This window comes from Elgaria multicarinata, chromosome 10 (genome assembly GCF_023053635.1).
Source record: "Elgaria multicarinata webbii isolate HBS135686 ecotype San Diego chromosome 10, rElgMul1.1.pri, whole genome shotgun sequence".
NCBI classification, from domain to species: Eukaryota; Metazoa; Chordata; class Lepidosauria; order Squamata; family Anguidae; genus Elgaria; species Elgaria multicarinata.
In genome coordinates, this window is record NC_086180.1 from 48,730,360 (window position 1) to 49,018,717 (window position 288,358).

Below are 288,358 nucleotides of genomic sequence, written 5' to 3' on the forward strand. Positions count from 1 at the left end.
AACACATACTCTATGGTGGGACAAGGGAGAGGGCTTTATCTGTTGTGGCACCCTGACTATGGAATGCCCTCCCCTTGGAGGCCCGACTAGCACCAACACTGATTTCATTTCGATGTCAAGTAAAAACATGGCTTTTAAACAAAGCCTTTGATGGTTAAATTCACTAAGATGGCACATTGTTTTAACTGCTTTTAAATTATATATAGTTTTAACTTGGTTGATGGTTTAATTTGTTTTAGCTGTTTATATTTATTGTTTTATACTGTATGCTTTTATCTGTATGCCACCCTGAGATCTTAATGATATAGGGCAGGATAAAAATGTTTTAAATAAATAAATAAATGCAAAATATGTGCATTTATCACTAAATATCACTAGCGGGCATTTTAATTGCTTTTATTTCCAAGATTTTTAAAAAAAAGAAATAGAAAGAATAGGGAGGAAGGACATTGCAACTGTAGTAAATCCGTTCTCTAGAGATTACATATGAACAAAATACCTAGTTGTCGTTATTTATATTTTAGCAACGCAGCATACTGTGTTATAAGACACCTTTTGTTGTACTATGATACATGTGAGGAGATGGGTCCTCTATAAAAATGCAAATAAAGATCTAGCAAGGGGATCCACACATGTATGTCCCAGTCCAGAACGAGATCATTGAAGCCTTCTGGTCATGGGTTTCTCTTAATGGATCAAGGTGCTCCTGCAACATATGGCTAAATTGGATGCTTTGTTAAATATGAAGCATGCAACTAATCTTTCCCCTTTTTTCATCTTGATTTAAAAGGGTGGGACGGTGATCCAGACTGGGACCCCTGTGCAGGGGTAGAGGAGTTTAAAGCCTTCCCACCCAACCTCTCCATTGGTGTTTGAATTCAGGAGGTGGGGGAGTTTAACCACCCCTTACTCAATCCAATGGTCCCAATCTGGAGCCAGGACCTGCATGCTAACTTCAAGGTTAAAAACATACTGCAGATCAGCTGTATGCTACATATTTATCAAAATGTATAGTTCGGCCCACATAGGAAGGAGGGAAGACTACCATCTTCCATGGGTATAATAATTAATTCTTGTCAGCTCTCATTGCATTTTCCTTCAAGAATATTTGTATTTTATTTAATTTATTCATATTCCCCCTTCTTGAAAGGAGCGAGGAAGGAATGGTTCATTCTTTGCAGTTCCTTTGTTTTGAACTTATATTTTACAAGTCAGTGACCTTCAAAACTTTCAGAATCAACAGAACTTTAAATGAGTTGCTTGGCTAGCAAACATATCTATGCTTTGTTGTTATTGGATACATATCTTTAAATTAATCAGTTTTATGTGAAGAAGCACCATTTTTAGATTTCAAAAATTTGGCATAGGGTAACCAACTGTGCAGGGGGTGGGGGGACAAGCCAGGCTTGCTTCTCTTGTACTGGAGCTTGATATGTTTGACGTGTTGCGACTAGCAGTCACAAACATATTTTGGAACCTTGTGGGCAGAAAAAAAACTTAGGAGTGGCGATCTGAAAGAGAGTTGTGGGAGGTGGGGAAGGCCATAGCTAGGCGAGGCTTTTTTCTGGGGTGATCGCTGGGATCGTCCCTGTGTGTTCACATGACGCACAGGGGATTCCAGGATCAAGGAGGGATGATGTCTCCCTTGCCCCGGGATATAGCCTTACACTTTAGGCCTGCTTTTTCCGCAGTCTCAGTATGATCCTGAGACCATGGAAAGTGTGGCCCACCATCATGGTTTTTCACGGCTCCTCAGAAGCTCTGCGCCCATTAGGGGTAGGGTGGCAGAGAGTGGGAAAATGTTTTAAAAATATAAAAAACACTTACCTTTTGTGCATGAGCGCTGGTGTGTTCCTTCCTCTTTAACAAAAAAAAAACACAAGATGGCGGGCATGATGTCCTCTCCCTCTGAGGTTGTCGTGCACTGTATGTAAACAGAAGGGGAGATAACACGATAAAAATATCGTGAGAGCTTCACCCCTCCATCATGCTAGACCGGTAGGTCTAGCTGAGGCCTTATCCTCCATCACTCAACCTCACTTACCCTCCATCACTTCTTCTCTGCTCTGAATTCCCCTTTTTCTAAAACTGCTTTTCAGTAAAGATAGCATCAGCAAGCTCAGTTACATGTGCCTACATATAAACTTCTAGGCTAAATAACTGTAACTATATTTGCTGACATCCCATTGTTATGCTTGCCTCTCTCCCCACTCTCTTTGCTATCACCCCCACTATCCAAAGTTAGACTGTAAACACTTTTGTTTATGTTGCTCAGAAAAGCTCAACGTATTCTGTTATATTGATGGTGCAATATGAATAATAATTATTCACCATGTTAGCTGTTGTCCTCATTTTCCCTTACAGTAAAATAGCCCTCAGAATGCAGAGCATTTTAACCTGGTCATTAGCACATGTATATATCTCATCACTTAAATCTAAGCACAATTCTGTGCAAGCACCTTTATTATGCAGGGTTGCATTTTTATGGGAACAGAAGAGAGTGAGGCCCTCTGGTGTTTCTAATCTGTGAATATTTATACAACATAAATTCTTTTACCACTGTCAACATGTAGACTGTGTTCTACTTTAAAACAATATTTCACTGAGGAATGCAATGTAATACTGGATAGAAGCCTACTGGATAAACCTTTAGCCTTTAAACTTTGTACACATCCTGGAAAATTCAAATACAGAATACAGATTTCCTATCCACCCATCTCCAGCATCTGGCAATGTGTCTTTCTTAATCTATGTGACTAAATCCTTAAAGGCCTGATTCTAAGGTTTGCTGCACCAATATGCAAGCTATCCTGTTCACCCAAACAGCATTATAAATAGAAATCATTTTCAGAATAAAAGTCCTCAAAGTAATGGCTATCAAACATTATAGGCTGTGTTGCTCTTCTTTTGCAAATATCTAACATGTATTCTCGGTGCATTGTAGCACAGTTCTGCAAAACAGTGCGGCTGTATTTTCAAGTGAGCTAATTCCTGGTAGTTGAGCCAAGAAGATGTAAGGTGTGGGTGGGTGGATGGGTGGGTGCACGTGCAGCTAACAGGAAGTAGGATTGCTTTGCTATGTCCATTGTGTGTTTGTTTTCATACTTTTATCTTTTGGTGTCCAAATAAAGTTTGTTGAGACCTTATGCTGTTTTAGTGTGAAACCTATTCTTAATAGGAATGGGAAAGTATGAGATTCTGGAATCAGGAATGAGATCCCGGGGTGGGGGGTGCACTTGTAGGTTATTTTGATTATGTTATTAAGATAAGATTTTGTATTCAAATTGAACATTATGTAGTATGTTGTTGTTGTTTTTATGTGAATGTAAATGTGTATGTTTAAGTATTGTAGAAAATTAAAAAAATTATAAAAAAAAAAGGAATGGGGAAGAGAAATTTGTTCAATTTTATGTGAACTAGCCAAATTTGTGCCACCTGGATCCTTACCCAAATGGGAACACAATTAAATGTCAGTATCTGCACTTTCAAAGTTGCACATCAAAAAGACATCCAAACATATTTCTTGTACAGAAGACTGCATACAAAAATGCATACATTACCGAAAAGTGTGAGCAAGAATACTTTACCTTGGAGAAATGAACTGCAAAAAAAGTGAATAATTTGAAAAATGCGTACAAAACGTATCCATGAAAAGACATCAGAATGAATATCCATGAAAATACATATGTATTTTTGTGGGAGCTTTTTAAACATTTGAAAGCTTATGTTGAAATGGAACAGAACACTTAATTTTGGAAAAAATAGCAAATGAGCAAAGTCAAGCTTGACAGATTCCTTGATCCCTAATACTTATCCACGACCACCCAACAAGCCCACCCTTACATCAGCACAAGCAGCAGGTCCTACCCTTCAAAATCCCAGCTTCCCCCACTATTGTCAAAACACTAGGTTACTGCAACTTCAGTTCTTCTCTGCTCAGCCCCATCAGCACCAATTGCTCTGAACTGAAATTGCATGCCCCTAGAAGTCTCCTATAAACCTCTAAATATTTGTTTCTGGCTTCTGAGCAGCAGGGCTGGGCCAAGTTATTTTGCTTCCTGAGACAAAGAACAAGATGGTGCCCCTCCCATTCTATGTATAAAAGCTAACTGGACTGGCGGTTGAATCTTTCTTCAACATTGGTGATGGGATAATAGCGAGCCCCTGCCAAAGGAAGTGAGGCAGGTGGCTACCAGGAGGAGGGCCTTCTCTGCTGTGGCACCCAGGCTATGGAATGAGCTCCCTAAGGAGGTTCACTTGGCACCTACATTATGTGCTTTTAGACGCCAGGTGAAGACCTTTTTATTCTCCCAGTATTTTAACAGTCTATAAATAAATTTTAACTTGGTGTTTTAAATTTGTAATTTTGCATTGCTGCTGTTTTTATCTGGTTGAGCTTTTATATTGTATTTTGTACTATGGTTTTATACTGTTATTTTATACTTTGAATGTTTTTAATTTTTGTGAACCGCCCAGAGAGCTCCGGCTATTGGGCGTTATAGAAATGTAATAAATAAATAAATAAATAAATAAAGTCCTACACCACACGTGAAGGCATCAGACTAGCTTAGGAAGTGCAGACCAGGCTGCATGGCACACAGCTCTCCCCACAATGCCTTGCCACTATCTCCCAGCATCTGCCACCTGATGCAACCGCCTCATTCTGCCTAATGGTAGGGCCTGTCATGCTGGGCAGCCTTGACACTCATCTTCCTCACGTCTCAACATTTTGTCAAGAAGACTAATTTCAGCATCACCACCCCTTTGCTTTTATGTAGAAGCAGCTAAATAGCATCTTATTTTCTGAAGGAGGAACCCCATAAATAAAGAAGTGGAGTGATTTAGCCATTCCTCCACATACATAAACACACTGAGCCCCAATTCAAGGAGCAGTCAGGATATGATTCTCCAAGCTGGAAATCACTAGAAATGTTTTGTTATAAAATATGAATATCCTCAGAATACCATTTTTCCAATGTAAGTTTGGGGGAGGGGCTAGAGAGGTAGAGAAGAGAGGAGCATCACCCAAGGCACAGGAACCTGGGCATCGAATGTGCCCTACGTTTTTCCCAGATAAAGTGTGTGTGTGTGTGTGTGTGTGTGTGTGTGTGTGTGTGTGTGTAAAACTACATACAGAAGTGCACACCAAACTGATATGTCTGGAAGGGCACCACCTTCTTGAGTGAAAAATCTCAAAAATAATACTTGATTCCCCACCCCAACAGAAAATTCAACAAAGAGGTGTAAATGTGGGCCAGCTTTTCTGGAGGCAGAAACAAGTGAGATTGCAGTGAAGCCAAAAGCAATTTTATGTCCAGAGAAAAGGGACTCTGTTCTTCGAATCATTACTCAAGCACAATCAATACCACAGATGTAGCCCACAACAATAGTTTAATGGATGGGATGGCTTTTCAGTTTCATAAGTCACACAGGAGTCTTAAACAGTATTAAGCTATTAACTGTAGTAGAGTACTGCACTTTATCTCTATGAAACACTACATGCACAGAAATATTTAGTATTTACTTAACAGAAAGGTACTTTTGGTAGTGTATTATTATATCACTGACTCTGTTGCTAATAATTTTAACTCTTTAAAACAGAGAACAATCAACAACTTAGTCAGAGGAGTGAACTTGTGGATAATATTGTTACTTTTTCTATGTTAGAGGTTTTAGGTTTTTTTGGGAGGCCATTGTGAGAAAGTGATGAGGAGAAGACATAGATCCAGACATCAGACCTCATAAATGCACTTTAAACAATGTGCTTTCACAGTTGCTTAAAAGTCACGGAGCAGCTGCACTGAAATTGTAAAATCTGCAATTTTGGTATGCCAATGATTTTCAGTTGGCCTTAGTCACAAAACAACACACTTTTCATGGAGATTCTCCACAAGCTAGAAAAACACATCCAGAGTGATGAAAATCAAAACCAGGGGAGCAAGAGTTCTGCTAAAATTATTAGAGAACTATCTAAACAATAATTTATTTTCACAAATGTCCTTGGTATGATTTACTTAATGAATACATTTTCCCCACAGATGCAAAACTAGATGGAAAAGTATTAGTCAAGTAAAATATTACATCTTCTTATACCGTATCTGTTGGTGAAAACTCTTCTTGACTATTATGTATGTTGACCATTAAAAACAATATTCGTGATCTAAAGGCCTGGTTCACACAAAAATGGTTGCCCATGGTGGCTACTTGAAATTGCATTCATGTGATGGCTGCTCTATACAACAAGTTGTATGTGTGCAGCAGGTTGGCAAGCTTATTCAATCTCATGGCCTCCAATATCATCTGTACGCCGATGATACACAACTATATCTGTCATCTCCGGAACTTTCTCCTGATGTTCACGATCGTATCTCGGCATGTCTTTCAGATATCTCAGCTTGGCTGCTTCATCGTCGCTTGAAGCTTAACATGGCAAAGACTGAATTGCTTGTTTTTCCTCCTAAACCTTCTCCTCATCTCTCATTCTCTCTTACTGTCAATGATGTTACGCTTACTCCGGTCAAGGAAGCTCGTAGCCTTGGCTTTATCTTCGACTCCTCGCTCTCCTTTATTCCTCATATTGAGGCAGTAGCTAAATCTTGTCGATTTTTCCTGTATAATATTGCCAGGATTCGATCATTTTTGTCTGTCTCTTCTGCCAAGACGCTTGTTCATGCACTGGTTATTTCACGGTTGGACTACTGCAACCTTCTTCTCTCTGGCCTTCCTTCTTCTCACATCAGTCCATTGGTTTCTGTTCACCACTCTGCCGCAAAGATCATCTTCTTGGCTCGCCGCTCCGACCATGTTACTCCGCTTCTGAAATCTCTTAATTGGCTTCCAATTCACTTCAGAATCCAATATAAACTTCTCCTGTTAACCTTCAAAGCTTTTCACGGTCTAGCTCCTTCCTATCTCTCCTCTCTCATCTCACACTATTGCCCCGCTCGTGCTCTTCGCTCCTCTGATGCCATGTTTCTCGCCTGCCCAAGGGCCTCTACTTCCCTTGCTCAGCTTCGTCCATTTTCGTCTGCTGCCCCTTATGCCTGGAACGCTCTTCCAGAACATTTGAGAACTACAAGTTCAACCACAGCTTTTAAAGCTCAACTAAAAACTTTTCTTTTTCCTAAAGCTTTTAAAACTTGATGTTGTGCAGACTTCTACTGTTACTTTCTACTGTTAGTTTTTCCCTACCCAGTGCCTGCTTACCCTACCCTGTACCTGTTTGCATTCTCTTCCCCTCCTTATTGTTTTACTATGATTTTATTAGATTGTAAGCCTATGCGGCAGGGTCTTGCTATTTACTGTTTTACTCTGTACAGCACCATGTACATTGATGGTGCTATATAAATAAATAAATAATAATAATAATAATAACTATTAAATGCAGTAACATTCCCTTTTTTTCTATGTCATCCTATATGTAATAGTCCATGGCCTAATCTACACCAAGCAGGATTAGCACTATGAAAGCGGTATGAAAACAGTATATAAAAGGCAGGAGCCACACCAAGCAGGACATAGCAGTATGAAAGTGGTATGTAGTATGTGCCAATGGGCCCCAACAGTTGTCAGTGGACTTCAATACTGCTATAAAGCAGTAGTGTGGCTCCTACCTTTTATATACCACTTTCATAGTACAATATCCTGCTTAGTGTAGATTAGGCCCATGTTGGTTGGTTTGTGGCAACATGAAGAAAACCACATGGTGAATAATAGTCTTCTTTCGGAACATATTAAGTTTTAACATTTGGCATAGTTTTTAACAGAAGATTGCTTGCAAAGAAGCAATGCCCTGAGCGAATCCTGAAATAGTATTGTCACATGGGAAGACTGTACCAAATTGGTTTCTGAATTTGGGGTTTCCAGATAAACATTTCCCTTCCCATTCAAAATATAATAGCTCAGTGGAAAAAGCAAAGAGTTGTGGTTATAAAGTTCCTTGGTTATTGAATTCCATTAAGGGTGCCATCCTATGCACGTTTAGGCAGAAAGACGTTCTACAACTCCCAACATTCCCCAGCTAGCAATCCTATGCACATTTACTTGAGAGAGTAAGTTCTATTGAACTTTAAGGACTTTACTTCTGAGTAAACATGCACAGGACTGAGCTCCACAGTCCAGTTGATTCCCACTTGCTTAGTGACTGCAAATGAAATATTCTTTGTACCCACCTCTTCAGATGTTCATTTGCATTCAAATGAACACATGGATGGGCTTGAACAGTTGCACGTACTAGCCCTCCATTTGACCTACAATTTTTCAAGGGATATGTTTACATGGAGCCTGCACACATGCATATAGACTCTTGTTCACACAACAATAGAGAGCTCAAGATCACCCATATAGAACACTTACAAGAACCTAGGCATATTCAGGTTTATCTGCGTGCAAACATGACTCTTGAATGTATAGAATTGATTGATGTGGTGCAGATGAATACTGACCCTAAGACTTGCAGTATCAAGAAATGTGTGCTTAGAATGGACTGTAGTACTAACTACTGTACTAATTTTACAAATGATTATAATCATCATTATAAGCATGTTTGCATGAAAAGGACCTAACTCTTATTTTAGTGTGATGTTAGTTTGCATTATTTACAGCATACAAGTTTCTCCTTCTTCCACTCCAGTATTAGAAGCATTTTCTATGGCTGGACTGTGCTGAGGCAACCAGAGATGAATGATAGTGTTTTGCTTTCTGCCACCCATCAAACAGTTCTCTTTCCTCAAAAAATTAGTTTCCCACTTGATGGTAGTGACTATGCAACCTTGTATATAAGGGTCATTAAGAAATCCACCAAGCAAGCCTAAACCTTTTGAACAATGGAGGGGAACCAAAAACAAAAGCAAGACTATGGCAAGCACAAGTCGTTGTAATAGTTGCAAATTCCTATAAGCAGGATTTATGTCTATATGTATGTTCATAGTGCAGTCTATCAGAGTGAAGAAATACAAAATAGACAAGTTGACTTTCATGCAACACCAGTTTCCAGGCAGTTTGTCAGTGCAGACAATGGAGCTTCCCGTGCAGATTAAAGAAGAGGTCTGGCTACGTCAGCTGAGTTCAATCAGCACAGAAAACTAATACATACACAGCAAATTGCCAAGTACAAGCAGAGTGCAAAAGTATGTTTATTTCAATACACACGTGTTAATTAGTGTATATCCTGACAAACAGAGCTCCTGGACAAGTTATCCACTCCGTAATGTTTTAAAAATTCAGTGTCTTAAGTAATTTCAGGTGATTTTCTTTTATTTTGTTTTGTTTCTGTAGCATGTACATAAAGGACACATTAAGGTCTAGTGTACTCTGCACTTTGAGCAGAGTGAAAATAGGTTCTAAATATAGTACCTACTTGAACACAAGATAGATGTTGCAGAACAGTGTAGAGCTTGGAGGCACAGTGTCAAGGAATCGGTGGGGAAATCTCTTGATGCAATTTTTCTGACAACAACTTATAATGTTAAAGGTACCAAGATAGGATTCGGAATTGAAACATGCCTCGTTATTCATGCAGGTTCACCTTCTTATGTCATACAGTATAGAAATGATACAAATCTGCTTGCCCGACACTTACTTTAAATTTTTAAAATGTAGAGTGCTCTCTGCATGTTTTCTGGGAAGAGAAGGCATAAAGGGTGTCATCCTGATCCACTGAGATTACAAGAGCATTTGCCATTGATGAAACAGCATATGGGCATGAAGAGTGTAAAGAACATCCATAACACAATAAATAATAAATAACAATCTGCATCAAAAAAGCAGTTTTCACTAGATTATGACCCTGATCACAGAATAGTAGGGCATAGCACTAAGGGTGCAATCCTAAGCAAATTTGGACTGAAAAAAGTCCTAAAGCACCCAGCATTCCCCAGCTTGCTGGGAAATGCTGGGAGTTGTAGCACTTTTCTCCTGTCTAAAAAAGCATATTATTGTGCCCCTAAGTGTAGGGATGTCAATTGCTAGAAAATCTGGTACTTTGGGGGCTCTCTTCATTTCCACTGCAACCCAACCCAACCCAACCCAACCCAGCTCCTCCTCCTCCTCCTCCTCAAATAGCAAATTGTGCAAATTGCAGCCACAACTTGTGTAATTTGTGCAAATTTAGGCTGTAAATTGTATCATTTGTGCAAATTTGTGGCCAAAAATTGTGCAAATTAAGCAATTTATAGTTGAAATTTGCACAAATTATGCAAATTGTGACTGCAATTTCCACAAAGTGCTATTTGTGCTTTTTTAAAACAAACAAACAAACGGAAAGTGAGCCCAAGGCTTGGGGGTCAGGCTGATGAAAGCTCAGTGAGCTCCACCCCCACCCCCACCCCCCAGATAATTTCTCCAACATCCCCATCTAAGTGTTGCAGCCTATCAGTATCAGTTGTGTGGAAACAACCACAGAAGAAACTGTTGTATCCAAAAAGAGGCAAGGTAAATGTACAAATATAAATCCTTTATTTAAAGTATGCCTTGCAAGGCTGGCAGCATAGCCGTATGCCTGACTAAGCCTTCTCAAATGCTATCCCCAATTTGCCCTTAGATTGCCCAGCCTTCAGCTGGATTTAATCCTTGCTCTCTTAAAGATACATTACTATACCATCTCCACATTTCTCCCCCTCTTAAGAAACCTGCATAATCCCACATCCCAACACTACATAACATAGTCCTTAGTCCAAGCAGGTGGGTGTCTGACACGGACTGGCCGTCTTCCTGGTTCACTTCCCAGTTGGTCAGATCCAGCTGCTGGCATAGTCTCTATTGTGGGTGAAAAAGGCAAATCCTCTAACCCAAAATGGGTATCTTCGTCATCTTGACAGTCTACTGGAGCAAGATAAGAAGCATTCCGCACACGTCCATCCGAAAGTTTATATGCATAAGGTCCTTTCCCCCCAATAATTTTACGAGGAGATGTGAATCTTTGTTCTCCCTTTCGTAAAATCCCAGGTTTCCTAGCACCACGACATCCATCTGTATATACTTTAGATTTCCTTTGTTTCTCTTTAACTTTCTCTCTCATCTCGGATTCCAAAGGACTATCTGGTCTAGATTTTAACACTCCAGCCATATTCAATTTTGTATGCATCTCTCTGCCATGCAATAACTCTGCAGGTGATCTCTGTGTTGTTGCATCCTGTGTAGCTCTATACACTTGCAAAAAGTCAGTAGTGAGTGTTTTCCATGCTTTCCCTTCTAACTTAGCTGTTTGTAAACTCTCTTTCAGGCTTCTGTTGAACCTTTCAATCTCCCCATTAGCTTGGGGGTAATACACAGATGATCTCCAATGAATAATATTACGTTCTTCTAAGAAAGTTTCAAATTCCACTGAAGTGAACTGGGCTCCATTATCTGAAACCAGTTCTTTTGGATTTCCTTCTCTACTAAAAACACTGGAGAGGAAACTAATAACTGTAGCTGAGGTAGCTTGAGATGTAAATGCTACTTCTGGCCATTTACTATAATAATCGATTAAAGTGATAGCATAACGACAATCAATTGGAGCAGCATCAAAAGGTCCTACAATATCAATTGCAACCTTTTCCCATGCAGCATCTGGAAGTGGAACTGGCTGTAATGGTGATGCACCTGTTATTGCTGTCTTATCATGTAATTGACAAGTAACACATGATTTTATAGCTGCTTCCATTTGAGAGTCCATTCCTGGCCACCAATACAAATCTCTCAATCTTTGCTTAGTTCTAACAATCCCTTGATGGGTATCATGTGCCAAACTTAGAAATATAGACTGCAATTCCTCTGGCACAAGTAAACGGTGTGCTCCCCGTAACACATACCCATCATGGAAAGAGAGTTCGTCACATATTCTAAAATAAGGCAACAAAACAGGTTCAAGCTTTTTCTTATTACTAGGCCATCTACCTGTCAAAAATTCCCGTAACTTTTGTTGGATTGGACATGCCAAACATGCAGCTAAGAATTGCTCTTTTGTAACTGCATTAAGTGCACTAGTAATGATAGCAACTACTTCTTCATCACTTTCCAATGAATTCTCAGATGATGACAAAGGCAAACGGGACAAGCAATCAGCAGTCACATTTTTAGTCCCTGGTCTATATTCCATTTATTTATTTATTTATTTTATTTATTGATTACATTTTTATACCGCCCAATAGCCGAAGCTCTCTGGGCGGTTTCATATGTAAAAGACAGTAGTTTTGTTGACCATCTTGCGATGCAATTTCCTACTCGACTTACTCCCTTTGTGGTTAACAATGTTGTCAAGGGCTTATGGTCAGTACGCAGTTTAAATACATGGCCCCATAGATATGTTCTCCACTTTTCTGTAGCCCAAACACAAGCAAGCGCTTCTTTTTCAATAGTTGAATATTTCCTCTCAGCTTCAGTAAGTGTTCTTGATGCAAATGCAACAGTCTTTTCCGTCTTATCCTCATGGAGCTGTGTAAGTACTGCACCCAGTCCATAATCAGAAGCATCTGTTGTCAAAATTATTGGTAATGCAGGATTAAACAATGTAAGTGCAGGACTGTTCACAATCAACACTTTTACATTCTCAAAACTAGACTGTGCAGCCTTTGTCCAAATAAAATTTGATGTTCCTCTTAGCAGTTCACGAAGGGGCTCAACAATAGATGCATAATTAGGAATAAATTTTGCGTACCAAGAAGTAAGACCCAAAAAGGAACGTAAGGTTTGTACATCACTTGGGGGAGGTGCCTCTAGCATTGCCAACACATGATCAGGTTTCAATCCCTGTGGTGAAATTGTATGTCCAAGAAAAGAAAGCTCAGTTTGTCTAAACTTACATTTATCTGAATTAAGCTTCAAGCCCGCTGCACTAATACAGCTCAATACAGATTGCAAATTACTTTCATGTTCCTCAGGAGTATTTCCAAACACAATAATATCATCCAGATAACATTGGACCCCCTTTTGCTTCTTAAGGATTATTGACATCATCTTTTGGAAAGCACTAGGTGCTGATGCAAGTCCATAGGGGATACGTTTAAAACGGAATAATCCATCATGTGTAATAAATGCTGTAAGATCTCTGCTAACTTCATGCAACACAACTTGATGGTATGCACTCTGCAAATCAAGAGTCGAAAACATCCTTGCTCCCCGAAGTTCTGCAAAAACTTCTTCTATATGTGGAAGAGGATGGCTATCAATCACGATAGCTTTATTTGGCTCCCTCAGATCTACACAAACATGAATATCACCATTCTTCTTCTTTGCCACTACTATAGATGAAACCCATTCAGATGAATCCACCTCCTCAATAACATCTTGTTGCACCAATTTCTTAATCTCTTCAGAAACAGCATCTCTAACTGCAAATGGTAAATGCCGTAACTTCTGGCGTACAGGTATCATATTTGGTTTCATTGTAACTTTATGAACAAACCCATGTGCACAACTAAGTTTTCCTTCACTTTGGTCTTCCAACACAGCTGAAACTGATGTTTGCTCTACAAAAGTACTTAACTGGGGAGGAGGAACATGCCCATCAAATATTCCAAGATTCAATGCAGCAAATACATCCCTCCCAAGGATAGAAGTACCATCAGCAACAATGTAAATCTCTGCAGATGCACATTGCCCAAAAGTTGCTTTTACAGGTAGACATCCACATACAGGAATTTGGTTCTTCAGATAACACAATAACTGCATTTTTGGTTTCATAAGTGGTATATCCCTGAAGTAATGGCGATACAATGATTCAGGTAATATAGAGACTGCTGAGCCAGTATCCAACATTAATTCAACATCCTTTGATACTCCTGTAACAGAAATATTAACAGTACACATGATTTTTTCTACTGTATGTGTGGAACTAGTCCTGTCCACACTCAAAATAGTAACATCTGGTATTGTAACTACATGTACTTGCTGGTTATTACAATGACATACTTTAGCAAAATGTCCTGGTTTTTTTGCAATAATTACACTGAACATTCTTAGCCGGACATCCTGGGTGACTTGCAAGATGTTGTGAAGACCCGCAACGAAAACAGTACTTAGTTTGACTTGGCTGATTTAATTGCTTTTGACCAGCTTTCTCTTCATCATCCTCTATCTGCCTTCTATTTGAACGCTTATGCCATGGATCTACTGCTTGCACCACGCCCCCTTTGTCCACACTCATTAGTTTAACTTCTGCCAGGGCTACCTCAATTTGCGTTGCAATTGTTATTGCTTTCTCTAATGTAAGTTCTGTCTGTAGGAGTAAGCGTTCTCGTATACAAGGCAAAGATGTTTTCTCAATTAGCTGGTCTCTAATCATCTCTTCCGCCATATCTCCAAAGTTACACAAGCTCATTAAGTCTCTCAAAGCAGCAGTATACTGTAACACCGACTCCCCCAGTTTCTGCTCACGCTGACGAAATTTGTAGCAGTTAGCTACCACATTCACTTTTGGCACAAAAAAGTTCTTTAAAGCCATACATGCAGTCTCATATTTATCGTCAGCAAGTGGAAGATTGTAAAATATCCGTTGTCCTTCAACTCCCAAGCAATGAGTAAGCAACGCACATTTTCTTGCTTGAGGAAGTTCCTTATCGCTGACTGCCAACAAGTAGTTTTTAAACATCCAAATCCAGTCAGGGAATGCAATTGGAGGCTCACCTGGACTCTGAAGAAAAGGTACTGGTGGGTTCAATGATAAAAGAGCCATTCTTCATCGCCAAAATGTTGTATCCAAAAAGAGGCAAAGTAAAAGTACAAATATAAATCCTTTATTTAAAGTATGCCTTGCAAGGCCGGCAGCATAGCCGTATGCCTGACTAAGCCCTCTCAAATGCTATCCCCAATTTCCCCTTATAGATTGCCCAGCCTTCAGCTGAATCTAATCCTTGCTCTCTTAAAGATACAGTACTATACCATCTCCACAGAAACCTAGGCTTCAATATCCTGCTTGTGTGCTTCATGGAGGCATTTAATTCTAGTAAACAGGATGGTCATAGAATAGTAGAGTTGGAAGGGGACTATAAGGCCATCAAATCCAACTCTTTGCTTAAATATAAATAAATAAATAAATACAGGAATGATGGATTAGATGAACCTTTAATTTGATCCAGCAGAGCTGTACATCAGGTCTTACATTATGTAGGCCATGAGCCCAGTTCACATTCCCATTTGCATCACAAAATGGTTGGGAATACATACCCCCATGCTGCTGATGGGGAGCATATTTATTCTATATATATCACATTAAAGATGGCCATCTAATCAGTCTAATTATTTGATGAGCACTGCGCATGCAGCTTCAACTCCAGTGTTGGGAATAACATGTGGAGCCATGGGTAGTACCCAACTGTGACCCAGAGTTAGCACAATAAAGTAATGCTTGTATAAAGTATTGCTTGTGCAATGTAACTAGTGCTTTCTAGGGCAATGGGGGGAAAGCTGCAATTTGCCCTAGCAAATGCTAATTACATTGTGCAAGTGTGGGTTTATGCTAATACAATGTCATAAGTGCAAGCACTGGGACAGTTGGATGCTATCCATGATTTCTAGTTCTGTGCTTCAGAAATTCCATAGATTCAGCACCCTGTTATATGAGCATTCAGATCACAAACTAGGAAAGGGATTCATCCATAGAAAGCTGCTTCTACCCTCAGCAATACCATGCTGAATTGAGGGGTGGAGGTGGGATGTGTTTATGTTGTACTTTCATTGGTAATGGCCATATATATATGATGAACGGAACTAAAAATAGACATCAAAATTACTATGATATGATTGCAAGTCTTCATAAAAGAAAACTCACATTGAATTTCCCATTAATCAGCCAAATATTATAATACTACGTACTTGAAGAACATTTTTGAAACTTGACAATATAATTTTTGAAAATAACATGTATTTTTAAACTTTCAGCACATATTCCCAACTAAAGACTGTTTTCTATAAACTACACAATGATGAATTTTATGTTATATAATGATATACTTCTTAGCAGAACAATCTAAGAAATTCATTCACATTACTAATAATGTGGGCTTTCCCCCATTTTATTGGCACATGGAAAATAAAGGGGGAGCAATACTGGTCATAAATGAAGATGATTACCTGCAGGAAGCCTATCGTCAGCTTCATTGTTCTACCCACTATATGCAATGCCAGCACAACCTAACCATACAAGTACAAAAAGAAATAGCCAGGTTAGTGGATGAGGCATTCATTAAGGGCTATATAGACAAACATATTCATGACTATTTGCTTGAAAGTGAGGGGCGGGTCCCTAGATTCTATCTCCTATATCAGGGAGACCCAGGGACTTGCTAGACCTACCTGATAATCTGGTGGGGAGTAGGGGCAAGGCCGTGCTGCAGCTAGCGTGGGCCGTCACCCCTAGCTAGATGTAACACGTGACAGGGTAAGGGAAAGCCCCGTCACGTCGGCCATTTTTTTAAAATTTAAGGGGCCATGTGCACCAACGAAAAGGTCAGTCTTTTTTTTAAAAAAATAAAGGGTTTCCTGCTCCCCCCTGCCCCCAATTTCCCCCAATGTCTGATGCCCCCCACCCACTCACTCACCCACCCCCCGCTCACCATGTCTGCCCCCGGTCACTCACCTGCCCATCCCCCGCTCGCTCGCCCGCTCCCCGCTTGCCATGTCCACCCCCACTTGCCCGTCCGCCTGTCCCCCGCTCACTTGCCCATCTGCCCCCTGCTCACCATGTCTGATGCCCCCTCTGCCCCCCGGGCATGATCTCCCCACCCTGGCCCCGTTCTTCTTTCCCCCCTCATCCCTGATATGCTTGCCCTGGCCCCATTCTTCTTCCCCCCCATCCTCCATGTCTGATGCCCCCTGCCCGCTCGCCCGCCTGCTCGCCATGCCCACCTGATCACCCACCCGCCATGTCCGATGCCCCCTCTACACACCCCGTCCATGATCTCCCCACCCTGGCTCCGCTCTTCCTCCCATCTCTCCCGCTGGGTCAGCTCTTTCCCCCTGGCCCCCATCTCCCCCCCCCCATGATTTTACCACCACCCCCGGCCCGATGGGCACAGCGCTCCTATGGAGCGCTATGCCCAGTGCGCGGCTTATCCCGGCTACTTGCAAGTAAGTGAGCAGCCGGAAAAAGCCACGGAACCAGCTAGACCTTCCACAGCCCTGGGCTCAAGGAAGGTTTAGCCCAGCCTGACCCCGGGATCCCCTGTGCATCATCTGCACGCACAGCAGGGAGTCCGGGCCTCGCACCGGGCTAAACCCTTGTCTAGCAATGGCCCCATTATATCTGGAAGTGGATCTATACTACAACCTCTCTCTCTCTCTCTCTCTCTATATATATATATATATATAAACCCTTTGAATACCAAATAGAATAATATATAAAGGGCACTATTCATGAGGATTTGCAGGGTAACTGGCTGGTATCTATGGATGCGGTCTCGTTATGTATTGTATTATTGCATTTATATCCGGCCTGTTTTCCTCCAAGGAACCTAAGGCTGTTTACATAATAATCCTCCACTCTATTTTGTCCTCACAACAACAACCCTGTGAGGTGGGCTGAGCTGAGAGTCTGTGACTGGCCCAAAGTCACCCAGTGGGTTTCCATGGCCGAGTGGGGACTAGAACCCGGATCTCCTGACTCACAGTCTGACACTTTAGTCACTATGCCACACTATATACTAATATTCTGTAATGGGAGGTGATAGAGATAATTGAATCCACCTTAAATAGAAGAGAAGATGTTTCAACCCCTCCCACAGCTTTTTTATGCTCGCTAGTGGAATTGGCCCTTAAGAAAAAATTCTTCCAATTTCAAGATAATTTTTATTGGCAGATTTCAGACACTGACACGGGCTGCAGATTAGCTCCAGAACTGGCTAACATCTATATGGATTGGTTTGAACAGACTCATATTCTGCAGGAAGGGAATGGTTATAAACAATATATTGTCCTCTCTAAGAGATTTCTTGATGATATTTTCATGTTATATAAAGCGACTGAGGAGAATCTTCATGAGTTTTTCCAATATATAAACACTAAACATGAATCCATCAAATTTGAAATGAACTGTAACAAATAGAGGCTTAATTTTCTGGATGTTGTTGTTTCCCAGAATGGGTCACTTACCACTGACCTGAATCACAAAAATACAGATGCAAATTCCTTTTTGAAATATGATAGTTACCATCCTGGCCATATGAAATGTAATCTGCCTTACTTGCAAATGCTGAGGCTGTGAAGGAATTGCAGTAGTATACAAGACTTTTACAAGCAGTCAAACATACTCATTATTCTGTTAAGCAAGAGAGGGTACCCAATGAAATTATTAAAAGGGGCTATGTATAGAGCCCTGAAAAGATATAGAAAGGAACTTTTGCAATCTAGGAACCAGCAAACAACAGATAGAATGGTTGTCCCTTTAACTTATGATAGATATACTAGCAAGATTCGTGATATCATCAGTTGATATTAGTACCTCCTGGGTAATATATCTGCCTGTCAAGGAGGCCCCATCTTTGCATATAAACGAAAACAGAACCTCAGGGATATTTTGGTACATAGTACCCACAAGCCTAAACCCAAATTGATAGATATAACACTTTTAGGGCAAGAAGTTAAAGGGAACTTTCCCTGTGGCCACTGCAGTGTATGTGTCAATTACCATAGAGGCAAAAGATTTATTAACCCTATAGACAATGTACAGTGTACCTAATGAGGTTTCTTTAATTGTAATACCAAAGGTGTAATATATGCCATTATATGCACTTGTATAAAAAAAACTATGTGGAAATGACTGAAAGAGCTGTTAAGACCAGGATCAGTAAACATAAAAGCTGTATAAGAAACCAGAAGGTACAAGCCCCCACCCCCTTGTTCAACACTTCTTGGAATGTAAACACAACCTTGACAACTTGGAATTCTGCTGTTCAGAGAAGGTTGAACCCCAAGGACAACAGATGAACCACAGACTTCTGTATTTTCACTCTAAAGACAAAATCTCCAGTTGGCTTGAATGAGGAGATAGCCATGCATTAGGGAGGACTACTAACTACAGCACTAGATAGGCAGGTAAATAGATAGATCTAGATATAAATAATATTTGGCCCTTATGTGTTTGATTTGTAGCTTTGTACATTGATGGTGCTATATAAATAAATAATAATAATAATAATAATAATAATAATAATAATTTACTGGTGATGTTTTGAAATACTTCAATTTTATCAGCTAGCTTAGGATGAGTGCCTTTTAAGTTGTAATCAGCTTTTTAATTAGGCTCCATCCTTTATATCTGCATTCCACTTGTTTTATGAATTTAACAAGAGCCTTAAGCATTTATAAGCTGTGCCGATAGCTGGTAAGTTATTGCTTGGGCAGCATCCTGAGCTATCTCATTATTACTTCACATTCGTATGTGGTTTTATATATGTTCATTTTTAGTAGGTGTGTGCAAAGTGGGTCTTCTCTGCCTCGAAATTCGAGCCAGAGTTCCGTAGAGATGATTTTTTGCCTGGATTTCCAGAGTGGATCCCTCTCTCCACTCTGCCAGATAGTTCGATGAAAAACTGCTTCGTTTTTGGATAACCAATATATTCTCGTTAATGTGAATTAACAAAAATGTTCACAGCTCCCTTAGTTTTAAATATAAACTCATGAAAATTGGCACCATGACAGGTTTTTAAGAGGGCTTTAAGCATGCCAACTGTGGAACAGATCTCTGTATGCAGTGATTTATAGGGATTTTTTAAAGTCCAAACTCAAATGTCCTCTGGTGCCTTGATCTGTATAGTGAGGAAGAGGAAACAAAGCAGCGGGAAGCACTTAGCACAATAATAAGTAAATATATATTAATAAAATGCTACAACAGCACACAGCTTGCCCATACTCAGAGAGGACAGGAGGCTTGCAGGATGAGGAGGAAGAGGCACCCTTCCTTCGCTGTCAGTCAGGCATTGGAGCGAGTTGAGTCAAGGCAACAACAGCTTCCCCATAGGAGGCTAAGTGTGACTTGAAGGAGGAGAACAACAAGGGCACACACGCACTGCACTGGAAGCCCAACCAGCCAATAGGAGTAATACTTTAACTGAAAAACAGCCAGCCTGACTCAGGTGTAGAAGCTTACTCACTCAGCCCACCAGCACTTTCATACTGTTGCTGACTTCTATGAGTCCGAGCAGAAATGTGTAACCATTTCTCTAAATCTCACTTTGCAAACAAACGCCCCCTAATTTCACTATTTGGCACTCCCTCCCCCAAACACTATTATTATTATTATTTATTTATATAGCACCATCAATGTACATGTGAACACTGTGAACAGGGAGGGAGAGTGCCATGGCAATTCCTAATTGGTTACCCATAGATGTCAATATCAATTATCAAAACTACTCCACCCCATCACCCTATATTCCTTATTCAATTAGACACACCACACACACACACAATGGTAGGATAATTTCAGAGACATTAGGAGCTCCGATTGGGCACGTCTCCACTCTGATATTATTTGATGAGTTTAGAAGTGGCCAAATCTTCGCTCTGGAAAATCGATTGCTGCATGGATGTTTGTGGTTACCAGATAATTCTGGGCAGAGAGCACACCCTTTAATTTTTAGCTTATTTTGCTTTTTACAATTGGTATATATTCCCATATACATCCTTTTATACATCTACTTTTAGGAGTACCGTAGCCCCTCACCAAACCAAAAACCAATTCTTCTTGGTGGAGCCTTTACCTATTTTATAACATGTATACTTGTTTACAGATACATATATTAGAGGAAGGATTGACAAGAGTCCTAAATTATTGAGTTTTTAATTTTTAAAAAATATATCTTTGGATATATTTTATTTTGGTTTTAAGTAGGGTTTTTTAATAAATAATTAAAACACTTTTAAACATAACACTGCCTTTGTATTTACAGGTTTTAACACTGCAGTGGTCCCTGTTGTTATTTACCCTGTATGTAATGTATTATATACAAAATGTCTGTACAGATGTGAGTGTTTATTTTACCACTGAAGAAGACCACAGGTCAAAACGTGTTTGGTATTAGTAAAAGTGTTTTTATATAATGATAGGTTTTAATACTACTACAATGTTGTGTTTTTATTGGTCTGATATATATCATGTACTTGTTCCCTTATATATGTTTTAACTAGACTGTAAAGTTATTATTTTAAAAAAATATTTTATTACTATTGTTTTATATCATTGTCACCAGTGAACCCAACCCAGTTGCTCTGCTTTATTGCTGTATTTCTCAGGGGTTGGGAGAAATTTCCTATTCTGTTTAAGTAAAGTAATGCTTGTGCAATGCAACTAGTGCTTTCTAGAGCAATGGGGGGAAAGCTGCAATTTGCCCAAGCAAATACTAATTACGTTGTGCAAGTGTGGGTTTATGCTAATACAATGTCATAAGTGCAAGCTATCCATCATTTGATACTATCCATCATTTCTAGTTCTGCGCTTCAGAAATTCCATAGATTCAGTACTCTGTTATGAGCATTCAGATCCCAAACTAGGAAGGGAATTCATCCATAGAAAGCTGCTTCTGCCCTCAGCAATACCATGCTGAATTGAGGGGTGGGGGTGGAATGTGTTTATTTTGTATTTTCACTTGTAATGGCCATATATATGTGATGAACAGAACTTTAAATAGACATCAAAATTACTATGATGTGATTGTAAGTCTTCATAAAAGAAAACTCACATTGAATTACCCATTAATTGGCCAAATATAACATGTATTTGAAAAGCATTTTCGAAACTTGACAATGCACTTATAGCATGCATTTCCACTAAAGACTATTTCCTATAAAAGTACGCAAGGATGAGCTTTATGTTATATAATGATAGTTCTTAGCAGAACAATTTGCTAAGAACTTCATTCGCATTACTAATATTATGGGCTACTTCCCTTTATACTTGGCACACAGAACGTGTGTATATCACAAGCCATTTCTAATTGATGTGATTAACTCACAGGGCTATCCGAAGAAGTTTACGAAGAAGTAAGTCCCATTAATCCCAATAGGGCTTACTCCCTAATAAATGTGGAGGAGGTCCACACGACATTTGGGACCACCTGCTGCATTCTCCTTTTGTGATAGAGGATTTCAGCTCTAGCAATGAAAGATGTGCATTTGGGGTGAGAATCACTTTTGTTTTGTTTTTGGCAGCCCTGTTCAGATTGTTTTTCATTCGTTTTAGAATAAAAGAACATACACCCCTAATGGCAACTTCCTTGCTCATCAAAACTTCAAACTTACTTATGTAAAGTTACTATATTCATGGACACTAGATTCACAGGTGAATAAACCACTCATGTGAGAGGGGAAAATAGCAAAATGTTACTTGGGAGCAAATTGCCTTCTTCCACAAAACTATCAGGTCAAACAAACATATCATTCCCCTCATAGGTTGCCATCCCTGAGCGAATGGCCAAAAAGGACACTGCAAAGGGTTTACATTACATAAATGAAGTGGGAGGAAATAATCAGGGGCCCAGGAGGCCTTCTGTAAGTGAGGAGAGAAGATTTAACATATTGCCAGCGGTACCAAATTAATTAAATATGAATAGTGAAATTTGCATAAACCTGTTTCAAATCATGCAGTAAACTCATTTTGTGAGGACTTTTGCCTCACTCATAGTATAAATATTTATACCCTTAGCAACATCTAATATAATGGTATAGGCATGTTTCCCTCAGCTAGAGGGGTAAGTGTTGAACAGTTCCACTATTTATTATTTATTTATTTATTTATTTAAGGATTTTTATGCCGCCATTCAGCCAAAAAAGGCTCTCATGGCGGCTTACAAAAGTATTAAAAAAAACAAACTTAGGAGTTCCTCTGTTGGTACAAGTTCATGGAATCTTAAGCTAAAAATACCTTAAAGGAATCATTGTTATTTTTTTGTTTTGTTTTTAAGACTGTTTGAGTCCTTCACAGTAGAAAAATAACAGCTTTGCTGAGAAACTAAACAATGGGGAACTGAGGAGAATATTGGGAGATGATATCTTGTGAAAAAAATAGAATTACATCTGCACAAAAAAGCAAACATCTCAAGGAATATCTCAGAATAAGGATACCATCTGCACAGGAGAGTATAAATAGCTCAAGGGGTATCTCAAAACAAGGACAGAATTCTGCAACAGGCAGTTTGGAAGAAAATGTCTTTTATAGGTATTTTACAAAAGGATAATGTACTGCCACAGAACATGAGCATGAACAACTCTTTGCAGTAAAGGCGAGGAAGGGCTTGAAAGCACTGAAAGATTAAACTGGGTTTCTGCCCCACAGGCTGAAATAAACTAAGAGCACTTGGTAAATTTATGTAAGGCAGACCTTATGACTGTTTCTCATTTCCTGAGCTGGAATATCTGTAGAAACACAAACAAGAGGCATATTTTGAGGGAGAGAACTGCAAGATACAACATGAAGTGTTGTTTTCCACTTCTGTAATACATGCTAGCGTAGCAAAATGAACTAAAACTTCTATGAACAGGCTTCTGCTGATTTCCAGTGGATAGACAAAGATAATGTTTAATGTGAAGGCATCACAGGTGGGGCTATTTTTTTTATGGTGCTCAGCAGTATGATGTAGGCAGATGTCCATGCTGGTAGAGCTGAGCAGAACCACCAGCTCTAGCTTTTAATCATTCATGGGCTGCCAACCTGCACCCCCTTTCATCAATGCTGCATGAGATCTTTGAAGATGGACAAAAGTTCATCCGTTGTGCTGGGGGCAGAGAAAAGGGAACACATCCCTGTTGCCTAGGCAACAGTGGGATGCTTCCCTCCTTCCATCACAGTGCAGGAAGAGAGGAATATTCACCCACTTGCCTATGCAAAGTGAAGGGATAGCTCCCTCTCTTCCTGCACTGTACAGCAGCAGTCTTGTGAGCCACCACAGCACAGTGCAGGAAGATAGGGATGGTTGCCTGGTTGCCTAGGAACTGGGTGACGCTTCCGGCTCTGTCTTCCGTGCTTCTTCGGTGGCCGTGACTTTTGTAAACACCACTGAAACAAATGTTAGAAACATACAAAAGTCACAGCTGCAGGAGACACTGGGGGCAGGGTGTTCAGGAGGAATTTTGTGCCTCCCCATTTTGCTTTGAAATATCATCATTTACCTCAATACTACAGAGTACAGACCACTGTAATGGTGGAGGATGGGAAGCAAAATACATATCTGAACCCATCCTTTCATTTACCTTCATTTAAGACAAGTTACTTTTAATTGTGTGGTTTTTTTAATTGCATGTATGCTTCAAGTTCAAATTACAGCAGCCAACATGGCCTCGAGAAAAGGGAGATGAGCAAACATTTCTCTCAGAGGACTGAATAAATTTCTGTCATGTTGAATCAAAAGGACATTTATCAAACAGTAAACATGAACTCTTGTCAAATTTCCTGTACCAAAAACTCAAAGAAATTTTCCAGTCTTTCTAAAAGTTCAGTTAAAGTGCCTCCTCTCTAAATCTAACATAGTGTCTTTAACATATCATCTAACTCCCAGTGGACAGAAATTCAGTATTCTTTCCCAAAATGGAGCATTCTAGATTTTTGCTGGAGTTAATTTAAATCCACAGCTGAGGGGGCACAGGATTTGATGGAAGCCGTGCCATGCAGCCAAACACAAAATATGCCAGTGATACTGCCCAGATATATCAGTGGAACCATTCCACCAGTGAAGACATGTCAGCAGAACAGTAAAATGAGGGTTGTGGGCAGGAACAGGGCACAGGGAAAGAGCAGAATTATGCCATATACTATTTTCCTCCAGACCATGGTCATGTAAGCAGAACTACCTAGACCTGACACAAAGAATTCCCTCCCACTGATTTCAGAGGAGGGATTTAAAAATAATAGCCATATGGTCACCCTCACATCAATGATCATCCTATCCACATCCCATCCAACAGAGCTTAAAATATGGTGTAGTTCAGAACCCAATCATAGCAGACTGATGTACAAAGCTGACACAGGAAGAATCAGATTTAGTATTAAGACGATGATGATGATGATGATGATGATGATGATGATGATTTAAAAAACATACCCTGCAAGTATTCAAATTGAAATTGTGGAATCTGAAAAAAAAGATAGAAAAACAGGAAACATATGCCATTCCTAAAAAAAAAAAAAAAAAAAAAAAAGACAACTGTAGATATGAACTCTATAGCTTGGAGGATTACTATTCCCAGTCAATGAGCTCCTTCAGACTGGGGGAAATCGCATTCCCTTACTGTTGGCTCTGAAGCTGCATCTCTTTCGCTTCTGTAGAAGATCCTATGGTCAATTCTCAACATCTTCACATGTAAGAATTTCAGATAGCAGGGCTGGATAGACTTCTGTCTGGATCTGTGGTGAGACAGTCCATTTACTACTGACTCCATATCTCTGACTCCATATGTGGCAGCTTCATGTGTTCTAGATCCATGTGTACCTACTTGGTAGAGAGTGGAGGCAGTGGTGAGTATCAGAGAGGGTCCAATCTGCACTGATAGTAACCCCTAGAGGCCTCTAGATGCTGGCACAGGCCAATGACATCTTAGACCCATGTCAGTGCTTGAGCCCTTTTACCAGGTCTAGTAAGACTCAACACAGTGGTTGGAACATAAGAGCCATGCTGGATTAAACCAAGGATCCATCTAGTCCAGCATTCTGTTCACACAGTGGCCAACCAACTGTTGAAAAGGAATGCATAAGCGGGACACAAATTCCTGCCATAGATTCCCAATGTCTCAGTGAGTCCTGATGAAAATTTGCTTCCAGTTCCACCAAGGTATCTCAAATGTATTGGCAAATTTTGCTTTGGGCAGAATTAAGTAGTGTCTTTTGCCAAGGAGACTTACAAGTCTTGGCAAAGATAAATAATGGCAATACCTGAAATAAGAATATTTTTGCCAAGAGTAGTATCACCAGAAGAGTAAATCTGCCAAATCACAACACACTGATTCCTTATCTGTTTCAGATTTGTATGATTTTTGTAAAAATAATTATAAAAAAGAATGGTCAAATCCTTTTTGTGTCTGTAATGAATGGGCTCATCTTAATAAGATTACATAAATTGACTAATAATTTAACTGTAGATAACTTAATGAGTTCTATTTTCCACTTCTGTTAAAGAGCTTAGCTAAGGCAGATACATTTCTGTGTTAATGGAATTTGTTTCAGCATGTTTTGTTTTTTTCTTTTGTCAGATGTAACGATTTGTAGAAAAGCAAAGAGATTGGTGAACTGGATTTCAGTATTTTGAAGGGAGAAGCTCTTATCTTCTTAAGATTTTTTTTTTTTTTTTTTTAGAAACCAGGCATCTATGATTATGTGGAATTATTTTTATGTTACGATAACTTCTCTTTCAATAATGAACAGAAATAATATTGTTGAGATGGTGCAAAATTTGGGTAACTCCAGAAAATGTAATAAATCTAAATGGTGACTTTGAAACCTTGAACAGAATTCTTTTTATAATTTTGCATTTGGAGGGGTTTATTTATGAATTTCATATAGGTTTAAGTATTGAAAAAAGATCAGTCAGAAACAGTGTTTTTGAACTCAGTCGGGTCACAGGAACTTTCTGCGCACTCCATTCTAATTTGCAGTTTTGCTATAATAAAAGCCCCAGATATATTGCTACTGTCTAGACATTTTATCTGAAACAAGTGTCCTTCGTAATCCCAGAGGACTTTTCTATTTTATTTCCAGTAAATCAAAGCCTGTGAAGAGCTTTGGTTCTTATTAAGACATACCCTTCACAGTCCAGTGAGTGCCAACAGTGGCAAACCATTGACAGTTCATTTACATATAAGTGATGACTTCCATCAGGTAGTTGGCTCAAAAACCTACAATGGACATTCAGAGAGCATATCCAATATTTCTTGCTCTTTGATGAGGATCAAGTGCCAATTTATTTATAGAAAACTGACTACTGAAAGGTAAAGACTTCTCTTTACTGACCTTACACTGTCTTTTTACAGTGCAATCCTGTACACACTAGAGCGCAATGGGGCTTACCTCTGAGTAGATATGCATAGGACTATGCTGTAAGGGTACATGTTGTTAGAGAACATAAATGGAACACTGGTGGTTTTCGTTAATTTTTGTTGCTGTTGAAATCAAAAGGCAGTAACATTTCATGGGCAAAGCATGGGCACATTTATTTGGCAGTACACAATGCCATAGGGCAAGCCAAAAACTAAACTGCTGGTCCAAGTGATACTAGATGTTTTACAAAGTAGGTTTCTAACCCCTACCTATGTTGTTTGTAACCATATAGGAATTCTCTGGATGGGATGAACACAAAAGTGGTGTTTCTTTATCTTCTCTCTACATCAGGCTGTCTAACAACGAAACACTTTCCATTGTATATTGGGAATTTTCATCAGATAAACTGAAGTTAGAACTAAGGTCGCAATCCAGTATCATTATAATCAATCAGATGTTGCCTTTTACTTCAATTGGGTATGAACTGCATCCTGTATTAGTCACTGTCTCCTGAAAACACTGATTTATCAGCCTCACATTCCTTCTTCTTTCTCTCACGGATTGATGCAGCTACTAAAGCTCCAGCGATTCGAATATCAGCTGCTTTTAATACAGGATGTCCACCCGCTGTAATACAAAATCAACAGATTTATTGGTAAGTTAAGAGTGTACAAATAATGGTCCATCTAAACTGAATTCATTGTGGACAAAGACAACAGTGGTGATAGGTTATTTATATGAAGTATTGTGGAAGCTACTATAGATTTCATCTTTTCACAGTTAATGTTATGCATTGCCACAAAATCTGCCATATGCTTAAGAAGCATAAAATATATGTATTTTTTAAATAAATGACAGTTTATGCATCTTTTATTCATTCACAAAAATATTCACTATGCTGATGTTGAAATATGATGCTTGATTCTTACAAAAATATATGATACTATGGCCTTGAAAACCCTTTGCCACGATGTTTTCAAAGACCCCAGAATGTGACAGGAGTCTTAGCATAGCTTATGTATACGCTCATTTCTAAACTGAAGTGATATTAGTGTGTGCATGTGTGCACATGCATATGTGTGTGTGTGTGTGTGTGTGTGTGTGTGTGTGTGTGCAAGAGAGAGAGAGTCATGTAAAACCTTCATTTCCCCCAGCCATGGTAAGAAATGTATTTTAAAATAGGTTGCTATCCTTGATTTTTCCATGAACCTTTTAGGACACCTGAGAACGTAAAAAACCCAAAAACAAAGTACAAATATTATTGCAGCAATAGCAGTAACATCACTATTAGAAGCTTAATAATGCTTAGCAAATGGTACAAACTATTAAATGCAGGACAAGAAAAAAAAAGATGCAGCAGAAAGGCAGGCAACTAAGTGGTTGACCCTAACTTCCTCTAGAGGGCAGGAGAGATTCTCCAGATATAGATTTGTGAGCCAATGTTGTGACAGCAAGCACTCTATAATTAAAATTGACCTGAGCGTAAGAGCAAAAACCGTGCACAAGTGTAGATGGGATAGAATTGTAGGTTTGGCTGTCCATTCTTCAAACCCACCAGAAAATACATTACCCCACATGGAGGTTGGGCAGGAGTGCTAGTGCTAGAACAATCCTACAACAATTTAAATCTAGTTCTCCATCATAAAAGGAAAGATTTCATCTAAGTGCTATGAGACCAATCATCATTTTCCATGGCATGGAAGTAATAATCTCTGCAAAAATGAAGTCAAGGCAACACAAAACTACAGCGGCTCATACTCTGTATAGCTATGACTGTTCCCCACCCTCCTCTCCATGCAGTCTTGTTAATGGCAAAAGTATCTTTAATAAAAGTAGAGATGAACTGTGGCTATGTAAGCATGCATGTTGCAGCATAGCCAATTCTTTTCTTCAACCAAGTAAAAGAGTTCCAGATGAATGACGTTTTCCAGTACAGTTGAGCAGCCTTTTCATGGCTGTTCCAAGAACCTGCCCTGTGTTAGGGCTCTGAGCTGAAGTTAAGGTGGGAGATACAGGCATTGGGCCATAGTAATCACAGTGGTTATACCCCAGTATAACCTTACTGAGGAAGAATCAGCACGGCATCTGTAAATGGGAATCTTGCTTCACCAACTTTTAAGAATTCATTCTGAGAAGTGAGCAGGAGGTTCCCCAAAGATTTATTTAACATAAATAAATTATATGGAGTCAGGGATGAACAATAGCCAAATTTGCTGATTGCGCCAGTTTATTTAGGATAATCCCCAGACAGATTACAAAACATTCCAAAAGGATTTCTCCAACCTTGGTGAATATATCACAAAATGGCAGATAAAATTCAACATAAGGAAATGCAGTTCCAAAGTGACTCAGTCAAATCAATTCTAATTTCACAAATATGCCAGAGGGGTTTGCACAGCCTACAACAGTTTAAAGAAATCTTCGGGAACATAGTAGAAAACTCACTAAAAACATCTGGTCATTATGCTCTAGCTGAGAAAGAGTCATACTTATTGTCTGTGACTACTGGGAAAGGGAATGTAAATAAAACAGCAAGCACCATAATATGGTTATACAAATCTGTGTATGACTACATTTGGAAAACTGTGCGTAGTTTGGTTACCGGATCTCAGAAAGGGTATTGCAGAACAATATTTTCTGTGTCCAAAGAAAAGATACAAAAAAGAGCTATGAGATCAGAAAGATGGAGTGTCTTTAGCTCAAAAGGCTTAAGAGGCTGAGGATTTTTGCTTTAAGGGGTAAAGACAACTCAATGAAGACATGATAGACATTAGAGTGACCATATGAAAAGGAGGACAGGGCTCCTGTATCTTTAATAGTTGTATAGAAAAGGGAATTTCAGCAGGTGTCATTTGTATATATGGAGAACCTGGTGAAATTCCCTCTTCATCACAGCAGTTAAAGCTGCAGGAGCTACACTAGAGTGACCAGATTTAAAAGAGGGCAAGGCACCTGCAGCTTTAACTGTTGTGATGAAGAGGAAATTTCCCCAGGTTCTTCATATATACAAATGACATCTGCTGAAATTCCCTTTTCAATACAACTGTTAAAGATACAGGAGCCCTGTCCTCCTTTTCATATGGTCACCCTAATAGACATGTTAAAAATATGAGTGATGTGGAGCGAGTGAATAAAGAGAAATCAGTGTTCAGGCCTCTAAACACTACTGGTCAGGGGCATCCAATGAAATTGATTAGTAGTATGTTAAGGATAAAGAAAAAGAAGCATTTTTCATGCAATGTCTGAATAACATACGGTTAGTTTTTAACAGCTGTGATGCCTACTTGCTGAGATGAAAAGGGACTGAACACATTCACAATGAAGAGGTCAATCAGGGACCCTCCAAAAATGGAACCTTCACATTCTGGGACAATCTATCTCTGTTTAGCAGATGTTGGTGCAAAGAAACAGGAGGAATCTATCTCCATTTTTCCTGTTTTTGAAATCCCAGACACATATGTTTGACTACTGTTAGAGCCAATGTGCTGGATTACAATTTAACTTAGATTATTTTTTAAACTGTAAATCTCTGTAAAAATCAGCCCAAACCAAATGGGGGAACTGGAAATCAGAATGATGAAAGAATCAAGGAAAGAAAACAGATGGAAGACATAACTGCAAGAAGCCATGTACTCTTTTGGCAGTATGTGTGAGAAACCAAACACAATTCTATAAAGGATTCTGGTAGCAAGAATATAATCTATTACCAACTTCTATTCTCTTAAAAATGCTACTTGATATGTTTTGGGGGAAATATATTATGAAATATTACTTGGTATTTAAGGTTCTTTTGAATAAATTGCTTTGTTAGTGATGGGTGAATGAACACACACATAGTTCAATTTCTAATCAGGCTCAGAAAATCTATCTATTTTGCCAATGAATTGGAAAATTGCTCAACCCCTATGCAGGCTTTGAGTAGGGATGAATGAGAAATTCATTTCAATTCATTTTTGATCAGGATTCACCCAGTTCACACCTTCCAGACCGGACATCGACTTAGACACAATCTGCAGTCAAAGTCCATACATTTCCAAGCATGCAATTTGATCTGCAGACCAAAAAATGCATTCAACAGCATGCATACATTTGAAAAATGTGCATGAGAAAATGCACATAAGAAAATGTGTACTTTTTAAAAATGAACATGAATACCCTTTTATCAATGGGGAAAGAATGTGTACATTCCAAAGAGGTGTACAACTTATGCATACATTTAGAAAAATATGCTCCACTTTTTTTTGGGGGGGGGGGGAACACACACACTCACAATCTGATATGGACCCGAGTCGGAACAAGCTTCAAGATGAAATCTGGAGAATTTTAGTGAGCTCAAGTTTTGCTGATTTGCACAACCTTATCTTTGAGCTGCTCACACTGAGGGCTAAAAGTGGGATGGGCGTGTGAGACACACAGACGCCATATGCCTCAATATCCCTGTCCCTCTTGCACAGTCTCTGACTTTCCAGTGTTGAGAAGGAAAGTCTAAAGGGAGCTTGGGTACAAACTTGTGTCCCGTCCCCTACACAAGGCTTCAGTCCAGGCCCAATTGCAAACTTTGGTCCTTCCCCAAGACCCCTGCCCTTCTCCACCCCCTTGACCTAGAGTCAACCACAGGTCAAGAGGCATACCTCCCCCTCCCTGGAATGACTGCCTTTACCAACCACCCTTCTTTAGATGTCAAGGTCATGCAAGAAGACACAATCAAACAGTTAGATTTTCTCCAAGCCGCCATTCATGAGGTAGGCATGGCCAGCTATCAGGACTGCTGTTTGCCTTCCTTCTCACGGTCTGCCCACAACAAAGGTCAGGGGGGAAGGAATTCAGAAGCTTCCAGATTTACATATGATGCTACAAACCCCCCACATTTATTTATTTATTTATTTATTTATTTATTTATTTATTTATATTTAAAGTCTGTATCTTGCTACATGGCTCCAAGGAAGCTTATGCTACTTTTTCATAATCTTAACTTCATCATTTTATACAAACATGTACAGGTTTCAGGTTGTGAGATTGTTTTTTTTTTTAAAAAAAAAAAAATCCCCTCTCTCTCTCTCTCTCTCACACACACACACACACCATCAAGTTACATTTTAGGTACTGTGAATTGATCCTTTAGCTACAAAACTAGCTGTTTTATATGGATGAAGAGATAATCCCCTTGAATATGTATTAAGGAATAACGCTAAAATTATATTAACCTTAATAGGAACTTTACAAGGGAATTCACACTTAATGTGGATTCAACACAGCATTTAAAATGCATTAGAAAGAGGAGAAATAAGCAACGATTATTCTTAGGCAACTGATACGATAACTACTTATCAAGAAATGACATTTCTACAGAACTAATAAGTAAATATTTGGGAATAGAATAGTTTTGGTGCAACTACAGTTGTTATGGCTAAGTATGTTATAAATATAACTAATTGTGTTGGTACAACATGAGCAAAATTAAGATTAATTAAGACAAATATGGGTGCATATATATATATATATATATATATATATATATATATATATATACACACACACACATATATATTCTGAGAATTCTATATTTCCCATTTGTATCTCCTATATTTCTGTATTTTTTCAAGTGATAAATACTGAGGGTGGATGGATAGTAAATTGTATGTCAGTTTTTTGTTTTTATTTTAAGTACTGAATTGATATGTCTCAATATTTGAATAAGTAGCAATTGAGAAGAAAAATCTGGAACAATAATGTTAGTGATCAGTTTTAAGTATCTGCCTATTTTGAGTCTTTCTAATTTATTATTTTGGGTACCAAGATTCTGATGCAATCCAATAGGAAGAACAGTAAATTAAAGATCATGGCTAATTTCAAGAGACCAGTTTTAGCATCTAAACATGATTTGTCCCTACATAATATTCATGTATCAGTACTGCCCCATGTTGTCGTGGTGCCAGCATTCGGGATGGGGGTAAATTTTGTTTGGTTTGTATTTTAATATACACTAACCTAGGGTGAAACCCTATTCATGTTTAGATTTAAAAGAAAAAGCCCTACACCTCCTGCATTCCCCAGTCAACCATAGTAGAGGAATTCTGGGAGTTATCGGACATTTGTCTGTCTAAACATACATAGGATTGCAGCTCTAATTCGCACTTCCTGACCTAATACACAAACCAGAAAGCAATTATCCTTTCATTTTCACACTTCTCCAACTGTTCCAATGCAATTCAAAAACACATACAAAAATGTGTACATCAGGGAAAATGGCACACAAAAAATGCATGTATTAGGGGAAATTGCACACAAATAGGCATTTATTAGGGGAAAGTGCTTGAAAAATACATATATTAGGGAAAATTGCATCATAAATGAATGCATATATATGTATACGTATACGTATATACATAGAAGGTGAAACAGGCAGATTCTGCCTCCAGAATCCGCGAAAGAGCTAACCACTGGTCTCTTTCCAGCCCTAGTCTTTTGGCTCTCTGCTGCTCAGGCTGGTCACAGGATGGTATCAGCATTCCTCCCAGGATCAGTGAAGACTCAGAGGGGTGGTGAGCATCATAACCTAGTGTACTAGTAGAACATGGAATGATCATTTGCCCTCCCAAACCATTTATTAACAGGCTTTATCCAAACCTATATAAAGCCTGTTGCAAATACATCTTTCAGTTGCCAAAAAAGAGAGTATGCAATTAGTATTTGAAATAATTGTGATTACATTTTGTGCTAATATTAGCACTTTTAAAAAGAACAATAATCACAAACTGCATTATTGTCGGGGCCACTCAGCTGGTGATACAAAGCAGTGGATGACTGATCTTGATTGTTCCCTTACATTATGATGCTCTGCACAAACACTCGGTCACCCTTATATAAATGTAAAGTGCATCAGAATTAGTATTTATATGGTAGCATTGATAAGAATTTCATGCTTCTTTGGGGCTGCCTTGTTGCAACAGAAACAAGCTACTGCAATATTGTCAGTACGTATCCATTAACACAAACTTTTAGCTAATGACTCTCTCTGGTTATACACTGACAACGTGAAGATTACCTTCTCCTTTCAATATTAGTTTTAAACCCTTCCCATAAAGTTTCTCAAAAAGACTCTTAATGAAGAAAGCGCCAAGATTGATTCAAGAAAATAAAAAAAATGGCTATCACCCATTTGCACTGTCGTTATTAGGACTTTGTCAGCACCAGAAGCAGTGGAGGCTGGTGGCTCCGATTTTGGTGAGGCTGTGAATCCATTCTGGGTTTCAGTCAGAACCAGCCTGAATTCTAAAGGAGCTTTCCAAGGTGATGAACTCTGCCTCCTCAATAGGTTTAGCATCTCAGGTAGCTCCTTTAGGGTTCTGGCTGGTTCTGACTGAAACCCAGACTGGATTCTACCCATGCCTCCTGTAAGCAAATCATATAATTCCAAGGATGATTTGTACCTGAAATTGAGGAGCACATCTCAGAAAATTGGTACACTGGTACAGAATACTAGAAACATAGGAAGTTTCCTTATACAGGTCAGACTATGTTTCCATGTAGTGCAGCCTCTCCCAACCTGAACATATCCAGACACTTTGAACAACATCTAGGGCCTCCCCCTGAGTGCCATCCCCAAAGAAGGCTCAGAAGGTGGCAACAAGGGAGAAGGCCTTCTCAGTGGTGGCCCCTTGACTGTGGAATGAGCTCCCCAATGAGGCCCGTCTGGCGCAGAAACGGTCATCTTTTTGGTGCCAGGTCACACTGCATTACCAGGCATTTAATAGTATATGATGAGGCATCTTTGTCTGCTGTTTTAGGGAAAAAATATTTTGAATTCAATTGTTTTTAGCTGTTTACATTATTTTAATCTTTCTGTGTTAAAGAATTTAGACTATATTTATTGTGTTGTATTTTGTATTATTATGAATTGTTGTAAACTGCTCAGCTTTGGCTATGGGGCAGTACAGAAATGAAATAAATAAATAAAAATAAACAGTAGTTATTCTGACTGGCATCTGACAACAGACCTCTAGGGTCTCAGGCAGAAGTCTTTTCCTGGGACCCCAGGAATTGAACCTGGGACCTTCTGCATCCAAACTATGGAGCTGTTCACACAACATGCAAACCCACACTCAGTGGTTGAGTGTAGGTTGTTGTTGACTCTGGGGTGTTTGTTGAATCACGGGGTGGGGTGTTGTCTGAACCCAGGACATTTTCTGCAGGGTGGCTTGTTAACTATGGAGTGTGACTTATTAACCATCCTGAACATCCCAACTAACCATGGGTTCTCAAGGTGACTTATTTGGGGGGGGGGGAACAGCCATGTGTTTTACCCCTGAGTTATGACTGCTTCTAAATACTAGAAAGCTTGCAGGCAGAGTAACATTCAGAAAAAGGGGGTAATTAAAAGAAGGGCAGGGGGAACTCAGCCGTCATGATGTCAGGTCTCCGGGTCCTTGGGAGACCTGACATCACACATTCTGGCAAACACACAAACTGACATGGGACACCCAAATCAGTGAAACTTCTTTATTGCAGAAAAACCCGTGGTAAAAGCTTAATGGTTACACACTTCAGAAATCATATAGCTGATGGTCAGTAGCTATAGGCTCCAACGAATTCCAGAACAGTCAAAAGCTAATTACTACTAACACGACGAGATCCCCATCAATGTGGTTTCCCCATTGCCATCTCCACAGTTCTGAACACAAGGTAAGGTCAATCCATACACGGGTTCCAAACTCGGACAAGGGAGGGGGATGATTCCTGACCTGATCTCTCAAGCAATCACATTCTTAAAAGGCCAAACAAGCCACCAAAAGTAAGCTAGTCCAACCTTGGATCATACATTGGTAACTCAAAGGGAACATGGTCAAGATCTAAACAAGATGACGGGGAACATAAACCCTCAAATGCAAGGAGTTCCCTGCCACAGCTTTCACAAGGGCCACTCCTCACTGCATGTGTCCAAGCAGAGAAGAGAAAAGGTCCAACAACCAATGATTAAACCCAGTCTGCTGGTCCAGTGAGCTAATGACAGATAATCCACAGCAAATAAGAATTCAAGTCTATAAAAAACCTCACAGTACTTTTCATGGAAGTTTCTTAGTAATCCAAAGTTCCAGTTAGGAGGGAGCATGTTCAGAGTGCCCCCAGACTCTCAGACAATGATGGATCCAATCAGGGAGGTTTTCTGGGAAATGCAGAGCAGTTGTTCCTAGCCAAGGCTCCTTGCCTTTGCACCAGCTTAATAAGTGAGGCTTGGGCCTCGTCCAAACCACTTGACAGAGGCTTTTGCCTTTCAGCAGTTTCCCTCTCCAAACAGGGCGGCACTGCTCAGCCCACCAAGATGACACTTTAATCTGGGTATCTCTTTTGCAAATCCCACACATTTTCTCACAGACAGTTTCTTGCCCAAGGCCAAGACAAGCAGGTGGCTTGTGGGGAATAGAAACACACTGTGATGTTTCACTGTTTTATGCCATTTATCTGTTATGTAAATGCTATTTAGACTTTGTATGATAAGGCTGGTAAGTAGTTAATTCTGTTGGGAGGGGGAGTGAATGAATGGAATGTTGGAGTGAATGCTGATTGGCTGTTGGATTTGAGTGTGTGAAGGGGAGTGACAGTTAAAGTCAGTTGGTAGTTACTAGTTGGAGAGGGTCGGGTTACTCTGCTGTAGAGGATAGATTAGTGTAGGGTCTGTGGTTTATTGTTTTAGCGATAAGAGGGAGCAGGAGGAGCTAGATTAGGAATTTAGAGGATAGAATAGGCAAGAGTACCAGACATCTTTATTGTAACAACTAAGTACTGAAACAAATGAAACAATAAGCTTTATAAAATGCATGAACTTCTTGTTAAATAAGAGTTATTTTCTTTCACACTGGATTGGATTCTTTAAGTACCTGAGGTAAGGTACTGATTTATATGGTGGCAACAGTAAAGTAGAAGGTGAATAAAAGGTGCAGAATGTGCCAAGCTGGTTGCTGTGGGACCAAAAAGGGGTTAGAGAATTGCAGAACCAGTGGGAGAGTAAAAGGTGATGCCCAGAGGTGGTCACAGAAAGGGAAATAGTCCACAGAGTGGGCAACCGTATAACAACTGCATTCATGGTTGAGATCTTTTAAAGAAAAAGGTAAAAAAGAGTCTCACACTCGTACAACTCTGCTCTGAGAACACTGAGAGAAATCTATTTACATAGATTGTAACATTCCAAAGGCTGACCAAGCCCAAAGCCTTCCAGACTACTTATTATTATTTATTTATTTATATAGCACCATCAATGTACATGGTGCTGTACTTCTAATTAAATCTTAGCTAAAACTACAAGACTTTAACTATTCCTCAGACATGACCTCTGATATATATTCTTTTCAAAGTCTAGATATATTCTTTCCTAAGCCTCCTCATGATTTGGTAGTGTTACCAAGTGATCTGGCGGGGTTTGGTAGCTGTGCTTGTGAAGCTTTCTGTCCTGAGTAGCACAACCTGCAGGCGGCCCTTCAAGGCCTTTACTATGACCACCCCCACCAGGGTGTCCTGACCTACTCACCACTGCCAAATCCCCCTCTCCATCCAATGTACCTACTTCCTGTACTCTCCACTCCCTCTTCCAGAGATCCCGATACATCATACTTTTGCCACCAATGTTAGCAGTGAGGGAAGAACAATCTGTAAGTGTGTGTGTGTGTGTGTACGCATGTGTCCCCTGACACCCCCCCCAGCCAACATCACATGTGGTCCTTTGGGCTGAATTATTTTTTGCACCCATGTTCAAGAGGGAGGCCCCTCCTCCATAACAGAATCAAGGAGGAGAGAGCACAGCCTCCCTGACAGTTCAGACATCAGTTTGGGAATGGCAGTTTGCACAAATAGGGTTATACAATTCACCAGATTCTTTCTTTCAAACTTTTTCTCCTCATATGTAAGCTCCACCTCCCTCCCTCACCATTCTTGTCACCTACACATGTGGGGTGTCTGACTGCAAAGGAGAGCTTCTTTCCTGATTTTCCAGGGTTCTAAAATCTCGGGGAGAGCCTGCACAGATAGAGCGAACTACCCTCTGTGAACAGTTGACAAGATCAGTGATTGAAGAAGCTGATGGAAGCATGTTCCCCACCCACCTTTGCCTGCTTCTTGCATGTAGAATTAAATTAAAATTCTGGATACAAACATAATTGCTAAAGAATGGTGGCAATAGCCAAATTACGGGGCTATTTTTACAAGATATGATTAAACAGACTGTGTCCCAGACCAAAAAACTGGGAGCTCAGCAGGAGAATGTTTTTGGTTTTTTTATCCAGAGAGCTCATAGCATTCTTTTAGCTTTAAAATAGAGCTCCTTTTTCCCAGCTCCTATTCTTCAGGACTAAATCCCACTATTTTGGAGAGAACAAATAAAGCCTTGGCCAAACTGGGCACTAAAGTAACAGATTCAGAGAGACTCGGCTATGGGGTGCTATAGAAATGCAACAAATAAATTTGCGGGTTTACAGTAAAGAAGTTCTCATTTTTGTGTTCTCGGTTTTGTTTGGTTTTTTCCACCCAGGAAAACACCCTTGTAAATGCAATTCATTATATTTGCTTTGGAATGGTTGCAGGTTTTATTTTTTCGACAGAAATATCACATATAACCATAAAATCAGAGTTACTTGCGTATCTATTTCTGCCACACATACATCTTAATGTAAAAGGTCTGCCATTTCTATTTTTAACAATTCACCTTTTAAAATACTGTTTAATTCAGTTTGTATAACAAGATCACATTTTCCATACAACCCATGCAGGAACAAATACCATACCATATTGCAGATTTTATCATTAAGTTTCCAACATTAAAAAAAATGTTAGTGTAAAATTCTTTATATAGGCATCAGTTACTGACTCAAGGCCATATTAGTTATGCAATATATTTGAATTTCTAAAGCCATACAAAGCAGTATTCTGCCATATGTTCATGAATTCAGCCATTGCAAGTACATACGGTGTATTTGATCAGTCAGGACCAGCCCTACCATTAGACAAATTGAGGCAGTGTCATAAAAAGGCAGCAAATTGTTATTTACATAACCCTCCTCTGTATGTCCCCTCCTCTGGGTGCCCCATCAATCAGAAGCTCAAAGCAGATTTTTCAGCCGAGGCCCCACAGCGGTGGAATGCTCTCCCTAGGAAAATTTACCTGGTGCCCACGTTACCTTCCTTCCAAGATAGGCTAAGAAGTTTTTGTTATCCTGGGCCTATTAAAGTCCTGCTATTTCATTCCCTTTGACATTAATGGTGGTTTTAGCTCATTTATTATTGACTGTTTTACCTCCTACAATTTGTATTATTATTATTATTATTATTATTATTATTATTATTATTATTATTATTATTTTGGTATCTATGTAGTTGAGTGTGTATGCTGGGTTGGATTTTTTTTAATTTATTCTTGGATTTTTTAAAAATGCATTATAATTCTGATTTTAATATACAAACTGAAAATTTTCATATGCAAATAGCCCTATGCAAACTAATGTAATTTCCATAAGAATTCATATATTTTTCTGCCAGGTGGTTTAGGACTAAACAATGGTCAAGAGTTGATCTGCCCTTCCTAAAACCGGCTTGTTCTTCTCCCAGGATATTTTCCTCTTCTATCCAAGTGGTGAGCCTTGTATTTAAGTAACTGGCATACAGCTTCCCCACAACTGACAGTAAATTAATAGGCCTATAATTGGATGGATCTTCCCTGTCACCTTTTTTAAATATTGGTATCACAACAGCCTCCAGCCATTCTGAATAACTCTTTTAGCCTGTTGAACAAAAGACTGTGATTTTATGGTTTTAAATTAATGATTGTTGGTATTGCTTTTATTGGGTCTGTGACCGCATGATAAAAATCTGAATCTGAAAAAAAAACTAATGTAATTTACACTAGAAGGTTTTCCAATTCAACATTTTCTGGAAAACTCACATCAATGACTACATCTCCCAGAATTCCTGATTATTAGCCGTGCTGAGCAGGGCTGGTGGGAGTTGGAGAAAAATAAAACAATCTGGAGGGCACCAGGTTAGCGAAGGCAGATCAAGACTATTTTTCTCCACATATGTGGTGGCTGGAAAAGAGGACAGGAAACATGCAAAGAACAAGGCCCACTTTTTACCATAGGTTAAACCAGGGGTTGGCATCTTCAGGAGATCTGGGGGCCATTCCCCAACCTCAAGACCCTTCCCATGTGAGCTATAGTCTATGGGGTGCCCCCCCCACAACAAGTGAAATGGTTAAGCATGGCTGTATCTTACTCAAATGGATTAAATTTACTTAAGTAAATTTATGCACACATTTATGCAATAAAAAGCACACATAACTTTCAGTGGCTCATATGCCTAATGTGCAAACCGGAGGAAATTAAGCAGACCTAGATTACATTTAAATCAATGGGGCTTAAGCAGTTAATGGGGACTTATGTCTCATTGATTTCAATAGTTCTCAAAGATGCTTACATTTTTCCCAGCTTGTGCATAATGTGACAGTTTCTAAGGACAAGGACATCTATAGATCTCAAAATGAAAAAAAAATGCATTCAACAGCTTTATAACTAGAACGAAACATCCTGTTAGATGCAAATACCGTGGTGTATATTATCAGTAAAATATGTAAACACATCCAAATAATAAATTACTGCTCTGCAAAAATCATCCTTTCACACAGTTTACAAAAGATACCATTAACATTCAATTATGGGAAAATTCCACATATCTCCATATCAGTTATTTCAAAACAGTTCTAAGCTATATATGCTGTAGAATACTGATTTTGTAAACTAGTCTAAAGCATGTTATTTGAAGATAAATTTCACTGAAACAAACACGAATGACAACTAGGCTCATCCAATGGCTTGCATGTGCCCAACAAAAACTTAACCTCTTTTCTTTTAGCAGCCAACTACCAGGGTGAAGTTCTCTCTAAGATGGTAAATGTGTATATGAGCTATCCCAATTAGAACTGCAGGTGAAGTCCTGCTTGATGAATATTCCCCCATAAGAAAAACTCCTTCCACATAGAATACTAGTATGTTTTAAAGGTGTTGGGCTACTTTGAAGAATAAAACTATCTGTTTTGCTTTTCACTGGGTAATTTTGGACGTTCTCCAGTTTTGTGTAACCACCTATTTATTTATTTATTTATTACATTTTTATACCGCCCAATAGCCGAAGCTCTCTGGGCGGTTCACAAAAATTAAAACCTTTCAATGCCCCAATTTTCAAATAATACTTTAAAACCTAGCAACCTGGTATAAGATGGGCACTCCAACCTGGTATAAGATGGGCCCCCTACTAGACACTAAGGCCGCTTCTAGACCTGCCTTTCCCCCCCCGGGATCATCCCTGTGAATCCAAATGACACACAGGGGATCCCGGGAGCAAGCAGGGATGATCCCTCCACTTGCCTGGGATAATCCTTAGGTGTAGAAAGGGCCAAAGTGAACTTTTAAACAAGTTGGTTATTAAAGGGATGTTTTGAACAAAAGGGAATTACTATTTACTTTGGAGTTTTCAAAAGAATGCTTGCTGACACTTCTTGAGGGCTCAAGAGTAGCTGTTGATAACACAAGCGTCTTAATGACTTTTTTTACCTCAGGCCCAGGACAGACTGGTATGGTATTGATTTCAGTAGAGTTTATTTCCAAACAATATGTTTAGCACTTGAGGTGTCAAAGTTAAGAAATGATGTTAAAAACAGGAATGCATCAATATACTGAAAAGGATATATTTTACAGATGATGATACTATTGGTATTAATCTGTTTCGAAGGTTAGGAAGGACCAACAACTGTGTAGGGGATCTAAGAACAGATCCATGCTCTGAGAAAGGGGCTAACAACAGAGAATGAGAGGCATGGGAAATTATCAACGGTGCTGCCACAAATCTCTTTCTGGATTACATAGGGTTATTTGCATGTTTCCACCTGAGAAAGAATGAAGAGGCAAGATTGCAGCAGTATAATATTTATGTGTTTATCAAGTGCAAGGAACCTAGTAACTTATTCTATTCAGATATATAGTCTATCATTATACAGTCTTGCAATAAATACTAAATACATTTCCAAGCTCAAATTAAAAGAAAGCAATGAATAGCGTACTGGTGAATTTTCGGGATATCAATCTTGTCACTTGTTTTTATATTCCAGAGACTACAAGCATGAATCACAGATTTGACATTCCTAAATTTCTTGAATTGACTGCAAATTTGAAGCTGTTCTTCTGTCTGATTAGTCAGGAAACAGTTGTCTCAGGAGGGGAAAAAACATACTACTACTTCTTTCACTAAAATAATTGCTTACTATTGCAATTGGATATGTTATTCTCACTGCTTTTTTTTTTTAAAAAAAAGCATATGATTTTGCTTAAAATATCAGTATATTTTGTTTGAGATTGCCACTTTCAATAGCCATCCCCATTGTTCTAATACTCTTTTGTAATGCATTGGTTCAGAACTTTCTAGATAAAAACTAACCATTTCAATATTGTTCATAGGGTATGATTTCTTTGTGCCCAATGCACACACAAAATCAATAATACTGTACAGAATGCAGCAAACATACCATCAGCTGAGGATAGTGTGTGTGTGTGTGTTTATTTTAATCATATCTCTCTGCTATTATGCCATCTTTATTGGCTTCCAGTTTGTTTCCAAGCCCACTTGCTTGGCATGGTTTGCCCTTTAAATCATTAAATGGTTTGGAATAGGGCTGAGCCAAAATGCCTGAGCCTTTCTGCCACTCGAGATAGAGGGATATTTTCAGTGGAGACACACACAACAGTGGCAGCAGTGATTTTCTTGGTGGCTGAGCCACATAGCATCATTACAAGGAGGGTTCTGGGAGGATATGGTTATTATTATTATTATTATTATTATTATTATTATTATTATTATATTTATTTGTATCCCGCCTTTTGCCCAATGCTGGGCCTCAAGGCAGCCTTACAAAGTTTAAAATATATATGGGGGGGGGGACAAAACCATAAACATTTAAAATACACAACAAAATTATAAGACATTAACATAGATGGAGGGCCAGATTATTCTCCAAAGGCCTGCTGGAACAAAAAAGTTTTAGCCTGCTTCCGAAAGCCCATCAAGGAAGCAGCCAGCCTAGCTTCCCCAGGAAGAGAGTTCCAGAGCACCGGAGCAGCCACCGAGAAGGCCCTCTCCCATGTTCCCACCAAGCGTGCCTGTGAAGGAGGTGGGACTGAAAGAAAGGCTTCTCCAGAAGATCTCAAAGCACGGGCAGGCTCATAAGGGAGAATATGTTCTTTCAAACATATTCTAGTTGCTGTGCTAGATCATCATATAGCATCTCTTGGAGTGGGGTAGGTTGGCCATGTGTCCTACTTGGCTGAGCATAGTCCTTTATTTGAAGGCATCCTGTGTTTGAAAGGCTGCTCAGTCCGATTACAGTTTAACAAACCATAAGAAATGTTGGCCATCAAGAGTTACCAACAGTTAGCAGACTTAGCAGGCACACAGGTCACACTCCCTTGTCACAGTCTTCCCCATTATCCTGCGATATATTATGTATATTTTAAAATTATAGTAATTGTTTCTAAATTTGCAGGCAGATGTATAAATTAGCATATGCAAATTTTATACACATTACTGTCCTTTTCTATCCTCTTTTTTTTGGTGGTGGCTGCAGCAGCCAAAAGCCATCTGGAGAGGGCCACCACTGCGAAACACACAACAGCAAAAGTGTAAGGCAGTTTTGTTCCCTACTTTAACCTCCATCCCCCAAGATTTAGATCTGAACTTTCTCAATTGCAAATTTTTGGCTCAGCCCTTATTTGAGACCAGGATATCTAAAGGATCAACTCATTTCATCTTAACTTATTCCTTCTACTTTTTGTTTACTCAGATCAAGCTCACCACATGTGAAGAGGGAAGGTTTAACACACCCAAGCTGCTTCCCAGGGCTTTCCCAGGCAGGAGGGGGAAACCAAAATCAGCCCAAGGTGCTCTGAGGCTTCAGTGCTGATCTGCTTCAGCCTCGGGGCACCTTGGGGCATCCCAGTACCACCTTGGATCTGGGCTGATGTGGGCCAAATCAGCCCACCTTGGCTCGGAATCAAGGATTTGAATAGGCAGCCAGTGCAGTTCCCTCAGCAAAGGAGTTACATGCTGAAAAGGAGCAGCTCCTGACAAAAGCCAAGCTGCTACATTCCTGATGCCAAGCTCCAACTTCCTGATGCCCTTAAGAGCAGTCCCACATAAAGCGCATTGCTGTAATCCAGTCTTGAGGTTACTAGAGTTGTACCGTTCCGGGCAAGCTAGCCCTGTCATAGCGTGACCATAGCTGGTGAACCAGCCAAAGCTAGTAAAACACACTTCAAGCCAGCATGACCACTTGGGCCTCCAGAGGCAGTGATGGATCTAGAACTACCCCCAAACTACAAACCTGATCTATCAGAGAGAGTGCAACCCCATACAGAATAAGCAATGAGCCTATCCCCCAGACTTGGGAACTACTCATCCACAAGGGCCTCTGTCTTGCCAGAATTCAGCTTTAGTTTATTGGCCCTCATCCAGACTATCACTGAGTCTAGGCACTGATCCAGGACTTGCACAGCCTCACCTGATTCAAAAGTCATAGGGAGATAGAGCTGTGTGTCATCAGCATACTGATGGCACTTGGCTCCAAATTCCCTAATAACCACTACCAGCGGCTTCATATAAATGTTAAACAACATTGGGGACAAGATAGCACCCTGTGGAAGCCCATAGCATAATTGCCAAGGAACGGAGAAGTGGTCACCCAATGTTTTATGAATTACATGCAGCAAAATAAACATTAACATGCCAAATCTGATGTATTTACAATTAAATACATATTATTCTCCTAACATGCAGAAATGCAGCAGCACCTATAATTGTGAATACTGTGTCTACATGGGAGATAAAGTAGAATTATATTAGGAGGGTATCAATTCATATATTTGCAAGCAAATTTGAATGAGGAGGAATTGCTTGAATTTCTCTTGTCTACAAACTAATTTCAGCTCTACTGCTCACAAGATATGCATGAGTTGGGGTGGGTGGAAATTTGTAGAAGGAATTTTGCGCCATGCAAAAGATCTCAAGTGGGTGGAAAGGTAATTTTGCAATATAATGAGAAATCAGCCTAGTGAGTCAGCTGGCTAACATGTTAGAAAATATAAAGCTAATACTTAAAATACATTCTAAAACTTTATACATGCATTATACAAGCATTTAAGAAGTTAAATGCACCATATTGCACATTTTAAAAATGCAAATTGCAGTTGCTGGGCATGGGAATGGTCAAATAACTATCTAGAGTGCAGCAGGTGGGGAGGAGAGATTAACTTCTTCCTCCCCTGCTGTGATCTTGACAAAAATCTCTCATCCCAAGCTGCTATTTGCATTGGGAGCAAAGTTCCCTTTGGCATCACAGAGCCACATGTAAAAGGTTGGTCCTGCGCATGTTCATGAATTAACCGTCACAACTGAAGTTTCACAATGTGAGGAATCTTTTCAGCATGAGGCTCACAAACCAGTTAGCCATCACGAGAGGAGTATATTTTCTCCTCATCCGAATGTCACAAAAAATGTAACCTGGCATAATGCAATTAAGGGCCTGGAGCTGAAAAAAATGCTAAGCTGGGCCACTGCTGTGGCTGACACCTTCTTTCCCCACCCCAAGACCTGTGGGCCTTGCCCCTGACAGTCTGTGATGCTCTGTCAGGGCCTAGGGGCATTGTGGGGGAATGAGGATGGTCATCGCTTCTCTCAGCACCCAGCCCCTGAAAATAAAAAAGTAAAGTTAAGGAGGTGCCGACATCAGCACCGCCACCCATCAGCACTGCTGCTTGTCCTTCCACTTCTCACCCTTACCACTCAGGAAGTTTGTTAATCTGTACACGGGGGGGGGGGCAGTGGTGGCTGGAGAGGATGTTGCTAGAGCCTCCAAAAACATAGTGCTAGCCATGGACCATGATTTACAGTGCAATTTATCCATGTCTACCCTACTGTGTTCAATGGGGCCTACTCTCAGCCTATAAGGTTGCAGCCTTACTTCCTTTGAGGTGAGAAAGGGCACTGGAGAGTTATGATGTCTTTCTAATAGTTACATATACTAACAAGCAGATTCCTAATATGAAGCTAGACATCGCATCAGATATTGCATTAGCAACTGCACTCCTAGAAAGCCTTTGTTTTAGCCACCTCCAACTAAAAACAGTAAGCTCCCTGTCTCTGCCCAAATTCAAACTGCAAAACTGCTTTTATTCTTTAAAGTTGTATTTATTATTTGATTATATTATTTAATTTAGGGTGAAAGCTCTTCAGCATTTAGTTATGATGCATAACTCATTTTGAGAATAATAGCCCAATTATTTTTCTAATCTTATTGTGACAGTAATTTTATGTCTCTCTGTCCCAGAAAAATAATCAATGTTTGTTTTTAACCAGTCAGTCTGAACCAAAAAAAGGCAGGAACCAGTGGAACTAACATTTTACCTGAAAGTGATTCTACTTATAAAATTATTCTTGACGTTGGCATTGCAAGATTCCATATTTAGTTTGCCTCAGAAACGAAGTAAATCTGAGTACATCTGAGAAGAGTACAGCTAAAACATGGTTTTATGGTTTGTAATGAAAATTAGTAATGGGCAATTGCTCTAAAATCTAGTGTGCAATTGATATGGAGGAGATCCACATATTACAAATAAAGAGTAATACATTTAGACAGAAATGGCATCCTATTGGATGATCACCCCCTTCAGTAACGAGACACAATGTGCACAAGTGGCACACGTGTTGAACTCAGAACTTGACTTTATAGGTTGCCTCCATGTTTGCTTTTCATCTTTGTAAATCTTCTAGTTCTAGTAAAACTTCTAGTTTTACAAAGCCCTTCCTCCCGCAAGTGGCAGCCCATGGACTGCAATAGGACAAGAAAACTCACAGGGTTAGATCCAGAGTTTCCGTGAGCAGAAGTCTGTGCATGGGATATGCCCACTGGAGGAAATGGGAACAAGATTTTCACCAATTCCTGCTTCAGCCCCTTCCAGCTCCTAAGGATCTTGTTCTGGAGGGTCATGGGAGGCTGAGCATAATGCCTCTGACATCCTTCCAAAGATCACCTCTGGCATCCTTCCTCCATCAGGAGTCATCACTGGATCCAAGTCCCTTCTGCAAATGGAAGGAGCCCTGTCATTGACAGAAGGGCAATTCTGGATCTAAGCCACAGTAGGATGAGAATACATCACCTGTCTTGTAGTGCTAGATGTTACAGAGAAGGGAAGAAGAGGAAATATGGGGCTTCATGTTTGGCAGCAGCCACACAGCTCTTGCAATGTCTAATTATAGCCTGAGACTTGAATTATTAGACCAGTTGACCTCTAACAGCACTATTCTATGCACATCGACTCAAATGTAAATCCCAAAACTTTCAATGAAGGTGACCCCCAGGTACATGGATATGGGTATAAGGTATACAGCATAAAATGATTACAAAATATAAAATCTGTAAATAAATGTCCAGTTCTTTGCTGTACACCTGTCAGATGAAAGTTTGCAGGAGTCACTGAAGCAGAATCAAGAAACAAAGAACGTCTGGCAGTATTTTGGGAATTGATAGTGAAGCATGTAATAAATATTCAGGGCTATCTTTCCAACAATGTTTACAGGAAGAGAAGTTGCTGTGTCACAGAAGAATTTTCTTTAATAGACTAATCTCTTTTCAAGGCAACTGCTGCATTTCTCTTGTCAAGTAGTTTAATAACCACTGTAACTCAAAATGATACAGTATCTCCAGCCTTGTAAGGTAGAAAATCCATAACAACGTCCTGAAGAAGACCCTGCTGACTATAAACAGTGCTAGTGAAAGCCCACCATTCCAGGTTTAAGGATAGGAGAAGAGGTCTCCAATTCCTGCTTGAGAGAGGACAGTTCGTCCTCATCATCTCTTTTCTTTCCTTGGTCCTTTCCCCTAGAATCCAGGGGATTGTTGACAAGCCCCAAGGACTAACTGGAACCAGCCACAACAGTAATGTTCCAAATGTATTCTGATTACCAGTCTTCCTCGTGCCCAAAACTGCAGCTGGCAAGGAATCAGGCTCTGAGCTTAATGGGGTGGGGGTTACATTTTATGGGGACCCAACCCAAGCTACAACAATCCCATTACCATGAGAGGGGGAATGAGGCTTGAAGAAACTTTCTTCCCTCTATGGAAACTTACTTCCCTCTATCTATGTATCTATTATCCAGATCTTGTGAGATTTCCTAGCACCAACCAGAAGCAATGATTGAGCAGGAGAAACAACATTCTGGGTTGCAGGCCCAAGCTCCTCTCTAGAAACAGAGATTGTGCAGTTGAGCTAGGGCCTGTAGTTTTAGAGAGAGATTTGTGCTTTCCTATGTGATGTGCAGTCCCAGTTGGTTGTTTTATTATACTGAATTTGTTCTAGATGAGGGGAAACACAAAAGCCTGGCAGCAGCATTCTGAGCCAGCTGTAGTTTCAAAATAATTTTCAAAGGCAGCCCCATAAAGAACATAATTCAAGAGTCCAGCTTGGATTATCAACTTTTGGCCCTCCATATACTATGCCCTACAGCTTCCATCAACCAGCCTAGCCAATGTTGAAGGATGAAAGAGTTGTAGGCCAAAACATCTAGCTACCCCTGATGTAACCAAAGCATGTGTAATAATGGCCTGATCTCCCTGCTATGGCAAACACCTACTGAAAGCATTGATTTTAATTGATTGCCTCTGTTTTATTTTTACTGTTTTATATCTTTTTTCTTGTGATATGGGGCCCTTGTGAAGCAGAAAGGAGCATTAAAATAAATAAATAACAATAATAGCTCACCTGTCACATATATTAGACCACTAATTCATGTTGTACTGACAGAGTAGCCACAAGCTGCTAGGTACAATAGTGGGACACTCTTTATGTGCCATATCCTTTTTCTAAGGATATCCTTTTTAATCTGCAACAACTTTATATCCTTTTTAATCTGCAATAACTTTACAGATATTGCACAAGTAGTGTTGAGTTCAAAACAAACTTTCTTCCGCCTGCTTCCTTCACATGGCAAAAATGTGTGTTTGTCCCTGAGTTTGCTGCTAGCTGAAAGTCACTTTTTTGAATCCTTACCTCTTAAACAAATTTGAGAAATGAGAAATGGCTTTTCCTAATAAGTCTCCAAGAAGTGATTATTCTGAAATATCTGATTAATAATAGAATGCATCAATTTCTATTTGCTGAAAAGATGTAGATAGAGATGTACAGAGCAATACACATTCAATAGCGCCCAAGGATGTTTTGTTTCTGTTTTAAAATCTCCGAAAAATAATCAGATTCTGCTAACAAGAATAAGAACAAGAACAACAACTTACTTAAATATTTGTAACCATCTTCCCCATCAACGATTGGTCTCAGCCAAGTTGACCTAGGAACAGCTGCAGTTTTTAGTTTGAGACCACGAGGAGGATACAACATGAACGCCATTTCAACGGCTTGAGTTTTATTGATGTTTATTATTTTTGAATCAGAATCTGAAAAGACAAAGGGCCTACTCTGTGAAAAACAATGCAGTGCTTAATGAATTATGTAACTCACTGCCACAAGATGTATTCATCACTACTAGTAAAATAGCTAGTGGCTGACTGAAGAATGTTGGGAGCCCCAATGGCTAGACAGGGGAGGTAACATGCAACTGCAGAGAGCTCTTGTCATTTTATTTTATTTGGAAAATCAAACATACACTTCTCATTCTGCATGTTGAGGGGCATGGCAACAATTTAAGATTAAAGGACAGCATATGGGGTCAGAGAGAGAAAGAGAGGCCTTAGCTAGACCAGGCTATATCCTGGGGCGAACCCCGGGATCGTCCCTGTGCGTCCACATGATGCACAGGGGATCCCAGGTACAGGGAGGGAACATCCCCCCTTGCCCTGGGATAGAGCCCACCCCTTTGGGCCCACTTTTTCCATAGTCCTGGGCTGAACCCGAGACCATGAAAAATGTGGCCCGTTTCCACGGCTTCACCCCGCTCTGCACGATTAGTCGTGCGGACCTGGGATTCGCACACAGGGTGCAGCGCTCCTCAAGAGCACTGTGCCCATCAGGGATAGGGTGGGGGGAGTGGGGAAATTAATTTAAAATTTAAAAAACACGTACCTTTGCGCACAACTGTTTGTGCGCTGCCAGAAAATTAAAAATGGCGGGCGCAATACCTCTCTTCCTGAGGTCGTCATGCCTTACGTGTAAACGGAGGAGGGATCTGGCATTAATCACAATGCGAGATTTTCACTCCTCCATTGTGTGGTAAAAGGTAGGTCTAGCTAAGGCCAGAGACAGAGAGAGAGACAGAGAGAGACAGACAGAGAGAGAGACAGAGACACACACACAGAGATGTACATCACTGACAGCCAAAGCCCGACTCCCAAATTCCATCCAGCTCCATCTTTGACAACACCAAACTTGCATCTCAGGCAGGGGAGATTTTTTTCTTGCTTATCTATTTTGTTTTATTTATTACTTTTCTATATCACCCAATAGCTAAACAGAAAACCGTAACATGCAAAACATAATTTAAAAACCTTAAATGTTTAAAACAATAGAAGGAAAATAAAGTAAAAGCTGGCAGCAGCCAAGATTGAAAAACCCACTAAGAGTGTCACCCTATGCACATTTAGACAGAAAGAAATGCCCTACAGTTCCCAGCATAGCCCAGCAAGCTATGCTGGCTGGGGAATGCTGGGAGTTGTAGGACTTGTTTCTATCTAAGCAAGCATACAATTGCACCTTAAAAGTTTTTAAAACTGAAAAATGAAGAAGCCTGCTAGAATCAAAGCCTGGTAGAAGCCTGATTTTCTTTCATTGACCTAAAGGAAACAAACAAACAAGCTTAGGCTGACTTTGGGGGAAAGCAGGATGTTTTTTTTATAGAGAAATAAATAAGGCTTCTTATCTCCAAGTAGCTGTTTAATCCTCTGAACTGGGCCAGGCAGCACTGTACTCTATCTGGGTCAAGAGTCTATGTTTTAACTTTGTAACTGATTTCTCCATGTGTCAAGACCTCAGCCAGAGGTAGCAGTCACATAGAACCACAGACTTAGAAGATACCTTGCAGGTCATCTAGTCCAAACCCCTGCTCAGTGCAAAATCTGCAATGAAGCATGCAAAGCAGCATGTGACTACATCACCCCTGACAGATGGCCATCCAACTTTTGCTTACATGCTTCCAGTGAAGAAGAGCCCATCACATCCCAAGGCAGCCTTTCCTACTCCTGAGCAACTCTTACTGTTAAGAAAATTCTCCTAATGTGCTTAGCCAAAACCTGCTTCCCTGTGATTTCCACTTATTGGTTCTAGTTCTGCCCTCTGGAGCAACAGAGAATAGTTCTGCCCCATCTTCTGCATGGCAGCCCTTTGTATATTTGAAGACCACTCATAGACAATTGTTTAGAATATGTCAGAGACATAATGGGAGTAGCCCATTTCATGTGAGCCCACAGGATGAGACGGCCAAATTGAGATGAAGGTTTGCCATGCTTGTTTATTTCTGTGTAGATGCAGGATGTTTATAATAGACATTAACAATCTACCATGCAGCTTTATCAAATAGTTAATATAAGGAGCCTCTCCCACTCTGCTGTGTATAATCAGAGCTGCCAAAGTAACATTTCTAAAGACAAGAAATATTTGTATTTGCTTTGCCAAATACAATTCATTTGGCTCTCTAAAGGCAAAAGTAATATCTAAATATGGCCACTTGACCTGTCTATTCTATCACACATCCCTTCTCTGTTTTAACTAAACCAGCCTTCTCCAACCTGTTTCCCTCTAGATATGCTGAACTACAAATTTATCAAACCCAGCCAGGATGGATTTATAATCAGAGTTGTAGTCCAATCCATATGGACAATACTAGGTTGGGAAAAACTGGACTGAACTAAACTACACTGGAACTCAGGACCAAAGATTCCACCTCAACTAGTTGTTAAAGTAGTTTAAAGAGCTCCCAAATGCAAACTTTGAGAATATTATCCCCGAAACCACTTCAGCAATAGGGTTCATTTACTTCAACATGAAATAAGTGAACGTCATACATTTTTGTCATGTCATTTTTATTGAACACTTCTGTTCATTAGTAATAAAAATTATAAACAGAGCAATCCATTCATCAAAGTGAAAAATGTTGTGCTCGTATACCAAGAAAAGGGGAGCCAAAATAGACTGTCCTTATTCCTAAATTGATGGAGCATCTGTTGCCTTAGTTACAATGTTTTCTCCTTAAGCAGGAATGTAACTGTAAGCTCATTAATGAAGACTCAGAAGGTCAGGATTTTAACAGCTTAAAGGTGAAACTGCAAAAAGAAGGAAAAAACAGGATTTCAAAGGCAGGGCAGGAAGGGTTTGTAATTTAGGGAAATAAATAAAAAGAAGTTAGAACTACTGGTGTGGGAATGCCAGTCATGCAGTCCCATTCTTCTGCCAAAATATAATACCCCTTATGATTCTGTAACAGAAGGGAAGGAATGGTACAGCAATATGTGAGCAAGTTATGCAAGAGCTAACAATTCCCCAAAAATCCTGTTAACTGTTGATGGGGCTGCCGCATTGCCACACACAGTGACTTGGGCTTTGTTGGATACTTATGGGATTGTCCAGCTGCTTCAGTACTGCCATAACATGTCATAATATATATTCCAAAGGAACAGAAGGCCAAAAATCAACAGCAACCTTTGAAAAATATAAGCACAATATTAAATAAGAACACCTGTACTAAGAAGCCACAGAGGACTTTGTAGGGGGAGAGTAAGTTTCCATTTACACTGATTATCAAATACGTAACAACCCAACAAATAGAGCATCTTCAGATGGGAGGGGGTATTGCATTTCCCTACCATTGCTTTGCCCCCTTCTTCTGCCCCACAGTAAGGACAAACAGCTTCATCTTTCTTCACATGAGGAAGAAAGAGGAAGTAAGCAATGACCATGTGGCCCATTCAGTGGGCGTTTTTACCACATGCTTCTCCTGCACATAGCAGGAAATGACGACATGTTTAGTTACAGTGAAAAAAAGTGGATTTTTTGGGTCTTCTTTTATGAAGAAAAAATGAGTAGAAGGAGCAGGAGATGGACAGCATCATGAAAAGGGGCCGAGAAAATGACTGGAATATAGCAATTGAAGGATATAACTTGTTCAAAAAGAACAGAAGAAATAGAAAGGGAGGTGGAGTTGCACTATATGTTAAAAATACCTATCCCTGCACAGAAATACAGGCGGATCAGACTGGGAGCCCCGTCGAGAGCGTCTGGATTAAAATAAATGGGGCTAGGAATAAAAAGAATATGATAATCAGAGTCTACTACCGACCACCCAATCAAGGAGAAGACGAGGACGAAACTTTTGAGAAACAAATTGCCAGTGTTTCAAGGAAGTGTGATGTAGTAGTGATGGGGGACTTCAATTACCCTGATATCTGTTGGGAGACCATTACTGCCAAAAGCGGCCCTTCCAAGAAATTCCTGACATGTATGGGTGATAACTTTCTCTTACAGAAAGTGGTGGAAGGAACTAGAGGATCGGCAATCCTTGACTTGTTATTGACCAATAGGGATGACTTAGTGGATAAAGTGGCAGTTACGGGAACTCTGGGGGAAAGTGACCACGTCATACTTGAATTCTTGATTATGAAGGAGACAATACACGTACTCTGGATTTTAGGAAAGCTGATTTTAATAAACTCAGAACTATAATAAGTAAGGTCCCGTGGCAAGGGAGCCTAATGAGAAAAGGAGTGCAGGATGGGTGGGAGTATTTAAAAAATGAAATTTTAAAGGCACAGTTACAAACAATTCCAACAAGGAAAAAAGATAGAAGACAACAGAGGAATCCAATGTGGCTCCACAAAAAGCTTAGAGATGACCTGAAAACAAAAAGGGATACATATAGGAAGTGGAAGGAAGGCCAGGCTACAAAAGAAGAGTACAGACAAGTGGCGCAGAAGTGCCGAAATGGAGTCAGGAAGGCTAAAGCTGTGAATGAGCTGAGATTAGCGAGGTATGCTAAAAGCAATAAAAAGGCTTTCTTCAGATACGTGAGTAGTAAAAGACAGAGGAAAGAAATGGTGGTTCAGCTGCTTAATGAGGATGGCAAATCGATAACAGACGACAAAGAAAAGGCTGAAGTGCTCAATTCCTACTTTGCCTCGGTCTTCTTCCAAAAGCGGGTCAATGACCCCCCTGGAAAAAGTGAAGCAGAAGTTGAGGGAGCAGGATTGCAGTTTGAAATTGATAAACAAATGGTCAAAGAACACCTAATTTCCTTGAATGAGTTCAAATCCCCAGGGCCCGATGAACTGCATCCTAGAGTAATGAAGGAGCTAGCGGAAGAACTCTCAGAACCTTTGTCTATTATCTTTGCAAAATCATGGAAGACGGGTGAGGTGCCGGACGACTGGAGGAGGGCTAACATTGTCCCTATCTTCAAAAAGGGCAAAAAGGAGGAACCTGGGAACTACAGACCAGTCAGTCTGACATCCATCCCTGGGAAAATTCTGGAGCAGATTATAAAGAAGTCAATCTGTAAACACCTTGAAATCAATGCAGTGATTACTAGAAGCCAACATGGATTTGTCAGGAACAAATCCTGTCAGACTAATTTGATCTCATTTTTTGATAGGATAACCTCCCTTGTGGACTGTGGGAATGCTGTGGACGTCATATATCTTGACTTCAGCAAAGCTTTTGACAAAGTACCACATGACATTCTGATTAACAAACTAGCTAAAAGTGGGCTAGATGGAACAACTATTAGGTGGATTCACAGTTGGCTACAGAATCGGACTCAAAGAGTACTTATCAATGGAACCTTCTCAAACTGGGGAGAGGCAACGAGTGGGGTACCGCAGGGCTCAGTCCTGGGCCCAGTGCTCTTCAACATTTTTATTAATGATTTGAACGAGGAGGTGCAGGGAACGCTGATTAAATTTGCAGATGACACAAAATTGGGTGGGATAGCTAATACCCTGGAAGACAGAAACAAACTTCAAAGTGATCTTGATAGGCTGGAGTGCTGGGCTGAAAACAACAGAATGAAATTTAATAGGGATAAATGCCAAGTTCTACATTTAAGGAATAGAAACCAAATGCACAGTTACAAGATGGGGGACACTTGGCTCAGCAATACTACAAATGAGAAAGATCTTGGAATTGTTGTAGATCGCAAGCTGAATATGAGCCAACAGTGCGATATGGCTGCAAGAAAGGCCAATGCTATTTTGGGCTGCATTAATAGAAGTATAGCTTCCAAATCACGTGAGGTACTGGTTCCTCTGTATTCGGCCCTGGTTAGGGCCGAATACAGAGTATTGTGTCCAGTTCTGGGCTCCACAATTCAAGAAGGATGCAGACAAGCTGGAGCGTGTTCAGAAGAGGGCAACCAGGATGATCAGGGGTCTAGAAACAAAGCCCTATGAAGAGAGACTGAAAGAACTGGGCATGTTTAGCCTGGAGAAGAGACGACTGAGGGGAGACATGATAGCACTCTTCAAATACTTAAAAGGTTGTCACACAGAGGAGGGCCAGGATCTCTTCTTGATCCTCCCAGAGTGCAGGACACGGAATAATGGGCTCAAGTTAAAGGAAGCCAGATTCCGGCTGGACATCAGGAAAAACTTCCTGACTGTTAGAGCAGTGCGACGGTGGAATCAGTTACCTAGGGAGGTTGTGGGCTCTCCCACACTAGAGGCCTTCAAGAGGCAGCTGGACAACCATCTGTCAGGGATGCTTTAGGGTGGATTCCTGCATTGAACAGGGGGTTGGACTAGATGGCCTTGTAGGACCCTTCCAACTCTGCTATTCTATGATCTATGATTCTATGAAATCTGTGAGTGCCCAGTAATGAGCATGCTATGAAATGCTCGTCTGATGATGCTCATAGTCAAGGCCAGCTTTATTTACAGCTTTCTCCATTTTTAATATACTTGATTCATTAGTCACAACATGTGTGTTATGAAACTTTGTCTGGGGGTGCTCAACTATGCAAAAGTCTTTGTTCAAATGGGCTTGGACAAATTGGGCTTGGACAAAAGTCTTTGTCCAAGCCCAATTGAAGAGAGCACAGCTACCCCACCACCACCACCACCACCACAAGTAAGCCTTCATTGCATTCATCCATTGAGCTCACACTGACCTGCACCCCATCTGTCCAGCCTCCTCCCTTCCCAAAGGATGACCAAAAAAAGACTCACTTGGAGGAAAGAGAGATGATAGTAAGCAGAGGAAGCCTCCCTGAAGATAGAAAGTGGCTGGTGGCAAAAAAAAGTGTCTTTTTCCCAGTGGGGTATCAAAGGCCCAATGATTCATTGTTTTTAACTTTTGTAAACCACCCAGAGAGCTTCAGCTATGGGGCAGTATATACTGTAAATGTAATAAAATAAAATAAAAATAAATAAATTTAGCAGCAGGAAGTAAAAAACACAGCACCATTTGCAGCCATAGAGAACCTTGCTGGCGGCTCTCCATCTTCAGGCAGGCTACTTCCACCTGATATCATCCCCATTCCTCCACACATTTCTTTGTAAACTTAGAGAAATGGGGGAAACCAGGAGCTTCATCCCATGTTCCCGTTTCCCTCGAATTATCCCCAAAGTGTAAAGCTGTTGTTGTTGTTAGCTAAATCACACCCCGGGCGGTGGCACTCCTAAAATCCTTGGCATACCAGGAAAAGGGTTTAAGGGGGAGAAATGTAAAAAAATCATTAAAAAAAATCAATGGATGACCCAATCCAATTCAAATTTGGTATTCTTAAAGCCCTCCTTAATATCTATTACTGTGCCAATCTTGATGTCTTTATCTTTAAAATTTACGCAGATGTAAGCATTTGTTTAATTTGTATTTAATCCTCCTGCACCCCCAGTAGCCGCTCAGAGAACAACAAAAGATTCGCTCCTAAAGGGGTAGAAAAATACGTCAGTTCTTTTGGCTAAGAAGCACAATTAAAGCAGGATGCATGGGAGTGCTTCACAGTCAAAGCAGATTATAAGATGGAAAACTTTGGAGTCCTTTGCACACAATTCGCAGTGATTGCACAGTATAACGCTGGTGTGATGAAGCTACAGGACTTACAAAGGAGGCAACTGATAGCAGAAGGGAAGGCTCAGAAACCTATCATATTTATGCAACATGCTCCACAGGCAACCACAGGTAGGGGGCATGCTTGCACAACCCCAATGGGTTTGGGAGCCAAGGAGTATGGCATTCACCCAACCTTACATATGAAAACATCCTTCTTTGGAGATGAAAGAAAAGTGATGTCAATTCATTGAGCAGGGACAAGAAGTTGCTCATTTGTTGCATGATTCGCAGATCTCTGTGGATGCTGCACAACAGATTTGATATCTTGTCCCTTGCATCTAATTTTCTATGCTAGTCCTAGGCTAAAATGAGAGGTGTGTGGAGTAGGACCAGAGGAGAATATGGTGCTTGGAGGAAGGTAGATGGCCTGCATCACATCAGTTTGGATGGAGGTAGATGGGCTACCTATGAACTGTTACAAATTATTGCCTTCACTCTGTTCAACTCTGAATGAAAAAAAGATACTTGCTCATACACAGTATTAGTGCAGGGAAAGTGTTATCTATCCTATAGAAAGAGACTCTTTATTTTCTAACTCATGGCATATAATGGATGTGTATGGCCTAGAGTAGAAAGCTTTAATCACACTTAAAGTAATAGTGGTAATATATTTGTATTTTAGTCTATGTTTCCAATCACCTTTATTAGCATTCATATTGCATTACCTCAGCTAATCAATGCAAAATGTTGGGTCCAATCCAGATGATCATTTTTCAATTCTCCTCAAATTACACAGATTTCTTTAAAGATATGAGTAAAAAGAACTTCTCCAGCTATGCTTGAATAGGTCATATGATAGCTAGCAGAAAACTGACAAAATCCAGGAAAAATTAATTCTAAGATCTAGAGCAGCAGTACACCTAAAACCACTAGCTAAAAGTGTTAAATATTAATAAATTACAGCTAAAACCCCAAGGAATGGGGGAGGAGATAAATTGCTTATCTGAAAAAAGACAAAAATAGGAAAATGGCTGATCTAATAAACTGGAAAACAAGATATAGGAATTATGACATCTAAACTAAGGATTGTCAGAGAAAAAAACAACCCTTTCCAATAGCTCATTCTCACAACTTTGTCTCCACATGATGGCAGCCCAGAATTTATCCTCATATCAAGAAGGACTTTTAAAATGTGTGGATGCTGCTTATAGACATAGCGACCCACATCCAAGAGTGCATGTGCACTGCAGCTAGGTCTGTGCATGCGTAGTTCTTTTTACAGTGCTGGAATCCCACTGATCAACCTAACTATATAATCTGTGACCATGTAAGGACTTCTCAAAATTATGATCATTAACACATTTCCCTAAGAACATCTGGAGGGGTTACCATTTAATTCTTGGTACAGTGTGACGTATACTCAAATGTGTTTAAAGGCATTATTGTTAAGATGTAAATATGTTTGTGTGTTGTTGTTGCTAGTTTGCAATTTGGAAACAATATGGGCAGAGAGGACTGTATGAGTTGTCTGAAGACACCTTGGGACTACAGGGCCTCTCCCTAGGACTCTGATGTGGAGTAGCAGATCTGCTACCTTTTAGTATTGCCTGCTCTTTGCCTCCATGTTTTAATAATAATAATAATAATAATAATAATAATAATAATAATAATAATAATAGGCAACTTTAGGAATGGGCAACTCCAGATATTTTGGCCTACAACTCCCATGATCTTTCACCATTAGTTATACTGGCTAGAGCTGATGGGAGTTGTAGGTCAAAAGTTCTGGAGGGCCACAAGTTGCCCACTCCTGTTCAGCTTGTATATTTCTAACTAAAGCATGCATTACAAAAATTTCATTAAGTCTCCAGTGTTCTCTCATCCAAAGGAAATCAGACTTTGATAGCATAGCTCTAGAAGGTCTCATTACTCAGGTAAGCAGGGATAGAGTGTAGTATTTAACAGAAAACCCTGTTATAGCTGTTTGGTTACAGCAGAACGACAGATCCCATCAATACTTTCCTATAACTTATTTTATAATGACATTGGTAATTTATTAAGCTCAGAAGCTACACAAGTTTTATGACTACATATTCAGTGATATATCAAATGACCAATGTCTTTTTCCTCCAATTGTTTTGACTGCAACAAAAGATAAATGACATGAAGTTGATTTTTTCATTCCTCTGAAAGCTGTTGCTTAGGATATCTGTTAGTCTTCCAGTTATGCAAAGGATTAATAGATCATGGTTCTTACTGTGCGGAAACAAAACATAGACAGGATGAAAGCATAAGAGAATCTTTGAATGACTTTTTAAATGGTTGCCTCAATTAGAGATGAATGCCAAAGATAAGTTGAAAATCTGCATAAAGACAATAAAACTCCATGAATCTTATATATCTTGATAAAGGAATGTATTGCAATCACTGTGATTTATTGAAATATATTGGAAAGCAGGATACTGTACAGTTTGTGTGTGTGTGTGTGTGTCCCAATCAATTCCAAAAACATTTAAAAGCATGGAGCTACTGTGGGACTGTCCACAGAGGGTGTGTTATTGAATGTAGGCAAGAAACCAAGAAACACCCAAAGTCCTTTAAAAAGTTTTTTTTTAAGTATTGCTAGTTGAATAGTATTGCTATTCAACCGTAGTTGAATAGCAGCAGAAAGTAAGAGTGATAATAAAAGAGAAAACTTTTTGCTAATGGTGGAGAAGCAATTACATGAAAAGTTTAACATATTATATCTCAGGTGACTGGTTGCTTTTAGACCAGTAGTACATTTTTATTTCTCATGGCAATCCAATATATGCCTAGCTACCAGACAGCTGGGGCTCATCTACACCAAGCAGGATATTGCAGTACATAAAAGCAGTACATAAAAGGCAGGAGCCACACTACTGCTTTATAGCGGTATTGAAGTGCACTGACAACTGTTGGGGCCCATTGACACATATCACATACTGCTTTCATACCACTTTCATAGTATTATATTTTGCTTGGTGTAGATGTGTCATGGGCCCCAACAGTTGTCAGTGCACTTCAGTACCACTATAAAACAGTAGTGTAGATCCTGCAGTGCACTTCAATACCGCTATAAAGCAGTAGTGTGGCTCCTGCCTTTTATATACCGCTTTCATACTACTTTCATAATGGAATATCCTGCTTGTTGTAGATGAGCCCCTGGTTATTTATTTATTTATTTATTTATTTATTTATTTATTTATTCAAACTATTTTACCATCCATTTGTGGAATAGATGAGCATTTTCAAAATCCAAGATTGCCATGGGAACCAAAAAAAATTAAGTTCCTAAAGGTTAAAAAAAAACATGGTTATGAAATATAGATGGCTAAGTAACTGTTTATGGCTTTAGTTATAAAAAGGTTGAAAATAATCTCTGTAGTACAATGTTCTTTTTATGTTTGTAACATTGTTTGTAACAATGCATCATGGCCTTATTAGCCTACAAATAATTAAGGTGCTCCAAAACAAAGTCCACACACACATGAATGAAGTAAATGCCTTTACTAATGTTGTTGTAGGTAACCCTTAAGACTCAGCCAGAAACACTAGTGTCTTTTATGATGTCATGGAGGAACTTGGGAGTGTACTGGACTTAGAAGTTTTCACTTGAAGAAACACTGAAGGGCTTTTTGAGGCAGATATTTGGCAAACAAAAGACAACAGTGACATTTTGTAAACAATTAAGTATTGGGATTCTAACGGATTTGTGAGCTTGGACAACAAAAGCACTTCTGGCTATAAAAATGCTTAGGACAAGAAGAAGCTTAAACTATAAAAGAAGAGAGGATACCTTTACTATCTATATTAGATATATTCATGTTGAGTTGTTTTGCATAATTGTCCATAAATGATTTTTAGTTTTGTTTTATGCAATCATTTTATACAATTGTTTTATACAATTTTATATGATCGCATAGGGAGAAGAAGCCATCATGATGGTCATTGCGTGATTCCCCATGATACAGTATGAGTTGCCATTTCATCTGAACCCATTGCAAGTCTTGGGTTGTAGGATGGGTATGAAGCCACCCCCACCATACTGTGTGCTAGGTTCGGAAGATATGCCAACCCATGCTGCATCACGGGGAATTATGAAAATGGCAGTCACACATGCAGGGCTGGAGGGAGAAGGCACAATGGCGTCTCCTCCCTTCATAATCATCTGAACCCAGTCACTGAGTTATATTTTGTGCTGAAGTTTGCCTCTAGAAGTACCTTTAATGAGAGTTTCTTCAGCTTAACTTGAAAGGAATTTGATGCAGGTAGGCACACTGCTGTTCAAGATGTATAGATAAGTTGAATAGTGAGTTTCATGCTGGTCATATCTGATACACTGGACTCCTAACTTTTCTAATTTTAAAACTTTTTCATTTTTATTGTGATGGCCTATTATTTGTTGCTTTTGGATTGTAAGCCACCTTGATTAAAAGAAATGTTAAGGTGGGATATAATGATCAAATAAATAAAACAAAAAAATAAAACATGCCCCTTTGCTTTATCAGAGGACTATAATATATGGATGTGATGCAGAGACCTCACATAGTCCCACACAGGAATGGGTAAGAATTTTGGTCCAGTTCAGTTTTGATAAGAATGTACCACAACATTAAAATACAATATTAAAAACAGATTTATTCATATTCAGGAGAGAAAGAAAGACTAAAAATTTGAATGAGGGAGAAAGCAAAACTGACAGATTTATCCTTATTTTCATTTCATTTCCCAATAACACTCTGTGATGGGTCTGAATTGTCCTGGGATATTGAGTGACTGTCCTGAGAATGCAGTACAAAAGGTATTCTGTAATGCAGTGAGGAGTCATATGTGAAGGTCATTGAGATGCTAGGCTCGTGATTAGCACAGTCCCCTGGCTATCCCAGACCCCTGTATTACCTGCCCCACAGCCTTCAAGATAGCAATGCAGATGCATTTATTTATTTCTGAAACCTGAAAGCAGCAGGTCCTGGGCTTACCTGCTTCCATCCCCACTAGATGCATGCCTGTGACCCAAATTTCAGTGGGTGCAGAACTCTACCCCATCCATAAGCTCAATGGGACTTACTTCATTATAAGATTTGGGAATGTAGTCATTACTTTACATTCCTGACAAACAAAATGCCTGATATATAATTTGATCAAATAAATCCTAATTAAAATGAGTGACATGTAAATTCTCACAGTACACAACCTAAATCCATTGCAATGACTTCTTACATGGCATTTGGCACTTAAATATCATACTGCTGTTCCAAGCCACTTTATGGATATTAGCAAAGCAATCTTCAACTTCCTGATGAAGTAGGCAAGCACCTAAAATACATCATGTTTTATAGCACCATGTGGGCCTATAACTCTGCGCACAGTTTATAATTTCCTTGACTTATATTTATTAATGAACCCAAACATGTGAGTATTGGCAGGATATGGAAGACATTAACTAAGACCACTGGTTACATTTCTAACTTTCCCTCCAGATCAAACAGCACTGAGCGTGAATGAAATGAAAATAGATAGGCTGGATTACTAGTTTACTCTACATATTCCAAATACATTTAAATAATAACTGAATGCACCATCCAGGTTAAGTAGACCCAGATCTCTCCTGGGCAGGCTCTTGGGTCATTGTTAGTTTAATTGTATGGGAAGGATCTAATAGTGAGCTCCTGCCAGCTCTTTTGATGGTGTGCTAGCAGAAACCAATACTTGCACAACTTCAATAGCACTTGCTATTGCTTGACAAGATTCCCAAGACATTGAGCAAGCATTGGTTTCCAATAGCACGACATCAATAGCACTAGAGGTGGTGCATTGCTGGATCTTTCCCTATGTTTGTAGTGCTGTATATTTTTCAATTGATGTAAGTAATGAAAGGATGGAAAAATAAAGAAACAGTTTCCAGGCTTGAGGTTCATCAAGCCCCTGACCAACAATGGAAATGCTAACAAGCTGCTTTCAACTTAGTGGGTCACAAATTATGGAGCTATGCTCAGAGATAGCATTTGTCCAATCTACTAATTTGAAAGACACAGATGTACTAGCCATTCCAGGAACTAATAGGCTAGATTCCAATTAACTGAGCAGACAGCCCTCTTCTGCTGATTCATGTGCTGAGATATATACAGTATATATATTGAGCAATTTTTTAAAAAATTGATGTTATATGCTTTCCCCCTCCTCCACATATTGGGAACCACGTGGGAGTATTTGGAGGAAGAGAGAAGAGAAAGAATCAAGAATCAGGAAAACATCAAATTTCCTCTCTGTGACATCTGCTTAGTTACAATAAGGAGAAGACACTGATGGCATTGTCCATAAAACAAAGAAACATTTGATGCAAGCACTTGGAACATTATTGGTGACTTCTGCTTCTGAAATCCTAGAATTACCAGCATTTATCCAACCTTGCACCCCAATCTAATGCAATATCACTGATAGGAATCAGAGCTCAATCAACTTAATAGTTGGATTCACCATAGATTTGAACTAATGTAGGGATGGTGGCTTTTTTGTTGTTTTTCCTCCTTTTGCTGCAGCTTAACTTGAGTCCCACCAAATTATTATTTCTTGTCTTTGACTGTGCTGGGAAGCAGGATGCCACACCAGTGCACTGCAATTCCTTATTTCATTACATAATAAAATACTTCAAAGGAAACTCATTGGGAGCTGTTAGGCATTTATTTACCATGGTGGGTTGATCTTGTTCAGGGAAGTATAGAAGCTCCACAATGAGCGCTACAGTATATAAGCTAATTGCAAGGATAAAACCAAATGAATAATTACTTAACTCCAGAATGGGGCCTGAGGGATTTTTTTCTTTAATAAAGGTTTAACTCACCAGTGATAATGAATGCAATCTCACATACTACTGAATAACACTATTAGCATAATGGCTGAGATACAAGAACTATAATTAGAATTTAACAGAAATGTTAATTACCCACCAGTAGTATACTGAATGGAAAGGGATTTTTTTTGCCCCTACCCATAAAATGGGCGTTGAAGAGACTAGATTTATGAATTTATACCATGTTTCTCTCCAATGCAACCAAATGATTAGTAGGCAAATATAAGAAAACACCCTTCTTTGGTTGGTATTTGGTAAAATTGAGGCCTTAATAGCTTGCAGTCAAAGGAAGGTTCTATATCTGGAATTGATCCAGATTAACTTAGTCACACTGAAATCAACTGTGTTGGTCTTAGCCACCTGTATCCAGTCCTATATCTTTAGGTACAAATTTCATTTAAAACGTTCCAAAGAATGCACAGGATTTCAAATCAACTCTTCAAGGTGAATAAACTCTCCATTCTTTCAGGAATCAAAGACCTCATAAGCAATATTATAAGTCTTGTTGCTGATGTTGCCATTTATGCAGAAAGCATAACAGACCCCAGAACTGTTGTTTTATAAATGGATACTGTTGTTTTTATACTGTTGTTTTTATATTTCTGATGGTTTTTAAATTTTGTATACTTTTTAATGTTTATTCTTTTAACTTTTGTGAACCGCCCAGAGAGCTTCGACTGTGGGGTGGTATATAAATGTAATAAATAAATAAATAAATAAAGCTGAGATTGCATGACTAAGCAGGTAATTGTCCCTAGAAATGTAGGTATTAGGTAAATAGAACCACACGCATTATCCTGGTCATTATTTCTATTAACAATTAACCTTTCAACATATAAAATTTTATATGCACTTTATCACAGCTAGATGATGATGATGATGATGATGATGGATATTTGTAAGCTACTTTTCAATAGGGATGTGCTCTGCTTCTAATCAGACCGGCGAATTAGAAGCGGAGCGGGTTGCTTTGCCTCCCCTTAAGGCGGAGGCAAAGAGGATTGGGGGGCCGGCGGAGCGTGGCGAAGACGATTGAGGTGAAGGCAGATCCTTTGCCTTGATCCGGAGCTCCGCCGGAAAGGTAAGTGGGGTTTGCCGGGCCCTGCCGCTGTCGCTGTCGCCCATGCGGCGACAGCGGCAGGGCCCGGTAAACCCCCCCTGCCCTCCTCTCCCTTACCTGCCTCCGTCTGCGGTCCGTCAGCTTCTTCAATTGAGCCCGCGGTTCAACCAGGAAGTCGGGGCCGCACTTCTGGCCCAGACTTCCTGGCTGAACCGCGGGCTCAATTGAAGAAGTCGACAGACCGCGGATGGAGGCAGGTAAGGCCCCCTCCCCCTTGGTCCCTTACCGGGCTCTGCCACTGTCGCCGCACGGGCAGTGACAGCGGCAGAACCCGGTAACACCCCCCCGCCCTCCTCTCCCGGCCTTACCTAGCACCACTCCCCTACACTGCGGAGCTCCGATTCAGAGCCGGAGCTCCACGGCAAAGAGGAGCGGAGTATGGACGGAGCGGCGCAGAGCGGAGCGGGCCGATCCAAAATTTTCGGATCCGCCCAGGGGGCGGAGCGGGGGGTCCGTACACACCCCTACTTTTCAAAATAAATGTTCTGGCTGCATCCATCTCTGACAAAACTGTGGTGTACAATTCAAAATGAAATAGAGCAATTCTGCATGTGAAATGCAATGTAAATTGGTCACATCAGACCTGTGTAGATCTATTACTTGGTTTGGTGGGTCAATATCAATAGATTATTAACCAAACATAAAAGGTCCACTGGGCAGTGTTCTTCAGCTGCTGTGGTGATGAATTAAGCAGAGAGGTTGCCACCATCACCAGCACAACCTGTAATGGTTTATTACCTGTGTTCAGTCATGCTCATCACAAGTTTTCCACCACCTATTCTCTTGATATTAACAGGGGAGCTTTCTACATGGCACCTCTTTCATTGCTGATCCCCCACAAAAACCTGCAGCATCGCTGTTGTGAAGAAACAACCACATGGGCAGGATTGAATGTGTGATATACTGCCCTGCATGAACTCTGTAGCAGTGAAAGGATGCTTCCATGCACCTATACAGCTTTGAATCAACAGGCATCTACCCTCTCTCAGTTGTGCTCCTTCATAGTTGTGAAGCTTTGAATCAACAGGCTCCCCCCCCCCCCCGACCCCATCATTCACATGCTGATAAAGTGAAATGGAAGAATAACTTCTGAGTAGACATGCAAACATCCACCCTCACATCCCTCTCTCTCCCCACGGTGGCAGCTGTGCCCCTATTTATTTATTTATTATTTATTTATTTATTACATTTATATATCACCCATAGCCGAAGCTCTCTGGGCGGTTTACAAAAGTTAAAAACAGTAAACATTAAAAAAAGTATACAAAATTTAAAAACATAAAAACAACAGTATAAAAACAACCTCGGCAAAGTAAGAAAGCCTGAAGTACCTTATATTGAAAGTGCACAACTGGGAAATAATGCAAAGATTGGAAAGGCAGTGATTGAGCTGACATTCGCAACAGCGCCATTTCAAAGCAGCAGGCTGGCTCCCCTCTCCTGTACTTGGCAAAGTGCAATGGAAAGCAATGAATTACATCCGGGTAGCCATGTTTAGCCCTTTGCTTTCACCATGACCACATCCCACACAACTTTCCCTTTGGCCAATTACTGCCACTTCCACCAGCCCATGCCAAAGCCAGCTGAGGTCACATGGACTCCCAAACTGCATTGAATCTGCATTAATGGGGAAATCCATCACAAAATGTATCGGGGGGCCAAAAATGCTACACTAGCTAAGGAAAGCAGCATGCATCATCTGACACGATTGACTTAGGGGTGGAGTAGAACTGGAGTAAAAGCTCCATGTAGAAACCCCCATTATTATTTCATTGCCTGAAGCTCTCCAGAAAATCAGGGGACTGACATGACTTTACATTTGGGTCAAGCACTATTGAGTGTAATTGTATTGATGGAGCTAGACATTTCCTCTCCTAGACAGGGCTTCAACAAGACTGCTGGTTAAATCTGCAGGAACCTTCCACAGAGAGCACAGGAATCCCTAAGGATCCATTAACCTCTGAGGATAGTTTATGGTAATAAGTCTCCATCCCTGCAGGGACTACAGGTGGTCACCAGATCAATCTAAATGAGGTAAATATCTGTCTAATACTATCAAGTCATTCTAGGCTCCCTTACCTAGAGATCATTATCCTCTAAACTAGTACAGAAAACAAGGTCTAATGTGCAACTTGCTACATGTTTAGGGCTAGGTATAATCTGAGACAGGTCCAGATCCATGGTTGTCACAGAAACCATAAAGTCCCAAGCTGCTCCCGACAAGACAGACCCCCATAACTAAATGCCTGGGGCTCTCAATATCACCTCCAAGACTATCTGCATCAGATTGAACAGGGAGAATGTTAAGCGCAGGAATGTACAGTACACTAACAGAATCTCTATCGTACCTCCTATCTCAGGTCCCCAGCACCAGATGCAAACAGTCAACAGGATTTGAGTGTTTGCATCTGGTGTTGGGGACCTGAGATAGAAAGTAGGATAGGAATTCTCTTAGTGTACTGTCCATTCCACTATGTAACACTCAAATCCTGTTGAATGTTGGATAGGGTACCCAATCAGGAAAATGTTATCATCGTTGATCATGGCCACTGCACACTCAACCACCCCTTAAGCCCCTTGGTACCTTGTTGGACATAACTGGGAAAGATTCACACATTCATCATTCAGCTAGGTTTTGGTTTTGCAGCGTGATGTTCTTGAGAAGATCAGATATAATTAATGCTTTAACATTAACTCACCTGGCATTCAGATCCAAGAGGACTGCAGTCAAGCCATCATATCTAACAAATATATCTTGTTATCAACCAGGAAATTGCTGTGTGGCACCCCATCTGTGGAATGAACTCCCCAGAGAGGTTCACCTGGCACCTACGTTATACTCTTTCCAATGCCAGGTGAAGACCTTTTTATTTTCCCAGTATTTAAACATTTTACCATCCTAGTCTTTTAACTTGAAGTTTTAAATCTGTTTTTGAAATCTCTGCATTGATGTTTAGTTTTATTCTGGTTGCACTTTTATATTGTAGTTTTATATTGTGTTTTAAATTTTATACCTAAGTTGTATTTTATGGTTTTAATTTTTGTGAACTGCTCAGAGACCTTCAGCTATTGGGTGGTATAGAAATGCAGTAAATAAATAAATAAAGAATCTGGAGCATAGTCACTATACTTTTTTTTTTTTTTTTTAGCAAGAAGCATAATTAGCTCATTTTAAGCATAAAGGGAGAAACATAAGATGTGCCCCCTTAATATTAGAAGTGGTAGTAAGGATAAGATTTGATTCATTTTAACTTTTTGAACAACTGGTTCACAATTTGTGACTAATCAGGTAAAACCTGGTTTATTTGTGTATTCATTCTGCTTATGTGCTGCTCTTCTGTTTTTCAATGGATGTTCGCATGGTCTTCCACTACATGGGAACTAAATGAACTAAAGGCTTCTGTGGACATCACTGGACTCAAGTGATGCATATCCATTCTCAGACACATGGTTCTCTATTTCCATCTCTTTCAACTGGCCTCCCTAAAGACCTTGAGTGACATTATTCTCAGATGCCCTTAGCTGCAGATGCCTCAGGTGCCTCTGAGGTATCAATGTCAGGTTCCTCTCTTTATCTCTACCTACATAGTATGCACATCTTTAATGTGACTTTAGAAAAGATAGTATGAATTGCTGCATACAAGCTCAGCCATGAGTTAGTTTACTGGGCACTGAAGAACCCCAATGTATATATTATTTTAGAAGATATCTGTGACCAATCAACCCCTCCCCTAACATCTTCCTGGATTATTATTTTTTAACAAAGAACATAACCAGGCCAATCTGTATTTGAATAACCCTTCTTTGTAAAAGTAGTGTAGAAATCATCTGCATGACCAAGTCTTCTCAGGAGATTGATTGGTCAATGTGAATTTCTCTTGAAGGGAGCTGTCTAGTCCCATAGAAATATATTTTCTTTGTTTTTCAGGTCGCTGACAAAGAGACAAGACAAAACTCTTTCACACTGTGGAGTTCCAGGCAGATCCTCTCACCCACCCCACCCCACATCACCCCACCCTCATAAGCAGCATTGATGAGTTTCTCTTAGTGAGTACGAATGAACTAGTTCAGTGTTTCATTCTGAACTTCTATCTGCTTGGTTCTTTAATTAATATGTTGGACTGGAACTGCAGTTGATTGTCTTCCCTAGCTTGGATTTGACCTTATCCATGCACTGGAGTGCTTGGCAAACATGTTAACCTTGTTCTTAAGGACTTTAAAGGAGACTCTGAAACAGAGGTCTGTTCTTCTCCAAACATAAAAGTCATCAGTCTATCTTCTCATATGGGCAGACTAAAGGACATTAAACAAAACACGTTGAGTGGCACTGCTACCTCTGAGGAGTATAGGCAAAAGGGCATCTTCTAGCCTGTCCTAACTCACAGAGTTAGAGGTGCAGACACACCAGTTTGTCGCAATGCCACAGAACAGTTTCAACCTTCCATAATAAGTTATATCCTCCTCAACTCCATAGGCTTCCTACCAATAAAGAAACACATTAAAAAACAGGATTCAAGCTGCCTCAACCTTTGCCTCCTGCCATCTATTCAATTGTCCCACTGTTTTAGCTCTTAGCCCTCTTTTAGAAAACATCTGACTCATTACTTTGACTACCCTGGGTAGCAGAAGTACTCCAGCTACAGCCAGTTTGAATTGAATGTCTTGTAAAGACTAAACTGCTGTCAAGGTTGCTTTTGCTTCAGGCCTCTCTGAGTAACAATGAATGGAATGACCTATTCAATTAGCTTGCAAGTTCCATGTAAATATAACACAGCTTTTGGTAGTCAACAAGGTGAAGTCATATTTTTATATGAAATTGTCCTTCAGGCTGAACATGCATTTTTAACCTCAGAAATTACTCTAGACAAAAGAAAACACAAATAACCTATTAATCAAGGATTTCTATTTTGGCATAGTGTTAAATTCACTCCTAGTGCCCATAATAAACTCAGATTCTAGTCTTATGGTTTTCAGTTAGTTCATTGCCCCTTATTGAAAATGTGTCACACTTAGGAAAAACCTTCAGCAGGAATCCAAAAACGTACCTGAATGTCATTTTATTGATACAACACTCTTGTGCAACAGGTTAGGCTGAGAGATGGTGACGAATGCAAGGTCACCCTGCAAGCTTCATGGACGAGTAAGGCTTTAAACCCAGGTCTCCCCAATCCAAATCTGACATGCTAACCACTACTACAGGAGGGGCAACCTTATTACTACTGAGGGCTGCATTCTCTTAGCAGAAACCTACCAAGGGCCATAGTCTGGGTGGGGGCAGAGTGAGTGGGCCAGAGCAAGCAATGGGAAGGCCAGACCATCATGCATCCATCCTCACATTCCACCCACCCCCGCATCCATTCACCCTCACACATGCACATGTACAGACTTATTCATTCTCTCTCTCTCTCTCTCTCTCTCTCTCTTAAACACACACACACACACACAGAGGCTACAATTCTCTACATGTACACATAGTTGAGAGTAAGACCTTAGAATAAATATGCTTAAGATGGTGCTGCAAGTAAAGCAGCAGAGGAGTCAGACAATGAAACCTATTGCCCAGGGAGGTGACAGGCTCTCTGTCACTGAAAGTATTCAAGCAGAGACTGGGCAGTCATCTGTCAGGAATTCTTTAAACTGGATCCCTTGAAAACCTAAATCATCTCTTAGGTCTCGGATCTTTTCGCATTCAAAACTGGCTTCTTCAGACAGTACCCAAGAGCGACCATGTGATTTTTGAATTGAAAAGGGGATGCCATTGAAAAGAATAGGGCGCAATGAAACAGCGCTAAATGTGGTGGGAAATCCCATCATAAATAGATGCCAGATTATCTCGGTGTTATAAAAACACATGATTAGTGGAGGGAAACTGCAGGAGACATCCTGGCTATGGACAATGTCATGAAATTGACTCACAAACTTCCATGAGTGGCCAGTCATGCGCATGCCATAAATCACTCGTTTAGAGAAGCCCTCTATGGACATTCTAGGTAGAATGATGTGAGAGAGCTTCGGCTATTGGGCGGTATAAAAATGTAATAAATAAATAAATAAATAAATAAATTCAATTTGCTGCCAAGTAGCACATTTTAGGGTGATTTACAGTACAATCCTATGCATGTCAACTCAGAAATAAGGCCTGTTGAGTTCAGTGGGACTTACGCTTGGGTAAGTTTGTGTCGTATTGCTGTCTTATTTGTTAAGTTATAGAAATAATAGCCTGGGTAAAATTACTTCAATCCTTCATTCAGGCTGCAATCCTTTTCACACTTACCTTGGAGTTAGCCCCACTGAATACAATGAGAATTAGATCTGAGTAAACATAGGATTGTGCAAAAGACAGTCCCATAAACGTCACCTATAATTGTTATGTGTACTTGCTTTAGAAAAAAACAACCCTATATTCATAGACATAGAAATGTTGCTTTTCAATGTCCAACATTTATTTGTTTTATCCATAAAGGTGCCCCTAGGTAAGTTCCCTGAAATAATTCTGATCGATTGTTGCAGGTGTTAGGGAATTATAATTTTTTTAAAAAAAATCATTTCAGCCATTTAAAAATAATATTTTTGTTTTCTTCTCAATTAGCACAAATGAAGTGTGGATAAATTTGCATTGCTTTTCAAAGATACCATAACCATTTCTTCTCTTATTCCATTATCACAAAGCATTTAGTCATAACTCTGTTTTTCCACATGGGTGTTGTTCAGGGTATATTTCATGCATCAGAATTAGTGCAACTAAGCAAAAGTCAGAGCCTAATAATTTGCATTTACCTGCTAGGTTTCTAAAAATGGCAAATGCTTGAACTTAGGTCTTGGAGCAAAATTATTTTTTATATCTAAAGGTTACTATGCCAAATACTGGTGAGAGACAACACTAACAAATCATCATGAACATAAAAGTAAATATTTAATTTTACGCCTCATCCAACTTGAGGGCCAAACTAAATATTCTTTTAAACATACATAGTAGAGCCATGCATGCTAATTTTATTTACTTTCCTGCAAGCATATGAAATCCCAATTCAGATCAGATCCACTGGGAGAGGAGGATTTAAGTTTTCCTTCCACCCATTTTGTCCCAAATTGCCACTTCTCCAGGAGTGGGGCGGGGGGAGAGAAAAAACCCTCCAATAATTTCCACAAAGACCATTTTCCTTTTTGTAAACCCTCCCCACCCCCACAGGGGCCATGCTCACTTGCAGGAAAGTAAATAAAAGGAGCACACATATCTTTACTATGCATGTTTAAAGTAACATTTTGCACACATAAGACCTGAATGAAAATGACTCAGGCCTAATCTACACCAAGCAGGATATTGCACTATGAAAGCAGTATGAAAGCACTATATGGTACGTGTCAATGGGCCCCAACAGTTATCAGTGCACTTCAATGCTGCTATAAAGCAGTAGTGTGGCTCCTGCCTTTTAAATACCACTTTCATAATGCAATATTCTGCTTGGTGTAGATTAGTAGGCATGTGCTCCGCTCCGATTAGAAGCGTAGAAGCAGGAGCGAATTGGCCTGCTCTGCCTTGCCCAGAGGCGGAGTAGAAACGGACCCCTAGAAGCAAAGCGAAGAGAAGCGCCCATTTTCGGAGCGATCCTCTTTCTGCGGTCCGATCCGATCGCCATCTTGAAACATTTCGCCCATAGGATTGCATTGCGGAAAAGAAAGGGGGATAACTGTGTTGTTTTTGAAGCTATCTTTCTGAAAATTCTTGTGCTTGGAGAGTCGTGGATGGGGGTCATTTTGAGCCTACTCTCAGCTCTCTGCGTGGTGCGGTTCATGTGCTAGAAGTTTTTAAAAAACCGGCGGGAAAAATACCTTTTCCGAAGGGCTGAGGGGCAGAGTCAACTCCCGGTCATGATCACATGATCCCAAAGTTGGAGGAGGGGATAGGCAAAATGGGTAACTTGGGATTCTGGGAACTTCTCTTTCTTAGTCTGAACGGACTTTTCCCAGTGTTTTTTAAAACAGTAGCCCCACCAAATGCACAAACACAACCTGAAATCATATACTAAGCCAATAATAAGAGAGCACTGCTACCCACCCTAACTTTGGGGAACAACTGAAAAGATGTGGTGCAAGGGGATGAGCTCCCCTAGGGCATCCCATGTGGACGTGCCCCCACTCTCTCCTGTACTTGGAGGGCAATCAGAGCCCTCCAAAGAGAGTAACCCGGTGGAGCAATGCCTATCATGTGTTGAAGTGAGAGTTCTACTCCTCAGAGCTCTCGTGGTGAAGCAATGGCTTTCATGAGTTGAACTGACAGCGTTGCTTCTTAAAAGACTGGTCACTAGGACCAGTCAAATTGGCAGCTGCTTCCCCCTCCCCTGGGCACGTCCCCCTATTGCTGGTAAAAGACAGATATAGCCTTTTTTTAAAAGTTCTTCTTGTTGTTTATTCAGCAACACTGCTGCTTTTAATTCCACCTCTCCTTTGTTTATTTATTTATTTATTCCATTTTATATGCATTACTGGCTTATCCTTGGCTCACTTCCTTATGTCCCCAGAAATGTCTGCTATGTGCCTGCCTTCCCTCTCTCCTCCCCTTCCCGCCTCGCAGGGATGTTGTGTGTGTCTGGTTTGACTCGGGGAGAAGTCCTTCCTGCACTCACTTGGAGTTTTGGAAGTTCCAAATCCATTTTTCAAGTGTGGAAGAAGATTCATATAGGTTTATCTCTACTCTCCAATTCATGGCATCTTGGGATTTCCTTTGAAATGGCCCCATTGAGATGTCTGCAGGTTTAAGCCCCGCCAAAAATCAGGGGATGATGGGACTGCCTTGAGTCTGGGCATGCGTGTGTATCCCTGGATAAGCTATCATGGTGGTGAGTTTGAGGCTTCTAACGTACAAATTGACGGAGCTATCAAAAGGGGTGTGAATGGGGTGTTGGATTTTCATAAATTCCCCAAAAATCAGGGGATGATGGGACTGCCTTGAGTCTTGGCGTGCGTGTGCATCCTTGGATAAGCTATCATGGTGGCAAGTTTGAGGTTTTTAACGTGCAAATTGACGGAGCTATCGAAAGGGGTGTGAATGGGGTGTTGGATTTTCATAAATTCCCCAAAATTCAGAGGATGATGGGATTGCCTTGAGTCTTGGCATGCGTGTGTATACCTCCATGAGGTGTCATTGTGCCAAACGTGAGGTTTCTAACTTTCACAGAAAAAAAGTTGTATACTTTTTTAGCTTAATGCAAGCCTATGGGGGGGGGGAAAACGGAGCTCCGATCCGGATCCGGAGCTCCGCAGCGGAGCAGAGCAGGCATGGGCGGAGCGGGGGTGGAGCGAAGCGGCCCGATCTGCAAATCGTGGATCTGGAAGAGAAGCGGAGCGGGGGGGTCCGTGCACACCCCTATAGATTAGGACTTCAGCAGTATTTACATTCAGTTTCCCTGAATCTTGGGTTGCCATGTCATCTGGACAAGATATCACAGTTTATAACAGACACTGGCCAACTTCAAAACAAGCCAGTTTCAAATCATGCTTTTTGAAACTGACTTGTTGGACTCACCAAAGTTTGTTATTTAAACCATATGTGAAGGTCTGAGGCCTATAGAGGAAAAGTAATAGTCAGGTTCTGTTAGGAGATGAGTAGTTTCATTTCTCTGGTTAAGATTCATTCCATCATTAGGTTTCATTTCTCCAGTTAAGTTTTATTTCTTCTGGGTTCAAGCATACTTTCTGTTTTGGGGGAAGAGGGTATAAAAAGAGAGGAGAAAGGCAGCCAGCAGAAGAGCAGGAGAAGAGCAGAGCATGAGGAATGAGGAGAAAGAAGCAGCCTGAAGAAGTCTAGGTGAAGCTTAAAGAACTCCCTCATCATCACATCCGTTAAAGCTGCAGGAGCCCTGCTCTCTTGATCAGATACAAAAGAGGGCAGGGCTCCTGCAGCTTTAACTGTTGTGATGAAGTGGGAATTTCACCAGGTGCTGCATGCATACAAACGACACCTGCTGAAATTCGCTTTTCTATAGAATTGTTAAAAGATACAGGAGCCATGTCCTCCTTTCTATATAGTCACCCTAGCTTACTGCAGCTAACATTGATCCATGGGATCAGCTGCTGAAGATGTTACAGCCCTTTCTACCATTATTTGGGCTTGATCAAATTTTGATTAAGCAGATCAGCCAATCACCGTTTTCTAGCAGAGAATTTTGCATCCCTGAAATGCCTTCCTCATTGCTGTAGTTGGTTTATTTTGTTTCTCTTGTAGTAACTTGCAGCCACACAAACTGGCATTGCGTGACTCTGGGGTGATAACAGAGCACATATTTATTGACTAGTCAAAACTACAGTAAAAATAATGAGAAGCACAGCAATATTTAAGATCCAGCTGATTATCCTTTGGAGGCAGATGACTAACAGCTTACCTCACCAATAAAAAAGTACTTCCAAAAACTCCTTCATGGAAACCATCCTTATTTATTATCCAAGTTCACAGCTGTGTGCACTGCAAGCAGTAACTAATGAAACACTTAAAATGCATATCTCCTCACACTCCAAAAGCATATGAGACTATGAGCCACATGGAAGGTCCAATTCTGCCTTTGTCACCGAGAATTATCCCTTCCTTTCCCCTTCAGGAGTTAGATGCAAGCTTATTGCAGTGTTTTTGCATTTACCCTTTCCCCCAAGAATAGTGCTAACAGATCGTGGTAACTACTTGCTTCTCTTTCATGTCCACACGTTTATATTGCTCCAGATGCAATTAATTGGCTTTTCATATAGTAAATGACCTGCTCAGGTTGCATCGCAGAGAATAAAAATGATACAGTAATTCATAAGAACACTCTAGGCGGTCTGCTTCCATCAGGTGAACAGAAGGAATCACCACCTACAGTCTGTTTATTGTCCTTTTAGTGCCATTCCACAAGCAATGCTTGCAACTACATTACAAATGGATTTTCCTAGAATAGTAAAACTGGATTTAACAGAGAACTACCTCTAGAAGTATATGAGCGTTACCAGTGGTAAGGGGCACTTCCAAGCCATATTCACATGCAATGGACTGTGGGCAAATACTGAAATCAAACAAACTCATTTGGCACATGTTTGGACCATTCAGTACCGATGTCCAGCTCACACTAATCAACTTCCTGTCTATCCATAGGAGAAGTAGGAGTCATGCAAAATCCCACACTCAGCATAGTAACATGCTTTTCCAGGCACTGTTTTCTGCACTTTTTACTTTATTCTAAAGCATGGGAAAAGGAAGTATGCATCCTCCATCCCATTGCAGCAGTAAACACAGAGACTTGGTTTCATATAGGGAGGGCATCTCAGCCTACATCTGAGAGTAAGGAGCTAGGCTCAAGCCAGCAAAAAAGCCAGATGGAACTCTTTTCACTCCTTGGTCACCTGATCCCCACAGGCTGAACGAAACACTCCAACCCCTGATATTCTGCAAAGATTGGGCCAGAGGCATTCCCCCATGCTACAAGTCTGACCTGGTGATGCTGGCAATAAGATGTCTGGGTCCCAGGACTAGGGTTCCTGCTTCAAGAACACTGCCTTATCTTACACTCTGGTAGAAAAAGTTAAATTCAAAATATTCCTTTTTTTCTCCCCCCCCCCCCATCTTTTTTTTTTTTTAGTTAAACATGTTTTCCCTCTGTCATAAGCTGATAAAGTGCTAAATAGACGTAGGCGGGCTGAGGTTGCAGAAAATTTTCTTGCCGGCAATAATATGACAGGAGATGCTAAAGGTCAGTCTTTATCAAAGTGACATTCCATGCTCATCAGTCTACACACAGAAGCCCAGCTGCCGGAACCCAGCACTGTGGAGGTGCTTATAGCTGTTTAGACAGCTTTCTTTCTTTTCTAGCACTCTCCTTTCTTCCTAGGCATTGTGTGAATGAGTATATATAAAGAGAGGGCGGGGGGGGGTAGGGAGAGATTAGACAGACAGATGAATTCCGTTACACTAAATATACATAAAATAGGCAGCTATACTTTTGTTCTTTGTTTAGCCATTTAGAAAAATATATTATTTTTTAAAATTTCAGAATAACTTCAGAATAGCTTTGGATGAGCCCTAAACTTTCCGCTAAATATTCTGTTTGAAGATGTGTTATATACTAATAAACCACATCCCTTAATTGAATAAAACAAAGAAACTGATGCATTTACTATCAACTGGTAAAAACCATTTGCTGTAATCCAGCAAGGAAAAGCCATTTGTGCAACTTCGTTATCCAGGCTTCATCAAACTGACTGGATGACTTTTCCCAACACAAATGGGGATGTGAACTCCATCTGGAGCCACCAATTGTTACCAGACACTAGATGCCCAACACAGAGGTAGCTAACATTAAGCTCCCTGAATTAGGTTTCTCAGTGCCATTGTGGATTACTGAAAAAATTGAAAAGCGTAACAGTATTAGAAACAAAAAGCTATGGATAGTGTTGTTAACTGGTTATTCTTTTGGAGCTCCAGTGCCTTTAATAGCTGCTTGGAATTTCATACATTAAGCTTTCCCTATTGGTCTGACTCCATGCCTTCAAAGTTTCACCAGCTAAACTTTTACATGTCAGACAGCTGTTAAAGGTATAGCAATCCCAAAAAAAGGAATAATATCCATGCTTAGGAGGATCTATTTGCTTAGAAAGAATTGTAATCATGAAGTTCGAGATAGTAATTATAAAGATCTACATCTTGGCTTGCATGTTTACCTGGCTGCAAAATTCGCTTCCTGTGGAGTTGCAGGCTTGCTCCCCCTCTCCACCATAAAAATGTAAGAAGTGTAATATACATCATCTGTATAGAGGCTCAATTTGCAAATTGATTGCCCCTAAAAAAAAAGGGGGATATGGGCCTCCCCATAGGCATAAATTAGATGAATATCTTAATTTTTGTGAACCGCCCAGAGAGCTCCGGCTATTGGGCGGTATAGAAATGTAATAAATAAATAAATAAATGTGCATCTAATGTAAATCTGCACTCAGATGTAATTAGATGCATATTTTGAAACTTTCTAGACTAGACTTTTCTTGTGCTCTTGTCATTCCTCACTCATAGTTGTTTACAGGAACTTTACATCACTGTCCAGTTTCACTTGTTTTTTCAAAACAATTTTGCAGGGGGGGAGGTGCTGGGAAAAACCAGTATTGTTTGTGAAATTGAACCAAAGTTTTAGTCCCAACTGGTGTACTTGCGTTGTTCCACTATACCATAGCGCTACCTAGAGGTTATGTAGCAGAAAGTAGAGAAAGGCAGGAAAGGAAAATAATCCATGTAGCACTCCAATCTTAATTCCGCAATGACACCAGAAGTAGAAACAATGGTTTGAACAGCCTCATCTAGAAAAGCTCTGGTTATTCATCTAATATATGGCCATGAACTCTGATCCAGCAAGTGGAATGCACGTGGAAGCTTCATTACTCACAAAGATCTCCCTAGAAAGACCAGGCATTCATTTTTAATATACCAGTGATTGAGCCCCTGTTAATAAGGAAAGGTGTGCTGCCAATGCCTCAGAAAATAAATGATGTAGCAGCCACCCTCTTTTATACATTATCTTGAAATCAGTTTCTAGATTTTTCTTACTAGCATTGTGTCAAGGGCAATAAAGGCTGAAAAACTTGGGTGGATATTTCTTTATGTTTATTTCTTTCTTTATGTTTGTCCGTACTATTAATGCTGATAAATCCTTGAGCTACATATTATTTGCCACATTTATTTCATTGGTGTGAAAAATAATTTTGGAAGCCAAATTAGTATACAATTATCTCAATTCCTAGAGCTTCTCTTGTATTCTATCCATGTGTAATCAAGGACTTTTAGCTTTCATTTTGCTTTCAATGTTTTACTGTTGCCTTATCATTATTTATTTACAATATTTATATACCACTGCAAATCTAAAATAAATTCTGGAGTGGTGCACATAGGTATAAACACTAAAAGAAAGAAGATTTAAAAAGCAAATTAAAATTGTTCAATTTAAAAACAAATGAAAGAGTAAAAACAGTGGCTAATCAGTTGAGTAAAGAAAGGCTTCTCAAAATAGAGTTGTTTTCAAGAGGTGCCAGAAGCAGCCTGGTGTTTGTGACTGCCTCACCTCCAGGGACAGGGAGTTTCAAAGAGAAGGAGTCACCACACTAAAGGCTCTTCTCCTGGTAGATTCCAAACGGGCCATAGGCCCTTTCTACACCATCCGTTTTTCAAGGGATCATCCCTGTGCATCCAAATGACACACAGGGGATCCCGGAAGCAGGGAGGGATGATCCCTCCATTTGCCTGAGTTAACTGAAACCTCAGTTATCTCAGTTTTATCTGTGGTCCCGGGACAATCCCGAGGACCACGGGCAGTGTGGGCGCCCGTCCCAGCTTCTTCCCTATTCCCCGCGAGTAGCAGGGGTCATCAGAGGGAAGGAGCCGAGATGGGGGGAGTTCAGGGCCATTGGGGGTGGGGTGGGGGTGGGGCTTTTTGTGTTTTTCTGACCTTTTTTTTTTTGGCTGCAGCACAAGTGCACTCCAGCTCTTTCTCTTTAAAAAAAAAAAAAAAGGCAGCCACAACAGGCATGATGCCCATGATGTTGCGTGGCCCATGTGAACTGAGGGTGACAATCCCAGAAGCAGGTAAGTGCGGGATCACCCCCTCTCCCTTCCTCTACACCCGTAGGTGTAGAAAGGGCCATAGGTACATGAGGAACCACCAGAAACATGCCCTCCAATGACCTCAGAGTGACCAGGCAGATTAGTAAGGGAGAAGTCTCTCTCTCTCTCTCTCTTTCTCTCTCTCAGGTATCCTGATTTCAACTTGTATTTTTATTGTTACTTTACAAAAGGGCAACTGTTAAATTGCCAATGATTTGATTGACTGAAGCATGTATTCTCACTATGCATAAAATACACAGGGGATTAGGGTGAAGACAGCACGGTGTTTCAAAGGGGAATAGTCTTTAAAAATGAGAATGATAGTATTGGGGTAGTGTTGACATCTGTAGAGCAGGGCCAGATCTACATCTCATGTTATATCAATTTGATTCCATCATGGTGATGCTATATCCTTTTTGTGCATTTATACCTCATATCACACACAAGAGGCACCACCCTGCCCAAGTACAAGATCAGACGGAGGGGCAATCTGATGATTACCGCCTGTCAGGAGACATTGGAGGTCTGTATAAAGCTATTTGGGATTATGCCAGTAAAGGCAGGAAGTCTATGGTTAAGACAGAACCTGAACTCTGGTCTCACAGTTTTGCCATCCACATTATAGCCATTAAAATTCTGCCTATCTACAGGATTTGCTTAAATGATTAAAAGCAACAAATGAAATACAAGTGGGATTTTAGAAAGCTACGTTTACCCATTCAGTTATAATGAAAGATGCAATGTTTCCCAACAGAACCTGTGGGATAATTAAACTAATTTTCCAAAATTATTCTAGTGTATTCAATTACAGATTTTAATTATTTTAGAAAAAATAATTCACAATGTTAATGAAGGAGACAGTAGTAGGAATCATGGTAGCGGACGGGTTTCCTGTTCCTGCATTCCAAAAGCCTTATTAGAAAATGTAAATCAAATATTTGATGAATACTAAGAGCCTTTGGGATGCTGCAATTAACATTACCATTGTGACACCAAGAATAAGGCTCAAATATAATAGAAGTCAGTTAAGGTAAGTGGATTTTAGGGAACATTAGCTCTTTTAAAGACACATCCAGATCTACACCAAGCAGGATATGACAATTTGAAAATGGTTTGAAAACTGTATATGGAGTGTGTCCTGGGCCCCAACAGTTCTCACTACTGTTATAAACTGTTCTAAAGCAGTTGTGTAGAACGTGCCCCAGCACCATCTTAAGCATATTTATTAATAACACACAGGTTGTTATTTAAACAAAACAAACTACTAGAAATTCAAGTTACATTTCATTTATGACCTTAAAAGCCATTTTTGGAAACACACACACACACTCACTAAAAATATGGGTGTTTTATCCGCTTCTGAAATCTCTTCATTGGCTTCCAATTCACTTCAGAATCCAATATAAACTTCTCCTGTTAACCTTCAAAGCTTTTCACGGTCTAGCTCCTTCCTATCTCTCCTCTCTCATCTCACACTATTGCCCCGCTCGTGCTCTTCGCTCCTCTGATGCCATGTTTCTCGCCTGCCCAAGGGCCTCTACTTCCCTTGCTCGGCTTCGTCCATTTTCGTCTGCTGCCCCCTACGCCTGGAACGCTCTTCCAGAACATTTGAGAACTACAAGTTCAACCACAGCTTTTAAAGCTCAACTAAAAACTTTTCTTTTTCCTAAAGCTTTTAAAACTTGATGTTGTGCAGACTTCTACTGTTACTTTCTACTGTTAGTTTTTCCCTACCCTGTGCCTGCTTACCCTTCCCTGTACCTGTTGGCATTCTCTTCCCCTCCTTATTGTTTTACTATGATTTTATTAGATTGTAAGCCTATGCGGCAGGGTCTTGCTATTTACTGTTTTACTCTGTACAGCACCATGTACATTGATGGTGCTATATAAATAAATAATAATAATAATAATAATATACCCATATTAATATACCCATATTAAAAGACTCCCTAAACAGGCCAGGCACATTAAAACACTCTCCAAAGAGGCAGAAGAGCATTTGATTTGACATTTCTTTGTCCAACTGTTTATTTTCTTTAATAAGCCCCCTCAAGAAAAGAACCAAAACCTTTAAAATTTTATACACATTTTACCCATTTGTTTTTGTTTTGTTTTAAAAGTGCCCCAGTGCTACTGACATTGTTACAACTAAAATTAAGTCTTTTTTAAGAATGCACACTTAATTAGGAGATATGGAACTAAATGTAATTTATTTCGGAATAAATATGAGTAGGACTGGAATGCGTATCTCATGGATTTCAGTGAAAGACTTATGTGCATGTGGCCAAAGTAATATTACTGTATTAAAGATATATATTTTAAGCCAGTTTCCCCAACAAATAGACCTTAAATGACATACATGACAAAAACACAAGATCGAATATTCCAAATTTAGAACAATATCCATAAATTAAGTAAATATACAAATGCCAAGTAAAACAATATACACATACCAAATAAGTATACATGTACCAAGTAAAACAAAAGCAGCAAACATAGGATCATAGCAACAAAAATGTCAGTAAAAATCAGGAAACAAAAAATCACTCTAAACCAAAGCCACAACAAAACAACATAGTTTTCAAGGAGAGTCAGAATGCCAGCAGTTTGGCGGTCATATGGAACTCTTAAGAGGATGGAGGTTTCCTAGCTAAAGTGCTGCTGCTGCAAATTGCTGAGCTCATGTCACATAAGAACATAAGAAGTACCATGCTGGATCAGACCAAGGGACCATCTAGTCCAACACTCTGTTCACACCGTGGCCAACCAGCTGTCAACAAAGCAGGACATGGTGCAACAGCACCCTCCCACCCATGTTCCCCAGCAACTGGTGCACACAGGCTTATTGCCTTGGATACTGGAGGTAACACATAACCATCAGGGCTAGTAGCCATTGATAGCTTTCTCCAGGAATTTATCCAACCCCCTTTTGAAACCATCCCAAATGGTGGCCATCACCACATCTTGTGGTAGTGAATTCCATAATTTAACTATGCGCTGTGTGAAGAAGTACTTCCTTTTATTTGTCCTGAATCATTTCTTGGATGGTAGTAGACACAGCAGAACTTCCACTGATTATCTCAATGGGCAGGAAGGTTTACTAGCAAAAGTAAACCTGTGTAAGACAAAATGGTGCCCTTCCCATTTCATGTACAAAAACTGACTGGATAATATTTCTCATTTATCTGTGGCCCTAGGGGTAGAGTACACACTCAGGCATATATGCCCCAATAGATTCTGCTCTCTGGTGCCTTGATAGGTTTTGTTCTTGGGTCAGCACTTAACAGGGACAGGTAGGTTCATAAACAGATTCCTTTTTATTGGAAAAAACATAGAAACACTGCAAGGTTAGACTTGCTTTCACTCTGACATACATTGTGAGAGAGAAAAAGAGAGAACACAAACACCCAGTGGAACCACACCACAGCAGGCAAGAAACCCACACTGCTCCATTACTGGCTCCTTGAAGTTAGAGTCAACATACCACAAGTCCCAAACCACATAGGGTGTTAAAGGTTATAACAATGATTACTATCCAATATTTGTTTTATGTAGAGCAGACCCATTGAAATGAATGAGATTCAAGTTAGTCATGATTTCAATGGGGCTGCGCTATGTTGGATACTATCTCATCATTTTTCATTGAGTTCAGAAAAGACAGGTTGCTTACCTGTAACTGTAGTTCTTCGAGTGGTCATCTGTGCAGTCACACATATGGGCTCTGCGCCTGTGCAGGGCCAGGTTCGGAAACTTCTATAGCTGAAATTCTTTTAGGCGGGAACCCCTCCCCCACCGTCCACTGAGCATGCTCAGGGGTTCCCGCCTAATCCCCTCAGTTCCTGAAACCGCCTAAACAGTCTCACTGAGGAGAACCACCAGGTGATCAAAAATTTTAATGACACCATAGTGGGGACGGTGGGAGGGTTGTGTGACTGCACAGATGACCACTCGAAGAACTACAGTTACAGGTAAGCAACCTGTCTTTCTTCTTCGTGGTCTCTGTGCATCACACATATGGGCGATTAACAAGCTGACTTACCGGAGGTGGGTGGTGTCAGGTCATAAATGAATGTCACAGAATTGCCGATAAGACGGCACGCCCAAAGGCGCAGTCTCTACGCGATCTGACATCCAGATGGTAGTGGCTGGCAAAAGTCAGTGGGGTTGACCAGGTAGCCGCTTTACAGAGGTCTGGTAGAGTGATCCCCTTTTCAAAGGCTGTAGAGGTGGCCACTCCTTTCGTGGAGTGAGAATACACCTTACCCTCCAACGGGAGGCCAGCAAGTTCATAGGCTAGCTTAATAGTCTGAACCACCCAAGCAGATATTCTCTGAGGAGATGCCTGAAGTCCCTTTTGCTTGCCCCCATAACAAACAAAGAGTCTTTGGGATCTCCGGAGGGTGGCAGTTCTGGACTGGTAAAAAGCAAGGGCCCGTCTTACGTCCAGGGTATGTAGAGCAGACTCAATAGGGGACGTCGGCGAAGGAAAGAAACTTGGGAGTGTGATGTCCTGCCCAAGATGAAAGGAAGACACAACTTTCGGCAGAAAAGCTGGGTCCGGTCTAAGGACCACCTTGTCAGCGTGAAACACCATGTATGGTGAATCTATGTGGAGTGCTGCTAGTTCGGATGCACGCCTAGCAGATGTGACTGCAACAAGGAATGTCACCTTAAAAGTTAGTAGCCGCAAGTCCGTCCTTGCTAAAGGTTCAAAGGGCTTGGTAGATAGTGCCTTGAGCACCACCGAGAGGCTCCATTGAGGGACAAAGGAATGAACTGGTGGGATGGTGTTTTTCATGCCCTTCATGAATCGCTTTGTCAAAGGGTGTGTGAAGACCGAGCAGCCCTGAATCCAATGGTGTGAAGCAGAGATTGCTGCTAAATAAACTCTAAGTGACGAGAACTTAAGTCCTTTTTTAAATAAAGAAAAAAGAAAGGAAAGCACTGTTGCTATTGGTGTTGCAAATGGGTTCTCGTTTCTACTGAGAGCAAAGGCAGAAAATGCTGTCCATTTTTTTGACCTTCTAGTAGCAGGTTTCCTAGCTGCTAGAAAAATGTTCCATACGTCAGTGGGCAGGGGTTGGTTATCTAATGCTGCCTTATCCTCCAAGCTGTTAGTTTTAGGGACTGGACATCCGGATGGAAGATGAGTCCCTTCCCCTTCGATATGAGGTTGTGGCATTGAGGCAGTCTGATAAACTCCGCTGAGGACAGTTTGAGTAGCGGAGTGAACCACGGTTGCCTTGGCCACCAAGGTGCTACTAAGATGGCATTGGCGTTGTCGCTGTGCAGCTTTATAATAACTCTTGAGAGGAGTAGTATGGGGGGAAACAGGTACAGGAGCTGTCCTGTCCACATCCTCTCAAAGGCGTCTCCTAGAGATGCTGCCCTGTGGCCCGCCCACGTGCAGTATTGGCTGCAGATGGCGTTCTCTGGTGACGCGAATAAATCTATTACAGGCTGTCCCCATGCCTGAAAGATCATGTCCAGAACAGTGTCTTTCATCCGCCATTCGTGCGTATCCACAAAGGTGCGGCTGAGGTTGTCTGCCAGGATATTGTCCTGGCCTGCGATATGAATGGCAGACAAAGTCATGTTGTGGGCAATTGCCCAATGCCAAATGTCCAAAGTGAGGGAGATCAGGTCCATAGACCTCGTCCCACCTTGCTTGTTTATATGCCAGGCAGCAGCCATATTGTCTGTATGGATCTGGATTACATGACCTGATAAGGTCTGCTGAAAGGCATACAGAGCTTTTTGGATAGCCATCAACTCCAAGACATTGATGTGTCTTTTCCTGTTGAGGGAGCTCCAGCGCTCCTGGATGGTTAGATCCCCGCAGTGGGCTCCCCAGCCCAATAGGGATGCATCTGTCATTAGATGTTGCGATGGTATTGGGGTTTTGAAGTCCAAGCCTTGTGTGATATTGGACAAATTCGTCCACCAAAGGAGCGTGTCCTTTATTTTGGCAGGGAGCGACAATTTCACTTGATGAGCGTCCAATGTATTGTCGTACTCCCGCAGAAGCCACAACTGAAGAGGTCCCAAGGGACGACGTTGACCGTAGCTGCCATGAAACCCAATAACCTTTGCACCTGGAAGGCAGAGGTGATTTTTGAGCGGAAGAGCTTAATTGCAAGTTTAATTAACATATCAGCTCTATCCTCTGGAAGGAAAGCCCTGGAGCGGGTTGAGTCCAGAATTGCTCCAAGGAATTTTATTTTTTGAGTTGGTTGAAAATTTGATTTTTCCTTGTTGATGCAAAGGCCTAATTCGTTGAGGAGGTTGATGGTGAGGTCGGTATTACGGGCGGCTTCCTACTCCGTATTAGCCACTATCAGCCAATCGTCCAAGTAGGGGTAGATCTCTACCCCTCGAGTCCTCAGAAAGGCGCAAACTGGTGCCATACACTTTGTGAAGACTCAGGGGGCAGTAGTAAGCCCAAAAGGAAGCACTTTGAATTGGAAAACGTCTTCCCCTACTATGAACTTGAGGTATTGGCGATGATCAGGATAGATTGAAACATGAAAATATGCATCCTTAAGGTCGATAGACGTGAACCAATCCCCTTGGGAGAGGAAAGGTAGGATGCTTGCTAAAGAGTTCATCCGGAATTTTTTAGGGTTGATGAACTTGTTTAGCTCCCTGAGGTCCAAAATAGGTCTCAGCCCCCCATCCCATTTCGGAACCATAAAGTAGCGGGAATGGAACCCGCCTCCTAGTGTGCGAGTTGGTAATCGCTCTATGGCGCCCTTCTCCAACAGAGACGTAGTCTCTTGTAATAGAGCGTCTGTAGGTGGTGAGAACCTTACTGTTCCGAGGGGAGGGGGGGTGGAGAATTCTATTTTGTAGCCCTGAGAAACGATGTTAAGGACCCATATATCAGATGTAATAGTGGTCCAATTGTGGAAAAAAGGGGCAAGGATGTCACCAAACTTAGGTGTTAAGTTGTTAGGTGTATAACAATCAAAGACGCCATCTTTGATTCGGGTCAGGCTTGCTCTTGTTCTGCTTGAAGCGTCCTGGATACTGCTGTCTCCTGTACTGACCTTGAGATAGGTATGCAGTGGGACAGTCTTGTAATTGAAATTGCTGTTGCCTTGGTTGGAACTGCTGTTGCGTTCTCGGCCAATGTCTCTGGCGGAATGGTCTCTGCAGCTGTTGCTGTTGCTAACCAATCCCCATCCTTTTAGCAGTGTTCTTTGCTTTCTGGATGCTCTCCATGGATTCATCCGTGGAAGAGTGGAAGAGTCCTTCCCCGTCAAATGGGAGGTCCTCAATGCGTGTGCGTGCTTCTTGTGATAGTCCTGAGGACCTAAGCCACGCATGCCATCTCAACACAATAGAGGCTATCATTGCTTTTGAGGCACAATCGGTAGCGTGCCTTGCTGTGTTCAGTTGTTGGCGTGACAGTCTCATGGCTTCCGTATAAAACACATTTGCCAGTTCTCGTTGATCATCTGGCAGGTATCCAGAAAGAGACACCATTTTCTCCCATAAAAAGGACTGATATTTTGCCATGGCGGCTTGGTAATTGTGCACTATTATTATTATTATTATTATTATTATTATTATTATTATTATTATTATTATTTATTTATTTATTTATATAGCACCATCAATGTACATGGTGCTGTACAGAGTAAAACAGTAAATAGCAAGACCCTGCCGCATAGGCTTACATTCTAATAACTCTTAGTGACAGAGATGTAGAAGAATATATTCTTCCCAAGCCGTCCAGTCTACAACCCTTTTTGTCAACCGGAGCATTATGTTTTCTCTGAGTGCGTCCTTGGGATGCCTCAACTATGATTGAATTAGGCTTGGGGTGGGTGAAAAGAAATGGTGCTGTCTTTTCTTGGATCTTGTCGATGTTATCAAGCTTCCTCAATGTTGGTGGCATAGATGAGGGCATTTTCCATGACTGTTGGGCCGTGCGCAATTAGGGATGTGCTCCGCTCCGATTAGGAGCGTAGAAGCAGTAGCGGATTGGCCTGCTCCGCCTTACCCAGAGGCGGAGTAGGAGCGGACCGCGGACCCCCTAGAAGCAAGGCGAAGAGAAGCGACCATTTTTCGGAGCTCCGAGTTCAGTCGGAGCGCTCCGGTCGCCATCTTGAAAACATTTCGCCATAGGATTGCATTGCGGCAAATAATCGCGCATAACTACGTTGTTTTTGAAGCTATCGTTCTGGAAATTCTTGTGCACAGAGAGTCGTGGATGGGGGTCATTTTGAGACCACTCTCACCTCTCTGCGTGCTGTGGTTCACGTGCAATATTTTTTTAAAAATCGGGTCAACCGCGGGGCTCAAACTGCGTTTCGGCTTTTCGCCCATAGGATTGCATTGAGGGAAAGAATCGGGGATAACTGGGGGGGGGTTTAAGCTATCGTTCTGAAAATTCTTGTGCACAGAGAGTCGTGGATGGGGGTCATTTTGAGACCACTCTCAACTTTCTGCATCGTACGGGTCGCGGGCTAGAAGTTTTTTAAAAATAGGGTCAACCGCGGGGCTCCGTTTCGGCTTTTCGCCCATAGGATTGCATTGAGGGAAAGAATCGGGGATAACTGGGGGGGGGTTTAAGCTATCGTTCTGAAAATTCTTGTGCACAGAGAGTCGTGGATGGGGGTCATTTTGAGACCACTCTCAACTTTCTGCATCGTACGGGTCGCGGGCTAGAAGTTTTTTAAAAATAGGGTCAACCGCGGGGCTCCGTTTCGGCTTTTCGCCCATAGGATTGCATTGAGGGAAAGAATCGGGGATAACTGGGGGGGGGTTTAAGCTATCGTTCTGAAAATTCTTGTGCACAGAGAGTCGTGGATGGGGGTCATTTTGAGACCACTCTCAACTTTCTGCATCGTACGGGTCGCGGGCTAGAAGTTTTTTAAAAATAGGGTCAACCGCGGGGCTCCGTTTCGGCTTTTCGCCCATAGGATTGCATTGAGGGAAAGAATCGGGGATAACTGGGGGGGGGTTTAAGCTATCGTTCTGAAAATTCTTGTGCACAGAGAGTCGTGGATGGGGGTCATTTTGAGACCACTCTCAACTTTCTGCATCGTACGGGTCGCGGGCTAGAAGTTTTTTAAAAATCGGCGGGAAAAATACCTTTTTCAAAGGGCTGAGGGGCAGAGTCAGCTCCCGGTCATGATGATCCCAAAGTTGGAGGAGGGCATAGGCAAAACAGGTAACTTGGGATTCTGGGAAACTTCTCTTTCTTCATCTGAACGGGCTTTTCCCCGTGTTTTTTAACACAGTAGCCCCACCAAATGCACAAACACAACCTGAAATCATATACTAAGCCAAGAATAAGAGATAGAAAACACAGCACTGCTCCCCACCCTAACCTTGGTGAACAACTGAATCGATGTGGTGCAAGGGGATGAGCTCCCCTAGGGCATCTCATCGTGGACGTGCCCCCACTCTCTCCTGCACTGGAAGGCCATAGAGCCTTCCAAAGAGAGTAAAACGGTGGAGCAATGCCTATCATGAGTTGAAGTGAATGGTCACTTTTCAGTGGTGGAGCAATGCCTGTTATGAGTTGAAGTGAGCGTTTTACTTCTTCTCAGAGCTGTTGGTGGCTGTCTTGAACTGGCAGCTACTTCCCCCTCCCCCGGGCACGTCCCCCTATTGCTGGTAAAAGACAGATATAGCCTTTTTTTTTTAATTCTTCTTGCTGTTTATTGAGCAACACTGCTGCTTTTAATTCCACCCCTCCTTTGTTTATTGATTGATTTATTCCATTTTCTATGCATTACTGGCTTATCCTTGGCTCCCTTCCTTATGCCCCCAGAAATGCCAGCTGCATGCCTGCCTGCCTTCCCTCCCTCCTCCCCTGCCCACCTCGCAGGGATGTTGTGTGTGGGGTGCCCGATTTTCAAAAATTCGCCAAAAATCAGGGGATGATGGGATTGCCTTGAAACTTGGCGTGTGTGTGTATACGCCCATGAGGTGTCATGGTGCCAAACGTGAGGTTTCTAACTTCAACGGAAAAAAAGTTGTTTACTTTTTTAGCTTTCAATGCAACCCTATGGGGGGGCAAAAACGGAGCTCCGGATCCGGATCCGGAGCTCCGAGCGGAGCGGAGCGGAAGTGGGCGGAGCGGGGGCGGGGCGGAGCGACCCGCTCCGAAAAATGGCGGATCTGCAAGTGAAGCGGAGCGGGGGGTCCGTGCACACCCCTATGCGCAATAGCACAGGCAGGTATGGGATTGCCGCTGGGGTAGACGATTCGCAGTATAAGTCGTCATATACTGGGTCATTTAACTTCTCTAATGGCTGAGAGGTTTCGATCCCCAGGGACCTTGCCATTCTTTGCACTTGATCTGTGAAATGGGTCAAGTCCTCAGAGGGTGAAATTACATCTGTGGCTACCACCAAATCATCTGGTGAAGGGATTGATGGTGGAGGTGATTGTTCCTGAGAGGAGTCTGATTGATATTCATCATCAGAAACTTCCTCCAGCGCACTTCCCCTCATTCCAGCCGCGGGCAAAGCCTGCAGAGCCTGCGACGGTAGCGCCGTTGTCGGTGCTGTAGTTTGCACCCGTTGAGGTGGAGGCCTCGGTACCAAGGGCTGCGGTGGTGGTGGCATAGCGACAGTATCTTCCGCGGGTGGAGGGCGGGAAACTGTCTCAGATGGAGGTTGCCGGAAATGCGGGTACGGGGCATAGTGTTCCTGGTAATAATAACAGTCTTGCTCTCGCCTATGTCTCCAATCGTCGTATTGGTACGGAGGATAGTGCGGAGGATGCCAGTACTGACTAGAGTGAATCGAAGCCGGAGAACGGTCCCGGTTGTAGCCATATGGGGATACTGGTCGGTACCGACATCCATCAGTATCGGGGGGTGGCATATCTCGGTATTGATACGTGTCAGTATCGAAGTCTCGGTACCGATGTGTGTCGGTATCGAACATCGGTCGTGACTCATGTCCTTGTCAGTATCGAAGTCCATCGGTATCGATAGGTGGTTGTTGGATCTGGCGGTATCGAGGGGAGGTGGGACCCTCTTCTGCCAATGTCTGATCTTGAGAGGAGCCTCTAATCTCTCCTTCTGAGATAGATGCTCTTAAACTTGTCTCCTCTGCCGGTACCGTAATGATATTGAGAGACGGTACCGGGGAAACTACTATTTGCTCCGTTTGTGACAGCGTCAAAGCCGGCAGTGAAGACGGAGTTGCCCGTCTCGGTATCGAGAAGGCTCTCGGCACCGAAAGTGTCGGTATTGGACTTGCCGATATTGGAGGCGTTTTCTGCAGGGAGAGCCTCGATATCGGGCTCTTCGGTGCCGTAGGATGCTTTGGTACCAAAGTCTTCGGTACCGGAGTCCTCGGTATTGACGGGTTTGACTCTGTCGATTTTTTCTTTCCGTCTTTTGATTTTAGTTTACTTTTCTTCCGTTGGGGTTTTCGGACCCAACATGCTCTCTCGCTCTCTTAGATATCTTTCTGGCCACTTTTGAGGAAGCGGATAGAGAGGAGGAAGGGGGGTTAACCGGTAAGGCATCACTCCGCGAGGAAGGAGGTTGGGGCGCAGACTCCATTGTATTGGGAGATTTGGAGCGCGAGACATACTCGGTTTCTCCACTGCCTCCAACGCCTTTTCCCACAGTAATGCCCGAAGGCGATCTGATCGGTTCTTCCTGGTTTGCCTGGAGAATTTTAGGCAAAAACAATAGGATTCGACGACATGCGTCTCCCCCAAGCACAGTAAACACCGAGAATGTCCGTCGGTTTGGGAAATCTTCTGCCCACACCTGGAGCACTTTTTGAAGAGGCCTTGTAGTGCCATAGGCACCAAGGCTGAGGTAACGAACACAAGGAATTTTTTTTAATATATATATATATATCTAGGTAGAAAAAGGTTAGAAAACTGTAGAAGTAAGAAAAAGGATGAAAATAGTATAATTCAGCTAGGTATAAACGATACCAAACAGAGAAGTCTCCAAACGCTGTTGACTCTACAGGCGGTTGAAGAGAACTGAGGGGATTAGGCGGGAACCCCTGAGCATGCTCAGTGGACGGTGGGGGAGGGGTTCCCGCCTAAAAGAATTTCAGCTATAGAAGTTTCCGAACCTGGCCCTGCGCAGGCGCAGAACCCATATGTGTGATGCACAGAGACCACGAAGAAGAACAAACTATTTACCTGTTCTGGGGATCACTTTGCTGTGTTCTCTGCCCATAAATAAGCTGATTTTATCAAAACACAGTAAGACTACATTGAAAGAAGTGACCTCAGATTTTCAACATTTGAAGAAACCCTCACACTGAATCACATGGAAATTCACATTGCTTCCCCTGAGTTTGTTTTGTCTGTGTTAATTGTATTGTTATATTAAAAAAGGTAATAAAAATATTTTAAGAAAAGTTATTGCTCCCCTGATAATGATCACGAATGATACTGTGTGCACTGCACCTTTATGGGAGAGGGGGCTACATAGCAACAGATGGGGAAATCGCAAGGCCTAATCGATTAAAGAAAAGGCCTAAATCAATTTTTTTTAAAGGTGTGACAGGGCCCTTCTGTTTGTGGCAGAAGGATTGCTTCCAAAATTCTCATCATCCAAATTTCTCTCCAGATTTTGGAGTTCAGAATGTTGTTAATATGTGTTTTTATTTTATGAGTTTTAATTGTTTTTCTATTCATTGTTCATGTGATCTGCCCTCACAGTGCATTGAAGAATCAAGTATAAATATCAAAATAAAAAATAAAGTTTTTTTTTAATCATCTTTAAGTATTTATCACCATTTGCTCTTTTTAAAGAGCTTCCCTTTGAAAGGGGGTGGATGGGTAATAATCACTAGCTCCTCTGAATTACTCAGTAGCAAAATGTAGGATCTGAATACTACCTAAAAAGAAGAAATAAAAAGAAGTAATGAAGTGTATATTTCTTTAATAAATTAAATACTACTTTAACATCTTTCTTTGCCTAAGAATAGCCTTCTGTACTCTCTCTAAACATAAGTATTCTGGAATTCTCTTACCTGTCAATACCAGTCTCATAGTATTGTTTATTTCATTTGGGGTTGGAAAAAGGCCACAATCCCTGAAAAATTTAGGTAAATCATTTCTATCCATCTCTTTCAAGTACTCTCTCTTTGTAAACATGGTTTCATAAACTAGGAGGTAAAAATGATTCATAGGTTAAGCAGGGTTTGGTTTTGTGTTTCAATTTTGTTAGAATTCCCACAAATCTTGTCTACATTATTTTAAATCAGGATGTTGAAAAATAATTAAATATAAAATAGATTCCTAAATATCAAAACAACTCCATTATTGTGGCACCTTTTGAAATTCAAACAAATTGCACAAAGCAAAGTATTGCTGGACAACAAGTGACAGGGTGCAATGTACCATCGGAGGGCCTATCCCTCTCAGAGCAAACAGTGACCCATCACACCTAGATGAGATAATGGAAGGGAGGGAAAGAGAGATGGGGGGACCCTCCATTTCCCCGCTTCTGTTAACAACCAACGTTGCTCCTGTGCCTCACAAATGGATATGTGAAGGAAGAGGGAGTATTGGAGTTGGGGGGTGTGTGGCTTTGGGAGGCAAGAATGTGGTGCTGTCAAATTTGGTCCAAGCCAAAAGAGGATGCTCTAGGGGCTGGAAATCTGACCTCCAGTTTGAGGCAGGTTTCTTAGATTTGTATTGGAGCCGAACTGAGGTAAATTCCTTCTCTACTTAAAACTGTGGTGGTAACACCACCAGTTGCAGTGATAATATCTCAGCTGCACACCACACCTGTTTCTTCAGTCCTCTCTTCCGCTAATGTTAGCAGCAGGTTAAAGGAAGTTACAGTAGCACCTTCATACTAAAGCAAAGTTGCTGGTGATATTGTTGCTTGGTGACACCAAGGTTTAACGTTCCTCCTCTATAAAAAGGTGGTATTAATTGACTGCTTGGTTGCCTATATATTATCCATTTCTACAACAAGCAGGATATGACACTTTGAAAACGGTTTGGAAACTGTATATGGAGTGTGTTCTGTGCCCCAACGGTTGCCACTACTGTTACAAACCATTTTAAAGCAGTAATGTAGCTCCTGCCAAAATGGTGCATACTCCCAAGTAAGAACATTTCTATATGAGGCAATTATTATGGATTCATCATTCATTATTCATGGTAATTGATGGGAGGTTTAGACAACGTCATGGTGACCCTCCAGTTTTGCTTCTATTATGAGTTTGCTTTCCCGGGGAAGAGTAGGGAAAATGAAGTATTATTTCTGAAAGGGGGGGGAAATCTACTTGTATAATTGTGTTATTCTGCTATAGCTCAGCACCTAGAGGTCATGTTGTGGAAAAGCAGGAAAGGAAAATCTGCTTGTGTAGAGTTCAGATCTCAGATCTCAGTTAACAGCCTGAAAACTCCATATTATTCCTGGTGTTGTGATTTGAGTTTAAAATGCAAAATGGCACATGTTCAGCCTGATAGACTATTTCTTATTTATCAGAGCTGTCAGAATTGTCAAACTGGGTGCAGTAGGTGCTGGGAGGAATTTTTTGTTTATTGTTTTGCATAACCAGGAATATAGAAGCAGTTGTAAAGCATGGGGTGGGGGTGGGGGGCAAAGAAAAGAAAACATGTTAATTGTGTCCTTTACAACTGAAGCAATACACATGGCTGTCTAAAGGTGATGGGAGGGGCATAAGACCTTTTAAGTCCAGGGTCTGAAATTACTAGCTGCACCATTGATCAGTGAATACTTTGAACAAGTTGTATGGTATATAATTGCTGTCAGTGTCCGATGGTTCAATCACTACTGCCTGTTCTTCGGTTATTTTACTAATGCTACTACTTAGCATCAACTGTAAGTAATACTTTATACAGAAATACTACCATTTCTAAATGTTTAGCATCTCTAGTGTGACAGATGCTGCGATATCAGGAAGAGACTGTGGCTTTGTCATGTTGCCCATATGTTCACTCCATATTCTGTGCCTAAATATGTCTGCCAAGAGATAACTTTTTCCTCTGTGGATGGTCCTGCCGGTTTCTCAAGCTATCTCCCTAGGAATGCTCAGGTTGTGACATACTTGCCAGCATGCTCCATCACTTCCTGTCTCTGGGTCAATTTAAACATTACAGCCCCCACACAGAGGCTGCCAAGAAAACCTTGGCAGCGTTGCACACAGCATGAGGCGCGTTTGCCAATGCATGCACTTCCTCAGTCACGTGCCATTTCGGTATGCCAGTCCCACCACTGCCAAGGATACGCAGCACTGGCGTACAAACATGGCATGCAGATGGGACAATGCACCCCATAATTTGTTTTTAAATGTTGTGCCCACCACAAGCCCTGTGGAAAGGCTTTCTGGCACCTTCCACATGGAAGACATTAACATTTAAACTGGAGCTCAGTTAAGCCCAGGAGCTACAGGTGACTATGGCAAACCAATCTCCCTGAATGCTGGATTTCAGCTAGAAGTCTAAAGGAGCTATCCAAGGTGTTGAACCCTGTTAATCAAAACGTGCTGGTACCAGTGCTGGCCCAAGATACTTCGCTGCCTGAGGCAAAAGGCAAGATTATGCCCGCTCCCACTCCATGTACAAAAACCGACTGGGCAGGTAGCCAAATATTTTTTTAACACTGGCAGTAGGGCAACATCCTCCACTCTTTCCTGAAGGCAGCTACTTAGAGGGTGCAGAGCAAGCTGCATTGCCCACAGCTCTCTTCTCCAACATCTTGCTGCCACTTCCCAGCATCTGCCACCTGAGGCAACTGCCTCACTCTGCCTTATGGCACAGATGGCCCTGGATGGTTCTGCATCCCTGCGAGCCCTCGCTCCACTACACAACTGATCACACACTCCTTAAATCACACCCTCCTACTCTCTATTAGAAATGACTGACGCCCCCTTGCTATACTCATACATCTTCACTTTACTGCTGGTTTGGTGGTAACTCTGCATTGGAATATGTGAGGCTGCCACCATCGCATGCAGTTCTCCCTTAGAAACCTGGCAAAACACAATTCTATAGCTCAAAGCTCAAGAAATGATAGTGCTGCCTTGTACCCCTATTTTTCCATCCAGCCCAGTATCGTTTACTCTAGGGTAGGCAGAAAGCAAGTCTCCAGATAATTTGGACTTCAACTCTCAGCATTCCTGATCATTAACCATACTAGCAGGGGCTTCCAGGCTCAAGTTACAGGAAGCCAGATTCCGGCTGGACATCAGGAAAAACTTCCTGACTGTTAGAGCAGTACGACAATGGCACCAGTTACCTAGGGAGGTTGTGGGCTCTCCCACACTAGAGGCATTCAAGAGGCAGCTGGACAACCATTTGTCAGGGATGCTTTAGGGTGGATTCCTGCATTGAGCAGGGGGTTGGACTCGATGGCCTTATAGGCCCCTTCCAACTCTACTGTTCTATGATTCTAAGTCCAAAACATCTGGAGAGCTAACTTTTGCCCCAAGCAGTGGCTCCACAGGATCCCAGCGTGATATGTGATCCATCACCTGATATGTGATCCATTTAATTAGAAATGCTGAGGACTGAACTTGGGGATGACTGCACGTAAACCAGATGCACTGTAAGGATTATTCATGCAGGAATTACTCTGAAAAATAATATTACTAACACATACGCTTTTTCTGGTCCATCCAGTCTTCTAGTTGCTCAAAAATTAGTGGTGTAGTTGGGTCCAAGATTCCACACCGGCGCTTAATGCGAAACATCATTTTACGGAATTCCTTTATAACAGCTCCCAAAGTTGGTCCATGGTTCTTAGCCTGTAATCACAGAAAGGATAACCAGAGAAAGCAAATGAGTAAAAATGATCTTCAAAATGGTGAAAAGGGACGAATCGCTTGCAAAAATGCACAATCGCTGCCAGTTGACACCCTAAAGAAATCTGATGTGGCAAAGATAAAAGGCCACGACCAAATTATTGTAGGAATTCTACACATCAAAAGTGGGGAGGGAAATAGAATGAAGAGCAGCAGGTATTAGATTTGGCAGAAAAAAATATGGCTAGGAGGATGCAAGAGTAGCCATTAAGACACATGAGAATGCGAGGAAATGATGGAAAATTAGAAGTGACTGCAACCTGAGATGGGAGATTCCACATGATACACTTGTTCCAAAGTGTAAATATAGGCCATAGCACACTAAGTCCTACTAAATCTATGATACTTTGATATAATTATCTTCTTTTTGAGCTGCAAGAAATATACATTAGGAATTGTCCTTATACTTGATCAGTCAACTTCCCCATCCAGTACAGTGTTTTCTGTTTTGACTAGCAGGGGCACTCCATGTTCTCAGGCAGACATCTTCCCCAACTCCTGCAATATGATCTTTTTACTGGAGATGTCAGGAATTGATCCTGGAACCCAGTGGAGGCTGGTGGCTCCGGTTTTGATGGGGATGTGAATCTATTCTGGCTTTCATACCGAACCAGCCAGAATTCTAAAGGAACAATCCAAGGTACTGAGATCTAACCCCCAAAAGTGGTTCAGCACCTTAGATAGCTCCTTTAGAGTTCTGGCTGGTTCTGACTGAAACCCAGAAAATCGGAACCACCAGCCTCCACTGCTCCTCCATTCAAAGCATGTGCTCTGGTGAAGCACAGGATGGAGCATGGGAATGAGAGTAGAAATGAGCCCCTTCCCCATCCCACCAAATCAACTACCTACCGTCAAATTGCTGCACTAATATTAATTCATAAGAATCATCATAGTTGTCCAATCTGCTTAAGGAACTGCCTAATGGTGCAGTGGCTAGAGTGCTGGACTGGGACTCGGGAGATCCAGGTTCTAGTCCCCACTCAGCCATGGAAGCTCATTCGGTGACCTTGGGCCAGTCACAGACTCTCAGCCCAATCTACCTCACAGGGTTGTTGTTGTGAGAATAAAATGGAGAGGGGGGAGATTATGTATACTGCTTTGGGTTCCTTATAAAGAAAAGAGGTGGGATAGAAATGTAATAAATAAAATAAAATACACAATGGTTTCATGCAGGATCTAAGCACAGCGTCCCTTGTCCTTGCCTCTTACTCAAATTCTAACATGTTACCTTTATCTTTAGTCTTCTCATTCTGGTTCGATCCAGCCATCCTCGGATAAGTTTCTGAATATAAGTCGCAGCTGCAATGCATTTATCCTTTTTAGGTACCTTTCGTTTTTGATTAAAAGCTTCAAAGATTTCCAAGTGTGGTCCGATCCTTTTGACTTTCTCATTAATTATAGTCACAGCACGGTTTTTTCTAAAATGAGAAGGAAAAACAGAAAGGATTTATTTGTTTTAAACTAGGCATACTGTATAATAAAAAAATGGTTTAACATGAAAACAATGCAAATTAAAAATTTCACACAAGAACTATAGATGTTTTAATTGAAAACCATAATTAAGCTGCAATTTATACCCATTTTCTCCAATGCAATCTTACTGAAGTCAATGAGATGCACTCTGATTTAGCAGCATTCTAAATATTCAGCAGCTAACGTGACTAATCTGAATACATGAATAATCTTTCAATCAATGTTATTTTGTATGTAATGGTTTATATGAACTCTTTTGGTGAATGCATGATAATACATACACACGCACGTTTGAAAAGTGTTTCTAGATTGGCAGTGCAGGAGAAGAGTTGGGTAAGAGATTTTTCACATTAGATGAAATTATTCCAAATTCTGAGTCCCTCCTCCATAATCTAATCACATCACTGAATTCATCTGAGTACAACGCAATTAAGTACTGTTTTTGTACCTTTAAAGCTTGGGTCCCAAGTATCTGAAGAGCAGCTTACCCTCATATGAACTAGCTATGTTGTTAAGATCTCTCTTGGGAGCCCTTCTCTGGAACCACCTAATTTTGGAGATGAAGTGGGCTGTGTGACTAGGGATGTGCAATTCAGAAAATGCAAGCTGACAGAAATTCTCCAAATTCCATCCCAACACTTGTTTCAACTCAAGTCTGTATCAGATTGTGACCTTTGTTTTTTGTTTTGTTTTTTTCATGAAAATCCGCACATATTTCTGTTCATATCAATTGTGCACATCTTTGAAATGTATCATCATAATCATCATCATCTTCATCATCATCCCACCTTTTTCCCCAATACTGGGACTCAAGGCAGCTTTACAAAATTAAAACATATACAATGAAGATGCATAAAAAGAAGTATATAAATGTTAAAAAATACAATTAAATCAATTAAGATAGAATGCCAAGTGAGATTGAGAAGAGCTACTATTCTCTTCCAGATATCACTTAGATGATATAGCCCAAAACATAGGGATGCTTAGATAGTGAGGATACCATCTCAATGTAGAGAGTTATAAGAAGTTATAACTGTTCGGTGCCCCAGAAGATTTTCCTAAAGGTTAAATACTAGGGCTGTGCACGGAGCCCCCGATCCACTTCTCTTCCAGATTTGCAACTTCCGGATTAGGTCCGCTCCGCCCTGCTCCACCTATGGTCCACTCCGCTTCACTGCGGAGCTCCGGATCCGGATCAAAGCTCCGCTTTTCCCCCCCATAGACTTGCATTGAAATCCAAAAACACCCACAACTTTTTTTCTGTTAACGTTAGAAACCTCAAACTCAGCACCATGATAGCTTATCCATGTATACACATGCATGCCAAGCATAAAGCAAATCCAAACATCCACTGATTTTGGGGGGATTTTTGAAAATCCAACACCCCATTTTCAGAAATGGGATTTACTCTGACATTTTTACAGATAAAAACTTTGAAGCGGGCACCCTCACAGATGCCATCTAAATCCACATTCATGGCAAGTTTCAAGCAAATTCCATCATCCCCTGAATTTTGGCGGGGTTTTTCCCTTTTAACTCACCCCAATTCAAGTCCCATGCTAGAACTCCATCAATTTTCATGTTAGAAACCTCAAGTTAGGCACCATGACAGCTGATCTATGTATACACATGCATGCCAAGCCTCAAGCAAATCCAAGCATCCCCTGATTTTTTGGGGATTTTTGAAAATCCGACACCCCAGTATCTCAGGGATTTTTAAAGCTGCAGACGGCTCAATGGGCTTTATTTATTTATGGCCATTTCAAAGGAAATCCCAACATGCCATGAATTGGGGAGTAGATAAACCTAAATATGAATCTTCTTCCGCACTTGAAAAATTTATTTGGAACATCAAAAAGTCTAAGTGAGCGCAGGAAGGACTTATCCCCTGAGTCAAAGCAAGACACACACAAACATCCCTGCAAGGCGGGCACAGAGGAGGACAGGCAGCACTGGGAGCAAGCATGCCAGAGGCTTGTGGTGTTGAACCACAAAGCCCATCATGTAGTATAGCTCCCAGGCACCAGGCAGGCAGAGAGGCAGGCAGAGATATGCCATAGATCTATGGGGAAGTCAGTCCCAGCAGATACCCCAAAACAACAGCACCCAGGCGGAGGAGGGAAGGCAGGCATGGAGCAGACATTTCTGGGGGCACAACGAAGTGAGCCAAGGATTGTTTCAAAGCCAGTAATGCAAACCATCCCTGTGAGGCGGGAGCAGCACAGAGAGATGCCTTTTCTTTTGCATCCCATAACTAGGAGGCTAGGAGGATAAGAGTAAAGCTTTGTGATCCTTGCTTCAGAGTTGATTGACTGCACTGTGATCACAGCCATTATTAAACAACAACAAAATAATAGTGTTAATAGCAGTACTAATTAATATTAATAGCAATAACAACAGCAACAACAACTACAACAAGGAGTTGAACCACAATGAAAGCCTGCCTGACTTCACCAAAGAAGAAAAGCCAGGAGAGCTTGGGCTATGGCGTGTATAAAATGTAATAAATAAATAAATAAACAAAGGAGGGGTGGAATTAAAAGCAGCTGTGTTGCTGAATAAACAACAAGAAGATTTTTTTAAAAAAGGCTATGTCTGTCTTTTACCAGTAAGAGGAAAGTGGACGTGCCCAGGGGGAGGGGGAACTGTGCCAATTTGACTGGCCCTAAGTACCAGTCTTTAAGAAGCTACCTGACACTTCAACTCATGACAGGCATAGCTTTTCCAATGGTTAATCTTTGGAGGGTTCTGATGACCCTCCAAGGACAGGAGTGTGTGCACTGGGCACGTCCACATTCCCTAGGGGACCTCATCCCCTTGTACCACATCTATTCAGTTGTTCACCAAGGTTAGGGTGGGTAGCAGTGCTGTGTTTCCTATCTGTTATTTATTTGCTTAGTATATGATTTCAGGTTGTGTTTGGTGGGGCTACTGTTTAAAAAAACACTGGGAAAAGTCCGTTCAGAGACTAAGAAAGAAAAGTTTCCCGGTATCCCAAGTTACTAAGTATCCCATTTTGCTTATCCCCCCTCCAACTTTGGGATTGGAGGATGCTTCATCAGGTGATCATGATTGGGAGTTGAATCTGCCTTTCAGCACTTCAAAAAGGTACCTCTCCTGCTTTTTTTACCCTATTTTTAAAAAAATTATAGCAAGCAAACCGAAGCATGCAAAGTGCTGAAAATAGGCTCAAAATGACCCCCACCCACGACTCCCTAAGCACAGCGAGTTTCAAATAGATAGCTTGAAAAACAAAAAAGTTATCCACTATTTTTTTCTGCAATGCAATCCTATGGGCGAAAAAATCCAAAATGGCGGGCGGAGCGCTCCGCGAAAAGAGGAGCGATCCGCTTATGGTTGCTTCTCTTCGCCATGCTTCTCCAGCCCCCCGATCCACTTCTCCTCCACCTGTAGCAGAGGTGGATCACCCCAAACCGCTTCTGCTTCTCCGATCCGAGAAACAGATCACACCCCTATTAAATACCACATCCTCCTATGATTCCACCCCATTGAAGCTATTGTACCAGTGCATCTTTGTCAATAGAAAAGCTCCATCAACTGCTTGTTCCACGAGTTTATCTGGGGTGCTTCGCTGATATATCTGTCATGGTGGTGGCATATTTGGGGTTCCACTGGCATAGCAGCACTTCTAACAAATTGTATAGCCCCCTCAGTCAGAAGACCTTTCTTATAGCATTGCACCCTTAATGCGGGGTGGGTGGGGTGGGAAACCAACACAAATTATAATTCCATATTCCTCAGCTTTAAATGAAACCCATCATGATGTTTAAAAACATTATTTGGAAGGATTAAAAAAAAACCCAGATCATACTTTTATCTACATTACTATATAGTACTTGAATTATACATCTTTGGTTCAGCTCTTGCCACTAATTAGTTTTGGCTGATATTGAAGTATTTTGTATGCCCCATTTATAAAAGCTGTTTACCCATCTGTTAATAGGTTGGAAGTGATTAAGGGACATTTATTTTGGCTGTTGTAAAGGCCAAATAGATTTTGAGCTGAAAATATGTGACTAAACCAGCTGGAGGGGTTGCCAAGTTCAAGATCAGATGTCTGTCTCCTCCCTATCCAATCACCTACCAACCCTCATTCTCTCAAAGCAAATATTCTGCCTCCTTTAACAGGCCCAGCCTTCCTATTTTGTCCAAATGTAATTTCTAGTGTAATTGCAATTTGCTTTGAGTTGGCCGATGTACTGTTAAACTGAGCCAAGAGGCTGCCGCTTGCCGCATAGTGACCTTGAAGCAGAACTTCTGTTATGTGCACTGATACACATATGGATTGCATATCTACTGAGTACAGTTGCAATTCTGAAAATCTTTTTTTTTTCTTTTGATGGTCTTTTCTTTTAAAAAGGAACACTTATAGCAGTATACAAAGAATACTGGGTGGTCAAGGTGTTTTTTTAAAAAACAAAAATAAATAAATACTAGAACAGTGTAATAATAGAACATGAGACTAGACTTACCTAACCAGGTACTTGCCAAATCTTTTGGATTATACTTCCTAGCATCCCCAGCCACCTTGTTGGGTTTTATTCTATAGCTGAGAATTGACTGGTGTTTTTTAGGTTATATTACTAGGCACACATTACTTCCATGATATGGTTACAGTTCTGATTCTAAACCCCAGGACATCAGAGTTTTCTCTTCTCCCAGGCAGTTAACAACATATGCTGAATTGTTGTTTTTTAACTGATCCCAGAATAGTTGTTTTAAATGGATATTGTTGTTTTTATGCTTTTGATGGTTTTAAATTTTTGTATATTTGTTTTTAATGTTCACTGTTTTTAACTTTTGTAAATGGCTATGGGGTGGTATATAAATGTCATAAATAAATAAATAAATAAATAAATAAATAAATAAATAAATAAGTTGTTGATCTGAGAGAGGAAGCTCAAACCGAAAGGTAAAACAATTATAATTTCTCCTCACATTTTTTTTAATTGGTAAACTACATGCAGAACCAGGAGGGGTTGGTGCCACAATTATTGGTGGTGCTAATACTCCTATTCACCCCACCAAGCCATTACCCACTACAACTTTCCTCAGCTTCACCTACCCCAAAATCCTCTTACCTGCTCCACCCAGCTCTTCCAATGATATCTTAACTGGAAAATCAGTGGATTGGATCCAGACTAACTCAGCCAAGCTTTAGTCCCACAGAAATCAATAGGATGTAAGTTAGTAATGACTTGTCCCAGTGATTTCAATGGGACTAAAGCATTTGGATCCAATCCACTTATCAGAGCAGTATATTTTAGGACTGAGCCCAAATACCCCAACTGAAAGAAGCATTTCACTGAAATTTTAAGAAGTTGGCAAAACACCTTTTTCAAAAAATAGAGGGGGGATGGGAAAAACTAAACACCTATTCCCTCCCCACAACCCCCTAGTGGCAAATTCCCACCCATCCCAATTTTTCTCTCACCCATGCCTGTGAAGAGTTCTGGTTCATTCCAGTCCACATCCACTATATTCCTGCCTCCAACTTAAATGTATTTATTTATTTATTACATTTTTATACCACCCAAGAGCCGGAGCTCTCTGGGTGGTTCACAAAAATTAAAACCATAATAAAACAACCAACAGGTAAAAAACACATATACAAATTACAGTATAAAAAGCACAACCAGGATAAAACCACGCAGCAAAATTGATATAAGGTTAAAATACAGAGTTAGAACAGTAAAATTTAAATTTAAGTTAAAATTAAGTGTTAAAATACTGAGAGAATAAAAAGGTGTTCAGCTGGCAATGAAAAGAATACAGTGTAGGATCCAGGCGGACCTCTCTGGGGAGCTCATTCCACAGCGGAGGTGCCACAGTGGAGAAAGTCCTCCTCCTAGTAGCAACCTGCCTCACTTGCTGCCTCCAACTTAAAGGAGAGGGACTCTGAGTAAAGAAGCCAGCAGCCACCTGAGAGACCAGCCAGCCCAACCTTAGCCTGTCTCCATTACACACCTTCCATCTAACAACCATGGAGGTACCAATGTGGTGCTCTGGCTTTCACTAAAGAAATAGACATGTGGAAACACTGCAAACCCTTTTGGTGCATCTGCCCTGGCACTCTGGTGGTGTTTGGACTGAGACATGGGAGCCCAAAGAAAGCCTATACTGCTATCTTTAAAGCTGAAATCAGGTGCCCTTTTCCCTTTAAGATGGCAGCATTTTCCCTTTAAGATGGCAGTTTTGCATGTTGTATGCTCTGCATAATGAGCCACAAGTGTGTAGAAGGTTACAACCTGCCTCACACATAATGCTAAATTCTATATAGTCATGATGCAAACCCATTGTTTGTGAATCATAAACAACCTAGAAAGTGAACCCATGGTTTATTGTTGGGTTGTGCACTCTGAACTGTTTAAACCATGGGTTGACATTACATGTGACCCCAAGACCATGGGTTGTTTCACCAGACTACATAGATGGCAAGCAAGAGTGTTAAAAAACAAAACAAAAAATAGCAAACCTGCATGCCAGTTCTACAATGATGCAAAGGCATTTGGAATACAAGAAGAGATCAAATGAAGGAGGAAGAAAAAAACCTAGGGATTGATAAAATAACCATGGTTTGATGGTCTGCCAGACAAACCCTGTGTATAGCAATGAAACATAGGATAGCTTTATACGCAAACCAGGTCTACATCTGCAATCCTAGGTATACTTGCATGGCAGAAAGTCCCAATGGGCACAGTGGGACTTTCTTCTGAGTAAACATTCATGGCTTTGAACTGCACATCTCTCTCCATTCCTACAAATATGCACATGCTCAATATGCACTTAACAAATTAAATACAATTGTACTTAATTGTGTTTAATTGTACAGGAAGATTGCTTGGTAATATTCTTATTTTTACACTACATTTCTCTCCTTTTTATATGATGCCTTTCTCTTTTTCCTAGGAGGAAGAAATGGTTACGTGAGTCTCCAAGAATCCACAAAATGACATAGACGGCCGACATAATATGACATCATACACATTAATTACCTTGTCCTAAAAAAAAATCTCAAATATTTAAGTGTTGTCTTGAAGTTATGCTGCACAAGGCAATTTGGATGCATTACATCACTGAAGGCCAAACTTTCTCCCAAGTATGTGCCATTAGTCAAGTTCAAAGTATGAGATCGTGCCACTTCAATGAAAGGCACAATGCGGTACATGGGCTGTTTCCCTGTCTCGCCCTGCCCCAAGGTCCCAGTGCCGTGGTGTGATTCTTTTGTCTACTCCAGTGACCTGGAAAGTAGGCAACAGTGCAGCATGGGAGGGCAGGAGAGTGGGCAGGCTCTAACTCTGTTCTCACAAAGGCTGTGTTTCTTCCCATCTCAAATCCCTGCTGTTCATGCCTTCAGTGGCACATGCCCCAGGCATTGGTGTCCCGTGCATAGACCGCCCGTTATACACACATATGACTTGGCATAAGATCTTCTGACTACACGTAGAACAGGTTGCCATTAGCCCAGATGTGAAGCTATTAGGAGGCAGACAAGTGGTAAAGAATATTTAAACTGTTCCATCAAAGATGAAAGACGGTACCATTTTACTGGAAATTCTGTCAGGCACTATCTTTAGTGATTAAGCATCTTTGAACTTCAGCAGATGAAAGGATTATCGCTGAAAGCATATTAATCTGCTGAGGATTAGCAGCAAACTGTTGGAGGACTTGAACAGAGAAAAGGTGATTTATTTATGAACTGCAATAGGATAGTAATTTAAAAAAAAAAGATCATATAATTTGTGCTGAACAAGGATGCAATATTCAGAGCAGTAAAGCTGAAATAGACAGCAAAAAAAAATGTATGTGACACATCCCATATATCTTTCTGCCGTACCCATATAGCCTAACCCTTTTATACAGGATGATATAGCTTCCCAAATTGTTGAAAAGCCTGTGCTTATGACGTCTATCTCCCATCGCTGCACACCCTCCTGCTTCCTTCTTCTAAAGTTTAGAAGAGGTAAAAGAGCTCCGGAACTCAGCAGCACAGAAGGTGCATGACAGGAGATGCATGCAGCCATGTGTTGCCTATCGCTGTTCTAAAATATGTAGGCAAACACTCTTCATGCACTAACCACCAGTAACTTCAGTTAAGAATAGGGATTAAACAAGCAAATCCGGGGGTGGGTGGGGGGTGGGTTGTATGTGCATGGAGTGGAACAAGCAAACTACCCAAATTTAACCATGGTATGGTGGGGGGGGGGTACTGAATTTTAAGGTCCAATCAGTTTATGAATTATTCCAATACTGTCAAAGTAGAAATTAAGTTCAGAATGCGGCTGCCTTAGGGCAAAATGTACATCATCATATTTATTTATACCTAGCCTGTCCCCCTAATACTCGGACTCAAGGCAGCTTTACAAACTTAAAACATATACAATTCAAACATATAAATAGAAATATACAAAAGTTAAAATAAAATTAAACCAACTGTAATATTGAAACATTTTTTTTAAAAAAGCAAATAACAATAAAAGAAATCCAACACATTAACACACGTCAAGGCTATTACCAAAAGCCTGCTGAAACAAAAAAGTATTTGCTTGCCTCTGAAAACATAGCAAGGAGGGAGCCAGTCTAGTCTCCCTCGGAAGGAAGCTCCAGAGCCTTGGAGCAGCCACCAAGTAGGCCCTCTCCTGTGTTCCCACCAAGTGTGCCTGTGATGATGGCGCAACTGAGAGAAAAGCCTCCCCTGAAGATTTCGGGGCACGGGCAGGCTCATAAGGGAGAATATAGTCTTTCAGATAACCTGGACCCAAGCCCTATAGGGCTTTATAGGTCATAACCAGCACTTTGAATGATGCCTGGAACAAACCGGAAGCCAGTGAAGCTGTTGTAAGAGGGGAGTTTAAACACAGCATACCGTGAACTAGACAGATTATTAGGGTGACCAGGTTTGTTACTTTACAGTATATAGTCCTGTATTTGAAGGCATCTTCTAGTTCAGATGATCTGGGGACCAATTTCTGCCAGCAGGAAGCAAGCAGGCCCCTACCCCTGCCAAAAATGCCAAAACCAAATTACTGCCAAATTTTGTCAGCAAGGAAAAAAGGACCATTTTTACTTTAAAACAAGGCTTTAATGTAAACAAGGCTTATTTTAATGTAAAATCACAATCCTGAAGCCCCGAAGGAGCACAATTTTGCATTAAAACAAGGCACGCTGTGTTTTTAACTATCTAAAAGGCGGTCACATAAAAGATGGCGCAGACTTGGCTTATGTTGCACCAGAGGGCAGGATGACAACTAATTGGTAGAAACTGCAGGGAAGGAGATTTTGACAAAACAGAAGGAAAAACTCCCTAATGGTAAGAGCAGCTTGACAGTGAAAGGTAGAAGGTTCCCCTTCACCAGAGATAAACCAAGGCTAGATGACCATCTTTCAGGGGTGCTGGAGTTACAAGATTCCTGAACGGAGCAGGAGGTTTGGCTAGATGGAATGGAGATTGGAGGCTCTGATGACAGTCTGGTAGTAAATCCACTCCGGGTTTCAGTCAGAACTCTAAAGGAGCTATCCATCCAAGATGCTTTGCAGTTCCAGTTTGCCACCAGCTTCCACTGACTAGACAACGCCTAAGGTGCCTTCCAGCTCTAAAATTGTATAGTTTTATGATTCCAACCTATGGCTTGGCTCTTATGGCCCAGGCGTGAAGAAAACCTCTGCACATTAATGTATAATAGTATTTAGTATACTACATATTAAATACTATACCATGTACTATACAAATATACCAATAAACTAAGACCACTGGGGTTGTATCATCTCGAAAAGGTTAGAATGAGCAGAGAGGCTATTTTTGTTTAACTGGGGTTGCCATGAAGATGCATTAAGATCGCATTCTATATCTTCTGAGACTGAACCCTAGTATTAACAGTACTTTTCAGAGCTTAGTCACAGTGAGGCCTGGCTAAAATTAAGCTTGAAAATAGTGATAGGTTTGATCGCATAAATAAATACTTCAGTAAATGGGATAGCAAGACAGAGTATTAAAGGAAGGCATATAATTTTGGAATACACAAATTGGGGTTTGTGTATATCAAACAGACATAAAGGCACATTTGTAGGGGGGAGGCTTGTCCCCCCCCCCCAGTTTTCATTTACATGTGATAAAATGTGTAATGTCTTCCAGGAAGAGGGGCAGAAAGCTAGCTCCAACTTTTCTGCTAAGACATAAATCGTGCTTCATGTGATTGGATGAAAAGCTTGATGATTCAATTCATTTTAATACCACTAGCTCACAAATGTTAATGGGATGATATAACCCAACACATGATAATACTGAACACCAATAATCTCATCTCTGAACAGGAAGTGTAGAACACAGGTACACAGCTCTCTATGTGGCCTGCATGCTTTTTGATCATCCTATCCCTGAGTGGAGTCTTGGACACCACAATGGTGGTCCCATAGCTTTCCTGGGTAGTTTTTTTTACTGGTTGGAGAGGTTGGCCCTATAGGACCTCCTATGTCATGGACCTATGAGTAGGGATGTCAGAGAAATCTGCTACAGATTCAAATGACATCAGATTTCTTTAAATCTGACCTGTGGATTCCACAGCAGACTGCCCTTTTCCGAATCACATGGACATGTGGACAGTTTTCTAAAAAAATCGGGGGGGGGGGGGGCTGCGCAAATGTGTGCTTGCACTGATGCAATGATACTGCACATCAGCACGTACTTGTATAAAGCCCTATTTAAGAGCTATCATTGTGTTTCATCTCTTTATCTTTAAAAATGACAGAGTTTTTTTAAAAAAAATTAAAACCACAAACTTTTTTAAAAAATCCTAAAAAATCAAGGATTGAACAGATCTGATTCAACCTTGGTGTAGCTAAATCCCTCCTTATGAGCTATCACTGTCCAAAGTTTCAGCTCTTTAACTTTAAAAATTGACTAGAGTGGTTATCTGAAAACAGGCAGTTCTCCGACAGGTAATCCAATGGGGCGGAGTAAGGGGGGCCACTCCAAAATCCAAGCAAAAAATGGCTTGAATTTTGAGGTGGATAAGACCCACTTTGCACACCCCTACAAGGTACTGCCCCATGCCTGCAGGGAACCAGGTAATTATCAGCCCTGCCTGCCCCAGCTGATGCTATTAAATGCTCAACTGTTAAATGCAAAGACACCATGGCTAGTTTGTCTCTCTGGCTGATTCTGAGACTTGGATGACAGAATCTTCTGCTGGAAGGGGCATTGTGGTACATGCCCTGTTTCTCCAAGCACAGCTTCCATATCCTCATCTAAAACACTTTCCACTTATTTCTTTTGTTTTGCGTATTTATGATAGTCACATTTTTAAAAAAGGGAGGAGAAGGAACACAATCCAACAAGAAAGCAGACTGTGGCGATCTTTTTCAGAAAAATAACTGAAGTCACCTGTATGGCTTCCTTCCACGCTTCTTAGAACCTTGCTGGCGCTTTTCCATTTTGCCACTCAGAAGAAGCAACATCTAGGAGAAAGGGAAGGTGACTACGTTTAGGAGAAATGGATAATTATTCCCCTTCACAGATCTTTCATGGAACTATATGGTGAAAAAAGGAAGAGTTCACCTAAATCACATTAACAATGATCAACATTATCCCATAGAAAATTAGGATTGCAGTGGGGTTGTGTGTAGAGGAGGAAAAAGCATCTGATTGCCTGTGAACCAGCCCTTAATTTCCAAATTATTACCATATTTCTGCAACAGCTGGGGATACTTCACATCTCCCCTTTTTTCCTGCCATAAGATTCCATGCAACTCTCTCTCGGTATAAGAATGTGCCAGCATGAACATGGGATACTCAGCCATGACCAGCAATGGTTCCTCTGATCATACAAATTGCAAAAATTGTTTCCATGTTGCAACATATTCTTACTTTAAACCTTACCTTACTTTGCCATTGTACTGATAAGATGGTCAAAAGACCCCCACCAAAAAGACCCCCTTTCTGGGGGGAAAGTGTACACCAAGTACTCAAGGCTCTGCCACCTCTGTTCATTAAATAAAGAGCCATCGGAATGCAGTTGGCAAGTTGCTCAAGGTTGCTCTGCACTTTCTACCCCTGCAGGGAACGCCGCTAATCTGCTTGGTCAAATGTAGCCGTTTCCAAAAACGCAGCTGCTAAGGCTTGGATCCCAGATCCAAGTTGCCATTATCCCAGACACTTCAGCGCCTGCTCCTTGTTATCACAAAAACCGCCCGAATGTTCAGCAAAGTTAGCTTCGCCTGCCCTTTCATGGGGGGCTTATATGGTATGGTAAGTTACATAAACAGGGCATAGTTGTCACAATATTATGTGTTGTTAGCTGTTAGAAATAGTTTCATTTATGGAAAATGTATAACTCTGCAATCAACAAGGGATGGGAGGAGGGAGGAGCCATGAGATCATCAGGAGGGGCATGGGATGTTATAAAAGGTGTTGGTTGTGGAAGCTTGTCTTCGATCCGTCGAGGGTGAGTTTCCGCCTACATGTGTAGTTCAATAAACAATGGTCACTGAATCTGGACTTGTCTGGTTTTCCTGTTCCCTCCCTTCTGGTTGGTGTTTTTTTTACCCTAACAGTACTTCCTCTTTGACTTTCAGATCAGCAAATTGAAATTTACCACAGCTGTATGGGGCTCTATGAGTTATTTTATGTGATGGCACTGCCTGATTTTGGGTGGCCCAGGTGAGGAGGTACCTTTGGTGAGCCCCTTCTTATCTGGCCCATTGTTATTTTTAATCATGGTGGGGAGAGGGCTTCTCATGCTCTTCCTGCCTGCCACTGTTGCCTTGCTTTCCACACACACACACACACAACACATCCATCCTTTTTTGCAGTGGTGAAGGGAAGCTAGCCAGAACAAACATTTAAGGGTGGGACTCTCTCATGGAACTTGAGCAGGGAGCCAATCCTTGGGCTCCCTGCCTTGCTGATTTAAGTACTTCCAGGCTGGGGGTTGATGATGCCTCCTCCTCTGAACATTTTTACTGTGCACGGACTATGAAAAGCAAGGAACATTTGTATGACTGATCCAACATTTAGAGCCTAGGTAGGGCCACATGATTCCAAACTCTTGCAAGAAATATGATTCCGAAGTCTCACCTGGGCAGCAAGCTAATCCTCACTGAGGGAAGGAGGGAGATTTAACTGGTGTATTGCAGGTGGATCATCTTTTAAATAAAGTTGTGGCCCATTTCATGTATCCTGTACTTTGATTCCAAATGTAGAGCTGCTCTGCACTTTTCATAACAACCTTCAGTGGAGTAGGAAGCAGCAACCAGGTACCTCTCCATCATGCCTGGGTCCAGCTCCAGCTGAGAGCCCCCTCCCTCATGTTACCAACTGTCACTACTGAACTTTCCAACTAAGAATCTAGTGCCAGAATTTGCTTTTCATTTTTCCCCTCCTCTCTCCCACTTCCCTTTCCTTTTGTTTCATGTTTTTTTAGTTTGTAAGCCTGTGGGCAGGGTCAGTTGTAAAAAATATTTTTGTAAGCCACCTTGAGAGGCCTTTTGGCTAAAGGGTGGGATAAAAATGCTTAAATAAATAAATAAATAAATAAATAAATAAATAAATAAATAAACAAACCTTTGGCAATCTTCAGCTAATATCAAAATGATATTTAGTACAGTTCATAGGAACTGATGACAAGTAATCCATTTACTCTTCTTAACGTGTATACTATTAGTTCAATTAAATGTACAAGCTTATGGCAAAATTTTAAAAAGAGCTACTGCGAGGGGGGGGAGTATGCATTTCTATGGGGTGGAGGGACCTCCTGAAAGCTCAATTAGCAATATTTATCCACCTTCCCCCTCTAATAATTGCTAGGGCAGAATATGATCCCAACACACTACAGTGTATAATAAATCCATTTGCCCATTTAGAGCTTGCTTCTGTAAAAGAAGCTATATACAGTACTTATGTAAATAAACTTGAGTGAATAGCCCTTTGCAGCTGAATGATTAGGTCCTATTCTCACAAATTCAGCCAGAGAGATAACAGCCTCAGAGAGATAACGTGCTAAATGCTCAGTAGCAAAGTTCAATAAATGAATTGACTTTATTTCTACAAGAGATATGGTTTTATCTCTTAAACTGAGTTTGTTTAAATAATTACTTAAGGACTCAAAAGTTAATTATCCACTCTAAATTAGGTGCCTCTCTCAATTAAAGAGCATAGCATTGCCAATGTGCTTCTTTAATCATTCTTTATGAGTTTAACGGTGAAGGAATACAGTACTCTGATTTTTTTAAGCTATATCACACCTTGGGAAAAAACGCTGGCTAACTCTGGCTACCGTCACATCTGCGTGAACACTCAGTTACTTCCTGTTTTCAAACAGGAAGTAAACAAGGTGCACGAGGGCCATTCAGTCCCTTGTTTAAACTTCAGTTTAAAAAATATTTTGCAGTTTTTCTGGTTTTTCTTGTGGCACAAGTTTTTTTGGTTTTTCTTGTGGCGGAAGGCGAGAGAGAGGCAGATGACTTCATGAGAGCTACCTCCAAGGAATCCTTGAGTGTCCAGTAATGAGCATGCAATGAAACGCTCATTGGATGGAGCTTTTCTTCCAGTGAAACGGTGAGCCCTTTAGTATTAGTATTGCACTAATATTTAACAATATCAGGTCTTAAAATAATCTAATCTCATTGTAGAATTAGCAGATTTAGCATCATGCAAGAATGGGTGCTTAGCTATACTGTATTGAACAAAGAGGTAGACCATGGAACAGAGGTGTTAATATGTGCGAATCTAGTGTTTCTCAGGTTTAGCCATATAATTCCCCAAATCTGGGAACATACACAGAAAGTGCCTGATTCCTGTTACTAATTAGCAGGGGGTGGGATGAATAGCTCTCCACTAGCTACAGCAATCCATAACAGAACCACAACACAACAAGAGGTGATTAGCTCCCCCACACCATTTTTCTTATGAAAATCCTCATCCTTGAAGCTGCTGTTTTTCCCCATAATGAAAAACCCACATGCACACTACTTCAACCTTGAGATCTTTTCCAAGCACCACATCATAGGTGGCCTAAAATGGTTTAACTGGAGATTTGGGGATTGAACCTGGAACCTTCTGTGTTCTGCTTCTGAGCAATGGCCTCTTCCCAGCCATAGTTTTGTGGCTTTTTTGTGTATATTCCCAGATTTTTGACATTATACAGGTAAAGCTAAGCTTCACTAGGCTGGCACACAGGCATTCTTTAAGATGAATTCCCATGTCTTAGGGAAGTATGTTATAGGAAAATAGATACACCACAGAGCAAGATCTCTCAACAGTTTTAATACATTATTGTATTGTAAGGCACAGGTTTTATTATTGCTTTAATCAAGTTTTATTTATGATTGCCATTTGTCTTGGTGGAAAATAAATCAAATAAAGAAATAAAATATCTTCATTTTTACAATTGGCAAGAGGCCCTTCTCTGTGGTTCTTCCATTTTTAATACTTCCTAAATTCTTTGAGACACCTCAGTAAATGAGAAAAAAAAACAAAAAACGGAAAAGAAAACCACCTTACTGTTACATACCCCTTTGGACCTTGTTCTTCTTGTTATTCTCATTAATCTTTCTTGATGTTCCTCATTGCTGAGCATTGTGTAGGGAGTCATGGTCTCTGATAATATTACCCCTCTCCAGTCTTGGTGTATTTTTCCTAGTTGAAAATATCAGTGCAGTTTACAACAACAATATAATAATCAAAGACCAACACAGCTTAATATCAAGGCATGTATGGGGCAACAATGTCCACACCCCACAGATTGTTGCCAGTGTTGCCAAACTTTTATTTTAAGATTACATTCAATCCCCGTTTCATGGATGCTATTAGTTGTGTGACCAAAGAAGGACAGGAACAAGAGGACAAGATTCAGCAGGTAAAATTTTTCCCATTGACGTTTTCCTCAGAATGCCTATGGATTTTCCGTGTTTCTCAGAACTCTTTAAAAGGATAGATGCTCCTTTGGAATATGTTTCCCCCGCCAATTGTAAACTTCCAAACCCCAATGTCTTCTTTCTCCACAAATTCTGTTCTCTGGTGGCTGTAGAAGGCAAAATCGTTATACCCAGAACCGTAGAAATTCAGGCTTGAAAACTATGAAGCTTGCAAGTAAAAGACAATGGGGTCCAAAAATGCAATATGAATGATAGCTATGCATTCAGAAATGCTCACTCCAGATTTCAATGCAATTAAACACCAGTTAGCACAGCTATTGGGAGAGACAACAGGTCCTAGCCAAATGATGTGTTACCCTAACAACGCCTGAGCATGTCATCTGCCCCTGGTTTGTTTATGACAGAAAATTAGACACTGAAGTGAGTTGAAACAGAACTCACTCAGCCCTAGAAGTTCAGTGAATCCACGGGGAGGGGATTGGAATTCCATCTGCTGTCCCCTCTCCCCATCTCCATGCCTTCATCTGAAGGACTGAAAAGAGTCTATGTACAATCTGGGACCTTGCCTTTTGCAGCCTCTTTCTCTCTCTCTTTAACCTCGCTAAGAGTAATCTTGATTAGGATTGCTGGTGGAGGGAATTTTCAATCTACTTCCCCCACAGCAATATTAGGCCAGATCTACACCTTGGGTGGAATGTGGAATAAAAAAGCAGGAAATAACACTATGAAAATGGTGTACAGAATGTGTATTGTGCCCCAACAGTTACCAGTGAACATCAATACCGCTATAAAGCAGTAGTGTAGATCTAGTCTAAATCAACATTGCACAGCGGGGAACAGGATCAGTTACCTTGGTCAGAATCATTGTGGCATTGGGATAGGGATGGGGGTGGATCCAGATTAGGATTCTGAGGGGGTGATGCTTTTACAAACACCCCACTGGTGATCCTGATCAAGATTGCTGACGAGGCTGAAGAAAAGTATGGATGGGTGTGAGTGAATGCATTTGTCTGTGTATATGTGCAGAAAAGAAAGTTCATATTAAAGCAACCCTCAATAAATCAAATTTAGCAGCAACAATCCCAGACAGTAATGTTAAGGCAGCAAAACCACCAGCAACAATCAAGAGGCAGGAATAGTAGTTGAGAAGAAGGCCATTTAAACTTGCTGTCCAAGTACATCAACTGAAGGGAATTGTTGAACATCCCCATGGCAATGAATTCTATGAAAAGAAGGCCAAATCCTGTGTCCCCTTTTCTGCATCTTACAAGGCATTAGGATGTGCATCACAGCCTCCCTGGTGACTATAGTATGGAGGACCACAATCTAGTATTGTGGTCCTTCAGATAGCCTTGACCCAAATCATTTAGAGCTTTAAAGATGATAACCAGAATCCAGACCTGGGCCCAGAAGCAAGTATGGAGCTCATTGAGCTGTTATTCAGACCTTCAGATGACAGTCTAGGCATGACCCCCCTCTTCCTCCACAGATCTCAAATGCCTGCACATGACTACAGTCACCTGCCTTAGTGAAAGAGGAACAGTCGACACACTTCTCATACATCTCCAGATAATGATTGTGACTATTTATTATTTATTCATTTACAGTATTTATATACTGCTCCCCATTCAAGAATCTCAGAGCAGTGAACAAATTGAATAAAAGAATAAAAACAGAATAAAAACACATGAAAAATACATTTTGAAAAGCAACAAAGTGCAATAAAACCACAGCTGGTGATTAAGGGAAGGCTTCATGGAACAATGTCATTTTCAGGAGGTGCCAGAAGGAATACAAAATTGCCGCCTGCCTGACCTCCAGAGGCAGGGAATTCCATAGGATGGGAGCAATCACACTGAAGGCTCTTTCCCTGGTGGAAAATGCCAGTGCCAGAAGGTGGAGGCACTGGCCACCATAAAGACACAAAATGCATGTCAAGTCCTACAGTAACTGGGCTCCTCATGAGTAACTGGACTCTAATCAGACAGTCAATGATGGGCAACCTCCAGCCTTTCAGCTAATGTTGGACTCCAACTTCAGTCAGCCTCACCCAACATGGCCAATGACTGAGGGATGGCAGGAGCCCAACAACAACTGGAGGGCCACAGTTTGCCTACTGCTGAAGTAAACATTAGTTGGATGAAGGTCACAATTATCCTGATGTTGTTGGACTACAGCTCCCATTAGCCCACAGCCATGGTAAGAGAAGATGAGAGTTGCAATACAACATCATCTCCAGGGCTACAAGTTGCCTACTCCTGCCTTTGATAAATGACCCATTGAGTCATAATAATTGGCAAGGGTGTGGCAGTGTGCTGTGCTTTAGAAATGTCTGAAAGAGCTTGGAATTCTTTCTTCGTACAGAAAGGATTTTGTTATGTCAAAAAAACAACAGCCTCTGGATCTTGTAGATTCTCAATAAACCCTTAGTTCATGTTTTTGCCAAGAAATTTTCTAAAAGAAAAAGAAGTGTTGTGGGAAGCTATAAACTTTTTCTCTTAAATCAAGACACTTTGGAATGCACCTTATATTAGTCATACGTGTTCCCTGTTGTTACATGACTATCGTGTGCAGAATGCACATCTCACATTGCATAATAAATGCAAATACTTGGCACCATGTGGTGTGTGTTCTTGTCTACTTTTCATTCCTCTCCTCTGTCCAAAACTGTTCTTGGTAGACCTGTAAATTTTCAACCCAACATTAGGGATTCTGGAGAAATTTGAGATAGACTAAAATAGGTTAACTGTGGGTTGTCTAACCCACAATTAACCTATGGTGTTCAGGTTTAGACATCACATTGTTACTCTGATCAGGAATTGAATATTCAAATGACTGCTGAACACACTTTATTTATTTATTTATTACATTTATATACCGCCCCATAGCCGAAGCTCTCTGGGCAGTTTACAAAAGTTGACATGAGACACAACAAATCTTGGATTAATTTACCCATGATTTGCTGCCATTATGTGTGAACTGAGTCACTGTGAAGCAATACCATCAATATGTGTGTGTGATAGATGAAATCAGGAATGATGTCTGAAAGGTGCAATGAGATGTTTTTCATGTGTTGACCCTAGTGTGGGGGTGGGTGGGTGCGTTATTGGGGCTCTGCTTCATGGCCTGCACAGTGTAATGCAACTGGCAGGTGCTGGTCTGCTACTCATGCCTGCCACGTTGTAGTCAGCTGTTCACTTTGAGGCATGTGTGCCCACACCACCTTCCTTTATCCTAGCATGTCCAATAAACTAAGGCAGATAAGCAGTGATACAATTGAAGCGCCTGACCTTTGCCTTTTAGAAGAATCCAGCAATTTTACATGTGCCTTTTAAAATGTTTTGAGCACATGAATTCAGAGACTTTCCCATTTTCTGTCCTTAAATTATTCAGGAATATAAAATTCTCTCTTTAAACAAGAAATTATATGGTTGTTGCAGGCATGGTTGAACTAAACTACATGATCTATGACCTATAGTGAAAATATAAGTGTGGTTTCCTTGCAATTTTAAAAAAGTATAATAAATCCCTATTTGGCTGTTGCCTGTCAAAAGCTCCACTGCAGTCATCCCATACTTGCTTAATTCCTTTCCCCAAGTTAAAAGACTGCATGGTTATCACTGTAATCCTTGAAAGTGTTACATGAGGCAAAGCAATAAAGAATTGGGAAGAGCCAGCCTATTTCTGCAGAACTGTATTCCTCAGTGACTGTTTAATACAAAATTTGTGTTATCTTTCCATAAACTCTCACAATAGTTTAATGCCTTTTTAATTGGACATTTAGCTTTAATCTTTAGGCACTTACAAACAATTAGGTGCTGGAAGATAGAATTAGCAGCTACCAGTTTATCTGTATAATGAGAAAAAACAAGGAGGAAAGATCTTATATCAGTTCAAATCCTAATTATTTGAATAGTTATGTTGTCAAGGGTTAGGACAGTTTAAATTTCATCTGGTTGATTGTTTTAAAAACTAAAGAATATAATTGAATGGGCAAAAATACTGCCTTTCTAAATATCTTGTATATAGGTCTGCACTTATGTTCATTATTCTTAAGAATGGTTAAAATTAAGGAAAATAAACCCAGTTTCTGGTTGGGGAGTGCTGGGAGTTGGAGGGTTTTTTTTCCCTGTAGGGCATTTTTTTCTGTCTAAGCATGTATAGTGCAAAAAGAAGGAAACCCTGTAGGGGACTAAAAAATAAGGCAAAGGCAAAGGCAGAACCAAGGAATCTTCTGCAATAATATTATTAGTAAAAGGTTTATTAAAGTGCCAGGTGCCTACGCGTTTCGAACGTGGTTGTGTTCTTCCTCAGGGCTTTAAGAACGCAACCGCGTTCGAAACGCGTAAGCACCTGGCACTTTAATAAACCTTTTACTAATAATATTATTGCAGAAGATTCCTTGGTTCCGCCCTTGCCTTTGGCTTATTTTTTACTCCACTAAGTATGTATAGGACTGCACCCTTAACATGTATACATTGTATATAAATAAAACAATAGTTCTAAAGACAGTAGGGAGGAAAGCATGTTTTTCTTGGGATTTAGAAAATGTGTGAGTATCTCAGAGGAATTTCTGCAGTGGTTGCCATGTTAGTCTGTTGCAGAAAAAACAACAAAGAGTCTAGCTGCTCCTTAAAGACTAACAAATTTATTCTGGCATAAGCATTCATGGACTACAGCCCACTTTGCCAAATATTTCCTCCTATATGAGCAAGATGAAGGAATGCCTTCTTTGTTTCTGTTGCTGCTGTTGTTCACTGAAATGTTTGTAAGATATATATATATATATATATATATATATATATATATATATATACATACATACACACACACACACACACACACACACACACACTCAATAAAATACTCCCCTCCCCATTCCAAATGATATAGGTGGGAATACAGGCCTCAAAAATACAGTTATAGCTTGCATATAGGCTACTTAGCCTATTCTGGGAATATGTTTTTAAAACTGAAAAAAGATTAAAAAGAAAAAAAAGGGTGGATTTTTAAAAAGGGAGAAAACATATGCCAAGACGTGTATACTGTAGTAAGCAGGAATTTGTCTTCTACTACTTAGTCTTCACAGAATGCTAAGAAATTCTGCCAGGTATTTTGTCGTTTATCTGCCAATTTATTTTGCAATTTAGTGTAGGTTGTGAGATCTAAGAGGTATTTCACTCATTGAGCCACATCAGGAGACCAGCTGGCTTCCCCCCGCCCCTACAGTATGTTTGGGCACAAGGGAAACGCTGCTTTTAAAAAAGGGTCCTACCACTTATGAATTTGTAAACACTTGTGTGAAAAATAATTAATATTTTATTTTATTTTATTAAAAAAATCTGCTGCCTGAATCATTGTTGGCATCTTCTTAATCAATTAAAAAATTACTGCTTAAACTAAAGCTGCACTCCTATAGCACTTTCCTGGGCATATGCACTTTTGACTTCAGTGGGGCTTACTTTTGAGTAAACATGCATAAGATTGCATAGTAAATGTTTACACTGATGGATGGATAGGGTATTCATACACATACACACACACACCAAGAGAGAGATTTTCCAAAACAACAATTTGACACACACACACGCACACACAAAAAAGAAGCATTCTTTATATTCATTCTTGTCTAAGCCTAAAACTCATCAGTGTGAGCTAAATTCATAGTAAATCACAGCAATAGAAAGGACCAACGGATCACCAAATCCAGCTCTTTTTTGTCAGGCTAGTTCCATTTAGGTTGCATCAGACTCAGTGTTAAGGCAATTGGGGTACAAATCCAACGTGAAGTCAATTTGGCAGGCAAATAGTCAAACACAGGGGTATCAGTTCCAGTATGGAATCAGTTTAAGGCAGGAATAGACAGGATATAGGCAATGGTTAAGACACATTATTAGCTGTCAAGTGGCTTTGAGAAGGAAGACGTGAGGGACAGCCAAGGTCCAAACACAGGTGAATAGTCAAACAGAAATATAATCTAAAAAGCAGGAGTCCAGAAGTCAATTTATTTATTTAGAGAAACACAGCTTTAAGACATCAACAGCTAAGATAAGGTGCTGTTTCCAACAACTTTCAAGTTCTGATTGAAAGCTTATATAGCCAGAGCTTCCAGAGCCCCACCTAGAGCTCAGCTGCCTTCATTACAGGCACTCTAGCAGAAGTCATTCTTGAAGGCCTTGCTCAAAAGGAGTCTTTTACTCTTGAGGAACCCTTTACTCGTGAGGAGCCCAGTTACTGTAGGACTTGACATGCATTTTGTGTCTTTATGGTGGCCAGTGCCTCCACCTTCTGGCACTGGCAGACTCTAGGACAGAGCAGATAGTTGTCCTCAAACTCTATGGGGGATGTATGATCCTCAGGCACCTCCTTCGAGGGTTCCTCGGAATCTACCAACAACTTCCCTGAAGCTGCTAGGGTGTCAGTATTAGGGTTGATGCACAGGGTTGTTGGACTCTGTGATCTCAGTAAGCATCACCTTCAGAATTCTCTGTACAATCCAGTGTGCCAGAAGCAGAGAACAAGAGTAATCAAGGTGCATATCACCAAGGTGTGTACAAACCAATATTGGAATATAAAAAGCTGCCTAACAACAAGACGGACCATTGGTCCATCTATGTTATTGGCAATGGCTCTCCAAAGTTTCAGGCAGGGTTTTTTCCTGCCTTACCTGGAGATGCGAGGGATCAAACCACTCAAATAATTCAGGCAAGCGAGCCAAGATATTTTCTATAATGAAAAGGGTTAAACCCATGGTAATCAATATAATCAATCCATTGCCAAAGATAGTCCTTCCTACTTTTAAGTATATTGATACATAACTCTTATGCATGAAAAGAAAACCCACCCAAGTCTGTCCAAGGAAATTTAAATAACTGAAACTCAGTTACCCTAAAAGGAATGAGAATATAGCGAGAGGAGTGAAGTCCCTTCCATTGATTCCTTTCAACAGAAGATATCATTCTTTGCCCATTTGTTCTCTTAATTTGGCAAATATCATTACTGAGGTATATCCCCAAAACAAGAACAGATGCAATACCTCCTCCAATGGTATGTATTTAATTATTATTATATAAGTCACACTTCTGGGTTCAGTGACTAAGGCCACAGCTAGACCTAAGGTTTATCCTGGGATCATCCAGGGTTCGCCCCTGCCTGAGCATTGGATCCCCTGTGTGTCACCTAGATGAACACGTTTGACCCCTGGACAATCCAGGGATAAACCTTAGGTCTAGCTATGGCCTGAGTATCCCACGTTATGAGAGGTACAGCACTTCTGATATGAACAGGAACTTTTCATATCCTCAAAACTAGCCCAACTTCAGAACTCATTGTGCTAATTTATGTCACATGGAAGCAATTTTGTCTTACACGATAAGACTCAAGGAGATACATCAGGAATAATTAGCAGCATCTCTGTGATCTTTGTTCATACTGAAACAAATATTTACACCTAATACAAAGTAGTCCCAGAAAACTCCCATGCCTCAGGCCCGGTTTGGGCTGCTAGGACTTTGATCCTATTCAAGTGTAATTTTACTTATCCAAGCCTCTCCATGTTTAGAGGAAGTGTACCACTGAACATCACTTGCTGGGGGAACAACAGCATGGAAGTGCTATTGCTTTCATGTCCTATTTGTGATATTCTCAGGGCAGTAACCAACTGTGTCTAATTCCATTAGCACAAAAGGTGTTACAGTAGTGGAAACTAGGTGCTGAATTAGGCACAGGAGAAGAATCCAACTGAAGTTACCTTTGCGCAAGTATGGTCACACAGTTTTTCATCATTCTTGTTCGATCCATTGTGCAACTTGTTCTGCAGCCAATTGCACAACTGCTCACACAACCAGTTGTGCAAGCGTAATGGGCAACCACTAGTGCAATGGAAAGATTCAGTGCTGTTCCACTAGCGCTATTTGAGTATGCAGAATGTCACCATTGGATACTGCCCTCAGAGACATCTGGGTAGACACAGTAAGATGCTGGACTAGATGGTTCTTTAGTTAAATTCTTATTGCTCATCGATCTCAGCAGAGAAACCAAGTGATTATGAAGAATGAGCTATTCCCCTCACCCATTAACCTGACTCGGGTTATACAATATTGATGAGGAATGATGGTATCTGTCTTAGAATATTAATTTCACCAAATTAATGTTAAAGCATTAATGTTAATTTAGAATTGATGCATCTTTTTTTTAATTCCCAAAGATCAAATATCCTTAAATGCACCAGCCAGCCTTACATTTTTAGCAAATGGTGCTTTTATCAAAGGTAAAACTTGTTTGTTTATTCTCTGCAAAATGTACCAGACAGACAGAACAGAGAAAAATAAAGCTTCTGAAAGATCACTCACAAAGGTTTGCTTTTCAGGGTTGATATTACAAGCAATTAGCGTGACATTTAATAAATGACATTTCTAAGAACTGCTAAAGCTGACTTAACAGGCAAACAGAACAACCTTGTTTTGTTTTTAAAAGGCAGTTGCATTGTAGCACATTTTATGCAAAACGTCTGTGCCAACTCATGTTTAAAACATTTATGTGCATGAAATATTTGGAATAAACAGCCTTTGTATACATCCAAATCACTGTGCCCTCTGCTTAGTGGAAGTGTTGAAGACATGACTTGCTATAAAACAGGAAACGTATTTCCATATCTAAATTAATTTATATGCACATATTGCAAGTAACTGGGCTCATTGAGTCATAATAATTTATGCCTTGCTTAAACTAATGTGTGTGTTTTCAAAGCACAGCTCAAGTAATAAAGTGTGATAATCCAATAATATTTATTATAATTTTCTTACATATAGAATATTTACACTGTGGGAGATACGATTGACAACTTCGCTTTAGCATCAAAAATATGAGGATCTTATCGGTTGGGACAATGTGGATTTGTTGATGCCTGTAACTTATGGATCTCCAGCTGCTAAAGATCAGATATGTACCCAACTAATATGAATCACATGTAGTAAGGTGATCGGTTTCATTCCTCATATTCTATGTCAATGATGGCCAAGTTCTGTATCGTCTGAACCCAGCACTATTTTCCAAACAGAGGACTGGGAGCCTGAAGTATTTTGCAGTCCAAATTGGCTTATTAAAAAGTTGGAATCATTTAGCTGTAAGGTCTTCCCAAGTATAGAATACATGTGCTCATGCATAGTTTTACATAAGAATGTGTGTTACATACAAAATTGAAAGAGAAATATAACTCTAAACCAAGGGTGGGCAGAAAGTATATCTCATGTAGCTCTTAAGAACATAAAAAGTGTCATGCTGGATCAGACCAGGGGTCCATCTAGTCCAGCACTCGGTTCACACAGTGGACAACCAGTCATCAGCCAGGGATGAACAAGCAGGACATGGTGGGCACCCTCCCACCTATGTTCCCCAACAACTGGTGCACACAAGCTTGTCCTCCATGCTATTTCAGCTCTACCTCCAGGGGGCATCTATAAGGCGGTAATTTACCTACTGATTCCACCAAAATCCCACAGCATCAGTGTTGCAAAGTGGTATCAATAGAATTACATGGCAGGAATGAGCACAGGATGTCCAGCTGGGAAAATTTGCAGCACTGTTCTCATATGGAAGTAATGGGCAGCAAATTTCGTGTGACTGAAAACTGGACAAAACTTTTTTCGTTTTGTTTTGCTTTCTGGCAACTCTGAACAACATTGTAGTTTTGAAAGCCTGTAGCTGTGCATCTGCACTGCTACAGTTAATTGAATTTATGTGCTATACATAATAACTATCCTTACTTTCATTCCAGAATGAGACTTTAAAGTTGCCATGACAGCCATTATAAACACTCACCCGCCCCCTGCCCTGTATACTTGCACCTACCCTGCACTGGGATCCATGCCCTAACTACGCATTCAGATTTCTTAATTCAAACTGAAGCCACCACTGACACACAGACTAACCATGGTAACATCAGAGCAAAGTATAGCCTCATGGTAAAACGACATGTCAAAAATGCACAGCTTTGCAGGGAATAGCATAATGTGGCTGCAAATTGGCGTCTGCATCATATAAACAACAGAGCGCAACTGTGCAGCGACGACAGAGTATATACACAGCATATAGACAAGCTCCCACTGAGTGTATGAATCACAGCAGTCATACTCAGTGCCTAAAAAGCAAAGCAATGTTTTCATTCACCTCCATGCTATTTTTTCTACTCCTAAAGAACATCAGAACATGTAGGAAACTCAAGAGATCTGCCCACTGGCTGTTTGTGGTACTATACAACATTTAAGAGCCATGAATGTTTTCGAATCTGTGAAGAGGTACAGTAAAAGTAAAAGTCAACATTTGGAAAAGTCGTTTAGAAAGAACATCAGTTGAGGATTGGTGCAGGTCTGGCATGCAATGAGAATCTGTAAACTATCAACTGTCATTTGATCATTCATTGATAGAAGTAGAGCTTTTTCCTTTGAAGAAATGCTAACTTTTGTATGATAAACCTCAATGTTCATGTTCACAACTACCGCTAAAGATGCGCTTCACAATCTATAGTTATAGCATAGCTAGCTTTTGAATCTTTTATTCTTTATATATATATAAATTATGGTGGTGATTAATGGAGAACAGATATATCATTATTTGCAATGAAATTATTAAAATACTATTGGGGGGGGAACCACTTCCCCTAAAATGTCACAAGTCATAATGAGATAAGATGACTCATTTTGTAAAAAAGATATTTTCACCATACAGCTAGAAATATTCTTCAATGGATGAATACAGGCTAATAATTTTATATTAAATAACATTTATTTAATATTAAATGTAACTATTAAAAATAATGAAGATTTACCATGATTATTTTTTGGAAGCCAGGCATTCTCAATATATTTGTTTGTGGGTAATCCAAGTAAATTGGTACTTCTGTTTTTAAAATAAAAAAAATGCACAAAACAAATATCCATTATTATTTTCATTTTAAAATTATTTTTCTACTTATGTACACAATGAAAAAAAGGGGGAAATGCAGCAATGTATTTGGGGAAAATCTCAGCACAAAGTATATGCTTTTTACTTCATGAACAGAAAGGAATCATTTCGGTGGGGTGGGGTGGGGGAGGGGACGTTGCCCTGCAACCACTTTCAGTGCTTGAATGGAATTGAAAGGCAAGCTATACATTTTAAAAAGTAAAATAAACTTAGCATTGATTCTTGCAAGCATGCCACGTTCTGAGGCTGAGCTACAGCTGATGCAAGTAAATAACACTTAAGCGCATCTGTCCATTCTTCTTTGCACTAGCTATCTGTTACACAGATAACTTTGCAAGGAGGAAAGCCGTGTGAGCCGTCTTTGACATTCCCTTCTGTACAAGTGGGTGGAATTGGGCTAAGACCCATCACCACCACAATGCCAATCTGCTTTGTGATCTGTTCCAGAAACAGCACATCAACACTTCTTCATTTGCTTAGGATTCAAGGCAAAAGCCAGAGTTGAAACATGGCAGCAACTTCACATGAAAATGCTGTCTTGGTAAGTGCGGTGGAGGAGCGGGGATCTAAATGTCAGAGTAAAAGCACTTCTGTTTTCATGAAAGATTAATTTTTCATTCAGATTCTTCTGCTAGTGAAGTTCCTGAAGTGTCATGAAGGGTATATTGAGGGGGGAAATGAGGATGGGGGCAGCAAGAAGAACCTGATTCATTTTGAGAATCATGTGCTGAGAGACTCACCCTTCTATAGAATCAATTAGTGCTAATTTATTTCACAAAAATTATCTCAAACACACTGGAAACAATCCAGCCAAAATTAAGTCCCATTGATTTCAATGCAAGACTAAACCACGCACCTAAGTCACTCACATTCAAACCAGTGGAATAAAAAAGTGATGAACTTTGACCAGTTTGTGCCAATAATTTCTTTTGGTTACCATTTCACTCAGGAGTGTAGAACCTCTGTCCAGAAGCTAAATCCAGGCCTCCTTGAGATCCAATCCAGCAGTCCAGGGTTATCCAGATGGCCGTGCCCCTTCCCCTGATCTCTCCTGATCTACCCAACCACCAATCATTTCGTGGTTTTCTGGGTTTTGTGTAGTTTACCCCCCCATACTAAAAGATTGAAATGCCTCTCCTCTGTCATGGTCCCATGTGTCATGCCACCACTAGAGTCATCTTCAGAAGAGGAACCAGAACCATCAGGGTCAGTTGGCCCCTCAGAAGACCCCAGCACTAGCCAAGATGGTCAGGGACCTTTAGGGGTGAGATCTTTGATTCTGCTTCCTAGAGAGGACAAGAGTTCAACTTCTGAAGAAAAGGAAGATGCTGAGCCACCACCTAGCTCCCGAGAACGCCGGCATCTAAAGTCCCATGAGAGGATGGTGGCCAGGCAAAGGAGTTCTCACCTACTGAAGAGGACTACTCATGAGTTGGGTCCTCTGCCAGTTCCAGTCCCTGCTACCTTGCTTCTGTGCCTTGCCCTGTGATGGATGTTCTGTGCTACTGACCCTTGGACTGTTTCTTGATCCTGCTTCCATACTAAGTAATGTACCTGACTGGTTTACTGTGTTTGACTTTCTGCTTGTCACTTTGACCACTCCTGCTGTTGTCTGATCGTTGTTGTCTGTCTGACTGACTGAGTTCTGACTTCTGCCTGTATTTTTTACCACTCCTTAGTCTTGTTGGACTGAAACTTGTCTGCTTAACCATCTGCTTGCCAAACTGACTGTTCTATTGCCTAGCTCCCTGTATGTGCTAACAAAAAGCCAGGACTCTGTCTAGGGCATGACCCTAAGGCTTAGTTACTGGCAGAAAGAGCTATATTGTAGCTGTCGATGTAGACAAACTATAAGACAACATAATTCTGCAAGTAGTTCCACACACCCAAAATGGCTTTGAACTTTCTCCTTTCCACCAATCCACATAGCAAGTCTCTTTTAAAACAGAAAGAAATCTCAAACCTAGTTTGTGATCTGATGTAAGGATTTGCTCTTCAAAGAACAACATCAGAAATACCACTGGACACATCTAAAGTCATTGGTAAGGTAACAAACAGGTACACAATTAGTGGAATCATTCTAATTGCTCTCCCTAGCAGTGTTCTTACATTTACTTGAAAATAAAAATACTTATTGAAAATACACAATAAAGGTGCAGTACAAGGAAATGCAGTTATCTTTCTAAATCCCACCAATTTTCAATGAACCACAAAAGACATTTTTAAAATTGCTACAATGTACCGTAAAGGAGGTTTAATTATCAGCCAGATTTAGACACTGATAAAAAAAATGTGTTTGAAACAAAATAGTGGTTTGAAACCACTGAAAACGTATTAATAGAATTTAGAAATGTATTAAACTGTTGAAAGATTAACATCTCTAAATATCATCCAAATCATGCACAAAAAGTTGTAACAGACTGCAGTAACTCTATGACATTTCAAATGATGGAATAAAAACTCTGAGATGATACCCATATGTGAGACCTCAAGTAGAGACAGCAAGCATAAAGCAAAATTGGGATTACCCATGGTAATATAACCTTACTGGATTATTATTATTATTATTGAACTGTGCAGTGACCTGTGATGCAACTGGTGGCACTGAATAAGTGACATCATTATCATAAGACCTGGAGTACCTACAAGTTAACAGCATATGCTACATGTCACACTTTAAAAATTTATACCAATATAAATTCAGTTATATGGAGGACTTGGGATGTCTCTATATCATTTCTTTACCACCATCACCCTGAAATATGAAGATAATGATATTTCCAATTTGGATGGCTTTAAAAGGAGATTAGACAAATTCATGGATGCGAAAGCTATCAGTGACTACTAGTCATGCTGGCTATATACTACCTCCAGTATCAGAGGCAGTATTCCGCTGTATACCAGTTCCTGGGGAATATGAGCAAGATGGTGTGTTTTATTGTCCTCATATCCTACTTGTGGATTTCCCACAAGCAGATAGTTTGCCACTATGTGAACAGAATGCTGGACTAGATAGACCCTTGGCCTGAACCAGCATGGCTCTTCCACAGTTCTTATGTTAAAATGGCTGTTCATGGAAATCATTGTAATAATGAGGCAATGAGGTTTGAAAATTTAGGAAGTTAGCTATACATACAAGGGCTATGATCCTACACAAACTTTTCTGGGAGTAAGTCCCTTGGAGATCACTGGGCCAGGAACAATGATACCTAGGCCTAATCTACACCTGCCATTTATCCTGGGGTGGTCACAAAGTCATCCCTGCACATCCAAATGATCCTGGGATGAACTGGCGTTGAGCACTCAGTTCTCCCGGAATAGCTGGGACTCCATTTTCCCCATTTTTTCCTCCATTTCAGGACCATCCCGAGCTCCATGGGTGGTGTGGATCTCCCTCCCAGTGTCCTCCCTTTTCCACACGAGTAGCGGGGCTCAGGAAAGGGGCATGGAGCAGTGGAGGGGGGAGTCCGTGGACACTGGGGGTGAGGGGGAGAGCGTTTTCACCATCTTTGAGATGCCGCTCGACATCTTATAGTGTCAAGCTTGTTGTATGTGTTTTAAAAAAACTCACCTTCGCACAGGATCGTGCCCACACAATTGCACAATTGCACAAATGTCTTTTTTTAAAAAAATAAATAATGCCACCCCGGATCGTTCCTCTCCCTGGCGTGTGGCTCCTGAGGGACAATCCCAGAAGGGGAAAACTCTGTGATCATCCCTCCCCAAAGCCCCAAGTAGGGGTGTCATTGATTTTAAGAGAGTTCTTAATCTTTGTAAACCCCCCAGACAGTTTTGGCTATGGGGGGGGGGGGTTTACAGAAATGAAATGAAATTAAGAGATTAATATAGGAATTCCACGACAGACAGAATTTTACATTAATAATTTGACAATCCAACATGTTTCATTCAGCTGGTTCAGAACACAGTATCCAGATTATTACTGGGACCTGTAGAACTTCACACATCACATCTAGTTATCTAAAGACCATCTGTTCCCATTTGGACCTGCCTGTATGTTAAAATCTTCTCCTGAAGACCTGCTACAGATGCTCCCACTTCATAGATGGGTAACTGGTGCGGACAAGTCCTTTACTTTGATCGCACCCAACTATGGAATGCCCTCCGTGGGCACTTTTATCATCATACTAGTCTAGTTCTTTTTTGTTTGTTTTTTTGCTCAAGTTTTTGGCAGCTTTTAATTTTTGATAGTTTCTAATTGGGATTATTTGGGTGTTTTACTGGCTGCTCTTTCTGTTTTGTTGTTTACATTGAAAACCAAAAACAGAAAAATGGGCTGCAGTTGGAAAAATATGAAAATGAACAGAGCCCAAAGAGCACCCAACTGCATATACTGAGTACAGTTAAACACTTAACAAAAGACCATGAGATGTCTGTATACGCTCCTGCACATATAAATTATTACACCCGATACAAATTCTTAAAGACAAGTTGCAAAAGTGTTTAAAGCAGGAAGTGTAGAATAGCCAGTAAACTTAACACTCAAGGTTATACAAAATAAGCATAACAAATTACATTTACATATAGCAGAATTCCTATACCACAAATGGAATAAACTCCTTGTTGGGCTCATACATTTTTTTGATCTGTAAAAGAAGTTGCGTTCTTGTTCTATGTTGTCTTTAAAAATTCGTATTGGGTGTAATAATTTATATGTGTAGGAGCGTATACAGACATCTCATGGTCTTTTGTTAAGTATTTAACTATACTCAGTGTATGCAGTTGGGTGCTCTTTGGGCTCTGTTCATTTTCATTTTTGTTGTTTACATTGTACTGGATGGTTATTTATGTGTTGCAAGCTGCCAGAAGGGGGGGAGGATCTAGCATTAATATAAAATATGGTTATATAAAAATGTTTTAGGCTTTCCCACTTACTTCAATAGGATTTATTTCTAAGTACACCTATACACTCTTAAAAAACAACAACTCATGCCATCAGAATAGTTTCAGTAAAATGATGGATACATATCAAGTGAAGTTTCCTTTTGTAGATTTTGTAGAATCCCATTGTCAAAAAATTGAAAAGATGCATTGGTTATAATATACAATTAAAATATTAAATTATAACTTGTCATAAGGCACAGTCAAATCTTAAGATCATTTTGAAAGAATGAAAAGAATAAACGGCGGATTGAGGATTACATATTAATTTCTATTCCAACCATTTAGATACATTACCCAATGGATAGCTTTTGTTTATTTTTCTCCCGCTCCATAGTTCTGCTCAGTGATCCGACCATGGTAAATATATCACTTAGCCATATTTTCTCTATCAAAAATAGAAAGGAGGGAAAGTTTATTTTAAAAAAATATTAACAACAACAGGAGAACTGCATATATACTACTTACACCAAAAGCAATGTAGACATTTTTAATCTGAATTTTCAGAAAGATATTTCATAAAGAAATTGTTAACAGAAGAATGAACCATCACAAGTAATTCACATACAGTATGTACAAATACTTTTGGATTTAGACTACTAGGCAAGTAGTAGGCACCACACATACGTGCACAAACACAGAATGAAATTTGTGAAGTAAATCACATATATCTCTAAAAGAGTTTTAGAAATAGGGTTTACAAGGAATGTATACACAAAATCCTTGTTTTTAAAGATGCAAGACTGTGGGGTGGGGTGGGGGAATCTGGAGACCTCAGCAAGATGCATATGTGAAAAGAACTGCTTCGGTTCTCTTCCCACACAGAAAAGAAAGAATACTGGATGGAAAATTGTACCACAACTAACATGCATTTCTGTTTCAATTTATGGTGTTCATTGTAAATGAACTTACTGTATATCCAAGCCACATCTAAAATGATTATTGGAATTCCCTTTGTTCTTTTCACAGTGAAAAGGACATTGCAACCCAATTCTATCCATGTTTCCTCAGAAGTAAATCCCACTAAATTCAGTGGGTCTAGTTACCAAGGCAGGATCTACACTACTGCTTTAAAATGGATGACAACTGTTGGAACCCAGACCACACTTCATGTACAGTTTTCAAAACGTTTTCAAAGTGTCATATCCTGTTTGCTGTAGATCTGGTTTTCTCCCCAGGTTTTCTGTGTACAGCAGGGGCACACAACCTGAGGGTTACACACACACCCTCAGGCCATCCTTAGCCAATCAGAAGATATCCTGACTCTTGCATGGGACAACCAGCCTTTGTGTAACTCATGTGACCAATCCCACCCATATTTCAATGCTGTCTGATAGGCTAGCCCTACCAGATAGCATCCTGAGAAGAGTCATTGTCTCTCCCTTTTCTCACCCCTTCCCTGCTCTGACTGCTGACTGCCTCATAAACAGTGGCAGCAGCAGCACCTGTCCCTCCTGGGCATCAGGAGAGGCCTGGCCTCACACATTCCAGGCAACGTGAGGGAACAGGCTGAGCCTTTCAAGCACGCTGCCCATCCTCCTCAGTTTGGAAATAGGGAAAGGTAGCATAGCCTCTACATTTAGCTCACCCCAAAGAAAGGGAACTACACGGTTAGATTCCTGTTCTTGTTACTATATTTAAAGTGAATGAATGCTTCTAAATACATCATTTTACACAAGAGAGAAAAGATTCTGGTCATATCACAATCTCTGTTTTAACAAGATTTTAAAACACTTGCATACAGATTCAATCCGTGGAGTCTGGTGGTTCCATTGTCAGTGGGAGGGTGAATCCATTCTGGGTTTCAGTCAGAACCAATCAAAACTCTAAAGGAGCTATCCAAGGTGTACACCTTAGAGTTCTGACTCAGAATGTGAGAATGTGGATTCACCAGCCACTGACATCAGAGCATCAGCCTGCACTGGATTGAATATTAATGCAGCAATTTTTAGTGCATGTATTTCAAAGAGGACAGACATTTATATTAATACATAATTAAGAGGGTCTTTTATTCATTAAAATATACAGACAGGATGAAGAGCTGCAAGAGCTGGGTGGCCTTTACAAAACATTATCTCAACTCTTTCCCCCCCAATTCTATATTTGAGTTTCAAGAATTATGCCTATGCTAGGATTAAAAAAAAATTCAGTACAAACACACATCCCCTTTCTCAGCTATTCATAGCCAGTCTTTTTTCATTTTCTCATATAGATTTCCAGTTTCCACACCTGTGACTATAGAGCCTGCTGGGCTAGACATCAATTGAGGTTTCTTACATGTATAGCAAGAATATAAAAACTTCTCTCTTTGACCTAAAGCTCTAATATCTTTTTCATAGATCACAAAGAGAAAAGGGTTTTATGGATCATTTTAACAGTACCCAGTCTTAGCAAGTATCTTTTGGTGATGAAAGCCTTAGCAAGAGAGGATTTTAAAAGAATATAAATTAGGAGTCTTACTCCTGCAGCTTCTCCCTGAAATACTGTTCTGTCTTCAACATGTAGTAATTTGTGATCTCTTTAATTCTGTTATTTTTATTTCATATACCAGCATTGCTGGTGCTTGAATCTTTGAAGAATAGCAGTAATTTGTTATGTTTGTATGACACAAAATGTGGAATACATCACTCAAGAAACCTGGGACAGGTTTCTTTGTACAAATATATGCACTCTCTTTCTGTGACTGGTTATATGGGATAAGGGTGCCAACTTCGGCTTGACCAGTTGGTTGTACTCTTACTCTCCTGTTTGTTACAGTGTTTTAAAAGTACTTGATGGTTTAATGCTTATGCTTGTCTAGTTTTGATGGATGAGCTTCAGTTTGTTCAGCCTGTAGATGTGGGCAAGTCATATGGAGAGGTGAGATCAATCATCTACTCGTTGGGCATATGTTCATCTTGGCTAGTAAAAGTTGCTAGAAAAGGGCTGAGCAGATGGGTGGTAATGCTGATAATAAGCACTTCCTTGCACAAGGGTTGTGCCCATTTCATTAAAGGAAGCAATTGTAAGACCATTATTTAAAAAATCATCAATTCTACCACCCTAGATGATGATTGACTAGTATCTAATATTTCATTTTTGAATAAGGCCCTACAGCAGGTGGTGGCAACTCAACTCCAGGCTTTCTGGGATGAAGCTGAGCATTTGGGACTTTTACAATCTGGATTCAGCCCTGGCTTCTCAATGGAAACAGCCTTACCATATGAACGACACCAAGAACAAGATAGAAGGAGTACATAAGCTTCTTAGGACCTGTTGTATCTCACACCACCCAAAGAGGCTTTGTTGGTGGAAACAAAGGACAGGGTCCTTTATTTGGCAGCACCGCAGTTAAGGAACTTCTTCTAAAGAGAGAATCTCTTGAAGCTACTTTGAGCTAGGGTGACCATGTGTCTTCTTTTGAAGGGCTGCCCTAGGACTGCCCTCTGCTTGAAGACACTGTCTGTTTGAAAGGCTGTCCTATCCAACTCCAGTTTAAATATAAAGAACCTTAAGAACCCAACATGAGTTAGCAATTGGACAGCAAAGTAGAGTAGTAGGCAGGCACACAGGTCATCTGGTCAGTTTTTGGCCTCATTTTGATAACCGTTGGCAAGACTGAGGCCACAGCTAGACCTAAGGTTTATCCTGGGATCATCCAGGGTTCGCCCCTGCCTGAGCACTGAATCTCCTGTGTGTCACCTAGATGAACAGGTTTGACCCCTGGATGATCCAGGGATACACCTTAGGTCTAGATATGGCCTGACACTTCTGGTGATCCTCTAGCCGGCATGGACTTTTTCTCTGGTCAGATGCCTCTTTTATTTTATACATCTTTTATACATGTGATGAGCCCACTTGTCATGGTTCCATTACCCATTCCCTCTCTGTAGTTCTCCTACTTACTCCTCCGTACATGTGTGAATGGGGCCTAATACTTGTTATGTATGTAGTAATGTTAACAAGGAACTGGTTTTGACTAGTTAGAAGACAAGATGTGGCCAACTCCAGAGAAGGAGAGAGCTCCTTGCAGGACAGTTAGGCCTTAGCTAGACCTAAGGTTTATCCCAGGATCATCCCGGGGTCGTCCCTGCCTGCTCCCAGGATCCCCTGTGTGTCATTTACATGAACAGGGATGACCCCGGGATGATCCCGGATAAACCTTAGGTCTAGCTAAGGCCTAACTGAACTTTTTACTAGTTCGGTAAGAAAGTTGTTTCTATTTTTTTAAAAAAACAGCTTGGAGAAGCAGGGAGACACATTAATACTTAAAAGTGTTAAATAGGCTGGGAAACGTATATAGACTATAGCTATAAATTAAAATGCTATTGACTTCCACTTAGGATTCTAAATCACCCCAGCTGAATTATCTAACTTTGAAAACCTATGTCAAAAGCTTCATTTTTATTATCTAAAACCACTTTATATATGTGCTCATTCCATTATACATCTATTACCTTTTTTCTCTTCATCCTGCAGTAATGGTGATGCATCAAATCTCGTCACCCTAGAACATGGTTGTATTCTTCGTGGAAACTGCCATGTGTCAGAGTATGGACTCACTGACAATTTGTTATCTATTTCTTCTAAGGTGATCTTGTTCAGTACTCTTGCTGTCGGGGTGTCTTCACTCTGTTTAGTGTCCACACAAATTGCTAAAACAGCTGGAGCACTTTTTGCTCGCTCCCTTGCCCCAGGGATTTTGCTAAGAGAAACCTGATCCATCATGTTTTCTGTTTATAAAGCAAATAAATACGACTGTCACTACTTCCATTCTGAAAATATCTCTACTGCCCTGTGCTACTATGAAAGTATTCTTGCTGTTGCCTTTCAATTAATTTTTGGAAATTGCAAAACAATATCATGCTTAAAGGAAATGTGTGCCATTCGAATACAAATCCCTGAAGAAATTTCATGAATTATAAAGTCATGATATGATGACTTTATGGTCAGCAATTTAGACTTTCATTATGGTGCTGCTTCCCTCATTGCAGGCACTTCCTTATTTATTTATTTATTTATTTATTTGTTTGTTTGTTTGTTACATTTATATGCTACCTTTTTTCCTCTTGCAAGGAACCCAAAATGGTGTACAATGTCCTCCTCCTCTCCATTTTACCTTCACAACAACCCTATAAGGTAGATTGGGCTGACAATCAGTAACTGGCCCATAGTCACCCAGTGAACTTCATGGTTAAGTAGGGACTAGAACCTGGATCTCCTGAGTCCCAGTCCAACACTCTAACCCCTACACTACACTGGTTCTTATTAATTTCAAGCACTTCCAATTTTACCTAGGGAAAAAAGAAGACAATGTCTTTTCAATGCCCAGTTAATTTGCCAAGATCAGCAAGAACTAAGTGGGAGGGGAGAATCCAACAAAAACAATAATAGCCTTGTTCTCATAACCACCCAGGAACAGAAACCATGGTTTGTTCTTTAGTTGTAAACTCTGGGTTTTTCATGATTAACAACCAAAAGTTAAACCATAGTGTGGAGTTCTCAAGTAGTGACAACCCCTGATTCAACCGCAACCCATACTCAACCTGTACACTGGGTTGCCCTTTCATGCAAACCACAGCGTTAGCTAGACCTAAGGATTATCCCAGGCAAATGGAGGGGTCTTCCCTGCCTGCTCCCAGGATCCCCTGTGTGTCATTTGGATGCCCAGGGATGTTCCTGGGATATAGGCCTGGTCTAGCCATGGCCCACGTCTATCCTTACTTTTCTTCACAAAGTACCTTTGTGAAGGATCTCCTTCTTCTTTTGTGCTTACTCCATACATCATCACTGCCACAATATATGAAGGAATAAAATTTGAAGAGGATGGGGAACAGGACAGTTGGCTTTCCCAACTTAAAAGTGAAGAATTCCCATAGCTCCCTTTCTTCCCCTCTATATTGCTGAGGGGAAGAAAAAGTATGAGGAGGGGAGCAAAGATAGCAAATGAGAAGAGAGGCAAGCAGGCAGGTGGTGGTTAACTAATGCCAATTTTCTGGTGCCCATATTGAAAATGTAGGGCATTTGTTGCAGTCTTATGGCTTATTCTATGGACTTGGAATTGGGGAAGGGGGTGAAGCATAAGAGAACTAAGCAGGCTGGAATCTTCAGGTTTCTCTTTGGCCTCTAATTGTAGCTTGCAGCACAGGCCACAATAGCTCAGCCACAATCCCCAGTACACTTATTGAGAAATGAACTCCATTGAAATACATGGATTTTCTTCTGAACCAATCTGTTAAGGAAAGAGGGCTGCAGATGGCAAATTTCTCAGAATAAGGAAATTGCACAATGATGATTTGTAGTTTAGGGGGTACTCTTCGATCCAACAATTCTACTGAATGTTCAGGTATCTCCGAATGCCTTCTCACAACTTTGCTTAGTTTGTTAGCTGTATCTCCGTTGGAAAATAGAGCTACTGCCATTGTGGTTTCTAGATTTTGTGGTTTCTAGGTTCAATTGTTGTAATGTGCTGTGTGTGGGACTGTCCTTAACCCTGCTACAACAAGGTGGCCTGACAGGCTGCCCCCAATTCACATTTCATCGCATAAACTACCCAGAAGTAGACTTATAACATAGATTCCCACAACACTGTTTTTTTGGGTCATCAAATTTCAGCCTCTTACCACTTAACCGTTTTCTTTCTGGGGGGGGGACACACAAAATGGGGCATAAAATATCCTCAGAATCTATTGATTTTTGCTTTTGGGGTGTCTTTATGTTCCAAAAACCAGGTTTAGGGAACCAGGCATAAGTACTCTGGGTGTCAGTAGTTTGGCACAAGCTATGGGATTCCATTGGGGAATATTTACCTCACAAAGACAGATTTGTTATGGGCTTAGAAAATACCCCACAAGAGCTAAAAATCTTAATTCTTAGTAATAATAACTTTTTACCTAAAATTTTACCTTGACAGTATATATTTCTGACACTACAGACACATGGTTGTTTGTGGGGCATTCTACCACCCCAGGATACAATGAAAAATGTCTTAGGCCAGATCTACACCAAACACTTTGGAAATGGTTTGAAAACTGTACATGGAGTGTGTCTTGGCCCCCAACAGTTGTCACTATTGTTATAAACCATTTTAAAGCAGTGGTGTAGATCCTGCCTTAATAAAATACCCCACAAATATGTTTGTATTTACAACCACAGCAGATGGGTGCTCATATACTACGCTTATTTTAAAACACTTTTATTGGCTTCCAATTTGTTTCCAGAACAATTCAAAATTCTGGATTTGACATGTGAAGTTCCAAACAGTCTGGGTCAAGAATATCTCAAGAAGCGCTTTTTCCATCCTTGTGGTGAGGTGATTTGCTAAGTGAAACTGTCACTGGCTTCTGAGTGGCAATATGGGGAGAGTGGAATTCCTGCCCTTACCTTTTATTATATTATATGTTTGTGAGCTGCCCAGAGAACATTGCTATTGGGTGGCCTGTAGAAATGCCATAAATAAATACATCTTTAGGCACTGCAGGGTGGTAGTGGAGCTAGGGTGTGCCACAGCCAGTAGCAGAGTTGCTGAATGGAGAGCCACCTCTGCTGAAGACAGTAGTCTGCACCCATGCAGGCAACAATCCACTCAACAAAATTACACTTCCATTGTGTTGGCTGCAGTACCTCAAACACACACTCCTCTACCATTGCCTCCCCATCTATCCCCCATCTATCCCACCAATAGCAGTTCCAGCTAGCAAACTACCTTACTGGCTTCTGCTGCTTATGATCCCTGCCCCCCAAGATTTAAGATTTATCAGTGTAGCTGGTACCACATTTTTTGAATACTAGATAATCATCTGCTATGAGCTGGGCTTTCTTTGTAGTGGCCCCAGAGCTGTGGCATACTCTTCCCTGGAGATCTGCTTGTCTACCACACATGTGTTTTAATTTTAGAGGTGTGTGTGTTTTTATTCAGCCAAGTGTTTATAAGCTAGGCTCTTAAACTTTCAGCTACTGCTGCTGCTGTTTTGTCCTTGTATGTTCTTAGCTCTTTTTTAATGATATTTTAATTTTTTAAAAATAAAGAGCATAAATAACTTTGAGAAGTTCTATCTGGAAAAATGCTGGAGAAGTATCATGGGCAGTATCCTTTACTGCTGTTGCACTCCCACTTTTTCTTTTGTTCCAATAGGAGCAACCACCAGCACAATGGACCATCTGCAGTTCTAAAAATAATCCTAGAAACAAGCAGAAACAGTTCCTTCTGAAAGCTCCACTGACCTGCCCCATTCCAGAAGTTTTGGGTTACATGTAGAACCACAAAGCCCTGTTGTGCAAACCATCACTCCCAGTGGTGCATGGGCACAATAAGACACTGCCCCATAAATACATATTTTGACATAGCTATATTAAAATAGCAGGGAGCTATAGCTCAGTGGTGAAGCACTTCCATTGCACGCAAAGGGTCCCGGATTCAATCCCCTGTGACTCCAGGTAGGGCTGGAAAAACTCCTGCCTGAAACCCTGGAGAGCCGCTGCCAGTCAGTGCTGACAATACTGGGCTTATATGGCTCTGTCTCAGTATAAGGCAGTTCATAGACTCCTATGTAAAAGAGTAGAAAGGGTTTAAATGAATTCTAACTCACAGTCATCTGACACTAATGCAACCCTGTTTGTATGCTAGAAGATGATGATGTGACAGCTATTTCCATATTTCTGTTTTTTTCTGTTAAATATAACTCCCAATGCACAAAAGTGATTTTCAAATGTTTTCTAACTCTAATAATCTCCTTGTATTCATTTGAATCCCCTTCTAGGCTTTCTAGAAAGCAATCATCATTTGTCTGCTTTCTTCCTAACTACAAGGGGCTTATTTCTGTATTTCTTGAACAGTATTTCACTAAAAAATGGTGCAGGCATTCTAGTTTACAGGCTTACCCACACTCTAACACTGAACCTCAGTGTCATAAATAAGTATGTATCATATCTTGAGCTATTTATCAAATATATTTAGCAGCCAGCATTTGTTTGTTACATTATTTGGGCGATTAGTTCTGCCTTTACAATGAGATAAAAACATAGGGGAGTCTAACAGTGTCCCAGCGCTAGTATTAATGACATTGCAGTAGCATAAACCAACACTCAGAAAACATAACTAGTGCCTGCTAGGACAACAAGAAAAAGTGGTGATTTTCTGGTGATATTTGGTGGCGTGACAGCAAAAAGATGGTGATTCTTTGCCATACTATTGCTGAATTTTAGCAGCAAATCCTCTGAGCTAGTCATTACTAGTTACATTGCGCAGCACTGGTTTATGCTAGAATAACATCATTGATAGCATTATGCATGGTGTGGAGAATGTGGATAGGGAGACATTTTTCTCCCTCTCTCATAATACCAGAACCTGGGGTCATCCCATGAAGCTGATGGTGGGAGATCAGGACAGAGAAAAGGAAGTACTTCTTCGCACAGCACATAGTTAAACTATAGAATTCACTACCACAAGATGTAGTGGATGGCTTTTAAAGGAGGTTGAATAAATTCCTGGAGGAGAAGGCTATCAATGGCTACTAGTCCTGATGGCTATGTGCTTCCTCCAGTAGCAGAGACAATAAGCCTAGATGCTCCTGTTGCTGAGAAACATGGGTGGGAGGGTACTGTTGCACTCAGGTCCTGCTTGTGGGTCCCTGGATGACAGACTGTGTGAACAGAGGGCTTGACTAGATGACTCTTGGACTGATCCAGAATGGCTCTTCTTCTGTTCTTATAGTCTTATGTTCACTGGTCCCTGACAGATACTACCCTTACAAAGAGACATGCTGGATCACACTGAGGAAACCATCTAATCCAGCATCCCAAATGTCATGATTCCAAGCCTCCCGCTGAGATGCAAGACAATAAAGAGGTCTGCCATGTAATCCACGAAGCTTTATTCAGCAAATAAACATCTCTTCACACCTGAAGGAAGTGAGAATGCTAGGAGCTTTCCTCTAAGCTTAATTAGGGTAACTAAGCTAGGCAGTTGCCCTTTCTACTTAATGGGATAATTTCCCACATAGTCCAAGAGCCACACTAGCTCAGGGAGGGTATTTTTCAAGAACTTTTGGTGAGTGGCTAGCCTGGCAGACCACTTCTCACCTGCTCACAACTCTACCCTGCGGCGGAGTCTAGAGTCTGTCAACTCCAAAGACCCCTCCCCCTCTGATAGTGACTGAGTTCCCAAGGACCATGGAGGATGGGCTCTGAGTTGTTGGCATTCTCTCTGATAAACTCCTGGGAAGATTTCCCCTTGACTCCTGAAGAGTCTTGGAGGATCTCCTCTCCTGCTTCCTGTCTTGTCTGGTAATTTTCTAATTCTGCTTCTTATTCTTATTCTGCATCTGATTGACTTCCTGAAACTCCTTCCCCCACACTAGGGAGAACAAGCATGATCCTAACACCCAAGTGGCAAGTCTGGCTCTACAATATAGGTGGCACATGGCTTCCTAGAATGCCAGGATTCAATGGACAATATGTAGGTGGCCATAGCTCAACTTACCACAAAGGGGCTGAATGAACCTAATGGCAACTGTATCACTGGCTTAGCCAAGGACAGGCCCCCAGCATGCCAGGTGCCAAATCCAGACACTTACAGATAGATCTGTACATCACTTTCCCATTGATGCAGCTGCAGCTGTGAAAAATATATTGTCCTGCCTTGCCTATTGCCTTGTATGTTTCAGCTGTCAAAGGGGAACAAACTGCAGTATGAAACTTATATGGTAATTGACAAGGCAAGATTGCATGCAGGCTAATTTGACAGACATCAGGAAAAGAGGACCAGATTGCATCCTTTGCAAGGTGATCCCCAGGATTTTCAGTGTTGATCTGACACTTGAGGGTGCCCTGCTTCCATTCCAACTTCCCCAAGTCTCCAGTAAGTCCTTTTAAGAGAGATCTACGCTTCCCCACTTTTGGGGCCCCTTCTTACTGGAGACTCAAGAAGTGTGGAATGGTGGCTTATTTCCCACCCTCACCCCACCCCGTGATGTCCAAAACTGGCCAGTGTCTCCTGTAGTATGCTGTCCAAGGTCCTGACAGTTCTTTACAGTGTTGTGACCCTGCTTTACCTGATGTGATACAAAACCACCTATGAGTGCTCATGCTTCCCCATGCCAGGACAGCCTAGCCTGGACTCCATTGTTTAATTTTTATTTATTTATTTTATTTTATTATTGCATTTATATCCCACCTTTTTTCCTCTTAAGGAACCCAAGGTGACGTACATAACCCTTGTCCTCTCCATTTAACCTCACAACAGCAACCCTGTGAGGTAGGTTGGACTGAGAGTCTGTGACTGGCCCAAAGTCACCCAGTGGTTTTCCATGGCCAAGTGAAGACCAGAACCCAGATCTCCTGACTCCCAGTCCAACACATTATTATTATTATTATTAGTAGTAGTAGTAGTAGTAGTAGTATCCCGCCTTTTGCCCGAACACCTGGACCCGAACACCTTAGTCACTACGCCACACTGGCTCTTGGGCCCTTTAAATATTGGATGAACTGGTTTATTATTCTGCTGTTTAAATGTATTTTAATTGGTTGCTGTGAAAAGGTTGGTTTTTATTATTTACTTGATTGCTTTAATATTATTTGTAAGCTGCTCCAAGAGTGGCAAAACTGAGGGGATAAATTCATAAATAAAAAAATAAACAAACAACGCTATTAAATGCTACATATATTTAGTTTACAGATAGATCGGGTGTATTATATGGATAACTAGATTGTAATCCAAATGTTCCAGAATAGTTTCACTATGGTCAATGCAATTTCCCCAGACAAAGCTGTGTCTTTTGAGGATTATAATATCTCATAGGCTATAATTACATAATTCATAATAACCTTAGACTGTTTAATAAGTTCCAAGTACCCTATTTGGAATCTACATATGTCAAAAGCAAGGTCTATTAAACATCATTAAGAATTCTGCTAGTGTCTGAAAGCTATAAATACCTGTTTGGTGTATTATGTTTCCTTCTGTGTGCTTATTTTACATCTTTATTCATCTGTCCTCATTTCATAATTATAAATGTAAGAAAAATAAATTATAACTTTACACATGAACAGAAAGGTTAAAATGAGTAAGAATTCATCATTCTTTCTTTAAAATATAACTGGTGGGACCAATTGGAAGCAGAAACCCTACACTGAAAACCACGTGGCAGGAATAGCCATTGTTTCTCCTGAATTCTACAAATGCACAGATCTGTTAATAATGAGCACCAGAGAAGACTGCAAAGAAGCTTGAGGATCCCATTGAAATCTTATCTTGAGAAGACTGAACAATAATAAACCCTCAATGAATTCCTGTGATGTTATGTACAATTTGTTTACTTTTTATGAATTTGTATACTAAAATCAATTTTTAAAATTAAAAAACCAAAAAGTGCAAAATCGGGTTTTGCCCCATTGACCTTCTATTTCATCAGTTTTTCATCATGAATGCTCTGCCAGCATTTCAAATTTGGACACAGCACAAACAAAGGCCCTGGCTCTTTTACTAAAACTCTAGAATTATAGAGTTCAAAGGTCATTTCATCCAACCCCTTCCTGTTGCAGTCTATCAAACAGTTCCTACTATCAGGGAATTCTTCCTTATATTTATTCCTTTTCTTATAATTTGGATCTATTGGCCCAGGTCCTATCCTCTGGAGCAACAGAGAACAAATGTATTCCATCATCTATGTGACAGGCTTTCAAATATTTAAATATGGCTGTCATATTGCTCCTGAACCATCTTTTCTCCAGGCTAAACATACCAAGCACCTTCAACCTTTCCTCATAGGATTTGGTCTCCAGATGCCTCACCATCATTACTGTCCTCCTCTGAACATGTTCCAGTTTGTTCATATTCTTCTTAAACTGTGGTGACTAGAACTTGATACAGTATTCCAGTTAAAGTCTACCAAGCCAGAATAGACTGGTACCTATTCTCATTGTACACTTGTCTATTACATCTGGGGTAACAGGCATGCAAGTTTGTAGTAATTATCTTCCATGATCCCTTCACCGTGTATACCAAAGCAATTGCCAAGCCCTGTAGCTCTTCCTTTCTCCAAGGTTTTCATAACAAACCCTTTCTATTATGCAGCTAGTAATAAAACACTTCTCAACCTGCTCGTATGTCTCATCTTGATATCTTTACTCTCCTCTGTAGCTTTCACTGCAGCCATCTTTTGCATCCTCTGTGAATTCGAAACTCATTTCTCTGATGCCATCTTTCTCCCTAAGTCTCTGCACTCACTATGCATCACTTTCTGCATCAACATCTTTGAACATATATTTAAGGCTCTTCACCTCTCTGACCGTAACTATGGCCATAGCTAGACCAGGCCTATATCCTGGGATTATCCCGGGATCATCCCTGTGCATCCAAGTGACACACAGGGGATCCTGGGAGCAGGCAGGTATGACCCCTCCATTTGCCTGAGATAATCCTTAGGTCTAGCTAAGGCCTATGATCTCCATATGCCAAGTAATTTATCTTCCATTTTCCTTTTGCTACTCTTCACAAGCTCATTGTTGTTATTACATTGACATTCTGCCTTTCTCCAAAGAGCCCAAGGTAGCATACATGGTTCTCTCCCTTCTCCATTTTAATCTTACAACAACTCTGTGAGAGAGTGGCCCATGCTCATCCATGGAGCTTAATGGTTGAGAAGCGATTGGAATGTGGGAGTTCCCAAGTTCAGTCCAATACTCTAAGTTCAACAAACAGTGTCAGCTCAAGGCATTTTGTTGCTTGGAGTCCAAATGGCACTCCCACTACCCCACTAGCATGGCAGGGCTGGCTCAGGCTCTTATTTCAGAGACTGAATGTTTACTAAACTAGGGCTGGCATAATGGGTAGGTATGATCGAGCACCTGCCAAGGAGCCACACCAAAACTGGGGCCCATTAAAAAGACTCCTTCTAAAGTTATTCCTTCTCTTGCAACCAGATTGTTCACCAGCCTCTCACTCTGGCCAAGGCAACGCTGGTGTGGTGAGGCACAGTAGATGTCACTGCTCACTTGCTTAATGGCACAGAGACCACGAAGAAGAACCTAGAGCTGGCACTCTTCTAAATGTTTTTTAAAAAAATATCATTGACAATTCTTTTAAGAGATCACTGATAATCTTTGACCAAATACTCTTGAAGAAGAAAAAATCAGTTATGTATATTTTTCTCCAATTAGATTGTTTTTATCAAACTCTGTGGCCAGGGTCAGGGATTACCTTCTCGCAAAACTGAATGCATTCCTGCATGTTTCTGCTCAGAAGTACATCCCATGCCCTGCTCCCAGGCAAATGTGTATAGGACTCTAGCCTAAGGCTGCAGTCTTGTAGGTGCTTACTTGGGAGTATAGAATCACTGTGGTGTGAGTAACAAAGGGTGCAATCCTATGCATGTTTAGACAGGGGAAATCCTACAATTCCCAGCATTCCACAGCCAGACATTTTATGTCTAAACATGCATAGGATTGCACCCTAAATTGAAAGTAACCTAGCAAGAGCAGTCAGTTCCAATGGCATTATTGATTTGTCCACTGTAAAAACAGTGCAGCTATGAGTCAACAATTGAAACTTTGAATATTTAATGTCATAAGAACAGAAGAAGTGCCCTGCTGCATCAGACCAGGGGTCCATCTAGTCCAGCACTGTGTTCACACAGTGGTCAACCAGCCATCAGCCAGGGAGCAACAAGCAGGAAATGGTGCAACAGCACCTTCCCACCCATGTTCCCCAGCAACTGATGCACACAGGCTTACTGCCTTGAATATTGGAGGTAGCACACAACCATCAGAGCTAGTAGCCATGGATAGCCTTCGCCTCCAGGAATTTATCCAACCCCCTTTTAAAGCCATCCAAATTGGTGGCCATCACTACATCCTGTGGTAGTGAGTTCCATCATTTAACTATGTGCTGTGTGAAGAAGCACTTCCTTTTATTTGTCCTGGATCTTCCACCAACATGCCTCCATTACTTTTCTTATTACACTGCAGCTGCCAGGGCTGACTTTATTTGTATTAAGCATGCATGCTTCAAATTCCTTATGCCATTTGCTTGGAGAGGACTCATAAACTGAATTTGTAAGTGTTCACTTTGGACACATGTTCCATTTTGTTATGCCTCCAGAACACTAGGCGTTAGGCACACTGTGTATAGGTCTCTTTTTCTGACCAAGGAGTCTCTGCAGTAAAGTCTCTTGTCCAAAAAAGGGTCACCAATGGACAATGTCTGATGAGGGTTTAACTACCCAGCACCATCTTTTGCATTCCCATTTCTCTAAGAGAATGTTCATTGCCTTATTTGAAAATTCAAAGACCAAGATGCCTGGCAGAAGTCTTAGCATCTTGGCAGAGCTTTCCTGGTTTCTTGAAACAGGCGCTGGCTGCAACAGAGCTACTGTTGTTTGTCACAAGTCAGGTTTAATTCTGTTCCCTTTTTCTTTCAGAAAATAGGAAACATATGCTTCACAACTTGATCGCTTTAACGATTCTTGTTCTAATAACTTTTAAAGTAGCAGCAAGTTCAATACTATTATTCAGCTCTAGGATTACATATTATCTTACGTAATCTTTTTCGTGACACCTAAAACAATTACCTCTTCCGACATCACCTTAAATGGATTTTGGCATACTACAGCATGGCAATACCTACATCTTGTTCTGAAAATGAGGTGAGGATAGATTAAAATTATTTCTTTTTATATTAGTCAGAATACAAATCTTTCAGATTCTGTCCATGTTTAGACAGAAAAAAGGTCTACAGGTTTTTTTTTTCTTTTTTTGGTCTATACATGCCTAGGATTGCACCCTTAATTGTGGATTTTCTTTTGCATTTGGAATGTCAAGGTTAACAGAGGAAAATAGCTTCTAGTAGAAATACCTTTGTTCTTTCAGCTAGAAAGCAGGTCTGTTTTCACCAAATGATTATAGATGCCCAAACATTTTTATTATTATCAGGTGTTGCACAAGAATTGCATTTGTTATACAGCATCCTGAGTGTCTGATGTTCCCATCTCTTGTTGGTTCATCTGTATAATCAATAGCTAACATTTTCACATTACACATCCATTTTTGTAGAAAATGTTCTGCTAATGGGCAGGCTACTAAGGGTGTACAGAGTGACTCTGCTACACTCCAAAATTGGCAGCAGAGCTCTCTGCTGACCATGTTCTCCACTTCACCTGGAAACTAAGGCCAAATTTCAATCAGAAAGTGTGATTATTTTGGTTCTGGGTGGAATAAAGATTGCCTTTCCTTCTAAAAATGAGTGAGAGTTTTTGCTTATTAAATTGTAATAAAAATAAAAATGTTTGGGCATCTATCATCATTTGGTGAAAACAGACCTGCTTTCTAGCTGAAAGAACAAAGGTATTTCTACTAGAAATACACTATCTTATACTTCCTTCTTGAAAAGGTGCCAATTTTTTGTAATATGCAAATATATTAACTAGCTAAGAGATAGATTAATCAACTAAACATTATTTATTTGGCTGATAGCCCTAATGTCTGTCATCTTCTCCTAGCATGCCCGAATGGAGCCATATGCAACATCTGGGTCACTCTTCCAACCTTTATCAAAGGTGGGAAGTGCATGAGACTTTTAAAGGAAGCGGGTAGCGTAATAGATCCAGGGACAATTTATGTGGGTGTGATTGAAAGGTCACAAATTTTAGAGCAAGGCTGTAATTTTAAAGGGTTGGAAGGGAGGATGATGGATATGTCCTGTGTGTTTGGGGTGTTTGTGGGCTAAAGTAAGGTGAGTGGGCAATGTTCATGTTTGTATCATCCATGCCTCACCAGATATTTTTTTCACCAGCCACCAGTGGAGGTTGGTAGCTCCTATATCAGTGGGGGTGTAATTCTGAGTTTTAGTCAGAAGCAGCCAGGACTCTATCCAAGGTGTTGAACTCCCCCCCAAAAAAAAAACCCCAGTTCAGCACCATGGATAGCTCCTAAAGAGTTCTAGCTGATTCTATCTTCTACTACTATCAACAAAAAAAGATCATTTGGATATCACAACAGGCTCTCCTTTATGGAAGGGAGCACTGAACATTTCCCCTCACCACCCACCCAGCTTTTAAATCGGCAAACTCACAAACTTCAATTCTCAGTATTCTTGGCCCATAGCATGATCCCCTACCAAATCAAACAGAACAATCTGCTCAAGTAAAATAATATAATAAAGTCCTGTCACTATGAATAACACTGCTTTTTAACAGATCGATTGTCTCTAATAATTACGCTTTGAGAGAATCAGCATCTAAATATTACTAAGTGAAATGATAATAACCCTCTGAGTTCTGGGAAACTGAGAGATGACTTGCATTTTTGGAGTAGATATTCAAGGGGAAAAACAACCTTCTGCTTTTGGCACATTTCTGCAGATTATAGTAACGGATCTTCAATGAAGAAGAGTTTGCTTCCTTCAAAGGTACAAAATCCCAGCACAATCAAGGCATGTTGAATGATTTCACAGCCTATTGCTGGAAATTCAGTTCCTGTTATTTGAACTGAAATACCATGGTCCTTAGAGACCTTGTTCAGAAGTGGGACTTTATTGAATTAAGTACATAACATATCTGATACAAAAGTATAAATGGCATACAGTTAATAAAATCCTTTATTCTCAAGGGGCCAACATCAACCCACAAAACATACCAGATATTACTTATTTAAGAACCTGCACAGAGGCTCCACAAAATAGCAAAATGAGCATAATAAATGCACTTTCAAGAATTTTGCAGATGAATTTCTCTATAAATTTACAAAAAGATAGACATAAAGATTTCAAATTTAGAGAAGAACCCCCCTCCTGAGAGCTTCGGTTTGGGGGCAATATAGAAATGTACTAAATAAATAAATATTTTTAAATAGATTTAAGCCTTTTGCAGATGACTTTTTTTAAAAGCTGAAAGACATCTTGAGCTTTCTTTGTTTTTGATAAAAGCTGTTTGTATCAGGACTACAATAAACAGCTCTAGCAGGTGCCCTTTAGACTTAGGGATGGCACATCGGCATGAAAATTACTTGATTTCCCATCACTTGTTTGCTTAGCGGTTAAGTCCTGTTCACTCATTCCCTCCATATGGTTACTGAACATGCCGAGGGAAGCGAAGGTCATGCCAGTTGACTTCATCTGCTCCCCAACCTCTGCATGGTCAGTGGAGTGTAAATGAGGTTCTGTACACTTTGGTTCCTCCACATAGGAGCCCTGTACAATCAGAGGTTTTGCCCAAATGGATGAGACTACATAAATACAGCTATATGTGCATAGAAGTCCCTTTTATGCTTCTATTGAAAGTGCAGAACAGGGATGGTGTCAAGTCACCTGCCAAGGGCCCAGTGGATTTGCTCCTTTCCCTTCACCATTGCAACCTGTTTGTTCAACTACATCTCACTCTGGATCTCACTACATCTCATTAATGGTGGTGGTGGTGGTGGTGGTAGTGGTGGTAATGAGGAGAAGTGGATACCACTGCCCACTTGCTCACTGGTACTCTGCAAGCAAATGGTAGCAATGCTAAGAGGGTGAGGAGCAATAGCAGCTGGTGACAATGTTGTTGAGAAGGCAGAATCATTGAAGGAGGAACCCCATTGATGATGTGTTGACCAAAGGTCCTCCAAAACCTGGAGTCACCACTGGTGCAGAGTCCAGGAGCAAAGGTAGTGGCAGGATCCACCATTCCTGTACACACTTTCTTTATACACAGGAAGGAAGTGGATGAAAAGCCCTTTAGGATGCAATCCTAAACAAGCTTATTAAGAGTTAGTCCCATTTAACTCAAAGGGATTTTCTTCTGAGTAAACATGGCTACAATCTCATTGGCTCACAGCTGAATGAATGAACATTGGGAAAGCATTGCTTTGAAGGCAATATGGAAGTTCTGTCTGTGGTGTTTGTTCTGTAACAAAAGTGGGGTGGATGTGATCCTAAGCCACTTACAAGTCAATCAAATATAACTTCAAGTTAATATGCTTTGGATTGTACTTTCATTCAGAGCCCAAAGGCTCATATTAAAGATGGTTGATATACAGAAGTTCCAGTTCGTAAGAATTTAATATACCAAATATAAGGATATAGACCTAAATCCATTGAAAACATATGACAAATACCAAAAATTATATTGACACACACTCACATTTGGATACTCTGCCAGCCCTTCCTAGTGTTCTAGAAACAAGAAGTTACTGGGAAACGATTGTGCTATGTGACATCATCAGAACAGCAGTAAAATGAGAATCTTCCTTCAATATTGATGGAATGTGAGCAATGACATCTCGTCGAATCAATGACAGAAAAGCAGAGGTATTCAAGAAAAGGATTTCAGGCCATGAGCTGGTCATTAAAAAAATACAATTACATTCACTCTTGACTGCCTTCTAAATTGCTTTAACTTTGGGAAATTGGAGCTAAATGAGAGGTCATGTTATGCTAATTGAATCCTCTGTTCTATTATACAAACGTAGAAGCATATGAATCATATATTTTACTGTACTACGCTGCCCAGAGATGGGCAGAAGATAGATCTGGATCTACTGGTAAATCGCTGGGTGGTTTGCAGTAGATCAGCAAGGACTTCTGTGACTCCCAAATCTTTAACTGTAGCAGCAACAAAATCACTCTCCTCACCCTCTAAATTATACTGCTGAAATGAAGAAAATTTGGAGTAACCAGGAATGGGTTTTTGTGTGCAAGGACTGTGAGCTTCAGTTGTGGTACTCAATGGAAATTCCTGGCTCAGAAATCTTTCATTCTAGGGGTAAATCATTTGCAACAGGCTCAAGTTGGTGAGTCTTGAGGTTCTAGTAAAAAAAAAACAAAGTACACCCTGCACACCAGAACTCTGCCCAACACTGCACCACACATTATAGGGCAATGCAGAGCAGGTCTGCTCCGCTCCTAAAATCAGAGCAGCACTCCGATGAGGTGATTCTCCACTAATTTTTGGAGTGGCTCTGTCTCTCCACCCCATTGGATTACCCATTGGAGAACCATTCATTTTCAGATAACTGCCCTATTACAGCCTATGGGAAACCAAAATGCTTACAGCTCTGTCATTTTTAAAGGTAAAGAGATGCAATTTGGCACTGTGAGGGTTTAGCCATGCCAAGTTTGAACCTGATTCCTTCATCCCTTGATTTTACACACACACACACACACACACACATCCAAAACTGTGCAGGACCTTTTATCCTTTACTTTGCTGATGCACAGTTGTGCATCTTCAGTTTATAAAAATAGAGATCTGCTGAGTTCCCTGATCGTTTGTGGAAATGGGGTTAATTTTTTTGGGGGGGGTCTCCCTATTAGAGGTCAAACAAGAACAAACTAAATATAACACACACACACACACACACACACACACACACACACACACACACACACATATATATATATATATATATATATATATATATATATATATATATACACTTGAATCCTGTCTTCAAAACAGGAGATTAATAACAAACTTTTCTCCACCCCTTCTTCTCTTGACTTTACACCCAGCCGAGTTGTGTCCATAATTGCAGTATTTAGATCAGCCTTTGGCACATGTCTTTCCCATATCCTAATATTGGTTTGTGAGACTGTATGGATCAACACAGACTGGGACATTGCTGGGACATTGCCTATGTACCTTACCATTGCTCTTTCCTGGGTCTTCCTGTGTTTGGACTTTGGACTACCCTGTTGCCCTTGACTTTGAAACAGGCCCTGGCTAAATCCCTAGAGCTCTGTCCTTGCATCACCATAAACAGGACAGCTATGGGATTGTGGAGATCTCTGATTGGTGCTTATTACAGCTGATCAGCTGATAGATGCACTCCTCCACCATTTCCAGCACCAATCCACTGGAGAGCAGGGAAGCAATCAGCCAGGAAGTGGGAAGGTGGCCCATATGTGATGTAAAGAATTATCCATGTTGAAACTGATCTCTGTAGATCTCTTGTTTGGCCAAAAACTGAACAGTGCCTGTACAAGCTGAATCTCTGCCTAACATACTTTAGGTTGCCAGTTCAGGATTGCACATAATGTATTCCTTAATTAATCTATTGCATGAAAAATTAAGTAATATGCTGTAAATTGCTTAGTGATTAAATCCTATAACAAATATACTTTGTGCATGCTTGCACCTCATCTATTTTGAATGAAGGTTTCACCCATTGCAATAAATTATTTTTCCCCTACTAAACAATAGGATATTTGTCAGATTGATATATTGCTTTAGAAGTTGCACAGATAACTGTAAGATAAAGTCATTTCATGTTTAATCAAAGTTAGCACCTATCAACTTTAATGTATTTGCGATGACAAAATATATCACTAAAGTTAATCCTATCAGAATTATGTACATGACAAATCGATGAATCATGAGATAAATCATATGGAGTATACATAATACAGTATTTATTATAATAGGTTAGTGATTAATTTAGACACACAGAATCTGATTATCTGAAGATGCATATGAAAGAGTCAGAAGAAAAAATTTAATAAATAAAAATGCAATAAATAAATAAACAAACAAACATTTTAGTTTGTTTGGCCTTTTTAAATGGAAAAATACTAAACTAGATTATATTTTGTAAAACACGTTAAAGATTACTTACCCCCCTCCCCAGATTCTGGCTTTATTTAAAATATACAACATACAAAATAAAGATATGGACAATTACTACTACTACTACTACTACTACTATTGCTATAACTGTAATGAGGAGTTATCTAAGGATGAATTGAATTGATTCACATTCTTAAATTAATTAGATTGCTACATCTTAACTAATCTAAGAGAAAACCACTGTGAAATGTTATAGAAGTGACACCTTATCTTGTGTAGATTGAGCAATCATAACAGAAATATATCAGCAATGTTCTACATCCAATGTGAATAATATATATTTTTGTGTGAGGGTTGTAACAAAATTAAGGGCTTTTCCAGATGAGGATTTATTAACGAATCGCCATGGCTCATTCACTCACATTTCCCAGGTGATCCAGATGACAGTAGGGATGCTCACACAACATGCTAACCCACACTAAGGCCGTAGCTAGACCTAAGGTTTATCTCAGGATTGTCCTGGGGTCAAACCTGTTCATCTAAGTGCCACACAGGGCATCCAGCGCTCAGGCAAGGTCGAACCCGGGATGATCCTGGGATAAACGTAAGGTCTAGCTACGGCCTAGGTGGTTGACTGTGGGTTGTTTTGAACCATGGGTTATTTGTTGAACCATGGGTTAACGTGCTATCTGAACACAGCCAGGATTACTTGTTAATCATGCAGTGTGACTTATTTTCTCGAACAAGCCATCCTGAAAACCCATGGGTTGTTCAGCATAGTTACCAAGCCTCTCTGGCTGCCTTCAGTCAATATGTTAACCCACAGTTCAACAAATAACCATCAATTCAAAACAACCCACACTCAACCACAAAGTGTGGGTTAGCGTATTGTGTGAACAGTCCCAGTGTAAACCTTTGGCAATCCACCCGTCTTTTCCCAGTAATTCTCCCAACCTTTTTGTTTGACACAGAAAATCCATTATGAAGGGAAAGAGCAGAAGAGCTGCATATTTTCTTTGATGGTGTGGACAGGAAAATGCAAAATGGAGGTAGGATGTGGGAATTGACCTTGGAGAAGTTGAATGACGCGTTGGAGATGTCCCTCCTTTTCTGATGGCGTACAGCATATTTCCTCTTGTAGAGCTATATCCTGTAGCTCCTTTGAACTCTGCAAAATAGCTTTAGCAGCCACTTAATTATTTGTTTGGGTGTTGTTGTTGTTTGCTGTTTTACTCCTAGAAGGCAATGTGTTTAGCTGAATCACCTACTGAAATCACCTGCTTAAGTTTGTATTTTGCTTTGGTGCTTGTTTGTGTGTGTTTAAGTATGTTAGTGGCATTCCAGAAGAACAGATTTGCACAAGGACTATAAACAGTGAGGTAGTGAATCCACTCTGGGGGCTCATCTACACCAAGCAGATATTCCACTATGAAAGTGGTATGAAAGCGGTATATAAAAGGCAGGAGCCACACTACTGCTTTATAGTGGTATTGAAGTGCACCGAAAACTGTTGGGGCCCATGACATACTGCTTTGATACCACTTTCATAGTGTTATATCCTGCTTGGTGTAGATGTGTCATGGGCCCCAACAGTTGTCAATGCACTTCAATATCGCTATAAAACAGTAGTGTGGCTCCTGCCTTTTATATACCACATTCATACCGCTTTCATAGTGGAATATCCTGCTTGGTGTAGATGAGCCCACAGTTTCAATCAGAACCATTCAGAACTCTGAAGATGCTCTCTAGGATTTGGGGGCTTTGTTTTTCACAAAGAAAGCAAGGAGGATCTGCTCAGTCTGTTCTTGGCTGCCTGCCAGTAGGCCCCCTTTCTAGCAGTGTGCCAAACATTTTTGGGGAAACCAAGCAGCAAGCTAGCAGGCACGGGACAGTGGTGTGCTCTATATTTCTAAATTAAGGAATCCCAAAATACCACAGTTCCAGTAAAAAGGGGGGAGGTTAGAAAAGCAGTGAGTGAATGCAGGTTACCCTCACCAACATGCATGCCCAGAATAGAGAAAATGTACTGTGAGAAAGGTACAGAACAAGAGGAATGACAGGGAAATGACACCTAGATAGATTCTCTCAGGGTTGCCCACGCGTCCCCTTGTATGGATGCAAAATCTTGCTATGACCACCAAGAAAAAGGGGCTTGGTGTGGATGATGGGTTGCAAAGCCGCAGGCAACAAAATCCAGTACACATACTGCCTAACCACAAAAAAGGGGGCTCCATGTGGAAAAATCCAATTTACTGGAAAGAAATGTGTACTGCTATAAATAGTATGTTTACACAATCATACACAATCCCACTTAAATCAACAGGAGGACATAGAAGATATGGTTTGAAGTGTATTTCAAGAAGCAGAGGCCTCTCAGTGTGTCTTTTGCCAAGCACACAATATCACAATATTCCTAAAAATGTGATCCACACATGGAAATGGAATCCTTATGAATGCTTAAAACTGCATTTTCATCAAGCCCAGTCTTGCAACTTGCCAAGTTCTCAAGGTGAGGTCTTCCCTAGCCCTGCATCCTTAACATCCTTTTAACTATAGCTGTCAGCACTTGAACCTAAGGTCTTTTTGCCTGGATCTACCACTGAGTTAGGGCTATTCCCATTCTGCATATGGATTGTACTTCTGGATGTGGTTCCATGGAAATGCAGAGATGTGCATGCAGTGTCCTTGGAGATACACACAGCTGAAAAGATAGTCAGCAATGTCAGCTACAATGGCACTGGTCACCCAACGAGGCAGAATTGATTCCAACAAATGAGCTGGTACAAACTATTCTAAGAGACCCAGCCACCTGTTCAGCATTGCACCCTGCTTACTAAACTACACAAGGATCTCTGGATCAGGTGCTGTATTCTTCATCCTGCAAAACCTATAAATGGAACTTGATCACCCTACCAGAGGAACAGATTACATTGTAAGAAGTCAGTGAATCAATGCTGTATGTAAAGACACAATTACTTTCCACTGGAACTTGACGTTTCAAGGGAAAGTTAAGCTGTATGATACAGATGTTTCAGATCACCTCAACAAAGGTGGCCAAGAGTGTTGTAAATTACAGCATTCATTTTAGAACTTATTTTTCTGCTGGTCATAATTCATTATAATAAAACACAGCATAAGGAATACTGCTGTGCAGAATCCTAAAAGAGAATTGATTTCAACAATGTATGTCTTCCTCTTATTTCTTTATAATATCCACAAAGCACATAAGCAAAAACATAAACCATGGAGTTCTCCTTAATGTTTTGTAGCTGGAATGGTTACAATCAGAGCAGATGAAGTGACCTTGCCAAGTTTACAGAGTGTGCCAGTAACAGAGCTGGGATTAGAAAACTGTCTGCTTAAAATTTTGCTCACTGGGATAAAACACTTGAAATGAATCATCTGAATTTCAAGAGTGTCCTCAGGTTGCCACGGGCATAATAAATTACCATCACATAACAGCAAACTATTATTTTAAGAATTAAGACTTAAAACATTACATCTGACAGTGAAGCAATGTGCTCTGCATTAGAAAATGCTCTATCTACTTACATTGTTTATAGGGTATTAAATATATAATATCATGATCTGTTCGGGTAAGATTTGCAATTGAAAACATGTGTATTACTACTGTTGTTTTTCTTTTAGTTAAACTGCCTATAGTTTAACTAAAAGAAACTATGCTGTAAATAGGCAGACATTACACTTTTTATACTAACACTACAGGTAGTAATAGTGTCATGTCGCTGCTGAAGGAATCCTCCTCCAAGGAGGAGGAGCTAGAGCTCCCAGAGATGGATGACATCAAGGAACCACCCATATCAGGACACCTGGGGGAAACTAGGCCCTTGGGAGAGATGATCACAGGAGGAGGGGAGCTCCACTTCTGAAGCAGTGGTTGGGTGATCAACTAGCTCCAGGGCATTGTCATTTCAAGAGATGGCTCAGCAATACTACAAGCGAGATGGATCTTGGAATGGTTGTTGATTTGCTTCTGGTTTGCTTCTTACCTAGCAGGTCATTCATTCAATGTGTTGGCTAATGGCCGATCATCTTCTTCCTTTCCCCTTTCAGTTGGGGTTTCACAGGGCTCAGTGCTTGGCCCGCTGTTGTTCTCTTTATATATGTTGTCCTTGCGTAATCTTATTCGATCTCATGGCCTCCAATATCATATGTATGCTGATGCTGCACAATTATATCTTTTATCTCCAGAACTTTCTCCTGATGTTCAGGATCATATCTCGGCATGTCTTTCAGATATCTCAGCTTGGTTGCTTCATCATCGTTTGAAACTTAATATGGCAAAGACAGAATTGCTTGTTTGTCCTTGCAAACCTTCTCCCTATCTCTCATTCTCTATTACCGTCAATAATGTTACACTTACTCCAGTTGAGGAAGCTCGTAGTCTTGGTTTTATATTTGAGTCTTCACTCTGCTTTATTCCTTATATTGAGGCAGTAGCTAAATCCTGTCATTTTTTCTTATATAATACTAGCTGTACCCTGCCACGCGTTGCTGTGGCTCAGTCTAGTTAAATTGAAAAGAAAGAAAAGATAAAGCGGATGTTTCTAATATGTTTAATTTCACAATGCTTGTGGATATACAATATTTTTAGTTGTTCCATTGTCTGTGTAGATATAGAGATTGTCTGGTTTGCCGACTCTAGAACACGCAACATATAATTGTCCATGTGAGAAGCAATCTGTGTCTAGATCTAAACTGCACAATTCTAAAGATTGGCCCTGAGCTTTGTTGATGGTGATTGCAAACGCCAATCGAATTGGGAATTGCAATCTCTTAAATTGAAATGGCATATCTGTTGGAATCATAAGAATGCGAGGAATGAGGACATCTTCACCTTTGAAAGGTCCTGTCAAGATTGTTGCTTCTATGACCTATAAGAGCAAATAGGAGAGAACATCCAAATAGGAGAGGAGGCAGAGGCAGTGGATTGGCCTACTGTTTGGTTTTTTAAAAAGGATGTTTTTACGGTGAGGAGGTTAGTGGAAACTCCTGACAGTTACCTTTCTTCAGAACGTGTAACTGTCACTGGTGTGACATCTATATTCACTCAGCCAATTGTGAGAGAACATGCAAATAGGAGAGGAGGCAGAGGCAGTGGATTGGCCTACTGGTTGGCGATGTCACAATGACCTATAAGAGCAAATAGGAGAGAACATGCAAATAGGAGAGAAGGCAGAGGCAGTGGATTGGCCTACTGGTTGGCGATGTCACAATGACTTATAAGAGCAAATAGGAGAGAACATGCAAATAGGAGAGGAGGCAGAGGTAGTGGATTGGCCTACTGTTTGGTTTTTAAAAAAGGATGTTTTTACGGTGAGGAGATTAGTGGAAACTCCTGGCAGTTACCTTTCTTCAGAACGTGTAACTGTCACAGGTGTGACATCTATATTCACTCAGCCAATTGTGAGAGAACATGCAAATAGGAGAGGAGGCAGAGGCAGTGGATTGGCCTACTGGTTGGCGATGTCACAATGACCTATAAGAGCAAATAGGAGAGAACATGCAAATAGGAGAGAAGGCAGAGGCAGTGGATTGGCCTACTGGTTGGCGATGTCACAATGATCAGCAGGACTGGTTTTGAGGACGCCTATTTCTTCGATTTTAAGACAAACCTTTGACCCCGTATAGAACATAGTTACATAACAACGCTCGCGTATTCGAATGCAACGTTGTGTCAAAATTTCAAAGCAATCGGTGAAGAACTTTCGGAGATATAACGTCTTTTTCGAACGAACATTTACATTTTTATTTATATGGATTGCCAGGATCAGATCATTTTTGTCTATCTCTTCTACCAAGACCCTTGTTCATGCAGTGGTTATTTCTCGGCTGGGCTATTGTAACCTTCTTCTGACTGGCCTTCCTTCTTCTCACATCAGTTCGTTGGTTTCGATTCATCACTCTTCTGCTAAGATCATCTTCTTGGCTCATCGCTTTGATTATGTTACTCCACTTCTGAAATCTCTTCATTGGCTTCCAGTTCACCTCAGAATCCAATATAAGCTTCTCCTGTTGACTTTCAAAGCTTGTCACAGTCTAGCTCCTTCCTATCTTTCTTCTCTCATCTCACATTATTGCCCCACTCGTGCGCTTCACTCATCAGATGCCATGTTTCTTACCCGCCCAAGAGTCTCCACTTCTCTTGCTCGGCTTCATCCATTTTCTCTGGCTGCCCCTCTTGCCTGGAATTCTCTTCCAGAGTATTTGCAGAACACGAGTTCAATTACTGTTTTAAAGCTCAATTGAAAACTTTTCTTTTTTCTACAGCTTTTAGAACTTGACTTTGTTCTTACTTTTACACTATTAGTTTTATTGCCCCCTGTGCCTATTTGGTGCATTCTCTTCCCTCTCTTATTGTTTTATTATGATTTTATTAGAATGTAAGCCTATGTGACGGTGTTATTTTATTCTTTTACTACATACAACACCATGTACATTGATGGTGCATAATAATAATAATAATAATAATAATAATAATAATAATAATAATAATAATTCACAAGCTGAATATAAGCCAACAGTGTGATGTGGCTGCAAAAATAGCAAATGCTATTTTTGGCTGCATTAATACAAGTATAGTTTCCAAATCATGTGAGATACTGGTTTCCCTCTATTCAGCACTGATTAGGTTTCATCTTGAGTACTGCATCCACTTCTGGGCACCACACTTCAAGAAGGATGCAGACAAGCTGGAGCGTGTTCAGAGAAGGGCAACGAGGATGATCAGGGGTCTGGAAACAAATACTTGAAAGAACTGGGCATGTTTAGCCTGGAGAAGAGAAGGCTGAGGGGAGACATGATAGCACTCTTCAAATACTTGAAAGGTTGTCACACAGAGGAGGGCCAGGATCTCTTCTCGATCATCCCAGAGTGCAGGACATAGACTAATGAGCTCAAGTTACAGGAAGCCAGATTCCGGCTGGACATCAGGAAAAAACTGTTAGAGCAGTTCGACAATGCAATCAATTACCTAGGGAGGAAGTGGGCTCTCCCACACTAGAGGCTTTCAAGAGGCAGCTGGACAGCCATCTGTCAGGGATGCTTTAAGGTGGATTCCTACGGTGAACAGGGGGTTGGATTCAATGGCCTTATAGGCTCCTTCCAACTCTACGATTCTATGATTCTATGATAGGCCAATGGGGTTGCTTTGAAAAGGAGTGTTGGTTACAAAAAAAGGACTTCTTAAGAGAAAAGGACTCTGCAGGAACAAGGCGCTCCTTATGAGTAGAACTGTTGCCAGAGGGCTTGTGATGAACTGCAGCTGGGCCCTGGGAGGGTCTCTGGGAGTTCTGGCTATAAAAGACTTTAGTCAGAACTTGCTAGCTGAAATAATGTCTTACTTTCAACTTGAGTGTCCTTGAACCTCTGTGTTATGGATCTCTAGACTGCTCCTTGACATTGCTTTTGGACTACCCTACCAGGAGTGGACCTGGCCTGTGCCTCAGACCTTTCTACTGGATACTGCCTATTTGCCTGGTAATACTGTGCCTGTATCCTGACTACTGCTGCCCTAAACTGATCCTCCATACCTCTGTGCTTCATTATTTGTCTGCCTAATTGATTTGCCCCTTTTTTTGCCTAACGCACAGTCAGATACAACCAGAGCAGGATAATTCAGTAACAGTTGCTAATTGTTTTAAAAAGTAAATTTCAAATGGGAGGGTTGACCCATATTGGGATGCTGGAGAAGGGTGAAGGGCTGTAATACCTTTCCTTTCCTGTGGTCCCAATCTAGATCAGGGGTAGCCATGTTGTTTACATTGCAAGGAAAGTTCCCCTAACTGCCTTTGCTTGTTTCCTGTTCCAGATTGATCCCTGTGCATACACTAGATCCCCAATATTTCTATTCCCTAGCAAAGTTTTCTGCCACCATAAAATGTGCACCTTCTTTATTTATTAAAGCCCTTTTTATTCCTAAGGTACCTAGGAATAGGTGGGGACAAAATAAACTAGAGTTTCATGTAGTTTCAATTCAAACAAAGATACAGTGTGTGTGTGTGTGGGGGGGGTTATTAGGAAGAATGGAACAATATGACTTTCCAAATTATTGTTACTGTCTCTTTAAAACGCTTAATGAATCATAGGCTAAATTGATTATGACAGAATAGCTACATGGGGACAGGAAAGGATGTGGAAAAATTACACAGCAAAATGCACATCCTTTAAATTTTCCCTGGAGTCCTTTTTGTTTCCTTTCTGTAAATTCCTACTGCCAAGTTAGTCACATCAGTGCAACCTAGTCTCACGCCTCTAGACACGTTTTCACCAATACATCTTTTATCCTTCCACAGAGTGAAACCAAACATATTATTAACCTGGCCTTTAGACATGTGTACTTTCCCTGGAATGGTCAAGCAATGGGGTTTTCCAGTAAAAGGCAATAATTTTCATAATTTATGGCTAACATTGGGCTTCAGTTTCATTGAAGAATATAGATTTTTGGCATAGATTATGTCCAATTCTGGGAATACAGGAGAATTGTCACTATCTGGTCATTGACTATTGACATTAAGGGTATCCTACTCATGTTCTTTCAACCCACTCTATCTGTATTTGATTAGCTCTTCTATTCATCTCAAACACATTCATGACACAAAATGTTTTGGATGCCCTTTGGAACATCTGATAAACAAGGCTGTAGCAATATAAACTACTGAATACTTTTTTTTAACAAGTGTGTGCCCAGCATCCATCAAGTAGGAAAGGACTTACTAGCCAAAGACTGGAGTGATGTACAGTATATGCCAAGAAAAATCGCCTTCTCCTGCCAAATGTTTTCCCCAAGAGGCGAATATCATTTTCCATAAGTCTGTAGAAATAACTGAATTAGTTTGGTAATGAAATACTCCTAGCTAATTTCTATGTATAATTCAACATGTTGGTGCTCTTCAGAATAGTTTGGTTCCACTAATTACATAAGAGAAAACCCATATTTATTCGTCAGTAAGAAGATTAACACAGTCTAAAATACAATATTAAAATTATGAGAGATAATATTAATTCACCAGAGGATAATTGTAATGTTTAAAACAGCAGATTTGTATATCTTAACCTACTTATGAAATTGAAAAACTATTTATATTGCACCTTAATTCTACAAAATTTGAATTAAATATGGAGTACACTAGGCATGTTCTGTCTTAAGATGTAGTAATTATACAGTGACTGTCTTGCCATAAAAATAAAGCTGGCATAATTTTTACGAAGCTCTTTCTATATGGACAATTTCACATGAAAATGTGTACACAGCTAAAATTCGATATAGGTGCAGAATGTATATTCTGAATTATTTTCCAAGAAGATTAACTCAAATGGCTGACAATATACAGCACAATGTATTCACTGTTAATATTTTATCATCTCACATGCCTGTCTTTGTATCAAGAAATATGAGTTGGATCCAATGGTTATGTGAATGGACAGCCACTCATACAGCTGATCTTTCCATTCCCCCACCCTCCTCTCCACAGCTCCTTGTGCTCCTCAGAAAGACTATCCAGTAGGTTGGTGGCTCCCTTGAACATCATGGATTGCATTATAGTGGCTGTAGTGGGAGCAAGAATCTCCCCAAATTTGGTGGAGGAAACTTGTTGAAATGGAGCAAGGGGGAAAACATCAGAGGCATGCTGGATCAGACCAATGGCCTATCTACTCCAGCATTCTGTTCACAGGGTGGCCAATGAGCTGCCCACAGGGAATCCACAAGGAGGGCATGAGTGAAACAGCATCCTACCACCGAAGCTCCCCTGATACTGGAGGTTGCATGTTGCCATCAGGACTAGTAGCCATTAATAGCCTTGTCCTCCATGTGGAAAGTAAGGGAAATTGCTTGCTTGCACAACAATAAACTTATGTTCATGCAACTTTTGGATCCAATCCCTATGTAAAGTCCATAATAAATAAATTATGGAATCTATGATTCCATAAGAAGCATCTCCCTCCCTCTGAATGGTGCTTTACTTTCAATGAGCTCAGTCAATAGCCTAATCTACTTGGCTGTGTAGTACCACACTTGATCCCAGACACCTGATTGTCTGGGATCAACCTAAGAAAGCAAAAGAAGTCCTAATAAGGAAAATGAATTATGAAAAACCATCAAGGGAAACAATCAAAGAAACGGCAGCAAACAGGATCGAAAAAAAGTTAACTATTTCCACAATAAAAGGGATTGTAGGGGGCATATTCCCTCCTCACCCAACAGCAGTACTTTCAACCCAAAAATCAAAATTGTAAACCATTTGGTAGAGTCCTAAATATAACCTAAATGGAGTAAGATCTTGTCATGCATCATCCTGAATTACAAGTTGAGGCATCATCCTAGAATTGTGTTAATTTACTTTTTTTAAGAGGATGGTCTCCCAAATAGAAATATCAGAAGCATTATTCTCTAGGTCTGCCTTCACACATGATATATGAAACATGCTAAGTAACTTGCAGCAATGCCTCAAATTTATGTGCTGAAAGCTATTCAAATCTAAAATAAGCACTAACCAACGGGCAACCTTGTCAGTCGCATAGTTAATAAATCAAATTCACCAAGGTAAGCTGAGTTTTTACTTCAATTGGATCTATCATCAGAGGCCATTGATAATGATACCGCTACAAGAAAAATAAATGTGCTTTTTCTGACCTTGACTATAATTCAGTAACAGCTTGCCTTAAATTTTGCACTGAACACATCATCAGGTCTTATCTTTAAAAAGGTTTATATACCTGCAGATGTTTTTTTAAAACATTTCTGTCAGCACCATGCTATTGACCTTCCTGTGGAGAATTCAAGAAAAGTATGCAAACCAATATTTCATAGGACAATAGTGCAAGTGCATTTACTAGAGAAATGGATTTCTATGGAGATATATTTGTGGATTGGTCCAGTAAGATTACTGTATTGCTTAAAACAGAGCTTCAGCTATTGGGTGGTATAGAAATGCAATAAATAAACTCTTGTTAGACTGCATTTCTTGATCTCTTACTACCCCAACAACATTTCCAACAGCTTTCCAAAACCTGGTACCCTCCAGATGTGTTGGACTACAACTCCCATCATTCCCAGCCAGCATGGCCATTTGTAATTAACACATTTGAAGAGGACCAGGTTGATAAAGGCTACTATATTTTAAGGTGGAAACAATACATTTTCTCCATTATAAACTTTGGCTATCCAGTTAAAAATTGTGGTTTAAGAGAAAACTACAGATTGTATCCAATGTTAGTGTAAATAATGTCCATTAATTTCAATGGGTCTACTCTGAGTAAGACCAACATTGGCTACAACCCTAGGTATTTCCAGGCTCCTCAAGGGTTTTCTTTAAGTAAAATGTGTATTTCTTTCTTATTGGTAAGTAAAAGATTGTGGAAGGTGTTGTGTATATGTATGAACATTTCCTGCCCTGAAACCAAGTCTGTAACTTTTTCTTTCTTTTTTTGACACCTGGAGAAAACGTTTTTATTTTCCCAAGCCTGTTAGAACCATTGATTTTATTATAATGTTGAGTTGTTTTTATTGTCAGCCACTCCACTCTGGGAATCCTAGGATTGAAGAATAGAATAATAAATGTCAGAAATAGATAAATTCCCAAAGAGATTCTTCATAAGCTTCAGAACAGGGCATAAACAATCTATGAGAGCCACACCGCTCCATTATTCCACACCACAGAATCTAACACAGTGAGCTGGATTTATGCACAAAACCCTTCTTAAAATCTAAAATCCAGTCAATCAGCTGTTAGGCCTGGAAGGTGAAGGCCGATCTGGTCCCCACATGCGTGTGTGCGCGCGCACACACACCCCCGCACACACACACACCCTAAGAAGATAATAACTCAGATTATACTTTTTTTTGCTGTGGTGAGCTTTGCTTTTAAAATTCTATCTGTTGGACTTGGGAGAATAGCCCCATAGACAGCATCCATTTGCACACGTGGTTCATTGTCCAGCTAGTCTGCTTCTCCCTGGGGTGCAAGTACAAACATGGCTGTAGTTATTGTGTGAAAACTCAATTATCCCTGTGCCATATTTGAAATTTCTCCTCCTAGGGTGGTCATGTGTCCTCTATATGAAGGGCTTCCCTTCTCTATTTGAAGACATCCCCTATTTGATGGCCTGTCCAGTCGAAATCCGGTATAAAGATAAAGAACCAAAAGAAGGAAGATCTAGGCCTTGAAGCTGCCTGTCAACAGTACCTGAATAGCTGACTGAGGAAGGCACACAATCACTTAGTCACAGTGTTCAACATTATGGTGACATGTGGAGGATTAAACTATCAATGGCTACTAGTCCTGATTGCTATATGCTACCTCTAGTATCAGAGGCAGTATGGCTACGTACACTAGTTGCTGGGGAACATGAATGGGAGGGCAATGTTGCCCTTATGTCCTACTTGTGGGTTTCCTGTGGGCAAGTAGTTGGCCGCCGTGTGAACAAAATGCTGCACTAGATGGACCCTTGGTCTGATCCAGCATGGCTCTTTTTCTTATGTTTTTATGTACTGTGTTTCTATTCAAGTTATAACAAATTATTTCTGTTGTGCTGCTTTACAGCACCAATCTCTCTGTGTGTGTGTGTGTGTGTGTGTGTGTGTGTGTGTGTGTGTGTGTGTGTGAGAGAGAGAGAGAGAGAGAGAGAGAGAGAGAGAGAGAGAGAGAGAGAGAGAGAGCGTGCACATATGTAAATTTTATGCAAATCAATGTTCTCTTTATTGGTGATGTACAGCATCTGTTTTGGCGATTCATAAGTGCCACCTGTCCCTCCTCTGAGCAGAATGAACCATTGACCAAAGCAGGATCTACACTACTTTGGGGCTCATGAGACATTCCATATCTCATTTTCAAACAACTTTCAAAGTGCTGTATCCTGCTTGGTGTAGTTGTGGCTCAAAATTCAGCAATTTAACTGGCACTGAAATGAATGGGGCACTCCATACCCACATATCTGCTCCACTGGGGCTTTGGATCAAAGCCATTGTTCTTAGGAGTGTGATGTTAGACATCTTTTTTCATTAACATTCTTTTTTTTTATCACAGTCACAATTGACTTAACCTAATAACATGTTTGTGAAGCAAGGAAAAAATATTTTCTCCATTTTACAGATTGGCACTGGGGCACAAATTGGGTAAGTGATCTGCCAAATTCCTAGTGAAGGGGATAAAATTACAAAAATTAGATAATATTTTTGTTTCTGCATCCTAACAGCACCTGTTATGAGCAGATGGGGATGTGCACAGCATCTTTTTTTAAAAAACAGATTTGAGACCTGACTTTGGGAAATGATAATGAGAGTCAGCACCGTTTAAAAGCTGACTCATTTGAAAGCTGACCCCTCCCCCCCACACACACACACCTTTTAATCTGTCCCATTCTTCATGGGTCTGTATCACACTCTTCCATTCTGCCATATATTGTTCTTTGATATGTTACTCTGCTTCCAATAAGCCCTATGAAGAGAGGCTGAAAGAACTGGGCATGTTTAGCCTGGAGAAGAGAAGATTGAGGGGAGACATGATAGCACTCTTCAAATACTTAAAAGGTTGTCACACAGAGGAGGGCCAGGATCTCTTCTCGATCCTCCCAGAGTGCAGGACACAGAATAACGGGCTCAAGTTAAAGGAAGCCAGATTCCAGCTGGACATCAGGAAAAACTTCCTGACTGTTAGAGCAGTACGACAATGGAATCAGTTACCTAGGGAGGTTGTGGGCTCTCCCACACTAGAGGCCTTCAAGAGGCAGCTGGACAACCATCTGTCGGGGATGCTTTAGGGTGGATTCCTGCATTGAGCAGGGGGGTTGGACTCGCTGGCCTTGTAGGTCCCTTCCAACTCTGCTATTCTATGATTCTATGATCTATAAAGACAGTTTTCACTTGCAAGTATCAGTGGTTAGATGTCTAATTCTTATAATCTGCATTAGTATTCGTTGTTGCACCATCTTTCTATCCATAATGAACTTTGTTGCTGAAAAACTGGAAACAGCTTGAAGGGGTCATTTAAAAGGGGATCCATGTGAGCGGGAGGAAGTCACATGAACTTGGGAAGGTTTAGTTTTATGGAGAACATAAATACTTTCTTTTGTACTTTACTTGGTAGTAATGGGTTCCACCCTTCTATGCTGTCATATATTTTTCTATGATATTTTATATTCTTCCCTGGATTATATAAAGTCTCAAGGAAAAATATGTGTCGGAAGGAAGGCATTGGATCCAATGCAATGAAGACAGAGTGTTGAAACAGGTGGAAATGAAAGTGTGAAATACATGTTTATAAAGAAAGCCTGCAGGAGAGAATGTGGATGTCTGGGTAGTGAGAAGATCCCTTTCCCAAGTTAATATTCTGCTGCCAGTTTTTTAAAAATCCATGTATTATACCTTCTCAGCTTTCTAACTAGCCAAAATGTGAAACACATTGCATCTAAAGGACAATTAAAATGCGGCACAATATTTGCGAAATAACATTATTTTACACTTCTTTACCTTATTTTAATGAATTAGCAAAAGCAAAGTTAACAAATCTCATGTACCTTCAAGGGTGAAGCAAGGAAATCTTTACCTTACAGTGACCTTTTTCATCTAACTCTAGACAAAGTTAAGAACATAAGTGCCAAGCTGGATCAGGCCGAGGGTCCATCTAGTCCAGCACTCTGTTCACATAGTGGCCAAGCAGCTGTTGACGAGGGACTCACAAGCAGGACATGGTGCAACAGCACCCTCCCACCCCCTTTTAAAGCCATCCAAATTGGTGGCCATCACTACATCTTGTGGTAGTGAGTTCCATAATTTAACTATGTGCTGTGTGAAGAAGTACTTCCTCTTATTTGTCCTGGATCTCGCACCAATCAGCTTCATGGGATGTCCCCTGGTTCTAGTATTTTGAGAGAGGGAGAAAAATGTCTCCCTATCCACATTCTTCATATCATGCATAATTTTGTACACCTCTGTCATGTCTCCCCTTAGCCTCCTTTTTTCCCAAGCTAAAGAATCCCAGTTGATATAACCTTCTTTCATAGGGGAGATGCTCCAGCCCCTTAATCATTTTAGTTGCCCTTTTCTGCACTTTTTCCAGCAACATAATATCGATTTTAGGTGTGGTGACCAGAACTGTACACAACATTCTAAGTGTGGTCACACCATAGATTTGTATAAGGGCAGTATAATACTGGCCATTTTATTCTCAATTCCTTTTCTTATAATGCCTAACATCGAATTTGCCTTCTTTACAGTGGCCGCACACTGGGTGGACATTTTCATCGAGCTGTCCACCACAATCCCAAGATCTCTTTCTTGTTTGGTCACCGCCAGCTCGTATCCCATTAGGTTATACTTGTTCAGACAAATGGTATGGAAAACGATGCATTTTTCTGCACCTGCCACAACATGATAATATGTTTTAATACTGGAGCTACAATAGAAAACAGAAAAAAATCCCAATTCATATTAATTATCATTTCTGTGTGTTTTAGTTTATCCCACCTTTCCTTTAAATAGTGCTCAAGGCAGCTAAAGGTACAATACAAAATATGAAGAACATAAAAACAAGGCAGATAAACTCATCGATAAACTGAGGCCATAGCTAGACCTAAGGTTTATCCCTGGATCGTCCAGGGATCAAACCTGTTCATCTAGGTGACACACAGGTGCTCAGGCAGGGGCGAACCCTGGATGATCCCAGGATAAACCTTCAGTCTAGCTGTGGCCCCAATAAAACTGATAAAAACAAGAACCAGTTATATCAACTGCTCCATATTTTCAGTGGCCATAACAACAGCCTGTCTGAATAACAACTTCTTTGCCCACTAGCAGAAGGTTGTCAGAGACAGGGCTAGATAGGTCTCCTTGGCAAAGCAGTTCCAAAGCCTGGAAGGGGCCACTGAGAAAGCCCTCTACTGAGTGCTCACCAAACATGCTTCAGCTGCTGGCAGGACAGAAAGGAGGGCCTCTCCCATAGATCATAACATCTTGGCAGGCTTGCATGGGAGAATACAGACTTCCCAATAACATTGTCTGAAGTCATGCTATAGTAGGGCATAACCAGCACTTTGAATTGTGTCCAGAAATGGATCAGTCAACATCTAAGGTCTCTCCTCCAGGTGCCTACTCTGAGGGAGGATTGGAAGACGGAAACAAGGGAGAGGGCCTTCATTGTAGTGGCCCCCCAATTATGGAATGATCTCCCTGACAAGGCCCACCTTGCACCAACATTTAATTGTTGTAAACCACCCGGAGAGCTTCGGCTGTGGGGCAGTATATAAATGTAATAAAATAAATAAATAAATAATAAACATTGCTATCTTTTCAGCACCATGCGGGGTGTATTACAATAATCCAAATGATATGTAGCTGTGGATACATCTGACCTTTCCAGGAGTAGGCACACTAGTCTTAGCTATGCACAAAGTGCTCCTGGCCACTACTGACACCTGGGCATCCAGGTTCACGGCTGAATCCAGTGGTACACCCAAACTGTGAATCTGAATCTTCAAGGGGAGTGCAATCCCATCCAAGACAGCTTGAACTTCTATTTCCTGATCTACCTTACTCCTGACCAGGAGTACCTCTGTCTTGTCTGAATTAACATTATTATTATTATTATTATTATTATTATTATTATTATTTATATAGCGCATTTGTTTGCCATTACTGCCATCAATGATTTAGAACTTGTATTCTGAAACTTCCTTGGATTTAGATGGAAAGGAGTGACAGAATTGGGTGTCATCAGCATATTGGTGACACAGAACCCCAGAGCCCCAGATGATCTTATGCAGCAGTGTCATGTAGATTTAAATGTGATTTTCTAAACAGATTAAAACTGAATTTTGTAAAAATCTTAAGAAAAGTGGATACTCTAAAGAAAATGATCTTCCTTCAAAAGCGAGATAAGCAGGATCTTGTGAAGTTTTGATGGCAACTGGACCTGTTCTTTGGCTATTCACATACTATTAATAGTGACAGCTAGCTCTAAAGTTTGATGCATGATAACTTCTGGTATTTTTATAAAATATAATAATATCTATTAGCATTTGTATAGCTGTTTCAGAGTTCAAAACTCAGCTCTCTGTGCCTGTTCTCAGTCTGCCTCCCACTGCAATCTGCCCATCTATTGTTCTTTTCACATTCACTTCCATCTATACTAGCATTTTATCTTGGTACTGTAACATCTGGTTCACTTGCACGGCACATGATGCATTCCTCAACCTGTTGTCCTGTGTACTGACCCCCATGAAAGAATCGTGTTTGAGATAATGTGGGGAATTTTATTAATGGTACATTGTTACATTCACATAATGCAATGTTAAAGTCTTCAGGTCATAAACATGCAAGTATGAATAAGCCCTTCATGATACACTGTATCATAGGTATCAATAGAGCACCAAGTCCACAGTGAGAGGTCTAAATATTTTCTCCAACCATTTGTCTAGAGCAGATACTATCACACTATTCATGGGACACAGATGTGTATATTATGGTGTTTAGCAATTCTGACAGCATGAATAAGAAACCATTCCTGTTCATACTGACTCTTCAAGTTTTCCCATGCTTGTGAGAATATGGTCAGAACTGTACCACCAGTGAGGAATCAGCAAACTGGAAGTAATCCCAAGGTATGTAGGTGCCCAAACAAATCTTAAGAAGGAAGGAAGGAAGGAAGGAAGGAAGGAAGGAAGGAAGGAAGGAAGGAAAGAAAGAAAGAAAGAAAGAAAGAAAGAAAGAAAGAAAGAAAGAAAGAAAAGCACCTAAGAGGTAATAGGACCTGCTCTCCACATAGCCAAACAATCTCAGCACCATAGAATTTTGACAAGACTAAAAGCAAAAAAACACTGGCAACTGAGTGGGAAGGGTAGTGGAAAGGAGTAGCAAGAGACAACCAGAAGTCAGGATGAATAGAATGAAGTGGCTGGAACAGGACGACATGCAGACAGAGAAAAGGTAGAAAGAACCACCTCTGTGGTAGGATCTATACTACTGCTTTAAAATGGTTTATAACAGTAGTGACAACTGTTGGGGCCCAGGACACATTCCTGATACAGTTTTCAAAGGCCGTTTCTACACGGGCTGGTCACGGCCAAGCCCCTGTACTTCCACTTGATGTACAGGGACTCCCGGGGGCAAGGGAGGATGAGCGTGGGTTTTCCCAGGGAAAAGTTCTGTAAACCGCCCAGAGAGCTTCAGCTATGGGGTGGTATATAAATTTAATAAATATAAATAAATAATCAATCCCTGAGAAAACCTGTTGGCGCCTGTCCCAGCTTCTTCCCTCCTCCGTGCGAGTAGGGAAGGAGCCAGGAGGAATGAAGGGACATGGGGAGGGGGAGCAGGGTCAGGCCTTTTTTATTTTTACCTTCATTTTTGCTGGAGCGCAAGTGCACTCCAGCTCTTCTTTTAAAAAGAAAAGAAAAATGGCAGCCGCGACGGACAATACGCCCAGGACGTCGTGTGGCCATGTGAACACAGGGCGACAATCCCAGAAGCAGGTAAGTCCAGGATTGCCCCCTCTTCCTCCCTCTACACCTGTAGGTGTAGAAAGGCCCCAAGTGTCATATCCTGCTTGATGTAGATCTGGCCATTGTCTGGATAATTACTTCCTAGCTCACATCAAGAAGCTATTTTAAAACGTCTCCAGGGATAGAAATAAGAGCCACCATTGAAATCATGGAGAAAACAATGATGTAGCTGGAATTGAGCAGAAGTGAGTTCACCTCTCTCACTTCTCTCTCTCAAACACACACAAACACACACACACACACACACACACACACACGGAGAGAGACCAAAGTGAAGTAAAACAAACAAAAACAGAGTAGATAACACCAAAGCTGAGTTTGTTCAGTGGCATTTAATGCAGACCAACTGTTCAGTAGAGAAATGGAAAACTGGGTTGGGGGAAGGAATGGAATGGATTCAGTGGAACTCTGAACACAACCACTTCAAATTGCACATCTTCTTGCAAGGCCCCACTTGTCCAGCAGTATTGCACTAAAAGTTACACTAATACATATTAGATCAGAGGCAACTCAATGGCTTTCATGTGCATTGAATTTTATTATTATTATTATTATTATTATTATTATTATTATTATTATTATTATTATTTATATAGCACCATCAATGTACATGGTGCTGTACAGAGTAAAACAATAAAATAGCAAAACCCTGCCGCATAGGCTTACATTCTAATAAAATCATAATAAAATAATAACAAGGGGAAGAGAATGCACCAAACAGGCACAGGGTAGAGTAAAACTAACATCCTGCTCCTTCAGCGGACAATGGCAAGCAAATGTTTACCAAACACATGCGCGCGCACACTTTTTCATACCATACAGCACAATCCTATACCAGCCTACTCAGAGGTAAGATCCAATGAGCACAATGGGCCTTACTCTAAGTGGTTATAAGATTGAAACCTTAAGAGTCCACTAAGACTATAAACTCAATTTCTGAAGGAAATCCATGCAAATCTAATCAAGCACATACAACAGCTATTCAAAATAAGAAGCCAAGTATTTAAAATTGTTTGAAAATAATTTATTCCAAATTCTGAATGCTATCAGTGTACATAATTCCTATAGAGATGTCATTGTCAAATTCTATTACTGTGCTGAATGCAACAATGGCATGTGACAGCGAGCCTTTCAGCTCTCCCTTGGATTCAGTACAGAAGATGAGCAAGACGAGCAAGCCAAACTCAACTTCATGGAAAAGGGAAGTTTAAGGACTTATTGGTTGGAAGCCATCCATAATGAACTACTGTACAAAGCTGGAACTGCTGAAAGCCTTACAAGATACCTGGTCTAAGATGTTTCAGGAAACAAAGCTCCATATTCAGTACACTGTCAAAATGGAATCATCTGCCAAAGAGAACAGTAATAGAATAGGTTTATCTCTTATATCATCATAAAAGTTCAGTTGTGCCACAAATATCTAGCTTGATGGGCTGTTACTTATACTTAATGAATAAAAATATACATTTTCTCCTCAACACTTCACTAAAATTAAGGCTTATATGGGTCTAGATATATGGGGCATTTATCCCTCCTACCATATGAGGTTTTCTGCACAAGAAGTATTTATTGTGCACTCATCATTCCTTGCTCACAGTTTTTTGTAGGTTCTTTAGATGATGTTTTAACCCTCCAGTTTTGCTTCTGTTTTTAAAGAGCACTTCTGGGGAGGGGGCGGTTAGAACAGGGAAAATACAGTATTATTTCTGAAAGCAAAACAAAGCACATTTTCCCTTCTTGTGTAAGTATTCTTCTGCTATACCACAGCACCATCTAGAGGTTATGTAGTGGAAAAGCAGGAAAGGAAAAGCTTTTGTATAGAGCTCAAATCTCAGTTCTGTAATGAAAGCAAAAGTAGATACAGGAGATTAACAGCCTTGTGTAGAAAAGCTCTATTTCTTAGGACCACACAGTGCTTGGATGATAGCTTGAAAAGTCTTTGCTATGGAATGCTACAACTTTTCAATGTCCAATAAGCTATGGGCCACATGAGTCACAGAAATTCTGGGATCTTAAACTTATCACCTCTCTCTACTAGGACTGTAAGGATAATTTAAGGGCCTTCCTAGACGAGGCCTTAGCGCGCCTTCTGTCCCGGCTTCCCTGCTGTGCGTCCAGATGACGCACAGGGGAATCCGGAGACAGGCCGCGCTGAGGCCTTCTCCAACGCGCCATAAGCGAATTCGCTTATGGCGCGCCTTTTCCCCAGCTCCGGCCTGAGGCCGGAGCTGGGGAAGGTCTAGGGACTTCCGTGGCTTTTTGCGGCTAATCGCTTACTCACGAGTAGCCACAAAAAGCCGCGGACTGGCCACAGCGCTGAGCGCTGTGCCCATCGGCCGGGGAGATCCCGGGAGGGAAAAGGAGGGGAGACGACACAGGACACACGCACGGAGGGAAAAGGAGGGGAGATGACACAGGACACACGCACGGAGGGAAAAGGAGGGGAGATGACACAGGACACACGCACGGAGGGAAAAGGAGGGGAGATGACACAGGACACACACACACACACACGGAGGGAAAAGGAGGGGAGACGACACACGGGACATGGAGGGAGAGAAAGATCAGGAAGGGATCAGGAGCGGATGGGGGGGGGTTAACTAATAAAAAACCCTTACCTTCTCCGCAGTCTTCGGGCGCACGTGGCCCCTTTAAACTTTTTAAAAAATGGCCGGCGCTGCAGGGCTTCCGTCGTCCCTGCGCGTTGTGCGTCTAGGAGGCTGGGCGGCGCGCGTTAAAGTTTGCACGCCGTCGCCCCGCCTCCCTGCCGGCTTATCCCGGCAGGTCTAGCAAGGCCCCAAGTGTCATTACTGGAGGAGAGGCAGGAAAGCGAGAAAGCAGAGAGGGAACATTCTAATGTAAGAATAGGGGTGTATGGCTCTCCAGTTGGTGTTGGACTGCAACTCCCAGCATCCCTCACCTAACCATGCTGTGTAGGCACTACAATCCAACAACATTTGAAGAGCCACACATTCCCTACCCATTCTAATGGTCCAGATGCATAGCAGGAGTGCAAGGACACACTTATCTAATAAGTTCCCTTCTCTATTAACAATCTCACAATTCTGCAGGCAGAAAATCTTTATCCCAGTAGTAATGGGCAGGGGGAGGTATGGCATTAGGGATTGGACAGGCCAGGTAAGAGTAAGGGTAAGACTATTAAGAGCTTTTTCCCTTCCAGGGCTTTCTCCAGCCTTTATGACCTGAGTAGTTCTGCCAAATTGCTCTTAGACCAGCCATGGGGAGCATGTGGTCCTTCAAGTATTGTTGTCCTGCAATTACTAACTTCCATCACCATTGGTTATATTGGCTAGGGCTGATGGGAGCTGTATTCCAATGATATCTGGTGCTGGTGCTAAATACCATCAGAGTCCATTAGTGATCCATGACTTAATTCTGGAAGAGGAAGAACCTAATATGCATCACTGAGGTGGATGAGGTGAGAAGAGTAGATCTCTGCTCTGTCATCCTAGGTCCTTAGCACAAGTCTTAGGCTTGAGGGCTGGGAAGGGAGAATCACTGTAGTCTATATGGATTTCCTCTCTCACAGTAGTCTGTAGTTTCTCCTCTGAGGCTTTTTCCAGGCTTTCATTGAGATGGTGTTGTCGTTTCATTATTGCTTGGTTTTACTGTTCTCTGCTTTGAGAATTTCTTGATCGAAAAGTGGATTATAAATTTTCTAAATAAATAACGAAGAGAAAACATACCATCTGCTCAGGAGATGTTGGGAATAACTGAAGAGGTTTTGTTAATTATAAACACGTTAAAAAAATCAACTCTGGTCTTTTTGAAGCCTGCAATAAAACTGTTGACAAGATCACAGCCTAAAATTCTATTTAGACAGGAAACAAAGTTTGGAGTTTAGTTCTCTCACCATTTTGAATAGTAGGCACATAAAAATGTACTGGAAGGCCTTTGGGGTATATATTTCCAGCAAATACAAAATTAAAGAATGGAAGGGCAGTCTCCAGAGATGACTGAGAGGGCTCCAAGATATGAGCAGTCAATGAATAAGGCAAAGAACAGATCATTTGGATATAGAGAGGAGAAAAGGTGGAGCAACCCCATGAAGAATTTTGATAACCAGCAGAGCAAAGGAGAATTGGATTTAGCAATGGAGAAGAAACCAATCAAATTGATTAAAGAAGCCATTTGATACCAGTTTAAAATTAAGGGAGATTACAGAAAGAATATTAGATGGAATTGTTGAGACAAGAATACACTTAAAGCATGACGGCAATCTTTTCACATCAAACAATCCAACAGTTTAGATAGCAGCAAGAACATTTGACCAATATTTCATAGAGGACAGCAGGGAGAGTTAGAAGGAGAGAGCTTGGGAAGAAAATGGTGGAGGTCAAGAACATTGTGTTGACCAGCTTTGAAGAGAGAGGCTGCAATCCTGTACAGTTAGGCTGCTTAAATCCCATTTACTTTGGTTGGATTTAAGCAGCCTACATGTGTCGAAGACTGCAGCCAAAAATGATACACACACACCCCAAACCATAGCTGTGCTAATACTTTTCTCTGGCACAGGCAATTTCTGGCTTGTGAGTCCTAAAGAACAAAAATATATAATGTAAGTATATATTTTTATTATTGGATGTCAGGTTTGGGCCTCCAGCTCAGGTGAAATTAATCTCTTTACTCCAAAATTCAAATTAAAGGCCACATTCTAGCATTTAAACCAAAATCTGAGTCCAGAGATGCTGAAGGGAAGGATAAAGTAGAGTAGGAAAAAAAGAAGGCCATAACAACCCGGAGTTTAGGAGTGCAAGTAGTATATTTCTGTTGTGTTGATAGGGACATAAGAAATGACAAGGAGGAAAACACAAGAATCAGAGTGAGCGGAGTGAATCAGGGAAGTTAATTACATGACCAAACTAGCAGGAAAACTGGGAAGGCACTTCCAAGCAGAATTAAGCCCTGTTTTGCAAAAGATCTTTCCAGATAAGAAATAGCTTTAACACTACACCTGTGTTAGCTGCACATCTCTGGAGGTGGATTTTGCCGCTGCTCAAAACAGTTTTGTTTGATTCTGAGCCGGACCTATGGTCCCAAATTCAAGGGAGGGTATGTTGCATCACTCTTCATTAGTGCTTTTGTTGTGAGAAAATGGTATTATATGTTCTTGTTTATATGAATATGTTGGATTTGCTGTGGCCAATTCTTTTCTTTTTAGCAGGGCCCACTGGTGCTCACCTGTAATGAGGCGTGTACCGGGTCTTGCCAGATCCTCAGAGTGAGCTGGGAGTTAGATAGCTGTATCTATTTGGGCAGCTGCCCAGGACACTACACAATCATGCTTAACTAAGAAGGGCCTGGACCCTCGTGCTGTACTCACAAGGAGGCGAGTACCTGGTCTTGCCAGATTCTCAGAGTGAGCTGGGAAGAAGACGGCAGGTACCTATTTTGGCAGCTGCCCAGAATGCTATGCAATCATGCTTGACTAAGAAGGGTCTGGACCCGTGTGCTGTACTCACTAAGAGGTGAGTCCTTGGTCTTGCCAGATTCCCAGAGTGAGCAGAAAAGTAGATGGCAGGTACCTATTTGGGCAGCGGCCTAGAATGGCGATGCAATTGTGCTCATTTAAGAAGGGCATTGCCCATGCTGCACATACTCGGATGGTTGTGAGTACGTGGTCTTGCTGGGTTCTCTAAGCATGGGCGGTTTTAGGATTCAACACCCAGCAATAGTTAGCTCTTGGAGGGAGCTTTATAGACAGGATGGGGTCCATGTGTTGGACATGGGTAATGACTTATTATTCAGACAGAACGGAGTGCACTTGTCTGATCTTGGGAACAATTTGTTCTTGGCTGATCTGCAAGAGGGTTTAGAAGGCTGCGGCAGGTAGGAGCGGGCATCTTCAGCTCGGTTTGCTATTGGTGGGCATTCATAGGCACCGTTGTGGTGATAGGTAATGCCTGAGGGCACACAACTGGGAGCCTTGTGGCGCCAGTCGGGGGATAAGGGTTACCTTTGAGGCCAACCCTTCTCACCCACTCAGAGCCTGGCAGCCTTGGGGTGTGACACCGGAAGGCCCCCCTACCCCAAGAGGGGCAAGCCTGTGAGGTGGTGAATTGACAGGCGCCACTTCACAGGCTGTGAATGGTTCGCCCTGATCCTAACATGGCCTACGGCTTGGCCAAACGATGATGCCCGCTTAGGCCTTCACTCCCTTTTGCAGATCTTTAATAAATGTGGCCCATATTTAATCCCACTTACATGTCTCGTCTCGTTATTTCTCACCCTACACTCCACAAAATGGTATTATATGTTCTTGTTTATATGAATATGTTGGATTTGCTGTAGCCAATTCTTTTCTTTTTCAGGAAATGGTAAGTAAGTGGGAGGGGGGAGTTAGAATGGGGAACTGTGTGAATGGTGTCATCTGATTGGTTGGTTGATCTGAAATGGGGAGAGAGAGAGAATAAGGGGGGAGTGAAGTGTCAGGCAGTTAGAGAGTTAGAGGCAGTTAGGGAGGATTGGAGTGAGTGGGGTTTAGTGGAGGCTTGCATCAGGATAGGATTAGGAAAGTGGGGTTATAGGATTTGGAGGTGGTTAGTATTCCCTGGGAGGTTGAGAGAGGTTTATTTGTACAACATAAAAACAAACTTTAAGTGTCTTTTAAAATCTTTTACTTTATGAATAAAGTATATTCTTATTCTGTTATTTCAACCACGTCTGCTCAGTCGTATGCATTACTTCAGTTGGACACTACACACTCACACACCAATAATTACTTAAAAGAAGGTTTATAGTTTCCTCATTCTTTTTGAGTATAAAGAATAGGGTGGTGGCAGCAAAGGAGATGTTTAAGTAGATGTCACAGAGGCTGGTGACGCTACAGATGTCATGAGCACTGTTCAATAGGTGCTTCTGCCACCACACAATCCCAGTTTGCGTTAAGTAGTTTAAATATTTTCCACATAATTTTAATGAACATGATAATGATACTTAGGAGGAATATTGCACTTGTTTTACAACAATCTCATTTCAAAATTGTTGCTCACAAATCTGAAAGACTTATTGTGGGTTCATAATACAGATTTGGCAATGATCAAAAATTTAAAATGCTCTTTACTTGTTTTATTTAGAGCATGTATAGAAGTTTTGCAATTAGAGTCTCAGAATTATCTCTAACGAAGTCCATAAACATTTGGTTTTAATTGCAAACATTAGTTCTCAATATTTAATAAGAACCTACAAGACCTGTATTGCCCATCCTTGATGTAAAGAGTATGCCAGCTTTCAAGCTGTTTGCCTGGTTTCTATTTCTATTTAGCTGGAATGCTTACAGACTCCTACACCAACAAATACTGTTGAACAATTTGGAAGGGAAAGAAATACTGCATTATTTTGTACCTCGATATGGTCCTCAAGATTTAATTTAAATAAAGAAATGGAACATGAAATAATAAATAAGAGAACATTTACACAGTGAAGGCCGGTGGCTCCTATGTCACTGGGGTGGAGAATCTGCTCCAGGTTTCAGTCAGAACTCGCACATTGGATAGCTCCCTTAGAATTCTGACTGGTTCTGACTGAAACCCGTAGTAGATTCACCATCTCACTGACATTGGAGCCACCAGCATCCACAGCATTTACATACGCACAAAGTATGACTAAACTAAGAATTATATGGTGATTATTATCATTACAGTATGGTCAAGAATTTGGAAACTTGATACCCTCTGGAACTATTAGTCCAAAGCTGAGACAGTTGCTATCTGCTTTCACATTGTACCAGAATGCTGCAGTTGGGTTCTCTTTACCTATTGCCACTATTTTAAGGTCAACTCACATCTTCCTAGAGATAAATAAAACAATGCACCACTTCATACATAGGTAGTGTACAGAAGACCTGAAAATTATACACATGTACCCAAAGGTATCTGTGCAGAAACAAAGCTGCAAATCAAAGTTGCAAATCAAACATTTGTTCCTTCCAATATCCCTTTATTTCTTGTGTGTTTTTACTTCCCTCTATGTTTGTGGACATTGGACAATGGACCAGTAAATTGGACCATATTTTGAGGAGTTTGCTGTTCTGGCAAACTCCTAAATAAATATTTTAGGTTGCTTTTAAAACTTAAGAATTGAAACTTAAGAATTGAAATTCTGCACAAGCATGAAAGAGTGGAACAGCACATTCGCATACACAAATGAATATGTGAAGGCTTCAAATAAGAAATAGGAGTGCAATTTTTCTGCCCTCATGCAAAAGCTGTATAGTTCAGGGATTCATTTAAAATTCCTGTCCTCCAGACTCTTTTTACTCTGTCGTGTACAGATGTAATGTAATGTAAAATGTCTTCAATTCTGTTCCACCACTTGCTAAACATCATGTAGACATCACAGATCAGATGCAAGTGAAATGTGTGTTCATTCAACTACACCTTCAGTCCTTAAAGACTAACAGGTTTATTATGTCATGAGCTTTCATATGCTGAAGTCCTTCATCAGATGCAATTTTGGAGTATTAGAGTTGCAGAGAAATATATAAGTATAACTTCCAAAGATGAAGGGGTCATATATGTGATGGAGAGTGGGGATGCATCACAGTTTTTTTAAAGCTATGGAAAAGCGTGTTATGAAATACTAAAAGTAACATAGACCATTTCCTGATAATGGAACAACCCAGCAGGTTCCCATTGTGCTATTCATAACATTCCAAGGAACATTTTTGACATGGCACTCACTGGCACCACTGCAATATCCCATCCAACATGAAAGGGCAAGGGGTCAGCCATGCTTTCTGAAAAGTACTCTGAAGTATTCTAAGGATAGCTGCATATAAATGCCCGAATATGGTGTCAGGAGCAAATATACATTAATTTAGACCTGGGCCATAGCTAGACCTAAGGTTTATCCCTGGATCGTCCAGGGGTTAAACCTGTTCATCTAGGTGACACACAGGGGATCCAGTGCTCAGGCAGGGGCGAACCCTGGATGATCCCAGGATAAACCTTAGGTCTAGCTGTGGCCTTGGTTTCATCACAGTTTTGAGGACTGGGATGCTTGCTCTTATATTTTTAAACTTGCAATGAGGGTATAAATGAGGATGGGCAAAATAGTCTATTTCTGGTCAGTGTCATTTTTCCATGTGTTCAACCATAAATCCATTTGAGTGAATTTCTACATTAACCTATGGGGGAAGGGGGTTTAAACTACATAATAATTCACACTTACATAACTCTTTCAATAAGTATATCTAAAATATTTCCTCTCAAAACATGCATTCCTAAACCATTTTTGATACAGTTTATTAGCTAAGAACTGAGCTTGAATATTCAGGAAGTGCAAAAGCTGGTGGATAACTAAGTTCCAATCTGCACATTCATTAGTCCAAGTCTGTACTGGAATTTATTCAGATTGAATTCCTTAAGCATCCCTAGATATAAATCTGAGAAAATGAATCTTGACCACATATGAGAATTCTGTGTTGAGAAAGCACATATACGCAATCATTCAGTCTTCTAGGGGTGGGGAAAGAGACAGAATATAACTTCTTCAGCATGGCTTGTTCACCAGCTTCCTCTAACTGTAGCTGTATATTGAACTTGTTTTCCTTAACAATGCTGCCACCTTCTGGAAGATACAAAGTTTAACTTCAGCTCTCTCCATAATAAAAACAGGAGCAAATTAATGTACATAATCATAAAAAAAATGCTGTCTTGGAAATGAAACCTACACATTTTTACTCAGTTCCATCCATTTCTATGATTTTAACACAACTCAGATTTCATATGGCTATAAGTTTTGGTGACTAAAAGCATTCGAAGGTACTGTATGATTTGTTTTTGAAAATCTATGTCAAATAGAAATACTGTTAAAGGCCTGGAGTAATCTATCTTTTATCATGGCATTGACACTAGCCATGGCTAGACCAGGCCTATATCCCGGGATTGTCCCGGGATCGTCCCTGTGCATCCAAATGACACACAGGGGATCCCGGGAGCAGGCAGAGACGACCCCTCCATTTGTCTGGGATAATCCTTAGGTCTAGCTAAGGCCACTGTGAAAGTTGGCTATCTATCCAGAATGCTACAGCCAGGCTGCTGACTGTGCCTGTTATCAAAAGCATGTAACATCATTGTTACAACAGCTTGGCAGCTAGTATATTTGCAGGCACAATTCAAAGTGTTGCTTATGGCCTTTAATGCACTAAACAGCTTGTGACCAGAGGGGCCCTCTCATCCACTATGAAGCTGTTCAAGCTTTAAGATGTTTGCAAGAGGCCCTTGTCTGTGGTAAGGTTTGGACATAGCAATAAGCCAACATACCTATGTACGTTACGTTATGTCTCTGGCTTGCCAGGGGAAAGACAAGCCTGAGTTTCTGGTTCATGCATAACACTAAACACTATCGTTTGTTTAGACACTCTCACAGCAGGAGCGATTGGGTAGCATTTATGGGCACATTACTCATAAACGAGACATCAGGATTCCCCTGGAATCCTGGCTTTTCATTACATGTGAACCAGTCCTATGTTCCACCTGAGGCACATTTGGTGGGGATATGAGAAAAGGCCTTCTCGGTGGCAATTCCCTTCTGAGGAAGGCCCATTCCACCCCCTCTCTGGTGATCTTTTGCCAGCAAGTGAAGCCCTTCTTATTTGGACAAGCTTTGGCCTGCTGAGGTAATTCTCCCCCCCCCCCCCCACACACACACACACCAGCTCCTGTTGATTTGTTGGATACTTTTAATTTGCTCTACTGTTTTTAATCTGTCCTTCCTTTTATTTAGAGTTTTTAACTGTGGTTTTATTTTTATTTTATAGTTGCTTTTATGCTGTTTTTATAGAACTGCCTAGAAGGAAAGGTGAATTGCCCAAAAGGAGGAAATGCATCACCCAAAAAGAGGACAGTATGTGAGTACGCTCGTGGGTGGGTGAACATAATTTAAATAGAAAAGCTGTACATCTCACTGTAGTGCGGGAGACTGACCAGATGACTTATGTGCCTGCCTGTTCCATCTGCTTTCAGAGTGCTAACTGGTGATGGGCAACAGTTCTTATGGATCTTTATCTTTAAACTGGAATTAGACAGGACAACCCATCAAATAGCAGATGCCTGCAGAATGCTCCTCCGGCAGAAGCCGATCTTTTTTTTTTTTTTTTTTTACACAAGGCATTTATCGTGTGCTCCTCATTCCCTACTTGTTTGTTTATGGATTTGTTAGATGAAAACGTGACCCTTTAGTTTTGCTGCTGTGTCTAACTGGCACTTTCCACATTTTTTGTTAAAGCAGGGAGAATGTGGCATTTAATTGTGAAAGTGAAAGAAAACGTGATTTCCTCGTGTATATTTGTGCTATTCCGCTTCACCTCGGTGCCACCTAGCGGTTATGTAGTGGAAAAGCAAGAAAGGAAAAATTCCTTGTCTAGTGCTCAGTCCTTAATTCTGTCACAAAACCTAAAGTAGATTCAGCAGTTTAATACCCAATTACCAGCCTGGTGTTGAAAACCTCATAGAGGAGTTTTCTGTATAAGTGGACAAGTGGGCACTCTAATAATAATAATAATAATAATAATAATAATAATAATAATAATAATAATAATATCTTTAAATTATTTTCTAACTAGTAACTCCCTGTCTTTCTAAGCTGTCAGTATTCCTTAGCTTTCTCTAGTTGGTGGAAATGTGTGGGTGAGCATACTGTGTTCCATCTGTGTGAAAGGCCCTACTAATGACAACTAGTGGAGAAAATGTTTTCATTTCACTCTGAAACAGGAGTATTCTTTATTGTGGGAGTAAATTCTTTTGTCTAGTTTAGGTTTATAAGTCTGTGATTCCGTTTCCCTTCCGTTTAACTGTTTCAGCTCAGGCACATTCAGACATGACGGACTGCAGTCCAGAGGGTGGCAAGAAAAGCCCAACCTTTCCTGTTAGCAATCTCAAAAATTTCCCCACAGACTCTCCAAACAGTTTTTTACACATCATTTGCAATTAAAGCATCTAAAGGGGGAAACTGGGGAGGAAATAGTGCGTAAGCAGTAGTGATATTTCTGCAGAAAAGGTTACAGTATCTCAAAGTTATAGCAGCTTTTATCTCCCAGATAAATTATATATATATATATATATATATATATATATATATGTTTAAAACCAAAAGAACTGAAACTATGCATACTTAAAATAAATATCAGGGCTGCACGCATAGACAGAGAAAAATTATGTATTTGTTTGTGGGGTTTAGTATTAAGACAGGGAAAGAACAGAGAAAAAATGAAGAAGAAAAAAGAAGTAAATTTGATTGATGTATCAATTGTAATTAAAGAATTAGGGGAAAATGGAATATGATTCTGTGAATTCAATGTATGAGATTCAGATAAGTCATAAGAAAGAATTGGATTTGATTAACATATTAATAGTAATTAAGAAGTTAGTTAGCATTTCTGGCACGAAGAGCGCCAAAAATATACTTTAACCTTATCCTTAAATGGTTTTTTATTATATTTTGGTGTAGTTGTTTTGTGTATACTTTTGTTTGTATGTATTATTTGTGGTGTAAAGACTTTGTGTTTGTGGTGTTTAAAATAAAAAAAAGAAAATTTTAAAAAAAGTTCTGGCAAAAAAAATGTAAACGATATATATAAAAGAAATTAAAACCAAATGAACTGAAACTATGCATACTTAGAATAAATATCAGGGCTGCACATGTAGCTTAGGTAGAAGAACTTAGGTGGGAAGTCATACTCAAGAAACAATGAGAAACAAATGCAGAACCGAAAGCAAAGCAGCAGCATTATTGCAGCTGATAGTGAGCCTGCAAAGGGCAATAGCAATGCATCTCATTGCTCAGAGATACATTGCTCCCTTGACTCTGGGTCTCTGTCATATTCACATGGGCTTCCAAAATGCAAATGCCCCCCCCCCATCAGAAACAAGATAAGAACTGGCTTTTATATGCCCCTGATCATCCATAAAACTGAATATATTCTGTTAACTAGATAACACTTTAGAAGATCTAATTTTAGGATAATCTTAGCATGTAAATATTGTAGCGTATTGGCTTCAGGGAAGATTCTTAATGCAAAGAGCAAAAAGCACAAGCAAAGGCTTTTCTTATGGGTTTTGCTAGCTATCCTCCTGGCCTATGTTTTCATGTCCTTTTTAGTTTTTAATGTGCAGAATGTGTGGCCCTCCAGATGCCCCTCCCACAGCATAGCCATTAGGAAGGGTTAATGGGACTTCTAGGCCAACAATATTTGGAGTGCTACACTTTCCCCATCCATTTTATAATGAGACAAAACACACACACAAACACACACATACAATTCAGTGCTAAACTGAAGAGAGTTTACCCATCAGCAGTCCAAATTAATTCACTTGCCTTTAAAGTCCATAATGACAGACCAATGTTAGAGAGAGAGAGAGAGAGAGAGATGATAGATAGATAGATAGATAGATAGATAGATAGATAGATAGATAGATAGATAGACAAACAGACAGATGGGAACTTGATAACAGACTAGCATTGGGTAGAAGCAGTACTTCGAGGAAAATGACTAGAATGATGGTTACTCTGAACAACAGACCAGGCCTGCACCAATTCTGCAACAGAGGTGGCACAAACTAGATGGCTGCTTCCCACCATTTCCCCACATGTAAAGGAATAATCACAAATACATTTCAGATCTGAAAGAAAAAGACCACCAAAAAGGGTTACTAAAATTCTCTTTAGCTGCAAATAATTAATACTTACAGTGGTAAGGAAATAAAGAGGCAGCAGTTGAGAGTAAACCGGCCAGAAATTTATTAGAGCATAATATACTTGGTATGAAAACCAGTGTGAAAGGGGTGGTGATAACTCTCTTTTTTGCATGCCTTGGGAGACTGACATGGACAGCTAGCTAAGATATCCACTTGACACATCTGCTAGCCCCAAGAGCTACACTGGTAAATTACCCATTCTCTTTGTGGTGAGAGATGAGTGTGTGATAGGTCCCTGTTGTTGCTACATGTACTCCCTGTCAGTCATACCGTAGCTGCACTACCACAGACAGCAATCTCAGTTATTAGCTGCTTTACCTTATGAATATCCTGTCATTTCCCATTTCAGCCAAGATGGCGCATTTGGAATCCAACCCATGCCCCCTTCTGCTGCTATTTGTCCATGTCAATACTGATCCTTCAACCACAAAAAGGACCAGCCTAGATGACTACAACCAACTCCTGTGCGTTTTTTATGCCTGTTTTCCCCTCTTACTTTTACTGTTTTCCCCTCGTACTTTTGCTGCCTCCATGCAACATTTATGCATGCTGATTTGGCAAACTCTTCTCCTCCCTAAGAAATCTAAACTGGCAATTTCTAAAAAAAAACAACAGCATATTTTAACAAAAGAACATAAAAGCCCTACTGGATCAGACTACAGGCTGCTCCTGTCCAGTCTTCAGTCTCCAACTCCACACTAGCACCAAATGGAGCTCCATAAAACAGTAATGACAAGTAGCAGCCATTCATAGGCCTATCATCCATGAATTTGTCCAAATCCTTCATAAAACAAACTACCTACCACTAGTGCCATGGGAACCTAGCGGTTCCTGAAACAAACTGAAGCAATCAGAAACAGTCATTTTTGGAAGGGCAGAAATCAGCGGAGTTCGCCAAAGGGGCTCTTCTGACCATTCCCATACCAGAAGTGAATCTTTCAGTTCATTTCCAAGGTTAATTTTACAACCACAAATTCCCTGTAGCACAAGGGGTGAGTCCTGTGGGTGCAATGAAACTGGAGGAGGATGAGTGGCAGGATTAGGGATGCTGCTCTGAATAACCAACTAGCAAGATTACAGCACAATCCTATACTATGTGTACTGAGAAGTAAGACCCACTGAGACTTATACCTAGGAAAATTACAGGAAAAACTGCCAAGTAGATGAGAAGGAAACCAGGCCTAAACACACAGTCACAAGACCTCTCGGCCAAACCTGAAGTCTCATGGGCTCAAATTACTTGATGATTCTAACTACCTGCTTCTCCCAACAATCTCCCTCAAACCCTCACCATGCAGAGTAGACAGGAGGCCCTAACTTTTTTAACAAATCAAGCCATTTGACTTGAAAATGCATAGGTGCTGTACTAATCTGTCCTAGAATTTGAGGACAGGACTCCAATCCTACATTCCCAGTATAAGCAAACTCCCTTTGATGTTAATCTGTAAATTTCATCTTGCAGCTACACTCCTTCAAAAAATGCAGTGACTGGCCCACAAGTCTATTCCTATTCCCTACCCTTCACACTCCACCCCATCACTTATTGGGCACACCAGCATTTATTCAGTAGTCACAAATAAAGGGAAAGAATGTGGTATTAATTTACGTTACATGTCCTTTTTGGGCTGTTAATTTCAATACAGTTGCACTTTCACAGGCTTCACCTTACATTGGCCCTGCTCAGAAGACACCTTAAACCATGGGGGTTAAGGCTTTATTTGTTAACAGAAAGCCTTAACCACCATGGTTAATGCTTTAACCACCATGGTTTAAGGTGTCTTCTGAACAGGGCCATTAAGACACTAATATTTTGAAAGGGACCTTTATATTTTTGAATTTTAGTTCATAGTTATTTGGAATGACTTCTCACCAAAGCTGACATCAAGAATGGGCATGACTGAAAACCTGCCAACCCACCTCCCCACAAACACATACCGGAACAGGGGCCCACTGCGAAGAGCCCTTAGAGTTGCTTCTTCTCTCCACCTACAACTGCCTCTTGCTCTGGCTCAAGCAGTAGTTGCCACTGCCTACTTGCTCATTGGCTCTCTCCCTGTCATGCAAGCAAGTGGTAGCAATGATAGGAAAGAGGAGGAGGAGCGAGTGACAATGATGATGAGAATATAGACTCACTGAAAGAGCGAGCCCATTGAGGGGGGCTGGCAATGCTTCTCTCTCTCTCTCTCTCTCTCTCTCTCTCTCTCTCTCTCTCTCTCACACACACACACACACACACACACACACACACACACACACCACCACCACCACCACCACCACCACCACCAGTCCCAGCCCAACCAGACTTCGAGAAATACTTCTTAAAAATCATTGTAAAGCTGCCTGTCACTGTAAAGCTTCCCAAATCATCCACTCAGCCAACAGCAGGGATCCCAAACACGAATGCTTTAAAAGTAAACTTAAATACCACCCTTTGAAAGAAAACATAAATACCAAACCACAAAAGTTCAATAATCAGCCACTGAAAAGAGCTGATGTTACCCCATCTTAAAATCTATACAGGAATTGTTATCTTCCTCTCAAAACTTCAATCTCACTTGTCAGGAAGTCAGGATTTCTCTCGCAAGTGTCCCTCGTTCCCCTCCCCCACCCGTGTGCACCTCCCACCCCCCTTCTATTGCTGGAACATACTCAGTCTGGTTTTCAGCTTGGACTTCAAATACTAATCCGATCTCCTGGGAGGCTTTCTGGGTGATTGACAGGGAAGCTCTTAATAGCTTCTGCTGTTATGGCAAGGGGGAAAAGGAAGCAGCTTGAGTAACTTGAAAAGATGAGGTACAGGTATTTGAGGAAGTCTAAAGGGAGACTTGTTTGATAAGCTCTGAAGGAAGAAGTGTTTCAGAATTTTTAAGGGGCATGATGAAATGAGTGAACATCAAAGGGATAGCTGGGTTGAGCTTTCCACTTGCTACTCACAGTGTGGGAACAGGGAGCATAGTACATCCAACAAGCAGCGAGTTCTAGGTGAATGTATCTATTTCATATGTACTGTCAGAGGGGGAAAGGGGGGATTTTCCTGACGACTTATGAATCACAGCCTATCTAGAAAAATGATGTCAGTGTTCCAAATACACATAATTTGCACTAAACGTCAATGGTAGTTTTGCAATCATCTGTGTCAATAAAATGTAATTCAGGAATTTGATAACTGGTCCAACTATGATGCAGAAGATAGTATCTAAAGTATGAAAGGTTTACTTAGGGTGGTTTCCATGGTGCTGAAGATTATATTCACAGCAGAAGGTCTGAGACATCCCCAGGGCCACAGCCAATGGAAGAGAAAGGTTGGAATTTGCATAGTGTGCGTGCTGCATGGGGGACAGCTTGGAGTTAGAGCATATGCTTTGCATGCAAAAGTCCCAGGTTCAGTCCCTGGCATCTCCAGGTAGCGCTGGGTAAATCCACTGTTCTGAAACCCTGCAGAGCTGCTCCCAGTCAAGACTGGGCCAGATAGATCAATCAACGGAGGCTGGTGCCTCTCATTTCAGTGGGGCTGTGAATTCATGCTGAGTTTCAATCAGAACCAGCCAAAACTCGAAAGGAGCAATCCAACGTGCTGAATCTTATCCCCAAAATAGGTTCAGCACTTTGGATTGCTCCTTTAGACTTCTGGCTGGTTCTGACTTGAAACCCAGCAAAGGATCACAGCCCCACCAAAATCGGAGCACCAGCCGCTACTGAGACCAATGCTCTGACTTGCTATAAAGCAATTTCTGATGTTCTCAGAAAAGGCTGAGACTTCAACGTGACTTTCCCACAGCTAAATGTGGTGTCTGTCTACTAGACTATAGCACTCCTCAACTAACCCCTTGCTAGATGAGGGGTTAGCCCGGGCTGATACCCGGGATCAACCCTGTGCATCCAGATGACGCACAGGAGATCCCGGGTTTAGGCAGGGATCAACCCTCCCTTGCCCCGGGGTAACCTGTAAGTGGGGCAACCTCCCTTGCCCTACTTGTAACCTGGTATTTCTGCAGTCCTGAGCCTGGAAGGTCTAGCCCGTTCCGCAGCTTTTCCCGGCTACCCGGCTTACTCGCGCGTAGCCGGGAGAAGCCGTGTACGGGGCGGGGGGATAAATCGCAGCCAGGGGGTATCGCAGCCAGGGGGGATCAGGGCTGGGGGGGAGAGCAGGGCAGGGGGGAGAGCAGGGCCAGGGGGGAGTGGGAAAACCTTTTTTTTAAAAAAAAAAAACCTTACCTTTGTCGATCGTGAGCTCCTGTGCACCTGGCCCTTTGAAAATGAAAAAAAATGGCGGACGCGACAGGGCTTTCCTTTAGCCCGTCGTGTCTGACATATAGACTGGGGCAACAGCCCACGACAGCTGCAGCGTGGGCTCACCCCTCCTCCCGACCGGACTTTCAGGTAGGTCTAGCAAAGGCCTAAGTCAGTGTTTACAAATAAAGTTTAAAGAACACTTAAGAATTTAGAGAGCACGTTTTGAGTATTCACGTACATTTGGCCAGTGATCTTTCTAATAGCTCTTTAAGAAAAGTCCTCTTTTAATGCACATTGCAGATGAGGAGCAGTGGCTGGGAGATCAGGCCTTGTCCAAGAGTCAAACTAAACGTGATCCAGAAGATGTGTGAACACATCTTTCAGTGTCTTTTTTCTGCTGCTAAAAGCAGGCCATTTAGACTGGGGTTGTGGTGAAGGTAGTTGGTCCAAACCCTTTCCCTTTCCACTATAGCACTATTCCCAATTGCCTACCTAAAGCTGTCATGAACCACACAGGGAAAAACGTAATGTGATTATAACAATTTCAGGAGAGTGGTTTGTTTCAGGGACATGGTGTGGGCAGAGAGGGTGGCACCCATTGGTGTCACTAGGGCTGGACCATGGGGCACAAGACCAGGGGGACAAAACAACCCCTTGACAAGTACTAACAGCTTACCCACTAGGCTGCAAGGGCTGCAACGCCCGTATGCTGCGCATCCAATGAGATTACCAGAGTGGTAAAGAGATTGCCCCCTCACTGCTATAGTTCTCTCACTGGCTGCACACTCCCAAAGGCAGTAACTGATTGGCTCAGTTCACTAGCTGCTTCTCACATTTAGAAAAATGTTTCAGTTTAAAATGGCATAGGGCTGCAGACGCAAACAGCAGCAGCTGCACCACCACCGGCACCATGTTTTCCTTTTCTTGCAGCTCGGCAGTGGCAGGGAGAGGAGGAGGAGGAACTACTGCTACACCACCATCATCACCAGTTGGTAAAAAGCATGCAGGGTTATCAGGGTAGCATGTGGAAGCCCCGGGTCCTCTCAAAACTGATGGCATCTCTGGGCAGGCTTCCGCTGCACCAGCACCAAAGCACCATCTAAATGAGAGACATTTTTCTCCCTCTCTCAAAATACTAGAACCCAGGCTCATCCCATGAAGCTGATGGGTGGGAGATTCAGGACAAATAAAAGGAAGTACTTCTTCACACAGTGCATGGTTAAATTATGGAATTCACTACCACAAGATGTAGTGATGGCCACCAATTTGGATGGCTTTAAAAGGGGGCTGGATAAATTCCTGGAGAAGAAGGCTATCAATGGCTACTGAGAGATTGCCTTTCACACCATGTCCTGCTTTGTTGGTCCCTCTTCAACAGCTGGTCGGCCACTGTGTGAAGAGAGTGCTGGACTAGATGGATCCTCAGTCTGATCCAGCAGGGCTCTTCTTATGTTCTTAAATGGGAGTAGTTGTGATTGTTTTTAGTAAATGGGGGAATGGGACACGGGAGATGCATTCAGCCTTCCCCAATCTGTTACCCTCCAGATGTGTTGGACTGCAACTCCCATAATTCCTAGGGGAATTATGGGAGTTACAGTTCATCTGGGGATACCAGGTTAGGGAAGGCTAGGTTAATGCACCTTCTATATCATGTTTAGCTTGAACCCCAGACTATCCAGTGAGTTAATGGATGAGGTCAAATTTGAACTCAGGAGGACTTCTTGGCCCACACTTCACAGTGTAGCTATTCAGTTTCACCAGCTCTCCAAAAAGCTGTATACCTGATACCCCTTTTACATACGACTGTCTATCAAGACTATAAGCTAAGAGATATTTATGTCACAAAACCAGCTCAAACTGTCAGCAAAACCAGGCCAAACACTAAACTCTCCGGCAAGCTATTATCAAAGTGCTTTGAACACCTTCAAAACTTTTTAAAAGGGCCATCTGTGTTGCAGAGCATAGCAAGCCAGTTACTCCAGCAGATCAGTTAACAGTGAGCATTACAGTGACATTTCAAATCTCATCTTGCACTTCAACCATGAATCACCTTCCTGAATGAGTGGGATTGCATTAGATATGCCAATAGGTTGGAGCCAAAACTAACAAGATCTTTGAAGGTCTCAAGCAGAGCCTTTCCAACAAAGTCTAGTGTCTCCCAGACTTGTTGCCTGGCACAGTTACTTATACCATCCGCTCTCATTAACAGATTGTGGAATTTGTAATTTCCTAGGAAGATTCTTGTATTGCAACCTACCCTGGGTGTTTTTTGTGGGTATGATCAGGCTGCTCACTTCTCATACCAGCTGTTCCACCCACCTGTTTCCCTGCATATAATTTTTCCTCCATCTGATATTAATTTATAGCACATTTAAACCATGTATACTTTTAATAAAACCTTATAGTGAATACAAGTTCCGGCGAAACAAAATACGTGGAAGCAGAAATACCAGGATTCAATTAAGAGAAGTAACTTAAATATCCCAAGTTTCTTTGAATGTGAAACATTGAAGGAGGGCCTGATTCTGTTCCTACACCATCCATTTTTCCAGGGATCAACCCTGGATCATCCCTGTTCATTCAAATGATGCACAGGGGATCCTGGGAGCAGGGAGGAATGATCCCTCCATTTCCCCGGGATAACTAAGACCTCAGTTATCCTGATTTTACCTGTGGTCCCGGGACGATCCCGAGGACCATGTGTAGTGTGGGCACCTGTCCTGGCTTCTTCCCTCTTCCCTGTGAGTAGTGGGGGTCATCAGAGGGAAGGAGCTGGGATGGGGGGAGTCCAGGGCCATCGTGGGTGGGGTGGGGAGTGGGGTTGGGGCTTCTTCTTTTTTTACCTTAATTTTCACTGGAGCGCAAGTGCGCTCCAGCTCTTTCTCTTTAAAAAAAAATGATGGCCACAATGGGTGATGCAGTATGAGCTCTGAATCAGTGCAAGGGAGCAGTAATGGATGAGGGCCAATAGACTCAATCCAGACAAGATGGAGGTATTGTTAGAGGGTAGTTCCTTGCCCAGCTGAGTGGTATTCAATCTGTTCTGGAAAGGGTTACACTCTGCCTAAAGAAGTAGATTCATAGTTTTGGGGTCTTTTTGGAACCAATATTATCACTGGTGGCACAGGTGGCCTCAGTGGTGGAGAACATTTTTTATCAGCATAGGCCGATATACTAACTACAACAACCCTATCTTGACAGAGGTAGCCAAGCTACAGTTATCCATGCTCCAGAAATCTCTCATTTTGATTATTGCAAAGCATTATACATGGAGCTGGCTTTGAAAACAGTCCAGAAACTTCAGCTGGTCCAAAATAGAACAGCAAGATTGTTAACAGGAGTGGTCAATATTACACCAAAGCTTTGGATTTGCAATGGCTTCCAGTCCATTTGGGACAGGCTACCTGAAGGATCATATTATCACATATACATGAATGGAGCCTAAGACCATCTTCAGAGGCTCTCCTCTGTGTCTCCCCACCAAATGAGGTGAGGCAGGTGGCCATTAAGGAGGAGGCCCTTTTCGTGGTGACACCCCAGCTGTGGAATACCCTTCCCAGAGAGGCTTGTCTAGCACTTACATTGTGATCTTTTCAGCACCAAGTGAAGCCCCTCATTTTTTTTTTCTTCCAGGCATTTTAATCCTTCGGTGATTCTTTTAATGTGTTATTATGTTTTTAGACACTATTGGTGGTTTTGACTCTGACTTTTACTTTGGTTTTATTCTGTTTTAAGCTTTTAAAGGTTTAAATATTAAATTTTGTTAGATTGTTGTATTTCATGGTTTTAAATTTTGTGAACCACCCAGAGAGCTTTGGCTGTTGGACTATATAGAAATATAATACAAAACCAAAATGGGTGCTTCTAGATGAGGCTTTTAATGTGCAATTGCTCTGTCTCATTCATGGAATTTGATGGGAGGGTTACCAGTGGAGGGGGTTTCCACTGGTAACCCTCCCATGTTTTCCTAGCTTAACTTCCGTCTTATTTCTTATCACAGAAAATCCGCAATGGCTGCCTAGCAACTTCTAATTGACAGCACTAGCAGCGCTCTGTCTAGAAGCGTCATCTGTCTTTCTATCTATCTATCTGGCTCCATGTAGAGGTGGGGGTGGAGTGGAATTGCATGAAAAGTTGGAAAAAAAATATAAGGTGGGAGAAAATGGGGGGAAATAGGGAACAATACTATAAAATTATGCACAGAGAAAACTAGTACATCTAGGCTCACTGACATCTGGTTTTCTATGTGAATGGTGGTTTTTTTTCCATATGGTTGAGCCTTCAATCATGCAATTCCCCCCCCCCCCGCCCTATATGGAGGCTGATATGTATGGCATAGGCTCAATACAACAGTGGGTGATGAGTTGATGGTTGAGTGAGAGAAAGTCCTCCTGAAATTATGAGGTTGTTGGGTTTTTTCCTCTCTCAGAAGAAGGTCCCGCAGGTCAAAAGAAATGCAAAGCCAAGCTACTGTGTGTATATTTCACTTAAAAACACACACGAAGAAAAACCTTTCAAATATGTCATCTGCATTGTTTCTATTTAAAAACATATGTGTTTCAAATTGATGTACATGAATCCCCTGAGATACAAAATGCCCAATAAATGGATATACTTATTAAATGCATCTTTGAGAATAGAACATGCAGGCCAAGGTCACAGGTGAAGAGCAGTTGAAGGCTAATATCTATTAGATGTGTTGAAAGACACTTTGAGGTAGATTTTATAAAAATAAAGAATTAATGTTTCACTCACAGGAAGGAGATCGTTGCTGTTACAGGGATCAGCAGCTACAAAACTCCATGCTTCTATAACTGCCCTCCCAAACCTAGTGCTCTGCAGATGTTTTTGGGCTACAACTCCAATCATTCCAATCCATTGACCATGTTGACAGGGGATGGTGTGAGTTGTAGTCCAAAACATCTGGAGGTCTGTTTTATAGATACAACAGTGAGGCATTAGAAACTGAAGTGTGTGAGAGAGATAGACACTCAACATACCTTAAAAGTATACACTTAAAGCACAATCCTATGCATGTTTAGACATGCTGCTGGCTGGGGCATGCTTGGGATTTGTAGACCTTTTCTCTGTGTAAATATGCATCTGACTGAGCCCTTAATCTGTTTTCCTCCAAGTGCTCACAGTTTACAGCAAACTTCCCTTCCTGTCCTTCACAGTAAAGCTAATGCAAATGAACTTTCTCCATCTTCCTCCTTCCATATCCTGGAGTTGAACTGGCTCCAGTTCACATCACAATGCATGAAGGGAAGGGAAGCAGATGAGCAGATGGTTAACACCAACACAATGAAAGGGATTTACAGGTCAGAATATAAATTCTAACCTTTACGTACTTCCTTCAGTGTGCTTGAACCCTGTCCAGAAAAAGATTATGGGGCACTTTAAATGCAAGCAAATCTTCTTAAATTAAAACTGCCAGTTCATAGAGTCATAGAACGGTAGAGTTGGAAGAGGCCTGTAAGGCCATCGAGTCCAACCCCCCACTCAGTGCAGGAATCCACCCTAAAGCATACCTGACAAATGATTGTCCAGCTGCCTTTTGAAGACCTCTAGTGTGGGAGAGCCCACGACCTCCCTAGGTAACTGGTTCCATTGTCGTACTGCTCTGACAGTGAGGAAGTTTTTCTGATGTCCAGCCAGAATCTGGCTTCCTGTAACTTCAGCTTATTATTCCGTGTCCTGCACTCTGGGAGGATTGAGAAGAGATCCTGGTCCTCCTCTGTGTGACAACCTTTCAAGTATTTGAAGAGTGCTATCATGTCTCTATCGGGGTAATTGCTTACCCAAAAATATAGCAGAGTGCGAAATAGCAGCAGCGTAGAGTCTGGAAATGGTTTCAGCTTGAATTTAGGAACAAAAAGAAGCACTCACGGTCTTTGGTCAGTAAAGAAGCTTTACTGACACTAAATAAATTACTTACAGAATAAATGGTCATATATACAGTCTTTTCACCAACAGTTCAGCAACAACGTAGCAGTATAACATCAGCAGTAAGTTCCAGCAGTAAGTTCCAGCAGTAAGAACCAGCAGTAAGTTCCAGCAGTAAGTTCCAGCAGTAAGAACCAGCAGTAAGTTCCAGCAGTAAGTTCCAGCAGTAAGTTCCAGCAGTTCCAGCAGTAAGTTCCAGCAGTAAGTTCCAGCAGTAAGAAGCCATACAACATGGACTTCTTAAATACACTTTTCTCCTTGGCCCAATTAACCAATAGTCTCTTCATCTTGTACATCTCGTACCGCACGTAGGCCAGGGAAGAATCTGCTTCATACTGGACTTCTCCTGGCAGAGACAATCTGGCCAAGGACATCTTTTTAACTCTTTAGAGTCCTTTTCCTTCTGTGGGTAAAAACCTAACCACAACACCCTTTCATTTTTAACTACAGAAAAAATACAATTTACATTTCATTACATTTCACCTGTAAGAAATCAACTTTACATGTTTACAACAATCCCAACATTGTGTACATTTCTCTGTGTGTTACATTTCCCAGAGACTTATTTATATGTAAGCTTTTCTTTTCTTCTTCTTCCAAGCACTGTTGAAAAACTTTGTGCTTTGGGGCGTTGAATTACTTTGCAATCTTCCAACTTGCAAACTTTCAGCAATTTTAAAACTTTCTGCTTCTGGCTTTTTAGGTAATTTCCTTTGGAAACTTTTCTACCTCTACACCAAGGTAACACCTAACTTTCCCCAGAGACTTCAGTTTCAACCCTTCCTGCAGCTTTGGGCTGAGTTTTCTTGAATGTGGTCTTGGGAACTCCCTGCCACCAGTAGACGAACCACTAGCTCCACAATCATGTACTCTTTTGCTTGCCCCTTTGCATACAGACACGTGTGTTTGAAAAAACCCCCTTTCAGTTTTTGCTGCCTGAAAACACTTTTCTTGCTCTTGTTCAGACAATTTCAACACATCACTGTAACTCTCAGGTTCAGACTTCACATAACAAACACTGAATTCATCTGAATACTTTAAAGGTGGAATTCCTTTGTTTTTTCTTTGTGAACGACGAGGTACACTGGAAATTTCTTCCTCCCTTTCATTTCCCTCCTCCCTTCCACTTTTGGGAGTGGAAACACTCTTCTCAGAGATGTGAGGGCTCTGAGAAGTTAACCCCTGAGTTACTGTTTTCTCCTGGTTGTTCACAGTTTCTAACAGAACTTGGGAACCTTGTATCCTGTCCCAACCTGCCTCCTGAAAAGTAGCAGACCTAGAAACAACCACCTTCCCATGACTTAGGGAAAAACGCCAAGATTTGGATTGCATGCCAGAATAACCCACAAAACGTAATTTCACAGACTTGGCTTCACCTTTAGATCTTTTGGACTTTGGGATATGCACGTATGCCCAAGACCCCCATGTTCTCAAGTGAGACAAATCTGGCTTTGAACCAAAAAGTAAACAGTAAGGCGAACTGCCTGTAACCCTGCTCCAGGTTCTATTACACAGATAGTTTGCGGTTAAAAATGCTTCTCCCCACAAATCTTGCTCAGCGTTTGCATCAGCCATGAGAGAATCTTTCTTCATTTGAAGTACTCCAATTCTTCTCTCAATTGACCCATTTTGAAAAGGAGTTTGGGGATCTATTAACCTGTGTGTGATTCCTGTTTTCCTAAACCACTCACAGAACCTTCCAGAAACAAACTCACCCCCACGGTCCGACTGCACAGAAATAATGGGCTTGTTAAAGAACTTTTCCGCCCAAGTTTTCCAATCCCTAAAAGTTTCAAAAGCTTCTGATTTTCGCTTCAGTAAATAACACCAACTAAAGCGTGTGTAATCATCCAGAATTACAAGCACGTAACTGGATCCCCCTTGTGTAGGCGTGAATGGCCCTACCAAGTCAATAAACACCAGTTCAAAAAGCTTTTGTGACACCCTGTCACTTTTCCTGCAGATGTTCTGCACCCGGGATTTGGTCTGATGACAGATTGAACAATCCAAGAAATTTTTACAGTTTCGCAAGCTTAACCCTGTACACACTTGAGGCATGTGACTTAACACTTTAAAACTTGCGTGACCTAAACGCCTGTGCAACTCATGAACACAATTTTTATGGTCTGGCACGTTACCAGTTTGTGCCACCCTTTCTTTACCTGCACCCATGTAAAACAGTCCATTTTTAACATGTCCCAGTGCCACATTTTGTCCATCCTTAATCACTTGGCACTCATCCTTCTGAAACGTAACAACGTATCCTTCAGACGTTAGAGCACTAACAGAAAGGAGACAAAAATCTAAATCTGGAACATACAGAACCTGTTCACACTCCTTTTGCAGACATGGAACGTAGCAACAGCCAATTCCTTCCACCCTCGACGTTCGTCCATCTGCAAGCGTGATTGACTTCACCTTGCTTGGTTCCAACTTCCGAAACGCCTCTGGATTATTAGAAATTGTTCTGGACGACGCAGAATCAATCAGCCAAACCTCTTGGGCCTCGTTACACCTCACTGTGGCTGAAACAAATGCATTCGAGCATTCCTTCTTCTCTCCAGCCTGTGTAACTCCCTTCTTCCTCTTTTTACAGAAGCGTTTGATATGACCCGGCTGTTTGCAAAAATAACACTTTCTTACTGCAACTGCGGTTCTCTCCACACTGTTGCCTTGGAAACACTTATCTTTCTGCATTCTTTCTCTGCTGCCAAGGGCTGACTGCTTAACCCTTTCCTGGCAGTTTTCCTCCTTCCTGGAAAGACGCCGTTTCTCTTCTTGGAGCAAACGACCCGTCAAATAATGAAGAGTGAGTTCATCAGTCTTCATACTTTCCAGACTGGTTGTCAGAACGTCCCAGCTTTGAGGCAACGACCCCAAAATCAGGTAGCACTTATGCTCTTCCGTAAAAACGATTCCGACCTCCTGCAACTGGACAAATAGAGATCTCACCTGTTGGAGATGATTTGCCAAACTTCCAGCCTCCTCCAACTTTAACCGATACAGCTCTCTGGTGAGGCTCAGCCGTGTGCTTGCCGACGCACGCACATAAATCTGTCTCAGCGCATTCCAGCTGTCTCTTGCCGTCTCATCTCTGTTGATATGGACAATTTGCGAGTCCTCCATACTCAAGACAATGTTTGCTTTGGCCCTTTCATTCTGCTCTTCCCACACTTGTGCTTCTTGAGCAGTCTGACCAACCGGCCTCGGGACACTCACGACGTTCCAACATCTGTCCCGCTTCAAAAACATTTCCATCTTGAATGACCACGTTAAGTAATTTCTCTCATTCAGCCGTTCCACCGGAATACTGGATGCCATCTGAACCTGGGCCATCCTCACCGGCTGGGCTGGAGCGCGATTCACACTGGATACTTTTAAATTATGCCTTCCAGACTTTCTCTGGGCGCATAACCTATCGGGGTAATTGCTTACCCAAAAATATAGCAGAGTGCGAAATAGCAGCAGCGTAGAGTCTGGAAATGGTTTCAGCTTGAATTTAGGAACAAAAAGAAGCACTCACGGTCTTTGGTCAGTAAAGAAGCTTTACTGACACTAAATAAATTACTTACAGAATAAATGGTCATATATACAGTCTTTTCACCAACAGTTCAGCAACAACGTAGCAGTATAACATCAGCAGTAAGTTCCAGCAGTAAGTTCCAGCAGTAAGAACCAGCAGTAAGTTCCAGCAGTAAGTTCCAGCAGTAAGAACCAGCAGTAAGTTCCAGCAGTAAGTTCCAGCAGTAAGTTCCAGCAGTAAGTTCCAGCAGTAAGTTCCAGCAGTAAGAAGCCATACAACATGGACTTCTTAAATACACTTTTCTCCTTGGCCCAATTAACCAATAGTCTCTTCATCTTGTACATCTCGTACCGCACGTAGGCCAGGGAAGAATCTGCTTCATACTGGACTTCTCCTGGCAGAGACAATCTGGCCAAGGACATCTTTTTAACTCTTTAGAGTCCTTTTCCTTCTGTGGGTAAAAACCTAACCACAACAGTCTCCCCTCAATCTTTCTTTAAAAATAAAGAAACTATGCCTTTATTATTGCTTTGGGTGGCTTTAAAAGAGGGTTGGATAAATTCCTTGGGCAGAAGGCTATCAGTGTCTACTAGTCCTGATGGCTATGTGCTATGTCCAGTATCAGAGGCAGAAATCCTATGTTCATCAGTTACTGGGGAACATGGGTGGGAGGGTGCTATTGCACCCAGTTCCAAAAAAAGAGCTTAAGAGCTGCTTCTATGCATGCTGCAGCTGTGCTGTTTACTTGTGTGATTTTTGTGGAAAGTGTGTGCGACAGGAACTTGAGAAAGAGCAGGCCATTGGTTCACCCACTCTGTAAGATAAGGAAAGGCACCCTCTAGATCACTAATGGCTGAGCGCAATGCTTTGCACTCAGAAAAGTGGCATCTTGCCTAGCTCTGAGACAGCAGGGGAAATGGACACTGTAGAACCTATATAGTTGCATTAGGATACTTTTAGGATGCTTTTAGGAAATTTTTAAACAGTGTATACTATGTTTTTAATCAGTATTTTATTAGGGTGACCAACTGTCAGGATTTCCCCGGATTTGTCCTGGTTTTTGTTCTTTCCATGGTGTCAGGGGGGATTTTCTATAATTTTCAATAATGTCCTGGAATGACACACCTTCCCCTTTAAGGCTGCCATTAGCATGGCAGGAGTGAATGACATGCTTTCTTGAGGCACATCATTCCCCCACCCTGAGCTCCAATTGAGGTCTTAAAGGGGAAAGTGGGTCATTCGTGGACATTATAGAAAAGGCCCCAATTGGAGTGGATGGTGGTGGTACAGAATGAAATCCTTTCCCCTCCTCCACTCCAATCGGGTTCTTTAAGGTGGTGGGGGAATAACGTACTTTCTGCAGGACTCAGAAAGCTGCTTCCCCACACACACACTAGGTGTCCTCTTTTTTGGTTTCCCAAATATGGTCACCCTAATTTTATGTATTTTATGCTTGCTGTTGTTTTCCACCTCGATCCAATCAGAGAGGTGGGTAAGAAATATATTATTATTATTATTATTATTATTATTATTATTATTATTATTAATGTGTGGAAGAAAGGAACTGTTCCTTTGAGGGTGGGATCCAGGTTTTGGAGGGCCCTTGGGCAATAAACCCTCAATAGGGGCCCCTCCCTCACTGAGTCTACCAGATATAGAGCTCCATCACACCAGCGATTTAGTGCACTCTTTCCATGCCTGGTGTGCGGATTTGCAGCACGGTACTGACATGATGCTGTGCCTGTCCTGCTGACACCCCACTTCTTCCCCATCCTTTTCTGTCTAAAGAATGCCTAAAGTTTGGATTATTTTCCCTAAGCGTGTTTTGCTTTGCTGGGGGCATGTGCTGTGATGGGACACTCGCTGTTGGCTTGAATGGATTGCATCAGGTCCTGGCAGGGAACAGCAATCTCTCTCAACAGCCGGCTCCAAGCCCCAATATAAAATCCAAACCTTGCATCACAGGCTTGAAAGCGTTTTTTAAAAATCATACAGTGCCCGAATCTCTTCAGAGACAGGATTGTACTCCCTCGATGCCCCCAAAGAGCCAGACTAAAGGGTCATTCCATTTTTGCCTGGCAGAAAAGTGGTCCGGTTGAAGTACTCATCTGACAGAACCTGTCTTGTTAAAAGGGACAGGCAACCAATGAACTGGAGGGAGAAAGAGAAGGGGCGGGCTGGAGTGGCAGAGCAAACAAGCAAAAGAGCATCAGAGGTAAAAAAAAAAAATGTGGAGGCAAACCAGGGGAAAAATTACATGTGATGCAGCCCCACACTCTTGGGATGGGAGAAGCAGGGATGCTCAAGCTTGCTGGAATTCTCAGAACTCTACTTCAAAGTTCAGTTCTCCTCACTTCTGTGTTTGTTTGTTTTTAAGTTCTGGTTACCTAGGTCAAGTAATACAACATATATATATATATATATATATATATATATATATATATTCAGAGCCCTTAAAAATATAAATACATGTTCCCGTCTGGATTTGAGGTTGTTTAACATTAATTAATTTAGTTTAATTTAGGGCACTCTGGAAGTTGGTCTGTTTACCCATCCACCTATACTTTCCATAACTCTATATATGCCGAAGGAGGTGTTCTCCCATCTTCTTCTTTGTTCACATAATCAATACATTTCCTCCATACCCTCTCAGATTTATCTTCACTTAGTTGTCCTCATGCTTTCCTCAGTTTTTTCATCAACTTTTCTAAGAGGGCAATCTGCCACACCCTTTGGTATCAATTATCAATATGTAGCCCTTTGCCATCTTTCCAATGTTTAGCTATCAACCAGCTCGCTGCCAATAATAGCTAGCTTATTAATTCCTTATTTAAGAGCTTGGTATCTAATCCCCTATATAAATTTAACAAAAGCTAAATGAGAAGATGAGTGAACCCATTGTCCAGTTATCAGACTGATTTCCTGGAGCACATTTTTCCAATATATACTCGCCTTAGGGCATGACCGCCACATATATATGTACGTCCCTACTCTGGAACATCCCCTCCAACACTCTGGGGATGACTCTGGGCTCATCATTGATAATCTGCTAGGCATCAAATACCACCTCACTGCTGTTTCTGTTTGCAACCTTCAAATGGGAAAAGTGTGCATTTTGAAAGGATTTTTCACCCATTGATTGAAGCATGAAAATGCCTATCTTTTGAGAAATGCACATTTTAAAGTACACTTTTTTAAAAATTAACTGCATAATCCAAAGTCTGGGAATGCGTGAGCATTTCTGTTCACCTCTGGGGTTTCAAATGTGGGAAGTTTGGATGATTGCAAACTGAAATTAAATTCTCATACCTCCCTAGTAACCTCTACTTTCCTGCTGCCATTGTCACCAGCTGCTCTTACTCCTCACCCTCTTTCTCATCATGGTTACCCTTCCTTGGTTGACAGGCAGAGAGCCGGGGAGCAAGTGGGCAATGGTAGGCAATGGCATTTCCTGTTCCTCCTTCTCCCCACCACCATTGCCTGGGCCAGAGAAAGAAGAGGAATAAGCAGGTTGCAACGGTGAGGAGGATGAGCAACTACAGGGGTCTCTTCTCAGGGTGCCCCATCTGGGCTATGGGTCCTTGGCAGGTCCCCAACCATGCCTACCATGGATACTAGCCCTGATTCTTTATCTTTTCTTTAATATCTATACATATAACATACATTGCAATCAAGCACAATGTTTTCTTTTCGAAAGGAAATCTGTAGTAAAACCTTAAAATATTGTAAGGTTCTTTGTTCGGGGGGGGGGGGGGGGGGAAACCAGCACTGGACCAAGTAGAAACATGAACCAATTTCAAACAAAGGCAATCTTCTTTTACTTCTCAACAGATGACCAGTTAATGTAATTACCTGGTTAAAAATAACTGTGTTTTCCTAGCTAATACAGTACTACTCAGTCTGGCCCGTTCTAATCCAAGTGACCTACAACTGACAGGAGACAAGAAAAAGGACGGTTGCAGGATGCCAGGATTATCGGCAACTTAATAAATGCTGTAGTAGGAGGGAAATGCCCTTATTCTACTGATCATATTTATTTTCAAATATTTATGCTATCTAAAAAAACATTTAAGGTGTCTTACAAGAACCACAATACAATATATAAAACAAGAAAGAATTAGTCATAAAGTCCATTTAAAATGCACAGGCATATGCACTAAATCCCATGTATACAGGCAAAAGGTTGTTTAGTTTGAGGTCAGGTTTGCCAGAAAAAGTAGAGGAATAATGTCTCAGATCAGGTGGTCTGAGGGGCTGTCTGTACGTGGGGATCCCCATGGTGGCTGCAGATCTGTGCTATGTCAGTTATACGATGCAGGTGCAGCTTCATAGCCACCACAAGGCTTCCACGCAAAGTTGCAGATTGAAAAAGTTGGGGACTTACCCAGACTTTTTTCAATCAGAGTGATGTCAGTATGACTCTTCTGCCTTCTGCCATTGCTCTGAGGCCAATCTGGGACCAATCCAGGGGTGGTTCCTGGTGGAAGGTGAATGGTAATTGGTTGCCTTCCACTAGGAAGAGGGCAGGGGCCGCTCCAGTACCAGGACAGCCACAGGAAACCCTGCGCTCCCTACCCCAGAAGAGGGAAACTGCGGGATTTTGGAGGGAGGCGGTGCCAACCGGGTGCTGTGAAGACAGCCCCTGAGAGCACTCATTGCTGGCTTTGAAGTGGCTGTGCATCTGAATGGGAAGCCACTGGAAGACCTATAGAAATGACTGTGAGGTTTCTAAAGAGAAAGAGGGTATATACTGAATTAATGCAAATAAAACTATTTTTAATGGGGGGAAGATGGAGAAATCACGAGCTATAGTACTTGCAATTAGGTTTTAAAACAGCCTCTCCAGATGTTTTGGACTGCAACTCCCATCACCCCATTACCAATTGTCAGGAATGCTAGGAGTTGTGGTCCAAAACAGAATATGTGAGGTAGGATTTCATATAATATTTGGGAAATCTCCAGTTTACTGATTTCATTTTTATTTTTTATTATACATCTTGCTTGTGGTCCTCTTGGCTTATAACTGTCTAGCAACTACTGGCTACTTCCCTAGTGGACTCCTCCACGCAGCGCCACACACTAATTTCTCAGTTCCTGTTATGACAACCACATGAAGAGCTCTTTCTCAGATTTACAGATGTAAAGGGTCAGTAGGGCAAGTGTAAAGCATAACACTATGAAGTCACTGTTCTTCATTTCTATGGTTTATTTTCCTACAAATCTCTCTGATACTTTTGTTTTTATTTATTTTGCCAAGTTAACTGTTTGATTTCAATCTCAGACTTAGACCTGAACAAGATTATAGAATCGATCCAAAGTCATAGCCTTTGTTATCCATTTAAGTCTCTGTAGCTCATTAGAGTGTGTTTGTTTGTCTGTTGTCCCTCAAAAAATGATATACACCCATTTAATCCTTTAATCTAATGAACTGCTAATTTACCTTGGGGGACTCATATAGGGTCCTTCTAAGTCAGCCATTATGAACTGAAGCCTGGAGGAAAAAAAATATTTTCCCATCCAAGCTTTAGTATGTGTTCTCAAGATTTGCTTGATACCGCAATCAAAGTAATTGTTCCATAGTTCTCTAGGGCTGAAAAAAAATATCAGCATCATGATCACATGTACACAAGGACTTCCAGTTCTCTTTTCTCCCAACACCGGCATCCAGAACAGTTGGCAAGATGCTTTAGAAACTCAAGGTTTTTAATATGGTTTCTAATGTAGCATGAAAACTGCTGTTAGAAAAAGAAAAATCAGTCATTGTCTGTGTTCCCAAAATGCCCCCCTGAATTACAGTTTGAAAACACTTTTGCTCAGGCTAGCAGGGCATCCAATTTTTTTAAACACAAGGCTCCTGCTCACCCCATAAATCACCTTCTGAGGGTTGAGGGGCCCTCTGGAACAGAATGAGATACAGTGCAGAGATCTGTAATAGGTAGGGAGCATCAGCAAAAACTAGATGCTCAGTTGCAAGGGCAAAAGCATTTTCTGCTACGGCAAATCACCATTGGACACAACCTTATGTCTTCATTATGATACAGCATCTACGAAGACATCTGCCTTCTTAGAGTTCTCAGAAAAATATATAATATATTTTGATATATTATTATAAATACTAGTCAGTTGTCATTATTGTTGTTGTTATTATTATTATTTTCCACATGAAAATTATAGCTACATCTAGAGCAAGTTCAGACATGTTGGAGATGGAAAAGAACAGGAAGTGTAAGTCTCATGCTTCTTGTTTCTACAATTCTCAGTAATATCTAAAGTTGGACTTCTTCAGCCCCCCTAGCCCAGGTTGCGGAATGCACATCTACACAAAGGGTTTGCCCCAAGGTGGCTTCGCAGTAGCGGCAAGTCATCTACATGATATGACTGCCATTGCAAAGCCATCTGGGGGCAAACCCTGGAAACTCCGATCCCAAAAAGTTGGGCACTTACCCCGACTTTTTTGGCAGTAGAGCCCATGGCGCCCCCTGATCAGTTGCCATGGGCCTCTGGGAAAGTTTAAAAAATTAAAAACGGGGGGAGGAGAGGAACGGGCCATTCCTCCCCTCTTTTTTATTTTATTATCTATATCTGCAGAGATGTAGTTCACCCAGTCCCTCTCACGTACTCCTCTGGCCGTCTCGTTCCTTCCCCCTATCCCATTTTTGTTTTGATTGATTGTATTTGTGGATCTTTGCAGATACAGATTATAAAATTAAAAAGGGGGAGGAACAGGCAGCCAGAGGGAGGGGAAGTAATTCACACAGTTGCGTCCTCCTCTGCTGCCTCATTCCTCCCCCTCCCCATTTTTTTATCTGTAACTTCGGAGCTCCGCAGATTCAGATTATAAAAAAATTAAAAGGGGGAAGGAATGACCCTGTTCCTCTCCCCCCCCCCCCGGTTTTGTTTTGTTTTTACTTTTCCAGAGGTGCGGGGCTAGAAAATTTACACTTGCCTTCCTTCCTGTGCAGTTGTCAGAAAGGAAAGCAAGTGTGGGCACAAGGCGCCGTGGAGCAAGGCATAAAGACTGGGGCCTGGTTCCTTCCAGATGTTTTAGACTACAACTCCCAATTTTTCTAACCATTGGCCATGCCGGCTTGGTCTGATGGGAACTGAAGTCCAAAACATCTGGAGGCACCATCTGGAGGAGGACTTTCTCCACTGAGGCACCCCAGCTGTGGAATGAGCTCCCCAGAGAGGTCTGCCTGGCACCTACACTGTACTTCTTTCGTCGCCAGCTGAAGACTTTTTCATTCTCTCAGTATTTTAACACTTAATTTTAACTTAAATTTAAATTTTACTGTTCTAATTCTGTATTTTAAACTTATATCCGTTTCTGCTGCGTGGTTTTATCCTGGTTGTGCTTTTTATACTGTATTTTGTGTTTCTGTTTTTAGACTGTTGGTTTTATTTTATTATGGCTTTAATTTTTGTGTACCGCCCAGAGAGCTTCGGCTATTGGGTGGTATAAAAATGTAATAAATAAATAAATAAATAAAAGCTGTCTCACCCCTTAAACCTATACATAACCCATGCCTGCATCAAGTATACAATATAAAGCAGAGCTCATCTGATAAGGAGTACTGCCGAAAGAATTTGAAACCTGAATATATGTTGGTAATGTGATAGTGTGAATGAAGATGTAAAATTCATATACAGTGAACATGGTTGAGAGAATACATAAAACAGCTTCTTGTCCCAATTCTTACAACTTTCTGCCCATGAATCTACCTACTTGTAATACTATTGCAAAAATATGCCATAACACCATGTTATTTATTATTGTTTACTTATAATACTTCTATATCACTTAATATACATTTTGGGATGCTAAGATTGTGCTATATACTATGTGCTGGCACAACAGATCTTAGCATCTAAACTTCAAGACACGATATGAATACAATAATTTGGATATTTCCATTGTTTTTGTTAATAGTTTCAAACTCCCTAGGGTAAGAATGTGTCTAATTTCATTTTATAGATGGAAAAATGACACTGTATAAGAACATACTTATTTATGAAGTTTATTAATTGCCTTTCAACCTCAAATTGTTCAATGCAAAATCTCAAAGCCTGCATGGCTCTGGTGTCATTTTAACCCATGTTTAAATCCACAGGTAAGGATTAGCTCTTTTTAATTCATTTGAAGTTTGTGTTACTTGTTTGCCTTAATTTCATTTGACCAATGCAATTTCTAATGAAGATACAATTAACGAATAGGAATAATTTCTCAGCCATCTGTTAAGTGTTTAGTGAGACTCAATGGTGAGAATATGTCCCAAATAATAATAATAATAATAATAATAATAATAATAATAATAATAATAATAATAATAATACCACCAACAAAAACCCAAGAGGAAAACATTGAAAACCTTTTAATTTTTTTATTGATCCTCCAGAAGGCTATTGAATAACATACTTCAAGGGAGAAAAGAATTTAAAAAAAGAATAATAATAGATGGGTCAAAGATTTGAAAGGGATTTTTTTAAGCTGTAAAGGAAATTGAGGATAGGCAAGCAATAAAAATATATGCAGTGGAGTGTGAATTAATGCTGCAAGCAAAAGAAGAAGGGCAGCCAAAGGCAGAGTGAATTGTTCTGCCAAAGTTATTAAGGAGATGGGCTGTAACAAATATATCAGAAGGGAGGAAATGGAGAAAAAGGCAACCCTTTAATAAATTTAAGAAGTAATGAAACCAACAAGGCGTATTCAGTAGAATGGGGGATGTGTTCAACTGAGAATCTGAACTACTTTTTTAGAAGATGGCTTCAACAGGTCACACAGAAAGCAATGAGGACATTGTCAGTTGAAATAATTGGAGCTCAATCCACCCCTTTTGCATGGGGCCCAAGAATAAATATGCCAACTTCCCATCCCACTAAAATAGGGGGGCATTGTCATCCCAGGGTAGATGAAATCCAAGCACCCGTATCAGGTGGTTTGCAGCTCATGCCAAGGGCTTGAAGGGAATTAGATTAGGGTAGGCTCATTTAGTTCCGAAGCATGGCCAATGTCAGGAGTAGGCAGGGTCAGGCACCTGCAAAGGGCCCACATCCAGGCAGGGGCTCACTGACAAGATCCTGCTGGAGTTGCTTCTCCTCTTCACCATTGCACCCTGCTTGTTCCCCTGCCTTTCACTCTGGCCCAGACAATCATGTTGGGAAGAAGGAGGAACAGTAGATGCCCCTGACTGCTTGCTCCCTGGCTCTCTGCCTATCAAGCAAGCAAGTGGTAAAGATGATGAAAAGAGGAGGAGGAGGAGGAGGAGGAGGAGGAGGAGGAGGAGGAGGAGACAGTGGTGGTGAGAAGGTAGGCTCACTGAAGGTAGGAGTCCATTGAGGGCCCTCAAAAACCTGGAGCTGACACTTCCTAAGTCAGATGTGATGTTCAGTCTAAATGACAAGGGTTCAGTTTGCTCATGTTCTCTGCCAAAGTCTTGCCTCATTCTCACCCCTCACCCTGTCATGACTAGCTTTGATATCTCAATCACCACCACAAACTTGGCAGGACCTAGGTCTGTGAGCATCATGCCTTTTCTAAAACCCCAATATATAGATAACATTTGAATAATAACAAATACAACTATACATTAAATATGTAGCTTCGGCTGTTGGGTGGTATAAAAATGCAAATAATAATAATAATAATAATAATAATAATAATAATAATAATAATAATAATAATAATAATATATTCAGTCCTAAACCTGGATGCTCAGGTCTCAGCGGTAGCCGGGAGTATATTTGCACCGCTAAGGCCAGAGAGCTAGTGTGCCAACTGTGCCCATTCCTAGGGATGTCTCATCTGGTCATGGTCATGTATACCTTAGGCACATCCCAGTTGGACTACTGTAACAGGCTCTACATGGGGCTGCCTTTGAAAATTGTTCAGAAACTTCAGCTGGTCCAAAATGCTACAATCAGGCTATTGACCAGGGCTGGTTACAGGGAGCATTATGTGCCTCTTTTGTTAGGATAGCTTCGCTGGCTACTATTCTCCTTTTTTTCTGCTCTAGCATTATATTCATTTTTTGCTGAAGTATGCCATTCATGTCTCCTTATTTTGCCATTGTCTCAAAGGCAGTGCAGTTTAATTCTGCACAAAGAGTGTATGACCTTCTCTTTTCGTTTACATAAATATCTCTGCTCTGTCAGAAAAAATGAAAGTCCTGCTTCCGCCAGAAACACATGCAGTTTTAAGGAAGCAAATAGATTTTAGATGTTTTTTCACCGCATGACTCATCCCCAGATGTCTTATCTGCTACAATAAGCAAAAAATGAAACCAAATAATAATTGCTAGCAAGAACCCAAGAGTAGCAAATCAATCCAATGTATATCGAAAGAAATAACCAGAAGGAGCAGTTTAAAATGTACTTGAATTAATGTGTTGAGGCCACAATCCTATGCTCACTTACCTGAGAGTAAATGCAATTGAATTCAATAGGACTTACTTCTGAGTAGACATGTATAGGTGTGCACTTTTATTTATTTATTTATTTATTTATTTATTTATTTATTTACAACATTTATATACTGCTCAATTATCTAACACAGATACCAGAGTGGTGAACATAGATATAAACAGTAAAAGAAAGAAGATTTAAAAAGAAAATTAAAATGATTCAACTTAAAAACAAAGGAGCCAGAAAAAAAAGTGGCTAGTCAGTTGAGGAAAGCTTCTCGAAACAGAGATGTTTTCAGGAGGCACCGGAAGCAGCCTAGTGTTGGCTCCTGCCTGACCTCCAGGGGCAGAAAGTTCCACAGAGAAGGGGCCACTACACTAAAGGCTTTTCTCGTGGATTCCAATTGGGCCACAGGTCCACGTAGAACCACCAGGAGCATGCCCCTTAACCACCTCAGTGATCAGCCAGGTTGGTAAGGGAAAAGGCGCCCTTTTAGGTATCCTAGTGCCAAGTTGTTTAGGGCTTTGTACACTAGTACCAAAACCTTAAACCTGGCCTGGTAGCCAGTACAATTCCCTCAGCACAATCCTACAAATGTCTATTCAGAAGTAAATCCAGGTATGTGTACATGGGCAAATGTGTACCTAAGTCCCAGGTAAATGTGTATGGGATTGTGTAGTGGAAATGTGGAAGACCAGTGTATTGTATTTCAAGAAGTTAGTGCTGCCCCTGCCCATGTCTAGAGTGCAGTTTAGGCCTGTTTATGGAATTATATGCCTTTTCATTAGTTCTCAGATAATCATTCTATGTTGATGTTGAATCCAATGTTTGTAAATAAGCTTCTGTCAGGACCTGAAGGTTTGTTGCTTGTGGTTTAGAATGGCTGAACAGAATTTTATCTTCTGGGCTGGCAGCCTGCCCATTAATACCATGAGTGTTTTTCCCCTGCAGGATGGATCAAGTCATGGGGCCATGTCCAGAATGGGAGCGAGTATATGATTCCTTGGGTCCTTCCCTAAGCAGAACATCACCATAGGCCACGTCAAACAGGACTGATTTTATCTTGATAAGATATTGTTTTCAGAGAAGCTAAACGGATGGATGGGCTAGATCTATGCCACTGCTGTACAGCAGCACTGCTGTAAAGCAATGCTGTAAGTGCACTGATAACTGTTGGGACACATTATACATTTTATATACCACTTTCATAGTATTATTTCCTGCTTTTTATTCCACATCATCCAAAATACTGCAACAAATGTCATTTATACCTGTAAGGTATAAATTAGGGTGACCATATGAAAAGGAGGACAGGGCTCCTGTATCTTCAACAGTTGCATAGAAAAGGGAATTTCAACAAGTGTCATTTGTATATATGAAAAACCCGGTGAAATTCCCTCTTCATCACAACAGTTAAAGGTGCAGGAGCTATACTAGAGTGACCAGATTTAAAAGAGGGCAGGGCACCTGCAGCTTTAACTGGTGTGATGAAGAGGAAATTTCACCAGGTTCCCCATATATACAAATGACACCTGCTGAAATTTCCTTTTCAATACCACTGTTAAAGATACAGGAGCCCTGTCCTCCTTTTCATATGGTCACCCTAGTATAAATGTGCAAGAGAATATAGCATTACCATGATGGAGTTGTAATGATTTGACCTAAGGTGTAGATCTGGCCATTGTTTATGCTTTTAATGTGTTAATTTGCTTTTTCTCGCTTTATTAGCCTATGTCAAGTAAATAAACTTCTTTTCTTCACCCATTGGTGTGTTGATTGCCTCTGAATATCCAAAAAGAACCACTGTTTATTGACAAAACAATCGACAAAAGAGATTGCAGCCTTATTTGCTTAGAACTGCAAATTATCACAGAATAAAATTCCACACAGAATAAAGTATAGTAAAGTCATAGAAAGACAAAATTGATGATAAAAATGGGACTTAATAACTTTATTTAATTAAACCTATAGGACAATACAAAAATTAGCTCAGTTCATTTAATTCAAATGATCCCCAAAGTAATAGTTACTATATTTTCTTGTTCAAATTTTTACCTAATTTTCCAGTGAAAGGCACAGACGCATACAACATGTTATAGGTCACATATCTTTCATTGTTTGATAACAATAGTGACACTTTTCAAAATCAGTCATAATTAGAATATTTGAGAGAAGCCTCAAATTAAGAGAAATATTATTTAGTAAACTATATAGTAGACAATATAATACATAATGAACAACACCTATTATTATTATTATTATTATTACTAATAATAATAATAATAATAATTTTATTTCTTACCTGCCTCTCCATCCCGATCGAGGCAGGGAACAACAGCAAGTATAAAATACATAAAATACTGATTAAAAACATAATATACATTGCTAAAACTTCCTAAAAAGCATCCTAAAGGCATACTAAAAGAATACTAAAATTCCACTGGATAGGCCATTGTTAATTATTAACAATAATTATAGCATGTGTGCCATTCAATGTCAAAGATATGGTCTAAAAATAGAGGACAGTAACAAGACCTTCTGCAAGGCACATATTGTTAAATTATGCAGATACGTCTCTAAAGCATGAATGATTTTTAGAACTCAGTACCATTAAGGGCACTGTCTTTTTTTCATTTTTAAGGCTATATGAAAGCAAAGTGGCTGTGTGATACACACTATCATTTCACATACAAAAAACAGTATTTAAAACAAAGCTTTAAAAACATTCCCATATTGCCAAACTGGGCATAATGGATAAAGATGGTGTGTTATGTCATTTAGGGTGACCAACTGTCAGGATTTCCCCGGATTTGCCTTGGTTTTTGTTCTTTCCATGGTGTCAGGAGGGATTTTCTATAATTTTCAATAATGTCCTGGAATGACACACCTTCCCCTTTAAGGCTGCCATTAGCATGGCAGGGGTGAATGACATGCTTTCTTGAGGCACATCATTCCCCCACCCCGAGCTCCAATTGAGGTCTTAAAGGGGAAAGTGGGTCATTCGTGGACATTATAGAAAAGGCCCCAATTGGAGTGGATGGTGGTGGTACAGAATGAAATCCTTTCCCCTCCTCCACTCCAATCGGGTTCTTTAAGGTGGCGGGCGAATAACGTACTTTCTGCAGGACTCAGAAAGCTGCTTCCCCACACACACTAGGTGTCCTCCTTTTTGGTTTCCCAAATATGGTCACCCTATGTCATTAGTACTGTCCACTAGGGGCCTGCAATTGTCACACCCAAACAACCACTGGTCTACTGTAACTCAGCTTGTTACTCTAATCCTGAGCAGGTGCAATTGAAGCAGCTGCATATTGCTTCCCTGTTTACTCATCCCTCATTTCCCCCCATTTCTACTCTTGTTTCCCCTGTGTTAAATTTTAGATTATAAGTTCATCTGTAAAGCACCATGATATAAATTTTCCTGCATATCCCACATCACAGATTAAAGTGTGACCACAGCCCATGGAGGGCAAAAATAAAAATGAACATATATATTATGGGTGGTGTCAGCCCTACAATACTGCCTTCATGTTTCTGAAACTATTACCTGTGCATCATTCAGGCATGTTGTAACTGTACAGTTCGCCCCAAATCAGCCTAAAAGGCTAAAAAGATAACGCTGGGAATAGGAAGCATTTTTCCCACAGAAGTTGATTTGATAACTTGCTTTTCTCCCACCATTTCACCTTGAGAAGGCTAGTGATGCTGGCAATTGCAAGAGACCTCTTGATACTTTGTAAGGTCTTGCTGACAAGGAAGGTCTAGTGCTTACCTTTCACACGCACCTAACTGCACCTCAATTATTCAGAACCACTGGTGGAGATTAAATGGCAAAACAAAAGGGATGATGATACTTTCCTACAGTTTTGAAACTGGATACGGGTAATCTAGTTTCTAATCCTGCCTTTGCAGCTTGTTATACCGTGGTCTCCAACTTCTAGGTAAAAGAGGAAGATATTAACCCCAACCCCTTCTAGTCTAGGTCACCACCCCTGTGTATTTTATTTATTTATTACATTTATATCCCACCTTTTTTCCTCCAAGAAACCCGAGGCAGTATATATAATCCTCCTCCTCTCCGTTTATCCTAACAACGACAACCCTAAGCCTATGCGGCAGGGTCTTGCTATTTACTGTGTTATCTGTACAGCACCATGTACATTGATGGTGCTATATAAATAAATAATAATAATAATAATAGGCTGGGCTGAAAGTATATGACTGGCCCAAAGTCACCTAGTGAGCTTCCATGGCCGAGTGGATACTAGAACGCAGGTCTCCCGACTCAGACACTCTAGCCACTACACCACACTGGCTCACGCACACACCAAAATGCCATATCTCATGCTGTCTTTGAAACGCCTCACAGGTTTAAGAGTATGGGTGTGAATGGCAACTGTTTAGGGGAAGGGGAAAGATAAAGCCTTTATTCATTTATTTATTTATTTATTACATTTCTATACCGCCCAATAGCCGGAGCTCTCTGGGCGGTTCACAAAAATTAAAAACATTCAAAGTATAAAACAACAGTATAAAACCATAATATAAAAAATTATATATTTTTTATATTACGGTTTTATACTGGCCTTTGCTAGACCTACCTTAAAATCCGGGTGAGAGGAAAGGAGAGCACACGATACAACTATCATGGGATCTCGCCCTCGTTTACACGCGAGGCGCAACGAGCTCACGAAGAGAGCCGTCATGCCCGCCATTTTGTTGTTGTTCTTAAAGGGCCAGATGCACACGAATGCTTGTGCGCCCAGGTAAGTTTTTTTTTAAAAAAAAAATCATTTCCCCCGCTCCCCCCCACCCTGCCCCCGATGGGTGCAGCTCCCAGCTACATGTGAGTAATAGTACGTAGCCGGGGCCAAGCCGCGAAAACGGGCCACACGCTCCGCGGTCTCAGGCTCAGCCCTAGACCGCAGAAAATACCAGGCTCAAAGGGGTAGGCTATATCCCAGGGCCAGAGAGGGCTGATCCCTCCCTGTGTCCGGGATCCCCTGTGCATCATCTGGACGCACTGGGATGATCCCTGGTATCACCCCGGGATATAGCCTGGTCTAGCTAAGGCCTTGGACTCACAGAACTAGCTCCATACTGCTTCAAATCCTGGAAGAGCCTCAGTTTTACATTGTCCCCTTGTAAGAGCAGCACCAAAAAAAATGCCCTTCTGTATCCACCAGAGGGCAGTGCTTGCATCCGATAGTACAGTCTCACAGAAAATGTTTTAAATCTATGTGCCTCTTTTAAATTCATCTTTTTCTGTTGGACGGCAGAATTCTAACCCACACACTTCAGGAATCAGAGAGTTCTACTAGCCTCAAAGCTGGCTCAGGCTAGAAGTTCTCCCGTTATCTCTGAGGCAATAGAATTAAATGCTCTTACACTGCATATGAACATCCAAACCTATAACTGCCTCCTAATTTCAGCCACAGGAAGAAATAGCCAGAAATAACCAATAACTAAAAATTCATAAGAAGAGCCCTGCTGGATCACATCAAAGGCCCACTGTTGTAATTCTAAGAGTTACAGAGCTGTTTTGAGCTGTTGTAGTGGAAATTCATCTTTATCAATAAAAAGGTTGATTTACTAAAAGAAGTTTGCCCTGTATTGCTAAGGCAAAAGGGGAATGTAGAATGTGCAGAGTCGGCTGTCTCTCATGGCCAAGGATACGTTGCAAAGGAAAATGTATGGTCAGCTATTTCTTAAGGCTGAGACACATGGAGGATAGGAGCCAAAGGGAGATACAGAATGTATAAGCTACTTCCCATGTAACCAGGCAGCAAGTTATATCATGCTTAAAACACTGTAAGCTTTGTGATTGGACAATTGACCTCTGCAATAAGGTGTGCTCTAATCACGTATGGAAACTGGAAAAATCTGTAAAAGTGTTAGACCTCGGGGCAGTGGCTAGTTCTCTCGGCCAGTATGCTAAGAGACTCCATTGCAACGTAGCGTTTTCTGTGTTGTTGAATAAAGCAATTGGCAAGTGAATACTACCTGAGTCGTGTCCAGTCTCTTGACCATGTAAAGAGTTTCATGACAGTTGTGAAAAGTTTGTCCCTAATTGACTCCATCATCCTATTTCCCACAGTGGACAACCAGATGCCCCTGGGAAGCCCACGAGCCGTACAGGAGGGCAGTAGCCTTCTCCCGGTATTGCCCAGCACGTACTATTCAGAGGCACTGTCTCTTCATACCACTCCCTTCCAGACGTTCCAAGCTTATTTTGCACCTTGCTAATTCATCTGCAATGATGCTTTTCCTGGAATTTTTGGGTCAGCTACAAATGACAGGTTCCTGTTGTACACTTAATCCAAGCGCATATAAGCATACATTGATGGCATGGTGGCAGCATCTCTTATGGCTGAAAATAGCCTTGGCTTGTTGGTTTACTCGCTGCAAGGCACAAGAATTTCCGCCCTCATACTCTCCCCAATGCATATACAAACTTTAGTGGGAACCAGGGGTATCAGCATGGACAGAATAAGTCCTGCTCATGCAACCTTTTTCATGTCGGATGGACTGTATGCGTGGCGCCTACTTATTCACATAAGCTCTTGACCATGTTACATGTACTGCGCATTGGGCGGGGAGAGCCAAACCAGCCAAAGGAATGCTATTCTACACACACCACCTGTACATCCCACAAGCTGGGCCCATGTTTGAGCCAGTCTTTGGTTTCTAAATATCACAATAATTTTAAGGATGTATATATTCTTAAAAAAATAGAATCCAAGCTTGCTGTGTGTTTTTCTGACTAAGGCTGCAGCCTTCAATCTTACACTCACTCACATGGGAGCTGAGCTGCCTGTTTGCCATCATCATCATCATCATCATCATCATCTCATCATCATAATTTTAATGGATACTCTGAGTATATGTAGTTTCACATTTTAAGTTCACTTAAATCATGACTACAGGAAGGGGGAATGGAGTCTGCTTCAGCTGCTAAACACATTTACTTGGGAATAAGCACATTTTCTTGTAGAAAAGGATAATATATTTTAAAGTAAAAATGGTTTTAAAATCAGCATTTTTAACCATGGACATGTCACCTCCTAACTATAAACTTTTTGAAAAGAAATAAGAAGAAAAGATGATGCAATGAGCAGTATTAGGGCCCAGCAGTGGGCGTTTGGGATCCCCTGATGCTGCAGGGCCTGGCCTCTGGCCCTGGCCTCCTGCCTTATTTGCACCACTGCTTGATAGTGTGTCATTGGATTCAACAGGATTTACTGTCAAGTAATTTTTAATTATTATTTTAAAACATTTATACCTTGTCTTTCCCCTTGGGAGCCCAATGTGACCAATTAGAAAATGATACATGTAACAATTAAATACATCCTTACAAAACAGAAACCATTAAACATTAAAACACAAAAACAACAGCAGTCAAAATGTTTTAAAACGAACAAACATCAAGGCAGATTAAAACAGCAAGCTAAAAATTATATATTAAATGCCTTCCTTTAGAAAGGAAGGTCTTCACTAGATTCAAGAACATCGTCAATGAAGTGAGATGGGCCTCCCTCAGAAGTAAACATGCGAAGGATTGAGCTGCATGCTGACAAATGTATGTATTATGTATTTATTATTGCATTTATATCGCGCCTTTTTTCCTCTAAGGAACCCAAGGCAGCATACATAATCCTCCTCCTCTCCATTTTTATCCCCGAAACAACAACAACCCTGTGAGGTAAGTTGGGCTGAGAGTCTGTGACTGGCCCAAAGTCACCCAGTGCGTTTCCATGGCCTAGTGGGGACTAGAACCTGGACCTCCCGACTCCCAGTCCAACACTCTAGCCACTACACCACACTGGCCCATTTGCCTTCTGCCTTTGTTCCTTATCTCAATTGCAAGCTTATAATCCACAAGACCAGGATACTTTTGTAGGCAAACTTCTTCCAAACATATTTTCAGTTCAAAATATGTTGCTTAGGTTTAAATCCTGCGCACACTTATTTGGCAGTAATATCCCATTGAGTTCCATAGGACTGACTTCCAAGTAAACAAGTCATGGATTTATACTGATGATGCCCAATTGTGGCTAGACCTACATCGTTTAATACCTATAATAGCCCAGAATGAGCAGCTGATCCAGGTAAGGAGATGCTTGAGGTTAGGAGATAGTTGAAAATCTCTGTGTTTCAATGACATGGCCATCAGGGCTTGCAGGAAGTGACCCAGCCCAACCTCAGATAAGGGGAGAGAGCAGATGTATCTGCCTGCATTCATGTGCAAAACAGCAGCTTGCAGTTTTAAAAGAGCTAGAGAGGGAGGGAGAATTAGGGTGCCAGATTAGGCATTTATAGAGCCATCACCCTGCCTCATTCACAGAATTTTACAGGGGTTCAGATGTCATCATGTTTCATGTATAACCTTAACATGTTTTCTCACCACTCTTCTGACTTTTTTCCAAAAGAAAAAGAAAAAGAAAGAAAGAAGGAAATGCTGCACAATGCCTTCTGATTGGTAGCAGTAGGAGCGTTCTGTCTGGAACACCCCTAGCTGTAAGTTACCTGAAGGCTTAGAGTAAAAGACATTCCCTAACAGATCTACTGCCTTGTAAGAGTTTTTGATGTTTCTTTCCATGTATTTGTACATAAAGCAAATATTTTTAAAATGCCACAAATCTCTAGTGCTTTCTACTCAAACCTGGGCAGGATCTACACTACTGCTTTAAAGCGCTTTATAACAGTTTTCTATTTCATCTATTTCTGTTTTATTGACTATTCTAAAGCCTTTGACTGTGTGGATCATAACAAACTGTGGCAAGTTCTTGGTGGTATGGGGATACCAAGTCATCTTGTCTGCCTCCTGAGGAATCTGTATAACGAACAAGTAGCAACGGTAAGGACAGACCACGGAACAACGGACTGGTTTAAGATTGGGAAAGGAGTAAGGCAGGGTTATATACTCTCACCTTACCTATTCAACTTGTATGCAGAACACATCATGCGACGTGCTGGGCTTGACGAATCCAAGGCTGGAGTTAAAATCGCAGGAAGAAACATTAACAATCTCAGATATGCAGATGACACCACTTTGATGGCTGAAAGCGAGGTGGAGCTGAGGAGCCTTATGATGAAGGTGAAAGAAGAAAGTGCAAAAGCTGGGTTGCAGTTAAACCTCAAAAAAACCAAGATTAAAACGTGGAGGCAGTGACAGACTTTGTATTTCTGGGCGCAAAGATTACTGCAGACACTGACTGCAGCCAGGAAATCAGAAGACGTTTACTTCTTGGGAGGAGAGCAATGACAAATCTTGATAAAATAGTTAAGAGCAGAGACACCACACTGACAACAAAGGTCCGCATAGTTAAAGCAATGGTATTCCCCGTAGTAACCTATGGCTGCGAGAGCTGGACCATAAGGAAAGCTGAGCGAAGGAAGATAGATGCTTTTGAACTGTGGTGTTGAAGGAAAAATTCTGAGAGTGCCTTGGACTGCAAGAAGATCAAACCAGTCCATACTCCAGGAAATAAAGCCAGACTGCTCACTTGACGGAATGGTATTAAAGGCAAAACTGAAGTACTTTGGCCACATAATGAGAAGACAGGATACCCTGGAGAAGAGGCTGATGCTAGGGAAAGTGGAAGGCAAAAGGAAGAGGGGCCGACCAAGGGCAAGATGGATGGATGATATTCTGGAGGTGACAGACTTGACCTTCGGAGAGCTAGGGGTGGCGACAGCCGACAGAAAGCTCTGGCGTGGGCTGGTCCATGAAGTCACGAAGAGTCGGAAGCGACTGAACGAATAAACAACATAACAGTTTTGACAACTGTTGTCAAAACTGTTATAAAGTGCTTTAAAGCAGTAGTGTAGATCCGGTTGCACTACCCCTGAGAAACCAATGCAGGACAGCACTACACCACACCAGGATAGCATTAACTTCTTAACACTTGGGGAAGTCGGGAAAGCACAACAGTATTTTCTGCTACATCATGAAAATTGTAATATTCTTAATTTGCCTTTGTTCAGGTCCCCAAAACCCAGGGGAGGGGTTATAAATAATAGACCAGAGAGTGGCAGGCAATGAGGACAACCAAATCAAACTCCATTTTATTCCTGTAGTCATGATGATGCTATGATATAAGAGAGTTTAAAATGCAAAATTGCACATGCTCAGATATAGATATATTAAAATCAGGGTTGGAAAACAGTTTTGTCATTGTTCTAACATGCTAGGAATGTAGAAACGTGGGATGGTGGCTGGACTGAGGAGAAGAGAAATGTTAGTTGTGTGCTTCACAACTGAAGTAATACATGTTGCTGTCTAAACCTCACCCACCACAAGACCATTATGTCCAGGATCTAAAATTACCTAGCTGTACCACTGTTGCCTCATACAGAAACTCTTCTGAGTAGAGCCATTGACTGGGTACATTAAAACATGTCATGTGTTTTAAAGTAATTGAGTAGAAGCCAAAGTTGCGGATTTTCTCCCAGAGTAGCTTTTTTTATCTGGTGGACTCTTCTGCCAACAAAGGCAATATTCTTCAATCTCCTCTGCCCATTCCCCTGAAATCTGTTCCAGAATGGAGGGGACCCTCCAGAACAGTATGGAAGTTGGTTGGGGGGGGGGGTTTGCAGGAAGATGAGGAAATTGGTGAAATCCTCCACTTCTTCTTCTTCCACTAGCAAAGGTATCCACTGGAACAAAAGCTGCTCTGCAAGTGAAATGGCACCCTTGGATCGCACTCCTCAGTTACACTTGCCTATTTTTCCTTTATTTTCTCAATATGGAGCCAGGGCAAAAGCCATGTTTATATCTAAAAATCAAAGGATTTCATTTCTTATGGGTCCCTGTTGCCACAATATCCAGGAGCAACTCTAGGGGGTATATCCTCTGTCCCTCCATGAAAAATTTCCATTTTCAAAGTCAGAATTGAATTCTAAATGTGAAAAGGCAGTATTTTTAAAATATATTTTTAAAGTAGGATTTCCCCTTCTAACATTACATTATTTCTTCTAGAGGGATGAAAGTTGCTTAGGATCCTGGAAGCTTTATATTACTATAATAAACAAACAGAAATGGCTAAAAGATGTTCATGCCTAGAAACAAATACTTAAGCAGCAAAATGTGGCACTTAATCATCCATAAACAAATCTAATAAATAAGGAAATGTAGCACATGCAGAGGAAGTCACGTTTTTCCCACAAGGCTAATACTGGGAGGGGGAAGGAATGGTAGTAAAGCTTTCACAAGCACCATGTAAGTGCAGTAATTGCCACCAGAGAGGCCATTTCCAGGCAATTAGTGCCTTTCCATGATGGCCACAAGATCTGGATGTGCTGCTTAGGGGGCCTTAAACCAGTCATGAAATTATCTAACTGCCAGAAAACACCTGATCCAGTGATGATTTTTACCAATAAAACTCCAATCCTCTTAGGGAAAAATCATTACTATTTTATTATTATTTATTTCACTGAACGTTGCATGATGAGACTGATTCCCATGAAGGTATCAGAAAGGGGGCACATTTGATGATGTAGCCAAGGTTGGTCTAGAGATATTACCTTGTAAGTCAGTAGCTTGACATTTTTATAAATATTGATCACAATCCAGAGAAGTCAGATGAATTCACAAAGGAGACCCACATTCACTGGAGTTCTATTTGATGTCCGCTCGGCAGGCCCCATTATTGAAAAATGCAGTTATTGCTTTTTGACTGAATTATGCCTTTCTTCTTCAGCAGAGGGAACTGCTCTACTGACAACATCAAACAGATAAACAGCTGTACATGTGCATCTTCCCTGAACTCACTCTCTCTCTCTCTCTCTCTCTCTCTCTCTCTCTCTCACACACACACACACACACACACACACACACACACACAGAGAGAGAGAGAGAGAGAGAGAGAGAGAGAGAGAGAGAGAGAGAGAGAGAGAGAGATGCGCACATCAATTGTGGGGTTTTGCAGCAATTATTCTGGCAGATGTTGGAGTCCGTGGGCACATTCATTGATCAGAAACACTGATCGGGATTTGGACCAGTCCCACAAGGACATTGAAGATTATTTTGTGATAAATAAAATGTATAAACCAGTAGTATAGTAGAGTGGAGGCTGGTGGCTCCGATTTTGATGGGGTGGTGAATCCATTCTGGGTTTTAGTCAGAATCAGGCAAAACTCTAAAGGAGCTTTCCAAGGTGCTGAACTTGGTTTGGTGGTGTGGTTCAGCACCCTGGATAGCTCCTTTAGAGTTCTTGCCCCAAATGGATTCACAGCCCCATTTGGTTGTGTGTAAATTCGGAGTCATTAGTCCCCCACTGGTATTGTAGTATATGTTGAAGTGCAGGCACTCATGACAATTCTTCTTGCCATGCCCCCAAGAGGAGGCTAAAATGCCAGCAGCTGTGTTGATCCATCTCTTTCTCTCTGCATTATATATTTTTGTAAAGCCAAAGTATTTTAATTACCATTCTAGACTAAGCCACCCTAAATACTTTGCATTACAACAGAGATTGCTCAGAACAATATATCGTTGCTAGGAAAATCCATTTTCCCATCAGCAACTGTGGTTATTGCAGTTAAACTCAGAGGAAACAGGGAGCGTTGAATGGGTGTGGGTGGCTGATGATGCCATCGACCCTGCCAATAAAAATGTCCAGCACTTTGACCCTGTGAGCTCTGGCTCCATTACACCAGTGGTGTAAACAGAGAACAAGATAGTGCAGAAGTGGCTTGACAGAGAGGCTGCTACAAGCACAGTGAACTGCTCTAGCAAAGAGCACAGAAGATGGAATGGAAAGAGAGATGAATTTAGACACGTGTCTTCTCCTGAAAGGATCTGACATTATCACACTTTCAACGAATTTCAAATACTCTTTCTGTTCAGAGCCCAAGATATGATGGACACTTGCAAACATCCAAATTCTACATGGATTCACTACGCATTGAGCAGCAGCAGGGAGAGTGAGTGAGTAGGTAACAGGATCCAGCTGACTATGTAGCTGCTTGGCCTAGTCACTCCATTACAAATTGTTATCTGTATCATTATTCACTCTCTAGCTACCGAATTCTACATACTGTCTAACATGAAATATGTGCGCTAGCTTCCTCCACACTCAGTCCTTAATTGCCACTGCTGTTGCTTCTAGCTGGCTCTAGCTTTGTTCCTCTCTGGTGCTGCTGAACGGTGCTGCTGATCAAGAAAACACTCTTTGTGTTTATATATCAGCAAGTCCACTGTTTAATTAGAGAATTCATAGTCCTGGAAACAAAAGTAAGCTGGATAAACTCCAGTAAATGGAATTCATTATACAATTCTGACAGACACACATACAGTATAGCCATCTACTAATTGATTACCTTTATTATTATTATTATTATTATTATTATTATTATTATTATTTATTTATTTATATAGCACCATCAATGTACATGGTGCTTTACACCTTTACATCCTGCTATCATGTAGGGCAGAGGTGGGGAACATAGCCTTCCATGTGTTATGTTATTAGGTCCTCCAGAACAAGAAGATATGCAGAACCAAGAGGAAATTTCTCTCATATATTGTTACCCAGCACCTTAGCAAGTTACTTCAGGATATTATAGTGGAACTTTTGTGTGATGATCAACCCTTTGTCAGTTACATTGGGCCTGTTCAGACAACACACTAAGCCACGGTTAGGCCACTAACCATTTTGCAGCAAATGGTTAGTGAGCATGTTTACACCATGGTTATGTAGCAACCATGCTTAGGAATGGTTCACGTGACACACTAAGTCGTAACGTTTAGCTCAAAATGCTTAACCACCATGGTTTAGCGTCTCATCTGAACAGGGTCAGAGTAGCCCTGTTTTCTATGGCTGCAAGGAAATTGGCAGCTGTTTTGTGAAGAATAAGACTACTCTGATTATATTATGATTGCCTATGGATAGATACAAACAAACTTCTGCTGCTACTAATGGGTACAGTGAGTGGCCCAGGAAAGCCTGGTATTGCTAAAGGCAAGTAGGCATTCCTTGGATGATAACCCACTGCAACCCTCCTGTAAGAGCAGGATATAAGTTTAATAATTAAAAACTGACTCTGCTTGATTTAAAACTTTATAGTGTACAAAGCTCACAGGAGTTAAGACTGTGCAAGCTAAAGGTGTGACTCAAATTAATTGTATATGAAGGCAGTGCCAGGAGTGATCAAAGCATTTCAGTTCAAGTAAAATAAAGCACATACAGGATAAGGTATTCACCATTATATTGTAAGCTGGTGTATACCTGAAGATACATTTTCCCACCAATTCTGTGTCTACTCTGTTAGAGGGAGCAGAAGCTGAAAGGACACCCGTCTTTCTTGCATTGATAAAGAAAACCTTACTTCTGAAATGTGACCTCACTTGCATCTTCTGCTTCCAAAAAAGTGGGAGCATGTTTTCCTCTCTGTCATTGCAAAAAAGAAAGAAAGTACATTCCTTCTCTCCAATAAATGTTTGCTTGTTCCTAATGCTTGCATAAATAGGAAAATAGTTAGACATTTTCCCTTGCCATTCTGACTAATAAAATGTGTTGCATCCTCAAAAATATCAATCATGTTATCAATTTATTTATTTATTTACAATATTTATATACTGCTCCCCATTCAAAATTTTGGAACAGTGTACAAGATGAAATAAAATAAAAACAGAATAAAACCACATTAAAATAGTTTAAAAGAAAAAAGCAAATTGCGAAGTAAACCGTGGCTGGTCATCAAGGGAAGGCTTCCTGGAATAACAGCATTTTCAGGAGGCACCGAAAGGAATACGAAGTTGGTGCCTTCCCTGCCAGAGGCAGGGAATTTCATAAGAGGGGGGCTACCATGCTGAAGGTTCTAGCCCTGTTGGAGTCCAACTGGAGGTGAGGTCTATGTGGAACCACCAGGAGCATGCCCTCGGATGACCTCAATGACCAGGCAGGTTGATAGGGAAGAAGGTGCTCTTTCAAGTATCCTGGTCTCAAGTGTTTAGGGCTTTGTACACTAGTACAACAACCTTAAACATGGCCTGGTAGTGAATAGGCAGCCACAGCAGTTCCCTCAGCAAATGAGTTACATGCTGGAAAGGGGCAACTCCAGACAACAGCCGAGCTGAAACATTCTGCACTAGCTCCAGCTTCCAGAGCAGCTTAAAGAGTAGCCCCACATACAGCACATTGCAGTAATCAAATCTTGAGGTTACCAATGCCTGTACATGACCAAGCTATCCCTGTCCAGGACAGTCCGTAGCTGGTGAACCATCCAAAGCTGGTAAAAGGCACTCCAAGCCGCCGTGGCCACTTGAGCCTCCAGTGACAGAAATGGATCTAAAAGTACCGCCAAACTACAAACCTGATCTTTCAGAGGGAGTGTAACCCCATCCAGAACAAGCAATGAGCCTATCTCCCAGACTCGGGTACCACTCACCCAAGGGCTTCCATCTTGCCAGGATTCAGTTTCAGTTTATTGGCCCTCATCCAGCCCATTACGGAGTCTAGGCACTGGTCCAGGACCTGTACAGCCTCACCTGATTCTGTTGTCACAGGGAAATAGAGCTGCATATCATCAGCATATTGATGGCATTTAGCTCCAAATCCCCTAATGACCGCTCCCTGTCCAATTTACCATATAATTATGAAGATATGCAATGCAAAAGTGGCATTTTCCCTGTTAGATTCTTATAGTTTAGAGGGGGTGGGCAACATGTAGCCCTCCAGACAGCAGAGCAAATGATGTGGGGTGATAAAAGTTGTAGGCCAACAATATCTGGAGGATCACAAGTTGCCCATCCTTGGTTTAGCTTAAAAATAAAGCATGTAAATCAAATGTATTCGAGGTTTATCTTCACTACCATTTATTTAAGTTGAAACCTAATATATCCCACATACAACCTAAATATAAGTGTGAAAGCATCCTAGTAATGCTAGCAAACATAAACGCAACCAGAATTACAGCCCATAATAAAAGCATAAATGGAAGCGACATTGGAAACTTGACATCATAGGGACTATAAGGAGGTTTTGGGCTATATTTATGTGTTCTGTGAATAGCTGCAAAATACTTGTGAAGTTTTAAATTGTGCAAAAGAAGTTGAACTTAACAGGCTCATACTTATTTCTGTAAAAGCAAACTTATGAGCCTCTCTCTCTCTCTCTCTCTCTCTCTCTCTCTGTTCACAGAGCCATAGAGCTCAGCCTTTCCCAACCTGGATTTGGACTATCACTCCCACCATTCCTGAACATTGGCCAAGCTAGCTGCAGATGATGTGAGTTGAAGTCCAAAACATCTGGAGGGCACGAGGTTGGGGAAGACTGGATTAGAGTATGTTCTTTTTGATGAAAATGCTCCCTATATGTTCAGTTCTAAAAAGAAAACAATTACAGGCCTTAACTTGATTTTTGTCTATTGCCCTATTCAGTTTAGCCAAGGAAAACAATAAAATTGTGCTCTGCCCTTCATTTCATGCACAGAAGCCAACTAGGCTAGCAGTTGAATATTACTAAGGGAGGTCATATGAAAAGGAGGACAGGGCTCCTGAATCTTTAACAGTTGTATTGAAAATGGAATTTTAGCAGGTGTCATTTGTATGCGGGCAGCAACTGGTGAAATTTCCTCTTCATCACAACAGATATAGCTGCAGGAGCCCTGTCCTCTTTTGTATCTGGTCAGAGGGCAGGGCTCCTGCAGCTTTAACTGTTGTGATGAAGAGGGAATTTCACCAGTTGCTACATACATATAGACAGCTGCTGAAATTCCCTTTTCTGTACAACTCTTAAAGATACAGAATCCCTGTCCTCCTTTTCATTTGGTCACCTTATAGGACATCATCTCCCACTACATCTGAAGGCAGGTTGTCTTAAGGGGCACATGGCAGACACACCTCTGTCCCCCAACATCTCACTGCCACTTCCCATTCCCTGAGGCAACCACCTCACTCTGCCTAAATTAGTAAGTCTGTCTCTGAGAGATTTTTTGGGAACCAGTCATGTGTGTCTCTTAAGAATTAGGGCCATTAAACCTTCAAATTTAAAGCAACTTTTTGTCATTGTAATCTTCTGTAGGCCGTTCTTAAGCAAAGCAAAAATGAAATGGAATGCCGATTGAACTATATTTATCACTCAGGTTTCTAAAAGCATATTTATCACTCACATTCCTAAAAACAATGTATACACTTTATATAATTAATACTCAATGTCAATAAAATCTACTGTCATTTACAGCAACCCCCTTAAAAACATCTGTACTAACAGAGCACTATTGAGATTAGATGTAAATGTGTATACAGCTTTTCAGGAAAAAAGATTGTGCTCAAAGATTGTGCCCCAGGAAAAACACAACAATAACAAATAATTCATGTTGAGCTGGTTACATAAAAGGTCTTCTTCTTCTTCTTCTTCTTCTTCTTCTTCTTCTTCTTCTTCTTCTTCTTCTTCTCCTTCTCCTCCTCCTCCTCCTCCTCCTCCTCCTCCTCCTCCTCATGTCCTGCATCTCAGATCTGCCTGAACACTCTAGTACAAACTTGTGATGGGAGGTTTTTACTATTTTATCTGCCTTGCAGGACTGTCAGAAAAATCTTGCATTCAATAGCTCCCAGTTCTCTCACTTAGGGAATGCATTTTCATGCAGGCCTGTCAAATTAGCTCAAACACAGTGCAGTCCTTTTTTATCTTTTTTTAAAGAAAACCATGAAAATGCAAACACAGATGGCAACACTAGGCTCCCTGAACTTTCCCAGTAGAAACCCAGAAAAATGCAATCAACTTTCCAATGCACATTCATGTCAGTGTAAAAAAAAAGAAAAAGAAAATATGTAAGATGAGTGTATTTTAACAGAATTCTGCTTGTGCAAGCAGTGGGTCCAGTTTTCACCATCTAAACAATTAATTGGCACAGGTGTGACATCAGAACATGATGCACTGACTCAGCACAGGATATTTTAACTGAAATAGATGGGGAGATGCAGAGCTTATATAATGCAAGGTTATAACACAAATAAGAGCTACAGAAATAGCTAAAGATAGAAGTAGCTAGAGGGTAATTTGAAGACAACAGGGGGAAATGTGAAGGGTTTTAAAGAAATGCAGTGCAGTCATTTGATTCTAGAATGACGGTTAAGGGACTTGTTATAGTTAAGTTACAGTGCAATCCTATGCATGCTTACTCAGAAGAAAATCCCATTGTACTCAATGGGCTTACTCTCAGATAAATGTGCATAGGATTGCAGCCTTAGAGTGTCTTTTTTTAAAAAAAAATTAAAAAAAAAGCTAGCAGTTCTGAATCCTCACCATGGAAAGGTTAAGAGAGATTAGAAAAGAATATGTATTTGTTATGTTTATATTCCACCTTTTTGGCTCACCAGAGATGGCTCATTTTATACATATACAAACTCTTAAAATAACATAATAATCCCCTATAGCAGCAATAAGAAATAAAAACCCACAACATTAGCAGCACAGCATATTCTTTACATCAGCCCCAAATGTCTGTTGGCACAAAATCTCCTCTTCTAAACATTTTCATAGCAGCTGCCTGCCATGTCTCCGTTGGAAGGAAGTTCCATCAGGAAGACTCTCCCACAGAGGAAACCACTCTGCTCCTGGTAGTAATCAGCTTCACCCCCGATTGTCTTATTTAAACATCTTAACACATGGAGGGATTTGTATGGGAAGAAGCAATTCCAGAGATATACTGTGCCTAGATCATTTTAAGCTTTCTATGTCAAAGCAAGCACCTTGAAATGGCTGCTACATTCCAGATCAGCTGAATTTTCCAAATAGCCTTTAAGTCTTACATAGAACATATTGTTATAATAATAAAGTCTAGAGATTATAAGGAAATCCACTGCAACATCTGGATCCATGAAGAAGGAAAAACAAAGCCGGATGTCATCAGCGTCATGACTTTGCACCCTGAACTTCTAGATGACCTCTCCTAGTTAAGTGGTTTCATGTAGCAGTTAAACAGAATGGCATCTTAGACTGAACCTTATGGCAAACCACAGGATCATTGATAATGGAGTAGAGCTTTGCCGTACTCTTTTGTAAGACCTAGCTAAAAGGTAGAAGCAGAAATACAACAGGGAGAGAAGCACTACATTCCCCAAATGTCATTTTTGATAATAGCAAAAGTGGTTTGAGGAAATCTGCAGGATCACACTCTTTCTGTTCTTCTCCCAATCTAGGGCATGTCTACATGAATGGCTTGCTCCAAGGTGGCTTCGCAGTAGCGGCACATCATCTACATGATGCAACTGCCATTGCAAAGCCATCCCGGGGCAAACCCTTGAAACTCCGCTCCAAAAAAGTCAGGCACATACCAGGACTTTTTTGGCAGCAGAGCCCATGGTGCCCCTTGATTGGTTGCCAGAGGCGGCCCCATGCCTGTAAAAGTAAAAGTAAAATAAAATGGGGGGGGAGGAGAGGAACGGGTCCATTCCTTCCCCCCTTTTTAAATGTTATTATCTGTATCTTTGTAGCAGAGGGAGGAGCCAGCCAGAGGGAGAAGAGGTGGTTCACCCTGAGTCCCTGCCCCCTTGTGTCCTCCTCTGGCCACCTCATTCCTACCCCTCTTATTATTATTATTATTATTATTATTATTATTATTATTATTATTATCTGTATCCGTGCAGCTCCACAAATACAGATAATAAAATTATCTGTATCTGTGAAGCTGTTTTTATTTATTTATTACTTTTAAAGAATGGGAAAGTTTGCGCTTGCATTCCCTCCCATGCAGACACCCGGAAGGAACGCAAGTGCTGGAGCAAAGTGTCTCACGGCGCCAAAGCGCCGCTGTAAACATGGGGGCCTACCAAGGTGACCAAGGCAGTTGTGGCAGAAGGAGGTCACATTGAAATGGATTTGGATAATTGCCTTAATCCAGAAACAATTGTCTAACTCCAGTAGCTATTCCAAGTTCAGCCACCTTTACCAGAAATGGTAAATCTGAGGTGAGTCTATAATATTCCAGGCTAAGGAGGTTTTAACCTAACCACTATTTCCTTTAATGGTGCAGAAACCACACCTTCCTACAAGGGAATCTGTAACACTTCCATTAGCAGTGCAGCCCATCTCCCTCAGCTTCTGCCAGCAAGCCTGATGGGCAAGAGTAGTAAAGGGCACAAGCAACAGGCCAAACCTCTCCAGACCCTCCCTCCATATCTTCAGATGACATCAACCAAAATGTCACCCAACAGGAATATAACACATACTGTGTACTGTCCAGTGAGCTTCAGCTATTGGGCGGTATAGGAATGCAATAATAAATAAATAAATCTAGTTTTATATAACCAGGTTAGGAACGAACTATACATGACATAGGAAATTGTGATCAGATCTCCTGGTGTCTTTTTTTAATTTTTTTTAAACAACTTAAAAGCTGCCATGGGGCTCCCTGAACTGCACTGGGAGCATGGCACCAAGGGAGGGGATGTTTAGCCCATATTTACCCAGTTGACACTGCCCCTTTCCAAAAGCTGCTTTTAGCCCCACTGAGGAAAAATGTTGGATTCTGCCTGTTTTTCTTCCAGCAAAGCTATTAGCAAATGACATGGGAGATGGCATGGGATGAAAGAGCTGCTGCTCCAAGCCAATTCTATCCTCCCCTCTCTCGCACACAGCCACTTTGAGCTTTTACTAAACCATAGTATGTTGTTTGGCCCTCCACTGCACAGTCAAAACTGCAAGGGCCCATAGCAGTGTTTCAGGTTCCAGAAATTGCTTCAGAATACAGTGTCCGGCCTGTCATATGAGGTTGGCGAGATGAGCGCCTTTGAGCATCTGCAGAATGCTTTCCCATTTAGCACTTACAGAGCCAGTCTACCCAGTTCTGGGGATGGCCTGGCCTACAGGCATGTGATCTCTATTTATCTCTCATGAGTTAGCAATGCCAGCATTCCATTCTTGTTATGCTAGCAAAGTCATCCCTTGCAAGGGGGATGTGATCCCATTCTCATTCTATGTGCTGCCTTGTCCTATACAGAGTTACCCAACAGTACGTCCTACTGACTTACCCCCAAGTTATTATGCCAAGGATTGCCGTTTCTAGTGTTGTTGTTTTAAGATTCAGGCCTGTGTCCTTGTGGATTAGAACTTGGTTCATGATATCTAATGCTATTATTATTATTATTATTATTATTATTATTATTATTATTATTATTATTATTATGCATGTTTGAATTTTTGTTATAAGTTGCCTTGAATCTTCTCTGAGAAAGGTGCCTAAATAATGATGAAGAAGAAGAAGAAGAAGAAGAAGAAGAAGAAGAAGAAGAAGAAGAAGTCATGAACCTTTGGCAAGCTGCTGTCTCTCGTCCTCTCTTTCTTGCTTCTAAAGTACATAATAGGGCAAAAGTAAGAAATCTTGAAGAGAAGTGGTCTGAGCATAGAAAAAACTGGTTGTGGTGCCAAAATGTGATAGGGGTATAGCTGGAGTGTGGGGGAGATTGATATCTTTGTACATTAAAAAAAAACCTTATATAAATCCTGTCTATGCATATGATTCAGTGGCACGGCTAATGCAACATATTTTGCTGCCAGAGACAGAACAGCAAATTCCCCCTCCCAACAAAAGACAAGGTACATAACTAGTACCTCAAGTTGGCCAAGTTATTTTGACAGCTCATACAGAAAAATTCCACAAGTACCTCTCCCTGAGAATAAAAAATACAGTAATAATAATGACTGCACCCCTCTACATACTTACATGGAAGTGTTTTCCATTGACCTCAGTGGGGCTTACTTCTGAGAATACATGTGTAGGATTGCACTGTAAATAACTAATAATGTCCTGGGCAGGATCTACACTTCACTTGTGCTTTTTATATTGTATTTTGTATTTGTGTTTTTTAGACTGTTGGTTCTAACATGGTTTTAATTTTTGTGAACTACCCAGAGAGCTTCGGCTATTGGGCAGTATAAAAATGTAATAAAAATAAATAAATAAATACTGCTTTAAAACAGTTTATAATAGTTTTGACAATGGTTGGGGCCCAGGACAAACTCCATAGACAGTTTTCAAAACGTTTTCAAACTCTTTTACCCTGCTTGGTGTAGGTCTGTTAATGACACTCAAAATCAGCTGCCTGAGGCAGCTACTTCAGCATGCCCAATAGTAGGAGGTAAGTAGATTAGTAGGGAGTAATCCTTGTTCATATCACTGAATCTTTCCCAGAGGGCTGGCTGTGTTAGTCTATTGCAGCAAGAACAACAGAGTCTTGTAGCACCTTAAATAATTTATTTTGGCATGAGTATAAAGGTATAATTGTAAATATAAAGACAGATACACTGATTTGGGCATCGATTTATGTTTGATACCAAAATAAATGTATTAGTCTTTACGGAGCCACAAGACTCTTCGTTGCGTTCACTTAATCTTTATGATCGGGGATGTTAGTATAACGGCTTTTTAATATGCAGCTTTAAGAGCCAGAGCCACCGTCTGCCTCGGAGTTCATCACGGATAACACGAGCCGCTTTAGGACCCAGCAACCACCTCTGCTTATCTCAGCCACACACTGCATTGCTATTAGTGCATGTTGGCCGGGTTGCAGCCGCCGCCGCCTGCTCCTCCTGTTGGATTCTCTGCGCCTGCCTTCCACCGAGGTTGCGGGTACACACAGGAAAGGAGAGGGAGCGACAGAGGAAGCCTATTTCCTTTCCTTTCATTCAAATGCACAGCGGCTCTCCCTTTGGAGCTTTACGGGGGGGGGGGGGGGTGTAGCGTTGCTAGCGGGTCTGTTATCGCCTGGGAGATCTGCCCTGGCTACGGCCGCCGGTAGGATTGTGCCTGCGCCTGGGCGGGCGCCTTTTGGAAGAGCAGGGATTTGGATAGCGTTGGCTCTGCCTTGGATGTGAGGCGAAAGACACGGCGGCGCGGGCAGAACGGGTACGAGGCGACGTCCGCTCTGCGTTGGGGTGGCTGCTATTATGGTCGTGATTAGCGCGCTCTAGTCAACTGGGATTTTTGGCTGGGCTTCTAAGGGGGCGGGGACGCGCCGGCACCGAGCGGAACAGACGCGGCGTCGCCACCTCCCTCTCTTCAGTAGCTCCAAGCAGAGAATGGAATGACTGAGGGGGACGCTGCCAGCAGCAGCAGCAGCAGCAGCATCCTTCTCACTGCCCTGTGCGCGCGCCTAAAGCTGGATGAAGCATCCTGGAGGGTTTGGCCGTCCCGCCGTCCCCGAGCGGGTGCTCTGCGCGCTAAGTGCCCGGGGTTGCCTTTAAGCCGGGAGATGCCGAGCGGAGGCTCTGGGAGAGCGCGCGAGGGGCGCGTTTCGGTGCTTGCGCGTGCGTGGCTGCTTTAAAGAGGGCGACCGGCTACCCCCTGATGGACACGAAGTCCCGGGCACTGCTTGCCGCTGCCGCTGTTGCTATTATTATTGGTACTGCTGCTGATTCTCGGAGGAAAGCGCTTGTCCGCTGCGAGCCTCTGAGGTACCGCGTTCTCCCGCCCTCGTTTTGGCGGGATGCTGAGCTAGGCATCCCTTCCAGGGCTTCTCGCTGGGCAAGGTGCGTGACGAAGAGAGACGGCTAGGAGGTATCGGTGGTGGAGGATTTTTTATTTTTTAAAAACACATTTATTTATTCACCGGGAGGAAGGGGGCGGCTGCGGTGTAGGCGACCGAGCTTTTAAATGGCCAGCCCCCGGAGGTGCATTGAGTTGGAGCATTTCGAAGAGAGGGACAAAAGGCAGCAGCGCTCGAGCTCCCGCCGAGGAGGGGGCAGCTCCACTTGCAGCAGCAGCTCGGGGCCCAAAGGGAACGGGCTCATCCCAAGCCCCGCGCACAGCGCCCACTGCAGCTTCTACCGCACGCGCACCCTGCAGGCCCTCAGCTCGGAGAAGAAGGCGAAAAAGGCGCGCTTCTACCGCAATGGGGACAAGTACTTCAAGGGCTTGGTCTATCCCATTTCCAGCGACCGCTTCCGTTCCTTCGACGCCCTCCTCATCGAGCTCACCAGGTCTCTATCGGACAACGTCAACCTGCCCCAGGGCGTCCGTACCATCTATACCATTGACGGCATCCGGAAGGTCGCCACCCTCGACGAACTGGTGGATGGTAAGGAAGGCGAACACCTGCGCCTGAGTGGGCTGGGGAAGGCGAACAGGGCGTTCTTAGAAAGGTGTACTCGGAAGTAAGCCCCGTTGAGTTCAGTGGGAGTTACTCCAGTGTTCACATGCATAGGGTCTCAGCCTAAGCAACTGTCAAGGGCATGTTCACAAGAAGGGGGGGGGGGTTTGAAGAGATATTTTACTGTTACCCACAATTCTTAGATGATGTCACCCTGTTCCAGCTGATTCATATTGCCACTGTTCATAAATGAGGCATGTCTCAGTAAATGCTTCCACACCCCCTTTTGCCTGGCCCAGAAACTATACAGTTTTATAGAGTGCTTCCAAACAAAGCTTCTATGGCACCATCACCTTAACTCATTCAGAGAGGTTTACAGGGGTTCTGGACAATCTCATCTTCTACATGTGACACTCCTGAGAGTTGTCCTTTTTTCTTTCTTTTTTACCACTTCCTCCACCTTCTTCCTTAATGCAGGACATCTGTTATGGAGGAAAAGACAGAACAACATCACAGTGCCTTTTGATTGTTAGCTCTAGGAGCCCTCTGTCTGGAAGCACCCATAGTGATATTTGGTAGGGAAGACTTGATGTGTTCATTAGAATGCATGAAGGTTGAGACACGGATATGAGCCTATCAACCTATACTGCACTCCCCTGTTATAAAATGTGGGTTCCTGCACGTTCAAAATGTAATTAGAGTCACCTACATGTGCTTGCAAATAGTCTGAGAGAGGATAAAAGGTGCTTTTAGCCTTGCTTGTGAAAACAGCCAGAAGTTTGCTAAAAGAGATTTGTGGTCTTTTCCATCCTTAGTTTTTCAAGGCTGTGACACTTGAGTTTTCAATGTTGTAGAATTTCTGATTCAGATTTCAAAATCAAATTATTAAAGGGTTGGATTAATGTAACTAAAGATTCCAATGCTCATTTCTTCCCAGCTCCGTAATTAACTTTTCTTCTTTGTGTTTGCACATTGTGCATTGGACGTTTTAGTGGACCAGTGGAGAGCCAAACAGTTTGGGAATGCTTGTTGAACAGGAGTTTCCAAGCCATGTATGAGATTTTCGGAGTGGGACTATGGAAAATTTCTGCTACACAAATACTAGATAGCACAAAGAATATAAAATTCCCATATCACTTCTTTGTATGTGGAACTTCATGAAAAAGTGTAAGAAATCACAGGAATGGCTTGTATGAATTTTAAACCCAAAGCAGGTTAGGAAGCCAATGTCCAACTTGAATATCGAGACCATAATTGCACCCTTGCATGTTAATCCTTATATTCAATATGGTCCTCATATACAATAAGAGTCATTGTGTATGAAAATGCTGTTAAAAATGGCCTTTATTTGACAAACTCTAAATAGGCACACTTTGGGCGTGCGAAAGATTATTTCACAGGCAGGCAAGTGTGCTCAAGATACACAAACTCCATGGAGAACAAAAGTGTGCTGGTTTAAAAACCTGGAATAGCCTGCATAAAAGATACCATCTTTATGATTGAAATTATCTGGAACCCATAAGTATGCTTCATAGAACTTCATGGCTGTCTGTTACTTCAGGTCATTTTGTCCCCATAGTATGCTCTGCAGAGTATATCTTTTATTTTACAGGCTATTTGGAAGATTGGGTTGCCATACCAATGTTTTTAGGATTTTGTACTAACATGCATAAAAGCTCTTCACACTAAAGATTCATCCTTAATTAAATGTATTAAAAGGGATGCATTTTTTTTAATGTTCCTCAGGTCCTTACATATGAAGAAAGTTTGGCATGATGGGTGTGTGCTTTTTTGTTACACTGTTGCCCATATAGCTGCAATCTTATATACTAGAATGACATTTAGCTGATTTACACCAGCTGGTGTAAATCTTAATGTGCAGAGCAGTTAGGCTAATGACTGGGCAGCTCTCATGTACAGACATTGACCTGGTTCGCACATTACTCTAAACCTAGGTTTATTTAACTTGTGGTTTGTTGCCGTACCCAGAGTTTGTCTGGTACGAACAAACTATGGGTTCCCTTTCTGGGTTGTTTATGGTTAACAAGCCATGGTTTGTTAGCATGACTGGATTCACACATCACAAGAACCCAGAATTCAACAACCCATGGGTCAAATAAACGGTGGGTTAGTTTTAGGTGTGAACCAGGTCACTATTTGCGTTAACTGGTGCCTCCATATACTGCCTGTGTGGTGTTGTTGTTTTTTAAAAAGTGTTGTTGCAATCATGGGGCTAAATAGACAGATCCCAAGTAGAAATGTGTATAGACACATGTACACTCTGACCTGGTTTACACATAATGACTATCCAGAGTATGGGTTATTGTTGAATTATGGGTTGTGGGTTGAATTATGGGTTAAACACTATGGTTTAACTATGGTTTGTTTACCATAAACAACCTAGGAAGTGCACCCATGGTTTGTTGTTGGGTTGTGAACTCTGGCTTGTTCATGGTTAACAACACATAGACTGGGTTCACACAACACAACAACACACTCAAGATTGAGTAGGGATTAAACTGTGGGTTGTAGTTGAACTGTATGTCGATACATTGTGTGAACCCAGCCACACTAACAAACCATGGTTTGTTAACCACAAACAACCCAGAGTTCATGACCCAACAAGAAACCATAGGTTCTCTTCCTGGGTCGTTCGTTGTTATCCAACAATGGTTTGTTAGAACACTGGATTAATACAACATAACAATTCAAGATTCAAGGGCAACCCATACACAGCCTTGAGTGTGGGTTGTTACATTGTGTGAACCCAGCCATTATTAAACCATAGTGCAGGGTTTGCATGTAACAGCAACCCCTGGTATCCTCCAGATGTTTTGGACTGCAACTTCTAGCATTCCTGGCCATGGGCCATGCTGGCTGAGGCTTATGAGAGTTAAAGCCCAAAACATTTAAAGGTCATGACATGGCAAAGTTGCTCCAAAATAACTGAGTAGCTAGTCAGCATAAGTATGATGAAAAATGATGTGTTTGTTGATTTTCAAAGGCATGTCAGACACAAGTGATGAGACTGCTACCTAATAAATGGAAATTTTTGTCTATACTTCAGTTCTTACACTCCTACATCATCTTCCCTGCTTTTGAAAAGCTCTCCTAAAGGCTTGTTTCAGGAAACTCCAAGCAGTTATTTGTCATTTGATTAGCTAATTGTCTAATGAAACACCTTTTTTCAATTCTAAAATTGATGGTCAAGATTTTGATTGTGTTCCAAGAGCCTTTATAATGATTTGTTGAAGAAAACTATTTGAGTTTAAGTTGCGGTGTAAAGCTGTGCATGTTTACTCTGAAGTAAGACCCACTGTGATCAATGTGACATACTTCTTAATAAGTATGGCTTTTGGCTTTGATCTACTGTTAAATATAGATCTCCCCACCCAGGACTTTTCATTCATACTGATGAGAAATGACAGCAAAGGGTCTTGTGCCACCTTAAAGACTAACAGATTTATTATGGCGTAAGCTTTTGTGGATTAGAGTCAGATGCATGAAGTATTTTCCTCAGTTGGCAGATAATATGTATTGTTATAGAGGGGGAAATGTAAATAGTGACACCAATGGGCCTGGAAATGAAAGAAAATCAATCTGTGACTATGTTCTCTAAAGTTTAAGAATCAAGGTGAGCATTCACATCTTATACAACAACAACAACAGTTTATTGCGGTCAATAGACCATTCCAGCAAATAAATTTTTTACATACAAGCAAACTGAACATACCATTAATTATTAAAAGTCGGGCGATCATAGAAGATCTAAAAGAAATGGCCAAGTTCAAAAACTTGGCCACTTGCTCAGTGATTGATTTGTCTATATTACAAAGTAAAAGAGACGTTAAGAATTCAGTTGGGTGACCAGGATAAGATTGTAAAATAGGGTTTAGAAGATCGTTTCTAGCCCCTAGATAAAATCTACAAAACAGTAAAACATGAGATGCAGTTTCCACTTCACTATTGTTGCAGGGGCAGCATCTGTTGAGCACTGGAATTTTATTAAATCTGCCCTCCAGAAGTTTGGAGGGAAGGACCTTAAGTCTGGCTAATGAAAATGCTCTCCTGTATTTAGGAATAGTCAACTTATATCTATTTAAGCATTACATAGAATTCTAACACTGCCAGTTTAATATATGCTTTCCTGAGTTAAATGAATAGACCTGAGTTCACAAATAACATTTCATATATGAAAAAATAATGCCTCATGTTCCAATATCAAACATTTTGATAACTTGAGCCTAATGCCAGTGTTCTGTAAACATTTAATCCTAAAATTGATGTAATTATTGACTCTGAGGAAGCAGACTAAGAAATAGGATGGAATTAAAAACTGTTTGGACAGCAGCCTTATTTACATTTTGATGCCCTTACATAATAAAAATGTCCAACATTGCATTAAGAGAATCATATGATTGAACTTATATTGTATTTTCAAGTCTTTTTAAAAAAAATAAACTATAAGACCAAAAGTGTGTAATCATCAGTGCAAGCATGATTCTTGTTCTAAAAGTGTTAAACTACAGCAGTGACATCTAGCTTCTTCAACTTGCAGGGCTGGATATTTCCCAGATAAATTGCTGGGGGCTGGAGCTTTCTTTCTGCCATGACGTCATCGCTTTCCCACTTCTCTGAATTTCATAAATTTTGTGCTGTAGATTACTACAAAATCTGAATGTAATGTGGTAAGGGAAGCATCTTATAGGCTGGCTTATTTATATGAGTCAAAGATTTTATACTTTCACATAAAACCAGCAAGGCAAATTTAAATAGTAGGTATCCAATAATTGTGTCCTCATTTATATTTTACTTTAATGGTTGCAGTGGTATAATCACATATTATTTTCCCTATTAATTTTAACTTTGCAATTGGAAAGGTATTATAATAAACCTATTAAGATAGAAAGGAACTTATTATAATTCCTCATGATTCCATATCCTGTAATCATAGGGCCTTGCTAGACGAGGCCTTAGCGTGCTTTGTGGGCCGGTTTCCCTGCTGTGCGTCCAGATGACGCACTGGGGAATCCGGCACCAGGCCGCACTGAGGCCTCCTCTAACGCGCCATAAGCAAAGTTGCTTATGGTGTGCCTTATTCACAGCCCCGGCCTCAGGCCGGGGCTGAGAAACGTCTAGGAAGGTCCGTGGCTTTTTGCGGCTACTCGCTTACTCGCGAGTAGCCGCAAAAAGCCACGGACCTGGCACAGCACTCATACGAGCACTGTGCCCATCGTGCCGGGGGTGTGTGTGTGATCCGGGGGGGGAGATGGGGGAGGGAAGACCGGACTGGCAGGAGAGGGGATGGCGGGGGGGCGACAAACAGGAGATGGCGAGGGGGGACGGAGGGCGACCAACAGGAGATGGTGAGGGGGGACGGAGGGCGACCAACAGGAGATGGCGAGGGGGGATGGAGGGCAACGAACAGGAGATGGCGAGGGAGGGCAGGGGGCGACGAACAGGAGATGGTGAGGGGGGACGGAGGGCGACGAACAGGAGATGGCAAGGGGGGACGGGGGGCGACGAACGGGGGAGGGCGGGGGGCGACGAACAGGAGATGGCGAGGGAGGACGGATGGGGGGGTTAACTAAAAAAACCCCTTACCTTCTCCGGAGTCTTCGGGCCGCACGTGGCCCCTTTAAACTAAAAAAAAAAATGGCGGACGCTGCAGGGCTTGCGTCGTCCCTGCGTGTCCGGCGTCTGGAAGCTGAGGCGGCGCGCACTAACGTTAGCGCGCCTTGGCCCCGCCTCCCTGCCGGCTTATCCCGGCAGGTCTAGCAAAGCCCATAGTTTCCTATGTGGATTCTTAGTGTTTTTCCAATCTATATTTGCACGTTTTGATTTGGCCTTGATTCTTGGGACTAGGTAGGCACTGAATATACTGCTCCCTAAGTGATCTTTGGGACAGAGGATGTCTGTAGAACTCAACAAACTCTGCTGCCACAAAATCCCAAATGATCACGTATCTCTGATAACCTTAAAACATGATGTGTTGGTTTCATTTATCAGCCTTTATTCACTAGTTCTGTGATTTGCCAATATTCTTGGCATTAGTAGTGACAGCAAATGTTTGGATGGATGCCATTTAAGTAAGCATATTGATATGCCATATGGGAAAAAAATCCTTTCTCTAATGAGAAATAGTACTATGGAGCATTGTTTCATCTCTTAAAAAGAAAGGGTTGCACTGTTGCTCATTAGTCAAAAGGAAGGAGGAGAAAACTTTGAGACCAATTATGTACTAATTATAAGCCTGTGAGATCTGGTCTGTTGTCACTTGACTATTTAAATGGCATCAAATCATATTTGGATACAATGTTCACTATTATGTAGGTCACAAACATATTTTCCTCTTGTTAAAATAACTAGATACTGCCATAAGCCATCATGAGTTCACTTTTATGATAACTCTTGTAAAAAGAAATCAGGAGTTGAATTGAATTTGAAACTTTAAAAAATGTGATAGTGGTTTGAAAGTGTGAACTTAGTTTAGGTTTTATGTAGCTTATAGTTTTGGTGAAATGAGTATAGAAATACACATTATCAACATTAGGGTACTACATTCTTGAGATGCCTGGTAATCATCAATAAGTGTTTCCTAAGTACATGTATGTATGTATTGCATTTCTATACTGCCCAATAGACAAAGCTCTGTGGATAGTTCACAACAATTATGTAGCAAAACTGTGAAAGAATCTAGTGTGGAGGTGAACATAATATAATCAAAAGTGTTTGTGCCATTTTGGTACACCACAGTCACATTTTAAGTCCACATTTTGTATAAATGTTTCAAATTCCTAGCTGCCAATTTTATTATGTTCAGATGTCTAGATAACCTGGTTCTTGGGACATTTCTGGTCAATTAGGTGTCCCTAGTTGTGTTGTGGATATGGGAAATGAAAAAGGGCCTTTTCAGCTGTGGCACCCAAGTTATGGAATGTCCTCCCACTGGAGCCCTGGTTCGTACCAGCAATAATTTCCTTTTAGTGCCAAGTTTAGACTTAGGCCTTAGCTAGACCAGGCTGTATCCCGGCGCGAACCCCGGGATTGTCCCTGTGCATCCAGATGACCCACAGGGTATCCTGGGATCAGGGAGGGATCATCCCTCCCTTGCCCTGGGATACAGCCCTCCCCTTTGGGCCCGGTTTTTCTGCGGTCTTGGGCTGACCCCGAGACCGCGGAGCATGTGGCCCATTTCCACGGGTTTACCCGGCTCCTCGTGGAGCCGGGAGCAGCGCCCATCGGGGGTAGGGTGGGGGGGAGCGGGGAAAGTAGTTAATTATTTTTTTTAAAAAAAACTTACCTTTGTGCACAAGTATTCGTGCTCTCCGTCCCCTTTAAAAAATAAAAAATGGCGTATTGACGCCTCTCTTCCTGAGGTCGTCGTGCCTTATGTGTAAATGAGGGCAAGATCTCGCATCTCCCCTCCTCTCCCCCGGACTTTCAGGTAGGTCTAGCTAAGGCCTTAGCTATTTATCCAAGCTTTTGGTTCTTATTGACTTTAGCTCAGTTATTCATTTGTTTGCTTAGACTTTTATAGATTGGTTTTATGTTCAAATTGTTTTTATTATTGTACCCTGCCCTGATATCAATTGATATAGGGCAGGTTAGGATTATTTTAATAAATAAATAGTCTTAATATCCTAGGCCCTTAACTGTACTGTTAAGGCTTTTCCAAAGTCTTCATTTTCCTATCAGGTGTGCAAAGAGAAGTGCCAAAAGGTGTAGAGTAAAAGCATAAACTACTGTTTTTCAGAATGAGCTATACATGACTGAGGGTAGCTAAGGTTTAATATTAGATCCTAGATTACATCCTGGGGTCTTAGAAAGCCTTTGTGTTTTTAGGAAAATTAAATATTCTTTGACTGTTCTTGTATTTCATTGCTCAGACAGGTTATTGAAAAACAAAGGGAACTCTGTGAAATTGGAACTACTGTAGCCAACACTGCAACAGTTTCAGGAATCAATAAAGAAATTTGTTGTAACTTCAGCTCTAAACAATCCACTGTTTGAGTAAGCCATTGCTAGTGAGTCAGAAAATCTTTTTGCTCTTCAAAATCCACAGCTGGGCAATATCTTCATTGGGACCAATGAGTTCCCCATAACTTTTCATGAGGCTAAGTGGTACAAAAAGAAAGACATGGGGGAAGATACAGAAAAGTTTTTTTAAAAAATAGCCAGATGTAGCAACCCTATGGCCCCTACACAGTGTCTGAAGGGCCATATGGCAGTTTGGATTACTGAATCTGAAGTCGGAGACAGTGCTCTGACTTTGGGGGTGGAGAGAAATCAGAAATCTGACTCACCTCCCCAGACCCCTTGCAGCCAGTGCAGAAAGAACCACGCTAATTAGACTCCTCCCCCTCGAAACACAGTAGGATGGGGCAGCAAATATTGCTCCTGCCACTTCTTCTGCCCTGCATAGGATGTTCGTAAGTCTCCGAAATCGGGGGTTTACCACCATCAAAAGCCAACTTAGATTTCTTGCAGCAAGTGAGTGCCATTTTGGAACTATAGTAATGCTGTCTGTTTATTTATATTTTATTTAACATTTTCCACCACATTTCCTACAGGGACCTCAAGGAAGCTTTATAGTCTCCCCCTCAATTTTATCCTAACAATAGCCCAGGGAGCTTCATGACTGGGTGGGTATTTGAACCTAGATCTACTTAGTTCTGGCATGACACTCTTAAGTACCACACACCTCTTCGGCTGTTATATGGTTTGGTCACTTCAAAAGGAAAATTAAGATACAGTCCTGCACATGTTTAAGCAGTTTAAATTCTGCTGAAGTCAATGGGATTTAAGGTGTCATGCCTGTGGGTAGGATTGCAGTCTAATTCATTAATGTGGAATTAGCATAACAGATCATCTCTGGTTGGCTCACACCGTTCTACAGAGGTTGTCGTGAAACTGGTTTTTACAATCTAATGGTGAGGGGAGAAGAATTGCTGAAAGGAACATTTTGAATTTTACTTGGTGGTTATAGTTAATGAGAAATATCTGGAGAGAAGCATTTTTATTCAGATATGCTGCTGTTGCTATGGGACTCATCTTGTTAACTTGACTCTGTGGCCCCATAGAACTGGTTCTGTCTATATGGTAATAAGCAGACTATTACAAATACATAAGTCTCCCATTTTCTCCTATAAAAAAAATATTAACCCTATGAAAAGCTTCTGTGCTTTAGGTGCTTGTAGGGGAATTCCAGAGAGTGTTTGGAAGGGCATGTGTCTATTTTATATTTTAAGGATATGAATACATAACATTAATTCCCTATCCTACACCAAGGATTACATTCAGTTATGGGGTAGATGAGTTTGTTTTAGTTGTCATTTTTCAATGGAAGTGCTTTTTGTCTAAGAAGCTTTTCTTCCATACAAAGAGGTTGAAAAGGGACTCCCTAGGAAGCAACTAGATGAACAGGAGACAGGGTGCATACTCTTTAAAGAGGAATATATTTTCCTATCCTTTAGGAACATAGGAAGGTGCCTTATACTGTGTCAGACCATTGGTCCATCTAGCCCAGTAGTGTCAACACTGACTTACAGCAGCTCTTCAGAATTTCAGGCAAGATTCTTTTCTGACCCTACCTTGAGAAACTGGGGATCGAACTGGGACCATCTGCATGCGAAGCAGGTGCTCTATCACACTGAGCTATGGCCACTCTGTTTGCTTTAAATCATGTATATATAGGGGTTAGATTGTTAATGAGTTAAAGTGGATTCTTTAAACTGAAGAAATTCTGTGTAAATATGCTCTTAAACTATAGAGTTGGGAATGAGATGATGGAAATGGGATTATACTTATACCTTCTGGCTGTGTAGTTTGATTTGTTCATGTTTTAGCCTGACTTCAGGAGCTGCTATACATACACATTTTGCTAGATTATTTGCCTCAACATGTAATAGCATGTTAGGATGAGGTAGCATGTTACCAAAAATGGAAGCCAGCAGGTATAGCTAGCTGACATTCTCTATTTAGAGCAGGTCTGAATAAGGTAATGTCATGCCAATATTGACAACCTGTCCTTGTTATTTTACTTGTATATGTTTTCTAGTGGGAACGAGTGGCTATGAGTTAGGAGAATGTGGGCATACTTCCATAGGCAATTTGCACTGTTCTTCATAAGATGCTTCTAACGTTTAATTCAGTGGCAGATGGCAGTTATAATATCTTTGACAAGAAAACTCCTGCTGTAAGTGACATTAATTTTTGCCTGACAACTCATATGCCTTATTGCTGTTTAGGATTCTTGTTTTCTGTCCCCCCCTTCAGAAGTTATAATAACTGTGTGCCTAATCTAATTCACATCTATTTATAGGACAATAATAAAGGCAAGCCTAAGTAGATAGATGAGAACCAGCAATATTCTTAAGTAATTGTTTATAATTTCTCTACAGTGGAGCTGTTGTGAATAGCTAGCTCATATCACTGTAGATAGCAAGCCCAGTAATCCTCTGGGAGTAGGAGAGGGAATCGGAATGTAAATAGTCCAGTCATGGTCTAGGCAGGAGAGAACAAAGATTGTATAACATCTTAAAATTGTTTTATTTGTCAGTAACCGTATCTCTGCATAGAAAGATATAAATCACAAGCTGCTAGTACCATCCTAAATCTCTAGATTGTACATACGCATTGCAAATACTAGACTGCCAACTTCTTCCATACTTCTGCCAAAATGCTTCAGTAGCATAGCAGAAATTCTTTCAGGATAGACTGGCTGGTTACAGATGGTTACTACGGATGCCAGTACGTAAGCTAGTTTTGCAGTTTCCTCCCTTTATGGGCTTTCTATAGTTGTAATATTTTGTTGTGTACCGTAAGGACATATTTGTGGTCATAAAGGTCAATGTAACACCCATAGTAAGTACTGTGTGTCAGTTTATTTTAAAAGGACATATTGGAAATTCTATTTTTTGTTGTTGTTTTTAATTTCTACCAAGTAGAAAGCAACAATTTGCGCTATTACCCAAAAGCTTAATATAAAATTAGTTTCCCTTATCTAAATCTAGCTTTTGGAAATTGTATGTGTAATGCACACATACACACTCACACATGAGTGGATGCACAAAATATTTTGAATTCTCTAGCAGGTTGTTAAGGTATGGGGATGGCAGATAGAAAGTGAGGAATTCATAAAATATTTTGGAAATAGGGATATAGACATAAAATTTCTGAATATTTTGAGGCCATGCAAAAAAAAAAAAAAACACCAAAAAACCCCCCGCGAGGCTTTCAGGAAAAAATGTAATTTGGGGAGAAATTGAAAAATAAGCAATACTTTTTTAAAAAAACGCTCTTTACAGATCTAAAACCACTTTGTTGTTTTGAGACAGCCTTCTCCAACTATCTAGATATTTGGGACTTCAGTTTCCATCAGCCTCTGGCAGCATGGCTAAAGGCCATACTGGTCACTGTAGTCCAAAACATCCAGAGGGCACCAGTTTGGAGAGGGCTGCTTTAGGAACATAACAGACTTTCTGTTCCCAAAGTTATTTTATATATAACTTAGTTTGCTGATAAAATATCATTATATTTTAGTACTTTTAAAAGTAAACTGAGTTGGTTGATTTGTGATGATTGTCTGAATAGATTAGAACTATAACTGGTACAGCATCAGAAACACAGGACTCTATAGAACATATCTCAAGCTGTCAATGTACATTTTACTGTCAAGAATGCACAATGAGGCCTCTACTCACATGTTGGGAAACTGTACATAGATGTCTTATCAGTAAAATATACTTTAGAACAATAATTTTAATAAGGAAAGAAAGAAATAACTTTGTTGAGAATCTACAGAGAGAATTTTTTTAAAAAAACCATTTACTCCCCATGACTTCATTATTTATAGACTTTTTATATCTCTAGTCTTACTATAAAGTGTTCTTATTACATCGTTTTTAGAAATCAGTTTGAGGGAAGTAATGGCTGGGTAACACTATATCTTAAACACTTTGTCTTAAATTCTAACAAAAAAAAACCCTTTCATAATTCAAAGGTGTTCAATTTTTCAGGGGAAAACGAGGGAGTGGGAACAGTTTTTTCTGTGAATTTTTCTAGTGTTTTTCCAGGCCTTCACATCTCTAAATAGGGACCATCAAAAACACTTAAGAATATCTGAATGAATTTAGGTTGAGAACATTAGGGTTCAATCCTGTGCATGTTTAGACAGAAATAAGTACTACAGCTCCCAATATTATGGAGTCTGTCATGCAAATTGGGGAATGTTGAGAGTTTTAAACTGTTGGGTGTTTTACTGTGGTTTTAATTTTTGTGAACCGCCCAGAGAGCTTCGGCTATTGGGCGGTATAAAAATGTAATAAATAAATAAATAAAAATAAATAAATTGTAGGACTTTTTTCTGTGTAAATATACATAGGATTGCACCCAGATCTCCTGTTAAAATAAAATATACATTTGTTTTAAATGTGTGCCTTAGAAGCCTTATAACACATTGCTTATTATAACTGAACCCAGTGTAACCAATGCAAAAAAAAAAAAAAAAACTTCATTAGCAATAGCATAAATATTGACTAGAGCCCTAGAGAGAAATTATGTCTGCAAATTGATGTTGGCTTTCTGAGGGAAATTAATAAGTGCAACATCAGATATTTTTGTTCAGTAAGTGAAGACTCTTTGAGATTAAAACCATGTGTTTAAAAACCACTAGAATGTTTATGCAACTACAGAGATACTGCACAATAAACTATATAATCAGATTCAATGTATTTTATGTGTACCAGATTTATAAAATATGTACATAAATATATATTTTTCTCTTAAAGAAGATTTGCTTTGGAGGGATGCTTAATATTGGGGCTTTCCTGGTTTTGTACCAAGGGTAGGGAACATGTGGTCCTCCAGAAGATGTTGGACTACAGCTCCCATCATATCTGACCATTTGTCATACGGCTGAAGCTGATGAGCATTTGAGTCAAATAATGTCTAGAGCAGAGGTGCAGAACCTCTTTCATCTTAAGGGGCAAATTACATTTTGGAGAAGCTCTCAGGGCCAAATTCCACTGGTGGCCAGAATCAAATGTACAAGCGAGTGGGCCAAAGCAAAGGGGCGTGAACAAAATACCTAAACTATCAGCATATATAGTGTAAAGATCTTACTTCCAGTTTAGAGGAATGTGGTCTACCAGTCTTTATAATGGGGGTGGGTGGGAAACTCCACAAAACTGGGAAACTACCAAATGATCAGTAGTTCAAAAAAGAGAGTAGTGCCAGGGGAAGAAGGTATGGCTTTCTGGGAAACCCCAGAGGGCAGGTTTGGCTCCACAGTCTGATGCTCTGCACAGGTCCCTACCCCAATTCTATAAAAATGTTAGCAGTTTCCTTTATACATAAGGCACAGACTACTACTTTGGACATGGGGAAATCAACTGAAAATCAACTTGCAGCACAATCTTATACAAATCAAAAGTAAATCCCAGGAAGCTGTGTATAGGCTTCTTTTTTAAGGAAACATAATATGACTTAAATCTAAACTGTCTGATTTATTAAGTGATGGACAATCATTGAAACACTCTTTTTCTTAGGGTATGTCTACACCAGCCCTATATCCTGGGCTAGTCCTTGGGTTGTCCCTGTGTGTCCAGATGAGGCACTAGGGATCCTGGGGGCAACCCAGGACGACCAAGGACTTTCCCCAGGATATAGGGATCTGCGGAAAACCTGATTTTTCTGCAGTTGCGGGATCATCCCGCAGAGCGCAGGCTATGTGGCCGCTGCTTCCTCGTCATCCCCACAAGTTGCAGGGATCGTAAAATGTGCACGGAGTTGCACGGGGGCAGTCCATACCCATTGAGGGGGAGTGGGTTCAGGTTTTTTTAAATCTTTTTTTGTGGAGGAGCACAACTGCGCTCCTTCTCCCTCTTCAGAAAAAGAAAAGATGGCTGGGACATCCTTCTGGGACATTGCACGGCCATCAAGACACTGGGGGAGGATCGCAGAAGCCGGTAAGTCCATGATCCTCCCCCTTCCCTCTACATCCTATGGTGTAGATATGCCCTTAATTGATTATTACTTTCTTCACTGTACCTAGAATTTGTGAAATGTTATCCAAAAGAACTTTGGTATGTGGCAAGTATCTAAGTAGATCTGAGCTATTACTATATATATATATATATATATATATATATATATATATATGAGAATTCTGTTGGGCTTGTCACCTATTCAGTTTTTATGAAACTATTTAAATTAGTCTCATCTACAGGTACAGTTTATGCATTTGGGGGGAATGTTGTCTTAAGGCAGAATTCAATGGGATGCTTATCTCACCACCGATTCTCTTGCACCCTGCCAATTGGCATCTGTGAGTGGCGTTCCACTGCTTGCAGAATGAAGATTTAGCACTTCTGGGGGCAACCAGAAATGAGTGAAAATGCTTGTTTCTGGAATGGGGCATATTGGCAGAGTTTGCATAAGGGAGTTCCACTGACCTATTCTGATCCAAAAACTAGCCTTTCTGCTTGTTTCATATCTTCCTCTGGGAAGCCAGGACCCACTATTTGTGCAACAGAATCTGCAGGGTGCACAAGAATTGACGCAAGTGCAAGGCCCAGTTAGGAATTTATTCAAGATTTATTCTCAGTAGTGGCTTTGATGCTGTATTCCATAACTAGCTTTTCCCCACTGTCCCACCATCTTTTCTTCCTTCAAGCAAAGTCTCAGTGCAAGAAAGAGGCTTGTGGTTGTGTTTTAGTAACACCTGACTATCATTTATTGTTAGATGTATACCATTTGGTGTAGAGCTGAGACCTTGCTAGGGCTCCTGGGAGGCAAATTGTTTAGAGATTGACAGAGGGAATAAGCTGATAATCCTATTGGACCTTTTAGCAAGCTTTGACACTGTGGAACATAAGGTGGCCTTTTCTAGACTGGTGCCCTCCAGATGCTTTGGATTCAAAATCCTATCGAACTCAAACCAGCATGGCCAGTGATCAAGGTTTTTGGGAGTTGTAGTCTGAAACATCTGGAGGGTACCAGTTTGGGGAAGTCTGACATAAACTATTGATGAAGTGACACTGCATGACATCTATTGTATAGTTCAATATTCTTGGCACAGAGTTTTCAAAGTTTTTCAAGTGGTGGCTTACATTTTTCAAGACTTTCCTCATAGAACAGAGTGGGGCTGCTGGATGCAATCTAGAGTAATAATTAGCCAGTTTTACCTTCTTTCTGAACAAACCTGGAATTTCTATTCTTATGAAGTTTCTGGATGTGTTTGGGGACTGGAATAAGGAGAGCTATTTGAACTAGATCCCAGAAAATATTGTGCCTATTGATAACATGGTCCACATCATTCTCTGGGTGATTTTCCTTACTTTTCATTCTGGGAGCATTCTGATATAGTTCTAAACATTTTTGCGTCCAGTCTTCCCAACTGTATTTCATTCTTTGGTCCAACTCTCTCTTCCATTCTACACTTTTCTTTATAACCAGTTACGTAGAATCTACAAGCAGGAGTTCATAGATGATGCATTTAAATAAAAATTTTAATTGTGTGAGGAACGTTTAAATCCAGGCATGTGAAAACAAACATGCTTTTATTTCACATAGACACTAAATGCCACAGATCTGAGTAACACATTAAAATTAACCTATAGATTGTGTCTCAGGCAAGGCCAGATTAAGGCATGGGCTAACAGTGTTACAGCCAAGGGATCACCAGTGTTCTAAGCCCTTTCTCTGCATTTAGCGCATTTTTCACAAAAAAGCATGATGTGGGGAGTGTGTGTGTGTATGAGTATGTGTGTGTGTGCACGTGTTCATACCTCCCATCTCATACTACCCAGAGATGGGCTAAGTGACATTCCAGAACTTTTTGAAGAAGCAATCCTCGTTAAATAAAATTCTGTCATTTTAATTTATAAAATCATTTGCGGCAGGTCCTGGTATTCATTGCATGGAACTTCCTAGCTTTATGTGCAGTGTCAAAAAGATGAAAAACTGGAATTTAGAGAGGAAACAAATTTACTAAGTACCATTTGATGTAATAGCCCTCTTTGCATATTAATCATAATCTCCAAATCCAACTTTCAGAAAGCCTGGTTTTACTGATTGAGTTTGATTGCCTTCATTTATTGCCTCCATGAGTACAAGGGGCTGCACTGCTGCCTCTGCTTCCAATGTTGCATGGTTTCCCCAGCGCCGTCACCCAACATCCAAGAGCTGAGCCTGGATATCTGCTTAGGAGAAGCTTACATATGGAGGTTTCCCCACTGCAGAAGGGGTACCTTTCGACCAGATGCGGATGTGAAATAAGGTCTCATGGATATAAGTGTGGCAGCTGTCATTTCTGTAGCATCTGGGGTTGTTACAGAAATGAAGTATCTCCATATGAAGTAGATATCAAAGCCTGCTTGGGATCTTTAGAAAGGGCAAAATGCAGCATTATCTTATTTAGGATGAAAAACAGAAAGCTCTAACACCTAAATTGTCCTTCTATACTGTGCATAATTGAAGGGCTAGTTTTAAGCTTTACTGTGTGGCTTGGACTGTGCATATTTTGGAAACCCCATTGTGGATAGAGGGGGAAGCAAGGAAATAATGACACAGGCACCAGAGCTTGGGTGTAACTAGGGCCTCTTTATTTAAATGAGGTAACTCACCCCTTCCTGGATCTGCATGTGAGAGTGTGGGTATCCAAGCATCTGTTTCCGGGCAACTAGCCTGCATAAAGGGCGAGCCACTCGGCCAAGCCAGGAGTCGGATTAAAACCTGGCTCCTTTCTTAAGCAACGTGTGTGCTCGGGGGGAGACCTCCCCATGCCACTCCCGCCTGGAGCCACTTAACCCCAAGTAAGTGAGACAGTTAGGTTCCCAAAGGCAAGCCATATCCTGAGTCGGGAGCCACGCAGCCCCTGATGACCAGGCTTCTGAACCTGCCAATCACCATAAGGTGCCCAACGAGTGCTCACCAACCTCATCTGATATTCCAAGATTCCCGCACAACCCTGCCAATAAAGCAACCTATTTACCCACCCTTGACTAATATTAAATTCCAGTACGGAGTAGGCAAAAAACCTGTGCACCGCACTCAATATGTGGCAGGTAAAATTCCTACTCAGCCCCCCCTCCAAAGGGGGTGACTAGCTAATCCCATACTAGATAAGGGTGGGAGGGTAGGGGCCAAAAGAGCAAAAGAGGCCAGGTAAACATGTGGGGCCAGCCTTTATAGCCCCACACATGCATGATGGCGTTTCACGTGCAAGCCACATGATACGTCATTTCCTCTCTCCTCCGCCCGCAACAACTTGCTTCCGCCGTAGCCATACCGGCAGGGCAGGAAAAATTCTTTTCTTGTAATTCCTATTTTGACTATTAAGATCAAGGCCTACTTAGAGCGCAATCACAACATTCATAAGTGATTATGAAAAAGGTGATTTATTTCATAAGTTAAATAAATAAATAAATAAATAAGTTTTTAATGCTTTATGTGTATATGTTCTGTGTTTTAGAATTTTAAATTTTGCATACTTATTTTTATCTTAATTTTAGAATTTCTGTAAACTGCCTAGAAATAAAATTCAAGTTAACAGATCTCACAGAGGTACTCATGCTTCTTGTGAATCCTTGTGAATAATGTTCTTAAAATGTATTGGGAGACAATGCATTTCACACTTCAAATGTTACATGAAGTGGGTGCTCTGAAGAAGTGAGGGTGATTCGTATTTCTGCAGGCCTTGCTTCACTATAACAGCTAAATCAAGACCACTTTCCATACGCCATGGTCATATGACAGCAGTGTCTGGAGGGGAATTATTGGTTTCTGTTCAACAACTATGGAAACATGAGCATTTTAGATTAATGTAGGTCTTTTGTGTTTGGTATCTAGCAGCTATGCCAGTGTGGATTATTTTTATAACATATTTTATGAATGCATGATATTTCCTACTTGTCTTTAAACATTATTATTATTATTTACATTTGTATACCGCTGAATCTCTCTGGGCGGTTTACATACTGCACATCATGACCTTAAGGGAGTATGAGGGAGACAAATTAAAATAAATAAACCATTAAATAGATGTTGTAATAAAATGAGCTTATTTTTGCATCTGTAATCTCACTTACATGTTTTCAAGGACAGTCCTTTTGAAATTTTGAAACAGTAAGCAAAAGTGTAATAGAAGTACCCACTCCAAAACCTGAGATGGCTCATGTTAATCTTCTGTTTTTCTCTTTTTTCATAAGTCCCTTCCTATGATTTTATATAGCACAAAGAACTATATAAACTACTCTTTAAAATATTGAAACCCCCTACTTTGACTGAGGTAATCTTCTGCCTCTGAAATCTTCTACTTGACAAGCTTCCCGAGGTGATAGAGCTCTGGAACTAGAGTAGGAATAGGTCTTACAACTGCACCAAATTAAGGGACAGCTAGGGAATAACAACCTCTCCAAATAGAAAGCATATTGTACTTTCCTTATAGACTAATGTCCTTTTCAAATATTCCCATTATGCTATTCTCTCTTAGACAGACAGGCCACTGGAATGATCCAGCTGTTGCATGCTGGCAGGGGAAGGGCTTGAGAGACTTTTGGATCTGGCAGATGTTCAGCTTTTCCTCTTCCCATTGTGTCCACTGGCATGGCCCTTCCTCCCTCCCTTCCTTCCTTCCTTCTCAAGGCAATAGCTCCAACATCAGATGAGGAGCCACTATGGAGCTTTCTGCAGTAGCTGGAAAAGGAAAGAGGAGATTCCCAATCAGATCTCCTACTCCAAGACTGGAGCTTTGTCTCTAGCCTTGGAAAGGGGGATCTGCAGCATCCTATGGCACTCCAGATGCTATCTAGGAGCCATAGGATTGCTCTCTTAAGGAATAATAATGTCAGCAGCTGCTGTGGCTCAAGCTGGAAATATTTTGAGTTTGTGTGAAGCAAATATAATTTGTAATCATTATAAACAGAAGTCTGTTCCTATTCTCTTATTGTGAATGCCCCTGGATTTCTTAAACTTACTGTTAGGATTCATGTTGAAATAGCAAAACAGGTTCAAAACAGGATACGAAACACTTTTTAGAATCTTAAACATCAAATGTGAGTCATTCTTGCCATTTTCATGTAACTTCAAACACAGGAGGAGGAGCCAAGCCATTTTCCTTTTGAAACACAAATGCATTGCGAACCTTTTGTTCTTCATGCCAAATCACTGTGATTCGGTGAAGCTGTGATTTGGTGAACGTAAAATTACTGACAGTGGCAGTTAAAGCCAGGGCCTTCCTAGACAGGGCTTTAGCCTGGTATGAGCCCCAGGCTCACTCCTGTGCGTCCAGATGATGCACAGGGTATCCCGGGCTCAGGCAGGGCTCACCGCCCTGGGCCCAGGGTAACCGGCACCACTTCAGGCCCGGTTTTTCCTGCGGTCTTGGGCTGAGCCCGAGACCACAGGCGTGTAGCCAGGTCCGCTGCTTTTCCCAGCTACTGGATTTACTGCCGAGTAGCCGGGGAAAGTGGCGGACGGGCCACAGCGCTCCACAGGAGTGCTGTGGCCATCAGAGCTATGGTGGAGACATGGGTGTGTGTGAAACGGAGGCTAGGGATATCGGGGGGAATCGCAGCCCAGGGGACATCGGGGGAGATCGTGGATGGGGGGCAGGTGGGGGAAGGAGAACAGGGCCGGGGGGCAGGCGGGGGAAGGAGAACAAGGCCAGGGGGCGGGTGGGGGAAGAAGAACGGGGCTGGGGGTGGGCGGGGGATCGGAGATTGTTGATGGGGGGCGGGCGGGGGAAGGAGAACGGGGCTGGGGGGTGGGTAGGTGAAGGAGAATGGGGCTGGGGGGAGGCAGGGTATCGGAGATCGTGGATGGGGGGGCGGGTGGGGGAAGTAGAATTTTTTAAAAAACCTACTTATCTTTCCTGCATCCTGCTGCTTTAAAAATAAAAAAAATGGCGGCTGCAACAGCTCTCCTCCAGAGCTTGTCGCGGCTCCCGTCTGAATAAGGGTAAGATCTCGCTTTATTCATAACGCGAGATCTTCCCTCCTCTCCCCCAGATTTTCCACCAGGTCTAGCAAGGCCCCCAGACCTATATGCATACTTATTTTTCAGAGTTACATTATGTTATCCCCCAGGCTTTACTAGAGACAGCTTATATAAACTTTTTAATATAAGTCTATGATGCTGCCGCATTTGTAATGTGTATAGTTCTGGTTGCCCTATCTCAAAAAGCATATTTTAAAGTTGCAAAAGGTGCTGAAAAATCCCAAATGATCCAGGAGCTGGATCACCTTCCTTATGAGGATAGGCTACAACTTTGGGGGCATTTAGCTGAGAGGGGGAAAAAGACAAATACAGGGGACATGACAGATTTATAAAAACTCTGCATGGTGTCAACAAAGTGGCAATAAAGTTGTGTGTGTCTCATAATACTAGAACGTGGGGTCACTTAATGAAATTGATTGGCAGGGGGACTCATGACAGACAAGCAACAGTACTTCTTTACAGAATCCACTAGCATCAGATAACCTGATGGCTCCTAACATAGATGACTTTAAAAGGGCATTAGACAAATGCATGTAGAATAGATCTACTATGATGCTGATATGGTATCTCCAAGTTCAAATGCAGAATGCTACTGAATACCAGAGGCTGGAAGTCAACAATAGGGGAGAACTACTGCTTTCATGTCCTGCTTGTAGGCTTCCTAGAGATATCTAGTTGGATACTGTAGGAAATATGAGTCTGTGCTAGACAGACACTGACTTAACTTGACATACTTCCCTGGAGTGCTGCAATTTTCTTAATGCTCAGAGTTGACTTTAAAATTGTTACATCAGGTCACTTTCCCAAGTCAAAAAGGAAAACAGTATTGTAAAACAGCTAGAGATCTTCCATTGCTTTATACTGTGGCTTTCATAAGTCATAGGAACATCTGACAAAGGAGATGTTTGCATGTAATGGTGGCAAATTGTGTATTAATTAACAGGATTAACATGGTTTGTTCTTGGATTAACATTGGGTTGTTTAATCCACAAACAGCCAAAAGTGCCTGGGTTCGGATGTCACAGTAACAATCTACAAATATGGCATTCGTAAGTTGTTGCTGGAAACTGAAAATGCTTGCATAGCATGCATCCCTGCAATACATGGGTTAATTAACCCAAGATTTGCTGCTGAACAGAGCCATTATGTGAGCAAGATCAAAGACTAGAGTTGTCTTGTATTTTAGAAATAAAAAGAAAAATAATATAATTTCTAAAGAGTTGCTGTAACTGATTATTGAATGTGCAATCTCATGCATTTTATTTTTTCTTTTGTTGAAATCTCTGCATGTATATTGCTTAAACAAATTTAGTCATAGTTTAATAAAGTATATTAAATATTTACAAATGTTTTATTAAAGCATATATGTTCATAGCTATTTAGGGGCAAATAGAATTGGAATGAAATAAGAGCGTAGTGACTGATGGAGCTGTTGCTTTTATTTTTTGTAACTAATAAACATTTAAATACAAATATTTGATTCTCAAAGCAATGGGATGGGTTGGGTTGGAATATATCAATTAAGTACATAGATAAAAAGATAAGTGGAATGCAGGACACATAATGACTTCCTTTTCTTTCTCTTCCCCCCTATCCAAACCAGGTGAAAGCTATGTATGTGCATCAAATGAACCATTTCGGAAAGTTGATTACAATAAGAACGTTAATCCAAATTGGTCAGTCAACATAAAATCGGGGTCATCTCGATCCCTCACATCTTTGACATCTGGAAGAAGTGAATTGAAGGAAAGCAAAGACTTTATTAAGCCCAAACTGGTAACTGTTATACGGAGTGGAGTGAAACCACGGAAAGCTGTGAGAATTTTGCTGAATAAAAAGACTGCTCATTCCTTTGACCAAGTGTTGACTGATATAACAGAAGCTATTAAGTTAGATTCAGGAGTTGTCAAGAGAATTTGCACACTGGATGGAAAGCAGGTAAGAGAAATTAATAGAAAGTCAAAATGATATTAATAATCCAGTCTTAAATTTATTTGCAAGGTTTAAGACATGATTAAATACATGCCTTAATAATTTAAACCTCTCAAGGTCTACGCATTCTTTGTTCGGCTTGCATGGTTCATTTGCATAGCAGATGGGGAGAGAAACAAGGTCATTAGAAGCTTGTGGGGTTGACTACTAATACGTTTTTCTAATAACGCACCTTGCAGATGCACCCTGAATTATCTGGAAAATGTAACACTCCTTTTTATGCAGAAAAGGGAAACAAACGATTAAGGGGCTGGTGCATCTCTCCTATGAGGGAAGGTTACAAAAGCTGGAATGGTTTAGCTTGGAAAAAAGGAGGGTACGGGGAGTCATGATAGAGGTGTACAAAATTATGCACGGTGTGGAGCATGTGGATAGGGTGACATTTTTGTCCTTTCCCCATAACACTAGAATCATAGAATAGTAGATTTGGAAGGGGCCTATAAAGCCATCAAGTCCAATCCCCTGCTCAGTACTAGAACCTGGGGTCATCTATGAAGCTGATTGGTGGGAGATTCAGAACAGATGAAAGGGAGTACGTCTTCACACAGTGCAGAGTTAAACTATGGAATTTGCTATGATGTGATGTAGTGATGGCTTCAAAAGAGGATTAGATAAATACTTGGAGGAAAATACTATCAATGGTTGCTTGTCCAGATGGCTTTGTGCTACCTCAGTAAGCCTATGTACACTAGTTGCTGGATAACATGGGCTGGAGGGTGCTGTTACACATACGTCATGCCTGGAGTTCCTGGCCACTGTGTGAACAGAATGGTGGACTAGATGAACCTTTGGTCTGATCCAGCATGGCTCTCATGTTCCTATGTACAGATCTGATTATTCCATTAACTTGAAGGGAAGATATGCTGGAGCACTACTGAACTGGAACCACTTTATTAGGATTTGTGCAGGCAAGGTCATTGATTAATTCTGTCCTTGGGACTCAAAAGATATAGTACAATGTAGGTTTCTGATGAGACACATTTTACTAAATTGTGTAATCCTACAGAGACATCATCAATGAATCGAGCACTAGATTGTAATTGACTTAATTCTTTTAGAAATGTATTCATCATCAGAATACTTTAATCTCATCCTCTTTTTTCTTTTGTTTTTACTGTATCAGTTTTTTTACAGTTGAAAGATTAATGATGTGAAGGCTAGTTTGACAGTTCTTGATACCTTCGGCTTATGGTTTGAAGAAAATTCCAGAATATGAGAGCTCTTTACATTTTCAAGAGTAATGTTAGTAATGTATTACAATAGACAAGTGTTCCTCTTCAAGTGACTCAGAGCTAACTTTTCCCAACATTGTGATGTACCTGTAAAAGTCAATCTCATAAAGCCTCTTTCTCTTACTTTATTGGACAATGCAACTTAGATATCTTTAAAATTAAAATAACTTTCTGCCATTCTGGAACTAATATCCAGATGAAAGTTCATATAATTCTAGTATTCTCCTGCTTCAGTCTTACATGAAGTTGAGTTTGTCAGATAAGGCACTTTGCTTTCAATTATCAGCTGATAAAACATATTTTTCTAATGGGGTCAAATTGTTCATGCCTCCAAATGTGCTTAAGTAGCAAGTTTTTTCAAAAAAATTATTGTACAGTTGGCAGAGACTGAAAAGAGTTCAGAGGAAAAAACATTTTCTAAGTGGCTAATTGAGTTCTTTCTTTTTTCAAAAAAAGCACTTTATAAACAAAACGTGATGTGCCCTCTTTAACAACATAACAAATAAATTAGTTTTAATGCAAACATAGGTTTGCTTTTTATACATTGATATTCATTCCAAAAACATTTTTGAGTAAATACTATATAGCTTTAAAGGCTAATAAGTAATGCATTGATTAATTAAAAAAATAAGTAAAAGACCTTCAAACTTTCAGTGTAGTCTAGTGCTATGGGTTTTTTTTTACAGTAATGTTTCCATCTGTAAAACATGCATTGTTTTCATAAAATTAATTAGGTTGTATTCGGCACAGGAATTAAAATAGGACTTGGCTGCTTCTGAGTAAAGAGGTTTTTTGGTGACTTGACTAACTAGAGACTTGAGAGGCAATAAAAGAAGAACAGTTTTATACCATCCAAATCTACTTCACATACACTTACCTGTAACTCTACCAATGAAAATGTATAATTTAGTCAGAACAATGCCAAAAGAAAACCTTCTCCCCACTTTGACAAAAGCTTTACCTAACCTACAGTATGTGATTTGACTGCAACACAAGCTAATTTGGATGGATTATGGCAAAGGAGATCGTTACCTTGTCGTGGTGCTGGAGCTTGAGCACCTCAAGGATGCCATGAGCTAAACCGTGAAGGGACACCCAAGACGGGAAGGTCATGGTAGAGAGGTCAGACTAAATACGATCCCAGGGGAAGGCAATGGCAACTCACCCCAGTATTCTTGCCATGAAAACTAAATGGATCAGTACAACCAGAGATATGTCGGTATACCATCGGAAGATGGGACCCCCAGGTTGGAAGATGGTTAAAATGCTACTGGGGAGGAACAGAGGATAAGTTCAACTAGCCCCAGATGTGATGACACAGCTAGCTCAAAGCCGAAAGGACGGCAGCCGACGGTGCTGGTAGTGAACGACGAATCCGATGTTCTAAAGATCAACACACCATAGGAACCTAGAATGTAAGATCTATGAGCCAGGGCAAATTGGATGTGGTTATTGGTAAGATGTCAAGATTAAATATAGATATACTGGGTGTCAGTGAACTGAAATGGACTGGAATGGGCCACTTCACATCAGATCACCACCTGATCTACTACTGTGGACAAGAGGATCACAGAAGAAATGGAGTAGCCTTCATAATTAATAATAAAGTGGCTGCAGCAGTGCTTGGATACAATCCAAGTACATTGATGGTGCTATATAAATAAATAATAATAATAATCCAAAAAATGATAGAATGATCTCAATTCGAATTCAGGGTAAGCCATTTAACATCACAGTGATCCAAATATATGCCCCAACCACAGATGCTGAAGAAGCAGAAGTAGATCAGTTCTATGAAGATCTGCAGCACCTACTGGATAATACACCAAAAAGAGATGTTATTTTTGTTACAGGAGACTGGAACGCTAAGGTGGGAAGTCAAATGACATCTGGAATTACAGGTAAGCATGGTCTAGGAGAACAAAATGAAGCGGGACATAGGCTGATAGAATTCTGCCAGGACAACTCACTGTGCATAACAAACACTCTCTTCCAACAACCGAAAAGACGGCTTTATACATGGACTTCACCAGATGGCCGACACCGAAATCAGATTGACTACATCCTTTGCAGCCAAAGGTGGCGGACATCTATACAGACAGTAAAAACAAGTCCTGGAGCTGACTGTAGTTCAGATCACGAACTTCTTATTGCACAATTTAGAATCAAACTAAAGAGAATAGGGAAGACCCACAGATCAGTTAGATATGAGCTCACTAATATTCCAAATGAATATGCAGTGGAAGTGAAGAATAGATTTAAGGGACTAGATTTAGTAGATAGGGTCCCGGAAAAACTATGGACAGAAGTTCGCAACATTGTCCAAGAGGTGGCAACAAAAACCGTTCCAAAGAAAAAGAAAACCAAGAAGGCAAGATGGCTGTCTGCTGAGACACTGGAAGTAGCCCAAGAAAGAAGGAAAGCAAAAGGCAACAGTGATAGGGGGAGATATGCCCAATTAAATGTAAAATTCCAGAGGTTAGCCAGAAGAGATAAGGAATTATTTTTAAACAAGCAATGTGTGGAAGTGGAAGAAGACAATAGAATAGGAAGGACAAGAGACCTCTTCCAGAAAATTAGAAACATTGGAGGTAAATTCCAGGCAAAAATGGGTATGATCAAAAACAAAGATGGCAAGGACCTAACAGAAACAGAAGAGATCAAGAAAAGGTGGCAAGAATATACGGAAGATCTGTATAGGAAGGATAATAATATCGGGGATAGCTCAGATGGTGTGGTCAGTGAGTTAGAGCCAGACATCCTGAAGAGTGAGGTTGAATGGGCCTTAAGAAGCATTGCTAATAACAAGGCAGCAGGAGACGACGGTATCCCAACTGAACTGTTTAAAATACTGCAAGATGATGCTGTCAAGGTGATGCATGCAATATGCCAGCAAATTTGGAAAACACAAGAATGGCCATCAGACTGGAAAAAATCAACTTATATCCCCATACCAAAAAAGGGAAACACTAAAGAATGTTCAAACTATCGGACAGTGGCACTTATTTCACATGCCAGCAAGGTAATGCTCAAGAACCTGCAAGGTAGACTCCAGCAATTCATGGAGCGAGAATTGCCAGATGTACAAGCTGGGTTTAGAAAAGGCAGAGGAACTAGAGACCAAATTGCCAATATCCGCTGGATAATGGAGAAAGCCAGGGAGTTCCAGAAAAACATCTATTTCTGTTTTATTGACTATTCTAAAGCCTTTGACTGTGTGGATCATAACAAACTGTGTCAAGTTCTTGGTGGTATGGGGATACCAAGTCATCTTGTCTGCCTCATGAGGTATCTGTATAACGAACAAGTAGCAACTGTAAGAACAGACCACGGAACAACGGACTGGTTTAAGATTGGAAAAGGAGTACGGCAGGGTTATATACTCTCACCTTACCTATTCAACTTGTATGCAGAACACATCATGCGACGTGCTGGGCTTGACGAATCCAAGGTTGGAGTTAAAATCGCAGGAAGAAACATTAACAATCTCAGATATGCAGATGACACCACTTTGATGTCTGAAAGCGAGGAGGAGCTGAGGAGCCTTATGACAAAGGTGAAAGAAGAAAGTGCAAAAGCTGGGTTGCGGTTAAACCTCAAAAAACCCCAAAATTATGGCAACCAGCTTGATTGGTAAGTGGCAAACAGAGGGAGAAAACATGAAGGCAGTGACAGACTTTGTATTTCTGGGTGGAAAGATTACTGCAGACACTGACTGCAGCCAGGAAATCAGAAGACGTTTACTTCTTGGGAGGAGAGCAATGACAAATCTTGATAAAATAGTTAAGAGCAGAGACACCACACTGACAACAAAGGTCCACATAGTTAAAGCAGTGATATTCCCCACTGTAACCTATGGCTGCGAGAGCTGAACCATAAGGAAAGCTGAGCGAAGGAAGATAGATGCTTTTGAACTGTGGTGTTGGAGGAAAATTCTGAGAGTGCCGTGGACTGCAAGAAGATCAAACCAGTCCATACTCCAGGAAATAAAGCCAGACTGCTCACTTGAGGGAATGGTATTAAAGGCAAAACTGAAGTACTTTGGCCACATAAGGAGAAGACAGGATACCCTGGAGAAGAGGCTGATGCTAGGGAAAGTGGAAGGCAAAAGGAAGAGGGGCCGACCAAGGGCAAGATGGATGGATGATATTCTGGAGGTGACAGACTTGACCTTGGGGGAGCTAGGGGTGGCAACGGCAGACAGAAAGCTCTGGCGTGGGCTGGTCCATGAAGTCACGAAGAGTCGGAAACAACAACGAATAAACAACAACATGGAGCAACATTTGTTAAGCAGGATCGTATGGGTCCAGCTCTCATGTGGCTGCAATACATTCCTTGGTTTCCCCTCTTTGTTCAGTTATTGATTGAAACTGATACTCACTTTCCCCCATTTCATTTGTATGTGTGGAATTTAATTAATTAGTTTTTATTAATGTTAATGTATTGCCTTGCCAATTCCCTCTGAATGTCTCAGAGGGATACCATCTGTACATACAGATATGTTGAAATACATTTAACAATATTGAACTTTTCAATTTATTTCAAAGTGGGAATCAGATATATGGGTCAGCAATGCACACAACATATCCGGAATTGCTGTACTACTTCATTATCTTATGTGAGAAGTGGTCATGTAATCACTACAAGGACTATCATCCATTTGGGATTCAATTCACAGTTCCATAGATAAACACTGTGACCTGCCAGTTACCCAGCATAATCAGCAAAGAGGTGTTGATAAAACAGATTGGATTTATTTGTGTGCTGAAGATTATTCTTGGGTTAACATCCTTGTGATCCATCAACCTCTGAACCTTGATCATAGAAACAATTGAGTTGTTCCTCAAGTCTGTTTATTAGGAACAGCTAAAATTACTAGTGTTACTAATAGTATAGGTTAGAAGAAATGTGAACGTGTTTTTATTTATAAAGTAAGTCCCTTTTTTGTCTCTTCAGATAGCTTTAAACAGTATTGCTTCCAATACAATAATTAATCTCTTTATGTTGAGAAATCTGTACTTTGTATCAGCGTTTAGCAGATGGTGGTAAAAAGTGAGATCTAGCAGAGTGTGGTAACTAACTGAAGCCTACTAATAGGTTCCAGTAAGTCTCTGCTCCAATATGGGAAGTGTTCCACCATGGCAAAATCCAAACTTGCTGTCAAAATGATTTCAGCTGCTATTATAATTGAATTATCATATTATAATTTTCCATCATGTAGGAAAAATCATGACCATAATAGGATGTTGCCCTTCAACCCTGCCAAGGAACCCTGACTATATACCATGGAGCCCCAAGGTGTTGCCTAATATACAAGAGCATGTTGTAAAGCACACTTAGTTCATAGAAGGCAAAATTCACATTGAAAACTATTGGTGTAAATAGCTTGTAAAATATCTCCATTGATACAGAATCGCATGATTAAAATTTTGCTTGGAGAGAAGCCTTGCTAACTGAAATGGTTATGCTTTGAAAGATGAGAACTGAAGAGTAGTTGCCAACCCTCTTCTCCGGTGGAAAAGTGAGTTGCATATGTCATGTCCACTTCATGGAAAGTGCTCAGGGCTTTGAGTATCCAAACAACTTTTCTCCAGTCTATTTCCATGACCTAATTGTAAGTTTAAGAATAAATGACCATGTTTAGAGAGAGAGAAGTCTAATTTCCCAGGATTCCCAGCTAGTTGTAGGACTTTCTTCTGCCTAAACATGTAGCAGATTATACCTTAAAAGAAAGAAGGTAGATCCTCCATAGGTGCAAGTAAATCTGGGTGGGGCAGAAAACTCTTGCATTGCATCAAAGATGTTAGCTTGTCAGCATATTCTAATTGTGAGAAAGAAAAGGGAAAGCGGACTTAGTATTAGATACTTCTCTAAGGAACACAACATGGCTTCTGTAGTAAAACTATCTAAAGCTTCTTAGGCCTTAGCTCGACCTACCTGCTAGTCCGCGACGGAGGAGGGAAGATCTCGTGTTGCGATTAATGCGAGATCCCTCCTCCGTTTACACGTGAGGCGCGACGACCTCAGGAAGAGAGGTATTGCGGCCGCCATTTGTTTATTTTTAAAGGAAGAGGAGTGCACAAATGCTCGTGCGCTAAAGGTAGGTGCTTTAAAAAAAAATTTCATTTCCCCACTCCCCCCACCCTACCCCCAATTGGCGCAGTGTTCCTGAGGAGCACTGCACCCCATGCCTGGCTCCACGCCAGGAATTGCACGGAGCTGGGTCAAACCGTGGCAACGGGCCACACGTTCCGCGGTCCCAAAGTGGAGGGCTCTATCCCGGAGCAAGGGAAGGATCATCCCTCCCTGATCCTGGGATCCCCTGTGTGTCATGTGGACGCACAGGGACGATCCCAGGGTTCGCCCTGTGATAAAGCCTGGTCTAGCTATGGCCTTAGAAGCTTCTTTTAAGAGTGAAAGACTATCTACAGTAGCCATAGACACTTATATTGAATTATGTTTGAAACCTCACAGCAAAGGACTTGCATTGGAGCAGTGGTTATGTGTATTTCAGTGAATTGGCTAGATGAATTAATTTCATATTTTAGATAAAGACTCATGAAAATCTGTGGAGAACTAGAGTTAAATTAGAACACCAGTGTACAATTTCTTCATAAAGTCCCTACACAGCTGTTACTCTAGCTGCAGGCAATTTATTTAAGCTTTTCTGTCTCTTGATACTCCGGTATCGTCAAAGCAGAACAGTAGAGAACCAGTCAAGAACAAAATCTTACCTGTGTATCTTTATTTTTATTTTTTTAGCAGCAGTATACAACTTGTGAGCAGTAGAGAAAGGAGACAGCAGCCTTGGGATATTTGTGTCTTCCTCTAGTGTTCCGTATTATATGGAATCTTAGGCATAGCTAGATGGGGCTTTATCTCAGGGGCGATCCCTGGGATCGTCCCTGTGCATCCACATGATGCACAGGGGATCCCGGGATCAGGGAGGGATGATCCCTCCCTTGCCCCGGGATAGAGCCCCTCCTTTAGGCCCGGTTTTTCTGCGGTCTTGGGACCGTGGAACATGTGACCAGGTGCCGCAGTTTGTCCCGGCTCCTCACGAGGAGCCAGGACCCGCACACAGGGTGCAGAGCTTCTCAGGAGCACTGCACCCATGGGGTGGGGTGGGGGGAGCGGTGAATATATTTATTTATTTTAAAAGCCCTTACTTTTTGCTCATGAGCGCTCGTGTGCTGCTGCCTCTTTAAGAAAACAAAAAAATGGTGGGCGTGACGCCTCTCCATCTGAGGTCGTCGTGTGCTGCGTGTGAATTGAGGGGCCTTAGATTTTTTCGGCATGCAATGTAGTCCAATACCTTTTCATGGTTGTAATTGTTAAAATGACCACCTTTCTCTCTGGTGTATGGGGAAATTAGATGGGTAATTATCCAGCTATTCATTCAGTAAACACATCTGTTGATGAGTAACTAAGACACACACTCACCTGGGAGTAAGTAACATTGAACTCAATGGGGCTAACTTCTGATTAGACATTTATAGAAGTGCACTGTAAAACACGTAAGATTACCACTAGACAAGATCTACAAAGTGTAAGTGTTGTTGGCTATTGGAAGTTGAGGTGTGAGTACATCTTTAAGTTCTCCTTCATCCTGTTTTTATGTACGTTGTGATTCGATGCCAAGTTAAAGCAGAGTGCCAGTTTATTTGTGTTTTGTATTATTTTAGTCATGAAGTTGAAATCTTTGCTACTTCAATTATACTCCAACTATTGGGTAAAATGGCTGAAGCCAGACATCAATGATCATAACAGGAAAGGATGATATGGAATGAATCATATCCTAAGATGTGTAACTCATGACTCATGTTGCTTTCTTCTGTTACAAACAGAAAACCATGTGTGCTCCACTTCTAGTCTGCTTAGGTTAATACGTGTTTAGTAAGAAAAGGAAGAAAGGTGCAAAACACCATGCTTTTAATTGACTAGACTGTTTGACACCCTGGTATGCTAACTGGCAGGTTATTTAGGGGAGATGTTTGGCTTGCATAAATCTCTAATGCAACTTTGTTTCTATTTGTACTACTTCTGCACGGTTACTGTATAGTACAACGCTTGTCAGATTAATAAATAGGTGTCCCTCATAGCTTGCTATTTTTAAAATAAAATACAAATGACTGCTGCTTCGGCTCCCAGCTTCAGACCAAGGGTGTATGCTATCCCTTATGCCTGAAATAGTACACCTCATTTCATGCTCTGCTCCACTTTGCTGAACTCGTACGGTGAAGCTGAAAATTAACTTATATCCTCCTCTGTTAACATACCATAATTAATGCTGTGAACATAATTTGCATGTGCAGATTGATAGAAAAAGCACTTGTTTTCTTAGCCATCTTACGTGTTGTATCCTTTCAAACATCAGTACAAACTGATAAGGCACTAAATGTGGACAAACAGCACCTAGAAGGGTACTCAAAGAAGTGACCATTATAATATCAGAATGCATTGAAGAGATATAATTCTTTCTGGTCTGTGTCTACTACTGAGCCCTTGAAAATCACCCACCTGCAGATCATATATTAGTTAAACTGAGTGCTCAAAGCAAAAAGTAGAAGAGTGAACAAAGGATTCGATTTTTTAAAAAGAAAATTGAATAGCCATTCAAAATAATATTAACACCCTAGTAGAATAATAATTGAAAGTAGTATGATCAAAAATGTTAAATGAAGAGAAAGAACTAGGGAGGAAGAGTACACAGGGTACACGGAGAGCTATTTTGTTAGTCTGCAAATCCCAATTGACTCTTCTATCAATTTCAACCAGCTGTAAGCTATTCCATTGAAACTCCCAAGTTATCTTCCCTTACTATCATGGCCTCTTTGTCATTCTGTCAATCTGTTTGTCTCCTATATTATTTAACCCACATATTCTAATATCTTTACCAATTTGCCAGAACTCCATGATGTTAGGTTTGCTTTGATCTGCCTTTGGGCTGCCTTGTACTTTGTCATTCTGCCTGGAATTTGTTCACTGCCATTCAACTATAGCTATCATTCATTATAGCAAACATTCCCTGTTCTGCTCCCAGCCCTTGCTAGTAGTTCTAATACTCCATTGAAGTGACTTGTATTGCAGATTTTCTATCTTTCTATTGACAGCATTATAATTTACTTTTATTCCACTTGCACTCTTCTGGAAATCCAAATGATTCCAAAATTATCAATTGACATTTAAGTTTCTCTTGATCTGCATCCTTAGTGCATTAATGGGATGATAATGATGGTGTATGATATCTGTGTGAAATACCCTTCCATATTTCAGAGAATGTATGCCATAGATAAAGTAGCAGTCTCAGTGTTTTTAATGTATGCATGCATATGTACAGAAGGGGATACCTACATGCAGGGTGGATATGAATCAATTTTTAATTTTTTTAATGGATTTTTTAAATGTAAAATGATTTTTTTTTAATTTAAATTGGATTTTTTTAATAAAATGTTTTTTGAGGAAAAATCTATCTAAAGATAGTTTTCTATTTAGGATACATTATAGTCCAAGGGTCATTTATCATGAAATAAGGATTAGTTTTTAATTATGTAGCATGAGGCTACATAATTTTTTTGGTAAATGAATTCCATTAACCCATTCACAATGTCATGCTCTTCCAGAGATTTCAGTAAGATTATTTTTCTTCTTCCAATAAATTACTGCAGAAAAGTTGTCCAAATATGAATGATTAACCTATTAAACTGGAGATAGTTCACCTCACAATAATTTCATAATTATCTATCTATGATGTGTTTCAAATAGTATAACCAAATCAGTATTTTTTTGATATAACTGTAAAACTAATCTGAAAAGTTGCTATTCTATAAATGAAACCTTCATCTGGTTGTAAATATGAAGATTATACCAGCAAGAATAAGTCTTTGGTAACTGTGAGTTGTGTAAAATATAGTGAGGAAGAGTGCACTTCGGGGCGGGGGGGGGGGGGAGAGTCAAATGATTAAATTGAGTCTTTCTGAGTAGTGATTTAAATCAAATTGATTTAAATGAAGTCCACCCTGCCTACATGAGACTAAGGGCAGGATATTACACTATGAAAGTGGTATGAAAGAGGTATATAAAAGGCAGGAGCCACACTACTGCTTTATAGCAGTATTGAAGTGCACTGCAGGATCTACACTACTGCTTTATAGTGGTACTGAAGTGCACTGACAGCTGTTGGGGCCCATTGGCACATATACACCAAGCAGGATATAGCACTATGAAAGCAGTATATCTTATGTGTCAATGGGCCCCAACAGTTGTCAGTGCACTTCAATATAATAAAGCAGTAGTGTGGCTCCTGCCTTTTATATATCGCTTTCATACTGCTTTCATAGTGGAATATCCTGCTTGGTGTAGATGACCCTAAGTAAATGGAAAGGTGGCTGAGCATTGGAAGCTGCCTTATACTAAGGCCATAGCTAGATGGGGCGAAATCCCAGGGAGATCCCCGGGATCGTCCCTTTGCATCCACATGATGCACAGGGGATCCAAGGAGCAAGGAGGGATGATACCTCCCTTGCCCCGGGATCTCGCCCTGCTCTTTAGTCGCATTTTTTCCATGGTGTCGGGCTGAGCCCAAGACCGCAGAACGTGTGGCCTGGCGTCATGGTCTGTCCCGTCTCTTCACGGTTACTCACAAGGAGCTGGGACCCGCGCACAGAGTGCAGAGCTCCTCAGGAGCACTGCACCCATCGGGGGTGGGGGGAGCGGGGAAAATAAGTTTTTTATAAAAAACAACAACAACTTGCCTTTTGTGCACAAGCAGTCGTGCACATCTTCCCCTTTAAAAAACAAAAAAACAAAATGGTGGGCGCAACGCCTCTCCCTCTGAGGGCGTTGCATGCCGCATGTAAACAGAGGGGGGATCTTGCGATAAAAACATTGCGAGATCTTCATCCCTCCATCGTGCAATAACAGGTAGGTCTAGCTAAGGCTGATGTCAGACCATTGAACTATCTAGCCCAGTATTGTCAGCACTGACTTGAAGCAGCTGTCCAGCGTTTCAGGCAGGAATTTTTCCATTCCTACTCTCCGTGTGTAACAGAGAGAGAGGGGGAAGGAAAGAGAAAACACACACACACACACCATTTTACCAGCACCACACTGCAAGTGAATTAAGCATTTCCCATTCATTTGCATGGAGGAGGGGAACTGCTCTGTTCAGAAATGGCTGGAGGGAAAGAAGCCACCACAACTACCAAAGACCCAGTTGTCCCTGGAGGGGGGGCAGGCCTCCACCTAGCTATTTTTTGGCAGAAATCATTCCATTCACTTGTTAAGGATGAAAATAGGTTGGTAGGTACTTCAGCATGGCCTGGTGGGTTTAATGGTGCCGGTGAGCACTGCATTGGGGACCCCAGCTCTAGATGTTCTTGCAATATGAAGACACATCTGTCTGGTGCATTCTATTAAACTATCCTTCCTCAACCCGTTGCCTGCCAGATGTGTTAGATTACAACTCCCATCATATTTGACCATTGGCCATGCTAGCTGGAGATAATGAGTAATGAGGACTTCAGATTGGGGGAGACTGTGCTAATACTGGTTATTATCTGAATGCTGTTTTCAAGTTGTGAAAATAATTTGAATGTTTCCAACATGGTTAACAAATACACTCCCATTTTCCAAATAACTGTTTCTATAAGTGAAGTTGTAAGATCTCCACCAGATGTATGAAATCTGTTTTGGATTTATGCTATAATATTAAATCGTGGTCTCTGCTGTGCTTTCTAAAGTGTTATATGTCATTGTACTCTGAGCAATCATACCTAAACCATTTTAATCTTCAGCTTTTCTACATTGTCAGCCTGAGTTAGGCTTCTTCTGGGCATATTGCCAGGATTTTCTGATGATCAAACGTCAAAGAAAAAAAATCACATTTTTGTTTAATTTCTTACTCATTTTAGAATTCTGCAGAATAGCAGGGGTTGTCTCCTTTCTTTTCCAGTGCTGTCTTTCATTGCATATATTATTGTTAGGCTCATTTTCAAATAAAACACATGACATGAGCATTGATACGTTTTCTGGATGTAATTAAAGCAGATCCATTTTTATTATGATTTTATGAAAAGTATCTTCCTTAGATGGCTACATGCCAATTCACCAGCTTGTCCCATGATCACATTGGGCTTCTGCTGTGGTATGGCCACCTTCCTGAGCTGCATGTTCACCCTGGGCTGCACACAATCCTAAACAATTGTCATTTAGTCAAAAGTTCAACTAACATAACCTAAGGTATGTCTAGTTCAAGATTCTATTTTCAACAGCAGCAAGCCAGATGTCTTTGGAAAGACCACAAGCTGGTCATTAAGATGATGTCTATCCCTGCTTTTAGAAATTTCTTGGGACAAAGATTGTGTAGCAGTGTAACATTTTGTGTGGAAAGATGTCTAGATACCAGCATCCTCCACATCTTGATCATGTGAAGTGAGGCCAGACATTGAAAGTGGCAGCAGAACTATGCTACAGGCCCTGCCCTTTGATGTCCACACATTTGAGTGTGGATGTCTGAACTGAAGAGCCCTATGCCTGTAGACCTCTATAGGAACTCAAACCCTGTTTTAAAACACAACTAGCACTAGAAATCCCTGTTCCTTTTCCAGCTTCATGTCACAACTGGACTTGTGATTAAGTTGTGGCTGTGGAAGACAGGAATTGTTTGATTTGCTTTTCAATATTGCAGTTGTTCTCAACTTTGTTGAGTTGGCCAATGAGTTATTTGTGAATCAATACTTGGCCCTTTGTTGTTCTCTTTATACATGTTATCGTTAGGTAATCTTATTCATTCTCATGGCCTCCAATATCACCTGTATGCAGACGATACACAATTGTATCTTTCTTCTCCCGAACTTTCTTCTGACGTTCAGGCTAGGATCTCAGCCTGTTTGTCTGATGTCTCAGCCTGGACGCTTCAGCGTCGCTTAAAACTAAACATGTACATTGATGGTGCTATATAAATAAATAATAATAATAATGGCGAAAACAGTTTTGCTTGTCTTCCCTCCCAAACCGTCCCCTTGCTCTTCATTCTTTGTTACTGTTAATAATGTCACACTTTATCCAGTGGAAGAAGCTCGTAGTCTTGGGCCACAGCTAGACCTAAGGTTTATCCTGGGATCATCCAGGGTTCACCTCTGCCTGAGCACTGGATCCCCTGTGTGTCACCTAGATGAACAGGTTTGACCCCTGGACGATCCAGGGATAAAACCTTAGGTCTAGCTATGGCCTTGGCTTCATATTTTATTCTTCACTTTCTTTCTCCTCACATATCAAGGCTGTAGCCAAGTCCTGCCGTTTTTTCCTATATAACATTGCTAGGATCTGTCCGTTCTTATCTAAATCTTGTAATCTTCTTTTGACTGGTCTTCCTTATGCTCATCTCTCCTCTTTGGTCTTTCTTCACCATTCTGCAGCCAAGATTATTTTCTTGGCTCGTCGTTTTGACCATGTTTCCCCTTTGTTGAAATCTTTTCATTGGCTTCCAATCCCATATAGAATTCAGTATAAGCTTCTTTTGCTGACATTCAAAGCGTGTCATGGTCTTGCACCCTCTTATCTTTCCTCTCTCATTTCACTCTACCATCCCTCTCGTACCCTCCATTCTTCAAATGTTGTGTTGCTCTCCTGCCCAAGAGTCTCTATCTCTCTTGCCCGGCTTCGCCCATTCTCTCTGGCTGCCCCGTTTGCTTGGAATGCTCTTCCAGAGCAACTACGTACCACGAGTTCCATTGTAGATTTTAAAACGCGTTTGAAAACTCATTTGTTTTCAATAGCCTTTGGTATTTTAGCTTGATTTACTGTTCTTATTACTATGATTATTCTCTTATTTCTGTTTTGTGAACCCCTTTCCCCCTTCATATGTTTTAATGTAATTTTAGGTTGTAAGCTTCTAAGCAGGGTATCACTGTTTTATTTGTATATTTTGTACAGCACCAAGTACATTGTTGGTGCAATAATAATAATAATAATAATAATAATGAAATAAATAGTACTCTGGGGATACTGGAACTGTAAGCAAGAGTTCATTTTAAGTGTACTCCATAGTTTGCCCAGATAAATTGATTTTTCTTTAATTAGTAGCATCTTAAGTCATGGACAACTGGTGCCTTTTGTTTTTATACATGGCTTTCAAGTTGATCTGCATATTACAATTAAACCCTTTTGGTAAATCCCCTAATTTATTGTTCATTAATATTTTAAAACAGTTTAACACCTTGCTGTCTCTTGAATCTGACAACTGAGTGGGTTGCTTGTGGGCAGAAAGGATTGACAATGGAGAATGTATTTCTGAAATTCAATTCATTAGGTATGGATCACTGTTGCTTTTAAGCAACACTTTATAGCTCAGCTTCAGCCTCTAGAGAATCTATTGGTTTGGGTTTTTTTTAAAAAAAGAATTAAAATGCACATATCCCTTTCCATTCCCATTGCCCCATGAAGGTCCTTTTGTAAAAGCAGTAAACAAAGCTGCATTTTGAGCAAGCAGTGCTATTCAGCAGGGATGGACTGAGGTGCCCTTTTCACCTTCTACTTTGTGCTAGAGGCTGTGTAGATAACTTTTTAAACTCTAAGCCTGTGCTTATTTGTGGCAGATATGAAATAGGAAATGAGTTGTTGACCTATTTATGCACTGGCTTTTCTTGCATTTTGCACTGTGAGGCCCTGAACTATAAACACAATTGTTGCAGGGAGTTTCACTGAACAATATGTGAATTTTAATAGGCAGTGTCAGTGATGTGATGAGAGGGTGGGAAATTATTTTAAATTAGAACAGGCAGGTGGTGATTAAAAATACAATACTTCTGTATAAATGGATAATTTAAGTTGCACTTTCTTAAAAATAAATAGTGTAATGGGACAAGATAATAATCCATGCAGCAACTGCAATGAGTTCTGCTCAGAGCAGAGCTATATTGTCCTGAGGTATTGTTGACACCTGCTGTATTGAATGCAATAGAACAGCTTGTGCTAAATCTTAATGTAATACCCATAAACAGACATTGACGGTATATTTTTACAGTATATGAAGAGTGAGCACTGATTCATTCTGAATATTTCTGCTTGAGCTGCATATCATTATTGCTCAACTAAATGCATGCATGCACTTTCTTCCAATTATTATTGGGTGTGCTGTACACCCAGGCTTCTTTTCCTTTGTCTATTAAACTGAGCATTTGCTCTTTCAAAACATTAAACCATATCCTGTTTCCTTGATGTTAATATTGTCCAAGGCCATAGGTGGCATTAGATCTTGTACAAAAGAGAATTTCTCTGTCTTCCATGGCTTGGATGTTTTACTACAGCTTGCATCTGAGGTCGAGGGGTGCTTTTTTTCCATTGAGGCTTTCTTCCCTTTGAAAGAGGGAATGTCATCTAGTATTTGTCTTTGAACAGTACAACCTTGTTTTCATTTACTTGGGTGTGAGCCAGATTCAGGAGTCCATTGTGACTGCATCTTGGAAGCAATGTAATTGTCCTGGAACAAGTCCACACACCAGAGCCTTCGATCCAAGCTCTTAGATTTGTAAGAATAGCACAGCTGCCCAAGATTGCTTGTATTTAGTTTATAAAAGAAATGAGTTGTGATGCTTTATTTTTTAGTGAAACGAATATAGTAAATTCTGTTTCAGTGGTGGAGCTCCCAGAACAGATGGGGGGGGGGTATACAATCTTATTTAATGGGAAATTAACATAGAGGACATAAAGCATGGCTGTGAAGTGCTTTTATTAGTGTGAAGAAGTCTTGGTAGTATTTTTACTTGTATGGAAATGTTTAAAATAATATTCACATGTGTTAATGTACATGTAACAAAACTGCTACTTGATGGGAAAGAAGTTAATAATGAACAGAAAGAAGTGATAGACCACTTGCAGTATCAAACAATATAGGGAAGCACTCATATTGTGGCATTAATACTTCTTGTGGTATCTTTGTCTTTCAAATGTGTGGGCACTTAAGACGGAGGATGCCAGAAAAGACATTTTTAGCGATGTTCTTTGAAACTTGTATCTAGTGGAGGTGTTAATTAAAAATCAACAGGGCTGAAGTTTGGCTTCCTATTTTGAATAATTCCACAGAGGATTGGCACACGTGGGCTGAAGCAGAGGCTGCTTGGTGGGCATTGAAATGAGATGTGCCATGTGAGATTAGAAATAATTTATTTTAACTTTACTTTATTTAACTACACTACTTGCTGTAGCAAGCAGCCTTACTGGAGGTTGAGGGACAAGAAAGGCATTGTCTAAAAACAGAGTGTTTGTTTAAAATTCAACATGCAAATTATGTTCTTTGTCCAGGCAAACATAAACTAGCAAAAGTTGTCATTCTCCCTGAAGGACCAGGTGTGTCATCTGAGTGTGCTCCTGAACTCAGTGATAACTGGGGACGCTCAAGTAGTGGCGGCCAGGAGTTCTTTTCCCCAGTGTAGGCTGATATGCGACCCTTGCGACCCTGTCTGGTGCAGGAATACATTGTCTCAGTCCTTCATGCTCTGATGACATCCAGCCTTGACTACTGTAATGTGTTCTATGTGGATCCATCTTTGAAGATGGTTTGGAAGCTTCAGTTGGTGCAGAACGCAGCTGCTGAGATATTGAGCAGCCTGACCATATGACACCATACTGCATCAGCTGCATTGGTTGCCAGCCTGTTTCCAAGCCAAATTTAAAGTGCTGGCATTAACCTTTAAAGTCTTCAGTGGTTTGGCTCCAGATTTCTTGAAGGCCTTGTCCTGTAAACAGCCTGCCCACACTTTAAGGTGACAACAGAGGCCCTTCTCAATTGCCCACTGCCAAGGGTAGTTAGCTGGTGTGTACAAGGGAGAAGGTCTTTTCATCTCTAGAATTGCCTTTCATCAGGGGTTTATCAAGCCTCTTCTTTGCAGGTTTTCAGGAAAGGTCTGAAGACCTACCTGTTTTCATTGGCCTGAACATAATCTGTGGGCTCCAGGTTTTATTGGTGTAATCTGTTTTTATAGCATTTATTGTATATTAGTAGCCTATTTGTGTTCTTTTATATGTTTTTTTTTAAATCCTGTACATGGCCTTGAGAGTGTTTTATGCTTATATTATTTTACCCTTAAATTATCTTACTTTTAAATTATTTTTAAAACTAATAAAACAAAATAAAATTCCACAAAGGCAGCTCACTCTGTGTTAGATTATAGAAGAGGTTGACAGAGAAAATATGAGGGAAGAATGCTTTAGAGCTTTAAGTGAAGCATTTTCTTTCGTTGCTGTAAAGTGTGGGGTACATACATTTTCTGCCTATTATATAATGACCACCACAGATGACTGAATGCTGTTTTGCGGGTGGGAGCTTCTCTTAGGGTAAGATTTAATTTTTTTTAAAAAATGGGAAAGCATAGGTACAGGAGATGGCATCTTTATAACAAGAGGAATATTTTCCTGGTCATGAGGCAGGCTAAGGGAGAGTTAAGTATTTGCCTTGTCAAACTGCTTAGCTAAGTTGAGGTGAATTAATTTTTCTTCAGCGAAGCAGACATTTATCCTTTATCATGAGGTTGTGCTAAAGCTAACCGGATGTTGGGTGGAGAGAATGTTGTGTCATTGAGCTTGATAATAGAATTGAACAAATGTTCAATGCTACATGTTTCACCCTACAGATGGTCTTACTGTACGTTCAGCCTGCTTTTATCTCCGGTTTAGCTGCCATGACAACTGCACTGCTTTCAAATGCCTTGTACAAATGATCTTTGAGAGAGCTGAATGTCATTGATATTCTGAGTGGTTTTTCTACTACAGGCAGCAGCAACAAGCCTTCTCTGTACTCCAGCCAATATTTACTCTTATCATGGAGGGAAATAAATGAAAACGTTGTTTCTTTGGCTAGCATAGGAGCCAAGGAAAAGCATCTGAGTGTCCCTACAGACATTGTACATGTATTCACATATACATGTTTATACACAAATGTACGTGTATGAACAAGCACACATTCTCACTTGACCTAACCATGCACCTGTCTGTACACTTGTTAAAATCAAATTTTGCTGCAGCTGTTTAAGCAGGGTGTTTGTGAGGCAAAAACAGGTTTGCTGATAAGTCAGATATAAAATGGTTCTTTAATTTTACCATTCCTGAGGACAAGGGTTAGGGCAGGACAGGAATACAAATACATTTTACATTTATGTTAATTTATCCTATTTACTGTCAATTTGTGCTCAACTTTCTGAGACATGTATACCAATGTATAATGTAGGATGTTATCACAAAATTTAAAGTCCTCTTCTTCATCTACACAGTCCACTGAGAAATGTTTTGCTTGCTTGCTTTTAGGTTACCTGCTTGCAAGACTTTTTTGGTGATGATGATGTTTTCATTGCCTGTGGACCGGAGAAATACCGTTATGCTCAAGATGATTTTGTACTGGATCATAGTGGTAAGCATGGGCATCTTATATTGTTCTGAATCATAGGATTGCACTTACACCAGTTTGCATGTTTCTAATGTCATGACAGCGTCTAAAAACAAATTCTTCTGTGCAGGTTGCATTGAAGATAATGGCGAGGGCCAATCATGTTGGTCACTCAGGTTCTGTAGTTATCAGAGTGCCATTATTGTCAGAAAGGCAGAATATATATTAAATAAAATCACTAAATGAATAAATTAGCCAGTGAATCTGATAGATGCACAGGCCATCTTGATAAACAAGATGTGAAAGAAAATAACTCTCTTAACTTTAGTGCACTCTCCGCTCCCCCTCAAGCGCTTCCCATCTTCTCCTCTTTGCCCCCTGAACCAGCAACTCTTTCACATCTCTCACATCTCCCAAAGATTCCTCCCCAAATATCATTGGCATTTTTCTATCCCGGAGAGCATTTTTATTTGAACCTACAATTCATCCTCTGTAGCAGATGAACTTCCTATCATTTCTTGCCCTACAGAATGAAGTGGGAGATTTTTGTTGTCATAATGGATGCAGTTCTTCCTCGTCTTGCTGATTCTTGGTTGGGTTTTCATCTGTCCCTAATGGCCTGTTTGACAAGCATTCATTCTCATTCTCCTATGGAGTGTCTTTTCAGTACCTCATGGAAAACAGTTTGTCTAAGTTTCCCCTTTTGAAGAACTACCCAGTAACAACACACACACACACACACACACTTTTTCATTGATGGCTCCCCATATTCTTTTATCTTGAACCCAAAACATCTTTCCAGGCTCTTAAAGTCTTCATGTGATTAGGATCCATGATGGTGTTCATAATTCCTCTCCTGCCTTCCCACTTAATCAGTTTATCCACTTTCTGGGTAGGAAAGTTAGAATAATGGCAGAGTTCTGATATGACTGCCCACCTGCAACTCTACAGAGCTATACCTACTGGAGATAGGAAAAGCTCTTTATTCCACAAGGGCATTATGGGTTTTGTATTCTTCTTCAGTTATAGCTTCACTATATTGATGGCTTCCACAAACCAATTCCTATGAGGGAACAGGGGGGCTTTACTTACTTACTTACTTACTGTGCTTCTAAACCACCCAATAATAACTGACAATATAATTATAATTGTTATGAAATTATGTCAGATATGCATATAATGAAAGAGGGGGAGTTTAGGCCATCTAATTAGTAAGCATTTCATAATTAATATCTAATGAATGCATTACTTCTGCAATGTAGTTCTGCATATCTTCTCTAGATGCCAGTCACTGAAAGCTTCCCAGTTTTTCTTTGGTATAAAGGCTGGATGGGAAGTTTATGGGGCTATAGACAAGGGCGCAGGTGCAAATTTGTTAGTCCAAGTGTCCCAAGGTTTTAGAACACTCTATAATTGAAGCAGGGTTTTGGTGGCTACCATGTCATCTAGGCAATGATCCTGTTTAGACACCAGACTAAGCCACGTGGTTAAGCATTTCGAGCTAAACTTAGCATGTCATGTGAACCATTCCTAACCTTGGTGGCCTCTTAACCACAGTTTAAACACAGGGTTAGCAGACTAACCATGGCTTAGTGTGTTTTCTGAACAGGCCAAATGTATAAATTAGACCTTTAATTGTATGCTCCACCTCAGATTAAGGCTGCAAACATATGTTACACTTGAACTTGGTGAAATTTACTTCTGAGTAGACATAGGGTTGTGTTGCAAACATTTATTTATTTATTTATTTATTTATTTACAATATTTATATACCACTCCACATTCAAGATTTCAGAGCCGTGTACAAGATAAAATAAAATAAAAACAGAATAAAAACACATTAAAATAGATTTTTAAAAGAAGCAAAATGCAAAGTAAACATGAAAAGATTTTATGTGAGTCTTGGATCTATACCTCCACATTTGCAGGAGAAACAAACTCTGAGAATTTAGATAGACTTAGCCATTGTTTCTGTCATTTCCCTAAGGTACTAGTACTGACATTTTATTACAAATTGCAGTTGTGTATGCACTGCACTTTAGAAGGCTGCTGTTTTGCAGCATGCTTGTTTGTGTAGATCAATCTTTTAAGGTGTGCTGTGTTTCAATGGTGGTATCCGCAAGAGATGTGAGATGACAAAACAGCAGAAAGCTTCCTCATGTTGCCTCCACTATTTTCCATACGCTGCTGCCAGTTTAAAACATCTTGCACTTGGGAGGACGTTGGGATGATGCAGTAAGGCCCAAAGTGTTTTTGCAGAGGCAGCATGGAACAGAAAGCCTCACTTGAACATCAACTCTTAGATCCGTATGAACCTGAATATGTTGCTGTCTCCACACTGGGGCCTTATCTACACCAAGCAAGATATTGCACTAGGAAAGCAGTATATAAAATGCAAGAGCCATACTACTGCTTTATTTGTTGTTGTTTATTTGTTCAGTCGTTTCCGACTCTTCGTGACTTCATGGACCAACCCATGCTAGAGCTTTCTGTCGGCTGTCGCCACCCCCAGCTCCCCCAAGGTGCACTGACAACTGTTAGGGCCCATGACACATACCATATACCGCTTTCATACCACTACATCCTGCTTGGGGTGGCTCCTGCCTTTTATATACTGCTTTCATACTGCAATATCTTGCTTGGTGTAGATTAGGCCTGGGAATCATGTGCTATGGACCATTTAGGATTGGTGAAGATGGAGAGTTTGTTGCTTAGGAATATCCATAGCAAAACACCAATTATGCTGGTATTTTCCACCCTTTAAAATGTGAGTGCTCCTTTCAATGGACCCAACAAAACATACACATTTGTTGTACCCCGCCTCGATCCAGAGGGAGAGGTGGGTAACAAATAAATAAAATAATAATTATTATTATTATTATTATTATTATTATTATTATTATTATTATGTTTGCTATAGTAGCTAATTGCACAGTATAGCCCAAGGACAAATACGGCATCTGGTTTAATTCTTCAGTTTATATTTTGTTACCTATTGATCATGTAGAATAGGGATGGGCATGCTAGCTCTACGGATTTTTTGTGTCTTTTACTAGAACAATGAGGTCTATCTACCAGGTGCAAAATAGTGACGAAGTCAGGGAGCAAAAGATGTACATTTAGAATTTAGTATTAAAGAACTTTGAGCACATGTTCACCCCAAAAATTTGTTTTAGTATCAGAACTGAGCTTGTAGTCCATTCACATGCAAATCCTCTTGTGGTTTTCCTTAAGCTTTCTCTATTTCAGCAACTTAATTGCAGTGTGTGTGTGTGTGTGTGGGCGTGCAGGCAGACAATTTTGTTGCTGTCACCATTAAAACATAGGGATCAAACTCTGGCTAATCTACTGTAAATCACCCAGCATTCTACCAGTAGATCCTGCTCTATCTTCTGCCCAGCCTTGATGCAGAATAAGGAAACAGATTGGGAACTCTGCTGGTAGAATAATTAAAATTACAATTAGATCGGAAAGACACTGGTGTGAACAGGTGTCTCTAGTCAGGTTGACACAGACTGCAATATGGCATATGTAAAAAAAGAATCTACTCTGCTGATAGAATCTTCATTTTACTCTCTCATTTTACAGATAAATCATCAAATCGTGTTTTAAAGGACATTAAAACATTTTTTAAAAAGCATTTGGCTAGATTCTAGCAAAACTCAGTGTGTGGATTTATAAGCTAGTGTTGGTTCATTTGAGCAAAACTGTTTAGGAAATGACATCTACAGTTGTAGGTTGTTTTGTTTGGAAGTTCCAGTACACTGAAAATATTTAATGCGCTATCCATCTGTCTGCTTACAGAATGTCGTGTTATGAAATCAACTTATTCCCGTTCATCTGGGGCCCCAAGGTATTCTGGATCTAAAAGTCCTGGACCGTCACGTCGAAGCAAGTCACCTGCTTCAGGTACTACTATTTGGGGGGAGGGGGAATGTGCATTTGGAACTTCTTTTGTTTTATTTCATACATTTTACCTCATTTTGCAGCCCTGACTGGTTCCCAGAACAGTTCACAAATCAAGAAAAAAATGAGAAAATATAATCAAATCACCAATACAATAAGTACTAAAATCATGTATAAAACCAAAATCAAGCAATTTTTTTTAAAAAAAACTGTTGTTAAATGGCATCTGAAAAATCTGGGCAAATAAAAAGATCTTCACCCAGCTCTGAAAAGATAACAAAGTGAATGCTAGACAACCCTCAAAAGAGTCTGTGAAGAAAATCTCAGGATCTGGGCAAGTTCATGTGGAAGTCAGCAGTCCCCTAAAAGGCTTAGGATCTGGCTAATCTAAGCAACTGCCGGTCGCATTATGAATCTGCCTGGGTATTGAGAACTGCAGGAGAGGCCATTTTGAGGGCACCTTTACCAACAGAGGCTTGTTTGTTTAGCACACTTTCTTCAGCATTGCTTACAAACTGTGGAATGCACTCAGTAAAGGACTACAAATTGCCCTCAGTCACTTGGCTTTTGAAAAGGTGCGAGGAATCATCTTTTTAATTTAGCCTTTTAAATTATATAGTAGTTTTAATGTTCTGATGTTTTATGGTTTTAATGTTATTTTAATTGTTTTACGGTTTTATTGTGTTATATTTCTGTGCACTTTTTAGCAAATGAGTCAGTGTATTAATGTTTGCGAACAGAGAAGGAAGTTACAGAAATAAACACTCAGACAACAGAGTATGGGATTAAATAGGGCCTCTTTATTTACGCATGGAGATTCTCCCCTCCGTGGATCTGTGCGTGACCCTGTGGGAATTAATCTTAAATCTTCAGGCAACTAGCCTGACCCCAGGGCGAGCCACCCTGCTGAAACAGGGGGTCGGATAATCCGGCCCCCTTTTTCCCACCACACTTGTGTGTTTGGAGAGACCAACCTGCATCATCTCCACTCGGGCTGCACAGGCGAGTAGATGAGACAGGAAGGTCCCCAAAGGCAAACCATATCCTGACACGTGAGCTGAACAGTTCACGAGGAGCAGGCCTCTGACTTGCCAGTCACCATAAAGGTGCCCGAGTGCTCACCGTCCCTATCCTGTCTACTCAAATTCCCGCACAACCCTGCCATTATAATCCACCTAGTTAACCTCCAAATCTAATAATCAGCTCCAGTATAGAGTAGGCGAAAACCTGCACATTCCTAAATGGCAGGGGAAATTCCTACTCAGCCCCTTCTGCAAAGAAGATGACTGGTTATTCCTACACTGGTTTATTGGGAGGGAGGGTGGGGCCAAAAACGAAAGAGGCCAAGTGCCTCGTGGGGGCGAGCCTTCAAAGCCTCGGCTCCGCCCCCACCTCATGAGGCAGCACACGCGCTGCTCGAGCAGCGTTTCTTTCTGCCTCCTCCCCGCCCGCAAAAGCCGTCCGCCGCCCAAGCCGTTCCTGCTGGGCGGATAACGGGCTATAATAAACTGTCTTCTTTACATGATCATTTATATTATGTCATAGCTATAAACCTGAGCTGCAGCTCCCCCTTCTTCCCCTTACCCTACCCTGACCCCTACTTTATATTTATCTACATAAATAGTGTCATAAGGAAAAGGAAAGAAATAATCCCTCTCTTCAGGGAGTTTATAGTCTAAAATGGACAGTGAGGGTGGCATTAGAAATATTGGAGGGAGAAACGCAGTTGCACACAGTTAAACTTTGTCACTTCCTCTACTGCGCATTTCCCTTTGGGGCCCATTGGTTCCTAAATTGTCTGATGGCTCCCTTGCCTAAGCACAAACCTTATTGTGGTTGGCCACTGTGTGAACATAGTGCTGGACTGGATGGACCCTTGGTCTGATCCAGCATCAGGGCACTTCTTATGTTCCTTTTTCCTTCCCTTCATCCCTTTTTCCAGCTAGGCTTCTTTCCTAGATCTTTGCTTGGCCCAGATCCTTGTTCCTTTCAGGGCATATTAGGCTTCTATTCAATTATCTTTTTAAATTATCTTTTAAAAAACTTTCCTGGTATTTCGAAGTGTTAAGTGTTTGAGGGTAAGTGTTTCCCTCACAGGTGCCGAAATGACAGGCAGGCCAGCCGTCTGTTGATTGCTGGGTAGCATTTGATTCAGCACTGTGGGCCAGCACCGTTGGTTAGAATAGGAGTTTTCAATATACAAATAAGGGAGAAGGAGAGGGACTGTTTTGATTTACTGGCTGCGGCTCTCAGCTAAGGATCTGAACTCTGTAAGACAGACTTAATGGATCCTCTGCGTACAGTGTATCACATACACAATCTCTCCATTTGCTTTTTGTCATTTGTGTGGTGTAGTAATTCAGAAGACTGTGGGCTACCCAGTGACAATGGCTGAATATGAAAGAGGGAGAACTTAGAAAGGAGAGTCACATAATTCAAGTTGAAATTGGCAGGCTGGCTGAGGGCAATTACCCAATGACTTGATTACAAACAGAAAGCATATTTAAGTACCATGTGTACTTCAGACACAAGATCCTAGGATATAAAAAAGGCTGACCACTCAATGCGTTTGACAGTTTAGGCTTCAGTCTTGTTCAGCAGTAAATCCAATTTTCAGTGAAATTTACTACGAAGATATTATGTGTAGCATAATCGGTGCTTCTTCTGAGGTCTTGGTTTTATCCGATCTCCAACACAGGATCTTTATGTTTCCCACAACGTAATTTCCATATAACCTAATTTTTCTGAATCTGCATTTATGTCCCTGAATTATCTTAAAGCGAACTATGCGTAGATATAAACATATGTCAACTGCAAACCTTGCTGGGAAACAAATGTGGTCCCCCCCCTTTTATGTTACCTTTCTTCCTTTCATGTCTATGAATAACTTCTCTCCTGTCTTCTTCCTTTGTATCATTTGAATGAATACAGTAAAGAGGAGTGGCCACTACTCCAGTGCTTACTCTTCAGCAAAATCCCCAGGTGAGCCATTGCTATTATGGCTTTGTACCACCACCGTGTCTCCTATATTGTTATTTTATCCCTTCCATCTATTTGTGTGTACATATTACTTTGCAATGTACATTTTTGTGATTTGCAAAATTAAGGCATGATGGGTTTATCCTGTCTCTATATTAGACCTTAGGAAACAAGACCTTAAGAGATTGTTAAGACATCTATGTGTACTACAGTAAAGTTAGATTTATTAAGATGTGAGTAGTAGACAAGCAGCATTGGAACTATACATTTATAAATCTGTGCAACAACCCAATGTTATGGTGAACACCAAAGTTTCTGACACCTTACAGCTAAATTCAAATCTGGAGGGATGTAGTTACAACCCCAAATTAGATAAAGCTCAATTAGAGAAAGGGAGCATATTTTAAAACCCCACATTTACTTATTTAGAGAATGTTATCCATGGTAAGATTCCAGTTAACTTCAGCTAAGGACTTATAGACACATATTTGTACAACAGTTGTGCAGCACTAGTGATTGCATCCAAGTTTAATAATACCTTCGTTGCAATATGTGGATGTAGCTCACATGCTTCCACTCACAGTATAATTCAGCTTTGTAAAGAAGTTAATAGCCTGCCCCCCCCCCCCCAAAAAAGTGAAAAAGGCTAGCCCTCCTCAGAGACTGCATTTTTATTTTTTGCTATCTGTGGAGAAGGGAAAGGCCTTCCTTCCTCCATGGTAGCACAGATCTGTGAGCACTTTCATTTGCCTGCATGGAATTTCTTGTCACCTCCAGTGACTAGGCAAATTGTTAAATAAAAGGCTGGTATAAATTAAGAATATTACAAACATTAGGGTGACCATATGAAAAGGAGGACAGGGCTCCTGTATCTTTAAGTTGCATAGAAAAGGGAATTTCAGCAGGTGTCATTTGTATATACGGAGAACCTGGTTCACACTTCATCACAACAGTTAAAGCTGCAGGAGCTATACTAGAGTGATCAGATTTAAAAGAGGGCAGGGCACCTGCAGCTTTAATTGTTGTGATGAAGAGGAAATTTCCCCAGGGTCCCCATATATACAAAAGACACCTGCTGAAATTTCCTTTTCAGTACAACTGTTAAAGATACAGGAGCCCTGTCCTCCTTTTCATATGGTCACCCTAACAAACATATGTGCCTTTTTGAACCTTCATGTTCTGCTTAACTTAGATTAGGTTCTCAAAAAGGAGGAAGATATGTTAGCAGTTGGTTTTGTGCAATTGCTGCAGTTGACTTGAGGTTTTTTTTTTTAAAAAATGGGTAAATTGCAGAACAACACCATTGTTTCTTATGGTATTGTGCATCATGCAAATCACTCTGTTGTGTATTTTCTTGTATGTGATGGTTGCTTGTTTTTCATGTGCTCTGGGTTGTATACTGAGCTAGGCCATTTACTCCTGCTTGAGTCCAGCTACTGGGAGTTTATTGAGAAGATTTTCATGGCTGAATTTGTGTTGTGGTTGTATTTACAGGTGCTGTGTTTTGTGTTGGGTGGGGTTTCTGTGTGTGGCCAATTGGAAATTGCCTTATCTAAAGAGTCCTAGAACCACATAGGATCAGTTTGATGTCCTAAAACTGTGTGTGGCAAGGGCAGCGGGAAGATTTTATTCTCTCCCTTCACATTTCTTGTAGCACCAAGGGGATTTGCATTTCTTGTGCATTTTAATGGTTGCTTTGTATGCCAGGTGTGTAAAGATGGCTCAGAAGAAGCAATGTTTGGGGAGTGTAAGAGGATAAACTGTATGATGGTCAAAAACACCTATTCTAGTATAAAACTTAGAAAAAAGAGATGTAGCATGGGTTTAAAGTAATATCTGTTCTGGCACTTAGTATCCACAAATACTTGCTCCCTCTAGAACATCTTAGAATCTGATGCTTAAAGCTTCAGAGGAAGGTATTAACTTCTCTGCAGTCATATTAGCAATTTGGTTCTTAAATGTTGACAAATTACAAATAAATTTCTTTTTTTAAAAAAGGAGCTAGTTTGGAATACTTAATTTCCAGACAGGTTCATCACTGCAGGCATTCACACAGCAAAACAATGCTGCTTGTTAAATGAATGTTCTGTTACCCATTATAGATATTCTTTACACAGCTGAAAAAGTGTAGGTGGTAACTAAGGTTTCTATGGAAACCAAATGTCTAGCTGGCAGACTCATTTTTTCTTAAAGGAACAGCACTTAACTGAACTGTAGCTGAAAACAATCTTACTCCTTGGAACATCTCCTTTCTCTTGTCCCTGGGCAAGCATAGTATTATGGACAATGTTGTTAGAAGCTTGGTCAATATGTTCATCAGAGAACCTTGCAGATAAGTTAATGAATGGCATGCATTACAGTCTTAAGCAATTTAATAGATCTAGAAGAGCTCAATTCAGACTCTAAGTAGAGGGGGAGGAAGAATTGATTTTTTTTCAAGCATTTGTTTTTCTTGTAGAGAAATAATCATATGAAGTAGACTATACTAGATATATTGTTCCTTGTTCATGGAAAAGAATCAAGCTTTGCTCTTCCCAGTTTCAATTGACATAGTCTAAATTGTTTTATGGTAGTGAAGATCTCTCAGACACCTATTGACTTGATGTGGTATCTTGTTCATCAACATTTTATTTCCTGGGAGAGTATAACAAATACCATGGAATATTCATATATTGTCAATGAGAAGTCCGTTGGTCAGATACTGTTGTTTTTATACTGTTGTTTTTTATGTTTTTGATGGTTTTAAATTTTGTATATTTTTAATGTTTACTGTTTTTAACTTTCGTAAACTGCCCAGAGAGCTTCAGCTATGGGGTGGTACATAAATGTAATACATAAATAAAATAAATATCAAAACTTCTTATGGAATAGTACAAACTGTGTAGGGATGAAAGAGATCGAAAGCTTGAGCAACTTTGTTGGAAGAAGTTTGAGGAGGTAGAAAAGCTAGTGTGGCTAAAGGAGAGGGAGAAGAGGAGGCAAGAACCTGAGGTTTAGTGGGGAGAGGGGGGTAAAGCAGAGGAAATAAGGAATTGAAGGCATCAGTGAAGAAATTTTGGATTCTGAGAACAAGGATGATTTGGGCAGGGCAGGTGTAAAAGACAGAGGTGCTGTATAGAAAGGCCAAATGCCAGGCTGACTAAGAAAATGAGACAGTAAGATATATAGAGTAGGGTTAGGCAACTGTGGGAGGTTGGGAATATAATACGTTGTGGGCGCTAAAATTCTAGCAAATAATTATTTACACTTTTTTAAAAAAATGGCATCTATAGGAGCTACAGAACACCAAAGGGGTCAAAATTGGCTTGTTTGCAAGCTAAATTTGGCTCTTTGGCATTCCATAGCCACTAGGGATGCTAATTTTCAAAAATAAATATCCCTTCAATATCAATATGCAGTGGGGGCTGCATGCGGCCCATCCTTGGTGTAGACAGTCAAGAAACAGAGATGTATTAAATTAATCTATTTAATTTTGAATAAGTGTCTTCCCAACCTTTTTGGATATAATTCTCGGGGGGAAGCTCTGGTTTCCCCCAAGAAATTTTTAAAAAGTCTCAGAAAGATCCAACCTGGTGGAGTTCCACCACCACCATCAGCACTGTTCTCTGCCAGCTTACCATCTCCTCTTACCCTCCTCATCTAGTTGTGGTTGGTGGAGATAGGGAAGGAGAACAAAAAACAGCAGCTAAAACATCTGCCTAATTCTCCTCTGCAGTTCTCTTCAGTGAAAGTTTCTGAGCATGCTTGGAAACTCCATTGCAGACAAACACTATGGAAAGTGCACTGTGTGTATTTTTTTTTAATTCCTCATCAGGAGAAATAAAATAACTGAAGTTCCCGGAGTTCATGTCACCAATGCATGAACAACTTAGAGACCTTGACATTAGCTTCAGCTGCTCTTTTCTATCTTCTCCCTTGCGGCAACTTGTTAAGTTTGAGGAATGGGGGCAGGAGGAAAACTGCAGCTAAGAAAGCTGATGCTGAATCATAATAAACTGTGAAGTGTCTGGCTCAGCTCATAATAGTTATAATAAATAAAAACATGGACATTTTCAAACTCCAGTTCACTTCTGACCTCACCCCCCCAAAATTCTCTGTCCCTGCTGACAAATAAGAACCTGATGAAGCATTGTTTGGCAGAGTTATGGAACTTAAGAAAGAAGGAAGAAGAGAAAGTTCACACAGCACCCAGAGATGGGACAGGTAGTAAGCTGTAAGCAGTAGAGAAGTAGGTAGACAAGGGGGCTTTTAAGTTTGGAAACTAATGGGCCAAGAGAGTATAGGGTTACCACACTTCTATGTTTGAAAATTGTGTGTAGAAGGGAGTATTCTACCAGGTCTAGCAATACTAGGGTGACAGTTAGGCCAAGAGCCAGTAAGATGCACTTGAAATCTAGCCAACTATTTGACTGCAGACAGCGAGCTGTTATTTGAAAAGGAGTGGACAAAAAAAAAAAAGCAGAAAAAGCGTTGAAAGCTCAAGCACTGAAGCCTTGGGATCCAAGGTAACATAAGGCTGCTAAGTCCACATCCTGAGAAAGTTTTTTTTACCTCTGTTGCATAGAAGGGGAAAATTCAGCACTGTTACAGCACTGTGATGCGAAAATTCAAACCTAGTTATAGTCTCCTGTAGGCAATTCACAAAGATACAGAGTCCCTGTCAGGACATGCACCTAAGAACCCAAAAGTGACAGAAAGGTCTAAGTTACAGGGCTTGGGGAAGAGGACTTTCTGACTGCAATTGCCAGGAGCTGTTTGGGTCCTACATGTGAGAGGGCAGGCAGAGCTACTTGGGGGAGGGGCATTAAAAAAGAAGACCCCCTATGAAAGGAAAGCACTGAGAGCTGTTTGGGCCATTGAAAGCAAACCATCTAATAAAAGAGGACTAGGAGAGAAATTGTCCAGAGGAGAGAGAGAAACAGGGCCAGGTGGTGAGTGGGTTTCATTAAGCCCTTGTTCATCCTACTTCATTGATCTGCTTGAGATAATTCCTAGTCTATTATTATCGTGTGACACCAGGGGTTACGCTATGTCCATACTTTTGATATTTGACAAAGGTGATTGGAGTTTTATATCACGTCACATCTTAACAGGAATTTCAGCATTTGTTGTATTTGTAATAATAAGTTCATTTCTTTTCTTTGACTTGGTTATTCCCAATAGTCAATGGAGCTTCAAGCAGCCAGCTTTCTACTCCTAAATCAACAAAATCTTCTAGCTCCTCGCCAACTAGCCCAGGAAGCTTTCGAGGACTCAAGGTATGTTTTAGATAGATTTGGCCTATTTCAACCATTTCTGCTTTGGAATATTTATTTATATTTGGAATACTGATTTTGTGGTTGCAGAGAAGCACCTATGTTACATTATGTATCACACTGTTTTAAAAATCCATTGCGATGTACAGTGCATGCAAATCATTATAAATGAGTTGAATGTTTTTAGGTTTGCAACCCATATTGCAATGAAAAAGATAATCTATTATTATAGTTTTTAACTTTCTTCATTGGCTTATCTGCGTTTAGCAATTAGAATTTTTTTGCAAATCCAGTCACTAAGCGCTATCTTTATTGTTCTTACTAGTTAATTATACTCTACTGTAAATTTATATACATTTCATCTTTCTGTGCAAATGTACACCCAGCAGATTAAACTTTTAAAAACAAGAGCAATATGACAACATAACCATCAAAAAGCTAATAAAACCAGCGGAGAGCAAAACCAAAGCGGTAAAAAAGAGAAACCTTCAAGTCCTAACTAGAAATATATATGCGATTTTACACGTGAAATTTGATCGTTTTTAAGACATGTACTAAATATAAGCAATCAATTTAGAAAAAGTGTTAAAATCTGGAAATGTTTAAAGATGATTAAAAAATCCCTTTTTTATTTCTGTAGTATGCAGCTGTTTGGGCGTAAACGCAGCTGTGCTTTGCTCGCTTGGGATCTAAGTAATCTTAACTGATATATCTGAATTAGAACACAGCTTATGACGATACTTGCATGTGTATCTGGAATGTATTCCCAACACCCATGTTTCTGGGAAATGGTCCAACAGGAGTTTATGCAGTTTAAAAGTTAACCTCCCAAATACAACATTGTATAGATACCACTGAACTGTCAGATAATCTGTAAGTGCTAGAATTCTGTTGTGTTCAAAGCACAAAATCAAAATATTTAAAATCAGAATATAACAATAAAACCATGACTTGTCCATCATGGAAGGCTTGTTTAAATGAAAATGTCTTCAGCATGCACTGAAAACAAAATGATGCCAATGCCTGCCTAACAACAACAGGCATGGAATCCCACAAATGCAGAGCTAGTGCACTGAAGGCTCTACTCAGAGTGGACTCCAAACAGACCAAAGTCCATGCGGAACCACCAGGAACATCCCATCTGAATATCTCAGAGACCAACCAGGATGATAAGGGAGAACTGGTCCCAAGTTGTTTACACCCGTAACAGAACCTTAGACTTGTCCCAGGAGTAGATAGGCAGTCCATGCTCAGCAAAGACATGAAACCTGAGAAGAGGTAGCTCCCAGAAAAAGCTGAGCTGCTGTGTTCTGCACTAGCTGCAGCTTCCAGACCAGCCTTAAAGGCAGCCCCATGTAGAGCATGTTGCAGTAATCCAGTCGTGATGTTACTAATGCCGGTACTACTGTGACTAAGCTATCCCTGCCCAAGAAAGGACATAGCTGAAACTGGTAGACAGTTGAAACTGGTAGAAGGCACTCCAAGCTGCCGTGGCCTCTTGGGCCTTCATCAACAAAGATAGATGAAGATAGAGAACACCCAGAAAGCGAACCCGATCTTTCAAAAAGAACATGCTGAGGACATTTTTATATATACAAGCCTTCCCTCCCATGATGGACAAGCCATGATTTTATTGGCCTTTGCTAGACCTACTGTTAAGTCCGCGACGGACGAGGGAAGATCCTGCGATGCGATCATCGCGAGATATCGCCCTCGTTTACACGTAAGGCGTGACAACCTCAAGAAGAGAGGTGTCGCGCCCACCATTTAATTTTTTTTTAAAGGGCTGGCTGTGCACGCGAGATTAAAGGTAAGTTGTTGTTTTTTTAAAAAAATGCTTTCCCCACTCCCCGCACCCTAGCCCGATGGGCGCAGTGCTCCCAGTTCCGTGCAAGTAATCGTACAGAGCCAGGAAAAGCCGCGGAAATGGGCCACACACTTGCGGCCCGAGACAGCTGGGGAAAACGGGCCCAAAGTGTAGGGCTTTATCTCAGTGTGGGATGATCCCTCCCTGAGCCCCGGATCCCCTGTGCGTCATCTGGACGCACAGGGGCGATCCCGGGTATCAGCCCAGGATAACCACTGGTCTAGCAAAGGCCATTGTCTGATGGTCTGCCCATGACAACGGGGATACTTGGACCCTCCTCAATTTTCACATCACTCATCTCACAGCTTCATATAGTGGGCTGGTGACAAGCTGAGACAACCCCATGGTTTTCATGGAGGCCATGAAACCCTAAGCTGGAGCTCCAGAGGTGGCCTCTGAATGGAAATTGAAGTCAATCAGAAACACTGTATGTAGGAAAGGTGGCTGCTAAAAGTCCATTTTAGTCCCCCAAATTAAAAAGTAGTAGAGGGAATTGGGGTGAGGGAAGCTAGGTACCCATGGGTTACAGAGCAGCCAGAGGGCTGCAAAAAGGCCATGAGTTGTCCGCCCCTGCTCTGCATTGTCTACTCCAGGTAGTTAATTTAGTCACACTGAAGTTCAAGCATGGCAGAATAAAAACAACTTTATAGGCATACCTCCCTCTTCAAGTTCTCTTTTTTCCTGGTCATTTTGCAATTGGATCCTAGATAATTTGCTGAACTCCTTGGTTTGTTATTTCTGTCCACTGTACTTCAGATTTATATGCTAATGCTTCCTTTGAACTGCAATAAACCTGTGTGAATTTGTTTTGCTGATTTTTGGTGCTTCCTTTTGCCTGTTAAATAACTACGATTGTGAGAAGACCACCATATTATGCGGTTTTAAAGGATTGGCTTTATATACAAATCTGGCATATACCATAATGGATATATATTTCAGAGCACTATTGCTCACCAGAAAAAAAAATTCCACATTTCCAGAACACATCCTTGACACCCCACAATAGACTTCTCTAGAAAGCCTACTGAGAAAGGGGAAGAAATCACTGGTAATAATTTGTGGGGCTTCATTTTTGCTACTCCACACAAGTGCTGAATTGCTGACTCATTCAAAAACTTGGCAGTCAAGGCAAAAAAATTAAATCCAGAACAATATAGGACAACGTTCTTTTGATTATTCTGAAAGCAGAATACAGACAATTAGAAAATACATAACTCTTGTTTGTTTTGAATGGATCCTGATTTATCCATATCAGTTTTGAA

General features: G+C 40.9%; 2 protein-coding genes across 4 annotated transcripts in view; one reads left to right on the plus strand and one right to left on the minus strand.

The window, feature by feature from the left end:
• Window positions 1–27,431: 27,431 nt before the first annotated feature.
• Window positions 27,432–134,312, minus strand: IQCM (IQ motif containing M). The gene is made up of 10 exons (XM_063135087.1): window positions 134,042–134,312; window positions 129,903–129,993; window positions 124,570–124,640; window positions 113,381–113,505; window positions 109,255–109,328; window positions 97,609–97,798; window positions 96,179–96,323; window positions 92,571–92,705; window positions 49,305–49,463; window positions 27,432–27,562 (listed from the first exon to the last, which is right to left on the minus strand). Exons 1-10 carry the CDS (start codon window positions 134,310–134,312, stop codon window positions 27,432–27,434), a joined length of 1,392 nt encoding a protein of 463 aa, XP_062991157.1.
• A 96,285-nt stretch (window positions 134,313–230,597) lies between these two features.
• The window catches only part of DCLK2 (doublecortin like kinase 2), a 94,386-nt gene continuing 36,625 nt past the window's right edge, over window positions 230,598–288,358 (plus strand). For 2 of the 3 annotated variants that reach the window (XM_063136444.1, XM_063136446.1), the window contains exons 1-6: window positions 230,598–231,473; window positions 253,090–253,424; window positions 273,011–273,113; window positions 276,894–276,998; window positions 279,927–279,977; window positions 285,138–285,232. In XM_063136444.1, the coding sequence (XP_062992514.1) occupies window positions 231,050–231,473; window positions 253,090–253,424; window positions 273,011–273,113; window positions 276,894–276,998; window positions 279,927–279,977; window positions 285,138–285,232 (1,113 nt within the window). In that variant the 5' untranslated portion in view covers window positions 230,598–231,049. The remainder of the gene's footprint in view (window positions 231,474–253,089; window positions 253,425–273,010; window positions 273,114–276,893; window positions 276,999–279,926; window positions 279,978–285,137; window positions 285,233–288,358) is intronic. The other variant, XM_063136445.1, reaches the window with a different exon arrangement.

What these genes read in the sequence shown, in the direction of transcription:
- IQCM (XM_063135087.1), bottom strand. Translation starts at nt 134,312, where the DNA reads ATGATGGATCAGGTTTCTCTTAGCAAAATCCCTGGGGCAAGGGAGCGA. An exon ending in GCTTCCAAAAAATAATCATG is followed by an intron (nt 113,506 to 124,569) that starts GTAAATCTTCAT and finishes ATTTTCAACTAG; the next exon opens with GAAAAATACACCAAGACTGG. An exon ending in CTGGATGGACCAGAAAAAGC is followed by an intron (nt 92,706 to 96,178) that starts GTATGTGTTAGT and finishes TTTACCTCCTAG; the next exon opens with TTTATGAAACCATGTTTACA.